Source organism: Microcebus murinus, chromosome 4 (assembly GCF_040939455.1).
Source record: "Microcebus murinus isolate Inina chromosome 4, M.murinus_Inina_mat1.0, whole genome shotgun sequence".
Taxonomy (NCBI): domain Eukaryota; kingdom Metazoa; phylum Chordata; class Mammalia; order Primates; family Cheirogaleidae; genus Microcebus; species Microcebus murinus.
Window position 1 is genome coordinate 111,454,826 of NC_134107.1, and position 288,358 is coordinate 111,743,183.

Sequence of the window (288,358 nt, forward strand, 5' to 3'; positions counted from 1 at the left end):
TTTAAAGAGATTTATTCTGAGCCAAATTTGAGGACCATGACCCGGAGCCATGCCCAAGAAGCCTTGAGTAAGTGGACTCTCTGTGGTTGGGTTTACAGTTTTAAAGATTCTTTGACTTGTAATTGGTTAAAGACATAACAGTTTGTCTAAAGGCTTGGAATATTTTAAGATAATGGGCTCTGTAATCAGAGACAAGCCATGGACATATATTTGTTGTGTAAACTGAGGACCTTCAGGTTTGTTTTACATAGCCTTAGGCTTGTTAATGGGTTACAAAGGAAGTCTCTAAGAAGGGGGTGGGGCATAATGAGGCAGGCAATTTAGTTTTAGGATACCCCCTTGGCCAAGAAGGGGTCCATTCAGTCAGCTGATGGGAGGGAGCCTTAAGATTTTATTTTAGTTTACATTGGGATAACAGGCATGCACCCCTATACCCAGCTAATTTTTTGTATTTTTTATAGAGACAGAGTCTCACTATGTTGCCCAGGTTGGTCTCCAACTCCTGGCCTCAAATGATCCTCCTGCCTCAGTCTCCTAAAGTGCTGGGATTATAAGCATGGACCACTGTGCCTGACCGTTTTTTCTTTAATTTCATTGTATTTACTTGTCTGTTTTCCCATTTCTCTTCAAAGCCTCTTACTAAATTTTCACTTTGTAATTTAATCTTATCTGAGGTGATTTTCTCCCTTTATTCTATTTTCCTTGAATTTAATAAACGCATTTTCATTTATTTCTGGGTTTTCTTTTTGTCCTTTATTGTCTTTAATTTTCAAATTTCTGATTGAAATTGTCATTTCCTATCTCCAAAGGCTTGTTTTGGTATGTCTAACTTAGTTTGTAGGGTTGCCTTACACATTTTTCTTGCATTGTGCTTTTTTCTGGGAGGTGGGGGAATTGGAGAGGAAAGGGGTCTCAAGAACTTAGCAGCATTGGTTCTTATTTTTAATTTTTTTTGTAAAGAACCTAGGTCATTGGTGTTCTCTGGCAACAGTGTAGCAAAATTTAGGCTCTTTCTTTACTAGGTCTTTGTTTTTGTTGTTGCAGAGAAGGGTTTGTGGAGCCCACAATATACTTTTTGTTTTAGAAGACCCTAAAATTTCTTCCTCCATGAAATTTCCAAAAGAAATAATTCCTGCTTTTTTACTTTTTTCTCTTTCAGAAACTATGTCCTTTTAAATCTGTTACCTAAAATCACATATAACTAAATTCCCAGCTGTGAATTCAACATTTTCAGCTATTAGAACCTTCTTTTATTATAGTATTTTCACACTCAGTGTGAACTTTCTCCTTCTGGCAGAAGTTTTAGAGGAACTTTAGGACTGACACTAGTTTCTATCTTCTCTTTTCGAACTCCTGACCTTGAGCAATCCGCCCGCCTCGGCCTCCCAGAGAGCTAGGATTACAGGCGTGAGCCACCGCCCCCGGCCTTTATCTTCTCTTTTCTATGCATAGTGTTTTTGTTGGTTTGTTTTGTTTTGGATTTTTTTTTTTTTACAGACTACCCTTGTTTGCAGCAAAATTTTGTGATAGTAGTGCAGGTAATTGTTCACTGGAATTTGGTGGGTTTTTTTCCTCCTTTTTACTTACAGTTTATTACAGGTATAGGCATTGTGCCTTATAATTTACACAGTTTTACTTTTTCTTGTGGTTCAGTATTAGTTTGTAGCATATGCAAGGAGGTGCACATTTAAGCAGCTATCTGTATCTTTGGCTACTCAGAAGTTTTCTCTCTCTTGGCTGGGCATGGTGGCTCATGCCTATAATACTAGTACTCTGGGAGGCCGAGGAGGCAGGAAGATTGGTTGAGGTCAGGAGTTTGAGACCAGCCTGAGCAAGAGGGAGACCCTATCTCTACTAAAAATAGAAAAAATAGGCTGGGCATACTGGCACATGCCTGTAGTCTGAGCTACTCGGGAGGCTGAGGCAGGAGGATTACTTGAGCCCAGGAGTCTGAGGTTGCTGTGACTTAGGCTGATGCCACAGCACTCTAACCTGGGCAACAGAGAGAGATTCTGTCTCAAAAAACAAAAACAAACAAACAGAAAACTTTCTCCTGTTCACCTTTTACCACCACCTATAACTAATCACTGAGCTTTGATTTATTTTATTCTTTTTTCTTTTTCATTTTTTTAAATTGTTTGTCCCTATGTATATACATGAATATAGGTGCCATTGTTTATATATTTAAAGCATTATTTTATTTAATTTATATTTGCATCCTTGATTTGTTTAGGTTCTTCATTAAATGGTATATATTTAAGATTTGGGGAAATTGATCTACTTTTTCTGTAACTTTCTGTAGTCTGGTCTTAGACACTAAGGGAACTCTCTTTGCAAAGGAAAACTGACTTTTTCTTCTTGTTCTCTATTGTATACTCAGAAAATCATAGAAGAGACACATTGGCAATATCACATATATCAAAGGCACCCCACTTTCCCTACGCACAAACCAGATCTCTAGGCTGTCCATAGGATGCCACCTTGGCCAAGTGAGCCGAGTGTTAGCTTCGCTCTCTCATGTTGGGCTGAAACACAAGATCTTCATCCCAAAGGAAACAAAGGAAACAGATGCCAGGCCAAATGTGCCTTCTTAGATTTTGAGATGAGAGGGACATCTGTGGTCAAATTTACTTTATTAACATTGATGATGGGATGCAAAAAAAGAGGAAAAAAAAGGAAAGAAAAACCTAGGAGTAAAGAAAACAGAATATAGCTGTCAAAGAAGCCACTGAGAAAACCTATAAAATAGGACATTTGTACAGAAATTAAAAATCTTAGAGTAAGTAATCTTAGTAGTGTAAATGTTCTCTTTTAGATTTCATTCACAGGGTGCAAAATGACAAAATTAGAAATATGCAATATTTGGGCAGAAGAAGTCTTCAAGAGCATGTATTCCAACTGCAATTTCAAATAAGGAAGTGGTGATGACAAACATAGATATAGTACGTACAGTTTATTGAGCACTAATGTGATAGGTAGTGTGCTCAGTATTTTACATACATTATGTTTATTAGTCTTCAGAACAACCTGTTGAAATACAATGTGGTAGATATATTGGTTTCTTATTTAGTATCCATTTTATGCTACTCTTGTTTAAAAAGATTGTCCACGTACTTTGGATGCTCCTCTAATTGCTCTTCTGTGTTACACTGGGCTGACAATCTGAATAATCTTGGCCAGTGGAACATAACTATAAAATGTCCCACTTCTAGGCTCAAGGAGGCGTTTGCTTTAGCATCAATGTACCCTCCCCATATCCGTTATCTTGCTCTGCTGGCTGGAAAATGCCAAGGTGGCCTGGAATTTACAAGACAGGAGGAGCAACAGGGCTGAAGCATCCTGGGATCTAAATCACTGCTTAGAGAACAGTTGCTAAATCTACACTGGACAGAGTAAGAAATAAAGTTCTATTATGTTAGGCCCCTTAGATTTGAGGGCTTATTCGTTATTTGGGCAGAGCCTATTTCTATTCTGAATAACAGAAAAATCAATACTGAGGGTGGTGTGCTGTCATAACAACAGCAAGAAACCAAACCCTAAACCGTGTGGCACTGGGTAAGAAAAATCATGTCTGAGCCTAGAAAGTTGAATATCCATGTTATGCAGAAACAAACACTGCTTTGTAAAAGGAACTTCTGCCACAGCTAGAAAGACAGATCAAACCTGCTGATATTGTAACTCCAGGGGAAGACATGGGAAACAGACTGCTAATAGTCCTGCAAACCACTATTGGCTCATTTGGCAGGTATTACTGAACAGGCTGAGATTAAGAAATTACTGGATGTTTTATAGGAAGAAATACAAGAAATAGTCAAAGTCTAGAAACTCAGATCCTTGCATGGTTGAAAACCTTCCTGCTTCTACTCACAGAACATTACGATTTGAGTTTAAAAAAGGCAATAAGAAATCAAGGCCCTGTAAAACTTCTCAATTAAAATAAGTCAAAGTTTAATTTCTCAGTAGAAACAAGATTACTCGGTGAAAAGATCAGATTAAGAGTGTGGTCTTCCCCTCTAGTGCTTTAGGTGCCTTCAAGGGAGTAGCTCTTCAACTGAAAATGGTGAGGGATTCAGACTTAAGGAAACAAAATCAGTCAGGTTCTAGAATTGAAAAATAACTTTGTGGTTATTGGCCACGCAACTGTACCTAAGCAAACAGATAAAGGGTTTAATAATTTCTTTTTGAAGAAATTGTATTGGGAAAACAAAACAAACAAAACAAAGTGTGGACAAAAGAGGCTTTGATGTGGGAGTCTTTAAAAACTCTGGGGCCCCCACACTGTTCATGATGAAGGCACAGACTTCAGAGGCTGTAGAATCCTCCAAGAAGGCATGCTAAAGCGTCCAGCATGGATGAGGTTATGGGGACCAACGGAATGGCAGAACCCCCAGGATAGCAGAGCCAGGGGACCTGGTGGCCATGGGCAGGGGAGTTACTCCCAGGGAGTAATGCAGAATCCACAAAGAGCTTCCTCCACCACCTGGCATGGGAATTTCATGTTTTCAGAATCTCATGCCTTCAGAACACATCTAATAACCAGTGCCTCCTGTTTCTCATGCTTCCCTGTCCTAAGTGGGTGGGTCCAGTGTAATTACTCTGTGTAGACCCACTGCATACGAATGTGCGTGTGGGAAACGGGCAATTCTGCCTTTAGTTATAGGTTGTCAGTCTAGGAGAAGCCCACACACCACGTGGATTTGTGATAGACTCAGGAAATGGCTCTTTTGGGTTGTGTCTCTCCAGGAATGGAGAAGAACAGAAAGGGAGTTTCAAAGGCCAGATCCAAAGCCATTGGTGCCCACCATACCCAGGCACTCTCCTCCACTTGCAGCCTCCCACGTAGGTGGGATTGCCATTCGGCTTGCTCTGCAGAGTGGAATGTGGCTGGACTGATGGGAGTTCTTGTGTATGATGCCTTCCCAACCCTTATTCTCTTCTTCCACAGGTTGGACAGGTTATTCAGGAGAACACCAGGAGCGACAAGACAGAGGACATGCAAGATCATTATTGTCTTAGATTCCAAGTCGCAACTGAGAAGAGAATTGCTTGACCAACATAAGACTAAGATTGAACCAGAAATTCATTTCCATTATATTAAACTCCTATGATTTCAGCATCTATTGTCACTGCAGCAGAGCTCTGCCTATTTAGCCTATTAGAAATTCTGAAGGCAGTCCCAGGCCTGGGTGGGTCTCTGTTGACCTAAGCCAATTGTCACGTTCCATGCCATGGCCTCCTTCAAGGCTGTCATGCCATCTTGCTTGGCATGCTGGACAGAGCTCTGTCTACTTTCTGCTTGACAAATTGTGGATACGTGAGCCCGGAAACTGCTACAGGAAGCCAAACTTGGAATAAAGTGCAGAGGGGTGGTAGACAGAGGAAATGAAATTGGATTCTTGATGACATCACTGAGTCCCTGAAGCAAACAAACCCCATCAACTATCCTATCCCTGTTCTTCAAGACACACAAGCCAATACGATATTTTATTGTTTAAGACAGCTAAATAGAATTTTCCATTGCTTGAAACTTAATAGTAAATAAATATGAATTACAATGGTCCCTATTTTAATGATGAGGGAATTAAGGAACAGAGAGCTGAACTGAATTATATAGCATCACACAGCTGACAAACAAGAAAGTTGAAGCCTAAATGTCCCCCCCCCAAATCCCACTCTTGTAATCCCTATGTGCTATGTTATGTTGTTGTCTCCCACTCTACTATTCTCACAATATGACACTGAGTGTTAGAGGAAGAAAGGGGGGAAAACTCACACCGACCACCCAAACGGAAAACAGGATCCCTGTGTCCTAAGATATTGTCCTTTCTGGAACTCTTATTTCTATTTTCAGCAAGCCAAGTTAGAAACCGATTCCTCTTTTGAAGCCCTGGTCATCATGGAGGGGCCTCTGCGACCCCTGAAGAAGCGCTACCACAATCACGAAGCCCAGTGATTGTTGGGCCTGAGCCCCGCCCTGGCTTGGGAGGCGCTAGGGAAAGGGCGCGTGCTGTGGGGTCAGCACACGCATGTCTAGAAACAGCCGCAGCTGTGTCTGACGAGCATCTGGCCGTCTTTGCCGGGCAGGGGAGGTGCGTGGCTCCATTAGTTACTGCGTTTCATAAAAATTAACAGTCTGAAACTTCAGGTCAGCATATTTAACAAAAATAAATCTTTTATTTCTAGAGTGTGGACCAGATGTGAATGTATTTGAGAAAATATGTGTTTCTGTGAGTGTCCATGAATGTTTGGAACAAGAATGACAAAGATACCTGCTTTCCCACAGGCACGTGGGCTCACGGCTAGAGGCCTTGGTAGTTGGGAATCGTAAAAACGTGTGTGCTGGGGACAGAGGGGAGAGACAGCCTGACGGGGAAGAAAGGTAAAAGGAACAAGGCAGCTGCCACGTCCAAACCCTGGGTTTTAGAGGTTTGAGATGCATAGGATTCATACGCTAAAGATATCCAAAGTGTAACAGATACTTTCCTTCCTGAAAGACACCAACTTTTAATTTTTCCTGTAAATTTAAGTGAAAGTCTATCCTTCAGAATTAAAAAAAATACTCTCTAACCTTCATGCCTACAATTTTAGACATACCCCTTCTTTAAATCCTGGTACTCATTATCCCTCAAAAATTCTTAATAATGATATGGAAAGAAAAGAATGAATGGAAGTGCTTTTCAGACGCTGCATATTTCTGCAAGAATATATCAGCAGAATACCAGGATCGTCAGCTGTCAGGGCGGAAGAGAGCTGCAAGCTCGTACGGGGGGAGAAGTTGCCCGGAGACGATTACTGCTTCTACTGCGTGTGGGACATGCCCGAGTCCTTCTGTGCCAACGGCAAAAGCCGCTGAAGATCTCCTTGTTCCACTTCTGAATCACACACACCACTAACCAACACTCGTCCTGTACCCCTCTTATGAAGTCAGGAATGATTTTTTTTTTTTTTTTTTAGTATTAACTAATGGGCTGCCTGGTCTCCTCTAACGGACTCCTGTCGCTCTGCTGGGATGCGCCTGAGAGCGGCTCAGGGGGCCGGACGCCTTTGTCCGGCGCCAGCAGGCCAGGGCTGTGTCCCGCTGGCCTAAACAGCAGAGACTCGCGCTGAATGTGTCTCTCTCTGACCCTCAGAATCCTTAGGCGAGTCAGAAGGAGTCCATCAGATGCCTGCACAGGTCGATGTGAACGGGTTGATGGGAAAGAAGACCCAAGAGCAGAGGAAAAGGGGAGCAGGAGGGACCCGGGGCACAAGAACACAAACAACCTTTTAGTTTGCTAAGTTACCATCATTACAAGGGGAAGAGGGAAGAGGTTAACTCGTCAGGGCAAGGCTGGTCGGTACCCCTTCCACATAGCATATCATCACGTGGAAGATTTTCTGAGTGTGCCCTAGGATGGGCCCTAGGATGGCGAGCCGGGCTCCCACCTGCAAGACGGCTCTTTTTGTCGTCCTGTCTGCAGAACAGGCTCAGGGGCAGCAGACTCCTGCCCTGGGCCAAATCCAGCCTGACACCTGTTTTTATACTAACAATGACTGTTACGTTTTTAAAGTTAAAAAAAATTCAGAATGTTTCATGGCATATGAGAATTCTATGAAATTCAAATTTCAGGGTCCATTTATAATATTAGAATCCAGACATGCCCACTCATTTCTGTGCAGCTGTCCCCATGCTGGTGACGGAGAACCTTTGCTCTGAACGCCTAAAATATTAAAACTTTTACTCTCTGGCCTTTTGCAGAAAAAGTTTGCTGACCCACTGGCACCAGCTGCAATCTCTCTGTAGAAAGTTAAACAGTGAGGTGACCATACGTATTTGAATATCTGAGGAAAGTCTAGTCCGGGTTTATTTAAGTACGTAGGAGGGTGTTGGGGCCCAGAAATCTATACTTTGAAATGAAGCCTTAGAAGTAACTGCTTTTCTCTGACCTTCCCCTGTCCTCGCATCTCTCAGTCCTACTCTACTCCAAGGCTGGCCAAAGAAACTAGAACCTCTTTTCTCCAAGTTGGGTCATAGAAACCAGAACCCCTTCTCCTCCAAAGCCTGTAATAAAACCTAAAAATATTACCCTAACTTTCTCTCTCTTTTTCTGTGTAAAGACTGGCCATAAAGAAATTATCTGACCTACCTCTTTGACTGTAGGTCCTGAGATTCTTATTCTAGAAAACGTCCTGTCCCACCCAGAGGGAAGGATGCTGCTCAGAGAGGCCAAGAAGAACCCAGACAGACAGGCCTTGCTGGGTGTCCACACTCACTTTATTCATATTAGATCCTACCCTTTTTGTTCGATCATATTTTTGCATGGCTGTCCATACTTTGTTGAACCTAAGAATAAAAAGGAACAATTTCCCCTGTATCTTTGGGTCTTCATTCCGAAGGCTCCTGTGTATACATGTTAAATAAATTTGTATGTCTTTCCTCCAAGTAATCTTTAGTTAGTTGATTTTTCAGTGAGCCTTCAGAGGGCCAAGTCCCCTGGGCCCCACAGTTTTGGTGCCGTGAGCAGGATCATCAAAGCCACTCTGCTCTTCCAGAAGCTACAGTTCAGGGAATCCAAGAACCTAACCAGCTTGCAAAAGGGTAAGAATCTCTTACCATCCAGACTGGCAATTTCTCTCTGAGCAATTTGGTAGAGTGGATGGTAAAATTCACTGTTTTCTCTGCAAAATTTTGATTAATGGGAGAAAAGATTTGTGTGTGGCTAGTCTTGGTGTAGCAACTTTTGTGTACTTTTTAACACTTTGTGGTGTGCATATTCATATTGTTTGATGCCTTTCCTCCCAGAAATAGTCTTTTCCTTTGTGTCTCTGTGTAGTTCTGTTATAAAGAAGAGTACTGGAAATCAAGAGTTTCTTCGAACAAAATGACAATGGAGCCACATCTTACCAAAACCTGTGGGATACAGCAAAAGCATATCTGAGAGGGAAATTAATAGCAATAAATGCTCACATCCAAAAAACAGAAAGATTAGATACCGACAACCTAATGAATAGACTCAAGGAATTGGAAAAAGAAGAGCAAACCAATTCCAATCCTAGCAGAAGAAAATAAATATTTAAGATCAAAACTCAACTAAATGAAATGGAGAAAAAGAGAATTATATGGAAGATCAACAAAACCAGAAGCTGGTTTTTCGAAAAGATCAACAAAATTGACGGCCCTCTGGCTAGGCAGACAAGAACTCAAAGGGAAAGGACTCTAATAAACTCAGTAAGAAATGAAAAAGGAGAGATCACAACAGACTCCACAGAAATACAAAACATTATGTTTGACTACTATAGAAATCTATATGGCCAAAAACTACAGAATGAAGACAAAATGGACAGATTCCTGGATTCATACAACCTCCCTAAGTTTACCCAGGAGGTAACAGAATTCCTGAACAGACCAATCTCAAGCTCAGAAATTGAAGCAGTAATTAACCACCCCCCCAAACGGAAAAGTCCTGGGCCAAATGGCTACACTTCAGAGTTCTACCAAACATACAAAGATGAACTCATACCTATGCTACAGAAACTATTCCACACCATTGAGAAGGATGGTATCCTTCCTAATTCATTCTACAAAGCCAGTATCACCTTGATACCAAAGCCAGGAAAGCATGCAACAAATACAGAAAATTAAAGATCAATATCCCTCATGAATATAGATGCAAAAATCCTAAATAATATTTTAGCAAATAGAATTCAGCAGCACATCAAAAAAAAAAAAATAATTCACCATGATCAAATGGGATTTATTCCAGGGATGCAAGGCTGGTTCAACATACACAAGTCTATAAATGCGATTCACTTCATAAATAAAATCAAGAACAAAGACCATATGATTCTGTCAATAGATGCAGAAAAAGCATTTGACAAAGTCCAACATATCTTTATGATAAAAACTCTTAATAAAACAAAATAGGCATAGATGGCCCATACCTTAAATTTATCAAATCCATTTATGACAAACCCACTGCTAATATCATACTAAATGTGGAAAAATTGAAATCATTCCCTCTTCGAACCGGAACTAGACAAGGATGCCCACTATCTCCTCTCCTATTCAACATGGTGTTCGAAGTCCCAGCTATAGCAATCAGGCAAGAGAGGGGTATTAAGGGCATCCAAGTGGGGGCAGATGAGATCAAACTTTCAAACTCTCTCTCTTTGTTGATGATATGATATTATACCTAGAAAACCCCATGGATTTATCCAAGAGACTCCTAGATTTGATAAATGAATTTGGTAAAGTTTCAGGTTATAAAATCAATATACACAAATCAGAAGCATTCATATATGCCAAGAACCATCAAGCAGAAAGTCAAATCAAAAATGCAAAAATACTCTTTACCATAGCCCCCCCAAAAATTAAATATCTAGGAGTATACTTAACGAGAGATATGAAAGATTTATACAAGGATGTCGCGCCCCCTCGCCAGCAAGGAAGACACGGCAACTGGAGTTCTTCTGACAGCGCTTTAATGGGGATTGCTTAGCTGGTTACATGCGGAAGACGCCGAGGCGTTCTCGGCAGCTGCTTATATAGACAGTAAGTACACGGGGCATAACCTGATTGGTCAACACAGAACAGGAGAGGAGGCAAGGCTTTGCACATGCGCTGAACATCTGTTTGTCAGACGCACAGTAGGGTGTGACCAGGAAGCGGGCGCCATCTAGGAATGGCGTTGCCACCGCGCCCCACACAAGGAGAACTACGAAACACTAAAAAAAGAAATTGCAGATGATTTAAACAGATAGAAAAATCTACCTTGTTCATGGATTGGTAGAATCAACATTGTTAAAATGTCAATTTTACCTAAGATGACCCACAGAATCAATGCAATCCCCATCAAAATACCACCAGAATTCTTTACAGATCTAGAAAAAAATAATTCTTTGCGTTGTATGGAACCAGAGAAAACCATGTATAGCCAAAGCAATCTTAAGTAAAAAGAACAAACTGGGAGACATCAGTCTTCCTGACTTCAAGCTGTACTATAAAGCAATAATAGTTAAATCAGCCTGGCACTGGCACAAGAACAGAAGCATAGATATCTGAGATACCAGAGATGAAACCATCAGTATACGGTAACCTAATCTTTGATAAAGCAGACACAAATATACATTGGGGAAAAGACTCTCTCTTCAATACATGGTGCTGGGAAAACTGGTTAGCAACATGCAGAAGAGTGAATCACCTCTCACAAAAATTCATTCAAGATGGATAACAGACTTAAACCTAAGGCATGAAACCTTAGGAATCCTTCTAGGAAGATGTTGGGAAAACCCTATCATATATTGGTCTTGGCAAAGAATTTTTGAGGAAGACCCCCAAGGCAATCACTGCCACATCAAAAATAAACAAATGGGATCTGATCAAATTAAAAAGCTTCTGCATAGCCAAGGAAACTATCATTAGAGCAAATAGACAACCCACAGAGTGGGAGAAAATATTCACTCTCTACACTTCTGATAAAGGTCTAATAACAAGAATCTATCTAGAACTTAAAAGAATAAACAAGAAAAAAATCAAACAATCCCATCAAGAAATGGGCAATGGAAATGAACAGAAACTTCTCCAAAGAAGACAGAATAATGGCCTGCAAACATATAAAAAAAGGTTCAACACCTCTAATCATTAGAGAAATGCAAATCAAAACCACAATGAGATACCACCTAACCCCAGTGAGAATGGCTTGTATTAAGAAATCCCAAAACAACAAATGCTGGCAAGGATGTGGAGAGACAGGAACACTCTTACACTGCTGGTGGGACTGCAAATTAGTGCAACCTTTGTGGAAAAGAATTTGGAGATTCCTCAAACAGCTAGAAATAGAAATACCATTTGACCCAGCAATAGCATTGTTGGGCATCTACCCCCAAAACACAAGTCTTTCTATTATAAAGACATCTGCACCCGAATGTTTATGGCAGCACAATTCACTGTTGCATGGTCATGGAAACTACCCAAGTGCCTGTCAGTTCATGAGTGGATAACTAAAATGTGGTATATGTTCACAATGGAATATTACTCAACCCTAAGAAACGACAGTGAGCTAGCACCGTTTATGCTATCCTGGATTAAGCTTAAGCCCGTAATACAAAGCGAGACGACAGAAGATCTGGAAAATGGGCTACGCTACACATCTACTCGCCATCAAATTGATACTGACTGATTAAAATTATGGTGCTCAGATAGTGGTAGTGTTCACCAGGGATTCAGTGGTCAGTCTGAAAATGACTGGGAACCTGAGATGGTTTTGTCCTGAATGTGCCACTTTCTGGGGAGGGATTGTCATAAGAAGTCCCACCCTTTCTTGCCCGGTCAATTGTGGGTGAGGCCAGTCCCAGAAGGGCCTAGCTGGAGTCATAGATTAATGGTCTGTGAACTGAATTCCGTTCTTCTTAAAGCCCTGCTAACTATACCCACTTCCACCATCTCTCTCCATTTACTTCCGTCTGACTCTCCTGCCTCTCACCACCTTTGGTCCTTGATGCCACGTGAGGGACTAAAGCTTTCTAACAGCCTGGGATCCCTCGCAGAAACAGAAATGGTGCCATGGACTTCTCTTCTTGAAAGAAACCTGTTTCCTCATGGAATGCCAAGAGTTGTATGTGGACAGATTAGTTCAAGTCTGAAACTCTACTGTCTTTTGTATCAACTCCCTGATCTCTTTGACCTTTAGATACACACATGTATAATGTGTATGTTATATGTTATGCACATAACTACATATCTGTATATGCCTATATGTGTTTATATATTGTTTACACATGGCATCCAATTAACATAAAAATGAATGAGTACTCATAAATAACTAGTTCAAATAATTTTCAAGTTCACATGACTTTAGAAATCTTTGCTAACCAAAGATAGTTTTAAAATTGTTGGTAACATAGAATAAAACATCTTCAAAATTTAATATACACATTTTTCCTGAGTCTAGAGGTTAAACAGGTTTATACTCTCTGATAAATGTGTTTAGGTCATAAAACTGTTGCTCCTGTGATATTTTTGATACTTGTTTAAGTTGTTTGTGAGCTTCTGCCTTCGCATATCAGCCTCTAGTCCGTGTGGAATCTCCGAGGCCTAGCTCCAGAACTGTCCTTTGTCCTGGGCTCTTCTTCTGACATGCAATTAAAATGGCTTACTTCCAAGTGTTTTCACTGAAAATAAGGGTTACAAAGAATTAATATTCCTTTCTTGCTACAAGTCTCCAAACTAATTTTTCCATTCTTTTGTTCTTTTTTTCTGACTTGAAATTATTGAAATTAAAACTGCTTTTTCCTGAAGCCCTGCAAGCTAAAGCTAGACAACTTGATATAAACTTTGGAGAAAATCACTATAGCAACTTAATGTATGAACAGCCTTCATGCCTGTTAATGTTTAGCTCATCAGGACACCTGGTGCAAACCAAAAACCAGGCAAAGTCTGTCAGATTGCCACTATCTGCTCTCACTTTATTTGAAGGTGTTTCAAGCTTAACATTTAAAAATCTTCTCAACTGGTTCCTCTCTGGACTCAAAAACTGTTGCTTGTTCCAACCATAACCTTTGTTTTTCTCTTGCTTCCGTAGAAATATCTCTTATTAAATATCTGATTTCTCAAGTCATATAGAGGCCTGACTTTGATTGAAGCCCTGCAGCACCACAGCCTGAAATGAAACACATCTGTGAACTGTTTAAGTGGACTGGCCCGTTCTTTGGACTAAAAGACTGGTTCATTAGCTTATAAGACAATCCACCAACCCAGTTTCTGGACTATGAAACTTGTTGGGAAAGTTTCCTACAGGGGAGTGTTGGGTCTTGGGAAACTATACTCCAAAACGAGGGCCTCAGAAGCAACCTCAGAATGCATTCTCCGCTGAGGCTAGCCGTAACAACTGTTAATGGAATTGCTTTCCCCAAGGTGGGTCATAGACACTAGGACTGGTTTTCTCCGAAGCCAGCCATAAAACCCAAAAATATCACTCTAACTTTCCTATCAGCTTTCTGTGTAAAAACTGGCCATAAAGAATTACCCGCCCTGCCTTGTGTGACTGCAGGTCGTGAGACCCCCATTCCAGAGAGGGCCTGCCCCACGCCCCGTGGGAAGGCTGCCGCTCCGGGAGGCGGAGAAGAATCCAGACACACAGGCCTGCTGTGTTTCCACAGTCGGACTGATAACATGTCTGAGTTTTTCCCGTCATATTTTTGTTCAATCATATTTCTACACAGCTGTCCATACTTTATTGAACCTAAAAATAAACATGGATAATTTTCCCTGTATCTTTGGGCCTTCATTCCAAAGGTTTCCATGTATACGTATTAAATAAATTTGTGTGCCTTTTCTCCTATGAATTTGCATCTTGTCAGGAATTTTCCGGCAAAACTTCAGAGGCCAAACCCACTTGGCCCCTACGTGCATTTCTTTAGAAACTGTCTGTCGAGTCGGGTTCTAGCACTTCTAACTTACAGTTGATTCAACCACGGTTTGGGGGCTTGCCAGGAAGTGGCTGGAATGGCGCCCAGTCCAGGTTCTCTAAGTCCAAACCCACTGCCTCTTTCTCTCGACAACTAAAAGATTACTTATTTTCTCTTGGAGCTTCACTTTTTAACCTGGTTAAGACTCGAAAAAACAAGAGTGACAAAGCCCTAAGAAGCCCTAGAGAAATGAATTCTTAAGAATGAACAGTCGCTGCTGACTAGAAAATGTATAACTTCTCCTAGTTGATGGCTCCAACTTGGACAAACCAATAATTTCCTTTTAGACTTTAAAATCTATATATGTTTTATTTTTAAAACCAAAGGGAGAGCGATGTAATGTAATAGAATGTGAACTCAACTTGGCTGCAGAACACTGGGCTAGACCTAGCTCTGCTCATCTACTAATGAGCTGTGTGTCCTTCCGTTTTGGGTCGAGTCACTTCAGATTTCTGAATCTCTAAGCATTATTTTTTTTTTAAATTGTTTTGGAGGGGGGCAGTCTATAAAAGGAAAGTGTTGAATTAGTTACATTCTAAATTCTTTCCAGGTTTAATACTCTGAGACTGCAAAAATTCTTTTTGGTATTTTTGAATCAGTGCTAATTTTTATAAAAATGGCTATTTTATCCAATCATTGTACTAAAGTGATAATAGTTTTTTCTAGACTAATATTAAATGTAAAGTGTATTTTCTTTTTATAAATACTACTTTGCAATGAAAGAAAAATGCTTTTCCTGTACCAGATATGGTTATTTCTCTAACATCAGTGTTAACGCAGTAGAACCCTCTCGCGCCAGTCCCCACGTCCTCCTGGCGTGGTCTTCGAGCCACAGCCTGCAGTGATCTTGCTCTCCGCCAGCCCACGGTGCCAGAGTCTAAGTGGCTCACGTGGGCTTGAACACATTCTACATCATGACATCATTTTTATGGCATTCTCTTATTCTGTTGTTTAAATTTAGTCAATTAGTGTGAATGAATGCCACAAACAACGTTGTGTGAAAAAAACCCAGAAATACACGAAAAATACAACTCTATGATTCTGTTCATATAAAATTTAAAAACTGGCCTAATTTATGTTGTTAGAAAGTAGGATACTGGTTACCCTTTGGTAAGGACTAGAGGAAGGCACAGTGTGGCTTTGGCTGTTCTGCTCCTGTTCTGTTTCTTGATCTGGGTGCTGGGTAAATGTTTGTGTTCAGCTGCAAACAAACCCCAAATCCATTATTAAGCCATATGCTTAAGATTTGTGCACTTCTTTCTACATATGTTTTATTTCAATAAAAGTGTTTAGTTAAGAAGTAAATAAATAAATAAATTTAGTCAATTAAATGCACGCCTGATTCTTGCCTTCCCAATTAGATCCCGAGCCCACTGGGTGGAGAGCACTGGTCGTAATGCTGAGTATGCACAGAGCTGGTGCCTGGAGCGAGAGTCTCAGCTACACCTGCTGCCACTTGTTAATATCCACCTAACAAGCTGAGTGGATGGGCATTCACCATGGCTAGCATGGAAACCTCAGGATTAAAAATATTTAAAGTGCTTCATCAACACTAAAACCTTGTTGATATTTATATAATAAACATGTTATGATCGCTCTTAAAATGTGGTATATCTTTCCTAGGGCACTCAATAGTTGTTATTATTATCATTTTTTCTTCTTGGGATAGCACATCTTTGCAAAAATTACAGTTCCCTATTTTTTCTTGAATGATGCAACTGAAAGACCAGTGTTAAGAGAGGACCCACTAAACGTGCTACTTTATTTTTGACTCCCACTAACATGTGTATGTCAGCTCATCCATGTCATGTTTCAGACCTAGGATTTGGGCAGCATCTTGGCACAGAGATACCTGGCGGCAGTTCTTGTAAGCAAAGAATAATCTGGCTTAGAAATTGCTGACTTTTAAATTATTAATGCAAAAGCACACCAGGAAAAGAGGGTTTCCTTAGCAAAATGCTAGAATCACAGCCCTTTCTCTTGAAGTTGTCACCATTCGATGTGAGAGACTGTTTGATGTTGCTGAGGTTGAAAAACACCCGTTCCTTTTTTTTGTCTTAAAGCAAAAAGCCTTTGTTTCTCAGTTTGATATTTTTCATGAATAATTGGAAACTGGGGAAATTGAAAAGGATTTTTGTCTCTAGCTGAATCGAAATAATAAACATTCTTGGAAATCAAAACCTGCAAAGCAGCAAGTACATTTTTTTCCCCAAATGTTTACACATAACCTGGACATTGAGAGGCAAAAGACAAAACAGAAACAAAAACCCACAAGAGCAATGGGGTATCTGCTCTATACTCTGTAAAGCCACCAGGAAAGTCTTTGTCCAGGTCTCTATGGTCCATGTACAATGCAATAGCTATTATCCCTGAGAGTGCTTCTTGCCTAGTCCAAGAACAGTCTCTGTGGCTCACCTAAATAGATACTCAGTTTTTTTAAAGCTTAAAAATGTAGGCATTGTATCTTGTCATTCATAATAGTGCATTGTTTACTGTATGGATGGATTCATGCTATCTTTCCACTCTCTGTGGGTCAACTTGATAAGTGAGAATAATGATACTAAATAATAATAGTAACAGCTTCCAGTTAAAAATACCAATTTGCCAAGCACACAAAGTACTACATGGTTTATGGCTGAGTTAATGTTCACACCACCTTTTCAAAATAGCTCATTAGCTCTAGTTACATTATACAAATGAGGAATTTGAAATTTACAATTTTCTTCTAGGACAGATACTAATCATGAGTGAAGCTAGAATTCAAACTCAGGTCAGCTTATCTCCAAAGAAATTGTTGCATCTCATTCTTAGGATGCTTTAAAATCCAGATGAGGCATTTGGACACACTTAGGGGAAGGAACTCCACCGAGCAAACATTGTTGCTAAATATGAAATGAGTGACCTAGACAATGTTCTAAGAAAAGACCATTCACTTAGAGCAGGGCTGTGGAGGATGGCTCAGCGGAGCATGTCGTGGGGATGGGAAGCAGGACTAATAACCCCCTAATGGGTCAGCAGAGGATTTAATATTTTGCAGTGAAAGAGGAGGTAGGATGAGTGCATATGAAGAACTTCATATTGATTTTACTCATTTCTCTAATTAATAGGATACAAAGGTCTTCTCAATTATATTTGCCCTTTTAACCAACTTCCAACCAGAACATTAAGGTAAACTATCTCCTTTAACAAAATGCACATTCGATCGCCTCACCAGTCGGCATTGACCCACAGACAACAGGTGAAGGAGCAATTTGGTGTCATTATAGCCATTCTTGTGCTAGAGGCATGATGGCCGGATGAGAGAAAAGCAGGGTGGGAAACTCTGAAAGGGACACAAGGGAACTCGCACTTCAGAACGCACGCACGTCAGGCAGGGCTGACTTGGGGCTGGCCTGGACAGGCCAGAGCACGAGACTCAGAGGGAAGCCACAGAACTGAGGCCACATGGGGGCAGAGGCCGAGCTTTAGGCAGGAGCAGATGGCCAGAGTGTGCCACATGCAGCCCAGGCTCAAGGCAATGCTCTGGGCTTACGACTTCAGAGTCTCATAGCAGGTATCACAAGTATGTCCGACACTGAACTGGACTTTGCACCAAACGACAAGGTAAGAAGTAGAAAAGATCTGTAGCCTCAAAGAAATCAGGAGAGAGTCAGGCAGTGGCTTCTCCTAGTTACTTGGGATCCAGTTCCGGTCTCAGCCTAGTCACATAAGACAAAGACATGCAAGAGGGAATAAAAATGTCCTGCGTACTTGTGTCCAGAGACGCAAGCTGGCAAAGGGGCAGGTCACCAGCCCGAGACCCCCGGGGCGGGACGCAGGAGGCCATGCCCGGCCAGCACCCAGACTGTGGCCGCCTAGAGGGAGTGACAGGTCTCCAGCAGCAGGGGGTGGCTGTCGTGTGGGTCAGCTTCACATCTCAAAAAAAAGATTTTGCACTCCTGGAAGACAGAGTTCATAATTTATTTAGTTTTTTTTTTTTTAGTACCCCTGACAGCCTAACATGAAGACTTGCACAGAGTAATGCTTAAACAATGACTTTATATTGGTTGGTTGAATTAAAAAATGAATAACAGAGAAAATACATGCAGACACAAAAATGATAAATAGAAATAATGTGTTCTTAAACGGAGAGAAATAGAAAAGCCTTCCTCCCCTAAGTTCTCTCCCTGAATAGCATGACGCTGGCTAGTTGAAATGTAAATGCATGAGCTTGATGGAGGGATGTGTGTATCGGTGAGAAGCCATCCATCCACCTGCAGGACACAAAGGGGAGAGAGCCTGGGGCACCCACAGCACCATCCGTCAGGCAGATGGCACAGCTGCCAGGGCACCATCACTGCTCAGCCCTCACTGGCGGAAGTGCTAGCAGTCTGGAAATCTGTGCACCATTGCCGAGGGCAGAGGACCTAATTCTGAGTGTACACAAAGCCAAATGTGCACTTGCCTGTTGTAGTTTATAGGGAAGAAGGAAGGGAAATGGAGGAGCAAGGTAATTGCAGAATAAGAAGCAATGCAACATGCCCAAAGTCTAACTAAAACAAAAAGGGTCCTGGGAGAAAAGGAATTAGTTTAAAAGAGACTAATTTACCAAGCATACAGCTTGCAGTGTGTTATGGTAAAATCCTTCTGAAAATGAGGACCTGAGGCCTAGGTGCATGTGCCCTCTCCCCTCTGCCACAGCTGGTGGTCTCCCAGACCAGCGGTATCAGTACAACCGGAGAACTTGTAGGGAATGCAAATTCTTAGCCTCTGCTCCAGACCTACTGAATCAGAAACTTTGAGCGTGGGGCTTAAAAATTTATATTTTAAGAAGCCCTCCAGGTGAGTATGGTGCACTCCGAAGTTTGTGAACCACTAGTCCAATGTGTGACTGAAGAGACTGTTTTCCCTTGAACTCCTCTCAGTAGGATCCATTTGAGGTCCTTCTGCTCAACAGGAAGCCACAGAGCAGACCCAGGGTTAGTTAGGGCGGCTCCCTGTGTCTTAGAGCAAAGGCTTCAGCGACCCTGGTGGACAAAGTCCTGGGAGGACCCAGATTGCTGTTGCTTCATAAAGAATTAGTCAGTTTAAACTATTGTCAAAATATAATTTCCAAAATGTTAGAAACATGACTCATATAAATATAGAATTAATACGTGTCAAAGATTATATTTAACTCATTAATTGATGAGGAAACTAGTTAGATGGTAAAGTAGAGAAAATGGCTATTTATAGGCATTTAAAAATAAAAGAGGGATATTAGAATGAGATTAGAAACAAAACTGCTTACTGCCCCATGGGGCAATAAAACCATATCTTCAGGGATTATGTTTTTCTATAGAACATAAATCATTTAAATCTCTATAAGATACAAATCTACAAGTTCCCACTTAACTTTGCAGAGTTTGGGAACCTAATAGTAAACAGCAAAATCAAACAATACTACAATCTCCTAGAAAATAAAATATTTGTTGGGTGAGCCTATTAAATAATACTCCAGAATGACATTAAAAGGGCAGAAGTCCCCCTCACAGTGTTGTTGTTTTTTTATAAATAAGTTTTAGAATTTGTTTTCATAACATTACAAATCTAGTGTTTAGGTCCTAATCCTTGGTGGGTATTTCATCTCACTGAGCTGGAGTCGCCCCAGAATCAAAGAAAGGGGAATGCCCCAAATTGTCCTGAGGTGGAGCCTGCTGGGATTCCAGAGAGAGAAGCACTCAACCCCATGGTGATCCATCCAAAGCACTTATTAGAGGAACTTAGGTACAGACGCTGCAGCGTCCCCTCGTGAGGGACAGTGAGAGGAAAGGGACGCGCTCCCCGGGTATGCCTGCGGCCAGAGCGCCGGGTACGGAGCTTGCATGAGGGTATAAGGAATTTGGCTCAGGGACAGGCCAGTTTTTTTTCTTCTTTTCAGTATTTTGGGCAAAAACATAGATACCTTCTTTCTTGGTGCCTGGGAATGTTCAAGGCCCTGGCTCGGGTTCGAGCCTGCTGAAAACCCTGTAGCTTGCTGGGTTCCAGAGTGGCCGAGGAACTCTGTGATATTCTCTCCGGTCACACAAAAATAGAGTGTAGGGCGGACCTGGAGGGCCCTTCAGTGGAGCTGGGTGGGGCTGGTTATTAATCTGTGAGATCTGCATGTGGCTGCTGGTGGGGGTGGTGTTCTCCCCTCTGCAGCCCATTCCGGGCTGAGCGTGAGCAGCACGTCTGCCCGCCACGTTCCTCTGATCCCGGTCCGGCTGTCTGCCCGCACTCTCTGCACCCTCCTCCACCACTTTGCTGTGCAGCATTTTGTTCTCCTAAAGGCCATCTTCAGAGACTGTCGCCAAATGCTGGTTCAAATTCAGAAAAAAACTGTTCAAAGGACAACTTCCATGTTCTTAAAGGCCTTAAATGGGACCTCAATCATTGCTGGGGATTTATTTCAAGAGGCTGATCATGTCTCAGGTAAACCAGAGGATGCTTTTTAAAGCATTTATGGGGTTGATCTTTAAACATCAGGACTAAAGAGGTGTAGAGGATGTCAGTGGATTCTGATGGGGAGGTAGCTGGCAACAGCAGCCAACAAAAAGCAAGACCTCAAAGAAAGAAGTAAGACCCCTGCTGAGCACCTAGCTACAGTTAGTTTCTCCTAGCACAAAAGTGAGGAATACCCAGACCTGGCTGTCATCTTCAGTCTACAACCTGCCCATCGTCCCTCTATGGAAGGGGCTCTTAACTTAGAATCCATGAACTCCCCAAAAGACCTGCGGATGGAATCCATGGAGTCCATGAACTTAGATGGAGGAAATGTTGAATCTTTATTTTTAATAAATTGTAACTGGAATTTAACATCATTTTCAATTATTAATGAAGATAAGAAACCATAAAAATATTTATCAGCAGCATTTGGGACTTTACCAAGGACACCTTAACATTGACACAACTACCTTGTCATTTTGTTTGATTTGTTATTTAGTGTGTTAATAAAGTGCATGGAACCTATATGATTTATTTAAAATGAATTTGATAACTATATTTTAATATAAATACTTTCCTTTGTACTCTCATGTATTTCATCGTGTGCATTTAAAAACATTATTCTGAGATCAGATTCATATGCTGTATCAGATTTCTGAAGTGACTCATGGCAGAAAGAGGCTTACTTAACAACACTTGTGAGTTGTAACATCAAACAAACAAAAACACAAAACAAAAATCAGTTTTGTTTAGTTTGTCTGCCAACTTGTGCTCTGCAGGATTTGTGCTAGCATTTTCATTTGCTTCAGCTAAACTAGGAAAACAACATGCCCCTGGTTATTAGGTTCCATATTCTTCCACATTCTTTTTCTCCTCAGATGAGACATACACACGCACAAACACACACACACACACACACACACACACACACACACACTAACACACACACACACATCTTCTTTCTTTTTGAAAAGAATTCTTGGGTATTTAAAAGCATAAAGCAGTATTTACAGTTAGGATGCAAGGGAAGAGCTGTCCTGAATATTACAGGATGTCTCAACATCAGCTCAAGCAACTAGTATCCATTAATGCAGAATCCAGGCAACTAGTCCTTTCGACCTCACTGAATCCTTTCCAAGGCGAGAAGCTTTTATTATTCTTCAAGCCTCAGATGGCAGATCAGGAATAAAATAGCGCTTCTTTCCAATTATGTGCTTCCGCAGTCATTGTCTGTAAAAGGAATAGGAGATAATAAAAAGAATGTCATTTTAGTTCACAACCACACTGGATTTGTTGTCTCCACTTTTAATTTATATTTAGCATTGGGCAGTCTGCAGAACTCCTTATTGGGGGGAAGAAGGATAAGGACAAGCGTTTATTCTCTTTGTTCCAAAATTGGTAAGAGATGAAAAGCCAGGCAACAATGGCTTTTACTCAACCACTTTAAGAATTGGGCTCAGAAGCTGAAAAAACGTGTTCAGAGGTCAAAGTTGGATTCAAGTGCCTGCTCTGCTACTTACTAATTGTGTGATTAAAGGTATGTTATTTAATCACTCAGATCCTTAGGAGGGTGAATGTGCTTACTGTGTTTACTTGTGAGGTTATTGCAAATGAAGTGTGTTTCCCAATAGATCCCAATAGTTTGTAAGGTGGGAAAGAGTTTCAGATAGAACTTTGGGTCTAAGCACCTGAGGATAGTTATAAATGGAGAGGCATGGAGAAGGCGGACTGGAATGGCATCTCCTCATCCTGTTCCCCACCATGAAAACAAATGTCTGAGCCCTAATGGAGAGAGGTGCCGCAGGCATTGCTAAGAGGACTGTTTTTCAGAACTATTTCTTCACTTTAGGGAGATCTGTGAGATTCAGGGCGCAGGCATTATGGTGTCCAGGTGAAGAAATATGACAGAGTGAGACAGAAGAGCCATGTCCTATTTCTGCAGGGAAAGTGGCTGGCTCCAGAGTAGTCAGGCTGGAAGAATGGAAGGGGATTCTGATACTCTGCTTAGGTTTCTCTGGGAAGCACATCAGGACACGATGTCCAGACAGCCTGCATCTCGGGGAGCAAGGGAGCAGACATCAGTGGGAGGTGAGGGTCACCACTCTGCAGTGACTACATGGACATTGGACACCGGTGGAATGAGGGCATTAAATAACCCCAGGTTTTTTTCACCTTAGCATAGGAGACACATTTGGGTATTCCCAGAAGTGACTGGTGGAGAGAGAGAAGGTGAATCTTGATGTGCTGGCCAGCATGGGTGGGGGAGATGAGCAAGTAGGGTTTGAGTTGTTTCTGTTAATGTTCCCCCTCGCAGGCAGGAGGGGGCCTAGGAAGTTTGGGTTCCACAAAGAAAAGTTAGAAGTAGTAACCTGTGAACCAAGTTTGTAAGATAGAAAGCCTTATAAAAATGCAGAATTTTGGGGTGCTTTTCTATTCCAACAAATTCTGTGGACAGTAAACAAATGTCTGTTGGTTGAATGAAGGACTAAACATAAAAGGGCTAACTTTAGGATTGATCAAACTAATTTACACTCAATATCCACTTTGGCTAATCACTCTAAAAAGGAGAATTTTTTCCACATTTGAAGACCAGCAAAACAATTATTCATGAGCCTCCTGTAGACTCAGGGCAAGAAGCCCACAGGGTGGGCCAGCAGGAGCACAAGTCTGGAGCGCTGGCCCGGCCTCGCGGGCTTCCTCCTCGGGAAATGACGCCCTTGGGCTGTCTGCCCGGCTGCTCATGCTCCGCTTTCGTCACTGAGGGCTCCCATTGAAACACTTTGCTGAATTCATACCCATATGTTTTCTAGTCTACTCTATATTTAGAATCCAGAAGAATAAAAATAAATGTAGTTTTATAACACTTTATATTTTTCCTTTTTTAAAAAAATGAGAAAGCACTATTGAAGATTCTTTTTTTTTTTTTTTTGTAACAGAAAGCAGAGATACTTTATTTTTACTTCTAATTCCAAAGGCTAAGTATAGCACAGTTGTAAAAATGGAATCCCACTTAGGCTGATTCAAACAAATACTAATGTTTTATCCTGTTTTCAAAGTCCAAGAATGAAAACTTGCAATTAAACACTTAGCAAGCCATATGTTTAGGTAATATTTCTTAAAAAGTCTTAAAGAAAAAATATGATACATGACCTAAGTTTTCAGTGGCATATATACTATTTAACACATGTTCTGAAATCTGATAGGTCACATCAGTCCTGAATTAATTTTTAATTAAAAAAAATACTAACTGAGCTTTATACTTTTTCTATGCCACTGTAAGCTTTCTTTCACCTCATTTAATGCCGATCTTCACTTTATGTCGTTTTCAGTATTCATCTAAAAGTCTTCCAACAGTAGTCCTCTGTCTGATCTGAGGTCTTATCAGATCAGTTTTAATTGGACTGAGCACCTTCAGATTTAATGTCTTCACTGGTCTCATTGACCTCATTCTTAGTATCTTTTTTAAAGATGTGAATATATTCAATAATTGTTTCATGGTTTTACTAGTTCATTGTGAAATGTATCTGTCAATAAGGTATCAAGTGGATTTTATGAACTTCCCCAAGTCAATTTGGCTATGTGCAAATCTTTGATTCTTTTCAGAAAGGCTAGTACTTTGAGGTGGATGAGGGTTAGCTACTCAATTACAGCCTCACTAGCAATATGTGAAAAAGTAAAACTTCAAACCAAGTTCTATTCCTCACACGGACATTTGTTAAGCAAACGCCCATTAGTAAAGAGCACAAATAGTTCACGCAACAGTTATGTGTGGAAGCTCAGTGAGCTTCCCACTCTAGTATTTTCAGGCGATCCTACTACACTAGTACAAAAAGCTTACACAAGGAAGTCGCAATAATTTGCAAAGGCAAGTTTTGTTATGTTTATGGTGGTTATCAGCCAAACAGTCCCCCAACTCGAAGGCTGGACACAAGCTTCAGGAACCTCCTCATAATGGTACTCGTGATAGACCTCTACATCCTAATACTCCATTTGTGCAAGAATGGACCACATCTTTAAAATATTTTAGCCAATCTACAGATCTTATATCACCACTAAATATGGACACATGTGATACATACACAAACATGTACATATTAATTTATGTATATGTGTACCCACATTATAATAACAATGTCTAGGTTAGAGGTCAACAAACATTTTTTCGTAAAAGGCAAGATGGCAAATATTGTAGGCTTTCAGGATACACAATATCTGCTGTAATATCTATATGGCAATGCCTGTATTGTAACAACTAAACCAGGTCATTGTAGTACAAAACCAGCCATAGACAATATGTAAGGGAATGAACATGGTTGTGTTTTGATACTTCATTTATAGACAATGAAATTTGACTTTCATGTAATTTTCCCATGTCATAAAACATTATTTTTCTTTTGCTTTTTCAAGTATTTAAAAATGTAGTATGAACAGATTAAATAATTATTTTTGAGTACATTTGCATCACTCTGAATGACAGTGTTAAAATTTAACTATGTGTTGCATATATTCAATCCTTTGTTCATGATGTTTTCCTGTGGAAAGAAATCATTCACAAGAATGTCTCATTGCTGTATGATTTTCTGAAGAGTGGCAATGTATCCTCTGTAGTTCTTCATTCAGAATCAGTCCGCAGTCTCTGAGACTATGGTCTAACACAAGCCTCTATCGTAGTCCTGTTGGATTTGAATTTGTTGGAGGTTTCTCTACTGCAAACTAGAAGGGACTGAGTTGAATAGGTTGGTGAGAGGGAAAAGGGCTTTTCTCCTACTCCCGGATTAAGTTGATACCCGAGTAGCACTTCTACTCACATGACCACCCACACATATTCACATACACAGGCACACACTATACTCATATCTTTTGAATGAGAAAAAATTAAATAATTTGTTTATTTAATTTACATCATGGGAATTTAATTCACATCAGGAGGATGGGGTCTCTTTGAGATTTAAGTTCATAACCCTCCTCTTTTCAAGCTTTAAATTCTACTGAATTCTCAACCTACTTTCAAGAAGGTGATTTCTTATTGCCATTGTATATTCCTAAAATTCAGAGTAATATATATGTATATATAATAAATTAATATTTAACAAAAAGTGGAAACCCCATTTTCAGCCTGCCGTCATGGGCCTTTCCAAGACAGGCAGTGGGGAGTATTTGGTCTGCAGAGTGTAGTTTGTTCACCCCTCATCTGGGCTTAAAGTCAATTTCTGAGGTTACAGCATCCGTCCTGTGACCAGAAAAGATGAAAAGTGAAAAGACATTAATCAGTGAGCACGTGCTTGCAATGCTACCGGATCACGCGTTGCAGACGCCCTTGCTGCAGACTACTGCTTTCACCATTTTGCACCAGTGGGAAGGAGAGCTCAGCCGCAGCGTAACACACAGTCAAGCACAGACCTAACGGACTTCAACGTTCACACGCTTTCCTCTCTGAAGACATGCTTGGGGCTTTCGTTAGAAAGAAACAATGATCCCTTTCAAGTAGTGGCGGTCTGATCTGCTCTCCTCGCAGTGGCTGTTCTGCACACTCCACTGCCTGCCACGTGGCTGCCCGCGAGCAGCGGAGCACCGTGCAGACGGAGCTCCCGATGCTGAGCCAGGAGCCTGCCCTGCGGGTGGTGGGGGTGGTGGCGGCGTTTGACACAGGGCCTCTCTCTGTGGCCCAGGCTGGAGTGCAGTGGCATCATCATAACTCACAGCACCCTCACACTCCTGGGCTCAGGTGATCCTCCTGCCTCAGCCTCCCAAGTAGCTGGGACTACAGGCACATGCCGCAGCACCTGTTTGTTTTTTGACCTAGCAGGTTTTCAGAGGCTCTGAGAAACCACTAAAGGGCTTTAAGCCCTGGATTGACATAATCAAATGTGTTTTAGAAATGTAGTATTGAACAAAAAAGACACCTTGAATGTTTATAGCAGCACAATTCATAATTGCAAGGCTGTGGAAACAGCCCAAGTGCCCATCAATCCAAGAATGGATTAATAAAATGTGGTATATGTCTACCATGGAGTACTATTCAGCTCTAAGAAACAACGGTGATAGAGCACATCTTATATTTTCCTGGTTAGAGCTGGAACCCATACTACTAAGTGAAGTATCCCAAGAATGGAAAAACAAGCACCACATATACTCACCAGCAAACTGGTATTAACTGAGCAGCACCTAAGTGGACACATAGGTACTACAGTAATAGGGTATTGGGCAGGTGGGGGGGGGAGGGGGACGGGTATATACATACATAATGAGTGAGATGTGCACCATCTGGGGGATGGTCATGCTGGAGACTCAGACTTGTGGGAGGAGGGGGGGAAAGGGCATTTATTGAAACCTTAAAATCTGTACCCCCATAATATGCCGAAATAAAAAAAAAAGAAATGTAGTATTGAGATCTGAGTGACAATGATACATATACATTTTATATAAATGATATATACTGACATGTAACTATTTTTTTAAAAAATGAATCAATATATTTTAAATAGCAATATATAGAGAACCATCTCATCTTCTTAAAAACACATATTTTTCCATTATATGAATATATGATTATCTCTTAACTAGTTTTATATTGATGGGGCTTTTTTTGCCTTTTTTTTTTTTGACCTAGTAGATTTTTGAAGGTTCTGAGAAATCACCTAAGGGCTTTAAACCCTGGATTGACGTAATCAAATTTGTGTTTTAGAAATGTAGTGTTGAGATTTAAGACTATATTTCAGAACAAGAACTCAGCACCAAATGAATCATTGCTATGACCAGTTTATATAATAAAAGCAAAGATACAACTATAAAAGGCTATACTTATTTGAAATAGTAAAAGTATATTCTAAGTTTTTAAAATAGGTGTACATATTTTATGTACAAGAGAATCTGACAAAAGTGTATGAAGCACATACAAAATAGAATTTTGCTTTATCTTACATCTAACCTGAGTGTTACACAAAATAAACATTGATTACATAATTGACATTTATTTTGTTTTACTTTTGAGAACTTTTGAAATAGAAAAATTCCAAGTGTTCATTAGAAGGACAGTCTTACTATGCTGAATAAAAATTCACATAATCTTGACTCAGAAATGCCACCTGTAGGTACTATTAATATTTCTCTTATGTGAAATGATATATGTACTAGTATAAAAATTGCAGAACTTTATATAAAAGTAATTAATTGGAAACAGCCTAAATCTCCATCAATATGAGATTATTTAATAGATAATTATATAACCATATAATGGAAAAGCTTGTAATTTTTAAGAAGATGAGATGGTTCTGTGCATATTGCTATTTAAAGATCACTAAGATAAATTTAAAAATAGTTTACATTTAAAAATAGTTTAATAGTTTTCATTTAAAAATAGTTACATTTCAGTACACATCATTTATATAAAATGTATCTCTGATTATCAATCTATGTTTGTGTCCATATGTGTATTTTGTCTGTGTGGATTAAATATCACATAGTTTTTAGGAGGGGGACAACCAAGAGGGAAAAACCAAACCAAATCAACTAAAAGCTAGTTACTTCAAAGGAAGAAAGGATGCTTGCAGAGGCCAGGAAAAAGGAAGGCTTTTCTACTTTCCTTCTTTTTGAACTTTTTATCAGAAATCTATATTATATATTTTTAAAACCCTTTAAATAAAGCTATGTAAAGAAGTCTGAAATAGCTGGTTTCTTTTATTTCATTTCAGTAAATATTCATGTAGCAAATTGAAATAGTCAAAATTCCATCAAACACAATTCTTTTCTTAGCGTAACAAGTATGTTACTCTAACATGTTTATTTGTTGTAGATGATGATGCTTCTGGTCCTGTTTCTTCTTCATTGTTAAAGAACAGAGTTCATCTTCGCCACACCTTTTGCTGAAGTTTTCAGGTACACAAACAGAGTCTCACAGTCTCCCATTAGAGCGGTGCAGTGTTAGTAGTAACAGCTCACGTTTGTTGGATACTTGCTGCATCATGCTCTCTTATAAAAGCTGCGCATGCACAGACTCATTCAATCCTCCAACCCTCCAGCAAACACTAATTCACAGATGAGGAAACTGAGTCACAAAACCCTAAGACAACTTGCCTGAGGTCATATAGCTACTAAGTACAGAGTCTGGCTTTAACCCAGGCAGTCTGGCTGTACCACGCACTGCTGCGGGTGTCTTCTTCACTGGAGTCAAAAGGCCAGTCCTAGCCAAGTGCCCAAAGCTTCTACTTGACCATTACATTTCCGGAACTGTTTACTTTCTGGTCTCATGCTCCACAAAGTGAGAGGTGCTAGCCACTTAGGTTGGCACGCAAGGTTTCTCATGACCTGACATCCTCACCCTACTTACTTTTGCAGCTCTCTCCCACCATTCTTCCTCTCACCGTGGGTGCCGCTGCACTGAGCTGTGTAGAGTTTTCCAAAGGGTCCACGCTCACTCTTGCCTCCCTGACTCATGTGACTTCCTTTGTGTGGAATGTCCTTTCACTCCTCTCCGCCTGGCTGACTCCAACTCACCCGTAAGAATGCAGGTCGGACCTTAGAGCCCTACACGCTCTCTGCTCCTTATGCTGCCCCGCCACAGCCACAGCCGCCGCGCCCTTAGCCCGCCTGTGCTTCCAGCAGCCTGTGCTTCCAGCTGCGCGTCTGACTGTGCCGCCTCGTCTGTTGGCCTCTCTTGTTTCCCAGGCTGGTGCTCACTGTCTGTATCGACCCTGTGTCCCCAGCTTCTTGCTCAGCATATAGGTAAGTAGGAGTCCGATAAAAGTCTTATAAATAAATGAATGAAATATTCTGAGGAAGAATTGAAACTATTCGACAATGCTCTGGGCAGGACTAATTTTACACGGACACTCTGTGATAAAAAGCGGTGATTGTCACTCCTTCTAAGTTGACTTAAGTGATGAAAACAATAGATATGAAGGTTTTCAGTCAATTGCAGTCAATTAAATACACTTTCTAAAATTTTGTTTGGTCACCCAGCCATTTAATGAGTTAACTTTCCACTGTTCCCTCCATAATACATTTTTGGAAATAATTTAAACAGTGATAGTCATTCTAGCTGACCGGCTGGAAATCTGTCTGTCCTGTTCTCTTGGCACATTATTAAAGTCAACAGTGGATCACATACGATTCTGATTTATTTTCAACTATTTCTTAGGTGTTATTCTTGTCTCTTAAATAGCAGTTACCTTTAAATATGTGTGTGTGGTGTGTGTTTGTAGACACAACCTTCCAATTCACGCAGACTTATTTTCCTTAGATTTTTTATTCATTGAGTTAGAATTATTACAACTCTCTAATTGCTTATAGGATGATTCTGAGTAAAAAATGATTCAATTTTCTTGTGTAAGAGGGTAAGTCATATGAACTTTGTGTCTTAGAGATTTACTCATGAGAATTCATTTTATTCTCACTAAAATCCTATGGTGTATATCCAAGGAAATTGAGGCACGAAGAGGGTAAAAGCGTTTCCCCACATCACACGGCTAGCAAGAGGCAGAGCCAGGATTTAACTCCAGCAGTCCGACTCCAGAGACCGTGCCCGTAGGAGACGAGAGACTCCTCCGCCACTCACAGACAATTATACTGGCCTTTAAGAGGCTAAAAAAATTTGCACAGATGCAACAGGAGGATTCATTCATGAAAAGACACAGAAACTGTGTTTTCACCTACAGCATTATCTCTCAGGGGCTACATGAACTTGAACAGTTCACTCCATTTCTCTTGATATCCGACAGGTGTTTTTGCCCTAACATTTTGCCTTTCCATGGATGATACTGTTTTTTTGGCATATGATTACCTGGGAATATAAAACTACCATATGACATTTGTCACACTCTCCACTGTCATCTGTAGTGAGGACTCTGCGGCTGACAAGATAAGAAAGTGTGTGTGTGTGCGCGCATGCGTGCGTGCACGAGTGTGCATGTGCATGTGTGTGCGTGCGCATGTGTGTGTGTGTGTGTGTGTGTGTGTGTTTAGAAAGACAGAAAGAAGGAAGGATAGGCACATTAATGTCTGGTCTGATCATAAGGTCAGCTCAAACCAAAAAGCGTAAGATGTCACTAATATTAAATTTTGGCATGCCTAAATTTTGTATTTTGTTATTCCTAAATTTACTGAAATTGAACCTGAGAAACTGTCCTAACTGAAACAAGACAACTAAAAATGAAGACAGCTTCGAATGTGAACCAGCTGGTGTGTGCCTTGGGTTCCCTACCAGTTAGCAGAGACACCGTCCAGACATCATGACGATGAGAACAGACAACTGGTCATTGAAGACAAATTCCCAGCACGCGAGCCCTGCTGGGAAGTGAGAATTTGGCCACACGCAGGCAGCTTGCCAGGTGGCATGTACAGGCAGCCACGAGGCACGCTGCACACCTGGATGAGCACCACTCTGCTCTCAAACGTCAGGCCAGGTGCACTTGCCACCGTCCCTGGAGGGGTCTGGTCCCAGCAGGAGCACACGATATCTCCTTTCACTTCAGAGGAAGAGCTGCAATGTAATCTGTTCAGGATGGGCCGGGAATCTTAATTGGACAGGTGTGTTAGGAAACTCTGGCTGTGAGCACAGCGTGTTCCACTCCCGAACGCTTCTGTCGACATCCTTTCAGCACTTCCTGTCAGGCTAGCCGTAGCTCTGTCGGGTCAGAAACAGGCAGGTGGTGGGGCTAGCCGAGAATGAGAAGAACATGAAGTTGTGAAAAATCAAACATTTACCCACAGGAGTGATTTTTTTCACCTTAAGTTCCCAAAGGCCAAAGGAAAAAAGGAAGCTCTCATCTTTTCCTCCTCTAAGATCTGCTGTCCTGATTCCCCTCTGTGGGCATTCAGTGGCTCTCTTTCCCTGAGACCATCTCTGCCACCTTGGAAATGTGCGGGGGATAGATTAACAGAGGAAAGGGAGAGAAGGGAGGGAGGATGAAGAAAGGGGTGAGAGAAAGATTTTGTTTAATTAGTGAAGAGATAGAATCGTGGTAAGATTGAGATGAGACTGAAATAATTTTTGCAGAGATGAAAAGTCAAGGAGAAAGGTAAGGAAGAGAAGGGAAGGGGAAGGGAAGGAAGTGAGCATTTGTTCATATAGTATTATGTACAAGGTGCTAAGTTCTTATAAATATCAGCATCCTTCTTTCTTCACCCCCATTTCAGAATGAAAAAAAAATCCTCTTCGCATACAATATCCTATGCCATCCATTCTCATGCAATCTAGTTTACTACAAGACTGGTCATCTGGGTTTCATTTTTGCCTCTAGCATTGACATTTATTGTATGACTTTGAACATTTCCCATTGCTTTCATATATCTAATTTTCCCTAATGGGAAAAATAGATTAGGAATACTATACTAGCCTACCCCTGAGAATATACATAAGAAATGATGCCCATAAGAAATATCAGTGGAATGGGGTCTAGCCATCTACTGAATGTTATTATTGATGCCGCTTTGGAAGGCACTCATTATCATCCAGACTGAGAACCAGGCCAAATTGAAACTACATCACCTTTTTCCAAACAATTATGTAGTTGCTATTCATCACTCCCTAGAAATAATGTCTCCAGTGCTGTATATCACGTGTGCAGATTAGTCGGATTGTTCTCAGGTAATTTCTATGATCAGATGCTCATGAGCTTAACACACCCCTGAGAACCACATGAACTCCAATCCATCCAGCTAGGGCATCAGGGTAGTCAGGGCACCTGGTGCCACTCCACACGTCTGCTGTGCTGCGTCACCCCATGAACCTCATGTGTGCTGGCTGCTCCAGGAGTAACACGGTACTCCAGACCTACAGGAACAGCTTTGGCCTTCTGGCTTCCTGCTGGATCTTCCAGCTACAGAAAGGTACATCTCTCCATCCCCCAAGGACCACTGTAGAGAAAGTTAGTCTTAATTATGTGGCCTCCTATCGATGCTCTACAAAGCACAAGCTCCCTGAGTGACTTTCAGCTTTGACCTTGGCCTATGGGACAAGGATCACCAAGCCCCATCGGTTCTCTATGCACACCACAGGCTGCAAAAACTCATAATGTATCTCATGAAAAATGTCTTCCCTAAAATTTATGTTTTATACATTTTAATTTCAGTTTGTTGGCAGATTTAGAAATATTTTCTTTTTTCCTCACCCATGCATTTTCCTAAAATGAGGCAGCCAAAATAAAAAAATTTATAGCCGTACAAATAATTTCCAAAAAAGACATTTGAAGTGGCACTAATTTTTAAATTTACCTGTAAGTTAGAAAATAGCAGGGAGACCATGGAAGAGGAAAAGCAGAAAAGATAATGATTAGGGAAAATAAGAAATCAATTTTTTTACAGGTAACTTTCTAAGGTCATGATTGAAAATAATGGTTGCATAAAAATTATACTAATAATCATAATAGCAGCTAACATTTGAGTTCTTATTCTGCTCCCACCGTAAGTGCATGATTTCAGGTAATCCTTCAACAGTTCTGTACAATAGCCTATTGTCTCCATTTTGGAACTGGTGCTAATGGCTGGAGGGAGTTAGAATTACAGAGAAAACATTTCGGTAGCAGGTGTCTCTGTTAAAATGCTGGAAGGGATTCTTTAGAGTTCTTGCCCTCAGGGAACCTGCTCCTAGGAAGATCCTTGTCTCACTCATCTAAGAAAAATCACAATTTCTTTCCTAGAAAACAAAACCAACCAACCAACCAAACAAACAAACAAACAAAAATAGCTATAGTGAGATGGTCAATATGGTACCCATCGAAATGTTTACCTGTTTTCTCTATTCTCTCATAATTTTATTTTGTTTTATTGGTGATAGACACTAAAAAGTCAGAATCCACGTGGAATAAGGGTAACAACCTTACTGGCAACCCGTGATATGAAATAGTAGGCATCTTGTACTTACCCAGAGGAGATTTACACCAAAAGCTCTACAAATTTTAATTGTACAATGTGAGAATCATCAGTTTTTTCTCCTAACATTTTTCTTCCTCCCACTTCTTGCATTAGTCAGCAAAGCTTCTTCAGCCCTCACAGTTGATTTGATCACCTTATTAATCCTCTAAAAGCACTTTTGTTTCATAGCATATTTCACAATCATTATTATTAAGTAATGTTCATATAATTATTGGTTTATATGTTTTTTCCAATAGACTGTGAGCTCCAGGATCTAACATTGTGTAAGAGACAAAATAGGTGCCTCATGAATGTCTCTGTGGTGAATGCACATATCCCATCTCTTTAAGCTTTATGGTGATATAGTCATTTGATATAGATCACCCCTTCCTCAACATAGCTGAAATGTAATTGTCACCGAGACTGCTGACTGAAACCTGTACTCTCCTCTTCCTCTTCTCACTACCTCAGCCTTTGTTATCCCTAATATTTTTGCGCTTGGAATACTAGAACAACCTTTATTTAATTCCCCAGCTTCAGCTTCCCAAAGTCCAACTCAATCCTGAACAAGTTACAACAAGTAATACTCATCTGCTTAAACTTCTTCACGCTACCCTTGTTGAATTCAGTTAAGACCGTATCTCTGTTTTTGAGCACAGTGGGTCAATCAAGGAAGACCGCAAGGTGACTGAGAAATTTCTTTAATTAGGTCAAACTGATTGACAAAGACCATTTCTTTCTACATTACAAATCTTTATTCCTTTTCACATCTGTCTAAACTTGTTTTGGAACTTTCCATTCTTTTGTTTGGATGATATTTTCTTCATGTATTTCTTTGAGGGTTTTAAGCATCTTATTTTAAAATCTCATTCATTTTGTTTAATTATTTCTATCTTTGGGGCATGAAGTATCTTATTTACTGCATCTTGTAGAACAGGGGTCCCTGACCTATGGTGAGTTATATAATTATTTCACTATATATTACACAGGAATAATAACAGAAATAAAGTGCACAGTGATGTAATGTGCTTGAATCACCCCCAAACCACCCTCCTCTCCCCAGTGCTTGGAAAAACTATCTTCCATGGAAACAGACCCTGGTGCCAAAAAGGCTGGGGACCGCTGTTGGAGAATATCTTTCATGCTTATTAAAATAAAATTTTATTTTTAGAATAGCCATAATTTAATGAGAATTGAGAAGATAATACAGAGAATTCCCATGTATTCTATACTGGTTTCACCTGATACTAATACCTTACATTGTTTGGTGCATTTGTCACAATTAATGAACAAAATGGTGATGTATTACTATTAAGGAAAGTCTATACTTTGTGCAAATTTTCTTATTTTTAACTAATGTCCTTTTTCTGTCCCAGCATTCCATCCAAGGTACCTCGTGACATTTAGTCACTACATGTCCGTAAGCTCCTCTTGACAGTGGCAGCTTTACAGACTGCATTTTTGATGACCCTGGCAGTTTTGAGACACATTGGTTATGTATTTTGTAGAACGTGTATTGATTAGAATTTGTCTGATATTTCTCCCATGATTGGAGTGGGCTGTGGCTTGGGGCAAGGGAGATCACAGAGACAGTATGACACTGTCATTACATCAAATCAACACCAATTACACCGTTGATGCTAACCTTGATCGCCTGGCCAAGGCAGTGTTTGTCAAGCTTATCCATTGTGGTTTCCCTTCATCGCTTTTGCTCTACTCTCAGGAAGGCATCACTATACACAGGCTGCTCTTAGAGAGAGGGACGTTAAGCGCTGCCCTGTGAGGGGGAGTTTCCACATACATTATTTGGAATTCTTCTGCATGGGAGAATTGTCTCTTCCCAATTTACTATTTATACTGTGGTTCATAGTTCAATACCACTTTATAATGCTGCTCAAATTTTTCTATATTTGGTCTTTGGGAGGACTATCATTAGTTCCTGGATCCCTTTGGCATACTGCCATCATCGTGTGTATGTGTGTGCATGTGTGTGTTAAATTGTTTGCTTGTTTGTTTCAGAGCTTTTTATTTTTACTGTCTGGCACTACCAAATATTCCAGACTCATCTTGTATAATTCCTGCCCCAGTCCTAAAATAACTCATTTCTCTAAGGAGCCCTGTTTTATTTCTTAGAAAATACTACAAGAAATCAAAGTTTTGATAGCAGGTGTGCTTGTTTCTAGATCCTCTCAGATGGGCTGTCATTGCTTTAGACACTCTCAGATACCAGAGCAAAGTATATCCCAACCCTTGTATATATATGAGTCCTTACATATATTATAAGTATTCCTGTATATAGCTATATTATTTAGGTACATGTATTTGTGTACATGCACGTACTATCACATGGATCATTCTAGCATCTTACTTTGCTTATCTGTAACATCTCACTCCCATGGGGGAAGCCTGGCTCTGGCCTGCCACCATCTATTTACTTAGTTATTCAATTTCAATGCCAGAGGTTGGGCATTGGGAGAGGGATCATTGGGTGGAGCACAGAGGATTTTTTAGGGCAGTGAGACCATTTGGTATGATTCTATAATGGGGGATATATGCCATTATACATTTGACAAAACCATAAAATGTACAACACTGGGAGTAAAGCATAATTAAACTATGGACTTGGGTTCTTATGATGTGTCAATGTAGTTCACCTATTGTAACCAATGTACCACTCTGGTGGGCGATGTTTATGGAGGGGGGGGTTGTGTATGGGGGAACGGGGTATAAGGGAAATCTCTGTACATTCTGATCCATTTCTTATGAACCTAAAACTATTCTAAGAAATAGTTTATTAAAAAAAAAAAAAAAAAAACCTAAGTGCCAAAGAGGGCAGATTGTACTGTTCTGTTTATATGAAGTTCAGATATAAGCAGCACTAATTTGCAGTGTGAGAAGTCAGGATAGTAGCTACTCTGGGGAGAGTATGCCTTGGTAGGGAATACAAGGGGAACTTCTGGGTTTATCTTAATGTTCACTTTTTGATTTGTATATTGTTTACTTGGGTGTATTGTGTTTGTAAAGATTTAATTATGATTTGTGACTTTTCCTTTTTTCTTTTTTTTTTTTTGAGCAGAATCTCACTCTTGCCTGGGCTAGAGTGCCGTGGCATCAGCCTAGCTCACAGCAACCTCAAACTCCTGGGCTCAGGCAATCCTCCTGCCTCAGCCTCCCAAGTAGCTGGGACTACAGGCATGCACCACCATGCCTGGCTAATTTTTTATATATATTTTTAGTTGTCCAGCTAATTTCTTTCTATTTTTGGTAGAGACAGGGTCTCCCTTTTGCTCAGGCTGGTCTTGAACTCCTGAGCTCAAATGATTCGCTTGCCTCGGCCTACCAGAGTGCTAGGATTACAGGCGTGAGCTGCCGCGCCCAGTCATGTGCCTTTCTCTTTATGTATGTTTATACTTCAGTAAAATTTCGAAAAGTTATTTCTATTTTGTAGATAGATGAGTTGTGAGCATTAAATAAAATAATTTTTGTAAATGTTTAACAATGTTAATGTTAGAACATCTCAAGTACTAAATTGATGTCTTTGCTTCTCTTATTATTAATATACCATTTAATACTTCTGTAATAAACATCAGTCCTAAAGATAAAAAACATATATATTTTACAAATTTATTAAGTTATTCTTCTGTTTTTGCTCCATACTCAAAATTCTTTTTTAAAATTCATTTTCATTTTTTTTATTTCAGCATATTACAGGGGTACAGATATTTAGGTTATGCATATTGCCTTTGCTCCACCAAGTCAGAGCTTCAAGTGTGTTCATCCCCCAGATGGTGTGCACCATACCGCTTAGGTGTGGAGATACCCATCCCCCCCTTCCCCTCCCACCTGCCTGACACCCAATGAATGTTCCTACTACATGTGCACTTAAGTGTTAATCAGTTAATACCAATTTTCTGGTGAGTACATGTGCTGGTTTTTCCATTCTTGGGATACTTCACTTAGTAGAATGGGTTCCAGCTCTATCCAGGATAATGCAAGAGGTGCTATATCACCATTGTTTCTTACAGCTGAATAGTACTCTATGGTATACATATACCACATTTTATTAATCCACTCATGTATTGATGGGCACTTGAGTTGTTTCAGAATTCTTCTCTGGGATGTATTTCTTTATTTGGCATATATTTTTTGAGGATTTACTACAAATATTAGACCCAGGCTTCTGGGATCAAGACGGGTGATGTTAGATAAATTTCTTGACCTTTTTCTTCCTAAATTTCCTCATCAATAAATTAAAGATAATATCTTTTTTATATTCTTTACAGTGTTGTCTGAAGCTCAATTGAATCCATTTAAACTACTAAAAATATATTTATATTTAAGTTATTGTCATAAAATTTTACTAAGTGCTGCAAGGAATACCAAAAAGTACACTTTATAGTCATTTCCCTCAAAAAGTTTACAACCTACTTAAGAAGACAAGGCATACCACCTAGGAAAAATTAAATAATGGTATGGGGCAGTGAGTGATTAAGTGAGAAATGAGAAGGTTTTTAGCATTGTCTTCCAAATACTTTGCAAGTTCCTGGCTCCTTGATCTTGAGTGTTCCAGCCTCCAGAATTGTGTGCAATAAATTTCTGTTCATTATAAGTTACCCAGTGATATTGTGTTACAGCAGTGCAAAAGAGACTAAGACAGGGCTGTAGAGACAGATTCAAATCAGCTTTGGTCACTTAATACAGGTGAGTCTCTGGATTAGTCTGAGCCTCAGTTTTTTCAAAAATAAATTAGAATAACTACTTTGTGATTACCTGTATAAACAATACACATGCCTGGGACATAAACCAGAATATTTATCACTCTTAGGATATATAGGGTTTTGCTATGTGCCAAGAATTTCACATATTTGCCTATTTAATAATTGAGAGGGCTGGGCTTCATGGCTCACACCTATATCCCAGCACTTTGGGAGGCCAAGATGGGAAGATCACTTGAGGGCAGGTGTTGGAGACCAGCCTGGGCAACATGATGAGTCCCTATTTCTAAATAAAATAAAATAAGCCAAGTGTAATGGTGCATACCTATAGTCCCAGCTACTCAGGAGGCTGAGGCAGGAAGATCGCGTAAGCTCAAGTGTTAGAGGCTCCAGTGAGCTATGATCATGCCACTGCACTCTATTTAGCCTGTATGGACAAAGTGAGACTCTGTCTCTTTAAAAAAAGGAGATGTCACTACAGACATCATGGAAATACAAAATATTATCTTTGAATACTATAAAAATGTATATGTCCCCAAACTACAAAAGGTGGAGGAAATGGACAAATTCTTGGAAACACACAACCTCCCTAAACTCAATCAGGAGGAAATAGAATTCCTGAACAGACTGATATCAAGCACAGAAATTGGAGCAGCAATTAAAAATCTTCTTAAAAAAAAAGTTCTGGACCAGATGGGTTCGCACTGAATTTTACCAAACATACAAAGAAGAACTCATACCTATACTGCAGAAATTATTCCACAACATTGAGAAGGATGGTATCCTCCTTAACTCATTCTAAGAAGCCAATATCACCATGATACCAAAGCCAGGAAAGGGCACAACAAAAAAGGAGAAGTACAGACCAATATCCCTCATGAATATAGGTGCAAAAATCCTTGGCAAAATATTAGCAAATTGAATCCAATAGCACATCAAAAAAATAATTCATCATGACCAAGTGGGCTTTATCCCAGAGATGCAAGGCTGGTTCAACATACACAAATCTATAAATGCAATTCACCACATAAATAAAAGCAATAACAAAGACCATATGATTATCTCAATAGATGCAGAAAAAGCATTTGACAAAATTCAGCACACTTTTATGATAAAAACTCTTAACAAAATAGGCATAGATGAGACATTCCTTAAAATTACTAAGGCCATATATGACAAACTCACAGCCAATATCATACTGAATGTGGAAAAACTGAAAGCATTCCCGCTTAAAACAGGAACTAGACAACCTTGCCCACTGTCTCTACTTCTATTCAGCATAGTACTGGAAGTCCTTGTCAGAGCAATCAGACAAGCGAGAGGAATTAAGGATGTCTGAATGGGGGTAGAAGAGGTCAAACTCTCACTCTTTGCTTATGATATGCTATTATATCTAGAAAATCCCAAGGATTCAACCAAGGGACTTCTAGAATTAATAAAAGAATTCAGTAAAGTCTCAGGATACAAAATTAATGCACACAAATCAATGTCATTCATATGCCAATAACAGTCAAGCCAAAAATCAAATCAAAGACTCAATACATTTTGCAATAGCCTCATAGAAAATTAAATATTTAGGAATATATTTAATGAACGAAGTGAGAGACATACATAGGGAGAACTATGAAACACTGAGAAAAGAAATTGTAGAAGATGGAAATCTCTACCACGTTCATGGATTGATAGAATCAATACAGTTAAAATGCCCATACTACCTAAAGTGATCTACAGAACTAATGCAATCCCTATCAAAATAACATCATCATTCTTTACAGATTTAGAAGAAATAATTCTACACTTCATCTTGAACCAGAGAAGACCTCCTATAGCCAAAGCAATCTTAAGCAAAAAGGACAAATTGGGAGGCATCAGTCTGCCAGACTTCAATCTTTACTCCAAGGCTACAGTAACTGAAACAGCATGTAACTGGCACAGGAGAAGAGATATAGACCTTTGGAATAGGATGGAGATCCCAGATATAAAACCATGCTCATATTGTCATCTAATCTTCAACAAAGCAGACAAAAATATACATTGGGGAAAAGAATCTCTATTCAATAAATGGTGCTGGGAAAACTGGATAGCCATATGCAGAAGATTGAAACTGGATCACCACTTCTCACTTCTCACAAAAATCAACTCATGATAGACAGCAGACTTAACCTTAAGGTGTGAAACTTTAAGAATTCTGGAAGAAAATGGGAAGACTCTTTTATACATCGGCCTAGGCAAAGGATTTATGAAGAAGACTTCCAAAGCAATCACAGCAACAACAAAAATAAATAAATGGGACCTGATCAAATTAAAAAGCTTCTACACAGCCAAGGAAACTATCATTAGAGCAAATAGCCTACAGAATGGGAGAAAATACTTGCTTTCTACACATCTGATAAAGGGCTGACGACAAGAATCTATCTAGAACTCAAAAAAATCAACAAGAAAAATATCAAACAACCCCATCAATAAATAGGCAAAGGACATGAACAAAAACTTTTCAAAAGAAGACAGAATACTGGCCAGCAAACATATAAAAAATACATCTCTAATCATTAGGAAAATGCATACCAAAACTACAATGAGATATCAGCTAACTCCAGTGAGAATGGCCTCTATCAAAAAGTCCCCAAACAACAAATACTGGCATGGATGTGGAGAGACTGGAACACTCTTACCCTGCTGGTGGGACTGCAAACTAGTACAACCTCTGTGGAAACTAATTTGGAGATATCTCAAAGAACTAAAAATAAAAATATAATTTGATCCAGCAATCTCACTACTAGGAATATGTCCAAAGGAAAAAAAGATATTTTATAATAAAAACATCTGCACTCGAATGTTTATAGCAGCACAATTCACAATTGCAAAGATGTAGAAACAACCCAAGTACCCATCAGTACATTAGGGGATTAATAAAATGTGGTACATGTATATGATGGAACACTACTCAACTATGAAAAGCAATGGTGAACTAATACCTCTTATATTATCTGGGATAGAGATTGAGTCCATCCTTCAAAGTGAGGTATCACAAAGATGGAAAAACATGCAACACGTATACTCGCCATCAAATTGGTACTAATTGACCAACACTAAGGTGCTCATATGGCATTTATATTCTTTTGGTGCTGGTCAGACAGGGAGCTTGGAGGGTAAACCCACTACTGATGCAGGCAGAGTGCACTGTATGGGGGAAGGACATGCTTGTAGCCCTGGCTTGGGTGAATCAAACACATTGCATGTAACCACAATGTTTGTACCCCTATAATATCCTGAATTAAAAAAAATGGGAAACTAGTTAAAATAAAATAGTGTCATCACGGTTCCTAGAAAAGTAAGTATATTTACTTGTAATTTAAAATGTGGAAAAAAAGTATAACATACTACTTCAAAAACAAAAAAATAAATAATAATGAAAAAATAATAAAGAAATTGAGGAACTTGAGGCCGAGATGATCTTAACTGCCAGAAAGAACACAGCCAGGAAAGGGCAAAGATAGGCTACAAAGAAGAATAAAGTATTGCTTATAAAAACTATTAATTTTAATTTAAAAATTAAGAACTTCCAAGCTATGAATAAATAGGTAAATAGATTATAGTGAGTATGAATATGAAGAGACTTTTGCATTAGCTTAGAAATTTCAAGAACATTATGCTTTCCCTGAGCCAATGAATGCTTATAAAGTTTCAATAATTCAAGCAGAATAGTAGCTACTTCAGTATGTTTTAAATCTAAGTTTTATCGATGTGTTTATTACTCTAGTATTCATAACATTAAAATATTAAGAATTATATTTAACTCTTATTTATCATTATATTTAAACTATGAATTTTTAAAGACCATTTCTATCTTAAAGGTCTTCATTTCTTATAAGAATGTTATAAGGCTGGGCATGGTGGCTCACGCCTGTAATCCTAGCACTCTGGGAGGCTGAGGCGGGCGGATTGCTTGAGGTCAGGAGTTTGAAACCAGCCCAAGTGAGACCCCGTCTCTACCAAAAATAGAAAGAAATTAATTGACCAACTAAAAATATATATACAAAAAAAAATTAGCCGGGCATGGTGGCGCATGCCTGTAGTCCCAACTACTTGGGAGGCTGAGGCTGGAGGATTGCTTGAGCCCAGGAGTTTGAGGTTGCTGTGAGCTAGGCTAATGCCACGGCACTCACTCTAGCCTGGGCAACAAAGTGAGACTCAGTCTCAAAAAAACCCCAAAAAAACAGAATGTTATAAAATCAGAATTTCAACTTTCCCACTTCAAAATTTCACAAGGAGGAAAAATTCCAAAACACATATCACAACACTCATGAGAAATCATATTCAATCTATACAATTAAGTGATAAAAGAGTATGAAAAAAAATTGTTCTTACTAATCAAATTATAAACCAGTATAATACATACATTATTTAATATGATATAAATTTGTTCTTATTAATCAAACTATTAATATAAACCAGCATAAATTACACACATTATTTAATGAGACACTTTATTATGGGCATGAGCCTAAAGAAGTTAATATATTAAACACAAAGTGTGTCAAAATGATTTCTATACACTGCTAACCATTTTCAGTAGTTGAAGGATTTTTGAGATTAACCCAATTTACAATTACAGCTACAAAGTTCATTTAGAAAACATGTAATGTAAATCTTTTTTTCTAATCAAATTCAATTGTATACAAAACTATTACTGATATCATTAAATATGCCACATGAGTATATCTAGTACTATATTGCCAATGTGCAATATAGGGACTGTAGAATTAATCTAGTAGCTAGAATAACATTATTCATGTACCATATTGTCTATGTTTTAAAATGACACTATTAAAAATTTTAATAACAAAAATTAATATTAATAACTTTCCAATATAATTTCAGACATTTTTAAACCTTTAAGTTTTTCTATAAATGTGACTTAATGATCCAACTTCTTATATATAGGATACTCTTCTTATTTGGAAAAGATGTGTTTTATACTCCCATGAACAGAGACTCATACAAAGAGAAAATGTACATGGATAATTAACAAGAAGTGGTGGCTATTTGGATGGAGTTGAGCAAAGGAAAAGAAAAGTTAAGATCAACAGCTAATAAGATTTCAGTCCATGTGATTGGGATAAAGGTCATATCATTAATAGAACTAGGTGAATCTGCTTTGGTGGTAGAAACAGAGTAAGAGAAAATAAAGGGTGTTGAAGATGGTTTGGATTTAGATGTAGTTGATTTAAAGATGAAAATGTTCGATGGCAAAAATAATGGCATGGAAAGCTTAGAAGAAAGAACACTTAGATTTGAGGATCATTTATTGATCAGCAGAGTGTCAAAATCAGACACAGTCTCAAGGGAAAGCACAAAGATAGAAAAGACGAGGGCTTAAAGTCTCTGTGATCATTCACACCTATTGGTCAAGATGGAGCAGCTAGACACGGAGGACAGGAAGCAGGGTCACAACAACTGGGAGAGTCTTTGCTAAAGAGCACGTGCCTGCAAGAAGACATACCAGGAACTAGAAGAGCAGACCATGATGTATGGCCTGGAGAGATTCCTAGTGATGGAAACTGATTTTTGGTATAAACAAAATTGATCTCGTTTTTTATTCTTCCCACTGGGTTTCTACTTTCTTCTTCTGCAACTTTGATCCATGAGAGTCTGAGAATTAACTTGTTAAGGATTAGTGATGGGCAGCAGATTTTATCTCTAGAGATCATTTTAAGAAGTTCTGAAGAAGAAGGATGCTGTACTAGAATCATCTTTTTCCATTCCACTTCTCCCAAAGAATTGTGTCATTCTTCAAAATATTTGCTGTGCCTCCATGAAAAAGGACTTATATATTTGTGTTCCACTGACATCTGGCTTAGTTATGTGATTTGCTTAAGTCAATGAAATGTGAGTAGAAATGATGTGCATCATTTCAAGCAGAAGTTTAAGAGCCATTTTTATGACTTTCCCATGTCCTCTTCTAATTCAATGCTAACAATGTCCCAGAAAGGGGTAATCCCTGAGCCTGAATCTCACGTATAAGATTGCATGGAGGAAAGCCCTCAAAGACCCCAAAATGGGGCATCAGTGAGAAACAAATCTAGTGTTGAAAGCCACTGAGATTGTTGGTTGGCTATTGTTGCAGCGTGGCATAACCTATTCAGGCTGATGCAGCCTCCAGCACAGGAGTTCTGCTTTGCTGTCCTGAAGAATCAGCCAAGAAGACTGACTAAAGCAAAATAACCTGGGCCAATGTAGAATAGTCTGCCCAGGGTTTCTCAATTGTAATGAGAAGCTTGCTTTTGACATTTTAGATTGGACAGTTTTTCCTCTTGAGGGGTATGGCAATTGGTTAGCATCTATGAGCCCTGAGCACTAAATGCCTGTATCACATAGCATCTACTCCCACCAGATTATCCTATCATCCCCATTATTAAACACACAAATAAATAAAACCAGAAACATCTTCCTGTGGTGATAATTCCCTTGCTTGAGAATCACGAGACCAACTAATGCCTGCAAACTGCAAATTGAGAATGCATAAATGCACTATACACATACAGTCCTAAAGTGCAGGGAAAGAATCCTTTGTTCTTTTGCATCTCCTCCAGTTTTTAACAAACATTGTTGCATAAGCAAGAGTCCTTAAAAACTGAATGAACTAAGATTATTTTGAATTCTGATCTACTCCAAAAAGAGGACCACAATCTCCTCATCTTCAACCTACAGGCAATTTATAGATAGGAAGCAGAATTTCCTGAGTCTCCAAATAGAAAATTTGAAAAATTATGCATACTTTTGCCTCTTAGTTCAGTGTATAAATGCACTCTCTCATGGGAGTTTTATCCTCAAGTAAAATTATCTTTTGCTATTTCCCAGTCTAAAAAATAAATTAATTAAAAAAATAAATAATTGTTAAAGAGGTACAGCTTAAAGAGGTATTTAGTGAACCTGCACCAATGGAAACATGTTATATGATTCCCTTTTGATCCATTGCAGATGTGAATGGTAACCCTGGGCAGCTGACAAAGTTCCCCGGGCCTTTGCTCTGAGATCACAGAGAGGACAGGTAGGCAGCTATGCATGAAACTCGTCTACAGTGCTGCGCTCGCTCTGTGGGCTCATACCAGAATCTGTGTGTTGTCGCAAGCCAAGCTGCTCCCTTCTCTGCTAATTGGACCATGGATGGTAAAAGCGCCAGGTTTACCCTTAGGCGATGTAAAGTATTGAGGCTCAAAGAAGAAAGAGGAATAATCTGTAATGAGAGAAAACTGGCAGGAAGACAGGCACAGACATCACTTTCTCAAATGCTGGGCAGTGGAAGGTGTCATACCTAAGGGATTTAGGTCTAGGATATCTGCACTTCTTATTATGGCTGTTCAAAATCCTCTATCAAAGGACTGAAAAGGACAAGAGAATGCATAGACCATCGTATAAAGCAAGACCAAAAGAGCAGGCGATTAAGAGAGTTGTATCCCTCTACAGCACATTCACTCACTCCAGAAAGGTTCTCCTAAAACACTTCAGCATGCCTGAATGTGACTCGAAACTTTCATTACGTTTGTCCTGCCAGGGTACTGCCTGTATAAGCCCACTTGGGTACATTTCAATTGTTCCACAAAGTATATTATCTTTCCAGTTTAACTTGTGATTTCCTGAGAAAGAGAATTTTCACTCTCCATCAGCAGCAGTGTACATGATAACTTCATTGATATAAACCTTTTCTCTCCAAAAATTGTGTTAAATCCACTTAAGGAAAAGTCTCTGTCATCTCCTTCCTATTGCTTAGCACAGTGACGGACGAGTTGTTGACTAAAATAGTAGAGTGTTTACTAAGTCATATTCTAAGCATTTATTCCCCTTGCCCCTATAATCAGAGACACTAAACAAAATAAATAAATAAAAAAAAACTCCACAAAACACATGTTTCCCATTGAGTTAGCAAGTACATCAAGACTGTCATTTGAAATAGCAGTGTCCCTTCTTTCCTGATCTATATCTAAGCTTTTACCAGAAGTATGCTCATAGTAAGAAAATTTGATACATGTTAACTTTCTGAAAGTGTGAGTCATGTTAGAAAAGTTAGATTATTTGGCAGCTTCTAAGAGAAAGATGTCTCTGGTTCCTTGTGAATTTCAGAATATCCAGATCCCTGGCTCCTCTGACGTGGAGATACTGTTTGTATGGTATTTATGTCCTTGAAAAGAGGAGAAACAAGGCCGCTGGTTGGAGTTTGCCCTTTACTCTCACCCTGACCGGATGTTTATTGCCTTTTATATTTTTTCTGTGCTAACTGTAATCTGATGAATTGCACTTTAGCATGTTTTTGTAAAGGTTATGGCTGGGGTTGATGGGACTGATGGTGATGTGGTTTATGAGTGTCTGAAAACTCTCTGCAGATATTCCTTGACTTAACAGAGACGTCTTCTGGTTGGATTCTTGGGAACAATTGAGGAACAGGTTCTACTGACTCTTGGGGACTCTTTTGTGTGTTGAGTACAGCTCTTGGAAAAGCTGAAACATTTCGCAGGTTTGGCAGTATTTATCAGGCTTTCCCACTTATCATGCTTCCTTTTGGTTTTATACTTCCTTGATGGTGAGCCAAGAATATTTATAGATAAATTCAATACTCTCTGCTGCTCAGGCTCTGGGTCATTCTCGATAGCTACTCCAACAACTCATTGTGGAATATGATGTGTGAAAATACCAATAACATGGGTTTTGAGATGACAAAAGGTTATATTCATATTTTTGTGATTTCCTAATATATAAAATGGAAATAATAACATCTATCTTGCATAATTATTGTGAACATTAAATGAATTAATACATAGGTATTAAATCATAAGGAAGTAATTACTTTATTATTTGTCTTGGTATCATAATGTTCAAAATATTTGACACAGCTACTTCACTAAGCAAGATGAATCTTATATTGCCTTCTATAAAATAAAATGCTATCTTAAAGTGAAGAGAGAAGAAGACAGCCCTAATAATGATGAAACAATGATAATAAAATAGTCTATCAGAAAAAACTACTCAATAAATATAATAGCCTAACAGGAGGAAAAGGCCTCAACTTCTCAGCTGTGCGACCTCTTTGCAGAGATATCTCCACTTTCAGTATTTTCCAGCTTTCCCCACCTAGATCTCTTTATTTTTATATGGAATTTATAATACTTGACCATGAACTACATAATGTTTTTTGTGAGATAAAAATAAGAGCTATAAATATGAAAGTTTTCTGAACAGTTAAGAGCAACATGCATATAGAAGTTATTCTTCAAATAATATCTCCTTCACTGACATCATTTGGGAAATAATGCTTCATATAAGTTAGTTTCCATAGAAATGAAGTCTCTCTCTTTGTGTGGATTTTTGTGACTATTTTGGTAGAAATGGCCCTAAAATGCTTTTGCAACTTCCTTTTCTTTACATGGTATACAGTGACATTTTCTTTATAATTCATGAACAAGATTATCAACATGAATCTTTCTAGCATTCTGTAAGAGAGTGATACTGTCAGAAAAGATTGAAATTGGAACGTTGTTTCCCCTGGCACTTAATGACTTCAGACTGCTGAATTGTAATCTTTTTGCCTGTTCCTGCAATTTTTCTGTCAGTGCTCCAATCTTTTTTATAACAGGCACACACAAAAAAATGACAATATTTATTTATGACTCCTAATCATCTATGATGTAATAAGATAATAAAATTTTTTTAAAATAAAGTAGTAGATATTACAGGGTATTCTTAGACTCTATCAGTTCCTGTCTTTGTGCATGTCTTTGTAATAATAACAGCTAGTGCGTATCAAATGCACACTGTACTAAATATTATGCATATATGCCTAATCTCATTGAGTCCTCACAGCCCAGAAAGGAAGACTCCCTTAATATCCCCATACTACAGATGAGAAAACTGAGGTTTTGGAAGGTTTGTAGATTTGTCCAAGATCAAATGAAGTGTTCGATTGAGAACTCAAACCAAGTTTATCTTACTCTGTAGCCCAGGCTACTCATCATATACTTTATTGAGAAATATAAATTATTATAAAGAAGTAGAGGCATGCATTGACGCCAGTGATCAGATACACAAGATGCCAGCTGCTGCAAAGGAGGCAAAATGCAGGTAAAAAGGGAAGAAGGCAAGAAGACATTGAACACCAAGACAGCACCCAGAGGAATATTCACAAAATCAAGACTGGGCTTATTGGGAGAAAAATGAAAGCTTAGTCTCAGGAAGGAGGGTAAATTGAACAGAGAATGCTCTTTAAGGTCCAAAGTGGATCTCTCTGAGACAGCTCACAAAAGAGCAGCCACCTTCACTGCTCTAGTCTGAACTAATTAAAGTGAAACAGTAGCACAGGAACAATCAAAATATCATCTTTATTGCCAATGAAAAGTTGTTTTCCAAACTTTTTTTTATCCTTGGGGCATATATGGAAAACGATAATACTTTTATGGAAATTGAGATAAGCAGGCGAGGCTTTTTGTGGCCAGTGATGAATGGCATGGAACAATGGCAACCACAAAGTCCCTTTCATCCACCTGAGCCCATTCACAGAACATCAACTGGGAAAGTCGATCATAAAGCGTCAGTTAGAGGATGTGGCTTAGTGTCTGAGACAAAAGGGCCTACTCACTAAACCCTGGAAATAAACACACTCGCTGATCCATTCCCAGAGAGCACTAGACCAGGAAGGGCATCTCTTGCTCCAACATGACTCCATAGGCATTGAATTTCTGCTCCTTTAGGCAGCTGGTTCCCAAAAGAAAAAGGGAGAAGCTAAACCAAGCATCATTTTCCCCAAGTTTATCTATTAGGTTAAGCCACTTTTCCTCCCCCCTAAGCAGAGCGAGTAAACAGGTAGAAAAAGGCCGGCGGGTAAACCAATGGGCGCCCTCGACAGGCTCAGAACATCAAAGCTGAGGAAGAAATATCCCCTTATATTTGACAGGCACAGGAAAAACTACACATTCAGTCAGAGAGATTCCCCACATTGGTTTGAGAGGAAGCTGGGGCCTTGTTTCTAGGTCGATTCAGGTAAGGAGTAACTGGACAGGTGAAGAGCTGCCATGAGAGAGAGTTCTGAGCATGTGCGTGTGCATGTGCATGTGCGTGTGCATGTGCATGTGTGTGCATGTGCGTGTGCATGTGCGTGTGCATGTGCGTGTGAGTGTGCGTGTGCATGTGCATGTGCATGTGCGTGTGCGTGTGCATGTGTGTGCATGTGCGTGTGCATGTGCATGTGTGTGCATGTGCGTGTGCATGTGCGTGTGCATGTGCGTGTGAGTGTGCGTGTGCATGTGCATGTGCATGTGCGTGTGCGTGTGTGTGTGCATGCGAGTGTGTCTGTAGGAAGGGGCAGTGGAAGGCGGGAGCTACGGGGCCTGTTTAACCACTTTTGTTTTGGCAATGGTTTACTTTTGGTAGCTGCAAACAGTGAAGTTTTGCATTGCCATGATTACATGATTACTTAAGAGTAACTTATCTTTGATAATTTTGATTTAAACAATGATCACTTTTAAGTTAAAGTTTTTATTACAAGCTTATTTCTGTGCAATGACTACGTAAGCAAAATGCCTGTGTACTCCAATCCAGCAGGCTTTGGGAATGAGGAAAGATAAAATTGTTTCCTGTAAGAGCTTAAACTACCGTGTTTCCCCAAAAATAAGACCTAGTCATAAAATAAGCCCTAGCAGGATTTCTAAGCATTTGCGCAATATAAGCCCCACCCCGAAAATAAGGCCTAGTGATGGGCGTGGCTACGCAGCGCATCTGCACAACCCGTGCATTTCATGGAGGAGCGGTAAAGAAGACCAGCAGCCCTTCTCATCTGCCCCACCGTGACAGCTACTATCCCAGAGGTGACCGGAAAGGTGCGGGCAGCCCCACCAACAAGCTCGGCTCCCCCGTCAGGTCCCAGCCATCCTGTGCGTGCTGCAAGCTGAGACTTTGAGGGGAAAATAACACATCCCCTGAAAATAAGCCCTATGGTGTCTTCTTGAGGAAAAATAAATATAATACCCTTTCTTATTTTTGGGGAAACACAGTATACACTTTGCACCCCAAAGTCAGAGAGTTAATGGGAACATCTGCCTGTTGATATCCTAAAGATAAATAATATTGTCATGAAAAGGTGAGTCACTATTTGAGACAGGGGCCATTCAACCGTTGTATAAAATGGTGCCCAGGACTCAGGTCTCAAACCTCCATGTTTATATTCCAAATTGTGTTTTACCAATGAATAAATAGGAAAATAATTTAATTTTCCCCATCAGACCTGCTAGGGACCAAGTTTTCTCTTAAAGATACACTGATATTTCCAAGACAAGCAAGCATTTTACTTTCTTTTGAATTCACAAGGTCTTTTCTGTCTACTTAGTAGTAAGCACACTTTGCCACTTCTCACAATGAACGGCAAATCAGTGGCTCCCCATTCTCACCTCACCCCATCACAAGCACAGTGATGTACAAGTCCTACACATTCAGGGAATCTTTAAATCCTCTTGCTGCTGATGCAGGTGGTCGCATCATTTTATGAACACAGGACTCAAATCTAGGCTAAAGAATGCGGCAAGGCTCTCTCTAAAGTGTTATTTCCGTAGGTAAACACTCACAGCGAGCTTGGGGAAACCGAGAATCACCCTGGGCCACCCCTGGAACTCGAGGAATAACTGTCAGAGCACAGGAGTGAAAGAACAAGGCCAGCTGGTTTGTCAGGTAGCTTGATGTTTTTCTTTGGAAAATTCACTCCTATGTTGCTTCCCAAAGATAGGTAGGTGAGAACAAAAGAAAGAAACAAATCAAGAATTATGACATACATTTCAAGATATTCTCTACAAAATCTTCATTTGAAAAATTCCCATGTACAACTTTTACTGTTCTATTGGCATGTGTGAAGTACAAGCACATTTTATACCACCTGGACCTGAATGCAAATCTAGTTGCCTGCGATGTTGTTCTCAGGAAATTCGGGAAGCTGAGAAATTCAGGTCACTGTCTCAGCATTCCAGAGCTGATTCCACCAGCAGTCAGTGAAAAGATCCACAGTGCCTGCCCAGCCTCGTGGATGAAGAGACATTTACAGAATGGGGAGGTGCTAATTAACAGGTATAAAGTTGCAATAGTGCAAGACGAATAAGTTCTAGACATATGTTGCATAACATTGTGCCTATAGTCAAACATTTTGTATTGTATTCTTTAAAGAATCTGTTAAGAGGGTATATCTCAAGTATTTTTACCACAATAAAATAAAAATAAAAGGATAGAGATGCTGATATTTGCTTAAATAAGCTTAAATATTTCCTTGTTGTTACTCCCATTTATGCCTCAAAGTTTAGTTCTATTTTTAAACCACAATGCTGAGAACCTTCTGAAAAAAGCAGGGAGAACAGAAACACTTGAAATAGAAACGTATTGGGTGAAAGAGTATTATTGAGAACTAAAAGCTCACTTTGAACAAATGGTGACAGAAGCCAGCTTTTCACCAGGCGCTTCTACTCTCCCTCTGTGCATTCAAGATCTTCTGGAGAAAAAAGTCTTACATTTCTATTTCCTAGAAGCTAGAGTGCCCACAGGAGCGTCACCATTCCCATGAAGTAAAAAGTCTGCTCTTCAGCGTGTCTACTGAAAATGAGTTGAGAGATACGCAGCAAACAGCTTGTTACTATAAAATACTGGAGTTTACAGAAAATTTACTTTAACTCAATGTTAAATCTGTATTGATACCATACCCACTCATTCACACTTCCTCACTGGAAATAAAAAAGGTTGACGTTTGCACCTGACTGGTCCCCTGGATGTTGCACATGCGCACGCACACACACATGCACACACACACACACACACACACACACACACACGCCTTCCGTTTGCACCCGTGACAGCCCTCGTCACTTTCCAGTTGCATTCCTGTTTAGTTGTGCTGATTATAAGCAACTGTAGAGATACTTTGCTTCATTTTGAAAGTAAAGGGGAAAGGGTCACCAAATCTGAGTAAATCAATAAACTCATGTAAATGCAACATGATGTGTTTTTTATAAAGGAATTTTGTGAAGAAAAACATGATGACTCATTGGACTAGTTGTTCTCCTGGGCTTCAAGGAGGTGACTGCATATCACACAAGCACTTACGAAAGCTAGTGTGCTGTGAAAGGCCCCAGGGATCTGGAGTAAGTAGAGAATTCCCTGGGTGACAGCACTTACCAGGGATGTTCCATGAACTACCAGTTCCACCAAATGATCATATAAGTTGCAGATCATAAAAGGCTTGTGGGCACATTGGTTTGGGACTTGCTAAATTAAACTAAGTTAAATTAGTTTATTTAATACCATAATTTTCAGACTTTTGAGCATACTAAAGTATATTATGAATCTCCAAACAGACTATAATATGTAATATTTCTCAAACTTATTTGGATTTAAGACCCCTCCTCCCCTTTTCAAAGTATTCATCAAGACCAATATTCTGCAGAATATAATTTGGGAAGTACAATAAAAAGGAATGGGGAGAAGTTAATAATAATAACAACTGATTTGTACCTCATAGTTTATAAAGTGCTTACTCATTTATTAGCTCTTTTGCTCCTTAGGCCACACAACTTTATAAGGGAAAAATAGTTCAAGGACCTTAAGTGGCTTCCCGAAATATGTACAGTGATAAAAGGAAGAGTTTGACTTGGCTCTGGGTCCTCTGACTTCAGTCCAGGCATCATTCACTGCACGGTGCTTTAATGAAGACGCCACAACTTTTATTTCAATCTCTGCCAAGGAGAGCCCGGAATCATGTTTCCCAATGGTGGTGCAGTTAGGACCTTCTGTACCAGAGAAAGTTCTGTGACTTAGTGTTCCCAGCCTCTGTCTTCTTCTTCCCCAATGAACCTTCCCCCCCCCCCTTTTTTTTTAAGTTTCAGGATATTATGGGGATAAAAACATTTTGGTTACATGTTATGACTTTGCCACACCAAAACCATGATTTGAGGCATGTTGTTTCCCCCTATCATGCTCACAGCCTCCATTAGTTGTGAGTTTACACACCCCCAACCCCCCAATCCCTGAAGAATATTACTACCGTGTGAGCACCTTAGTGTTGATAAATCAATTCCAGTTTGATGGCGAGTTACATGTGGTACCTATTTTTCCATTCTCGTGATACCTCATTTCGGAGCATGGGCTCAAGCTCTATCCAGGAAAATATAAGAGGTGCTAGATCACTGTCATTTTTTATAATTGAGTAGTATTCCATTGTATACATAAATCATGTTTTATTAATCTACTCATAGATTCACAGGCACTTGGGCTGTTTCTACATCCTTGCAATAATGAATTGTGCTGCCGTAAACATTTGGGTGCAGATATGTCTTTATTATAGAATGTTTTTTGTTCCTTTGGGTATATGCCTAATAGTGTTATTGCTGGATCAAACAGTATTTCTATTAGCTCTTTGAGGTATCTCCAAATTCTTTTCCACAGAGGTTGCACTAATTTGCAGTCCCACCAGCAGTGTAAGAGTGTTCCTATCTCTCCATATCTTTACCAACATTTGTTGTTTGGGGATTTTTTGATACAGGTCAATCTTACTGGTGTAAGGTGATATCTCATTGTGGTTTCGATTTGCATTTTCCTAATGATTAGAGATCACTGAGAATTTGATTATTCTCAATAAGAGATTATTGTGAATTTTTTTATATGTTTGCTGGCCATTATTCTGTCTTCTTTTGAAAAGTTTCTATTCATGTCCTTTTCCCATTTACTGATGGGGTTGTTTGATTTTTTTCATGTTGATTTTTTTGTGTTCTCTATAGATTCTTGTTATCAACCCTTTATCAGATGTGTAGAGAGCAAATATTTTCTCCCATTCTGTAGGCTGTCTGTTTGCTCTAATGATAGTTTCCTTGGCTGTACAAAAACTTTTTAATTTGATGAGGCCTGATTTATTTATTTTTGTAGCTGTTATGATTGCTTTGGGGGTCTTCTTCATAAATTCTTTGCCTAGGCCAATGTCTGAAAGAGTCTTCCCTATATTTTCTTCTTCTAGGATTCTTAAGGTTTCATGCCTTAGATTTAAGTCTGTTATCCATTATGAATTGATTTTTGTAAGAAGTGAGAGGTAGGGCATCCAGTTTCAATCCTCTGCATGTAGTTATCCCCAAGGATTCAACCAAGAGACTCCTGGAATTGATAAATGAATTCAGTAAAGTCTCAGGATACAAAATCAACACACATAAATCAAAGGCATTCATATACGCCAATAATAGTCAAGCTGAAATTCAAATAAAAAATGCAATACCTTTTACAATAGCCTCAAAAAAATTAAATATTTAGGAATATATTTAATGAAGGAGATGAGAGACATATACAAGGAGAACTACAAAACACTAACAAAAGAAATTATAGAAGATGTAAACAAAAAGAAAAATCTACCTTGCTCATGGATTGGCAGAATCGACATTGATAAAATGTCCATACTACCTAAAGTGATCTACAGAATTAATTCAATCCCTATCAAAGTACCATCATAATTCTTCACAGATCTAGAAAAAATAATTCTATGCTTTGTATGAAACCAGAAAAGACCTCATATAGCCAAAGCAATCTTAAGCAAAAAGAACAAACTGGGAAGTATCAGTCGACCAGACATCAAGCTATATTACAATGCTATAGGAACTAAAACACCATATTACTGGCACAAGAACAGAGATATAGATGTTTTGAAAAGGACTGAGAATCCAAAGATGAAACCATCTGCATATGGTCATCTAATCTTTGACAAAGCAGACAAAAATATACACTGGGGAAAATAATCTCTTCCCTTTTTATTGTTCCATCTTTGCCAGATGTCCCCAATGAGATAAATGACATACTAAATGGGGGTCATGATAGAGATTTAATGAATAAATTTACAAAATTGGGGGTGAAATATGGGAAACCAAAGGAGGATGGCCAGTCTCCCAGGGGCTGGCAATATAGCTAGCAGCTCTTACCCCAACACCTGGAAAGGCAGAGGTGATCAGCCACCTGCGATGGGGGAGAGGACCTGCCTGGAGAGGTCTCCCACCAAGGGAAGTAGCCAAGTTGTGGAGAGACGGAGTGGAGAAAACTGGAAGAACAAGTATTCTGATGTTCTCTCCTTGCACTTTCTGATCAGTTGCTAGTCCCTAAAATTAGCCAAAGTCAACAGGAAGCCAAAGGGCAAGGGATCTTCTTGATGCAGTCCACACAAGTCAGCCTCCCAGGTCGCAGAACAGGGTGGTGAAGAAGAACACAACCTGGATCTACAGAAAAAATGAACATATCCAGCATCTCAGGGAAAGGTTGTCAAACTCTGCTAACAATCTGAAATGGGTGGGCCTTCGAGATTTAACGGCTACCCCAAGGTAAGCAGGGGAGAAAGTCATCAGCAGAAATCAAGAAGCCATTTTGCTTAGCATTTCCAGGGATGATAATTCTCCGTGGTATCTTTGTTAAACAACTTCAGTCTCATATGAAGTGTTCCTCAGAGTGGCTTTCCATTTTAGCTAGAGGTAGAAGTAGCCATCAAAGAGTATGTAACATTACCTAGTTCTCATCACCTACTGAATGTATTCTTCTCACTAGAAAAGTGACATTTGACATTCAACTGAGCCACAGACCCCTTGTCAAAATCCAGCTGTACCTCAGGTAGGAGAGATTTAGATTATCCTAGAGCCTCAATGCGGCATTGAGTCAATTTGCTGCCAGTTTCTCCAGATATTGTACTCAAGATCAGGAAATGCCTAATTTATTAGTTTTCTGTCTTTCTGAGCTTCAATATCCAGCTCTTGAGAACCAGGTTCCTGTCACTCATTATCCCATGCCCTTCCATAGCAGAAAGAAACAGGTGGGAGGTAGAAAGAATAAGAATGAGAGAGAGAGAGAGAATAACCCAAGGATCAAATTCTACTTCTTACATAATTGGGGCATAATCTATAAGTTTTCTATATGTTCATATTTTGTAAGTTTCAAAATTAATTCAAGAATAATCCCCACATTAATAAAAGGTTATTAGTAACATATAGAATCTACAAATTAGTTTAATTAATAAAAAAGATGGTACTTTGAGATTGTCATCCCCAAGTTTTGTTGACCTACTCTCTACAATATTTCAAGAAATTAAATCTTCAGCTTTCGAGATTTCCAGATGTCTCACGAGAGTATATAATGGTTGAAATAACCACGTAGCATACGGATACATTTCAGAGACTTGTTGAACTCAAGGAACATGTTTGATCAGGGCTGATGCTGCCTGAAACCTCTTTTAGAATACTGACTGAGTGTGCATGCTTTCATTTCATTGCTTATACTTAAAATGGGCTTCAATCTAGCGCAGCCACTACATAAATATATGCTGAACCTTCACCAACACTTCATGCAAGAAAGGATCCTTATTTGTTTTCCCAAACAATGATTCAGAGATTTCTGAGTGTTTATAATAGGGATTCTTCCTTTTTCTACAGTTTCAAAAGTACACCATCCTCAGTGTCCCAGCCAGAACTCTGAACCTCACACCAGGTAACTGTCTAATGCCTGTGGTCTTCCCTATTCTGGTGGCGAAAGATAAAACCCTCCTCAGGCCAGAGCCGGGGATATTCAGGGCACTAATTTCATAACCTTGGTTTCCTGGTTTCCCTGGCAACCACCAGTTCTTCCAGTGTTACAGTGGCTAACAAATTAGAAGCAGCGAAGTAGGGGGCTTTTAGAAGCAGGCGCACTGAAAAGTGACAAGTGTCAGAAAGAGAAGAGACAGAAGGACACTAACTGGAAATGCCGGGCCGCCACGGCCAGTAAGTGTTGGCCGCACAGCCCTCAGTTCCACAGCCTTCCCTGAGGGCAGCGCTATATTTGAGCCATTCCAATGGCCCTTAGTCATCAAGAAAAGATTAACTTATGTCAAGAATATTCTGTTTAGTAAGGAAAATTAGTTTGCAATACATTTTAGAAAGATTTCCATCAAAATGATTATATAAATGTGGTATATTGAAATTACTAAACTTTGGCTATCTGGAAAATTCACATAATGGGAACATTTAATAGTTGAAAATGCTGAATATAAAAGTTTTTGATTTATGTAAGGTTATTTCTTCTTAGGAACCCAAGGTGGGTGCTGGGAGGCGCGTCTTACTGGCAATACAGATGTTCATACCTCTTGTTCTAAGCGGGAGTTTGCCTGGGCTTTCCCCGTCGTGGGGGTGGCATGAACAGGCACCGTGGGCACATTGAAGGGGGAATGGACAGAAAAGGAAGTACATATTTTTAACAAGTGGGAATTTTAGCATATAAGTGATGAGAAGAGAATAGTTGAAAAAGCAATCTGCTATAGTAACTAATTGTATTCTCAGTTTTTCCTCACTTACCTGCCTCCTGCCTCCCTTCCTCACTCCTAAGAACCTACATTCCTTTACAAAATCACTACTGAGTCCATAAGTTGAGCTTCTTAAACAGAACTTCACTGTTCTTCTTATCAACCTGTGGGTAGGCAGGAAACTGGTTTCTCTCTCTCTCTCTTTCCCCTTCTCTCTCACTCACTCTTTCTCCCCCCAGCACCATTCTTCTCTCTGTGCCTCATTTTAAAAAATGTGTTTGGATAAAAATTAGGGCAGGGATGAATCTGAACTCACTCTTCTTATAATGTGGGCTGTATGGGCTTCAAATTCTGAGGTGGCTTCAGCACAGGAGCGTGTGTAGGGCAGGGTGCTGGGGAATAAGTCCCAACGGCAGATCTGTGGTTCTATAACGGGGCAGGGGCTTCTTTCATTCTGGTATCTCTTTGGCCATGCTTTTAACTCTTGACCGAGTACGTCAATCATTTTAGAGTATTTAGGAAAGAAAGCTAAACACTGAAAAGTGGCAAGATTAACAGTATTGCTTTAAAATGAAAAAAAAAAAAAAACAATCTAAACCTGAACAGCATTATATCAGAGGATCTGTCAGCTCAAAGTAAAAAGTAAAAAGTATAAAGGTGACTGGAATGGAAGAAATAGAACTATTATTATTCTCAAATGCTATGACAGTCAAAATAGAAAGCCAAAAATAATCTACAGGTAAGTTTATTAAAATTAATTCTAAAAAATCAATGTTGGTTAATATGGTTAAAAGTCAGCAGTTAGAATATGTGATCTTCAGGGGCAGACATAGCTCATTTCCAGTGAAATCATAAAATATAAATTTCTTAGAAAAAATTATTTTCAAAACAAATACAATACTTTTGTGGAAACTAAGTAAAAGGATAAAATGGAGAGACATTAAAGAAGACCTAAAAAATTTGAAATACATACAGTACTCATAATAGAAGACTTAGTAAAACTAACTTTTCTCAAAACACAATTCCAATTTTAAAAGTCCCAACAAAAGTATTTTAATGGAATTGGACAAGCCTATTATAAAATTCATATAGATGGACAAGGAACAAAGCATTGCTAAGGCATCCCTGAAATATAAGAATCATGCAAGAGACTTCCCCCAACAAATATCAAGAATTATTTTGTAACTATTAAAACAGTGTAGGATTCATAAAAGCTTAGACTAATTGACCAATAGGAAAGAATGGAGAACCTATAACAGCCATGTGTAAATGAAAATCTGATATATGAAGTTGGCATACCAGATAAACGAGAAAATAATGGTCTATTTAGTACTTATGACAATTGTATATACTTAACGAGAAAAATATATCTTCTTTCCTCATATCATGGAGAAAAATTACTTCCAGATGGATGAAAGATTTAAATGAAAACAAAAGACATGCAAAGGGAGAGATGCACAGAGATTTTTCAAAAGTAGGGTGATGTTTTATTTCTTAAACTTTGTGGTGGGTGGGAATGTATGTGTGCATCTTCGTATTTCTCTTTAAATAATATGTCGCACACACACAGAGTCATACCTCATTTTATTGTGCTTCACTTTATTATGCTTTGCAGATATGATACTTTTACAAATTCAAGGTTTGTGGCAACTCTGTCTTAAGCAAGTCTACAGGTACCACTTTTCCTACAGCATGTGCTCACTTCGTTTTCCCATGTCACATTTTGGTCATTGTCACAATATATTAGTATTAAAATTTTTCATTAATATTGTATCTGTTATAGTGATCTTTTTGATCTGTGATCTTTGATGTTACTACTATAATTTTGTGGGGGCACCACAAACTATGCCCATATACGATGGGAAACTTAATTGATAAATGTTGTGTGTTGTGACTGCTGCACCAATTTGCCATTCCTCCATCTCTCTTCCTCTCCTTGGCCCTCCTTATTCCCTGGGGCACAAAATATTGAAATTAGGCCCATCAATAATCCTACATGGCCTCTAAGTGTTCCAGTCAAAGGAAGAGTTATATGTCTCTCACTTTAAATCAAAAGCTTAATGATTAAGCTTAGTAAGAAGGACATGTTGAAAGCCAAGGTATACTGAAAGCCAGGCCTCTTGCACCAGTTAGCCAAGTTTTTAATGCAAAGGAAAAGTTCTTGAAGAAAACTTAAAATGCTAGTCCAGTGAACATATATGATAAGAAAGTAAAACAGCCTATTGCTAATATGAAGAAAGTTTTAATGGTCTGGGTAGAAGATCAAATCACAGTATTCCCTTAAGCCAAAGTCTAATTCAGAGAAAGAGCAACTCTCTTCAATTCTCTGAAAGCTGAGAGAGGTGAGGAAGCTGCAGAAGAAAAGTTGGGGGCCAGCAGAGGTCAGTTTATGAAGTTTAAGTCAAGAAGTCATCTCTACGACATAAAAGTGTGAGGTGAAGCAGCAAGTGCTGATATAGAAGGTGCAGCAAGTTATCCAGAAGATCTAGCTAAGATCATTGATGAAGGTAGTTACTCTAATCAATAGGTTGTCAATGTATTAAATAGATGAAACAGCCTTCTATTTGAAGAAGATGTCATCTTGGACTTTCCATAGCTAGAGAGAAGAAGTCAATAGGAGGAGTCAATAGAAGTCAAGCTTCGAAGGACAGTCTGACTCTCTTGTTAGGGGCTAATCCAGCTGGTGACTTTAAATTGAAGCCAATGATCATTTAGTATTCCAACAATCCTAGGACCCTAAAGAATTATGCTAAATCTACTCTGCCTGTTCTGTATAAATTGAACAACCAAGACTGGATAACTGCACATCTGTTTATAGTATGGCTTACTGAATATTTTAAGCCTCCTGTTGAGACGTACTTCTCAGAAAAAAAATATTCCTTTCAAAATATTACTGCTCTTTGTCAATGCACCTAGTCACACAAGAGCGCTGATGGAGATGAACAAAGAGATTAATGTTGTTTCCATGGCTGCTAACACAACATCCAATCTGCAGCCTATGGAACAAGGAGTCATTTAGACTTTCAAGTCATATTATTTAAGAAATGTATTTTGTAAGACTATAGCTGCCATAGATAATGATTCCCCTGATGGATTTAGTAAATTGAAAACCTTCAGGAAAAGATTCACGACTCTACATATCATTAAGAACATTCATGATTCAGGGGAGAAAGTTAAAATACCAACATTAACAGGAGTTGGAGCAAGTTGACTTTAATCCTCATGGATAACTTTGAGGGTTCAAGACTTCAGAGGAAAGAAGTAATGGGTGAGAAGGTGCTTTTTATGGATGAGCAAAGAAAATGGCTTTATGAGAAGGATTCTACTCTTGGTAAAGATGCTGTGAACTTGTTAAAATGACAGCAAAGGATTGGGGATATTCCATAAACTTAGTTGACAAAGTAGCAGCAAGGATTGAGAGGATTGAGTTCAATTTTGAAAAGTGTTCTACTGCATGCTATGGAGAAATCTTTCATGAAAGGAAGAGTCAGTGATGTGGCAAACTTCATGGTTGTCTTATTTTAAGAAATTGCCACTTACAAAAGATTTATACAAGGAGAACTATGAAACACTAAAAAAAGAAATTGCAGAAGATTTAAACAGATGGAAAAATCTACCTTGTTCATGGATTGGTAGAATCAATATAGTTAAAATGTCAATATTACCTAAAGTGATCTACAGAATCAATGCAATCCACATCAAAATACCATCAGCATTCTTTACAGATCTAGAAAAAATAATTCTTCACTTCGTATGGAACCAGAAAAAACCTCGTATAGCCAAAGCAATCTTAAATAAAAAGAACAAACTGGGAGGCATCAGTCTTCCTGACTTCAAGCTGTACTATAAAGCAATAATAGTTAAATCAGCCTGGCACTGGCACAAGAACAGAAGCATAGATATCTGGAATAGATCTGAGATACCAGAGATGAAACCATCAGTATACGGTAATCTAATCTTTGATAAAGCTAACAAAAATATACATTGGGGAAAAGAATCTCTCTTCAATAAATGGTGCTGGGAGAACTGGCTAGCTAAATGCAGAAGAGCAAATCAGGATCCCTACCTCTCACCTCTCACAAAAATTCAATTGAGATGGATAACAGACTTAAACTTAAGGCATGAAACCTTAAAGAATCCTAGAAGAAGATGTTGGGAAAACCCCATTGGCCTAGGCAAAGAATTTTTGAGGAAAACCCCCAAGGCAATCACTGCAGCATCAAAAATAAACAAATGGGATCTGATCAAATTAAAAAGTTTCTGCACAGCCAAGGAAACCATCAGTAGAGCAAATAGACAACCCACAGAGTGGGAGAAAATATTTGCTCTCTACACCTCTGATAAAGGTCTAATAACAAGAATCTATCTAGAACTTAAAAGAATTAACAAGAAAAAATCAAACAATCCCATCAAGAAATGGGCGACAGAAATGAAAAGAAACTTCTCCAAAGAAGACAGAATAATGGCATACAAACATATAAAAAAATGCTCAACTTCTCTAATTATTAGAGAAATGCAAATCAAAACCACAACGAGATACCACCTAACCCCAGTGAGAATGGCCTATATCAAGAAATCCCAAAACAACAAATGCTGGCGAGGATGCGGAGAGACAGGAACACTACTACACTGCTGGTGGGACTGCAAATTAGTGCAACCTTTGTGGAAAAGTATTTGGAGATACCTCGAACAGCTAGAAATAGAAATACCATTCAACCCTGCAATAGCATTGTTGGGCATCTACCCAAAAGAGCATAAGACATTCTATTATAAAGACATCTGTACCCGAATGTTTACAGCAGCACAATTCACTATTGCACAATCATGGAAACAACCCAAGAGCCCATCAATTCATGAGTCGATAATTAAAATATGGTATATGCTCACAATGGAATATTACTCAATCCTAAGAAATGACGGTGAGCTTAAGCCCGTTATCCAAAGTGAGGCAACACAAGACATGGAAAATGGGCTCTACATCTACTTGCCATCAAATTGGTACTGAATGATTAAAACTATGGTTTTCAAATGGTGGCAATGCTCACCAGGGATTCGGGGGGGGGGGAGAGGACCCAATCTTAGGGATGTGGAGAGCATTTTGGAGGAGAAGGGCATAACTCTAACCCTTCTTAGGGAGAGGCAAAGATATACAATGTGACCAAAATGTCAAAACAAAACAAAATTTTTATCGGGTGATGGGCAGGCAGGAGGGGGGAGGAGGACAGGGGTGTGTGCTTCCATAACGTGTGTGATGCACACCACAGGGGGATTGGACACATCGGGGAGAAGGAGGGGGCGCAGGGGCAATATTTATAACCCTAACAATATTTGTACCTCCATAATATGATGAAATAAAAAAAAAAAGAAATTGCCACAACCACCTCCACCTTTAGCCACCACCACGCTGATCAGCAGGTAGCCATCAATATTGAGGCAAGACCAGCAAAAAGATTATGACTTGCTGAAGTCTCAGGTAATTGTTAGCATTTTTTAAGCAATAAGATGTTTTTACATTAAGAGTAAATAGACAACCTGCAGAATAGGAGAAAATATTTGCAAACTATACATCCAATAAAGGGTGAATATCCAGACTCTACAAAGAAGTCAAACATATCAGCAAGAAAAAAAGCAAACAAACCCATTAAAAGTGGGCAAAAGACATGCACACAAGTTTTTTCAAAAGAAGAAAGACAAAACAGCCAACAAACATGAAAAAATGCTCAATGTCACTAATCATTAGGGAAATGCAACTTAAAACCATAGTGAGATATCACCTTACCCCTGTCAGAATGGCCCTTATTAAAATGTTAAAAAACAATAGATGCCGGCATGGATAAAGAGAGAAAGTAACACTTACACACTGTTGGTGGGGCTACAAATTAGTACAACCTCTATGGAAAGAGGAGATTCCTCAAAGAAATAAATGTAGATGTATACCATTCAACCTAGTAAATTCCACTACTGGGTATCTACTCCAAAGAAAAGAAGTAATTTTATTAAAAAGACATCTACACTTGAATGTTTATTGCAGCACAATTCACAATTGCAAAGATGTGGAATCTACCTAAGTGCCCAGCAGTTCATGAGTGGATTAACAAAATGTGGTATACATATACTATGGAGTACTACTCAGCCATAAAAAGGAATAAATTAATGTCTTTTGCAGCAATTTGGATGGAACTGGAGACCATTATCCTAAGTGAAGTATCCCAGGAATGGAAAAACAAACATCACATACACTGTCTAATAATTTGGAACTAATTGATGGGCACACTTGGGCACAAAGAGACATCAAAGTCATTGGAAATCAAGAAGGGGATATGGGGGAGGAGGGGAGGTGTAAAAACAGGCATAATGAATACTATTTGGGTGACGAGCACAATAATAGTTCTGACTTAAGCATTATAAAAGCTGTCCATGTAACAAAAATATTTGAACCCCCTTAATATTTTGAAATAAAAAATTGAGATACAATACATTGTTTTTTTAGACATAATGCTAATGCAATCTCAACCACAGTAAGGGCAAATATAATTTTTACAAACACTGAGAAACAAAAAAATTTGTATGACTCACATTATTGCTATATTTGCTTTATTACAGTGGTCTAAAACTGAATCTGTAATATCTGCAATTTATGCCTGTGTGTGTGTATATATGTGTGTTATTTATGTATGGATATGTATATGTGTATATTTCACATATATATTTGTATATACTTACATATGCAATATATTCACGTATATATGCATACATATACATACACATATATTTTATGTATGATGAAATTCGATATAAAAAGTAAAATTTCTATAGATATATGTGTTGAAATTTACATATTTCAAATCTCATTTATTTTCATTTCTATATTGGACACAAAGAAGTGAAAACTCGCAATTTGCTTTTATATCAGATGCCAACAACTTGTTTTCCCTGGAAAATATTAAATAAGTGTTATAGAGTTCCACTATTTCTGCAGTTTCTATAAGCCACGCTAAAGCCTGAAAGCATTGTCTCTAAATCCATTCATTCTTTCATTCATTCAAAATGGGGCGCCCTGGCGAGGGCGGGACGTCTGGCCGCCCCTGGTGGGCTCTTCACTCTCCCTGGTCCCATTGTGTGTCCGAGACGCCAGCCTTTACGAGCCTCCATCCGCGGCCCTCCCACCTGCAGCGTGGGGAGCTGGCCGCGACACGCTGGCGCAGGGCGGGCACTCGCCCGGGGAGCCTTTGCCGGCCCTGCCGAGCGCCCAGCCGCCGTCTTCCCAGCGCGGGGGATGGCAACTCGCAGCTCCCGCTGCCACCAGGGTTTGGCATCAGTGTTCCCTCCTTTCCCCTTTCAGGACAGAGTGGTGGCACCTTTCCACTCTTTCCAGTCCTGGGTGCTTCGTCATTCTTTCTTGGTAATATTATTCCTTCTCTGTCTTCAGCTAAACACTGGTGAGTGTGCCAGCTACTTACAATCTGTGATAGGTACGACCAACAAAGTGTGTGCCTGACACATTAAGTATTCTTCTGACTCTCTTGGTCTCCCCGTCTCACATGCTCAGCACTTCTATGTCACAGAGCAGGACACAGCTCACCGATTCCAGGTGGGTCCAGATGGTTGTATCTTCTGATGCCTCCAGGCATGTGCCCTGGGTCTCTGGCTCCTTTTGCCACTTCCAGAACTCGGGTCTATTGCACAAGGCTGTACATTGGGCTCAGCTTCCTGAATTGATGCCAAGGCTACATGGCATAAACCAGAAATGCAGAGGATTACTTCCCTGTGAGGCAAACGTGGACCAATGGGAGAGAGGAGATGGGAGGAAACAGGGCAGAAACCTTCTCTTCTCTGACCCCTTTGAAGCCTCGGTAGTTCTGGGATGTTCGCTGTGGCCAAGCAGGTGCAAGGGTGCCAGCTGCCTCTCCTCCCTGTCACGAGACAGGGAAGCCGTGGGTGGGGTGGCGGGGAACACATCTCCTTGAATCTACCTCACTTTCCTTTTTCTCCCTCTCACTGCCCTGGGACACTATGGTAAACAATAACAGGGAGGTTTCCTGGGATACCCTGGTTCAGGTAGATTTCTTTGAGGAAGTTACATTTCAACTGGAACCCGATGGATAAGAAGTAAGTCATATGAGCAGTATCTTAACCATGGAGAAGAGCAATAACCATTGTTTTAAGGCAGGAAAGAATATGTCTGAGGAACAGCTGGGAGGCCAGAGTGAGTGAAGCACAGGGAGACAGGGAGAGGGGAGGGAGACGATGTTGGAGAAGCTGACAGGGTAATGAAGCCAAAGTAAAGACTCTAAATTTAGTCCAAGTGCAATCGGTGACATAGGAAGTCATTAGACAAGGCTAAGCAGGGAATGGTTGTGATCTGATCTGCATTTTAAAACCCCATTCTGGCTGCTATGGTCTCCAGCAGGACAGCAGCTGAACTCAGGAAATCGGTTGGGAACATAAACACAAAGACTGTAGTAAACTTACCTGGAGTGGTGGGAGAGACCAAGGAGAGAAGTGGAGGAATAAAAACCAAGATACCCAGGTCATAACTTGGATATGGAAGCTGAAAGAAATAGAAATGCAGATTCTGACACCTAGGCTTTTGGATTAGTAAATCTACAAATGATGATGTGCTACTTACCGAAAGACAAGCATGTTGGCAGAAGTCTGGATGGTAGAGTAACTAGAAATACAAGATTTCATTTTTTGACACGTCAGGTTTATGATGCATCCAAGTAGAAACATCAGCCGAAGATAGAAGCACAGGGCTGCAGAGCATGATCACAGGGAGGCATCATACGGTTGGTTTTGAAAGTCATGGGGAAGGGTCATATCACCTAAGATGTAACGACAGAAAGGAAATACAAGTCCGGGTCACGCCTTGCAGAACAGAGAAGATGGTGAGAAAAGAATCTGCGGAGGCGTGGCCAGGGAGGGCAGGGGCACGCGTATGCTCCATATGACTGAGAAGACAGTGCTTCAACCCGGAGTGACCCACTGAGCCCACACTGTGGCCCCGTAGAGTCAGGTGGAGCCCGGGAATCTTCCACTCGATTTGACTCCATGGAAATCACTGGTGGCAGGAAGCAACAGCATTAGTGGAGCAGCAAGACCAAAAGGCAAAGTGGAGTGAGGAAAGAGAAAAAGACAGCACCAAACCATCACTTCACGTGCAACAGCTGGCAAACATTAAACAGACAAGTAACACCAAGTGCTGTTGAGGTTGTGAGGAAACAGGAATGCTCTTACACTTCAGGGGACTTTGTAAATTAGAAAAACCTTTTGTGGACAGTAATGTGGCAATATGGGAGTGAAGAGAGCAGAGGATGCCAATCGTCTTTACCCAGCGACTTTACTTCTTAGCATTTGCCCTGGAGAAGCTCATCTGCGGGGACAGGTGAGATATGCACAGGTGTTCACTGAAACCGGAGATGACAGAGACTCAGGGGAGATGGTCTACTGTCCATCCACAGGGAATGGATACAATGAGCTTATTCAGACCGTGCTACAGTATAGGTCACGAGTAAAACACAAGAAAGTAATCTACATTAGCATGGATGAATTTCAATACAAAATTGTGAATGAAAAGAGATTTGCCAAATAATTGCATATGATTAATAATAATTATTAATATTAATTAATGATAATTGCATCAGCATGATACCCCCATTATGTAAATTTTAAAATATGGAACAGTATTTAAATGTTTGTGGATATATATATATATACAGAAAAATTAAATGAAACAATGCTTATAGGAAGGATACACATCAACTTCAGGAAAATGATTACCTGTAGGAAGAGGAGGGCATAAATAGTAGCACAGACCTTTAGTTACTGTGGTAATACTTTAATTCTTACAATAAAATGAGTGACATCTGAGGAAATAGCACAAAATATTAATATCTTTCTTTAAATCTTGGTAGTGATCAAACACCCTCATGAATACATGGACAATGGAAATGAACAGAAATTTTTCAAAAGAAGACAGAATAATGGCCAGCAAACATATAAAAAAATGCTCCACATCTCTAATCATTAGAGAAATGCAAATCAAAACCACAATGAGATATCACCTAACCCCAGTGAGATTGGCCTCTATCAAAAAATCCCCAAACAACAAATGCTGGCGAGGATGTGGAGAGACAGGAACACTCTTACACTGCTGGTGGGATGGCAAATTAGCGCAACTTCTGTGGAAAAGATTTTGGAGATACCTCAAAGAACTAAAAATAGAGATACCAATGGATCCAGCAATAGCACTATTAGGCATCTACCCAAAAGAGCAAAAGTCATTCTATAATAAAGACATCTGCACCTGAATGTTTATGGCTACACAATTCATTATTGCAGGATGTGGAAACAACCCAAGTGTCCATCAATTCATGAGTGGATTATTACAATTTGGTATATGTATACAATGGAATATTACTCAATTATAAGAAGTGACAGTGATCTAGCACCTCTTACATTTTCCTGGATAGAGCTTGAGCCCATTATCCGAAGTGAGATATCACAAGATCGGAAGAATAGGCTCCACTTGTACTCATCATCAAATTGGTGCTGACTGATTAACACTATGGTGCCCCCATGGTAGTAATATTCTCCAGGGATGGGGGTTGGGGGGGCAAACTCACAGCTATAGGACACGGTGTGCATTGTGGCGGGGAAGGGCAGGTCTCTAACCTCCGCTAGCTAGAGGCAATGATATAAAATATAACCAAAATGTTTGTACCCTTACATTATCCTGATATTAAAAAAAAGAATACATACGTAAGAAAATTGTCATAATATCTTTGTTGAAAAATATAGGCTATGACAATAAAAATAAATAAATAAATAAATAAATCTTGGTAGTGGTTATTTGAATGTTTATATTATTTTTTGCAGTTTTCTATATGCTTGAAATATTTCTTGTCATTTTTTAAAATAAGTAGTAATTGAGGAAATGGAAAAAGTGAGTCTAGAGAACCCCCGGCTCTCCCAGCCAGCCCTCCACCTTTCAGTTCCATCTGTGTGCCGAGGGCTCCAGTGTCCTATTTCCAGCTTGGACCCTCCCGAGCAGCGGACTGACAACTACGCACAACTGTCTATCCACATCTGCACCTGGCTATCCAGTGGACATCCCAAATTTCATTTAGCCTAACAAGTTTTTGATTCCATGATTTTCCCCAGCAAAGCTTGCTCTTTCTTCATTTTCTCATCTCTGTAACCAATCCCACTATTTAGTTTCTCTGGCCCCAAACCTGGGCTTCATTCATAATTCCTCTCTTTCCCTCATAGCCCTACATCCACACTGGCAGCAAGTCATTTTGGTTTTAGCTTAAAATGTATATCCAAACCAAATGTATCACTTCCCACCACGTCAACTGTTCCCACCAGAGCCCAAACCACCTCCCCCTCCTCCCTGCTCTGTTGCAAGTAACTACTAATGGGCATGGCTTTTCTTATTTTCTCCCTCTCTAGTTCAACAATAGCCTCGTTATCTTCTAAAATGTGAATCATATAATGGCCCTACCCTGTTCAAACTCACATTTGAAACAAAATGCAGATTCCTTTCCATGGCCTCCATGAAACCAGAGGCGTCTTTATATTTCATGGAACCTCAGATCCATGTTTGTTGGATGCATACATGGAGGGGAAAGGATCGCTGAGGGAGGGGAACTTGAGTCGGTGCAGGCGAGGGGCACAGGGGCGGAGCTGCCCTCAGCGGGCGGCGGGAACTCCTCCGGCCTCGGTGGGAGGAGCCGAGGAGTCCCGGGGGATGTCGCTGCCTCAGTGGCGCGTGGGGCCAGGCCGGCAACACACAGGAGGTGCGCACGCACCACCCCGTGAGGAGCGAGGAGCAAGCACGCTTTAGAGAACGAGAAATGAAAATTTCTACGAAAGTAGGATTTCCAACCTGTTTAGTGCGCATAATAGTTTTGTAATTATAAACTTGAACTTAATGCAGAAGCCCAGTCACATTATTTCCTCTTATTGTTTAAGCCCTTGAGTGCAGGCGCAGCAGAGATGGGGCGCGGCCGGTGCTGAGCAGGGCGTTGACACCCAGCACGCAGTGTGACAGAGGAAGGGGTGGAGTCTGCATATGATGGCTGTGTCTCGGGATGGATCGTGAGATCCAAGCTGGGCAGAGAGAGCAGTGGAGACTGGAGGGAGGTCAGGGCTGGTGAGAAACTGGCAGTGTTCACGGAGTGGAGATTTAGATGTGACATGGATTGCAGCACTCTGCGCTTGATTGAAAGGAGGACTTGACGCGGGGATTCCAGAGGTGGAACACCAGTGTGATACTGTGAAATATATATTTGGTCTTCAGCCAGTACCTGGCATGCAATTTCCAAAATCTTTAGAATCTCCAAATTGATATATTTTTGTATGGTAATAATTGACTGGTGGCTGGCAACCCCTAGGTAGCTCCAGGATGGGGCTGGTCCCTGGAAAGACCAGGCAGGATGAGAGGATTAGGACTTTCAACTCTGCCCTCTACCTCTCAGGAGGGGAGAGGGGCTTAGTTGATCATCGATGGCCTATGGCTTAATCAATCACACCTACATACTTACATAATGAAGCCTCCATAAAAACCCAAAAGGACCGGGTTCAGAGAGCCTCCTGAGAGCTGAGCACGTGGAGTTTCCTGAGGGTGGTGCAGCCTGGGGGAGCATAGAAGCTCCAGCCCCTTCCCCACACCTTGCCCCACGCATTTCATCTTCTGTATCCTTCATAATATCTTTTATAATAAACAGGGCAACAGAGGTGTCTCCACAGGTACTGTGAGCTGCTCTAGCACATCATTCAAACCTAAAGAGGCGGTGTGGGAGCCCACCTGATGCAGTCGGCCCACAGTTCTGGAGGCCCCGACTGGGCCTGGTGAACACAGGGAGGGCGGTCTTGTAGGCCAGGCAGTCAGCAGTGAGCTCCGAGGCAGAGTTGAGTGGAAGGACACCTTGGCGTTTGCCGCGGGACTGATTGCTTGTTTGGTGTGTGAGGAGCACTCACCCCACTCCCACGCCCCACACATTTGGTCACAGAAATCCTTTGTGTGGATGGTTGGTAAGAGAATAGAAAAAGCACTTTGAGTTTGGGTGGGAGTCTTTCCTTCAGAACCAGCAACCAGGAGATGGGATGGCTGAAGAAGGTATAGAAAAGGTCATTAAAAAAGAGGGGATTAGAGTACTGAATTATATTCAAGAACAATTGTAGGTGTTGAGTATTGAAGGAAGAAAAGTCTTCAGAACTATGGAGGAAGGTACTAAAACATAGACAAGAGGGGTGATGCTACTAACGTAAAGGTCTGTTTGCTTGCTCGTCTATTTCAGGAGGAAATAGGGAAGGTAGACATCTAGAAATGTCATCACAGGCAAAGAGTATACTTTGTTTCCTGCCATGAAGAACAGAATCTAGCAGATACTCGATCTCTCTCTGAAGGTGGCAGGAGAAACATTATCCTCAGGTAATCACAACACAGTGTATACATATATCAACTCATCACATATACAACCGCTGTCAATCAAATATCTTTTTAAAAATAAACACATAGTGGAGGTTGCCCCTGTCCAGTCCAGTCCAGCTATAACCCGCAACAGTTAGCCAATGTTTTTATACCTTGAAACAGAGTTTCTTTTTTGTTCAGTATTTTCTTTCTAGTTTTGTTTCACATTTTGAGAATCAAAAACCAAAAAATTCTTCTATGTTTTCACAGGCTGTGTTAATGCATTTTTCCTTTGGAATTTGATACTTAACTTATAAAACTAATTGTTCATAAAGTAGCCAGATATTTGCCTATTGTTGTGTTTAAAGGAATAAAGAATGAAAAGCTATTTTTTAATAAAAGGGAATTCTGAATGCCTGAGTATTTGGTATCTTCTGCTGTAAGATTTTGGACAAGTTGCATACCACGTCTTGTTCTGAATTTTTTACTTATAACGTAAGTTGGACTATTTGTTCTCCATGTATCTACATAGGTCTAAAATCTTATTTCTTTATATTTATCATATTTACCATATTGCCTTCTGTATTTTACCAGTTTTCAATTATTTTGGAATTATATCTGCTATTTGCTATAAATGAACTTTAAAGAACTGAGATCCATGTGGTTTTCTTCTGCTTCCCCAAAGACAAAATCAATGGAAATACAGTAATCTATACTGATAACTCTTGGTTTGCCATACTAATGGAGCTTAGCATCATTAATGAGAATTCCAGCATTAGATAATAAAAAGCCATTTATATTTGGATTTCGACCACATTGTGACTTTATTTTACTTTGCAAATATACCTTTTGAGTTACATTAAAGACTAAACATCATAAACTACACAAAGTTTGCATTCTCTAGGTAATTAGAGGCTGGGAGACCAGAGGCTGAAGAGTTCTGGACTTGCTAATAGAAGGAGAAAGACCAGGCTAACATTTCCAAATAGTCAACAAATGCATAATGTTCAACAACAATAACAATATAGTATTCAGCAAATGGACCCACTGTCTAATGGAGACTTAAACTTGGCTCAGTTTGGCCATCCCCAAATTTCAATGACCTAGAGCATAAACATGCTAGCTCAGTACATGGCACAAAACAACTCAATAAATATTGATTTTCCTCTTTCTTCCTTGATTGTTAATAGGGGTTCCCTTATTTATTTCTTTAATTTATATGAACGTCATTTCTTATCTTCTCTACTGATTTCAATCCTTGTAGAATAAAGAGATCACAAATTCAAAAGGAAAAAATATGTTGAAACCTTGATCTATGGCGGAGCTTAAGGTGAAAATAAGAATAGTTTTCTTCCCATAAAAGTACTGTTAGGAAATGTGTGCACTCAAAACTAGCGTCAAATCTATTTGTTTTGCACATACAAGGCAAGTTTCCCCTTTGGTTACTAAGATAGAACTATATGGCACCAGGATGATAATTTATTATAAGCGACCAGTCTTAAAATGGACAGTTTGAACATAATGCAATACTTTAAAAAATGGGATTTTAATACTCTCCAGGTATTTTCCCTGCTGTGTGAGATCTGTGTTAAGTCACTTTGTTTGGCTTAGACAGGTAGTTTGTCAAATTCCTTCTCATTATTAAAAATGTATTCAGTGGCATTTAATGAGTACATATGGATTCAGAAATGATCACAAGTCAAAATTTTAAAAGTCATATTTTTGTCTGCACTCTCTAAGGCTATGAATATGTAGCAGGCCCTTAACGTAGACTATTGTTAATGCTCAAACAGGATCTGAAACTTAGAATATTCACTTAGCTTTTACAGCCCTTCCTTTTCATGTAAGAAAATGACAAAACCTAAAGAGATGGTGTCAGTGTTGGGGAAAGAAACACCAGTAAGAATGTGAATTCTAACCTAGGATTTCTCAGAATGTGTCCTTGTTGTTAAGTGACACATGACTGTATTTAATCAAAAGGGCAGCTAATCTGAGAACTACAGTAGGATTGAACTTCTAGAATCCAGCACAAGGACAAAGAGAACCAGCAGTGTGACCACCTTGATGCTGAGAACTGAACATGTAACCATCCTCCACGGCTAAGGACAGGGTGGTGCCAGACCACAAGATGACACTATAGCCCCCAGATAGAAATCAAGTGGCTCTAACGGCATAGAAAGGAGCATCACAGGGCAAGGAGTATGGCAGGTCTTGACAGGCGTCTCTCAAGTGACTTCTTCGTAATCATTTGTGGGTGGCAACTACAGGGGGATTTGGTTCAAAGCTCTCTGCTGAGTTACTTCAGCCCCTGCTACACTACGGTGGCACTGCGGGCTACCTCTAGCTCTGCAGACTTTGTCGCTACAGACTCTGTCGGTACCAGGTACGGGCTCACCTGTATGCCCCATGCTCATCTCTGTGACTCTTCTGTGTCTAACAGCAGGGCAGCTGCTTCATAATCCTTCGCTGGGTTTTTCTTCCCAGCTCACATCTCCAAGATTACAGTCCTGTGATATCTTTCTTCTTCCCTCACATTTAGACACTATGCGGCTGTGTCTAAATGTGACTAGATTTACTCCATGCCACTGTTCCTTGTGTCTGCAGTTATAAACTGCTAAAAGGTAGATCTGAGAGATGCTTAACATTTTTTCCTTCCCATTTTGCCTTTTTATTTCTCTCTGAAGCCCAAGAAGTGTAAGTTAAAGCCAATTTCTTTCTTCTTCAGACGGGCTCCACAGCCATTACACTGGGGGCTAAATGGTTTTTACTCCTCTAAAATGGTTATGAGGCCATGTTACTTCAGCTCCCTATGTTCCACACCCTGTTGCCAGCAAAGGTCGCCAAGATTTTGGAAGCAGAGTAATGGAGTCTTGGGGGCCCTGGTCCTATTTAAGTAGCATCAGCATCATCAGTGATGGAAACCCTGCAAGTCCTGATGTCTCTTCTGGATTCTCAGAGCCTACGCTGGGATTAGGGTAGTTCACAGTAGAATTTTCTTTCCCACTAGAAGTGTAGCTTTTGTTTTTAGGTTCACATCCAAAGACACGGGAGATCAGGGCTGCACGGGCCCTTCAGAGAACTGTCGTGACATCAACCCTAGAGACCTAAAGTTGCCAAGGTATGAAGCTCTTTCTCCTATTCAACATGTTAGGGAAGAAAATTCTGAGAACTTTTCTACTTAGCTTGTCTCCTGAAATTCAGGGCATTCTCCATAATGTCCAGCTCTAATCCTTCTTTTAAAATCTTCCTTGTTCTCCCCTCCTTTAGCAGTAGTAAGGCAATCCCTCAACAACCATGCCTTATTTGCTTCCCTAGGAAAATGCTACAATTTGACCATAAAAGGGTAATACCATACCATTTACACAAACCCCATCCTCATAATTTTATGGGTTGTTTTCTTATCTTAAGAATACTGAAGCACGATTAAGAATTGGTGAGTTGAGGCGTGGGCTGAGTGTTTCTGGCTTTCGCTGCTCTTTTGAGATGAGAGGCTAGAGTACGTCTTTAGCTCACGTGCTGTGATGACACTCAGCCCGTCCTCAGATCCAGAAAACAGAAGGGGATGTAGATCCTGGCAATGAGGAGGACTCGGGGGCTGCTCAGCAGCAAGAAGTGGCAAGGACCCTGGGGATGGCTTTTGCCATTGCCAGGCACTGTCACTCGGCCTCTGCTGAGTTTGCCAGGAGGACATAACCAAGCGTGTGATGCTCATCTCTTGTCTAGGTCACTTGCTAGCTTTCCATTTCCTTACTTTTTCCCTAGTTTGGATTCTAAAATAGCTTTCTGATGTCACTTCCCTGCTTACCAAGCTGCAATGGCTCCTCACTGCTTGTTAAGGTGACGCTGCACAATCAGCTGCAACACAGTGAGCTGACGACAGCGGGCGCTACTGAGGCCTCCTCCTGCACGCTGTGCTGGGCGCTCCCTGTGTGTGAGCCTGCGTCTCACGGCTATTCTCCCGAGTCAGTGCTGTCATCCGCACTCTACAGAGGAGGGTGCTGAGGTCCTCAGAGCTGAGGGGCTCATTCAGGGCCAAAGAGCTACAATGTGGTGAAGCCAGAATTTAAACCCAGGTTCTTTTGGGTTCAAAGTCATTTTTCTCACAATGAAGCATGCAGTTGTGCTCATTCATCAATTCATTCATTTACTTAATTGACATTAATGATGCTTTTATTAAAAAATCTTATGAGAAAACAGAAAAGGAGCAACTAAACCAGATAGAGGCATTAGGAGGGCTAATATTTGAAGGATAAATAGAATTGGGTCAAGTCATGGCAGTGTGGGTATGTGCAAGGTATGGAATTGGTTTTTGGAAGATGACTTCCCAAGTATAACGAACAATATGAGAAAATGAATAAATAGTCTGAAATGAAACATTCTTCCATAGTAAATGTGAAAAAGAAACTAAACCCTATAAGACATATTTCTTCCTTTCATTCAGTCCAATCCCACTGACTTTCAAAAAAATCACATGATTCATTTTAATTCCCTTTGCAAAAAGGAATGTTGGTTTGAGGAGGATGGCAATGCATATTTTGTCTTAGATATCTACAATCACCTAAAGAGGCATTTCTTTATAAGATGGTGGGTCTAGACACTAAGGAAGGTCATACATCTGGGAAATTATTAAAGCTGTCACCTGAATCTTCCTTTCGCTGGACTCTTTGGTCAGTAAAGCACATTAAACATTTGGGTGAGTGCTGTTTGAAGGGAGCAAGGACCCTGATGAGAATTCCATGACTGGAATGTTCTTTGTCGTCTAGAAGCCCCTTATATCACATGACAGTGGCCATCTCACACTCACCATGAGCCACTTCTGAGCTCCTCTGTGCACTGCCCCTGAGACATAGCCTGCCTTTGGGGGTGTCCCTTTCCTGTGAATGCTGGGAGGTGGAGAGATGGCTGCCACTTAGTGTGCTCCTTTGCAGAGGCAGCAACTGATGCCTCAGCCTGAAACAAACATGTGTGAGTGAAAAACAAGTGGCCAACTCAGACGAGAGGTGTCTCCCAGCACTCCTTCCAAACCTGCCCGATCACTTGATGCAAACACAAAACAGAGACACTTCATTCTGTCAGAGTCTGCCCTTCCTACCCAATTTCGCATGGAGAATGCAATCCTTGCTCCCTTCTTTTCTCTGTCTGCTGCCATTCTTTTGCAGACTGCTGAGAAATAAGGTTGTTTTATTTTCCCCCAGAACTCAGATATGCCCAAATATGAAATCACTATGACTTTATCCTCTTGCCCCCCTTGTGTCCCTCCTCCCAACGTGCACATCAAAGCATCTAGGATGAGCTGGGGACGATTTATCTCAGTGCACCGAGCCGCTGGAAACATGCAGGTCCCATTTCAAGTCCTATTTCACATATCTCCCTTAGTACAGGATCAGTCTTCTCTGATTACTTTTCCTTGGCCTTTTTAATACATTATGTTTAGAAGCGCAGAAGGTACAAGAGGATCCTTGAGAGATTCTCCTAACATGATTTATTCTATTTAAGAGAAATGGCTAAGAAAATATCCCCTACACTGTACTTTCTCACTCGACTTGCAGTGGAACACTTACTTGCCGACTTTATCAGACAGGGTACTGTTGAAAGCCTAAAGAGCACACTGAGGATTGCACTCTCTCCTCTTCTTTTTCACTGTGGTTTTGCCAATCTGGAAAGCAGATCTTAGCTTTGGCAGCTGGAGCCCTTGAAAGCTGTATGACTAAATTACAGATAAGGGATGAGTTTCAACATCTCTCTGACTCTCATTTCTCTGGGGTCCACGTGTTTAATAGCTCCTTCAAAGCTTTCCATTGTACAGACTGCTAATACAACTGGCAAAAGTGCTACCATAAGAATTTCCTATGATAGAGTGATCACAGAAAGCACAAGTCACAATTGCAAAGATGTGTAATTAACCTAAGTACTCATTAATTCATGAGCGGATTAAGAAAATGTGGTATATATATATATATATATATATATATATACATACACACACATACATATATACTCACGCATATAATACACACACACACACACACACACACACACACACATATATATATATATCCCATGGAGTGCTACTCAGCCATAAAAAGGATGAAATAATGTCTTCTGCAGCACCTTGGATGGAACTGGAGACCATTCTCCTAAGTGAAGTATCTCAAGAATGGAAAACCAAACACATGTACTCTCTAACAACTGGGAGCTAATCTATGGGCACAAAGAGATGTAAAGGTCATTGGAAATCAAGCAGGCAGGGGAGGTGGGTAGGGGTAAAAGCCTAGCTATCAGGTACAATGCATGCTATTTGGATGATGGGCACACTGAAAGCCCCAACATAAGCATTATAAAAGGCATCTATGTAACAAAAACATTTGTACACCCTTAAATTTTGAATTTAAGAAAAAAAGGAATGATCACAGAAAGCAAAATACCTGGTTTCCAGTTTCTCCAGCCTAAAGAAAACTTTAGATGCTTTTTAGAACTCTCCAAGCTCTGATCTTATGACTACAAAATCTGGTGGGGTGATATCATGATCGACAACCAGTTGGATGAGTCTTTTCTCCGTTTAAGATCAAGCAAACTGAAGAGTATTTGAAAACTGCATACAATGAATATCCTAAAACTCGCAGGCTGAAATCACAGAGTCCGACAGTGTTGCTATAGAAGAGGAAATCCATGATTGAGAAGTAGAGACAATAAATCTCTGCACACTGGTTCCTGGTCACTCATCCACCCACCCAAAGACATTGTAACCATCCTAGAACAATGCTTCAGGCTCCTCCTCAGTCTCTGTTTATATAGAAATTAAGATCTGAAGTTATAAGAGTATTTTATTTTACTGTGGTTTTTTTTGGCCTGGGATCTCATTGCTTCAGAAATGAGTAATTTTGTATGCTCAGAGCAAAGCCGGAGGGTATCGCTATTTCCTTTCCTTTTCTAGGAAACTCCCAGTCCTGGATTTTACTTTCTTTACCCCTTCCCCACTTCCTACGTTTCAAGCAAGACATTTGGGTCCGGCTGTGCTCTCCACTCCGCCCCTCTGTAGCTCCGCAGCGGCGCACGGCTCTGCCCGGTAAGTTGTAAAGGTGCGTGGCGGCAGGAAGGCGCGTGGCCTGGGGCATCGCTTGGTGCTGAGTTGACGTCAGGCTTGCTGTCTCCAGCAAGACACTTGCCTTCTCGGTGTGTCTCTGCATTCTGCCTCCTATGAAATGGAGACAATAACACACCTTCTGCAGCCCGCCAGGGTGTCATGAGGATTAATTAAAGGTCTTTGAAGATGACAAGTCCTGAGCATAGTCATTACTAGCTGAGCAAACTGCCTGTTTTAATACTAAGGGTCTCCAGGAAGGCCAGGCCAGCTCCCGTAAGCACGGTGCTCACTCCCATCTTGCCCACGTTGTTTTCTGCCGGCCCTGGCACGCAGAGAACCTGAGGGTGTCTTCGGAAAATGTGCTTTTTCAGTAGAATTAAACTGCTAAATACATGAAAAGTGCGGACGTGCCTGGAGACGCAGAGCGCTCGCCCTTACTCCCCGCCTTCCCGCCGCCTCCACGAGCCAGGGCTAGTGGCGTCCGGCTTTTCCCAGGCAAACCCTGCAGAGCTCAGTGTTAGCTAGTTCTTGGCATATCCACACCATTGTGTTCACTTCAAAATATTTCACCAAGTGATTCATTAAAAAAAAAAAAACAAAATAAACAAAAAAAAAACCCAAGCAAGATTGGCTCACCGGTTCTCACTGCAGTGACGGGAAACCCGAGGCGCAGAACCTGAATCCATCTCCCTGCGGACACAAAGGCGAAGCAGAGGCAGAATCTCATTCCTACACTCACGGAGTTTTGAGCTAGAAGATTCAAATAGTTTAAAAAATAGCATGTTAAAACCTGACATTGCCCGTCCCTGGCTTTACTTGTACTCTTTAGGGTCACACCAGTTTGCTGACTTCACAGCTCTGGAAGTAACAAAAACCTAGAAGGTGGCTGTTTCCTGCCTCTCCTGATTTATGCCTTCTCAGTCTAAAAACATCCCTACCCTGCGTGCCCCTTCTATTCACTCTGCTATACGATCTCGCTGCCCTGCCAGCCGCCGTGAAATGCGGCGCTCAGGCGTGGGCCAGGTTCTCCAGATACGGTCTGACAGCGTGGGGCAAAGACAGACTTCCCTCCCTCGTTCCAGAAGCCCCTGGTCTCACACAGACGACAAGTCGTGCTGACGGCTCACGTTACACCCGCGTCAGCTCACACGGCCACAGCACTTTCACCTCCTGCTAACACGATTTCTTTCTTTATCCTTTACTGATTCAATTGATTTTGACCTGTATCCAAGACTTTGCATTTATGGATATTTATTTAGCATTCTGGTTTTCACATGTTTTTCTCAGCTTGATGAAATCGTTCTCAACCCTGACTTTTCCATGCAGTCCACAAGCTCGCCTTTTCTGCCAGCCGTGCAAATAGTGAGCCCTTTATTTCCTTTATTGCATTTGCAGACTGTCTAATCTGCAAAGGAGACAACTCAGGAAAAATAAAAACAAGACAGAAGCAAGAATGTAAGCTAGTAAGTGAATAAAGTGGAGAGTACTAATGGAGAAAAAGATAATTTAAAATTTCATAATTTCCTAACATACCTTTCTGAAAGTGTCAACATTGAAAAAGAGGGAAAATTCCATCTTTCCCAATCACACAATAGGAACATGACTAATATGAGATGAAAAATACAAATTTTGAATTTTGCAGACATTTTCTCTAGCATGTTATAACTTCATTTTCCCTGTGTCATATGACTTTCATGTTGCCCATCAGGAGTACTGAATAGACCACAGTAATTTAGGGCAAAAAGTTTTCTAATGGCTCATACAGGGAAATCCCCCCCTTCTCTTCCCATTCCTCAGAGTCCTTATTGATGCAGAAGCAAATCTATTATTTTATGGGGATCCAGACATTTGCATCACCTACTATCAAGCCATTCGTTTCCTGACTATTCAGCATTCATTGGGTATTAAAAGTTCACCCCATACCCTCTTTTAGAAATGAAGAGATTGTCTATGGGGATTGTCTTTCATTTCTATTTTTATTAAAAAATTTTAACGCATTGCCATTTTACCCTCTTGCCTGCAGTGACTGCACAAAGCACCAAGCAGCAGCCAAGAAGAGTCGGCTCTAAGTAATCCTTAGAGAAATAAGAGAAGTCATAATTGAATAATCCACAACCAATAGTTATTATCTGGGTTGCAGTGTTTCCGAGTGCACCTTCCTGCCGGAGTGTGTGGCATAAACGGACATGTGCTCTGGGAAAAGGAAGAATGAAGCCGAAAGACGGAAGACAGAGTAGAAGGCAAAGAGTGTCTTGTAAAGAGCCAAAGCTTACCAAATTAAAGCTATATCAGCACAAAGATTGCCTCTTGAATTGCACGAGTGAGATTTTCTTCTCACTGGAATCCAGCTTAGGTTACCGGCCTGAGGAGTGTTCCGGCTTCAGTGTCCCACAAATGTGCGGTTAGGTTTGAGAGCCCTCGCTGGAGGCTCTGCGCACACCTCAGAGGAAAGAGACGATGCCATTGTCTGTTCTTAAATCAACAATAATTATTTAGCAACATAATTTAAAATCTATTATAATATACTTTGGAGAGGGAACAATCTTTATTAACTTGTGTTTTGCAGAAAAGTAGGTCTCTGTGACCTCAAGAAAGGTGAGCAGGAGCGTGGAGCCGACAGTCCGGCGTGCTGCGAGACCAACCGCCCCACGGTGCCTGCGCGAGCAACAGGGACTCACCGGCGGTGGGACCTGTAAGAGAGGATGATGGATGTCTCCACGTTCTTTTAAGAAGAAAAGCCTTTTTTGGAATGGCATTTTAGCGTAAATGCATCTCAGTTTGGAAAATCACAAATATAACTTCATGCACAAGAGGATTTCACTGGAATCTGAAGACCTCCGTCTGGGAGGCTAGATACCTTGGCCTTCCTTTCAAACCTCAAACCAATTTTCAGTGGGCCTGTAAATGTATTTCCTTTCTCTGGACTTTGGTTCCTCCAGGAAAAAGAAAAAGAGTTAGAATCAGTTCTCTGGACAAAGAACTCAGTCTCATTAATGGGTTCTGTGGGCTTTCCTCATCCTAGTGAACTGTCACCAGATGCATAGTTGCTCAAGGACTGCTGTTGGCTGCCATTATCTCAGGGGCTGTAAAAGCCAATAGTTTTTAATCAGTAGGATCTTAAGTGATGGCTGCAGTAACCCTTAAATACATACCTCAGTAAATAGTATTCCATCTGCAAATGCTCCATTTCTTTAAACTCCTTCCCTGGTACTGATATATCAATCTACTAAGTTCCTCTTTTTTTAAAATGATTACACATTATCTACTCTGCAAAACTTCCCAAGCGTCTTCCATTGTCTCAATAGACATTAGTTTCTCCTCTATTTCCTCTACACATTGTTCCATTTACTACATTGCTTATGGATTTTATGGATTCATTTAGTCATTCATTCTACAAATACATATAGGGTGCTTACTGTCTACTGGGTACTATCAGTTTTGATAAACAAAGTTAAATAGTTCATAGAGGGATTAAAAATAAAATCCTTATCTTAATTTATCTGTGTATGACTGGGCTAAATAAATACCAAACACCAGTGAAAGGAAAATGCAAGTCATGGAGGTAAGGATAAGCAAATCCAAGTATACTAGTTTTAGAAGGAGATTTTCCCAAGAACACTCAGTTGGACTATTGCCGGGTGTCTGGAATGGGGTTTATCAGACATCACCTCCATCACTAAGAAAGTCTGGACTCTCATGGCGGGTGGATGAGCTGCTACAAATCTAGCCCTTTCTACACCTTTCAGTGAGGAAAACCCTTTTTCATCTCCCACCATCCACATCAGTGCCTCTCTGGAGATTCCTCACATCTTGGTGGCGTAAGTTATGACTGTGCCACAGAAAGAGGAACGAGTATTTTCAAGGCTTTGAAGTTCCAGATCAAATCCATAGGGTTGGACAACATCAGGTGATTTGATCCATACATCCCTACAGGGAATAAAGTGGGATTTTCTTTCTTTAAAGAAGGTAGTATATTTTGCTCTCATTAAAACATATTTTTTTTTTTCATTTTATTGACAGTTCTGAGTTTGTTTGGTCCCTGTGGGAGGAACCACAGGTTTGGATACCCCAAATTATCTAGGTTTATGCTTCTTTGAACTTCCTTTTAAAGTGTTTGCTTGTTTGGGGAATCAAATTACCTAGTGCAGTAACATAATGTGGATCCACAGCTGATTTTTAGGGGCCCAGAGGGGTGTCTTTACAGCACATTGGTCACTCTTGAGCTGCCATCAGTACACCACGTTAAATTCTACAACCAGTGAAGACGTGGTGTGGGCTGAGCACATATAGACACAAGGGCCTTAAACCTGGGTCTCTGAGGTCATTTAATTACACTTGATCCAGGAGTCAAAAACCAAGCCAAACGAAGCAAAACAAAACAAAACAACAACAACAACAAATCATCATGCAGATTCCTGAATACTACCACCAAACTTCCAAGGCTGCCCACTCCCTACTACCATAAACTAATATATTTTGAATACTTTATCTTGCCTCATTCTTTCTTTCTCTATGGAATTTTTAAAAATATGCAATCTTCTTTCCAGCAAAGTTGTTTTTTCTTAATGTCCAACAAACACATGTTGCTTCCATATATGTTTTCGTGCCTTTGGTCATATTGGAGAATCTTTTTCTTTTAACATCTCCTAGTGTATACTGACAACGTGGGGTCCACAAACGTCTAGGAGCCCCTGAGATCCTTTCAGTGGGCCTGCTAGGTCAAAACTATTTTAATTTTAATACTAAAGTATTGCTTGCCTTTTTCACTATGTTGGCATTTGTAATATTCAAACGCTGTGATGGGTAAAACTGAATCAAAGCACGAATAAAGGTAGTAAAAATAAACCGTACCAGTTGTCATTGTAATAATCACCATATACTTGTAAGAAAAACAAATGAAAAAGGAAATTCCACATAAGACTAACTTTGATGAAATAGTAAATTATTGCTGTTATTAAATCTTGACCTCTGAGTACCCGCACTATTAATATCCTGTTACAAAATGGGATGAATGCATAAAACACTTGAGGCGTGTCTAGGTAACACACATTGGTAAAAGATGTGTGAGCAGGTGTGGCATGAGTCACACACAGGCAAAAGCCTTAAGAAGCCTCATGATAAATACAAAATGCTAAGGAATGAACCAAACAGTTATTAGAACCAATAAAAGAGTTCATCAAGGCAGCAGATTACAAGATCCATATACAGAGATCAGTTGTATCTCTCTGCACTGGTAATGAAATGAACATCCTGAAAATGAAATTAAGAAAATATTTACATCTGAAATAGCATCAAAAAGAATAAAATACTTAAGTATAAGTTTAACAAAAGTATAAGAAATGACAAAAATAATCTTAAAAAAGAAGAAAACAGTTGGAGGACCAACATTTTGTGATGTCAAAACTTATCTCAAAACTACCATAATCAGGACACTGTAATACAAAGATGGACTTCCGGAATACTGAAATTTTGAATCAGGAAATAAAGCCTTACATGCATGGCCAGCTGAATTTCAACAAGATGCCATGACAAGTCAATGGGGGAAAGAATTATCATGTCAACAACCAGACATCCACATGCTAAAGAATGAACTTAGGACTCCCTACCTCACACCATATACAAAATTAACTAAAAAGGGATCAACAACTCAAATGTAAGTGCTAAAACCATAAAATTATTCAAAGAAAACATAAGTAAATTTTCATGACCTTGGGTTAGGCAACAGTTTCTTACATATGACACCAAAAATATAGTGCTAAAATTAAAGAAAAGAGAGATGAATTGTACTACATCAAAATTAAAGACTATTGGACTAGAAACAATACCGTCAAAAACATAGACAACTCAGATTGAGGGAAAATACTTGAAAATTATATTTCTGATAGAGGATTGCATCCAGAAATATAAAGAATTTTTACAACAAAAATAAAAAGACAAGTGACTCATGTAATAAAGTGTGGGAAAGATTGGAGTAGATATTTCTCCAGAGAAGATATAAAAATGGCCAATAAGCACATGTAAAAATGCTCAACACTGTTAGGCATTAAGGAAAGACAAACCAAAACAATATAATAAGATACCACTTCATACCCATTAGAATGGCAATAGTCAAAAAGACTGACCATAACAAGTGTAATAAAGACTATAGAGAAGTTAGCATACCCATATGTTATTGATGGAAATATAAAGTGATACAGTCACTTTAGAAAAAGAGTTTTGTGGCTCCTCAAAATATCAAACATAGAGTTACCATATTACCTACAAATTCCATTCTTAGGTATATGCCCAAGAAAAATGAAAATATATATCTATACAAAAACCTGTATACCAATTTTGGTAGAAGAACAAGTCAAAATTGTCAAAAAGTGAAAATAATCCAAATGTTCATCAACTAACTGATGAATAGATAAATAAAATATGAATCCATACAATGGGATATTATCTGGCTAAAAAATAGAAAGAACTACCAATACTTGCTATGACATGGATGGATTTTTAAAACATGATAAATGTAAGAAGAACACATATTGTATGACTTGATTTGTATAAAATGTCCTGAATAGGCAAGTCCACAGTGAGAGAGAATCAGCGGTTGCCTAGAACTGGGATTGGGATGGGGAGAGTGGGGAGTGACTACTGATGGATGTTGAGTTTCTTTTTGGAAAAATCAAAATGTAAAATTAGATTGCGGTTGCACAACCCTGTGAATATATTTAACAACATTGTAATGTAAAATTTAAATCAGTAAATTATATGGCATGTGGATTATATCTAAATAAAGCTGCTGTTTTTTAAAAAATCAACAGTATCATGATGTTGTTCCAGATCTCTACCACTTCCTGAATTCTACTTCAGCTACCAATAATTTTCTTCAGCTCTTATCTCCTGGAGTACTTCCAGTCCACATTATTTACCATTTGCTCATAAATTCATCCAAAAATATCTGTTGCAGGCTAAGTGCTGAGCTACACACTGGATTTAGAGAGGTGGGTACAATAAATTAAAAAAATAAAATAATAGCAATCTCTATCTTCACTGAATTTATAATGTATTGGGAAAAAGGGGTTTGTAAAATTTCATAGTCATAATTTTTTTTGGTAGTCATTCATTGTTTGTCTTTTTTTCTCCAAAGGGTAGCTAGTCACTAGCTAATTTATACATATCCATACAATGCTTACTTTATTATTGAGCACTTTGTAAAACCTGAAAAAAAAAAGTTTGCTCATTAGTTGGAAAGTATCCTAAACATATCCTGAAAGTTATTATTTCTAAAGAAAATTAGAAAGCTCTTCAAATATTTGTGCATTCAGCACAGTTTGGGAAATATTGGAAATCAGAAAATAGGACGTCCTTCTTCAACTGGTTCTAAACAAATTTCCCCATGGAATGAACCTTGTCCTCACAGTGACCTACATAGATTAAGCACCAAGCACCATCACAGGGCGCCTGGTCACAGCATGTGTTCTCTGGGGTTCCATTTCCTCAAAGCTATTCGCTACCTAAACTAAACAGTAATCAAAAGTGACCCTGTAAATCTCAAGCTTCTTGCATCATTGTGCATATCCTGATTCTCTGTGAGGGACTCCTGGGATTTGTCTCTCTCCATTCAGGCTGCAAAACTGCAAAGACTGGAGCTAACTGAGTTACCCCTGCGATGGCACTGGGCTCCCGGCAGGTCACTGATCGCTGAGCCGGCTGCCTCAGAGCAGAGCCGAGGCGGCAGCATCCAATCTAATGTTCCAAAGAGAGACTGGGCTCAAAGTGCCTGCAACATTTGCATTCAGGAAATATAAGATACAATGAACACGTAATTTTGCGAGTCTTTTAAAATTTATTATTCTATTTAAATGAGCAAGCAGCGAGAATGTCTGAACTGTCGGGATGGGGTTGAGTGGAGAAGAGGGGTGGCGGCGGACTGCACGCAGACACATGGGTGAAGTCTGAGGCCCCAGGGAGGTCCTGCCTCCTTGTGGCCACACTTCCTGGAGTTGCTCTACAGTCTGCATAAAACTTGGCTCAGGAAAAAACAGGGAGGGTGTCATTTTTAGTTTGGATGAAGCTAATGGCTGGAATTCTGGCATCAACCTGCTCATCTTGTTAAATAATTGCTTGGATATTCCTCCTTAAGTAAAAGCACCATATTGGGTATATTCCCTTCAGCAAAACAAAAACAAAAACAAAAAAACAGTAAAATTGGGGTTAAGGTCAGGAAATGTACTGGGCAATCCATCCACAGATCATTATTGAATGCCTATTATGTCATGGTGTTGGACGCACCTCCCGCTCCACCCCACCACCCTCTTGTGGGTACAAACAAGTATAAAGCAAATGCCTTCCCTCAAGGAGCCTTATCACCTAATAGGGAAGACATGCTATGGTTAAATAAAAAACACAATTCTTAGTGTTTTAGCAGACTTTAAGTTTCCTAAACATTTTTACACACATGGTCTCATTTGAGCAACAATTGCAATAGGACATGATTATCCTCATTTGATAACGATGACATTTAGACTAGAAACACTAACTGGTTTCCTCAAAGTGACTTGTTTAGCAAATGAAAGAGGATCTCTGGCTGTTAGAGGAGGTTTTCCCTGCAACCATGCTCTGACTTATTTCCAGGATAGATGAGCCCCAGGCCAGCATGACGCGTCCTCTAAAGTCCGCTCGTCCTCTGCCATTGTCTCAGGTTCCTGCATCTAGCTGACCACACACAGGTGTACTCCAAGCAAATAAATGTTTTTTCATTTCTACTTAATTTTTATTCAGGGCTTTGGCCACCATCCCATGTGATTTTTAGATGTGATCTAGACTGAACCTCACGCCATACCAGAAAACTTGTCTTTAATGCTCAACGCCTAGGTTTAAAAGTTGCATAAGCAGCCTAAGCATACCTCCCGCTCCCAGGCCATGCCCGTATTTCAAATGAAGAGTGGAGAAGACCATGACCCTCCCATGCTGCATCTGCAGCTTGGGAAGGAGTGAAGATGAGAGACCCAAAAGTATTCAGAAAAGAGGGCATGGCTATATAGCGCAAAGGTCAAGGAATGGTTTGCGTCATTGCTATTGGAATGAACGTTCAGTGGCCTGGCATTTCTCTAGCACCAAAACCTGCCTCTTTCCCTCTTTCTGCAAACACAATTCCTCCTTCTAATATCTGAATTTTTAACCAAAATAATTTTTTTTATTTTCTCAGAAATAAAATTCCATCTTATCACTTTAAGAAGCAGGGTGAACAGGGACCTATCTATAGCTCCTTTATCCCACCTAAGGCATTCCAGCCACAGGGGGGAAAAATGTGTCACCAATTTGATTTGGTGCACCAACAGCAGTCATTCATTCCTATGTTTGTGCTGTCAACCCTGACTCAGGAAAGATAGAGCCAAAATTAGTGGGTGGACTGGAATGCTAGCACACCAGGCAAAGCGAGTGGGACTAGCTTGTCACCAACCAAGGGAGAGGTTATAGCCAAAGGTTGGTCCCCAAAAGAGTAACTGAGGAATGCCAAGGCCAAAGAGGCAAAATTATGAGAAGAAATTGAAAAGGAAATCTGGGTAAAATGCTGACAGGGCAAAAGCAAAAACACAATCTCTCTTTAATCCAGTCACTTATTTTAGAAGACAGAATTCTTTTCAGCCAGCCCGATGCATTTGGCGTCCAAAGCTCTGGCTTCCCTTTCTGCTGCCATATACACATAGACAAAGGAATATTGGGTAGATTTTGTTTTAAACACACAAATTTAATTGGATTGAAAGTCAAGATGTTAGAAGAAGAAAGAGGCTTTCCCCATCTTCTCTGCTTAGACTACCTGATTTTTTTTCCAAATGCAAGTTTGCAGCTCGCTTAGATAAAGGGGCTATGATCACTCTTGTCTCTTACTACTCTTGGGAGATGCCTCAAAGACAAATCATTTCATATGAGTAACTGAAATTTACAAGTGCTTCATTTATAAAATGCATGCTTTACACTTTCAGGAAAAGAAGGCCTCTGTATTTTCGTGTGTTATATACACAAGCAAGTGATCTACCATGTGACCAGCTTCACATATATACAACCATGTATCTACTCAAGAATCAGGATTTACTATTGAGGGATATGGGATACATTCTGCCTAATCTTGACCTGCAAAGAACAGTATGGCTCTGTAAAATGTGCTAGACATTGTTTTGTTTCATTCATTTATTACCTTGTGTAGAACTTATCATGGCATTTCCCTTGACCGTATTATTTATTATAAGGATTCAGTGCAGCTATTGGGCTAATGATAATGTTCCTTGATTCTTTTCTGTGATCCCACATGGCTCTGAGATACAATAAGAAGGCTGGTATCATTCAAAGTGAAGATTCCAATGTCAGCAAAGCAGAGGAGGAGAGACCTCAGTCGTGCAGCTATTTCTGGATGGACATACCTCTGGATCCCTTTCCCAATTTGGCACGAAATCATATTGTTCACTTCTTTTTATGTTCTGGAATAACCATGTCCAGATTAATTTTTTAAACTTAATCTTTAAGGACTTGTTTGTGAATGAATTGTTGGAACGCAGTTCTCTGGGCTGAGCAGAAAAAAGACCCCATGAGTGAGAAACCCACCGGCGTTGAAAGCTCAAGGTGAGCCAGGTTGAAATAATCAAGAGCACAGCGGGACGTGGGCTAGCGGGAACCAGAAACAACTAATGAGGCAGCCAGAGGGAGATAGGGGCCTCTCAAGTTGGTGAGAAGGAGAATGAGCTCGTAGGTCATAGAAAAGGAGGAACTGATGTTGAGAAAGGAGAGCCCACTTAGAGATTTTCCTTGGGAGGAAAAAAAATAGTAGGTACAGGACAAAAATATTTTACTCCAGTGCATGGCCCAGAAAATATGGGAAAGAGAAGTGATTTGTGAAGTCCAGTTATAGAAATGTTAACATTAGGATAGAACTTGAACTAAGATCTAAAGATACAGGGTGATTTCCCTAGTGCCTTGTGTCTTACCAAGAAGGAGATGGAAAGAGTCCATTACTTTATGAAAAATATGTCTTTTCTTAAATAAGCCCAAAATTTTTTTCCTAATTGCTAACATCTCTCCCTTGTGCCGCATGCTCTTAAGAGTCATGCCTTATAGCCGTATAGGGCTTTACTACTCACAGGGCACTTTCCCATACATTATATCATGGACTGCACTGCAAGAAGTACTTTCCAGAGAACATCAAGTGACATAGGACTAAAATGCAAAGGGCTTGAGTTCCAGAAAGCATGTTTTTGATCCTGCCAGAGGTGACCATGATTCGGACAGTAGATCATTGCATTAGAGCTTTGGGCTATTTTCCCTTTCAGGAAGATACCTCTAATTCCCCGTTACACTGACTGAGACTCCAAATGGCCAGGAGAATCTCACTGTAGAGCCCTCTGGGATTTGCTGATGAGGGCTATTACTTAGAAAAGGTTATGTATTTAAACCACAATTAACATTTTAATAATTACTACTGATCAAAAGGTGAGCAGAGTAGGGGCAAATATTGAGAGGCCTTATGAAGCTATCATTAGTCTTAGAGTCCGAGATTTTAGTATTAGACTGCTAGAATTTAAATCCTAAATTCATCACTCAGTAGCTTTGTATATTTGGGAAAATAGTTTCACCTCTGTGTCTGCTTTCTCATTGCAGTAACAGGAATAAAAGCACCTCCCGTCAATGGATTGTTGAAACTTTGATATAAAAGCATGTAAAATAATTCATACAGTGACTGATGCAAAGTAAATGTCCTTAACTGTTAAGGAGTTAATAATAATTTTTGAAGTCAAACACTGTGGCCTTTTTATGTATGTAAATGATCCATGGCCTAGAGTGATGGTTCTTAAACCTCAGGGGGCATCCGAATCACCTGGAGCCACCTGCAGGGCTTGTTCCAGCACAGATGGCTGGGGCCCCCTCCAGAGCTTCTGATTTGTTGGATCCAGGATGAAGTTTGAGACTTTATAGTTCTAAACAAACCCCAAGGTGATGTCTATGGCACTAGCTGGGAGGCCTCCTAGCCCCACTCCCTCAAAATATTTAAGACAGGATTTCTGAGGGATGTGTCCCTGGTTTTAGTATTTTTTTAAAAAGCTCTCCCATGTTTTTGCTGTGCAACTAAAGTTGAGAATCACTAACAAATCCTACCTTGGTTAATAAAAGGAGATATTGTATTCAACTAGCTCAAATAATGGCCTGATTCTTGGCTTCACTGGGTGTTCAAAAAGTAGGGGTTAGCATTAAGATGCTATTATTTGATCCAGCAATCCCACTACTGGGTATTTATCCAAAGGAACAAAAACATTCTATAAAAAAGACATCTGCACTCAAATGTTTATAGCACACAGTTCACAATTGCAAAGATGTGGAAACAATCTAAGTATCCATCAATACGTGAGTGGATCATGTAGAAGACTGAAACAGGGTCCGCACCTTTCACCTCTCACAAAAATCAACTCATGGTGGATAACAGACTTAAATCTAAGACATTAAACTGTAAGAATTCTAGAAGAAAATGCTGGAAAACCTCTCATAGACATAGGCCTAGGAAAAGAATTTATGAAGAAGAACCCAAAGACAACCACAGCAACAATAAAAATAAATAAATGGCACCTGATCAAATTAAAAGGCTTCTGCATAGCCAAGGAAACTATCAAGAGAGCGAACAGACAATCTATTGAATAGGAGAAAATATTTGCATGCTACACAACTGATAAAGAGCTAATAACTAGAATCTATATAGAACTAAGGAAAATCAGCAAGTAAAAGTAATCAACTCCATTAAAAAGTGGGCAAAGGACATGAACAGAAACTTTTCAAAGAAGACAGACTAATGGCCAACAAACATGAAAAAATGCTCAACATCTCTAATAATCAGGGAAATACAAATCAAAACCACAATATCACTTATCTCCAGTGAGAATGGCTTTATCAAAAAGTTCCAAAACAATAAATGTTGGTGTGGATGTGGAGAGATAGGAACACTCATACACTGCTGGTGGGACTGCAAACTAGTACAACCTCTGCGGAAAGTAATATGGCAATACCTCAAAGAACTACAAGTAGATCTACCCTTTGATCCAGCAATCCCATGACTGGGCATCTACTCAAAGGGAAAAAAGACATTCTATAAAAAAGACATCTGCATTAGAATGTTTATAGCAGCACAATTCATAATTGCAAAGATGTGGAAATAACCCAAGTGCCCCAAAATATATGAGTGGATTAATAAAATGTGGTATATGTGTACCATGGAGTTCTACTCAGCCACAAAAATCAATGGTGACATAGCACCTCTTATAATATCCTAGATAGACCTGGAGCCCTTTCTACTAAGTGAACTATCCCAAGAATGGAAAAACACGCACCATATGTACTCACCATGAAATTGGTATTAACTGATCAACATATATGTGCACATATAATAGTAACATTCATTAGGTGTTGGGAAGATGGGAGGGGGAGGAGGGGATAGGTATATTCACACCTAACGGGTGCAGTGCGCACCATCTGGGGGATGGACACGCTTGAAGCTCTGACCTGGGTGGGCAAAGGCAATAGATGTAACCTAAACATTTGTACACCCGTAATATGCTGAAATAAATAAAATAAAATAAATGAGCGGATAAATAAAATGTGGTATATGTATACCATGGAGTACTACTCAGCTACTAAAAAATGGTGAACTAGCACCTCTGGTATTATTCTGGACAGAGCTGGAGCCCATTTTACTAAGTAAAGTATCACAACAATGGAAAAACAAGCAGTACATGTACTCACCATTATATAGGTACTAATCGATCAACATTAATGTGCACATATGGTAGTAACATTCATCAGGTGTCAGGCAGTAGGGAGGGGAGAGAAGGGAATGAGTGAACTCACACCTAATGGGTGCAGCACACTGTCTGGGGGTTGGACATGCTTGTAGTGCTGACTCAGGCGGTGCAAAGGCAATAGACATAACCAAAGCCTTTGTACCCCTGTAATATTCTGAAATTTAAAAAAAGATGCTATATATTTATTGGATAGAGAAGTATGGTTGAAAAGACAACTTTATGATAGAAAGAGGCAGTTATGCAATAGTTACACACTAATAGAGCAGAAAAGTTAGACTGGGAGTACGGAGATTCATTTATTAATTCACCTGGGAGTTGTAAGTAAATAAAATGTAATTGTTTGCATTTATATGAGAGCTTAGGGCAACTTTCTTTTTGGAAATTGCACTTTGTGTTCTCATCTCTGAATTTCTTGTTGAAGAGCTTGATTAAACTACAGCTAATTTCTATGTACAACTTTACCTTGTTTCCTATCCACAAATACAACTGCTTACTGGCAACCATATTTTTCCTACACTTTGTCTTTTGAATAGATTTTTTTTCCTCCAAGGGATAGTTTAATACTATAAAAAAATCTCAAGGTATAATGCCATATGCTGGAAAATTCCCCTCAAATACATCAAACATTTAAGCGAATATCGAGCTTTCTGCATGTTCCAAAAAATAAGCATTTGTTTCATTTATGATTAGAAAAGTAAATTATTTAGCTTTTAAAAATGAGTCAAGGTTAGGTTATTACAAAGGTTAGTTTATTAATCTTTTTTAAAACTAAAAACCAGGAGGAACAGGTAAGAAGACATCTTATTAAACTTCCAGTAGAGTTTCATTCCAAGTATGATTTCATATTCAGTTTAGGTGTGAGAGAGAAACCTGCACCTACTGATTTTACTCAACATGGTGATAAAATTGTCCCCAGCCTGTGGGGTTCTGTGTTGGAGAAAAGAAAGCAAATGTGGGCCTTATAATTTTGCTGTTGTCTACTCTTGCTGAAGAAAGTGACGCAGCTGGAGAAAGTGAAGAAAAAGAAAATCCTTCCTTCCTCCCTTCCTTCCTCAAATGACATTTCCAGACTCTTCAGTCATTTGCATTTGGGTGGGTCTTTGTCATAGAGCGATGTGGGATAGAAGCACCTTGAGGCTACTCTAAGGGCACAGCTTCCTGGTCACACCAGCCCCGCACGATTCCTAATGTGTGTGGTTCCCAGACCAGCAACAAGCATCACTTGGGAACTTGTTAGAGCTACAACTTCTCAGACCCTCACCCTCATATACAGAACTACTGAATCAAACACTTGGGAGATGTGGACTGATTTTAACAAGTCCTCCAGGTGACTCTGGTCCCTGCTAAAGTTTGAGAACCTCTACTTCAGTCAATACATTTCTGGTGTTTGCTCTGCAGTGATTTGCAGGGAACCCTTGGGGAGAACACTTCGAATGGTAGTGCTACCCGCCAACATCAAATGGCATTGTCATCCACCCTGTGGTCGGACTGTTTGGATGTAGCGGCAGTCTCAGCACTGGTAGCCCCTTTAGCAGGGTCTAACGGTTGCCCTTACAATGTGGTAGAAGCAGTAACTTATGTAGGCCTATGTAACACCATTGCTAACACACTCTTGGGGCTCCTGGAACATGCATGAGAGCTCAACCAACTGCCCCAGAACACCTGGCCTGGCTGGCCAACCAGCAGAGAGAATGGTAGCAGTGGGACAGCTGTGTACAAATGGTGTCATGTGTCTCTAGGACTGTCCTTGAGGTCTACTGCCGGGTAGTCCATGATCACCTTCTACGCTGATATTTGGAACAGTTCTATCCCCAGTGATTCACAAAGTGAGGTCTGGGGATTGATTTCCTTAGTCTGTCCTAGGATGCTTGTTAGAATGCATTCCTGCTTTTAAACCCACATCTACTACCTAGAACCTACAGTAACAGAACCTAGGAATCTATATTTTGAATAAGCTCACTGAATGAATCTTGAATTCAGTGCCCTAGACTAACCTAGAAGCTCCATAAGGTAAGGATCATCCATGCGTTATTTACTCCTTACATTCCCTGGACCCAGCATAGAACCGGGGATATAGTGGTGCTCACTACGTATTTGCTGAATGGACAAATACATATAGAATGCATCAAGGAATGAAAGAATAGATGAATGAATGAAAGAATGGATGGGATAAATGAATTCAAAGAACAACTGATCTTTGGGCATTTGGCTAATGTAGAAGATTCTGAAATGTTGGCACTATTATTTCAGTTTAAGTCTGAGCTTAGATTTCTTTTCATGGCAGGGATAGGAAGAATTCATGAATGGCTAGTCTTCCTTTTGTCCAATTTGCAAGAGACTTCTGAACTGCACCAGTTCCCCTGCTATTAGCTACATAAGCAAGAGGGGAGGCATAGATTTAGGGTATTCAAATGAATATTAGCCCAATCAAAAAATAGAAAAGGAAATCCTCTGGAAAAATAAGTGAATTTTTTCAAAAAGTTTCAGTGATTGCTTGGAGGTTACGAAGTATTTGGGATCACCCACTTCACTGCATTTCTTCATTTAACAGTGTGTGTATTTGAGAAAGGCCACGCAATACTCGACATGAAGTGGTTATGGATGGGAAGTCCGAGAGTGTCCCCAAAATAGGGTGGGCTCCTCAATACAATTCAGGGTCTGTTTTGCTCCAAACCTTCCATGCAATTGCATAACTGATTTATGGAGAGAACCGTCTTTGTTTACTTTTGTGTTTTTTCAAAACAGCAGCATTTTTTTTCCCTTGTTGATGAAAAGCCTCTCTCCTGGATCTAGCCACTGGCCTGCAAAAAGGTGCCAAGTGCCCCTTTCTTGTGGCTTGTCAGAATGAATAAAGGACAGAGGTGAGATTGGGTTGCCATTTCTGATTTGATCTCTTGCCTGGGCCTGTGGGGCCAGAGCTCTGTCTGCTGGTGGAGATGAATGGACCACAGGGAGCAAACTCATCAGGCTCAGCAGGGAATGGGTACGGAGGTCCCAAGCCCGCAGGCCCCTTCACAGGGTAACAAATGATGGAATTAGCCACAGTGCCACAATCCAGTGGAATGAACACGAAAATAAGGCTTTACCATTTTCCCTGCAGTCATAATAGAGCTACACATGTGCACACACACACATTTAATTTTTTATCAGAGTAATACACAGAGGAAGTTTAAGGTCAATACTGAAAAGTGTATGTAAAAATCAGCAACCCCTTGCCTTACTGTTCACAACCCCCTTCTCCTCACCAGAAGCAGCCGCCTTCAAAGTAATTAGCCATTTCTTTTGCTTGTTATCCTCTGAGGGTCAACTATTCTGCTTACATCGCTATTTCATGTTTTACTAATTTTAAATGTAATTTATTTACTTTATACTAATTGCTGTCAACATCTACTTTGTAATCTCTACCAACCTCCCATAAACTAGCACAAATTTTGATTGAAATAGTGACTTACACATATAGTTTAATACTAAACCCAGTGGTGTTCTATGAGCCTGTTTTATTTCTTGTACAACTATTTTTCCTTAGAATTAATAATGATGTTGATTTTTAAATGTGCTTATTTTCTATGCACCTAAGGCTATTTTATTTTTCCAACTTCTCCAGATCTCTCCAGTACCTTAAAATACTTCTCTTCCTAAATCTCCCAAAATATCAGTTTCTTTGTGTTTTCCTATGAAAAACTCCATACGTTTCTGTCCATCTGCTGTGGTCTGAAATGATTGTTCTCTAGTTGTTCTGTATACCTATGATCCTGGGTATTTCCTCGTTCAGATTCCTGTGTTTTTTTCTCCTGTCTCCAGGATCACCTGACTTCGGATTATCTGATTTCGTCCCTTAGATTTTCCAGCCACTGTCCAAACCCTGCTACTCAAAGTGGGGGTCCCTGGCCAGTAGCACCGGCTATATTCCCAGCATCCTTCAGTTCTGAGAATTTACTTGTATTTTCTCCTTGGTAACTTTTACCTCTCTGTTTCATTTTTCTTGAACTCCTAGTTGAATGTTGGACTCTGTATTTATCCTTCATTTTCTTTCATTTTATTATCTTTCATTTTACTATTTTTTTTTAGTTTGTCCCACTTTCTGGAAGAGTTCCTTAATTTTATTTTCCTTCCTTTTAATTATTACTTTATCTTAGTTATATTTAATGTACAACTTCTCTTTTGTGTTTGATTACTTTATTTAATAGCACTCTTTTTAATGAGTTCTACACTTTGTTCGTGGAAGATACTAATTATATGTTTTGAAGGGCTTTTTGTGTGTGTTCCCTGTATTTAATTTTTTCTCTGTTTTTTCTTTATATCAGAGCATTCGCCAAAGGTTTGGAAGTCCACGTTCATTCAGTCTGTTCATATTAAGAGCAAGGCCATGGGAGGCCGACTGGGGTTTCTGCATGGATATGCGCAGGCCTCTGCAGTCTGGGCAGCGCCAGAAGATGCTGAAGTAACGCGCCGTCCCATGCTTGGGGACTCCGGCCGTGTCCGTGTGGAGGGAGTCTCGGCTCCGGGCTATTCGGCCTCCAGAGGGTCCCCAATTCCCTCACGCTACCAGGGACGTGGATGCACCGGGAAGACGCGCCGGCACAATTCTGGAAGCCGGAAGCGGGACGGCCTTCCAGCCGGCACCCGCTCCCGCGCCTCCCGCGCAGGCGTGCAGAGGCCTCTCCATTGGCCCCTTCTCTGCGGCCCCGCCTGGCGCGCAGGCGTGCAGAGGCCTCTCCATTGGCCAATTCTCTGCGGCCCGCCAGGCGCGCAGGCGTGCACACGGCCTCTCCATTGGCCAATTCTCTGCGGCCCCGCCTGGCGCGCAGGCGTGCAGAGGCCTCTCCATTGGCCCCTTCTCTGCGGCCCCGCCGGGCCGCGCAGGCGTGCAGAGGCCTCTCCATTAGCCAATTCTCTGCGGCCCCGCCGGGCATGCTGGGGCCGGACGACGAGGGAACCTCATTCCCCCACAGCTGCTATTCTTGTATAATTCATTTGGCGTTGCGTAGTGGGGTTTGGAAAGAAAAGCAAGATGAATGCAAGTGGCCAGCCTGCTATGTTTAGCATAATCTTCATCAGGACGTGTTATTCACACCTCTAGAAGTAATATTATTGAATAATCCTGACTAAACAAAGTGAATTGAACACAAGAAATCCTACCAGAATGGAAGTAAATAGGTTTTTTTTTGTTGTTGTTTGTTTGTTTTTAAAGTGTAAATCCTCAAGGACAGAGGATATGAGAGGAAACATTAACATCACTTTAGACTCTGGACGCAAACCGGAAAATGTTAGCAGCCTCAGTATTAAGAGAAAACCAAAACCTGTGCTGGCAGTGAGCGGTCAAGGACAGGCCAGGAGAAGCCTCACTTTCACCACAGGACCCCAGAAAGCTTCAAAAATCAGTGAGTCCGGCCAGGTACCTTGGCAAATAGAAGTGCAGATTGGTCTAAAAACAGTGATGGTCGTTAGAAGTCTACAGGCACCCTAGATCAGGGTTCCAGGTTCAGCAAGCAAAAATGCAGATGTCCAGTTAAATGCGAATTTCAGATAAATAATAATATTTTAATTCGAGTCATACTTATACTAAAAAAAACACCTCGTTGTTTATCTTAAAGTCAAATTTCACCATGTTCGGTACTTCCAGCAACCTTTCCCGGGTCCTGACCACCACCAGGCACGGAGTGGAAACTGTCCCTCCTTTTGCAGACAGAAGACCGGACATTTACTCCTAGAAGTGAGCCAGAAATGGTCCTGCACACACGACATCGCACCCGAGCCACTGCTCCCTGGACACCGTGGAAGTGATGGAAAGTTCTCAGAGTTATGGGAGCCACCACCCTGCAGATCAGAAGAAAACTGTGCAGTCTTCAGAGGGACAAGACTCAACTTGCTGATCCTTGAAATAAGAACACGATGAGGTAGAAAGAAGATTCAAACAACAAAAACCTCTTGAAAATTAAAAACATGGGAGCAAATATAAAAAGTCCAATTCAGGGTTGAAAATTAAATTCAAAGAAATATCTCAGAAAGCAAAGGAAATAAATAAAGCTATGAAAATAAGAGAAATGATAAGAAAATTACAGATCTCCTTCATCTATCTAATAGAAATAGCAGAAAGAGAGAACAGAGAAAATAGAGAAAGAAGTAGTAAATACGTCAGTAAGAAAAAATTTAAAGTAAAATTTCCGGAACTAAAGAACATGAGTTTCTTGATTAAGTGAGCTCAACATATACTCAGGATAATTACCAGAAAATTAAATAGCTATGTCATTAATAGTCTAAGTATATTATTGTTAAGTTTCAAAAACCTTGGGAGAAGCTCCTAAAAATTTCTATCTAGAAAAAAAAAAAGTCACAGACAATGAGGAATCGTATTTGCCAACACCAATACTAGAAGGTGGAAGAGAATGTAACAAACCCTTCATAATTAAGAGGAAATACAATATTTGAGTTAGAATTCTGCACAGCTAAACTATGAAATAAGTGTGAGCTGAAAATAAAGACATGTTTTAGATGTGTGAGTACTCAAAAATCTACCTCCTGAGTGTTCTTTCTAAGGAGGCTACTGAAGGAGCTGCTTCAGCAAAACGAGGAAGCAGATCAGGAACAAGCAAGATGTGATACCTAGGAAGTAGGGAATCCAACGTGGGAGAGTGAAAGGGAATTGCCACGTAGAGCCACAGGCGGGCTGGGACCACAGGCATGAGTAAGCCAGCCACGCACCAGCCCAGACTGAGGAGATGGGGCCCCCAGAAGAAAAACTTGGTAAATTCGAGAGGATATTTACAATACTAAAAGAATGTTTGGATATAAATGGATACTAGGTCCATTTATATGGAAAACAAAGAGAGGGAGCGCAGTAAATACTACTTAACTGTATTTTAACTAAAAATTATAACATAGCTATAGTGGGAAGATGTGAAAGAGAAAGTTTTTGAGAGTGTGTGTAGGAGTGTGTCTGTGTGTGAACCTATGTGTTCAGAGTTGTAAAAAGCGAAGTAACCCTTTCGCAAAATAGAAAGTCAATAGAAGCTATTAAAAACGTTTCAAAAGAATAGAGATTAAGAGTGTTTAAATGTTATTTTGAAATATTGAGGCTAATATTAGAAAAAAAAATCTCTAAGTGTTAAAAATGATCAGCATCCAGGAGTTGGTGCTGAGGAGCGGTAGGACAGGGGACTGCTTTTTAAATTCTAAACTTTCGATAACTATTTGCACGAAAAACTTTATAAAATAATATATACATTTATATTTGATAAAACTATATATATATATATATATATATATATATATATATCTTCTATTTTATTCTTCCCTTGCCTGGGATTTGGAGTATTGTAGTGAGGTTTCTTCCACCAGTTTCTTCCTTATCCTCATTTCGTTTCTAAACTTGTACAGCACAAGCAGCCTGCACTGTTTTGTTCTCTAGTTTTTATGTGTTTTTGTCTAGTCTACCTAGTTAAACTTTTGGTACACCAAGATGTAAATCATACCTCCTGTTTCTCTGTGTCTCTCACAACGAGACAGCACCGTGCTACACCCTAAAATGCACTCATAAAGTGTATACTATTGATTCTGCTATTCCAATCTTTGGAACAATGTTCTGTCTGAAGCCCAATAAAGTTAAAATCAGAAAAGCTAAAATCAAAAAGAAAAAAAACAAGGTGCTGGGATATCTCCCTTCAATTTGAGGAAGAGAATCCACATGGCTGTGGCAGTGTAATGATAGGGTTCTGATGCTGGGCATGACTGCTTCTAAAGTCATCCATCAGTTGGTGACCAAGAGTATCCAGGCCCTCAGAACCCCTTTCTCTAGGGCAGGGTCATAGACACCAGAAGAGAAAAGACCACAGAGTGGGCTCTGCCCTTAGGTGACCTGCCTTCTCCATCTGACTCATGAAGCTAGAATTAGATTTCAGATTTCTGGGTTCAAATAGAATTTCATACAATACTAATAACATCATTTGTTCTAGAATGATAATGACTATGAATGGCAGCTATAAAAATTTCACAAGAGTGAATTAGATCAGAACAGGCTTATATACAAAATACTGGGTTTTTAGAACTGTGAAGAATCCAGCGATGCATAGAAGAGCTAAGCTAAAACAATTTAAAGGAAATGCCATGTTATGCAGCAGGTAATAAAGCTTATGGAACTCATTAGTTTAAGAAGTAAAACAGAAATTATGGTTCCTAAAGAGGTTTAAACAAATTCATAGATGACTGATCTGTAATGGGTTATTAATGAAAATTGAATTGTGCTTTCAAGCTAACCTTGGAAGCTGATGCTAAGGAAAAGAAATAATAACAACAAAAGTAACAACAACAATAAAAATAATAATACCATTTATTGAGTGCAATTGACTATTCTAGTTACTTTATATTATCTCGTTTAATTCAGAGAAACTCATTAGCTAATTGTTATTTCCTACATTTTACAAATGCAAACAACAAATCTCAGATAATTTATGGATGAGCATTAGATTTTAACCAATCTAAAGATATAAGTTCCAAGATAAGTTAAACTTCCCATGATTGCTGGCCCAGGGGCACATGCCGGACCCAACTCAGGACTGCCTTTCCTTGCTCTCAGTGTATTTGTCGAGGTGAAAGCTGTTAAAGTGAGGATAAAGGAAGAAAAAAAGGACCGCATGCAGTGGAGCAGTGCATGTAGGTGTGTGTTGGATGGACATGAATTCCAGTTTCCCTGAGACAGAGCCAGAGTAACTATTATTACAACACACTTTCACTCTTAAGAGTGTCCAGATTTGGAAAAGAAGACATATAGTCATCCTAGGTATGTTTTAGGAATAAAGAAAGATTGGGATATTTGGGTACTAAGTGAAAAAATATACTTACAGGGTTTTTAATGACATATACTGAAATATACCCTTAACAAGGCGAAATTTTTGAAAACATGAGACCCAGAACTCTTAGCATGTCACTACCTCCACTGCTAATTCAACCCTGAAATTCCTTGCCTTCCCCATTCCAGATTTATATCTCCTTATTCCACAGCAGGAATCTTGGATTCTAGCAATAATGTCACCCACTCATTCATTCGTTTAATTCTAATATATACATGAAATAATTATCATAATTGCTACATCCACACCACTAAGAAAAAACAAAACAAAAAATCCGTAACCTATTAAAAAGAGTTCAAGCTCTGTTTTCACTTGAATTTTATCTCTACCCTAAGAGTACATAGTCAAAGTTCTATAATAATAATTGGTTTAGTTGTTTTCCTCACCTGTCAATGTGGTTATGTTATTTATCGGGGATATTTATGTTTTAGGTGTATCTGCAGAATAATTGAGTTTTGTTTCATTATCCAACTTAAAAATTTACCTATTTAAGTAGGTGACCCCAAACTATTTACCTTCATCATGATTGTTGTTTGACCTCAACCCTGCATTATAATGTATGATATGATTATTGTTTATATTATATTTACAACGTGTCTTTATTGTGTGTCTTCTTGCTATTTTAAAAATATATTTTGTAATTTAGAAAAATGTGTAAGATTTCCAGTGCATCTTTGTGTTCTTCTCATCAAATCTCTAATTTTATTTTTCTTAATATTTTATAATTTATAATATTTTACTGTTTAGTTTCAATCAGTGGCTTTTGAATCTCACATATAAACTATACAACTCAATGACGTTACTCTATTTTGTCTGTTCTCTTTTCCTTCTCCTATATTTTTCAGTTATGTGATTTTATCTCTTTTAATAAAATACAGCATTTACATACTACTATTCCCATCACACCCCCTTAGTCTCCACTCTGCAGAACCACAGCTTGTGTACGTGCACAGGCGCGCCTCAGAGAGTGGCAGGTGCAGGTCCAGGCCACAGCAATAAAGCGAGTATTGCAATAAGTGACTCACACAAATGTTGGGGTCTCCTAGTGCAAATAAAAATTACACTACACTGTAGCCTATAAAGTGTGCAATAGCATTATGTCTAAAAAATCAATGTACATGCCTTAATTCAAAATACTTGATCATTAAAAAATTGCTAGCTATCATCATCTTTTTGCTGGTGGAGGGTCTTGCCTTTGTATTGAGGGCTGCTGTCTGATCAGGGTGGTGGTTGCTGATGGTTGGGGTGACTGTGGCAATTTCTTAAAATAAGACAATGATGAAGTTTCTTGCATCAGTTGACTCTTCTTTTTATGAAAGATTTCTCTATAGCATGTGATGATGCTGTTTGATAGCATTTTCCCCAGAATAGAGCTTCTTTCAAAATTGGTCAATCCTCTCAAACTCTGGCACTGCTTTATAAACTAAGTTTATGAAATATTATGAATCCTTTGTTGTCATTTCAAACAATTTTCATCACAAGTATATTCCATCTCAAGAAACAACTTTCTTTGCCCATCCATAAAAAAGCAACTCCTTATCTGTTTAAGTTTTATTATGACATTGCAGCAATTCAGTCACATGTTTAAGCTCTACTTCTAATTCCAGTTCTCTTGCTATTTCCACCACATCTGCAGTGACTTTCTCCATTGAAGTTTTTTTTTTTTTTTTTTTTTTGAGACAGAGTCTCGCTTTGTTGCCCAGGCTAGAGTGAGTGCCGTGGCGTCAGCCTAGCTCACAGCAACCTCAAACTCCTGGGCTCGAGTGATCCTTCTGCCTCAGCCTCCCGGGTAGCTGGGACTACAGGCGTGCGCCACCATGCCCGGCTAATTTTTTCTATATATATCAGTTGGCCAATTAATTTCTTTCTATTTATAGTAGAGATGGGGTCTCGCTCTTGCTCAGGCTGGTTTTGAACTCCTGACCTTGAGCAATCTGCCCGCCTCGGCCTCCCAAGAGCTAGGATTACAGGCGTGAGCCACAGCGCCCGGCCTTCCATTGAAGTTTTGAACCCTCAAATGCATCCATGAGGGTTCGAATCAATTTCTTCCAAAGTCCTGTTAACGTGGATATTTTGACCTCCTCCCATCAGCGATAAATGTTCTTAATGGCATCTATTTTTTTTATTTTAGCATATTATGGGGGTACAAGTGTTAAGGTATATTTCCCATTCCTCCCTCCCCCCTCAAGTAAGAGCTTCAAGCATTATCCATCCCCCAAACGTTGCACATCTTGTTTGGTTGTATAATGGTGCAGCCTTTCTAGAAGGTTTGCAATTTACTTTGTCTAGCTCTGTCAGAGAAATTACTATGTATGGCAGCTATAGTCTTACAAAATGTATTTCTTAAATAATAAGACTTGAAAGTTAAAATTACTCCATAATCCATGGGCTGCAGAATGGATGATATGTTAGCAGACGTGAAAACAACATTAATGTCCTTGTACAAGTTCATCAGAGTTCTTGGGTGACCAGGTGCATTGTCAAAAATCAGTAATGTTTTGAAAGGAATCTTTTTTTCCTGACAAGTAGGTCTCAACAGTAGCTTTTTTTTTTTTTTTTTGAGACAGAGTCTCGCTTTGTTGCCCAGGCTAGAGTGAGTGCCGTGGCGTCAGCCTAGCTCACAGCAACCTCAAACTCCTGGGCTTGAGTGATCCTTCTGCCTCAGCCTCCCGGGTAGCTGGGACTACAGGCATGTGCCACCATGCCCGGCTAATTTTATATATATATATCAGTTGGCCAATTAATTTCTTTCTATTTATAGTAGAGACGGGGTCTCGCTCTTGCTCAGGCTGGTTTCGAACTCCTGACCTTGAGCAATCCGCCCGCCTCGGGCTCCCAAGAGCTAGGATTACAGGCGTGAGCCACAGCGCCCGGCCTCAACAGTAGCTTTAAAATATTAAGTAAACCATGCTATAAACAGATGTACTGCCATCCAGGCTTTGATGTTCCATTTACAGAACATGGGTAGAGTAGATTTAGCATAAATCTAATGACCCTAGGATTTTCAGAATGGTAAATGAGCAGTGGTTTCAACTTAAAGTCACTTAAAGCTGCATTAGTCCCTAACAAGAGAGTCAGCCTGTCCTTTGACACTTTGAAGCCAGGTATTGACTTCTCCTCCCTAGCTATGAAAGTCCTAGATGGCATCTTCTTCCAATAGAAGGCTGTTTCACCTATATCGTAAAATCTGTTGTTTAGTGTAGCCACCTTCGTTAAGGACCTTAACTAGATCTTCTAATAATTTGCTGCTACTTTACCTTGCATTTTTGTGTTATGAAGATGGCTTACTTTTTATTTCCTTGAACATTTTTTTATTTCAGCATATTATGGGGGTACAAACATTAAGGTTATGTACATTGCCCTTGCCTCCCCTCCCTTCTCGAGTCAGAGCTTCAAGTGTGTCCATCTCCCAGAGGTTGCGCATCGCATTCACTATACATGTAAATACCCATCCCCTCCTCCCCACTTCCACCTGCCCAACACCCGATAAATGTTTTTTATTTTTTTTAACATTTTGGTTACATTTTATATCTTTGCCTCTCCCTAGCAAGGGTTAGAGGTATGCCCTTCCCCTCCACAATGCTCACCACATCCCACAGGTGTGGGACTACCTTGCCCCAACCCCCAAATCCTGGGTGAACACTACCACCCTTTGCGCACCATAGTGTTAATCAGTCAGTACCAATTTGATGGCGAGTACATGTGGAGTACACTATTTTGATCCTGTGCCACCTCACTTTGGATAATGGGCTTAAGCTCAATCCAGGATAATATAAGTGGTGCTAGCTCACTGTCATTTCTTATAATTTAGTAATATTCCATTGTAAACATATACCAAATTTTAATAATCCACTCATGAATTGATGGACACTTGGGTTTTTTCCACATGCTTGCAATAGTGAATTGTGCTGCCATAAACATTCAGATGCAGATGTCTTTATAATAATAGAGCATATTCTTTTGGGTAGATGCCTAATAATGCTACTGCTGGGCTGAATGGTATTTCTATTTTTAGCTCTTTGAGATATCTCCAAATTCTTTTCCACAGAGGTTGCACCAATTTGCAGTTACACCAACAGTGTAAGAATGTTCCTATCTCTCCACATCCTCACCAGCATTTGTTGTTTTGGGATTTTTTGATAGAGGCCAATCTCACTGGGGTTAGGTGATACCTCATTGTGGTTTTGATTTTCATTTCTCTAATGATTAGAGATGTGGAGTATTTTTTTATATGTTTGCTGGCCATTATTCTGTTTTATTTGGAAAAGTTTCTGTTCATTTCCATTGCCCATTTCTTGATCAGGTTGTTTGATTTTTTTCTTGTTAATTCTTTTGAGCTCTGGATAGATTCTTGTTATCAGACCTTTATCAGAAATATAGAGAGCAAATATTTTCTCCCATTCTGTAGGTTGTCTATTTGCTCTAATGGTGGTTTCCTTGGCTGTGCAGAAGCCTTTTAATTTGATCAGATCCCATTTGTTTATTTTTGTTGCTGTGGTGATTGCTTTGGAGGTCTTCTTCAAGAATTCTTTGCATAGGCCAATGTCTGAGAGGGTTTTCCCAACCTCTTCTTCTAGGATTCTTAAAGTTTCATGCCTTAAGTTTAAATCTGTTATCCATCTTGAGTGAATTTTTGTGAGAGGTGAGAAGTAGGGATCCTGATTCATTCTTTTGCATGTAGCTATCCAGTTATTGAAGAGAGATTCTTTTCCCCATTGTATATTTTTGTCTGCTTTATCAAAGATTAGGTTACCATATGCAGATGGTTTCATCTATTAAATCAGCATGTTACTGGCACAGAAGCATTGATATTTGGAAGATGACTTACTTTCTTAAACCTCATGAACCAATCTCTGCTAGCTTCAAACTTTTTTTCTGCAGCTTTATTACCTCTCCCAGCATTTGTAAAATTGATGAGAGTTAGAGTCCTTTTCTGGATAAGGCTTTGGGTTAAGGAAATGCTGTGGCTGGCCTGATCTCCTATCAAGACCATTAAAGCTTTCTCTATATCAGCAATAAGGCTGTTTTACTTTCTTAACATTCGTGTGTTCAGTGGAGTAGCTCTTTTAATTTTCTTCAAGATCTTTTCCTTTGTTTTCACAACTTGGGCTGTTTGAGGCAAGAAGCCTAGATTTCAGCCTATCTCAGCTTTTGACATGCTTTTCTAACCAAACTTAATTATTTCTATCTTTTGATTTAAAGTGAGATATATGTGATTCCTTGCTTCATTTTAAAAGTTATGAAGCTACTGCAAGATTATTAATTGGATTGGTCTAATTTCAATATTCTTACATCTCAGGGAATAGAGAGGCCTGAGGGGAAGGAGATGGGAATGGCAGGTTGGTGAAACAATTAGAACATACACAATGCTTTTAAATTGCTTACCATCTATGTGAACACAATTTGTGCTGCCCCAAAATAATTACAGTAGTAAAATCAAAGATCACTGATCACAGATCACCATAACAAGTACAATAATGAAAAAGTTTAAAATACTAAAAAGTTTAAAATACTAAAAATAATAAAAAGTTTAGAATTATCAGTATGTGACACAGAAACACAAAGTGAGCACATGCTATTGGAAAAATGGTACCCATAGACTTGCTCAATGCAGGGTTACCACAAACCTTCACTATAAAAAAAATGCAGTATTTGCAAAGCACAATAAAGCAAAGTGCAATAAAATGAGGTATGCTTGTTATATATGCACATTACCATGAATTTTTTTGTTGAGTTTGTCTAGTTCTCCATAGTTTTGATGGAGTTTATATTTTAGTATAATTCCTATAATGTGCATATGAATTCTCAGAGGGGGGTTCTTTGATGGAGCCATTGAAATCTCAAATCTTTGTTTTATAGCCTTTATACACAAAGGACAGCTTGGCAGGCTATAAAATCTTGACACAAACTATTCGTTGAATTCCTTTAAAATTCTACTTCCCCTTTTTAATAGGGTTATTTGATTTTTTCTTGCTGATTTTCGTGAGTTCTAAGTATATTCTAGTTATCAGCCCTTTATCGGATACGTAGGATGCAAAAATTTTCTCCCATTCTGTAGGTTGTCTGTTTACTTTCATGACTGTTTCTTTGGCTGTGCAGAAGCTTTGTAGTTTCATCATGTCCCATTTATTTATTTTTGTTGCTGCTTTGATTGCCTTTGGGGATTTCTTCATAAACTCTTTGCCTAGGCCGATGTCTAGGAGAGTGTTTCCAACATTTTCCTCTAGAATTCTAATGGTTTCACACCTGAGATTTAAGTCTGTTATCCAGCGTGAGTTGATTTTTGTGAGAGGTAAAAGGTGTGGGTCCTGTTTTAACCTTCTACAAGTGGCTATCCAGTTTTCCCAGCACCATTTATTGAAAAGGGATTCTTTTCCCCAGCATATGTTTTTGTCTACTTTGTCAAAGATTAGATGGCTATATGAGGATGGTTTTATGTCAGGATTCTCACATCTGTTCCACTGGTCAATAATCCTATTTTTGTGCCAATACCAGATTGTTTTAATTACTACAGCTTTGTAGTATAGTTTGATATCTGGCATATTAATGCCTCCCAATTTGTTTTTGTTGCCTAGAATTACTCTTGATATTCGGGGTCTTCTTTGGTTCCATACAAAGCGTAAAATTATTTTTTCTATATCTGTGAAGAATGCTGATGGGATTTTAATAGGTATTGCATTGAATCTGTAGATCAGTTTGGGTATGTAGTATAGACATTTTAATGATGTTGAGTCTGCTGATCCACAAGCATGGAATGGATTTCCATCTGTTTACATCCTCTGCTATTTCCTTCCTCAGTGTTTCATAGTTCTCCCTATAGAGGTCTTTTACCTCCTTGGTTAAGTATACTCCTAGGTACTTTAATTTCTTTGTTGCTATTGTGAAGGGTATTGAGTCTTTAATTTGGTTCTCGATTTTATTGTTGTTGGCATATACAAATGCCTCTGATTTCTGTGTATTGATTTTGTATCCTGAGACTTTGCTAAATTCATTGATCAGTTCCAGAAGTTTCCTGGTTGAATCTTTGGGGTTTTCTAGATATAATATCATATCATCAGCAAACAGTGAAAGTTTGATCTCTTCTGCCCCTATTTGGATACCTTTAATTCTACTTTCCTGTCTGATTGCTGTAGCCAGGACTTCCAGTACTAAGAAGTGGAGATAGTGGGCAGCCTTGTCTGGTTCCGGTTCTAAGTGGGAATGCTTTCAGTTTTTCCCCATTCAGTATGATGTTGGCTATGGGTCTGTCATAAATGGCTTGTATCATTTTTAGATATGTCCCTTCTATGCCTATTTTCTTGAGTGTTCATATCATGAAAGGGTGTTAAATTTTGTCAAAAGCTTTTTCTGCATCTATTGAGAGAATCATGTGGTCTTTGTTTTTGCTTCTGTTTATGTGGTGAATTGCATTTATAGATTTGCGTATGTTGAACCATCCCTGCATTCCTGGGATGAAGCCCACTTGGTCATGATGGATTATTTTTTTGATAAGCGTCTGATTCAGTTAGCTAAGATTTTGTTGAAAATTTTTGCATCTATATTCATTAGGGATATTGGTCTGTAGGGCTGATAACTAGAATATACTTAGAACTCACGAAAATCAGCAAGAAAAAATCAAATAACCCTATTAAAAAGTGGGCAAAGGACATGAACAGAAACTATTCTAAAAAAGACAGAAGAATGGCCAACAAACATATGAAAAAATGCTCAACATCCCTAATCATCAGGGAAATGCAAATCAAAACTACAATGAGATATCACTTAACTCCAGTGAGAATGGCCTTTATCAAAAAGTCTCCAAATAACAAATGCTGGCGTGAATGTGGAGAGAGAGGAACACTCCTACACTGCTGGTGGGACTGCAAACTAGTTCAACCTCTGCAGAAAGCAATATGGAGATACCTTAAAGCGATACAAGTGAATCTACCATTTGATCCAGCAATCCCATTGCTGGGCATCTACCCAAATGATCCAATGACACTCTACAAAAAAGACACCTGCACTCGAATGTTCATAGCAGCACAATTCATAATCGCAAGGCTGTGGAAACAGCCCAAGTGCCCATCAATTTAAGAATGGATTAATAAAATGTGGTATATGTATACCATGGAGTACTATTCAGCTCTAAGAAACAATGGTGATACAGCACATCTTATATTTTCCTGGTTAGAGCTGGAACCCATATTACTAAGTGAAGTATCCCAAGAATGGAAAAACAAGCACCAGATATATTCTCCAGCAAACTGGTATTAACTGAGTAGCACCTAAGTGGACACATAGGTACTACAGTAATAGAGTATTGGGGAGGGGGGGGAGGGGGGTGGGTATATACATACATAACGAGTGATAGGCGCACCATCTGAGGGATGGTCATGCTGGAGACTCAGACTTGTGGGGGGTGGGGAGGATGGGCATTTATTGAAACTTTAAAATCTGTACCCACATAATATGCCGAAATAAAAAAAAAAAGAAGAAGAAACAAACAAAAAATTCTACTTCCCCATTGCCTCACTTTCCATGTTACTCTTGAGAAGTCTGATGTCTACCTAATTCTTTTTATCCTCTTAGCAAATCCTCTTTTCATCTGAAAATATTTCTTCTTGTCTCTAAAGCCCAAAAGTTTTGGAAGATTGTGTCTCAGAGTTAACTGTCCAGGTCAATTTTATCAGGTATACAATCGGTTCTTTAAAATTTTTAGTTCAGTTTATCTCATGTCTTAGATTATAGTCTTAGTTGTTTTCTTTTTTAAAAGTTCCTCCTGCAACAAAAATTGTAGCTATGTTGGACTTTCTTTGCCTGTCTTCAGTTTGACCACTTCCTCTCTGATCTTTCCTTTCTACTTTATTTTTTTCAAACTTTTAGTTGTGTTCATGTCTTTCTTCAATATCCAGTACCAAACTTCCATTTAAATATCCACCCTAGAATATATTGTAATTTCTTCTCCATTTGTGACATGGTTCTGTCTTTGCCTTTAATTTTTTTCACCTTAGTTTAATGGTCACATCAACTCTGATCGGATCTATGCTTTTGTTGATCCTTTCATGTTGTTAAGATTTGCTTTTCAAATTTCTAGCTCTGTGTGTATGTACTTTAATTCTTCAGATAAGTTTGTTTTTTGTTTTTATTTTATTTTTTTTAGAGCTAGGGTCTCACTCTTGCTCAGGCTGGTCTTGAACTCCTGAGCTCAAGTGATCCTCCCACCTCAGCCTCTCACAGTGCTAGAATTTTTTTCAGAATATTTATTTTAATTTAAGTAATTGTATATATATTTTTTCTGTTTTGTGTTAGGTTTTTAGGTTTGGAGAATAGTATTTAAATTGGCTGTTTTTCTTTTAATTAATAAACTTCATTTTTATGGCAGTTTTTGATTTACAAAAAAAATGAAACAGAAAACAAAAATAGTTCCCATTTACCTCCCCTCACCATGTGTCCAGCCTCTCCCACTATCAAGATTCCGGACCACCATGGAACATTTGTTACATTTGCTACAGTTTGTTCGAATTGTTATATCGACACAGTTTTATGAACCCAAGTCCACAGTTTACATCAGGGTTTGCTGTAGGTGCTGTACATTCTGCAGGTGTAGACGTCTCCCTCACTGAGGGGTCACACAGAGCAGTTCCACTGCCCTAAAAATGCTCCGTGCCTTGCCTGTTTATCCCCCCTTTCTCCTAACCCCTGGCAACTACTTTTCTTTATCCTTTTGTTTTCCCCATAGTTTGGCCTTTTCCAAAGTGCCACATAGTTTGAAACATAAAGTGTACAGCCTTTTAAGATTGGCTTCTTTCACTTAGTAACGTGCATGTAAGTTTCTTCCATGTCTTTTCATGGTTTCATAACATATTTCTTTTTAGCACTGAATAATAGTCCATTGTGTGGATACTCCAGTTTATCTAGCCATTCAACTAGAGAAGGACATCTTGATTGGGTCCCAGTTTTGACAATTATGAATAAAGCTGTGTGAACATCTGTGTGTGGGTTTTTGTATGGACATACATTTTCAATTAATTTATATAAATATCAAGGAGCACAGCTTCTGGATAATATCATAAGAGCGTGCTTAGTTTTATGAAAAACTGCCAAACTGTCTTTCAAAGTGGTCATACAATTTTGCATTCATACCGAAAATGAATGAGTGTTCCTTTTGCTTCACACCCTTGCCAGCATTTAATGTCAGTTTTGGAATTTGTACAGTACAATAGGTTTGTAGTTCTATATCATTGCTGTTAAAACAACAGTTAAAATTTGCAATTCTCAAATGACATATGATGATGGACATTTTATCATATGCTTACTTCCCATTTGTATATCTTCCTTGGTAAGGTGTCTATTATGATCTTTGTATATATATTAACCAGGTTGTTCCTTTTCTGATTGTTGGATTTTAATAGTTCTCTGTGCATTTCAGAAACAATTATTTATCAGATGAGTCTTTTGCAGTCTATGGCTTGTCTTGTCATTCTCTTAATATTGTCTTTCACATAGTAGTAGTTTTAATTTTATTATAATAAAGTTCAGCTTGTCTATTATTTTGTAATGGGTCATGTCTCTGGTATTATATCTAAAAAGTCATCACTGTATCCAAGATCATCTAGGTTTTGCACTATGATATATTCTAGTTTTATAGTTTTTCATTTTACACTTAGGTATGTGATCCAATTTGAGTTCATTTTTGTGACAGGTGTAATGTTTGTCCAGTTTCATCTTTTTTTTTCTTTTTTTTTTCCAGGTGGATGTCCAGTTGTTACATTGTTTTGCCTATTGCCTTTGAATTCTTTGTCAAAGATCAGTTTATTTATATTGTCTAATTCTGGGGCATGTGTTCTGTTCCACTGCTCTATTTATCTGACCTTTTGCTGGTACCACACTGTCTTGACTACTGTAGCTGTTAACAGAAAGTAAGTCTTCAAGTCTGGTAATGTGAGTTCTCTGGCTTTGAATTTCTTCAAAACTGAGTTGATTATTTTGAGTAAAGAAAAGTCCCCTCCATATAGATTTCAGAATTAGTTCATCAATATCTACCAAATAACTTGCTAGCATTTTATTGGGATTATATTGAATTTATAGATCAAGTTAGGAAGAAGTGACATCCAGACAATATTGAGTATTCCTAACCAGGAATATAGAATACCTCTCCATATATTTAGTTCTTCTTTGATTTTTTTCAACAGTTTTGCTGTTTTTCTGATATATAATAGGTCTTGTATGTATTTTGTGAGATTCATACCTAAGTATTTCATTTTGGGGATGCTAATGTAAATGATAATGCCTTTTTAATTTTAAGTTTTACTTGTTCATTATTGGTATATAGGAAAATGATTATTATTAATATCATTAGCCTGCACCCTGCAACCTTACTATAATTGCTTATTAGTTTCAGAACGTTTTTTTGTTTTTTGGTCAATTCTTTTGGATGTTCTACATAGATAATCATGTCATCTGTGAAGAAAGATAATTTTATTTTTTTTGCTCCCAAACTGTATACCTTTTATTTCCTTTTCTTATCTTATTGAATTATCTAGGCCTTCCAGTACAATACTAAAAGTACTGGTGAAAGGAGACTTCCTTGACTGTTTTTGAGCTTACCAATAAAGCTTCTAATTTTTCACCATTAAGTACCATGTTAGCCATAGGTTTTTGCAGATATTCTTTATCAAGTAGAGTAAGTTACCTCTATTTCTAGTTTACTGAGAGTTTTCATCATGAATAAGTATTGGATTTTTTCAGATGCTTTTTGCTGCATCTACTGATAGGATCATATGGGGTTTTTTTTCCTTTAGCCTACTGATGTGATTAATTATATTAATTAATATTCAAATGTCAAGCCAGACTTGCATGCTTGGAATAAATTCCATTTGATTATGGTGTGTAAGTTTTCTATTTATACATCTGGTAAAATAAGTCTAGACTTAAGTTGACTCCTTACATATTTTAAGTTTGGGCTAAAGATTTCTCTGTACATAGTGAACTGTAACCCAACTGGATGTATAAACAGGCTGTAATCTACTCTGGTCCCAATCACCAAGTTTTGGCCAATTGAAGGTGGCCTGCTGTTCAAATCGTGTTCAAATAAGGCAAACACCAGTTCAGCTGTTTCTGTGCCTCACTTCCATTGCTGCACAGCACTTTCCTCTTTCTGTCCCTAAATCTTCTTCAGCCATGTGGGATCACTGTTGTCTCTCTGAATGTATTCTGGTTCGGGGCTGCCCCATTCATGACTCTTTCTTTGCTCAGTTAAACTCTGTTACATTTAATTTGTCTAAGGTTTTTCATTTAACACATCATTGGATTTGATTTGCTAACAGTTTGGTATTGTAGGGCCAAGGGAAAAAACTTACTCTGCACCCTCTGAAGGTTCACTGAAAACTCAACTCAAAAAAGGCAGATGGATTGGAGAAAAGGCATCAAAATTTATTAACATGTACATGGGATGCATCACTGAGTGATTACCTCCCACACGGGGTGCAGAAGCTTATATACCAACTTGAGGTTACAGAAAGAATGAGGGCTTGGATCTTGACAAAATAAGTTATGGTGGCAAAATGGGTTATGAGAGGGAGAGGAGGAGGCCTGACTAGCAAAAGTGGTCTTGTTATGTAGGTAAAACCTCACAAGTAGCAGCCCTCAGCGATAATACATGGTAAATGTTTCTCTCTTGACTTTAAGGGGTCAAACTCCTAGTTAATCTTTCCTGGATGAGGAAGGCCTGGCTGTACCAATGCAGATTCTCTACAGATGCAAATTTCCCCCACAAAAGACAGATTTGCAGGACTACTTCTGTTTTCTGGCTCTCTGACAGCCATCTCAAAATATGTCAAAGAAATACATTTCTGGGTAAAATATTTTTATTCCTTTTAGTATGGATTTATGCATCTATGTTTGTGAGAGATATTGGTTTGTACCTCTCTGTTCCTGAAGTATCTTTATCTAGTTTCTGTGTTAGGGTGATGCTGTCATCATAGTGAGTGAGTTTAGGCCACCCCAGGGGCCACTCAGATGATAAAACCAGGCTGACCATCCTGCAGCCAGTGTGCTTTTGGCTTTTAGAAGTTTAGAATTAACCTGCTGCTTGCTCAACAGCTGTCATGCACAAGATTAGCAAATGACCTTGAAGCAAAACATTTCAGGAGTCTGAAATAGGCCAACTGCAGACTGCTGATGACGAGATCCACCAGATGACTGTTGTTTCCTGATAACCATCAAGTGATTCACAATGACTCGCACAGAGCTGATTTCTGCCACCAACCCCTCACCCTTTTCCTTTATAAGTTGCTAAGTAAGCAGAGGAGAGGAGATGGTCTTTGAGACAGTCGTCTCATGTCTCCTCAGGCTGCTGGCACTTGAACAAACCAACTTTCCTTCGCTAATACTCACCTTTTGTGTTTGGTTCTTGGGTGGTGGACAGCTGAACCTGCAATTGGCGACGTGAGGAAGGATATCTCTAACTCTGTCTTCTGGAAGTGACTGTATATACATGGTGCCTTCCTTAAATATTTTCATGAAAGCACCAGTGAACCCATCCATATGTGGTGTGCTCTGTTTTGAAAGATTACTAATTAATAATTCAACTTCCTTAATAGATATAGGCTTATTCAGATTGTTTATTTCTTATGTCAGTTTAGACAGATTGTGTCCTTCAAGGAATTGTCCCAACTAGGCTATCAAGTTTGTGGACATACGGTTGTTCATGATTTTTTTTTTTATTATCCTTTCAATGCCCATTCAATCTGCATTCATTTCTGATATTAGTAATTTGTGTTTTTTTTCCTTTTGTTCTTATCCTGGCTAGAGGCTCATCTATTTTATTCATCTTTTTAATGAACCAGCTTTTAGATTCATAGATTTTCTCTGTTGATTTTCTGCTTTCAATCTCATCTATTTCTGCTCTAATTTTTGTTATTTCTTGTCTTCTGCTCACTTTAGATTTAACTTGCTCTTCTTTTCTAGTTTCCTAACGTATAAATTTAGAAGACTGACGTTAGATCCTCCTTCTTTTGTGATATATCCATTCAATACTATATATTTCCCTTCATTCACTGCTTTTGTTGTGTCTCACAAATTTTGATAATTTTCATTTTCATTAATTTTAAATATTTTTAAATTTATCTTGAGGTTTTTTTTGACCCATGCATTATTTAGAAGTGTGCTGTCTAATTTTCATGTATTTTGGGATCATCCGGCTATGTTTCTGTTATAAATTTCTAGTTTAATTCCATTGTGTTTTGAGAGCAGATATTGTATGATTTCTATTCTTTTAAATTTGTTAAGGTGTGTTTTATGGCTCCGAATGTGATCTGTCTTGATAAATGTTCTATTTGAGCTTGAGAAGAATGTGCTAATAAGAATGTGTTGTTATATGACAAAGACCATAAATGTCAATTATATTTATTTGATTACACCATGTCTTGCCTGCTGAATCTGTTCTTTCTAATATGGGAGTATTAAACTCTCCAATTACAGTAGTGGATTCATCTATTTCTTTTTGCAGTTTTATCAGTTATTAACTCACACATTTCAATGTTACATTGTTAGGCACATACAGATTAAGGATTGTTATGTCATTTTGGAATATTGACTCTTTTATCATTATATAATGTCCCTCTTTACCCCTGATAACTTCTCTTGCTCTGAAGACTGCTCTGTCTGAATTGAATACAGCTAGCTTTGCTTTCTTTTGATTAGTATTAACTGGATATATTGCTCCTCATTTCTGTACTTTTAATCTATATGTACTCATACTTAAAGTGAGCTTCTTATAGACAACATATAATTGGGTTTTATTGTTTATCCACTCTGACAATCTCTGCCTTTTAACTGGAGTATTTAGACCATTGACATTTAAAGTAGTTATTAATATAGTTGGAATAATATCTACCATAATTATTACTGTTTTCCATTTGTTGTCTTTTTACTTTGTTCCTATTTTTGTCTTCATTGTTGTCCCAGAGTTTGCAATATACATTCACAACTAATCTAAGTCTTCTTTCAAATAACACTATGGTGCTACAGGTACCTTATAATAACAGAATATTCCTAATTCCTCTTTCCTATCCCTTGTATCATTGATATCATTCATTTCACTTATTCATAAACATAAGCATACATAAATATTATATGTGTATACATCATCAAATACACTGTTGCTATTATTATTTTAAACAGACATTTATCTGTTAGATAAATTAAGAATAAGAAAAACAATAGTTTTAATTTTACTATTAATCATTCTTTCTGTGATGTGGCACCTTTCTTCCTTCTTTATGTAGTTTTAAGTTTCCAGCCTATATCATATTCCTTCTCTATGAAGAGCTTCTTTTAACATTTCTTACAAGACAGTCTACTAACAACAATTTCCTAATTTTTGCTTGTCTGAGAAAGTATTTTTTTTTTATCCTTCAGTTTTGAAGGATAATTCCACAGCATACAGAATTTTCTAAGTTGGTGGAATTTTTTTCTTTCTCTCAACACCTTAATATTTTATTCCACTCTCTTCTTCCTTGTATGGCTTCTGAGAAGTCACATGTAATTCTTATCTTTGCTTCCCTGTGGGTAAGGTGTCCTCCACCCCAGTCTTGTTATAAGATTTTTTTCTGTATCTTTTATTTTCTGCAGTTTAAACATGATATGCCTAGGGATAGGGTGTTTGACATTTATTCTGCTTCATGTTTTCTGCTGGATCTGTTCTTTCGTGTCTTATGTAGTTGTCCCATAGTTCTTGGAGATTCTATTTTTGTTCAGTCTTTTCTTTCTCTTTGCTTTTCAGTGTTGTTGATATCTATTGAGAAATCTTCAAGCTTCAGAGGTTCCTTTCTCTGAGGTTGTGTCCAGTCTACTAATGAGCCTATCAAATATATTCTTTATTTCTGTTACTGCATTTTTTTTTTTTTTGAGACAGAGTCTCACTTTGTTGCCCAGGCTACAGTGAGTTCCATGGTGTCAGCCTAGCTCACAGCAACCTCAAACTCCTGGGCTCAAGCAATCCCACTGCCTCAGCCTCCCAAGTAGCTGGGACTACAGGCATGCACCACCATACCCAGCTAATTTTCTCTATATATATTAGTTGGCCAATTAATTTCTTTCTATTTATAGTAGAGATGGGGTCTCACTCTTGCTCAGGCTGGTTCCAAACTCCTGAGCCCAAACGATCCTCCCGCCTCGGCCTCCCAGAGAGCTAGGATTACAGGCGTCAGCCACCGCGCCCAGCCTGTTACTGCATTTTTCATCCCTACCATTCTTTCATTTTAGTCTTTCTTGGAATTTACATCTCTCTGCTTACATTATCTGTCTGCTCTTGCATACTGTCTACTTTTCCCATTAAAAACTCTTAGCGTACTGGTCGTAGTATTTTAGAATTTCTGGTCTGATAATTACAATATTCCTGCCATATCTGACTCTGATTCTCATGTATGTTCAATCTCTCTGAATCGTTTTTGCTTTTGATATGTCTTGTATGTGTTGTTGTGGAAAGGGGGGCACTGTGGGAAGTAAGCCTTAGTGATGTTGGGGAGGGAAAGACAAGATGAGGGGGAGGGAAGTGTCTGATGGCTCTATGATGACTATCAGTCTTCTGGTGAGCCTGTGGCCTTGGACCATGAACCTCGCCAGTGCTCTGGGTTCCTCCTGCCCCTGTAAGTCAGGTGGGTGGCTAAAGGGGGTTGGAGCTGGGAATTTCCTTCCCCCAGGCAAGTTAAACTCTGATAAAACCCAGCAGGTTAGGTTCTGATTAAACAGTTTCTCCTAAATGTAGCTTTCGATAAGAATGGAGTGTTAAGGCCTATTTCAAAATGGTTCCTCTTTCCCTACCCCAACTACCTGGCAGAGGTGCAGCACACACAGCTCTGGTGTCTTTCCAAAGGGCCCCTCTTCCCTTTTCCCTGCTAGGAGCATGAGATTTTTCTCTAGTCTTCACTGTGATTTAGCTCCTGGAGTTAAAACCCACAGAAGTATGAGGGTCCCTTGATAACTAGGTCTCTCTAAAGTGTTTAATCTCTCAGACTTATCCACAGTAACCCTTGAGCAATTTGTCAATTACAGTGTAGCTTTCCCTACCCTAGCATTGGTTTCCCCAGTGGTTTCCCCCATGGGTTTTTGTTCCAGTAAGTTGTGCTTCTCTGTACTTTCCTGTTGATCTCCCCAATTTGGGAGGAGCAGTTTGCCCTATCATGGAGCTAAGCACAGTTGCTGATATTTTTTTCAGTCTGTTCAGTTTTTTATGTGTTGTTAGAACAGAAAAACAATTTATAAGCTCCTTATATATGCCAGACCAGAAATCAGAAGTTAAACGCTTTTGTTCATAATTTATGTCTATATTTTACAGACACTTCGTATGGAGTTAATTTGATGTTTTTATTTGTTTTGCATTTTTTTTCTATTCCAAAGCATTCTGTGGATAGTCTGCTCTCTAACAAGAGACTTAAGTGCAGCTAGTTTGATAGATGATGTGTACGGTGTGAGGGGAAAGATAAAAGATGGCTTTGCTTATCTCGTGTCTTTAATTTCCCTCCTCTCGCTGCCCCCTTTGGGGCAGAGGTACTTGCTGAGGCCTCGCCAAGGGCCGCTCCTTCTCTGTTCGTCGCTCCGTCCACACAGACAACCGCGTCTTCGAGGCACCTCCTCTCCTTCTGAACAAATAAGCAGCTTCCCTGTAGCCCATTATGTGAACCACCGTACCCTAGATCTTGATCGTTTCTTTTCTTTTCTCCGGCAGTGAGAGTTGGACTTTTTCCTTTCGAGGAGATTCCTCTATGGCGTGCGCTCCTCCCTCCCTCTCCAGCAGCCGCTCGGGCCTCCCCACCTGCTCTTGCGCAGGCTTTGGTGGCTGCGGCGGGAGCGCATTTGTAACGCAGTATGAATTTCACTATGGAATAAGTGTCTTTCTCTGTCTCCTAAAATGTGCTAACCACGCGATCACGTGTGGTTTCACTTCTGCCCCTTACGGCAGGTTTTAGGGAGAATGTATGGAAATGCTCACATTCAGGAGGCCGTCGTTGTGCTCCAGAGCAATAATTAAAGACATAGACTTTGAAGAATAGTCAGAATTTAATGAGATTTAATGAACATGCATCATGCATAGAGAAAACCTTGTAAGCAAAGCTAGAATAGAGTAAATTTGAGGAACTATCTCAGAAATAATTCGATAGTCCTATAGAATAGGCTGCCTGAAAGTCACTGCACAATAAAACTGGAAAGGTTGGTTGAGTTTAGGTCTCAGAGGATCCAGAGTACTATGCTAAAGAAAGTGGAATTTATTTTTTATACAGAGAAGAATCTAAAAGAATATGGGGGGGCAGGTTGCTTGTATGTTTCTTAATATACATAGTTTGTTTTAGCAAGTAAATTACAATTTATAGATAACCCACTATGTGCCAGGTACAATTCACTACATTATTTCATTTAATTCTTATAAAAACTCATGAGATAAATAATTGAAATTTATTATGGAGGTAAATAATTGGCAGGGGGTCAAAATCATAGACTCATAGCCTGAATCTAAGCGTAGGTGATTCTCAAGCCCGTGTGCTTTTCAGAATAGAGGGAGACTGAGGCAAGGGGCTGATCACGAGGGAGTGGTAACAAGAAGTAACATTTGTGGGAATGTCCACTTGTGAAAAGAAATGGAATATATTTCAGCACTCAGGTAACTAGAGAGTGGTGGCAGTTTAAGGTCACACTTACGAATAGGAGTTCTGGAAACAGACTTCCTGTGTTCAAAGCCTGGGTGTGTATGAACTGGGAAAGTGATTGTTGTCTTGTTGTTTCAGTGTTCTAATTTCAAAATATGGGGCTATCACCTTCAAATGGGTTGTTGTGCATCTTAAATGAGTTAATAGTGATTTTAAAAGACATATGGAACGTAGTAAGTCTCCTCGTGCTCCTCCTGCCCTCCTCTTCTTTCTTCTTCTTTCCTGGAAATAAAAGAATACAAAAATCCTCCAAATCTACAAGTCTTATATTTGTAGGTGGCTAGGATGGTAGTGGTACCTAGGACACGCACTGCGAAGGAATTGATGTGTGAGGAAAAATAAGTCAATTCACTTTGGAGATGAAAAGAACGCCCTAGAGGCCTGGGGCTCTAATGCACGTCCATGCAGTCTGCTCAGTCTCTCTCTCTGCGGTGGCTTTCTATGTAGGGATTTTCTCAATAAATAGTGCGGCTTCCTCACATATTCACTGACATGCTGGTACTGACATCAAACTGGTTTCCAGACTTGGACGCCAGTCCCAACCAATCACCTCCCCAGTTGAAACCTGAATTTTATGTTTCCTTCTAGAGTCTATACTCAGCTGCCCTTCTTTTTTAAAAATGTATTTATTTATTTATTTGTTTGTTTGTTTGTTTATTTTACAGACAGGGTCTTACTCCATGACCCCAGGCTGGAGTGCAGGAGTGCTGATGTAACTCACTGCAGCCTCCAGCACCTGGGCTCAAGTGTTCCTCCTGCTTCAGCCTCCAGAGTAGCTGGGACTACAGGCACACATCATCTTGCCCAGATAGTTTTTGTTTTTAACTTTAGTAAAGATGAGTTCTTGCTATGTTGTCCAGGCTGGTCTTGAACTCCTGGCCTCAAGCCATTCTCCTGCCTCTGTCTTCTAAAGTGCTAGGAATATAGGCATGAGCCACCACCATGCCTGCCCTTCCCATCTTTTTTTTACACTTACACTTTTGTCATAGCTCAGCACCTGGGAATTCAGTTTGAACCTGAACTGAATAAAAAATGCCAGCTTACGGATGTCAAGAGCCACACAATACGTCCAGAGTAAATGTGCATGTTTTTGCATAGCACATAGATTACTTAGGTAAATTGAGATTAAAAAACTGTAAGATTATGAAAAGTAAGTCAAGTCATATATTTTGTTTTCCCAATCTCTTCTCGCAGCACAAACACTGAGTATCAATTTACTATTTTACTAAACACACCAAGATAGATAGTGGGACTATATAATGCAGTAGGAGACAGCACCTGCTCTCAAAGAGCTCTCAGCACCTTCATGATATGTGTAAGAAAACCACTGATCACAGTGCAGTGTGCTGAATGTGTATGGAAGACGCTACAGTTATATAAGAAAAGCCTCTGTCAGTCTCAGACAGACAGGGAAAAGCCTTCCTGGAGTTGTTGATCTTGGTGGTGGAGGAGTGAGGGAGATGACATTTCAGATGGAGGGTCTAACATATGCAAAGGAACAATATTTTAAAAAGCAAGAGGTGTTCTATGTAGCACCAAGGGTAGGAGATAGGTCTGAGGAGGGGCTAGGCTGTGGTGAGCCTGAATGTCCGGAAGAAGAGTTCTGCATTGTTCTGATGGAAAACAAGTCAATGAAGGGTGTTGGGGTGGGGTATAGGTGTCACCATGAGGTTTGTGTTTTAGAAGGATTCATTCATAGCACCCCTGTGCACTGGGTGTTGAATGTGCCTGTGATATCACAGTATTCTGGTTCCCACAGCACTTGAGCACCCAATAAATGACACTAACCCAATCATGAGTTCTTAACTCTATGTTAACAGATCAAAACACAGGTTGTGGATGAATTGTCGAAATCACTTTGCCAACAGAAAGCAACAGCCTGTCTGAGCCCTGATCTATATCCTAGCTATCAGAAAGTCAGAGAGCCCCTTAATTCGATTTCCTATAATCCTCAAGTAAGTGCAAAATTTTAAAAGCTTCCCAAAATTAGTTGGTTTCAAAAATTGCACTGTTTCAAAAATTAACTTCAACTTCAGTGTTGAAGTTAAGTAAAAGTTAAGGTTTTCTTTGCTGGGTATAACTTTGCTGCTCTGTACTATTTCTGATTGACGTTGGCAAGGAACAGGTGAACTTTTGCTTAGTTGGTGCTGCTGTGTCTTTTGTGAAGATGAAGGTATAACATGAGGCAGGCAAGCAACTCACAGACTAGAATAATATCTGGACAAAATCCAAGATCAGCTTTTAGCAGCTTTGAGTATTGTTACTAAAAAGGACAGAAATTTTGCAGCATGGATCTCAGAATACAGATTCAAATCCAGTTCTCTCATCCATCAATTCTGGGATTTTAAATAACTTACCATGCTTCTCTGAGCTTGAATTCAGCGGACATTAGTTCCAGATGTAAGAGGAGATGATGCTTGCACGGTAGAAGTGTAAAATCCTTAAACATCAGCTCTTTCTTGTATTTGCATTGCAGAATCAGGTTCATAACCCTAGAAGGCATAGATGTAGTTCCTGTGTCTTCCTCAACTTCCAGTACAGAGCTATTGGCTTTCCACATCAAAGGACTTTGCCTGATCAGTCAAGTGCCCGCTGGCTGCTGAAACCACAAACCAGGAATTTCTTGGTATGCAAAATGAAGGTGATGTCAGTATTCCAGGTTCCCATGGGCTTAGCCATGACTTCTGACATTACAGAAAATACAGATAGTCTCCCACAGGCATGAAACTTCGGTGACAGTCAAAAGTCTAAAAAAATATTTTTCTATAGCCTCCAAGTTGATGCAGACAGGATTTTCTCTAGAGGTCACTGGATTTAGGGAATAGGTAATGTGTCCATTTAGGGAGTGAAGTGTTATCTCTCATGCCACAAGAACCTTTTTTGCCGAGGTGAAAACCTCACATTTTTCGTATTATAATCACCACTGAACAAATGGGGATAAAATGAGCCACCAACTCATGAAGGCAGTATGCTTTACCAAAGAGTGGCAAGTATGCAACTCTGTTTTACAGCCTGAAGGTTTAGGAGAATTACAGCAAAATAGTCCAGAAACACTTCTCTGTTCTAGGATTGTGTTCTCTGGAGATGCTGGGCAACAAAGCAGATTGGAGAGTTGGATGAATACTTTGGTGTACCTTAGGAAAGCATAAATTACACAGATTATCCTACTGGGTATACACCTAACTGCGTCTGTAAAAGCAGACTCTTTTTATCTTTTTATTTGAAAATAAGATTTTCTTTTTTAAGTCTTATAATTCATGGGCTTTCAGTAAAATTCATAAGAGCTTATTCTTTTATCCAACCCCTCATGGATTATACCTAAATCCCACTGGAAAATTTTGATCATATTTCAAGAGAGCTCTTGGACATTTTTAGGATGAACTTAACTCTCATCTCTGCAAAAAGACAGTGTTCCCATGGTGATGAGGGTGACACTGTCAGAACCGGCTCCAGCAGCGGGTACGGTCCCCTTGCTCTCCACAGGAATAGATGAGGTAAGAGAGAACAGCATTTTCTGTTCAAACACAGATAACTCAAAGATTAGCCAGGCTCACAAGCCAGGAATTTGCACTAAACATAAGCCTGATAGATTGCTTAAGATTATTATCCCCTTTCCTGTCAAAGGTACTCTGAAAGGCAGACATTCTCCTGTCCTATTAGGCTCCTCCAGAGATCTGTAGCTGGCATGGGTAGGTGGCAACTTGAATACATTACTGAGATGCTAATATTAGTTTTTTGTGATCATAAAAAGTTTTTACTCTCCATTAAGCCAAATTACATAATGCAGGAGCTGGAAAGTCAACTACAGTGTGCCTTATACAGAGAGCTGGGAAACTGAAATAAGTTTTATAGCACACCATGGTCTTCCAATTGCCTCATTTTATTCTCCTAAAGGGAAGCGGTTATACCCTTCGGAAAATTCTGTTACATCGAATCATTCTTCTACAACCATTAGTATAAGGGAGGCACCGATCGTGTGTGGTAGGCGTGCCCTCATGTCGCCAGATTTACTAACATAAGTCTGTGTATAACCAGCATAAAATTAGTGGATTCTTATGTCCTATACATGCCCTTCAATGTATTTAAAAGGCCATAAAAAGTATATTTTTGTCAGTCCATCTATCTATCCAATCTCCTATTAAGCTTTTGTTGAGCTCTGACCATATTCTAGGCCCCATGCTATGCATATGGAACGGAAGGAAGAACAGGGCTTGGCTCTTGCCCCAGGAAACTGAAAAGTGTGGGAAAGGGGATGAGCATACATAATCACAGCGCAGCATGATGTCCTGAATGGGGTTTATGCTGAGATGTGCACAAACGAGGTGTAACTAACTTGTCTGTGAGAGTCAGGGAAGATATAACAGAAGAGACGTTTTTTGAGATTGACCTGGGTCTAGATTGGTGCAGCCCTTGGTAGTGTATTTAATACCTCTGGCTCACATGAGGAGACTGAAAACAGGGAGTGCAAAAGTCAATTGGGGAAAGCAGCAAGAACTTCAAATGTACCCTCTGCACACATATTCCTGATTCCCCTAATATCTGAGCTAAGTGGTTAAGGACTAGGCTTAGGCTAAGCATATTTCTAGACCCTGTCCAATACATAGAGTTGGCCCAAGATGGGTACAGTTGTTCTTGATCTTGTTTGGATTATGAATTTATTTAAGATGTAATGAAATTTCTAGACCCACTCCCAGAAAAATGCAGAAATACATTTAAAATCTAAGTTTGCACAGAATTTCATGGAGTTCCATGAATGCTTTAGAGAGCAGCCATGGATTCTGTATTACGAACTTTCAATTTAAGAGAAAGACTAGGATCACATTGCTGTTATAGTCCCAGACTATGTCACTCTTAAATAATCATGAAACATAGTGTTTGCTATTTTATAGGGTCAAATACATTATTTCCTGGCTTGGTAATCTTGAATAACTTCCCTAAGCTTCATCATTATAGTGAGGATATTAATTCCATCTCTCAGAATTTGTTGTCAGGATTTGAGATAACATATATGGAGTACCTAGCAAAATGCCTGGCATATTCTTTCTTTGGCTTTTATCTTTATCATTACTATCAGTATTAGTATTGCATAATGACAATACAATTATGTTACAGAAGTTCAGGGAGCAAATTATGGTGACTGGATGCAATATCCATTTGTATTCTTTAGAGATATGTTAAACTTAGTGTTTATATAGAATTCTTTCTGCCTGCAAGATAATTAATAAAATATAGCAATTAGATTCTAAACCCTCTGGGCAGAAAGTATAACTCCTATATATTCTGTACCATATTCAATAAATGTATAATAAAATGATAATACTACTTGGGATTTCTATAGTTCTTTTATTTGATAGTCTCTAAGTAGTTTATAGATATTAGTTCATTAATTCTCCCAATTCCACAGAGACTAGGCAGGTAGAGAATGTCAAAGGCATTTTCTTTGCCTATTGCTTTAAAGACATGACTTCTCAACCCCATACACCTTGCTGTGGCATTCTCCAAGTGCACCAGAGCTTAGCCTCTTCCCCTTAGTACGCAGACCTTCCTCCTAGTCTGCCTAGTTAGCGCATCTCACTCAACTTTCCCAGGCCTTTTTTCTTCTCTCCATTACAATATGCAATTTCTGTTTCTCTTGTTTCGATCTAATCAAATAGCAAATACATAATAATTATAATAATTACCATTGAGAGTCAGGCACTAAAATATGTAAGAAGTGTTATTTCATTTGAAAATCACAAAAATCCAGTATGTTATTTATCATCATCTCTATTTTATGATGAGAAAAAATGGGTTCATGAGAAATTGAATAAACTTGTATAAGGTCACGCAGCTGACGAAAGGCAGATCTTGGATTTGAATCCACGTGTCTCCCTCTAAAATCTAGGACTTATTAGGAACTATGCAAATTTTCTAAATTCTCTATTGCTTTGGGTACTCAGGGGACTTTCCAGCAGCATCAGAGCTACCCTGAAACATGAGTCTGTGTCTGGGAAAATTAGAAGGACTTGCTTTGATACTGAGACTTGCAGTGAGGTGAACTCTCACCGCCACTCACAATTCTAATCTCCTTCTGTCCTTCCTCCTTCCCTTCCCAGCCCGCCACCCCATCAAAGGATCTGACAGCTTAGAATCCTCTCTAGAATTAATGTGTCATCCTAGAAGGGCTCTAGAGACCAACCAGAAGAGCTTTCTGAAAGTCAGAGTGGACATCCTATGGGGCCTCACTTTTACCTGGGCTGCACAAAACCATGCCTCAGGCTGTCTCTCGGGACTTCACGTCTGGAAGATGGAAGAGGCTCGGGGCTGTTTTCAAAACTGTCCAGTTCCTGAAACCCATGCATTCACTGAATTTCTATATGTACTCCTTCTCTATCCCTCAGTAGCGAGCATCCTCTCATGTCAGTCTTTCCACTCCTAACTAGTCTCCTCTCTTCCCTGCTGGAATCTTTGAAGATTTCTTAGACTCTCCCAGCATCACAGCCAATTCCTGCTTTGATAGAACTTCAAACATGCATGCCATGCTTTCCATTCCAACTTGTAGCAACAGTCACTCACATGTAGTAAACAATATTAATTGGATTAATTAAGAGAAAAACAAATGAAGATACATCAAGGGCTTGCTATAAGGGACACTATAATGGCTGTGTGTATGTGCATGTGTATAAAATGTCACTGTTCTGATCTCCACTCTAGAAATAAGAAAGAAACAGAGTTCCAGAGACTTGAGTTTCTCAAAGCCATAGACCATGCAATGGCAGAGACTTCAGATCCATGCCTGACCAGGCTGGGACCCTCGTCCTACACTGCCTCGGTGACTTGGGAGTGAGTGTTGTCTGCACCCCAGAGCTGGCTCCTGACATTTACGCTGGTTTCTTATCTGAGAATTGACAAGGATCTTAGAGTCCACCTATCCAAGGGACCCCCCTTCTGAGAACAGGTGCTGCCTCTAAGCCCTCAGAGCTTGTTCGTCAGCAAACCAGGAAAGGACGTGCGGATGTCATTGGTGGTAGGCTTGATTGGAAATCATTAGGAAGTGAGAGGTGACAGCGACATTTCTGAGCCGGGAATGAGAAGGAGTTGCCAGAAGGACATATTCTGGGATGTCATCCCCCTTGGTAATTTACCTCCCACAAGGATGCACAGGGACTAAAGATTCTGTTCATTACACTCATTTTCTCATTAGTCAGATGTGGGATGATTTACACCAGAAAAAGATGGAATGCATTTCCCAGGTTCAGCAGCTACCTTACCTGTTTGTACTCAAGTTCACCCTAAAAGAATTTGGGGCTGATTAAACATACAACTCTTCGTTTAAGCCCTCAGGCTACTTAGACACTTGGGAGATATTTGCTATCACTGAAAATAAAGTTTTCCCAATAGCAACACTGATACTATCTTTATTTCAGCAGCTGGCGGTGGGAGCAGAAGCAAGCACACAAAGAGGAACAAAACAAAAGCAAAGTTGCAGCTTCCCCAAAGTGGCTTAATAATATAATAGCCATGCTGCTCCTTTAGGAATATTCTAAATTATCATTTTCTTAAGCATAAATTGTGTTTTCTCTTGAACCTGTGCACATTCAACTATAACCACTGTTCCCATTAGCAGGGTTCCTGCCGTGTGCCAGTCATGCAGATTGCAGGAGAGACAAGTGAGCTATCCCTCGGAACTTCCTGGTTGTGTCAGAGGTACATGGGTATGTTTTAATTCTCATGACCACCGCAGAGGGAGCATGTACTTATTCCCAATTGACAGATGAAGATACCGAGGAAGGGAGAAAATAAGTAGTTTGCCAATTACTTATTAGTAGTAGTAGCTGAAACTGTGGTTTAAGCCTACATTTGTCTGACTCCAAAGCACAGACCCTATTCTTTATTCTACTCTCTGTTCCCCTCAAAGCTCACTCTATCTCTCGGAATGCTTAGTGTGAAAAGACCCATGTCCAATTCCGGCCTCTGCAGATTGTGATTCCAATCAGATGGAGGCCAGAATGAAAATCACAGGGCCCTGCCTCTGGAAGGCCGCTGGACTCCTGGCTGGCTGTGCAGGCCCTGATGCAGCTCAGCGGGGGACTGACACGCCCAACCATCAAGACAAATGTCTCCACACAGCCCTAAAACCAGGCTCACGGATTTGTAGCCCTTGAGGAAATAGTGACGATGGCCCTCTCTGCTTCAGATACAGGTCAGGCTGAGGACCAGCAATGGTGCTCAGCCCTTCATCACCGAGGGTGGGGGCTCTGCATCTGCTACTAACAACACCGGCTGCAACTCTACCGTCAACCTCTTGTAGGGGCAGATATACTTGCCGCAGTCCCCTCAAACAGAACCTCTGGGTTATTTCAGAATTTACATGATTTATTCTACAGACCTTCACCTGCAAAAGTCTCTTCCAGATTAAGGATATGTTTGTTTCTTCTTGTCCCTTTAATCCTGAGGACGCCCCTAAGAAGTGGGTAGTTAGCAGGACTGCAATGGCCCAAGATCTTCTTTCCCATCTGGAATCATCAGCCCAGTGATTTTCTGAGCATTATTTTGCTTCCAAACAAAGAATCCTCCAGATATACCTGGTACCCCAACCCCAACACAACCCTCCAACCCCTTTATGTGGGTGTGGAGAAGGCGATGGAAGATTAGTCTGATTCACACCATCGGGACAGTTGGGAAGCTAAGTAAAAAGGAGACATAATTTTCTCCTAGTACTTTTACACTCAAAGACATTTCATATCATATAATGTATTATACACAAGATCCTTGATTGTCCAGGAGGAAGGAGATTAGTAGCCCTTCTCAAAGAAAGAAAAAAAAAGAAAAACTATGGCCCAACTAGATGACATGACCCAACTAGACTACACAGGGCTACTCTGCAGCAGGTCTCTAGAGTCCCCGACCAGGACATCTTACACAGATCCAGGGTAATTTTCCACTTAGCCTTCACCCCCAAATACAGCCGTGCTCATAGGCAGTTATTCAGGAATAGATTGACTCCTGGGGTTGATTCTCCCTCCCCTGCAACAATCTAATAAACATGGTGGATATTACCTATGAACAGAGACAAGTCTCCCGCCCGCGCCTGCACATTTGGAAGATGGTTCTTTTCAGACTCCATGAAAGCCCGCTGACACTGCCGGGTGGTGCCCGGGCCACACCCAGCCGAGCGGGGGCGGCAGGGCCCTGCTTTCTCGTGGCTGAGGCACTGACAGCCGCAGAGGCTTAGCTGGCCACGGCTGGGTGCCTGGGTCCCTAACAAGAAGGGAGATGGCATTAAACCTAGCAATTGTCTTTTTTACAGGGTTAAGGGAAACCACTCAGGTGAATAAAACTTGAGAGACCTAAGAAGAGCCTCGATAGAAGATGTTAGAACATCACGTTGCTTTAGTCCCAAGGTTAAACACATTTCCCAGGAGGGAGAAGTCCCGCAGAAAACAGGCCAAGTGTGGTTTGCTTCTCAGCCACCTGGGTGAGGACAGCCCACTGCTCGCACCCAGCGAGGGCCAGCCACACACAAGGCCGGCCCTTCAGACTCAACGTACACCTCGGGAAACGCTTCAAAGGGCTGCTTTGCTCATCTGTTTTCTTCTCTTAATCAGACAACTTGGAATTTGAGACAACTGACTGAGAGTCAATCTCTGTCTTTTTAAGGCAGCTTGCATCTTGCTGTGTTGACAGGGACCAATGGCCGGGCCTTGAGGGCAGCAGAGCTGAGGCAAATCGATTTCTTTGTTCTAGGTCTGGGCTGCAGCCTTCCCAGGACTGCGCCAGCTCTGCAGCTTCCTCCCTGCGGATCTGGAGGGGCTGATGGGGGTTAGGAATGACATCCAAAGATGAATGATAAGTGAACAATAGGATGTACTTTAAAAAGAATGGGTGAAAGAGAATTATGATTAACTACATATCTTTTTTTTGTTGTTGCTTAATGTTATATTCTCCTGGATAAACACTTTCACTCTTTTAGAGATCTTCAGTTGACTCTCCTGGAAAAAGACGTTGATCTTTTTTTTTTAATTAATTAATTAATTTTTTATTTCGGCATAGGATGGGGGTACAGATTTTAAGGTTTCAATAAATGCCTTTATCCCCCTCCCCCCACAAGTCTGAGTCTCCAGCATGACCATCCCCCAGACGGTGCACATCTCACTCATTATGTATGTATATAGCCACCCCCCATCCCCCTGCCCAATACCCTATTACTGCAGTACCTATGTGTGCACTTACATACTGCACATTTAATACCAGTTTGCTGGTGAGTATATGTGGTTCTTGTTTTTCCATTCTTGGAATACTTCACTTAGTAGTATGGGTTCCAGCTCTAACCAGGAAAATATAAGATGTGCTATATCACTGTTGTTTCTTAGAGCTAAATAGTACTCCATGGTATACATATACCACATGTTATTAATCCATTCTTGGATTGAAGGGCACTTGGGCTGCTTCCACAGTCTTGCAATTATGAATTGTGCTGCTATAAACATTCAAGTGCAGGTGTCTTTTTTGTAGAGTGTCATTGGATCTTTTGGGTAGATGCCCAGTAATGGGATTGCTGGATCAAATGGTAGATTCACTTGTATCGCTTTAAGGTATCTCCAAATTGCTTCCCACAGAGGTTGAACTAGTTTGCAGTCCCACCAGCAGTGTAGGAGTGTTCCTCTCTCTCCGCATCCACGCCAGCATTTGTTGTTCAGGGTCTTTTTGATAAAGGCCATTCTCACTGGAGTTAAGTGATATCTCATTGTGGTTTTGATTTGCATTTCCCTGATGATTAGAGATGTTGAGCATTTTTTCATATGTTTGCTGGCCATTCTTCTGTCTTCTTTAGAAAAGTTTCTGTTCAAGTCCTTTCCCCGGTTTTTAATAGGGTTGTTTGATTTTTTCTTGCTGATTTTCGTGAGTTCTAAGTAAATTCTAGTTATCAGCCCCTTATCAGATGCGTAGGATGCAAAAATTTTCTCCCACTCTGTAGGTTGTCTGTTTACTCTCATGACTTTTTCTTTGGCTGTGCAGAAGCTTTTTAGTTTGATCATGTCCCATTTATCTATTGTTGCTGCTGTGATTGTCTTTGGGGACTTCTTCATAAACTCTTTGCCTAGGCCAACATCTAGGAGAGTGTTTCCAACATTTTCCTCTAGAATTCTAATAGTTTCATACCTTACGTTTAAGTCTGTTATCCAGCGTGAGTTGATTTTTGTGAGAGGTGAAAGGTGTGGTTCCTGCTTTAGCCTTCTACAAGTGGCTATCCAGTTTTCCCAGCACCATTTATTGAAAAGGGATTATTTTCCCTAGCATATGTTTTTGTCTGCTTTGTCAAAGATTAGATGGCTATATGAGGATGGTTTTATATCAGGATTATCAGTTCTGTTCCATTGGTCAATATTCTTATTTTTATGCCAATACCAAATTGTTTTAATTACTACAGCTTTGTACTATAGTTTGATATCTGGCATATTAATGCCTCCCATTTTGTTTTTGTTGCCTAGAATTGCTTTTGATATTTGGTGTCTTCTTTGGTTCCATACGAAGCATGAAATTATTTTTTCTGTATCTGTGAAGAATGCTGATGGGATTTTAATAGGTATTGCATTGAATCTGTAGATCAGTTTGGGTAGTATAGACATTTTAATGATGTTGAGTCTGCCGATCCACGAGCATGGAATGGATTTCCATCTGTTTACATCCTCTGCTACTTCCTTCCTTAGTGTTTCATAGTTCTCCCTGTAGAGGTCTTTTACGTCCTTGGTTAGGTATATTCCTAGGTACTTTAATTTCTTTGTTGCTATTGTGAAGGGAATTGAGTCTTTAATTTGGTTCTCAATTTGATTGTTATTGGCATATACAAATGCCTCTGATTTCTGTGTATTGATTTTATATCCTGGGACTTTACTAAATTCATTTATCAGTTCCAGGAGTTTCTTGGTTGAATCTTTAGGATTTTCTAAATATAATATCATATCATCAGCAAAGAGTGACAGTTTGATCTCTTCTGCCCCTATTTGGATGCCTTTAATTCCACTTTCCTGTCTGATTGCTGTAGCCAGGACTTCCAGTACTATGTTGAATAGAAGTGGAGATAGTGGGCAGCCTTGTCTGGTTCCAGTTCTAAGTTGGAATGCTTTCAATTTTTCCCCATTCAGTATGATGTTGGCTATGGGTCTGTCATATATGGCTTGTAGCAGTTTTAGGCATGTTCCTTCTATGCCTATTTTATTAAGTGTTCGTATCATGAAAGAGTGTTGAATTTTGTCAAAAGCTTTTTCTGCATCTATTGAAAGAATCATGTGGTCTTTGTTTTTGTTTCTGTTTATGTGGTGAATTGTATTTATAGATTTAAGTATATTGAACCATCCCTGCATCCCTGGGATGAAGCCCACTTGGTTGTGATGGATTAATTTTTTGATAAGCATCTGGATTCGGTTAGCTAAGATTTTGTTGAAAATTTTTGCATCTATATTCATTAGGGATATTGGTCTGTAGTTTTCTTTTTTTGTTGCATCCTTTCCTGGTTTTGGTATCAGAGTAATATTCACTTCATAAAAGGTGTCGGGGAGGTTTCCGTTCTTCTCGATGTTGTTGAATAATTTCTGCAAGATAGGTACTAGTTCTTCTTTGTAAGTGTGGTAAAATTCGGGTGTGAAACCATCTGGACTGGGACTTTTCTTTTTAGGGAGATTTTTAATTGCTGTTTCTATTTCAGCTCTTGAGATTGGTCTGTTCAGGGAATCCATTTCTTCCTGGTTGAGCCTAGGGAGGCTGTGTGTTTCTAGAAATTTGTACATTTCCTCCACATTTTCCAGTTTGTGTGCATAAAGATTTTTGTAGTATTCATAAATTATATCTTGTATCTCTTTGGGATCAGTTGTGATATCTCCTTTTTTGTTCCTGATGGAGCTTATTAGAGATTTCTCTTTTCTGCTTTTCATTAGCTTAGCCAATGGCATGTCAATTTTATTTTTTCAATGAACCAACTTTTTGTTTTATTAAAATCCTGAATAGCTTCCCTGTTTTCAATTTCATTTAGTTCTCATTTGATCTTGTTGATTTCACTCCTTCTGCTAGGTTTGGGGCTGGTCTGTTCTTCTTTTTCCAGCTCTTTGAGTCATTTCATTAGATTGTCTATTTGTGATCTTTTTGACTTTTGGTTATAGGCATTTATGCACATAAACTTTCCTCTAAGAACTGCTTTAGCTGTGTCCCAGAGGATTTGATAACTTGTCTCTCCATTGTCATTTTTTCATAGAATTTTTTTATTTCCATCTTGATTTCTTCATTTATGAAGTAATCATTTAGTAGGAGGTTGTTTATTTTCCATGTTTTTGTGTAGAAATGTGGGTTTCTGTTATGGTTGATTTCTACTTTTATTCCACTGTGATCTGGGAAGATACATGGTATGATTTCAATTTTTTAAAATTTCTTGAGGTTTACTTTGTGTCCTAGGATATGGTCAATCTTAGAGAATGTCCTGTGATCTGATAAGAAGAACGTATATTCAGTGGATTTTTGGTAGAATGTCCTGTAAATGTCAGTGAGTCCCAATTTTTCTAGAGTTTTGTTTAAGTCCATTATTTCTTTCTTAATTTTCTGATTGGAGGATCTGTCTTGTGCCGTCAGTGGGGTGTTGAAATCTCTGGTGATTATGGTATTGCTATTAATCCATTTGTTTAGATCCAGTAAAGTTTGCTTTATGAATCTGGGTGCACCTAAGTTGGGTGCATATATATTTAAAATTGTTATCTCTTCTTGTTGAAGTATGCCCTTGACCATTATATAATGACCCTCTTTGTCTTTCACTACTTTTGTTGGTTTAAAAACTAAATTGTCTGAAATTAGAACTGCCACGCCAGCCTTCTTTTGGCTTCCACTTGCTTGGAATACTGATCTCCACCCTTTTACTTTTAGTCTATACGCATCCTTGCAGGTTAGATGTGTTTCCTGAAGACAGCATATACTTGGCCTGTATTTTCTTATCCATTCAGCCAGCCTATGTCTCTTGAGTGGAGAGTTTAAGCCATTCACATTTATTGAGAGAACTGATAGGTAAGGTAGATTACTGTTCATTCTGTTGGGTTGGATGTTGTTGCTTTGATTTCTCTCTTGAGCCAGAGTAATATCTGGCCTTTAATCTTTGGGTTTTGGTTGTTTTTATATTCGTGAGTTTTTATTATGGTGTTCCGTGTGTAACACTGTTTTGAGTACTTCTTGTAGGCTGGTCTTGTCTTGGTAAATTCTCTGAGGCTTTGCTTGTCTGGGAATGTCTTTATTTCTCCTTCATATACAAAGCTTAGTTTTGCAGGAAATAAGATTCTAGGCTGGGCATTGTTTTGCTTCAGAAGAGTGAGAATGGGGCCCCAGTCTCTCCTTGCCTGTAAAGTCTCATTAGAGAAATCGGGTGTTATTCAAATTGGCTTTCCCTTGTACATTACTTGCTTCTTTCGTCTTACAGCTCTTAGAAGGGCCTCTTTAGTTGATATTTTGGTCAGTCTGATGACTGCATGACGTGACGTATTCCTGTTTGCATTGAATCTCCCAGGGGTCCTCTGAGCTTCTTGAACTTGTATATCGAGATTTTGAGCAAGGCCTGGGAAATTTTCCTCTATTATATCTTCAAAAAGCTTGTCCAACCCTTGAGTGATGCCTTCTTCCCCTTCTGGTAACCCTATGACCCTCACGTTAGGTTTTTTCACATAATCCCACATCTCTTGTAGGCTTTGCTCTTTTCTCTTGTTTCTCTGCTGTATCTCTGTGACTGATTTGTTTAATTGGAAGGTGTTATCTTCAATCTCTGAGATTCTTTCTTCTGTTTGATCTACCCTGTTCTTGAGACTTTCCACTGTATTTTGTAGTTCCCTGAGTTGATTCTTCATCTCCAGGAATTCGGTTAAAGTTTTCTTCACTGTATTGATCTCTTTAGTGAACTTTTGTTCCATATCCTGGAGGCTTTTTGTGGTTTCTTTGTGTTGGTTATTGAGTTGTTCTTGCATGTTAGTGAGTGTTCTTATGATCCACATTCTTATGTGGATCTTCTGTCATTCTTATGATCATTCTTATGATCCTCTTCTGTCATTTTGGTTGCCAGGTTTTGGTTGTTGTCTGTTTCTAAGGGGCTGGTGCTCCTCTTTGGGGGTGTGTTTTCTGTTTGTTTCTTCATATTTCCAGAGTTCCTTCCCTGATTTCTTCCCATGTCACTCAGTTGTTGTTTCTTTCCTTTTGGTTTTCATTTGGGTATTCACACTTCTTGTTTAGTTTCTGAGCTGGTAGGTGGTGTTGCTCACTGGTGGTGGCCGTCGCTGGGCTGGTGTCTGCAGGTCTCTCTACCCATTGGGGAGCCCACCAGCAGTCCGAGATGCAGTGGAGGGGAAATGGCCGATTCACCTACCCTTCCTGCTGGTCTCTGGGCTGCTCCGGCGGCCTCCCGTCTTCTGCCTCCTTATTTACACAGGTGGAGATAGATGGGAGGAACGGGAACAGTTCCTATCTCAGTTCTACCCCCAAGGCGGGGCTAGAAACTTTGGAGCCAAAGGCCCAGCCCCAAGTCACCAGAGTGTGTGGGTCGTAAAATCTCTCTGCCTTATATCCACCAAAGGCATCCTCCTACGAGGCTCGGCCCTGCCCAGGCAAACTCAAGGGCCTGGACACTGAGCACAGGAGACCTGTCCAGGGAGAGACTGTCCTGAAGCCGGCAGGCCGGTAGTCAGACCCACCGATCCCCATTTTCTGTCTCTTTAATTACACAGGTGGAGATAAGCGGTAGGAATGGGAACAGTTCCTATCTCAGCTCCGCCCCCAAGGCGGGGACAGAGATTTTGGGGCCAAAGGCTCAGCCACAAGACACCGCAGCGTGGTGGGCGTAAAGTCTCTCTGCCTTATAACCATCAAGGGCAGCCTCCTACAAGGCTCGGCCCTGCCCCGGCGGGCTCCAGGGCCTGGACACAGAGCGCAGGAGACCCGTGCAGGGAGAGGCTGTCTTGAAGCCGGCAGGCTGGTAGCCAGACCCACCTATCCCCATCTTCTGTCTCTTTAATTTCACATGTGGAGATAAGCAGCAGGAACAGGAACAGTTTCTATCTTGGCTCCGCCCCCAAGGCGGGGATACAAACTTTGCGGCCCAAGGCCTAGCCCCAAATACCCGGATGTGGGGGTTGTAGAATATCTCTGCCTTATAACCACTAAAGGCAGCCTCGTACAAGGCTCGGTTCTGCCCAGGCAGGCTCTGCACTCTGGACATAGAGCACGGGAGACTTGTGCAGGGAGAGACTGACAAGAAGTGGGCAGGTAGGCAATGGGACCCACCAATCCCTGTCTTCTGTCTCCTTAATTACACAGGTGGAGATAAGTGGCAGGAATGGGAACAGCTCCTATCTCAGCCCAGACCCCAAGGCTGGGACAGAGACTTTGGAGCCCAGGGCGGGCTCCGGGTCGCAGGAGAGTGTGGAAGGCAATGTTTCTCTGCCTTAAATACGTCAAGGGCAATCTCCCCTGTAGTACTGCCCCATCCAGGCAGGGTCCACTCTCTGAGCAGAGTCAGTGGCACTTGTGCAGCAAGTGACGGTCCAATATCAAATTGGTGGAGCAGGGGCGAATACCAGCACTCTCTCTGCACCTCCCCTCCAAACCCTGAGCCCAAGTCAGCGCTGGAATGTGGGGGCGGGAGCGGTACCGGAGGGGAGGGGGGTCCTAATGGATCAAGGAGTCTAACTTTGCGCACTCTGACCTCTCAGTGCTATCCCAAACCTCCTCTATATCCAAAGTCAAAGCCTCCTTCTGTGTAATCTCCCCTTAACCTTGACCTGGGAGTGTTCTGCAGGGAGATGCCCGAGTGGGCTCTGGATCCTGCTGCGAGGAGAGCGGTTGCTGGGCTCGGACCCTCCCCCGCCTTAAACCGCGGCCGCTGTGTGCTCTGGCGACTCAGCGTGTTCCCTGCTCTAGTCTCCTCTCCACACGGCTTAGTCCCACGCTGCCACTTCTCACCAACTTCAGGCACCTCCTGGCCTACGTGGAAGTGGAGCTCGGTGTAGGAGGGGGTGTCTCTCAGCGCCAGGTAGGACTGGTGCCACTGCCAGCCAGCAGCGGCTTAAACAACGCATCGCTCCCTCCCTGTTGTGTGCCTCCGAATCCCCGAGTTTTGCGGAAGAATAATCAATTCACCTTTGCTTTAGGCTACAAATGGTCCTATCCCTCCGTTTCCTGGTGGATGTCTGCAGGCTTGCGAAGCTGGTCCCGTGGAAGTGCAGATCGCTCGCGTGTGGCTATCCGCTTTCTTCACTTTTCACTCTGGGAGCAGAGAGCTAGGAGGGCACCCCTACTCCGCCATTTTTGAGAGTCCCTGATTAACTACATTTTAAAAAGTTGATTTTTTCTGGAACATCAAGGCTTATAAGCAGGCAGTCATCTTTTAGTGAGTAAGAGTTAATCGGCCCTAAACTGGAGTGGGGTGTGAGACAGTGCACAGCAGGCTGTCATCGTCTGTCCGTGCTGCTGTCACAGAACACCTGAGACTGGGCAATTCATAGTAAACAGAAATTTGCTGGCTCACAGTCCTGGAAGTTGAGGAGTCCAATATCAAGGTTCTACGTCTGGCGAGAGCCTTCGTGCTGCGTCATCACGTGGCAGAAGGCGAGAGGGCAAGAGGAGGCCGGATTCGTCGTCCTTTTATAAAGCACCAGTCCCACCCATGAGGACAGAGCCCTGTGAGCCGGTCACCTTGCAACAGCCCCGCCTCTTAATACAATCACAATGGCGATTAAATTCCAGCATGAGTTTGGGAGGGACACACGTTCAAACGGTAGCAATGTGTAAAACCAAAAGACGATTGTTTATGTTGAAGGTCAAGTGCCTTGCCCAGAAACAGGAGCACCGCTGAGTGGCCGTCCGGCGGTCTTCTCATAATACAATGACACAGAAACTCAAAGACAGTGTGTTGGTTGTTACCACCTTTGACTACCAGCAATTTATCGTGAGTCAAAGAGCTATTGCCCATTAAGGAACTGAAGGGCACGAGGTCTGAAATGCCTCCTTCCTTCCAGGTCTAGCATAAATACCACCTCTTCTTAAAGTCTCCCCACCTCCTGACAGGAATTAATTCCTCCCTCCTCATTACTCTCATTGGGTAATTAACTTCCCCCTCTTCATTAATCCCACCTTTTCTGTGGTGTTTCTCAGAGTCTTCCGTATAATATTCTTAGCTAGTTCTCTAATAAATGCCATATCTCCTTGTGACAGCTGCCACGTCCTGCTCAGTGCCGTGCACTTCACGGTGCCCAGCAAGCTGCCTGGGACCGGCAGAAGCTCAACAAATAAAAAGTGCATTGAAATGAACAGAACTATCTGGGTCTCTCAGGACAATTTAAAGCAACAAATGATATAATATTATTCCTTGAAGACTTGATTTTCATATTTGATGGACAAGCCTCATATACTCTTGGACCAAAATATAAAATTATCAAGCAGGACACAATTAAGCAGCTTCAAATTAAGAGCCCTTAGAAGAAATGAATCAAAACAGATAAGATTTGAAAGAGATTTCCAAAACTGTTAAGGGAATACCATCTGCATGGTGTTAAAAATTCTTATACATACAATGTGACATTTAGTAATAAAGAAAATTTTTTTAATAAAATTTTAAGTTGCAAGGTAAATATTATTTGTTTCTGTTTTAGGCATGGGGAAACTAAGGCTTAAAGAGATCATGTGATCTTTCCAAGGACACATTGTGCTATTAAATGATTAACATAGGGTCATAGTTAGAGTCCAGGCTATCTTGGCAGTACTTCAGTGGATTCACTTCATAGATTCGCCCAGTAAATGTAACATGGGAGGAAGGGTATAGAGTTTAGGGAAGGTAGGAATAGCACTGGTATGCTAGGTGCTCATAAAATAAAACAAAAGGCCAGGTGCAGTGGCTCACACCTGTAATCCTAGCACTCCGGGAGGCCGAGGCGGGCGGATTGCTCGAGGTCAGGAGTTCGAAACCAGCCTGAGCAAGAGTGAGACCCCATCTCTACTATAAATAGAAAGAAATTAATTGGCCAACTAATATATATAGAAAAAATTAGCCAGGCATGGTGGCGCATGCCTGTAGTCCCAGCTACTCGGGAGGCTGAGGCAGGAGGATTGCCTGAGCCCAGGAGTTTGAGGTTGCTGTGAGCTAGGCTGATGCCATGGCACTCACTCTAGCCTGGACAACAAAGTGAGACTCTGTCTCAAAAAAAGAAAAAAAAAAAAAAAGACAAAGAAAACTTGTCTCTACGACTCTATGACCCCTGGGTTATTAATGAGATCAGCAGCTTCCTGACCTCAAGCCATTTACCCACCTAGCCAACCAATCCAATGTTGGCATTTCCTAGGGCTTCCAGGCTCTGCTGGGTGTGGTCACCCAGCATCTCTTCCTCTGGGGTGAGTTGATCACTTGATTCAGAACCACCTTATCAGGTCTAATAACCGAAGCTTTAGTCCACCTGAATCTCCGTGTGTCTTAGGGGCTAGCCCCTTTTATATCATCTGGCCTTGACAAAATCAAGTTTCCTCTCTCTCCCCCCAGCCTTCCTGGACTTAATGAGGTTTTCAAACTATAGTTCAGGCTAAATGTTTGCCCATTTCAGTCTCAATGGAAGTAGAAAATTTCTCTGGAGAAGAGTCGTTATGTACACATGCGGTTCCATGGCTCCTCTGAGCCCAGCTGCTGGGATGAACCTGAGCTAGAAGCTTAATGCAATGTGAACTTTAACGTGACAATTAACTCAGGTACCTTTTCCCTGAGGCAATTAGCTTCTGCTCTTCTGTCGAACCGAGATTTCAGTACTGGCAGCAGGCAGGAAATGAATGTCACCGTCACAGTCATAGTCAGTCAACTTAGACTTCCACCCACAGGGGCCTTTCAAGTCACCATTTCTTTGCATCTTTCATGCTTGGGGACCCAAGATTTCCTTTAGGTGCTATGATTACATTAGAAGAGAAATAGTCACCAGCAGCTCCAAAGCCAAGCCAGACTTCTCAACATCTGGAGAATGCTGCCACTCTGCCTTCTCATGCTGGCATTTCTCAGTGCCCTTAATAAATAAATGAAACTCCGTATCTTCCTACATTGATATCTCTAAAGGGTAGCTGCTTGGGGATGTATATTTGTGTTATTGTCCACCAGGGACTCCCTGCAGTGGTGGAATGTCCTGCATCCAAGCTTGGCAAGAGATAAATAGTGAAAAACAACCAATTTGGGAAATGTGAAGAAAAACATTCAAGACATATCTCTAAATCAATTTTAAAATGTACTAAACTCAAAAAGAAGAAAAAGGAAAAAACAGAAAAGAAGGCTTGGCATATGAGAACCTGCAGAGAAGGACCAGGCCAGTGGTGTGCTATACCCTCAAATCTAAGCTACGGAGATACAGAGAGCCAGCCACCCTTCACCCAGAGAACCACGGGAAGAGATGTGACTGCAGTAGGAAAACCTCAGGTTAGTTATAAAAAATGTCCTTTCTGTGGTGCTTATGAGGACCTGGAACAAATGAGTAAAATATAATTTCAGAAAATTCTCCTAGAGAACATTAGAAAAGTGTATTAAAGCAATTCTGCCACAAACAGGATCTATAGGTTCTGGTGACTCAAGTGTGTGCTAGATATCAGCAGTTTGGGCATCACACAGTAAGTAGCTGGTTAAATCGCAAAATCTTGGCTGTTACCCCAGACATACTAAATTAGAATCTGCATTTTAAAAAGATCCATTTATACATTAAGCATCAGGTCTAGATTAGCAGCAGAATGTATCTATGGTTTAGAGAGCAATAATGGTATACAATAGTTCCGCCGCCCCCAAGAAAATAAACTTCCCAGCCTGCAAAGCTAGAGATTCTCTCCTGTTTCCCATTTCCTTTCTGGTTCCTTCATCCTGCAGTGTTCACTGTTGCCCGCATGCATCTTCAGGCGCACCGATGACCTTGAACTGCAAGGCGAACCTGGGGTTATGACCTTGGCCACACTCATTCCTGAATGCCTAAGCATCCCGATATTGTGATTTTAATTTTCAAGGAAGTGTTTTAAAAGCTATGCCACGTTCATGCATGCACAAACAAACAGGTATAAACACACACAAATAGAATGAGTTTTGACAAAAAAAATAAAATCACTCTATTGATTTATGTAATGAAATAATGTTGTCCCAATATTATTTATTGGCTTGTCTAGTCTCCCTTCTTCTCTTTAACTTTTATTTAGAATGATTTAGCTGTTGATTAGGTATAGAAAAATCTTGGTGGGTATTAAGCCACCTAAAAATCTTATTTTCAAAATTACATTCATTAATATTTTACAGCATATTGACAAGGACTCTGCGTTTTGTTCCTGGACACATGTCAACTGTATTTATCAAAGAACTGCCATGGTTCTTCTCTGTTTGACTTAAATGTGACCAGTGAGGGCAGCCCCAGAGGCTGGTGCTCCTGGGGCTGCTTTTGCCTCCTCTTGATTCCCAGACTGCGTCTTCCTGCACCCTCCTTGTCGGTGTTTGGCAGAGCTCATTGCTCCCGTGGGGCCGGAGAAGAAAGGCTCAAGCAAGATGCCTACTCTCATAATATATTGATGGGAATACTCGGAAAATAGCAACGACCTGAGATTCATAGAATTTTGAAACTCTAAAGGGATTTATAGATCACCTAGCTCAACTCCATTCTGCTTATTGGAAGAACTAATGGGAGAAGGAGTATATACAGCCCCAGCCCATGTAGCTATTTAGGAACAGAACTGGGATACTTACCTGGTTCTCCTAATTTTTGATACAATTACCTGTTTCATACAAACACACACACAAAATCCATCTTCTAAGACTAAATCATATATTCACAAGTCCACATGTACCCGAAAAGGTCAGGGATCATGTCTCTGCTGACCGTCACCATGCTCCCTGTGCACAGCCACAAGGAAGCACGGAAGGCATATTTACTGAACAAGTGAGCAGCTGTTGCTGTTTTTTTCTTTTTCAATCTTATGCTCATAACTCAGCATTGTCAAACAATTTAATATGCAGTCTGGCTATGTCCTGATCTAATAATGTATAATATTCCTAGCCCCATATGAACCTCTCCAGTGTTCCCCGTCATAACATGAGTGGTGAGTTAGGTTTCCAGAGGTAGTGAGGGGCGTCTGTGTTTTCTGGTCCCAACGCATGCTGTGAGATACCCTAAGCATTAAAGGGACAGGCCGAGCAGGAAAGAAAGTTTTCTGGATGAATGTGGGTAAAGTAGACATGAGAGATGATCGAGGAGATGGGTACGGGGCATTATGGATCAAGCGATTTCTGAATGTACCTTTCTACTTCTTATTTCTTAGTTAAAATACCAAAATACTGGTAAGAAAAGAAAAAAAAGTGTGTGGGGGGAGAGAGGGAGAAAGGCCTAATGCTAATTTGTTTTTCAGAGATATGTGGGCCTGGGCAGTCATTGTTTTTAAATTTTTTTTTTCTCCACACTTCCCAACCTTGATACCGGTTACCACCACACCACAGTGCCCAGTGTCTCGGCCGTGTGTGTGAATCACGGGAAAATAGTAGGATGGAGGATAAACACTATGGTCCCCATTTTCCTGCTGTGGAAAATGATGAATAGTATAGCGTCATTTATGGATTTAAAAGTATTATATCATTCTAGTCACACTACCTAGTTTATTTCTATAATACATATTGTTTTCTTATAAAGAGTCAAGGTCAAAACAAAAGGCAATATTGGATGAACCCATTTTTTCCACTACCACTGACACAAGTTGTAAAGATGGACTGTATTTTGAGCCATGGTAATTTAAGACAGCGACATGTTGAAGTTTATTTCTGACATATAGGAAAACAACCAGCTTGGAGGACAACTGATGATTTTCATATTTCTAATTAATATGATTTACTTGACAAAGGAAAAACCAAACAGATAAAAAAAAAAAAAACATGACTTAATTTTAGTCATTAGGTTTACATATTGCTGAAGAGTTTTCCATCCTGGTTTATATGCCATTCTGTTCTCACCTGAAAATATCACAAGCACCAGAGGCCACACACTCTATCTGCATCATACTGAAGTTTTAGTATCTTAAAATATAAGGAAAGTGATATATACTTTCAATACTTAAATGAATGAATCAAAAACTTCTCTCACATTTACTAATAAATAGCTAAAATGTGTTGAATGTTCAGTATTTGCCAGGCCCTGTGCCATTTAATTTTCACAATAACTATTTATGTATGTTGTTACTATCTTACTTTCCAAATGAGAAAATTAGGGTTCAGAGAAAATACAGTTAGGTCACGTAACCTGTATCTGAAGACAGGAGATGAAAACCCGGCTTTGTTTAACTGCTGAACACGAGCTCATAAGGAAAGATGTGCTTTTCAGAAAAGTCAAATAAATAAATGAGTTTAAGGAGAGCCCACATCAGCTTCAGAACCCACATCCATCAATTTTCTGTCTCGATTCCTTTCAGAGATGAAGCCCAGGCTCAGGGTGTCCAAGCTGCTCGTTCTCTGGGTGAGGGTTGACTAGTGACGCGACTGAGCGCATGCCGCTCGCTGGCCCAGCGGGACCTGCAACCCAGATTTCTGAATCGTCCTGCATTGGCAGTCGCTTTACTATCCCGCTCTGCCCCTCAACAAAGCAGAGATAAATTCAGACTAGATGTAGAATCATAGCAATGAATGTAAAATTTGAGTCATTTCCCAGTCTCCTCAATCTTCCAACTTAAACTGGCAGCCAGCCCCCCAGGAGCTATCCTCAGAATTAAGCCCCCTTGGCCACGTCCCGTTGTCCCAGCCATTCGGAAACGATGCCTCTGCGCCATCACTGCCAGCAGCACATGCATCTCCACGCCGACCCCAACGTGCCTCATGGAGTTCAGGCAAGCGCCTCCATATCCTCCATCTCTCCTTCAAGGTTCGCTTCACCTCTCGTCCTACCTAAGGTTTTTACTTAGGAATGCTACTGCCCGCCCCTCCGCTGACACAGACTGCTGGACTGGATGGTTAGGGGAGGTGCTGGTCTTGTTCCTCCTTTCTACTTCTGGATGATTCTTTCACAGCTTTTCTTCCAACACTCTATCTCCTCTGGAGTTCCTGCCGCCAGGCCACTCCACTCCTGCCCCGCACTGTCTGCCATCTGCCCTCTGTCACTCCTGTCATCCACGGAGGCTCTGTGCCCTTGCTCACTATCTATGCCCCCATCTTCATTCTTGTCACCGCGGGGGACTTCACATCCCTAGGCACTCCCTCTCGCACTCCCTGTCCTTCGGCGGCGCCTTTACTTGCTCACTTCCAAAGCGACGCCCCCTCTGCCCTGCCACCCTCTGGTCGCCATCATCTTCTTGGCTTTGCCATTGTATCAGTCCAGAATCGAAACCCAAATGATTTGAAATTATCCTCTTCATTCATTTATTTGTTTTTTTTCTATCTATTCTTTCTTAGCCTGCACTAGATTCTAATTTTCTTCAAAATAAGGACCTCGTTTGTTTAGCTCATCACTTAATCTGCAGAATCTAGCACAGTAACTAGCGCAAAACAGGCACTCAGTAAATATCTGATAAAGAGATGGGCATGTTAACATGCTGCATCCTACACTTAGCAACATAACAAATACAGAATCATCAACTCTCTTACAGCTTGTCAATAAGAAACACAGCATGTCCCAAATATTTAATATATGCTAAGAAGTTGGTAATTTTACTGAGTGATAAAGAAAAAGTATAAAATTTCCCATCTCTCAAATAACTCACAATTTACTGGAGAACCACATCTTAGCTATAGAAAGTGACAGAAGAAAATGTCACTATGAAATAAAATGCTAAATCATAAGTTATGAAGAGTAGCTGTGATATGTGTTTATTCATTTGGTGTTTCATTCGTTTTTTTATCCATTGGTGTATCCATTTAGCCAACAAATCCTTACTGTGCTCTTTCTACGTACTGAGCTCTCGGGCACTAGAGTTTCAAAGTTAATAAAGTATTAAATCTATTTAAGTCACATCACTTCCTTAGGAGAGAAAGACATGGGAAATTTTCCCTTAAAAACAGAAAAATAAAATTTTCACTTCTCCTGAAGTGCCTGTAGTCCCAGCTATTTGGGAGGCTGAGGCAGGAGGATCGCTTGAGCCCAGCAGTTCGAGGCTGCAGTGAGCTATGATGATGCCACTGCTACTTCAGCATGAGCAACATAGCCAGACCTCATTCTCTAAAAACAAAAGAAAACGGAGAACTATGGCTCGCCTCGAGTGAAACATGCCCTGCTCACTCTCAACGAGCCCCTTCCCCACACAGCTTCCAGCAAGAGAGGACTTCCACACACAGCCCTGCCAGTCGCTGTGACCCTTCTCAGAGCTCTCTTTAGTGATAGCTGGTAGAGGCGTCCTCAGAGACAGCCAACGTTTGGGTTACATTTCCCTTGGCATAAGCAAACAAGAAAAGAGGAAGTACAAGAAAATTGACTGACATATTTGCTTTAGGAACATGTATTTTCATCTTGACCAGGTATGTTTCTGAGGCTTCCATGGTGAGACTGCCAACCATTCAAAATTAAAAAATGAAAACAAACAAACACACTGTGTGTCTTTCAGAGCTTTCTGTAAACCCACCTGAGGACTTGGCTTACAGCAGAAAAACTGGTGCTCTCTGAAAATGAAAGTAGAAGGAAAGAGCGCTGCCAGTTAGGGTGAGTGTCGCTGCAGGTCAACGCGCCAGTGGGCGGGTGGAGGCGTAAGCCCGCGACCCTGTGCGGGCCCCGGCCGGCTCGGTCCTCCGCGTCGCCGCATCGGGTCCGGCCCGGTCTGCACACCACAGAGCCCAAGCGAAGAGGAAAGAGTGGCCTTGCTTTCCATGAGAAAAACGAAAATCTTCTAAAGTTTCTCAACAGACAGTCTCTCAAATTCCCACAGTAAGAATCTATCCGTTCTGGAAGGCGAGTCACAGCAGGGCGGGCGGACGCGCCCACGACCCCGACCCCGCACCTGCTGGGCGCGGCCGCGGGAGGGAGGAGGCGCAGCAGGTGCGCCCGCGCAGCCAGCAGAGCGGCCCTCAGGGCACTGTCGCCCGTCGGGTTCACGGTGACCGCCTCCCTGCCAAGGTGCCACATGCACATGGCACTGTTACCCCCGGGCAGGATGGCCACCATCTGGCCCCACAAAAGGCTACAGGCTGTGTGCCCAAGCCTGCCCCTGCAGGACCCGCACCCGGGCCCGCGAGGGCAGAGCGAGCTGAGCAGAAGTTCCGAGCCCCAGATTCGCAACGTTGTCCGGGGTCAAAGCACAGATTCGAAGCAAAAGTTATTAGGACTTTTAAGATGGTGACTGAAGAGCCTTAAGCCTGAGTGCTCAAGGCCACCCCTTCTGAGGAGGGCCCTGTGTGACCGCCCTGGCCGTGTGCCCATAAACTGGCCCTGGGGTGTGGAGGATGGGGCTTGGAAGCACGTGGGAAGACACCAGACACCAGTCAAAGCGGGCAGGTTTTGACCAGAGGTGGGAACTGAGGAATTCCAGAGCTGGCGCGACATTAGAGCCATCCTCACGCCCGCCAGCGGCCCGCGCTCTGGGAGGGGCACACCCCGCCCCGCCGTGGCCCGCACCAGCCGCCCCGCGCCCCGGAGACTCGCGCACACCCCGCCCCGCCGTGGCCCGCACCAGCCGCCCCGCGCCCCGGAGACTCGCACACACCCCGCCCCGCCGTGGCCCGCACCAGCCGCCCCGCGCCCCGGAGACTCGCGCACACCCCGCCCCGCCGTGGCCCGCACCAGCCGCCCCGCGCCCCGGAGACTCGCGCACACCCCGCCCCGCCGTGGCCCGCACCAGCCGCCCCGCGCCCCGGAGACTCGCGCACACCCCGCCCCGCCGTGGCCCGCACCAGCGCCCCGCGCCCCGGAGACTCGCGCACACCCTGCCCCGCTGTGGCCCGCACCAGCCGCCCCGCGCCCCAGAGACTCGCGCACACCCCGCCCCGCCGTGGCCCGCACCAGCCGCCCCGCGCCCCGGAGACTCGCACACACCCCGCCCCGCTGTGGCCCGCACCAGCCGCCCCGCGCCCTGGAGACTCGCGCACACCCCGCCCCGCCGTGGCCCGCACCAGCGCCCCGCGCCCCGGAGACTCGCGCACACCCCGCCCCGCCGTGGCCCGCACCAGCCGCCCCGCGCCCCGGAGACTCGCACACACCCCGCCCCGCCCCTCCTCCCTGCCGAGACCGCACACCGCCAGGGTGGAGAGCAGAAAAATAAAAGCGAAAAGATCATGCTATTGGACCAAAAAGAGTCAAAAAGAAGAATGACTGCCAGCTCATAAGGAGAGACTGAGTCCCCATCTAAAAGGGATCGTGAGCGCTCTCTCCACACCTGCCGAACCTCTCAAACATTCTTGAGTGTCAGCACGCGGCGTTTCCAGCGCATCTGGGTGAGCGAGAGCAGTCACAGCCTGCAGAGGAGAGTGACTCTCTACGCTTTAGTTTTAATCTGGTGGGCATGAAATGCTCTGAACTGCCTGCCCTGAGGTCTCAAGGCTGTGCCCTTACACACTTTCTACCTTTAAAAGTGCTCAAGAGACGAGAGTGCACGCCCTCCCATGCAAGGCTCACAGGCGTCAGGAAAAGGGAAGAGCAGCTCCCTTCAGGGGGTCGCCCATCCCACCGACCTCCTGCGAGGCCTGTGTCAGGGCTGGAGCTGCAGAAGACTCGAACCTATTTTCAACCTTCGGTCCAAGACCTGACACCTGACTAAAAAGGACTGGGAAATAAAGTATTTTGATTAAGCTATAGTAATACATAAAAAGAGAGATTTAGAATAATCAAATGCTAGAAGGAACTATACCAATATTTTAGCTATGTGCCATGGAGCCATGGGTGATTTTTATTTTTTCTTTGGCTTGTATATTGTTCCTGTAACAGAGAGGATGGTTTGAAAAAGAAAAAAAAAATCTTCTGTCTCTTTAAAATCTCTCCACCGTTTAAAGTGTTTTCTGCCTCTCACCCTTTTCAGAACTAAAGCCACCGCCCCCGCCCCAGCCAGCAGTCGGGCGGGGCAGGGGGGCGTTTTGTCCTGTGCACTGCAGGAGACAGCTCGGCAAAGCCACCCTGGTGGAGGCCCAGGCGGCAGAGGTCCGGGACGTCCTGGAGGCTCTGGCCTGGCTCCAGACTGTGGGGGCCCAACAGATTCTGGAGATGAAAGGATGGGAAGCATCAACTGTAGTTGACAGCAATACCCTGAACCTGAGAACGCTCCCCTTAAAAGTAAGAGGCATTAAGGTTGGGATATCAGAGGCCTCAGGGAGCATCTCTAACTTGGAGTTCTCGTCTGGACACATACGTCTCCGTAACGTATCCAGTTCTACCGTTAGATAAGGCTCCTGCTAGGGGACGCGGTGTAACTCATAATCAAAGGACTGAAGGGGAAACCTTTCCTTCTCTGGGGTTTTCCCAAGAGGCTGAGAAAGAGCTCTGTAGTCTGGCGCAGAAGCTGGTTTGAATGAAGGAGGAGGAGGGGAGGGAGAACCGAGGAAGGGCCTGGGGGTGCGTGAGACTTCCTGGCTTTATTAAAATAAAAAGGGGATGGGGTTCTTTGTCAACTTCGGGGAATTCATGAGTAGCAGGTCAAAGGCCTTGCCCTTCACAGAGACTTTCAGAAAGACTTTCAAGCAGAGTGTTCTGTGTGCATGTCTGGGAAGGAGGAGCAGACGGAAGGAAGCAAGACGCTCTTAAAACAAATGGATCCCCACTATCTGGTATTTAAAGTTCCAAGGGGTGACATTCAGGAGAAATGGGATGCTGGGCATTGCCCCCAAGAGGAATAATCTGCCTGTACCCTTTCCCCGTACAGCTTCACACTGGGAAAGCATCTGCCAGCCAGCTCTTCTGCCTCTTCAACCTTGCAGATGAGATAGGGAGTCGGTTCTGAAGAAGAGATGGTAAGATTTTCCGTAAAGCATTAAGAGAATTGGATTTTCACACTTGCTAACCTGAAGTAATCAAAGAAGAAATCACTTCTAGCTGCTTCGGCCCCTCAGATCAAGGCACTGAGGTGTACCTCACACCCACTGCTGGAACTGAGATTGTGCATGGTGGGTGGTTAGGAAATGCACGAGTAGTCAGTTCACATTCCAGAATGGCTCATTTGGTGCCCCTGACATATGAATAAGTGCTCACGCTGTTGTCAGCTGGAAAGTTTCCCTGAATGTTACTGACAAGTTTGGCACTTGTCCCTGCAGCCAAATGAAGGAGGACAAGCAGTTTGAGAAAAAGGAAAGAGAAGTGTATTACTTTGCCAGCAAATGAGGAGGATGGCAGACTTTCATCTTAAAGTACCATCAATCCTCCCTTTAAACAGAAATACAGAACTTTAAAAGGGGGTTTCAGCTTCAGGCTATTGCTGTTTAACTATGGCTGGTGGTCCTGGTTGGTCTTATCTCCAGTGAAGATGACCTCATGCCCTTTGCCCAAACAGTTCCACTGAGCCATCTCCTGTGGTTTAGAAGAAAGAACAAAGAACACTCATCTGCCCCTCTGGTTACAGGCCTCGGCAAGGATGCAGGTTTTAATTCCCTAAAGGGGAGGAGGAGTCAAAGTAACAGCTTGTAAAAATATTTTGCTCTTTTTCAGACCTTTCCCTATGTCACATGAGATATTCTAGAAATCTGTTCATATCATTTGACTCACTTGCTCATCCCAGCTCCATATTTCTGGAACCAAGGGGAGTGCAAAGTGAAGTGCTCATTTCACCCATTCTCAACATTCTGCCTATTACTACCATCTAATGGGCTTTTATTCTCTGTCCTCCAACTAGGGCAAAACAAAACATTTACAGATTCCTGGAGACTGTCATTCTGTTGAAGAGGTGCTGCCTTGAACCTCCTGCCTTAATTTTTCCACTCCATGCTGCCCAGGCCCAGTGTTGCCACCATTTGATCATGGATCTTAACCAGCTAAATGAGTCTGAGCAAACGTTTAGAACAAACAGCTGGATCTGAGAATGACTGATTTGAAGCTACAAACATACATCAAGGGTGCCCTTTGTTATTTGCTAATGAAGCTGTCCCTTGAACTTGCTGGAGAATCAATTCAGTGTAAATATAAGGATTAGATAGCCCAAGCCCTAGTCAAAGAGAAGGAAAAGAATATGAAAGCAACATGATATCCGTAACATATCTGCAGTTGTTCTTAATCTGGACTGATCATTATTAGAGCCTGAAGAGCTTTAATTTAAAACATATCCATGACCTATTTTTACCCATTGACAATTTTATTTTATTTGGCTGGAGTGCGACCAGGTTGACAACCTCTGCTAGTGATTTTAGATAAATAATAATGAAAAGTAAAGAACAATGATTATATACATTTTATGATGTATAAACTCCTATAGTCAGGTTGAATTGTTAAAATGTGTTTCATACAAGTCAGTTCCCATTTATACATGCAAATAGCAACAGCCAGTGAACTAGATGACATGAGAATTGATAAAACAAACAACACTAAAATCTACATTTGACTTGGTCACATTGAGAATTCAGAAAGTAAAGAACACTCACTGTGAATCGGACACCGTGTAAGGAGCTGGGAGGGGTGCAGATGAGTGCGGCATGGCTGCTACTTCAAAGGCGATCAGGTGCGGTCATGCATGCACTGAGAATTGAACTCTGTTCCAGGCATAAGATGAGAAGCAGTAATGACAACAGACACTCATGCTCTCTTGGAGTTTGCACTCTATCAGAATAAGAATGAAATTTATGTTAGGCTGTGTCATACTTAGGATCATCTACTCTTGGAAACTAAGAAATGGCACTAAGAAATACTGAGGTGTAATATCTGCATAACTCCTTCATTTCTCAGGCTAAGAAATAGTGTCCAAAATGGTGAAATAGCTAATAATGCAAACAGTGGGGCTATTTCTAAAGTCCAGAACAGTGTAGGCTAGACTTATATCTTATCCTTTATCCATGGATCTCTCTACCTCCTTTCCCTTTATCTACCAAGTTATTTTTTTTGTACACAGTGCAGGAAGGTGTAATTAGTTTCCTTTCCTAATTCCAACTCCAAGAAATTGACTATGGTTACCCTGTAAGCAGCATTGCCTTTCTCTAAAAAGAGTAACATATCTTTCCAGTATGTATCGTATACGATAGGAGACAGCAAAATTGTATTTCCCAATCTTGGCAGCAAATTGAAGTCACCTGGAGAGCTATAAAAACTAAACATACATATATGCACCTGTGGATACATACATATATGCATATATTCTTGGGTCACACACCAATAGATTCTGATTTAATTGTGGCTTGGACATTAATTTATTTAATAGCTCCCAAAGTGAGCCTAATATACAGCCAAGATTGAGAACCACTGCGGTAAAAGATAGTGGCTAAAAATGTCTTGGTTTGATTATTAATAAGTTGAATGACCCTGAACAAATTATTTAACTTCTCTATGTCTCTGTTTTCTTATCTTTAATATGAGGATTTTTTAAAAAGCACTTACTTCATAGAGATAACGTATGCAAAAGTACCCAAAACGGAGTGTGAATATATAGTTTTAAATGTGTTATATGTAAATATCATTATTTACAGCAAAATTAGTTTTATAATTATGTTGCCCGTTGTGAAAGGCAATGCTTTTTTTGTTTGTCCCAAATTTCAAATTTCTATAGGTAAATTTCAGAACATCTCCTAATTGCATTCCGACCCCAATCCCACACAAATGCACATAAAATAGCCTGAAAGCACAGATGTGAACGCACACAGTAGTTTAGTGTACTAGACCATGGTAACATGTTTTGTGTGACATTAATATTTTTACCAGATGTTTCTAGGTGTCCCAACTGTAGGGATGGCCCTAGTTGTAGGAACATCCTGATTGGCTAGGTATTGCAGATTTTCAGAACTGAGATATTTAGATATTATGATGTTATGACAGTCATTTCCATATCATTTTCCTATTTGACAAGAATGAAGCCACCTGCAAGCTCAGCAGGCTTGAGGTAAAGAAGCAGAAAACCTGATACTGCATTGCTATTCCTCTCCCTGAAATTCACGCTCTCCTCATACATAGAGATGCACTCACACCACCCACTATTTAGTATATTTATTTTAACTTTTTTCACATGTATGGTCTGCTTTATTTCCTCATCCCCTGACCTGGTATTCTCTTTCAGTTCCTTCTACCTAGGACCTGTTTCACTCCTTCTTCCTGAAATTTTACCCTGCACTTATTTATATTTTTTAACTGATTAATTTTTATAAGTTTCACATATGCCTGAAAAAAGAAAAAAAGGGTTATGGTTGGAACAGGGTACAGTGAGAAACCAGGATGCTTTTCTAGCACTAAAGAGACCTAAAGTCCTATCATGCCTCATTATTTCATTTTCTAGGCTCAATAATTTTTAATCTTTTAGTCAGTTTTCTTTTCCATTCATTTGTCCTTCATAGGAAAGCTCATCTTCTGTTCCATTTGTCATCTGATGAGATCATGAGAATTGCAAAAGCAGACAGCATGGTGCATGGAAACCTGGCAGACTGAGAGCCCTTCTTCTAGCCCCAGCTCTGCCATTGTCATGAGCTGTATGAATCTGGGTGGGTCATTTTACCTATCTGGACCTCACTTGCAAAATAAGTTGACTGAAGTATATGACTTTCAAGATTAACTCCTAACACCCTTGAGGAGTTAATTTGTCAATTAACCAAAACTTCAGAAGTCCTCATATTTAAGACTTTCTTTTCAGAGGTTAGAGAAATGCAATGAAGAATCTGAGATTATCTCTGCCTCCAAGATGTTTATGATTTGAGTGGAGTAGATCTATGCATGACAAGTGAACTAACCGAGTCTGGTTCTTCTACTGCAGTTGAAGCCCACTACTGTCCATCTCTGTCACTGATTACAACCAAAAACTCTGGAGAAAACACAAAAAAACAGGTACTCGGAGACTCATAGTGTAAAAAGAAAAGAAAATACAGGTAGATTTTTGGAGTGAAGTCAAAACTCAGCAACAGTAAAGGAGTAAGTTTTTTGTTTTGTTTTATTTTTTTCTCACAGTTTTGTTTTATTTTTTCTCTAATTATGGAAGCAGTGATGTCAATGTAGTTGAGTAAAACTTCAATAGAAACTGTGTCTTTCTGGTCACAGGAAACTGGAAAAGAAAAGAAAGGGAAGAAAAGGGAGAGGGAGGGCAGGGGAGGGAGGGAAGAAAAGTTGTAGAGACCATAGGAGAATTCTAGAGCAAAGAGAGTTGAAGAAAGTAATACCCAAATTCTGCACGTGAATGCACACAAGTCACATCCAGCATAGCAAACGCCTGGAGAACTGAACTGAGATGTGAACCGTTGCCCACAGAGTAAAACAGGTGACCTTAACTGAATCAACTGCTTGCTGAAAGAAAACAACTACAACAAAAACAGAATTCCTTAGAGCAAGGTTAGCAAACTATAGCATGCAGTGCAATTTGGCCCACTATCCTTAGTGTAAATAAAATTCTGTGGAACACAGCTACACTCATTCACTTATGGATTGTTTATGGATGTGTTTGCTCTACAACAGCAGAGTTGAGAAGTTACAGATACTGCATGGCCCATAAAATCTAAAATATTTACCGACTGGCCCTGTGCAAATATATGTCTTTGACACCTGCTTTAGGAAATTATAACAGGACTCGGATTTTGTATAACACAATATTCTCAATGTCAAGAATAAAGTATTTCTTGACATACAAAGAAACATAAAAATATAACCAATTCTCAAGAGAAAGTAAAATCAACAGATGCTCTGAATGTTGGGACTCTCAGACAAAATCTTTAAAGCAGTTTTTTACCACTATGCTTTATGAAATAAAGGGAAACATTCTTTTTTTTTTTTTTAAATAAAATCAATTTTTATTAATAATAACATTAGTGAACACAAAATACAAATGACTTGGGAAAACATTCTTTAAATGAATAAAAATGGTAAGTTTTTAGCCCATAAATGGAAACTAGGGAATGAAAAAAGTGGAAATGGAAATTTTAGAACTAAGAAATTATAATATCTGAAATAAAAAATTCACTGAATTAGTTTTATATAAGAATGAAAATGACAGAGAAATGTGAGAACTTGAAGTTCATGCTCTAGAAGATATATTAATAGCATATGATCAAAATGAGAGGTAGAGGAGATTAAAACACAATTGACAGAGACTCAGAGATCTGTGGGCCAACAGCAAGAAGTCTGGTATCCATGCTACTGGGGTTACAGAAGGAGAAGGAAGACAGATTAATGTAGAAGGACAAGGGGAGAAGGAGGAGGAGCAACAATGGCTAAAAACTTCCTAAATTTGGTGGGCGAAAGACAAATTTACAAATCCAATCAAAGCTGACCTTCTGAAATATGATAAACAGAAAAAAAGCTAAAAAAAAAAAAGGAAAGAAAAATCCCAGACATATTATAATCATACTGCTGAAAATTAGAGATAAGGAAATGTAAAAACTGAGAGTTGAAAAACATATTACATATAAAGTAACAATTATTCAAATGGTTGCTGATCTCTCATTAGAAGGCAGGGAGGTCAGAAGGCAGTTCCAAAAGAAAAGAACTATCAGCTCCAAATAGTAAAGAAATTCTTTACAACTAAAGGTGAAATAAAGACATTTTCATATTAAAAACAAATTTTAAAAATTTATTGCCAGTATACATCCTTTAAAAATTGCTATAAAAGTTCTTAATACATCAGAAAAAATGATAATCATAATTTTTAAAAACTAGGACTTCAGGAACAAAAGAAAATATCAGAAATAGTAAAATTCTGAGCAAATTTAATAGACATTTCCTCTTAAGTTCCTTAAAATCCACAAGACTGCTAAAAGTAAAAAGTATAACATTGTCTAATAGATATTTAATATATGCAGATGTAATAATATGACAACTACTACATAAAGGGAGAAGGGCAAAGGGATATTTATTTTAAGATTTCCATATTTTATTTGAAGTGGTAAAACATTAACTCTGAATAGATTGTAAAAATTTAGGTGCTCTTAGGGCAAATGCATATAGATAGAGGATAGATGAATAGATGGATAGCTAGGTAGATATATTGTGCACTCCAGCAGGTAAATTAAAATAGAATTACATAAATAAAAAATGTCCAAACAGAAAAAAATTATAATACAGAGAAACAGAAGAAAAACAGAAATGCCAAGAGAAAATTACTAATTAAATAGTAGAACCAAATTCACCCATTGTCAATAATTATGTTAAAAGCAAATGCACACCAATTAGAAATGTAGATTTTTAGGTTTCATTAACATAAAAATAGACCCAACTATATGATGTCTACAAAAATCTTACTTTAATCTAATGATAGAAACGGGTGCCTTAATCCACTGGGCTGCTTTAGCAAAAGACCTTACACTGGGTAACTTACAAACAACAGAAATGTCTTTCTCACAGTTCTGAAGACTGGACAGTCCAAGACCAAGGTGCCTGCAGATTTGCTTTCTGGAGAGGGCCTACTTTCTGCTTCACAGATGGTGCCTTCTTGTACATTCTCACAAGGTGCAAGCTGTAAACAAGCTCCCTTGTGTCTATTTTTAAGAGCACTATTCACATTCATGGGGGCTCCACCCTCATGACAAAATCCCCTCCCAAAGATCCCTACCTCCCAATATTATCACATTGGTGACTAGGTTTCAACATATGAATTTGCAGAGACATGAACATTCAGACCATATCAACAGGTTAAAAGTTAAAATACCCTAAAAACAAAACAAAACAAAAAACTTCCAATACCAAATGAATTGAAGATGATGTGCTGATGTGTCAAGAGAAACTAGAATATATTTTGAAACAATAGACAATAAAAATTCAAAATAAAAAAGTTGTGGGATGCTGCTGAAGCAGACCTCATAGACAAACATACAGAATTAAGTGTTTATATTAGGAAAAAATAAGTGTCAAATAATCTAAGCTTCCATTTTTCAAAACTAGAAAAGGAAGATTAAACCAAAGTCAAGAAGATGCAAAGAAATATTTATGTTATTAAGCATGAAATGTCCTATTTCCTTATGTACTAAATCTGACAGTTGATAGCTCTAACATTTCACTTTGACACTCTTGTTTTATTTTTATTGTGAAGGTACATCCTCAGTCTTGCAAACACACACTTTGGCTTGTGACTATCTTTCAGATATTTTTAGGACAACTTTTGTGAAACCGTGGATAAGTCAAAAATTCACGTTATTTTCAAATATGAGTTCCGTTGTAAACCAGTGCAGTGCAGACAGCTCAAAGTATCAACAAAGTGTTTGGGAAGGATGTGGCCAATGAACTCCTAGTATGCTGATGGTTTCAGAAGTGCCATTCTGGTGATTTTAATCTTGAAAATGAGCCACGTAGGGGACCTGACACCACCGTTGATAATGATGAGCTGAAAGCTGTAGTGGAAGCAAACCCATCTCAACCTATGCATGAATTAGCGGCAAGGTTTGATGTTACTATTCCAACAACATTGGACCATTTGAAACAAATCAGCAAGGTAAAGAAGCTGTATAGATGGGTTCTACATGAATTAAGTGAATGTCAGAAGAGAAATCTTCTCGAGGCTTGTTTATCTTTGCTGTCATGACATAAAGGTGAACCATTTCTACACTATATTGTTATGTGTAATTAAAATGGATTCTTTTTGACCATTGCAAGAATTCAGCACAATGGTTGTATAAAGAAGTACTAAAACTCAGTTCAAAACCAAATATTCATAAAAAGAAAAAATCTAATGGTGTCTATTTGGTGGTCTAGTGCTGGTATGGCCTCATGAAACCTGTTCAATCAATCACAATAGATGTCTACTGCAATGAATTGGATGAAATGATGAGGATGCTTGTGATTAAGCAGCTGAGATTGGTCAACAGAGACAGGCCAATCCTCTTGCAAGACAACACTTGACCATGGGTCGCACAAATAACAGTGCTCAAACTATAGAGGCTGGACTTGGAAATGCTCTGTCATCCACTGTATTCACCAGACCTTGCACCAACTGACTACCACCTCTTCCAGGCTTTGGATCACTTCTTGCAAAGAAAAATATTCAATTCTCAACAAGCTGTGGAAGATGCCTTTCATGATTCCATCACCACTCGCTCTCCAGGCTTCCCCGCTGCTGGCATGAACAAGCTACTGTTAAGGTGACAAAATTGTGTTGATAGCTTAGGCATACACTTTGATTAATTGTACTGCTTCTTGTTTGAGATAGAATAAACTACACTTTTGATTCAAAATCAGACATTTCATATTTAAAACAGAAAAGAGGAAAAAATAAAATAAAATTTAAAGCAGAAAAACAATAAAGAATACCAATGAAACAAAAACCTAGTTCAGTGTGAAAATAAATAAAATTGGCAAAACTATAGACAGACAAAAACAAGAGAAAAGATACATATTACCCATATTACCACAAAAGAGTAAGATATCACTGCACTCCCATATAGGAAAGTAAAGATAAAATGGAATATTACATAAAATACGATATCCTAAAACCTGAGAACTTGATGGAATGGACCAATTCTTCAAGAGAAAAAAACTATGGAATTCACAAGCACCAGTAAATCACCTGACTCTGTTAAACAAACTGTATAAATTATAAATGTGTTAAAGAAACTAAAGTTGTTCTTTTTTTTTTTTCCTTGCAACATAAACAGGGCAAATAAAGTTGTACTTTTAATCCTTCTTTTTGTGTTTTTTTTTTTTTTTTGACCCTGCCCCACAATTCTTCTTAAAAAGATAATTACAGCTCCATATGGTTTCAGGGACAAATTTACTAAAATTTTCATGAAGATATAACATGAATATCCACAGTATCTAGAAAATATAGAAAAAGAGAAAACACACACACACACACACACATATATATATATATATGTATTTTTTTTGAGAGAGAGAGAGAGTCTCGCTCTGTTGCCTGGTATAGAGTCTAGAGTTCAATGGTGTCATCACAGCTCACTGCAAACTCAAACTCCTATGCTCAAATGATCCTCCTGCCTCATCCTCCAGAGTAGCTGGGACTACAGGTATGCAACACCACACAGTTTTTTATTTTTTGTAAAGACGAGTTTTCACTGTGTTGTTAAGGCTGGTCTTGAACTCCTGAGCTCAAGTAATCCTCCCACCTTGGCCTCCCAAAATGCTGAGATTGCAAGTATGAGCCACTGTGCCTGGCTTCTCGCTTATCTTTTTAGGTCAGGTTTATCCTGATATCAAAACCAAACAAAAAAAGTATAAGAAAAACCTACAGACCATTAACCCCCAAGTTCATAGATCAAAAATTCTCATCAAATATTAGCAAATCACAGTAATCAAGATAGTACAAGACTCTAGCCTAGGCAACAGAGTGAGATTCTATAAAGAAAAAAAAAAAAAGGTAGTACAAGAGAGAATATTCCTAGAGATCAAAGGAACTAGAACTGTATAATTAGTGCAGAAATAGACTCACATAAATACTACCAAATGGTTTTTGGACAAGGTACAAAAGCAATTCAATAGAGATACTAATCTTGTTAACAAGTGGTGTTGGTTGAACTCCCTATGACAAAAACAAACATAATCTGTAACCTACACTCTAGATATTATACAAAAATTAACTCAAAATAGATCACAGATCTAAATATATTTAAAACTATAAAACTTTAAGAAGAAAACATGGGGGAATAGCTGTGTGATGTAAGATTAGGCAAAGAGTCCTTAGACGTGTGACTAAATCATTATCTATAAAAGGAAAGAATGATAGATTGGACTTGATTAGAATTAAAAATTTTAATCTGCAAAACACACTATTAAAAGAACAAAAAACAAGCCAAAGTGTCAAAAAATATTTGCAAATCACATATCTGACAAAAGACTTCTGTCCAGAATACAAAAAGAATACTCTAAACTCAACAGTAGAAGACCAGGTAGCCATGCGTGGTGGCTCACGCCTGTAATCCTAGCACTCTGGGAGGCTGAGGCGGGAGGATTGTTTGAACTCAGGAGTTTAAGACCAGCTTGAGCAAGAGCGATACCCAGTCTCTACTAAAATAATAGAAAGAAATTAGCTGGACAACTAAAAATGTATATAGAAAAAATTAGCCGGGCATCGTGGCACACACCTATAGCCCCAGCTAGTTGGGAGGCTGAGGCAGGAAGATCACTTAAGTCCAGGAATTTGAGGTTGCTGTGAGCTAGGCTGATACCACAGCACTTTACCTCAGGCAACAGAGTGAGACTCTTGTCTCAAACAACAACAAAAAAATAGTAGAAGACTAAGTAATCCAATTAGGAAATAGACAAAACCCTTAAACAGACGTGTACCCAGAAAATGCATATGAATGGCAAATAAGCACACAGAATGATGTTCAACATCATTAATCATTAGGGCAATTCAAATTAAGCCCATGATGAGATGCCACCTATTATAATGACTAAAAATGAAAATAAAAAAACCCAAGCAAAACCACTAACAATAGCAAAATCCAGCAAGGATCTCTTATATATTGTTGATGGAAATTAAAAATAGTACAGTCATTCCAGAAAACTGTTTTGCAATTACTTGGCTTAGCTACCACACTCCTGACTATTTAACTTAAAAAAATTATAGTCACATAAAAATCTGTACATGACTATAATAGCTTTAGCTTTAATAGCCAAAAACTAGAAACAGCTCAATTCTTTAACTGGTGAATAGATAAATACTAGCACAGTCACACAATGAAATGTTGCTCAGCAATAAAAAAGAAGAAACTATTGATACATACACAGCTTAGATAGATTTCAAGGCAATTATGTTGACTGAAAAGTAGGCCAATATGCAAAGTTGTATAATATATGATTCAACCAATACAACACTCTCTAAGTGATACAATCATAGCAACAGACAACAGTTTAGTAGTTGTCAAGGGTTTAGGGGTGGAGACAAATTGCAATTTCCAAACTGATGCAATAGATTTGTATCCTTATTATGGTGGTATTACATGAATCTATATCATTGATAACATCTCATAGAACTACATACAAATAAAATTGCACACAAAGTATTATTAAATCCAAATAAAGTCTGTAGTTTATTTAATAGTATTGTACCTATATCACTTTCCTGGTTTTGATAATTGTTCTATGATAATATAATATGTTGTCACTTTTTGCAACTTTTATGTGATTCTCAAATTTCTTCAAAATAAAAAGTTGAAAAAATATATTAGGAAATTGAATACAGCAATATGTAAACAGAACCAAGCATATGTCAGCAATATGTAAACAGAACCAGCAATATGTCACACCCAAGCATAGTTTACCATATGAACGCAAAGCTGGCTCAACATTAGAAAGTCTATTAGTGTAATTCACCATACTAACACACTGAAAAAGAAATAATTAATGGTCATATCAATATATGCAGAAAAAAACATTTGAAAATAGATTAACATCCATGATAAAAACACTCCACAAATGAATAATATAATAGAATTTCTCAACATGATTTATAGCTAAACATTCTCAACATTTATAGCTAAAATTATACATGATGGTGAAAGACTGAAGGTGTTTCTCTACAGTCCAGAGCAAGTAAGGATGTTCATTTCTCACCTCTTTTGTTTAACATTGCGTTAGACCTCCTAAACAGTGACATAAGGCAAGAAAAATACACAAACTGTACAGTGATTGCTAAGGGAGAAATAAAACTGCTCCATACATAGAGGATTTAATTGTCTATAGAGATATCTCAAGGAATCTACAAAAATAAAAAAATAGAAAAATTAAAGCTTCTATATCTAATAAGTAAGTTTAGTAAGGTTGCAGGATGCAAGGTCAACATAGAAATATTATTCATATTTCTATATTTTGGTTATGAACAATATGAAAATAAAAATAGAAAGAATAACAGTACAATTTCCAATTGCCTCAATAACATTACTCACTTGAGTATAACTCTTGAACATACATGCAGAATCTAAATGTTAAAATCCCAAACTATTGGTAAAAGAAATTTAAAAAGATCAAAATAAATGGAAAAATATAGAGTGTTCATGAATGAGAAGATTCAAAGTAGTTAAGTGTTGGAAAGTAGGCTAAGAGATGTGAGAAGTTTCAGGGGTTTTGCAGGTCTTTGCCTGGAAGGAATCTGTGGACATGTCAGTTCACAGAATAGAAGCTGCTTCCAACAAGGGGGCATTGTCAGCGTCTCTGCTTTGCTGCTCCGCCACCACCTTGAGCTTTTTTGCAAGGCAGAAGCTTGGTTTGGATCCTTGGTGGAGAAGCTGATTAAAATGCCTGCCCAGCAGATAACCTGCAGCTGGAACTATCCAAGACTTCAAGGCTATTCCTGCTTCACTCCTGACTACATATCTCTGTGTTTAGAATAAGTAGATTAGAGTAGTACACAAACTCAGTGTTCTCATTTTATACATTTTATCTTTAATTTGTATGCTCATCTAGGTTTGTTTCTAACTTAGGGCTTAACATGCTTATCTTAGAAAAATTGTGTAACCGTCTATTCTTGTAGAAAGAATTAGGTAAGGTTCCCTTGGAAACCTCAAAAAATGAACTGTACATGTAATCCTCTAATAAAAGACAGCTATTTGCTGTACCAATAAATACTGATACGGGACTTCACTCGTGGTCTCAGCCTTTGGGAATACTGATGACCCCCTAACTCCCCCATCATTTAAACTGTACTTTGTCTCCATCTCAATCACTTCTTTGTCTATAACATATCATTTTTTTATTTATTATTATTTCCAAATCCCTTGTGACGATCCTACCTTGGGACCTGTGTATGTTGGGAGAGTAGATAACTCCCAGCAGTTAAGTTCCAATTCTTCCAGAAATAATATTAATATGTTGTTTTAATGAAATCCCAATCAAAATTTCAATGGGGTTTATTTTTTGATATATATATATATATATATATATATATATATATATATAAACCCATTCTAATATTTATATGGGTATAGATAAACCAATTTTAAAATGAATAACAAAGAAGACTTATACTATCCAATTTTCTGACTTGCTATAAAACCCCAGTATCAAAATATTGTAGTATTTGTGAATGGATAGACAGAAAAAATGCAAAAGAATAGTGAGTGCAGTTATATTAATAGATCCACATAAATATGGCAGTTGATTTTTTGGCATTTCACAGTTATCATTTTACCTTTAAAAAATACCATTTAGCTCGATTTAAAAATAATGTATTATAGTATAATTTACATAAAATTAACTTTTTTAAAGTGAGCAATAAGCATTTAGTATATTCACAATATTGTGTGATCACCACTTCTTTTTATCTCTAAAACATTTCCAGTAGTCCAAGTAAAACCCTATACCTAGTAAGTGGTTCCTCCCACTTCCACTTTCCCCCACAACTCAGCCCCTGGCAAACACCTATTTTCATTGTGTTTCTATGGATTTATTTACTGTGGATAGATTATACAAATGGAATCGCACAATGTGTAACCCTTTGTGTCTGGATTCTTTTACTTAGCAAAGATATAGACTTTCTGAGGTTTATTTCTGTTGTAGCATGTATCACTACTTTATTATCTTTTGAGTTGGGAAAATTATTTACCTAGAATATATAAGATATAAGTTCAAAACTATTAAAACAATAATAAAAGTCAATAAGGTGATTTGGCACAAAAATATATGGAAATAGAGTTTGCATTACAAATAACAACCAGTCAGAAAATATAAGGAAAGAGAAATTCACTTAAAATGGCAACAATAGCAAAAACAAAAACAACAAATAATAAAATAACCAAAAAACCCCCTCATCTCTGGATACACATTTGAATCATCAGCTGAAGGGCTTAATAAACAAAACAACAATAATAACAAAACAGTTCCCAGCTCTAGACCTAAAAGTTCTAATTCTAGTGGTGTGTACTGGGACCTATGTAGTTTTATATTATGGTATTTCTTTTGTGTGTTTATTATATATATAAAATATACCATTTTGTATATAAATATATATTATATATAAGTATATATTTTATATAAATATATAAGTATATATTTTTATATAAATATATAAGTATATATATATTTTATATACATATATAAAATAAAACATTTACCCTTTTTAAATGTATAATTAAGTGGCTTTTAATTATAGTCATGATGTTGTGTAAGGAAAACATTATCTGTCTCCAAAACTTTTCAACACCCCAAACAGAAACTCTGTAGCCATTAAACAATAATTTCTCATTCCACCTTTTCACAGATTATGGTAACCTCTTATCTACTTTCTTCCTCTATAAATTTCCTTAGTCTAGATAATTCATACAAATGGCATCATATAATAGTTGTCCTTTTTTCATCTGGCTTATTTCACTTAGTATAATGTTTTCAAGGTGAGTCCACATTGTAGCATGTAACAGAACTTCATCCTGTTTATGGATGAATACTATTCCATTGTATGTATATTATGTATTTTGTTTATACATCATCTGTTGATGGACACTTTAGTTATTTCCACTTTTTGGCTACTGTGATTAATGCTGCAGTACTTTGCATCCTGTAAGTGTGGATATTTTGTGTTTTTATTTTTATTCATCTCTAAGTATTTTCTAATTCTCCTTATGATCTCTCCTTTTACTCATTTATTGTTTAATAGAGTGTTGTTGTTCAATTTCCACATATTTGTGAATTATTAAGTTTTCCTTCTGTTGATTTCTAGCTACATTCCATTGTGGCTGAAGATAATACTCAAAATGGTTTTATTCTTTTTGAACCTATTGATAATTATTTTGTGACATAAAATATATTTCTTTTTCATTCTTTCAATGTTTTGTGGATCTGTTTTCATATTTCAGGGGCCCTGTGGTTTGGTGCATATATATTTATAATTATTGTATCTTCTTGAAAATTTGATCCTTAAATCAATGTCATGTTCATGTGTCTCTTTTAGTTTTTAAATTAAAGTATATATTGTATAATATTAAAATGGCCATCTCAATTCTTTATTGGTTGCTATTTTCATGGAATTTCTTTTTTCCATTCTTTCACTTTCAACTTCTTTGTGTCTTTAGAGGTAAAGAACATGTATCTTCATCCACATTATGAGATTATAAAAAATACTTTAAAATTATCTTCATACTCTTTTTGCATTTTCCAAATGTTCCTGATATACATATACTACTTTCATGTTCATAACCTATTAACACAAATTCAAACAAGAAATCTGCTGTAGCAGTATAGAGGAAGAAATGTTAATTCTAACAAATAAAAAAAAATTCTTTATAGGTATGGTAGAATTCAGCTGTTATTCCAGCTGGTCCAGGACTTTTTCTTGATGGACGATTTTTTCATAGTACTTGAATTGCACTGCTTGTTATTGGTCTGTTCAGGATTTCTATTTCTTCTTGATTGAGAAACCTCAAGAGAGGTTGAGTGTTTCCAAGAATTTATGCATTTCCTCTGCATTTGCTATTAGGTTGGTGCAAAAATAATTGCAGTTTTAATATTGTTGAAATTTGCCATTTGCTATTAGAATACATTCTTAAATAAATGGTTATGTTGTATATCATTTTAATGCACGTTTCTCTCTTTATGTTTTTTTGCTAATGACTTATTGCTTGCTGTTTATTTTATATTTATTTTAGACTATGGAAATGATTTTAGACAAAAAGCCAATTTGAGTGATTTTCTTATTTGGGTTCAAAAATGGGTCATAAAGCAGCAGAGACAACTCACAACATTAACATCAGTATATGAATGTATGTTCAGTAGTTTTTGGGAAGAATGTTCTGAAAATGTCTGTTAGGTCCATTTTTTCTAGAGTCCTGTTTAAATCTAGTGTTTCTTTATTGATTTTCAGATTCAACAATCTGTCAGTAGGTGTTGAAGTCCCTGACAATTATGACGTTACTGTTTATTCCTTGCCTAGATCTAGTAGGGTTTGCTTTATGAATTCTTAGAGCACCTGTGTTGTGTACATATATATTTAGGATTGTTATATCTTCTTGTTGAATTGATCCCTTTAAAATTATATGATGATCAATTTTGTCTTTTTGTTATCATTGTTTATTTAAAGACCATTTTCTATGATATACCTCCTCTCTCTTTTGGTTTCCATTTGCGTGGAATATTTTTTTCCATCCCTTCACCTTCAGTCTGTGTGAGTCTCTGTGGGTTAGACATATATCTTGGAGACAGTAGATACTTACATGAGTTGTGTTTTTCCATCCATTCAGCCAAGCAATGTCTTTTTAGTGGGGCATTCAGACCATTCATGATGAGCATTAATATTGATATGTGGGTTGCTGTTCTGTTTACCATGTTAAGAGATATCTGATTGTTTTGTTTTCCCCTTTGTGCTATTGTTTTATTAGAGCTGTAAACTTTAACTTTAGGGTGTTTTTACACTGGTACATAGCCTACAAAAATTATTCCATAGAATTGAGGAGGAAGGAATCCTCCCTAACTCATTCTATGAAGCCAGTATCACTTTGATACCAAAGCCAGGAAAGGACACAACAGACACAAAAAGAAAACTATAAACTAATATCCATTATGAATATAGATGCAAAAACATCCTCAATAAGATATTAGCAAACCAAATTAAATAGCACATTAAAAAGATAATTCACCATGATTAAGTGAGTTTCATCCCAGGGATGTAAGGATGGTTCAACATATGCAAATCAATAAGCAGGATTCACCACAGAAACAAAATTAAAAACAAAAACAAAATGATCATCTCAATAGATGCAGAAAAACCACCTGATAAAATCCATGACCATTTGACGATTAAAAAACTCTCAACAAGCTAGGCATAGAAGGAACATACCTTCAAATTATTAAAGCCATATTTTGTTACTATAACAAACCCACAGCCAATATCATATTTAAAGTGGAAAATTTGAAAGCATTCCTCCTAAGACTGAAACAACACTAGGGTGCCCACTGTCATCAGTGCTGGAAGAGAAAGAAATAGGCAAGAGAAAGAAATAAATGGTATCCAAATTGGGAAAGAGAGGTTAAACTATCACTTTTCACTGATGATATAATCTTGTATCCAGAAAATCCCAAAGACTCTACCAAAAGACTCTTAGAATAGATAAATAAATTCAGGAAAGTCTCAGGTTACAAGGTCGATATACACAAATCAGTAGCATTTCTATATACTAATAATAGTCGAGCTGATAGTCAAATAAAAGGCTCAATACCATTCACAATAACTACAAAGAAAATAAAATACTTAGGAATCTACTTAACCAAGGAGGTGAAAGGTCTCTACAAAGAAAACTATAAAACACTGATGAAACGAAATTGCAGATGATACAAACAAATGGAAAACATCTCATGCTCATGGGTCAACAGAATCAGCATTGTGAAAATGTCCATACTGCCCAAAGTGATTTACAGATTCAATGAGATCCCCATCAAAATACCAACATAATCTTTCACAGATATATAAAAAATAATTCTATACTTCATAAGAAACCAAAAAAGAACCCAAATAGCAAAAACAATCGTAAGCAAAAAGAACAAATCTGGAGACATCACATTACCAGACATCAAATTATACTACAAGGCTACAGGAACCAAAACAGGATGGAACTGGTAATAAAGAAAAAAAAAAGTAGAGATATAGACCAATGGAACAGAATAGAAAACCCAGATATAAAACTGTCTACCTAAAACCAACTGATCTTCAACAAAGCAGACAACAACATACTGGGGAAAGAAGCCCTATTCAATAAATAGTGTTGAGAAAACTGTATAGCCACATATTGAAGTATGAAACAGGACCTCTATCTCTCATCATATACAAACATTAACTCATGATGGATAAAAGACTTAAATGTAAGGCATGAAACCATACAGATTCTAGAAGAAAATGTAGGAAGACCTCTTCTAGACATCTTAGGTAGATAATTTATGACTAAGACTTCAATGGCAAATACCACAACAGCAGAAATAAATAAATGGGACTTAATTAAATTGAATGGCTTCTGAACAACAAAGGAAATAATCAACAGAGTAAATAGACAACCTACAGAATTGGAGAAAATGTTCACAAGCTATACATCTGATAAAAGGCTAATATCCAGAATCTAGAAAGAACTCAAACAAATCAGCAAGAAAAAACAAACAACCCTATTTAAAAAGTGAGTAAAAGACATGAACAGAAGTTTTCTAAGAGAAGATAAATGGCCAACAAACATAAAAAAATGCTCAACATTACTAAACATCAGGGAAATGCAAATGAAAACCACAATGAGATATCACCTGAGCCCTGCCAGAATAGCCATTATTAAAAAGTAAAAAACAATAGATGTTGGCATCAACATACAGAGAAAGGAACACTTATACTGTTGGTGGGACTGCAAATTAGTATAACCTCTCTGGAAAACAGTATGGAGATTCCTCAAAGAAATAAATGTAGTCTTACTATCTGACCTAGCAATCCCACTACTGGGTTTCTATCTACCCAACAGAAAATAAGTCATTTTATCAAAAAGACACTTGCACTTGAATGTCTATTGAAGCAAAATTCATAATTGCAAAGATGTGGAATCAACCAAAGTGCCCACCAATTCATGAATGAATTAAGAAAATGTGGTATATATACCATAGGATACTACTCAGCTATAAAAATGAATGAAATAATGTCTTTTTCAGCAATTTGGATGGAATTAGAGAACATTATCCTAAGTTAATTATCTCAGGAATGGAAAAACAAATACAACATGTACTTTCTAATAATTGTGAGCTAATTGATGGGCACACATGGGCACAAAGAGCTGTAAGGTCATAGGAAATCATGAAGCAGGGAAGGAAGAAGGGAGGGCTAAATACCTACATATCAGCTAGAATGAACACAAATCAGGTGACAGGTACTTTAAGTGCTAATTTGAAATTTTAAAAAAATAAAGTGAAAAACAGAAATAATTTTTCAAGGGCTAGTAATTTTTTTTGCCATTTATATGAGTATAGCCAACTAGCATTATAAACATTCAAAAGATTAGAGGATAATGTTAGGCTGCTGTAAACAGAAAATCTTCACGGATCAGTTTAGATTTCATCTCGATCTGACACTGAGAAAAATGGAAGGATTTCCAAGCATAGGGAAATGATATTAGTAAAGATACAGAGTTTGGAGATTAGAGGGTATAATTGGAAGATACACATCAACTTTTGTGGTTTGTTTTTATGATTATATTTTCTACTTTCTTTAAAGTACCTATCCTTTCTTAGTTGTATAAGTACAGTGGGATGATATCTCTGGAGTATAGTCTACATTGAACGTCTGAATCACTGGCTCCTTTATTGTTTTATAATAGGCAGCTCAGAGAGCTATTGCCCTTTCAGAACAGATTTCTCTATCTTAGACTTCATATAAAATGAAAACCTGCATCCACTGGTTGGGAGTATGTGGTTAAAATATTGTTGGTTATCTTTGGAAGGCCAAACCTGCCTGACAAGCCCCAGCCTGGAGAAGGGTCAGAGAATCATGGACACTTGCAATGCCACATAGTACATTGGGCTCTTCTTTCTCAGCCCCTCAGAAGGTTTATTTGAAGCCACAACCCTCAGAAGGCACATCTCACTACGGATGCAAAGTCACAACGGATGCCAGCATCCTCGGAGGTCTTCACGCTGGAAAGCGGCAACTTCAGCTAAAGTGCATAATGTTCAGCTGAATACATTTTCCTTCTCTATGTCATTATTTACTTTCTCTATTCCTAACACTGTGCCTGTAGTTCAGTTTGCAAAACTCCTGTGCCATGTAACATTTTCTTCCTCCCATCTATCTGGCACATGCTTTTTTCCTCAGGGAGCACCATCCTTTTTTAAACCAGTTTATTTACATAAAACTTTAATAAAATAATGTATTTTTATCCTGGCCGCTGAGTTTCATCATGGCAAGACTGCTTATAGCCATGATAGAAATCCAGAGGTGGATTACTCTTAGCAAAGTGTCAGAAGATCCAAATTAATCCCAAATTGGCCTTATTTTCCTTTAATTCTACCTCATTGCTTCTCAATGGTAGCTCTGACCTTTCTCATTTGCCTCCCTATAACAATAGTCATACAACTGTTAAGTCAGAATGACATCAAAACACTGCCTTTTCTACCCGTGAAGATTGCCTGACACAGGTAACACTTGATGTGGGACTTGAAAGACAAGTAAAAATACTGAGAACTACATTATATTGAGCACTTACTATACTTACTATATGCCAGGAACTGGATTGGCTCACTTAATCCTCATGGCCACTTGCAATTTAGATTAATTAATGTTCCCGTTTCATAAATGAAGAACTGAGGTCCAGAGAGGTTAGGTAAATTGCCTACTGCAGCTGGGAAGTAACCAAGCCAGGCTTCACATTCAGCCAGCCAGGCTTCAGAATTCAAATTCTAAATAGAGAAATAAAAGGATGCAGAAGACATTATATATACCAATGAAATAGGGTCTTTATGTTGAGCAAAAGTGAGGATTTAAGTGCAGCTCAAATGTAAGTTATGTGGAGAGAGAGGCTAGTGGTGAGATGAAGAGTTTTGAAGATAATAATTCTGAGAACAACAAGGATTTAGAAAGACACAGATAACATTAACCTCTGAAAGTTATGATATGAAATAAATACATACTGGATTATAGCTGAGATGTAAATTCATTTTAAATAGACTAACACTTTCCAAGCTTAACACTTCCCTGTGACTTAATTAAAGATATTATTTTTTATTTTAAGAAAATCACTTCAAGTATTTTTTTTCAGCAATAGAATTACACAGATAGAAGAATCAAAGAAGTAACCAGCTGCCGTCTGTGTTCAACACAATCCAGTGGATAGGATGTATTTTACCCCAAAACAAGTTATCAGAACAACAGAAAATTGTGAGTCTTTTGGTAGTATCATCAAACTAAGAAATTCAGCAGACTGTATTTTTCAAAGCAAATCCTCCTTTTCCCCACTGAAATTTTATACTTAAATCCAATGTATAATACAGAAGAAAGGACTGTTTAGATAAGGAAGTCTTGGAGGACCGAGATCCCAGGGAACTCAGTTTCCCTTTATATTTATAATAATGATATGATTGATTATAGGACAAAGTGTATCTCTTTGTGGCAATTCTGAGTTCACTGAGAAATCTTCTGATTATGAATCTTCTTCTCATATAGATTTAATTACAGGAAGGCCATGCACTAAGCAGAAGGCAGTCAGGTTCTGTTCTTGGTGCCTGGGAGGTATCTGTGCAAAACCAGCCCATCCAATAGATACATTTCTCATATAAATGAATATATTGGAATTCCAGTTTGTTCACTGGTACCTTTTGGGTTTAGTTGACTTGACCCAGTCTTATTCTGGGGTTCTCATAATTGCACTTCTCATCCTTAAAAACAAGACCCTCGTCTAGGTCACTCTAAATCAGTCCATGGGCATCTTATTTAAAATGATACTTTATATGCTATGCAAAGATGCTTAAATTTTATCTTTCAGCAATGGAAAGCCAACATTTATTTCCTCAGTAAGGGGTTGCCATAATTCTCTTACAGTAAATATGTAGAAGCATCAAGTGTGGGTAAGAAGAAGGTACGGAACATGTTATCTTCTCTCTATCTCACCTAATTTCATGTGACTTTAATTATTTGACAGCACACCTTATGCTAATTACATGTCCACACGACTTTAAACACTAGGACAGCATAAGGAACAGCGTAAGATCCTCACGACCTTGCATTCTAGATGGGGAGACAGACAAGATAAAAGCAAACAAACAAAAAAGCAATCTATCACCCAGAGAATGGGTCAGTCACCTACAACAAATCTGGCCTGTCACCTGTTTTGGGAAATAAAATTCCCCTGGGGCACAGCCACACCTATTTGTTTAAATATTACCCATGGCTGCTCTCCTACAGCAAAGGCAGAGCTGAATGGTGGCATGGGAGACCATGTGGTCTGCAAGCCTCAAATATTTACGATCTGGCACTTTCCTGAAAAAGTTTGTCGACCTCTAATACATAGTATTTCTGTTTGCAGCAAATACAATAGAGTAAAATAAAGCAGAGAAAGGGGACAGGGTGTGGGGGGGTCGCTAATATAGTATAAGGTAGTGTAATATTATTTGCATGGATAAATGGTGTTCAGAGAAAGCCTCACTGAGAAGGTGTTATCTGAGCAAATGCCATTTACCTTCCAAATTAACCCAGTTGACACATTTTACAGTTAATCTTTTAGTGGATAATCATTCCAATTCAATGATAAATTCTGTATATTAGCACCCTATTATTCTGCACTTACACAATTGCAATAGCTCTGTGGCTTAGCGATTCGATGTCCATCTCTCCCCCCAGTGACCTGTCCCACACTGTTTATCCAGATGAACCTTTAAGAATTATTTCATTCCCTGCCCAAAAATCTTCTGAAAATTTCCATTAACTGTAGAATGAAAGGTGAACTCCTTAGGATTCAACATCCTTCTGAATCTCTCTCCTAGTCACATCCAGAATTATGTCTCTTTCTACCCTCTAAACCACAATCAAACTGTACAAGTCATTGTTTACCTGTCATTTCTAAGGTTTTCAGGTCGACTTGATGCCTGGAATGTCCTTCCTTCTGATCCTACAGGACACAATGGAAAGTATTCACAAAGCAGAGCTGGAGGAGGAGGAAGGCAGCTTGCTGACACCTGGGGAGAGAGCAGTCCAGGCAGGGGGCAGAGCCAGGTGCAAAGGCCCAGCAGCGGGAGCATGCTGGAGTGTCTCAGGAGAGCATGGAGTGCCCTGGGAAAGGGCGATGGGAAGGTCAGGTGAGAGAGGTCAGGGAGGAGGCAGGGAAAATGGTAAGAGTTTAAACTTTGAGTGAAAAGGGAGCTGGTAAGAATGTTGAGGGGCTTTAAATAGACAGAGATGTGATCAGACTGCAGTGTCAGCTGTGTTGCAACAGGCAGTAGAGGAACAGGGATGAAAAAATGGGACAAGTTAGGAGAATTTTAAAATAATGCAGGTGAATGCTGTTAACATCCTGAACCCAGGTGGTAGCTGTCATAGAAAAATTGTTGGATCAGTCTGGATAGTTTTGAGTAGAGTGTATGGGATTCTCTGGTGGACTGGACGCGGTTTACATAGAAAGACTGGAATCAAGGAGGAGCCCAAATTTTGGCCTAAGCAACGAGTACTACAAATGAGGAATGGTGAAAGAGGAAAGGGAGATTTATGGGGCGGTGTGGTTTGGGAGTGGGTGGTGGATCAAGAATTTGGTTTCAGATGTACCAAGTTAGAAATGCTATTTATGCCTTTAAGTAAAAATATTTAATAGAAATTTGGATATGTGAGTACTGAGATCACAGCAGAGGTACAGGTCAGGAATACAAACGTGCTCATGCCTATGTGTTCATGTGTCCACCGCGTGGGCAAACGGTTACAGTGTGTAGGAGAACAAACTACTTACAATTATCTGTGATTGGACTGTAATTTAATTTTACATAAAAACAAAAAAGTAATTTGTGCAAAGTTTTAATATATATTGAATTTCCCTGGAATGCAGCTGTTATGTAAATCAAGGAAATATTACCCTTAAGTTTTGTTCAGAAGTTTCAAAAAGAATTATTTATCATTTTGGAAAGTTATATTGCTGACAGCACTGCTGCTTAAAGTAACTGAATCAACTACAACATCCCTGTATTCCGTTGTATTTGGAGCGGTTGCTTCTAGACTCCTTCAGTGGATAAAAGCAGGCATCTCATCTTAAGCCACTAATGCCACATACCTGAGCACTTACATATTACAATACTTAATGTTTTAGTATAAAATATTTTTATTTTTTACTTTATATTACAGATAGTACATTATTATAAATTATTTTTAATCTCTATTTTATGTTATTTTCAAGGCTTTCAAGTATTATGATTTTTCCCCACCACTGCTTCTTTCTGGAAATCCTTTCTCTCCATCCGTGCTGACTCTACGATAAAGCACGCCTCGCTGCGTATGAATGGATGCACTTCAGGATGACAGAGGGGTGTTACAAAATATCTATGATGAAAGGAGGGTTGAAATCTCTGCCTACCTTGAGCTCCCAGAGCAGCACACTCCAAATCCTCAGCACACCCCCTGGGAAGCCCCCAGCCCTGCTCCAGGGGATTCTCAAGGGACAGGGACAGATGATGAATGAGACACAGAATTAATGAGTCCCAACAGTGGGCATTATCCCAACCATAAGGCTGGTTGGTCTTGTGGGTTTTTGCTTTTGCTCCATTGGTTTCAGCTTTTAATAAATTTAAAAATGGCAAAATTAGCATTTCTACTACCTTTCTTCAAAAACATAAATAAAATTAACAGTTCATCTCTACTCTGTTCTCTGAGTTAAGCACAGTTCATTTTTTAGTTATTTTCCTCAACATCCCATCATTCCTCTCAAGATAGCACTACTTTGGAAATAGCACTAATGATATTTTTATTTTCCTTTGTCACCAATTATAAGGCACCAGCAGATACCGCAGTCTGCCTTGTTTGTTTAAACTGGCACTGCTAATTTGATGAGCTCTTCAGGCTTCACCTTTGTTTTCAGTGTGGCATCTGGGAATTATATTTCTCCTACCCATGTGCTGAATGTGCTTTCCCTGACAAGTAATTCATAGCTGCAGATTTGAAGTGTATTCAGAATGGACTTTCTTAAGCACGGCTTACAAAGCTCTCAAATCCTTTTTAGTCATTTGAGGTAACATTGCCCATTTAGAAAACCTGGGGCTCAAGAAAGAAGGTTAATCCAGGGCTGGAAGATCTGAAAGGAGGCAAAACAAGCATGCAGACCCATCACACCATGCCGCAGAACAGCAGGCTCAACCCCAGGTGACCACGTGCAGAGAAGAGCACATTCAAAACTAATTGTCACGGCAGAGCCAGTCTGCTCAGATCCCAGAGGTCAGCACAGACTTTTTATCTATAATCGCTTAAAGTGTTAAAAGTTTTTATTTTGGGGCCTAAAACATACATTTAGAATCTGACTATCCAAATAGACCAGCACAAGGGAGCTTTCAGAAGTCAGAACAAGGCAAAGCACAAGTACGTACGTGCATGCTGTGTGTGTGTGTGTGTGCACGTGTGTGTGTGTGCGCACACTTTGTGCATGCTCTGTGTGTGTGTGCACACTTTGTGCATGCTCTGTGTGTGTGTGTACACTTTGTGCATGCTCTGTGTGTGTGTGCACACTTTGTGCATGCTCTGTGTGTGTGCACACTTTGTGCATGCTCTGTGTGTGTGCACACTTTGTGCATGCTCTGTGTGTGTGTGCACTTTGTGCATGCTGTGTGTGTGTGCGAGTGTGTGCGCACACTTTGTGCATGCTGTGTGTGTGTGTGCGCACACTTTGTGCATGCTCTGTGTGTGTGCGCACACTTTGTGCATGCTGTGTGTGTGCGCGTGTGTGTGCGCACACTTTGTGCATGCTGTGTGTGTGTGTGTGCGCAAACTTTGTGCATGCTCTGTGTGTGTGCGTGTGTGTGCGCACACTTTGTGCATGCTCTGTGTGTGTGCATGTGTGTGCGCACACTTTGTGCATGCTCTGTGTGTGTGCACACTTTGTGCATGCTGTGTGTGTGTGCGTGTGTGTGCGCACACTTTGTGCATGCTCTGTGTGTGTGTGCACACTTTGTGCATGCTCTGTGTGTGTGTGTGCACACTTTGTGCATGCTCTGTGTGTGTGTGTGCACACTTTGTGCATGCTCTGTGTGTGTGTGTGCCCACACTTTGTGCATGCTCTGTGTGTGTGTGTGCCCACACTTTGTGCATGCTCTGTGTGTGTGTGTGCGCGTGTGTGCGTGCGCACACTTTGTGCATGCTCTGTGTGTGTGTGTATGTGCACGTGCGTGCACATGTATGGCAACGGAAAAGAAGACAAACTCTGCAAAATAATTTAAGGAGGTTTATTCTGAGACAAATTTGAGGACGATGGCCTGGAGCCACACCCAAAAAGCCTGGAGCAAGTGGACTCACTGGTGCCTGGTTAGAGTTTGGTTTTATACATTTTAGGGAGACAGGGTTGCAGGTAAAGTCATAAATCAATACACGGAAGGCGTGCATTGGTTTGGCCCCAAAAAGTAGGACATCTCAAAGTGGGGGTTTATAGGCCATAGGTGAGTTTAGGGATTCTTTTATTGACAGTTGGCTGAAAGACCCAGGATTTGTCCCAAGACCAGGAATCAGTGGAAAGGAATGCCTGAGTTAAGATAAGGGTCTTCTGTCCTTCATGTGATGCTACACTGGAATCAGGTCAGGAAGCGAACCACATCATAAAAACCTGTTTGCTGAGATTTTTATCATTTGTAGGTGTGACTCACCAGGCCCTCTCAGAAAGGAATTTTTTGGCCAAAGAAAAAGATCAGAGTTCAGTCCTCAGCTGAATTACATGAATTCAGCTTCTAATTTATGTCAAAACTGATTACATGTTTTACAATTTTCCCTCAAATCATCGCTTCTGTGTAGGGAGTGACACGTTGCTTTGCCATGCTGCAGGCTTGTGCACGAGCTGTCCCTGCCACCTGTAGAGAAGTGCTCCTTGTCCAGGTCTTAGCCAATCGATGCATGTCTGAGAAAGACCTTTTAAGTTTCTCAAATCTCGATGTAATGCAATTTTCTAATGTTTTATGCGTTTGATTATTTGTTAAATATCAGTTTCTTCCACAAAACTGTATATTTCATTAGGGACTATTCTGTGTAATTTCTTCATATGCCCCCATCACCTAGAAATATCTAACAGATTGTTTTTCTGAATGGATAGATGTAGGAGATCTAGAGGAATTGGAAATGCGAAAGTAGTAATGTATATAAAAAATGTTTTAGAGATAATTCTTTAACTCCCACAATTCCTCTTTTTAAATATTTTCCTAAATATATTTGAGTTTAAATACAATAAGGGAATGATAATGCAATGTGATGGATTGGTTTTTGTTTGTTTTATCTCCTCTGTGGGCATTAGTTCCTATATTTCTTAACCTAGCAGACCAACTGTGTTTCTTTTTAGCAACTTTCTAAAAAATGATATATACAATGATAGAATTATGAGAGAATTTATTGCCTAAGTAGAATTATCAGAGAAATTTTGATTGATTCCAGCAACTTTCTCACTCTAGATAAACATTTAAGTAATGAACAAACTTGACTCATATTAAATATTAAATATTTATACATGTGAATGAAGAAGCTCAGAAAATCCCCCCCCCCATATACTCCTTGGTATATAGAGTATTTTAAATTGTGGGACCCTCAGATCAACAAAGTATTGGAGGGGACTTTCCCTCTATTTGCATAAACCAGACTGACATAATCAAAAGATCAGAGGGGGCAGCTGACTTCCCTTCTCCCTGTTATCTCAATATATTGCAGGAAAGAAGATCAAGAATGATGCAACTGGAATAAGTAATTTAAAACATAATACCTGTCTCTCACGTTAATTTACAAGCCATCCATTCATCCTCCTCAGCAACCATCTAGCCCTAAACAGAATTACCTATACTCATCATTATTCCCTTCTAAAAGGCATATTATAAAAAATATCTGAACTTTATTGGGAGATTGGGTAATCATTATGTGATTCTCCCCATGCACATGGTATTGGTAAATAAACCTTTCTCTAATTAATCTGCCTTAATTGTGAGTTGATCTTTCAGTGAACTTTCAGGGGAAAGGGCAAGCTTCCCCTCACCCCTACATAAGGAACCACACTTGCCAACAAATTTTAATTGATTTTGAGATAAAGAGTTTTTTCTATGGAGTGACTTTGGTTCTTACGTGACGTTTGTTAGAGAAAACCTATCAGCTCCCAGAGACTTATTTCTATGTGTGAACCTTAGTGAACACGGGTCCAATTTCCATTCCATTAATTCTTCACCTATAACTATGAATTGACTATTCAGTTCTTCAACTCTTTTAGTTGTAAAATTAAGGAGAACTCTGGGTTGATGTAAGTATCTACCTTCCCTACTTATAACCTGAGCTGCTCAGACTGCTAGAGAAAAAGTAACATAGCCAGGGTCGTGGTCAACACAACAGCACAACATAACGGCCTCAGTCAGCCGGAAGCCTATCTCTCCAGATGCCCCTCATCATCTCCTTCTCTGTCCCAGCAGCAACTTTTAAGGCTTTCATCATTCTCCCCAAATCACATGGTATTGGCCAACGTTACCTGCTGCACACAACAGACAACAGAAAACTCTGCCTAACTGGAAGTAGACCAAGCTTTGTTAAGTCTATAAATAATTTGTGAAATTGCCAGAGGGCTGAAGAACAAATTCTAGGCTAAGTTTCCAGGAAAAACTCCCAGAGCCACAACATGGACCTGATCCACCAAAGGAGCTCTGCCACTTCCATGATCAGGAATATGCACCCTCAGCTGAGGCCAGGCGTGTGCTGCCTCTGCCGTAATCTGTGCGGGAAAGGGTGTTCTCTGTTCTGCCTCCTTCGCCTCATAACTGTTCCAAATCAGTCTTTCACAGTATATTAAACTGAAGAGCCAAAAACAGGTGTCTAGTAGTCCGTAAGAACAAGTGAAGCTGGGTGATGTAGTTTGGGGGCCAATTCTGTTACCAAAAGCTTCGCACTTGTCCATGAGGCCAAATCAGAAGAACAAGGATAAGTAGTTGAAAAGAAGGAAAGAGATTATTTATCACTTTCCTGGCAAAGGAGAAGTGGTAGACTTTCCCATCACAAAATCCAAATTCATTAACCTAGGCAGAAATACAGAGCTTTTACAGGGAGGGCCCCTAGTTCTAGGCTACCGTGGTTAACATGAAGCCTGTGACCTCAGCCAGTGGCCCACCTGGGGGCCAGCGATACCTGGGAGATATCACTTTTAACAAAGGACTTCACCTGCCTCAGGGATGCAGGCCAGGCTGCAGGGCCCAAAAAGATTAGGGGAAGTTTTAAAGAGACAGAAAATCTGCCCCACCCCCAGGCCTTTCCCCCTGTTAAAATTCTGCATTGGTAAACCAGGATTTATACTATAAGAGACAATCAAAATGTGGAAAGGCCATTCAAAATGTGGGAGGTGGCCAAAAATGACACATATTCAAAGCACTGGATTGCCTTGTTGTCAATATGCCATCATTACTGCCAGTTTCACAGATATCTTGTGAATTGCAAAGAAGAAATGACATTTCTCCAAATCCCCTTCCCTATGTAATCCCAGCCACTTAGTATCTGCCAATGAGAGGTATTCAGGGGGGGTGTTTTCCAAGTGCAGGGGAAGGGAAACTATTATTCTCTGGAGGCAATTGCAGTCAGGTGTGAAGGTAGATATAGAATTTGCAGCAGTTTAAGAACCACTCACTTATGCAGACCAAGCTATTTGGTCAGATATTTCTAAAGGCTTTTGAGATTTCTAGCAGTTTCATGCTAGCTGTTGAGAATCTCATTTTGTAACTGAAGGCTGAGATTTTTCATGTTGGCTACTTAACCTTCATTCTCTTAGCATTTCCAATATTTGTATAAACCTCTAATTCCCTGAAGTAAATCCTTCCTTCTTGGATTTGAATAAGATAACTTCTGTTTTCCCTATTGAACCTGCTATATTTACATCCCACCATTTCCCCCCATAATTTAAACAATGCACCACAAATAATCTCATTTCCTATTTTTCAGAAAAGAAAACAGAGGCTATATAGAAATTTACTGACCTCATGTCTATTATCATGTACCAATTTACATGCCATTTTCATTCTTTCCCTTCTATCCATAAAGGCTGAGAGGTTCCCTTTCCTGTTGAAGGCTTATTAATTCTTCCATTATTCTGTGATCCTTTAGTCTCTTTCTCTCTTCTGTATCTTTATTGTTTGTCCTGCTGCCTGTACTGTCCCACTGCTCCTTTTTACAATCAGACAATCATGTAAAAATATTTCCCATATTAAACCCAAATGCACAGACAACCCATCATTTTCATCAGGAAGGCTAAGTTATGCTTCTTAAATAGCTCAAAAATATTGTCGACGGAAAAAAGCCAAACTCTGTAAAATAATTTTAGAGAGATTTATTCTGAGCCAAATTTGAGGACCATGACCCGGAGCCACTGCCAAGAGGCCTTGGGCAAGTGGGCTCGCTGTGGCTGGGTTACAGTTCAGTTTTATACATTTTCAGAGAGACAGGGGTTACAGGCAAAGTCACAAATCAATACATGAGAGGCATACATTGGTTTGGCCCAAAAAGGTGGGACATCTCGAAGGGGGGGGGGCTTACAGGTTATAGGTGGGTTTAAAGATTCTTTGGCTGGCAATTGGCTGAGAGAGTTAGACTTTATCTAGAAGACCAGAAAGGATATGTTTACTTTAAGATAAGGGTATGAGCACTCTGGGAGGTCCAGACAGGAGGACATTTTAAATTTACAATAGGCGCCTGTTAGGATGTTTTAAGATGCTTTAAATTTAAGAATAGGCATCTGCTAGGATGCTCTTAAGACATTTTAAATTTATGATAGGCATCTGCTAGGATGCTTGAGTTAAGACAGGGGCTTCCTATCTTTTAGGTGATGTTAATGCCATACCAGAATCAGGTCAGGAAGTAAACCACTGCTTCGTTTGGTTAACAAAAGCCGCTTAGTGGGAATTTACCGTTTGTCAGCCTAACCCTGCTGGCCTCCTTAGGAAGGAGTTTTTAGCAAAAAAAAATTAGAGTTCAGTCCTCAATATCAATGTCTGAAAACAAAGAGCTGCACTTTGCACTCACCCACGTGTCCCTTGCCAGCGGTCACAGAGCTCTGCCCCTCCCGGGGACGATGGCTTGGCCATGCCAACCCAAGGCCTCAGGGCCGGATGCTGAAGTCTGAGGACATGGAGAATCGTGCGCCAGGTCTAAACGTTTCTTACCAGAAGCAGCACACGTCACTCCCATTTTTATCGATAGCCAAAGAAGTGTCAGGGCCGTCTCTGAATTCAGGGACCGGAAGGGCGAGGGGAGTGGGCTGGAGGGAGAGGGCTCCGCCTGCCCGCGCGGTGGGCCGCATTTCACCACCGCTTTTCCTCGTTTTCCAGGAAAAAACACTACTGTCAAGTTTTGATTTGGTTCGGTCTGTTTACTTTTGAAACAGAAATGCGGACGGCGCTCACTTCTTTCTGAGGGCTGTTCGAGCACCCAGCGGCTCCGTGGAGAGGGCCGCGCCGCGGGGAGGGCCGCGCCGCCGAGAGGGCCGCGCCGGGGAGAGGGCCGCGCCGCGGAGAGGGCCGCGCCGGGGAGAGGGCCGCGCCGGGGAGAGGGCCGCGCCGGGGAGAGGGCCGCGCCGGGGAGAGGGCCGCGCCGGGGAGAGGGCCGCGCCTGGGAGAGGGCCGCGCCGGGGAGAGGGCCGCGCCGCGGAGAGGGCCGCGCCGCCGAGAGGGCCGCGCCGCCGAGAGGGCCGCGCCGGGGAGAGGGCCGCGCTGCCGAGAGGGCCGCGCCGCCGAGAGGGCCGCGCCGGGGAGAGGGCCGCGCCGCCGAGAGGGCCGCGCCGCCGGGAGGGCCGCGCCGGGGAGAGGGCCGCGCCGCCGAGAGGGCCGCGCCGCCGAGAGGGCCGCGCCGGGGAGAGGGCCGCGCCGCCGAGAGGGCCGCGCCGGGGAGAGGGCCGCGCCGGGGAGAGGGCCGCGCCGCGGAGAGGGCCGCGCCGGGGAGAGGGCCGCGCCGCCGGGAGGGCCGCGCCGGGGAGAGGGCCGCGCCGCCGAGAGGGCCGCGCCGCCGAGAGGGCCGCGCCGCCGAGAGGGCCGCGCCGGGGAGAGGGCCGCGCCGGGGAGAGGGCCGCGCCGGGGAGAGGGCCGCGCTGCGGGGAGGGCCGCGCCGGGGAGAGGGCCGCGCTGCGGGGAGGGCCGCGCCGGGGAGAGGGCCGCGCCGGGGAGAGGGCCGCGCTGCGGGGAGGGCCGCGCCGGGGAGAGGGCCGCGCCGGGGAGAGGGCCGCGCCGGGGAGAGGGCCGCGCCTGGGAGAGGGCCGCGCCGGGGAGAGGGCCGCGCCTGGGAGAGGGCCGCGCCGGGGAGAGGGCCGCGCCGGGGAGAGGGCCGAGCTGCTCTGGTTCCGGCCGCATGTTGCAGACGTGGGTTCTTATCTCCTCTCTGGTTTTTTAAAGGTGTTGTCTTTATTCCTAGTGTTCTGAAATTTTGTAATAAGGACTTTTCGTTTGCAGTTTTTCTTTTTTAATGATGTGGGTCTTTTCTTATTTATTGTGTCAGGTGTTTGATGGGCCTTTCAACTTGAATTTTTAAAAAAATTATTTAATGATTTTCTTCTATATGTTTTCTCAGTTCTCTGGGTTTCTGAAATTTATATTAATCTTAGACAGATGCTTTCTTTTTCCTCCTTTATATCTTCAACTCTTTTTCTGAGGAACTTCCCTTTACGTTTTAACACTTCTGTGAAGTTTAGTGTCTTTCATTATATTCTTCATTTACACAATTACTTATTCTATTGATGCTCCTTCTCATGGCATTTGTTCTGATTTCATGGGAGGACCGTCTTACATTTCTGAGTGTATCCACAGGTACATTAGTGATTCTGGTAAAGTTTTCTTTTGTTCTGTGCAAGCTCTTTTTTGTCTAAATTCTTTTTTCTGTTTATTTTCTTTGCTTTTTGACCTTTATATTTAGAAGCTTTCTTTAAAATATTATTTTAATCTTGGTTGTCAGTTCACTTAAGAGTGAACATGAAGATGCCTTTAGGAAACCGCGTGCAGGCAGCTCTTGACAAGAGGTAACTTCATTGTGGAATGTTTGAGCAAGAACCTTAGAACTTTGTTAGGAAACCTTCTGACTACAAGTAACTATAAGTCCTTTTCTGTTCTGGTCATCATTTTACTCAGAAACCTGCCTTGCTGGCATAACCCTGACTGTCAGTGCTCCGGGAGGCGGCCTGTTTCAGTTATCTATCGATGTGTAACAAATAATCCCAGAACCCAGGAGTGTCAAATTACATTTGTTATCTCACAGTTTCTGTGGTCAGGAGACTGGACACAGCTTAGCTGGGACTTCTGGCTCTGAATCTCTCATACGTAGGATAAGCAACATCCCAGTTTTCCCAGAACTCTATTAGTTTTAGTCCCAAATTCCTGTGTCCTGGGAAACTCCTCAGTCCTGGGCAAACCAAGACATGTGGTCTTGCTACACGCCTGCAGCCATCCGAAAGCTCAGCTGGGAAGGGTCTCTTCCCACCTCACTCACCTGGCGCTTGGCAGGACTCGGTTCCGCGCAGGTGTTGGAGAGAGGCCTCCCTTAGTTTCTTTCTCTGTGGGCCTCTCCAGAGCTTGCTTCAATCGACTGAGCAACTAGAAGCCAAGAGAAAGTGGCAGCGAGAGTGCTAGCAGGACAGAAGTCACAGCTTTGTCACTTACTCATAGTGGAGACATCCCATCCCTTTACCATATTCTTCTTGTTAGAGGGAGGTCGCCAGGCGTGGGCCACACTCAAGGGAGGAAATTACAAAAGGGCTTAAGAACCACAAAGTGGGGAGTAGCGAGAGCATGTCAGAAGATGCCCACCGCAGAGCTGCCGGCGGAACGAGCTGGGTGGGAGGGTGTTCAAGGTCGACTGTCTCTGAATTCACGGATTTCAATGTTGCCCCCATATGTGCAAAAATCTCTCTAATTCAACCCCACCAGCGAGTGCAATAACTGTGCTCTGTAGAGGTCAGGAAAGCGGTGGTGTCCTCCATGCAGCGTGGGAATGAGACCTAGGAGAAGAAACACGCGATGCACATTTTCAACCAGTGACCCTGACCTCAGGTGCGCTGCTTCCTTCCACTCGTGAGCCTCTCTGGGCTCTGCGACACACACTGCCTGCTGTCACTGCTGTCATGAGCACTTCCACCAGCACTGGGCTTCCGGCTCCCCTTGTAAGCCCAGTCATTTTCCTCTCACCAAACTGACTTCTGTTTGCCTGCATTTAATCCAGTCTTTCGCTGTCCTTTTCTGACTTATCAACCTTGCCCTGTGAACTTGTGCTTTTTTACACCCCTTTAATTTCAGAGCAGTGGTGTTTCAAGAGGAGGTAAACATGTGTTCAATACCTATTTCCTTAAAATCCATAATCCACCCTGTTTTCAGCTCCACCGTCACACTTTCATTTATGCATCTCCAGTGTCTGGCCCAGACACTAACACACGATAGGTACTAAATCATTAGTCGAAGGCAAAGTAATGCCACTCTCTGGGTATAATGTGACCCAGAATAAGCAGAATAAATCTTGACATAGAAAACACAGTAGCAAGCAAACCAGAAAGTGCCATCCACTTACTGTCCTTGAGTGTTAAGAAGAAAAATAAGCAGGGTGTGGGAAGAGATTTTTGTTTGTTTTAGTCACTGTTGTATCCCTGGGACCTCGAGCGCTGACGGTCGTGCAGCAGATGCTGAGTGAGTGTGCCGTGCGTGGGTGCAGTCGTGAAGGCAGGCACACTGTAAAATCAAACACTTGGATGAGAAGTGGCAACAGCTGGGGGACTTCAAGCCAGGCTGTCGCCCCACAGAGATCCACGTCTCTAAACATGGACAATGACATGTGCCCAGTGATACTGCTTTGAGGACATTCTGGGATACTGTACATCAATGCACTTGGACAAATTCTTGCGACTAGTATTTTCTTAAATATATGTTTTCTAGGTAAAAAATTACATTTGAAAAAAATTGTTACCTTTTCATATTTTGTTACTAAATACAACTCCCAAATATCTCATAATATGTCTTATCATAAGTCTGGTCGGGACACCGAACATTTTCTTTCTCTAAGGATTGTGTGTGTGAAAGGAGGAAGTCGTCGCTTGTAAAGATTTGGCTGTAAGTCTGAGGTGCCATGCAGTAGTGGGAGAGTCCGCCATGCTGGCTAGAGGGCTGTAGAAACACTTCTCCTTCCCCACTAATATTAATAAGGTGTGATTTTTCCTGTTATTAGGGCCGATGTTCTCCTCTTGCCCATTTAGGAGACGGGATACTTCCTCCGTCCAAGGCCCTGCTGCGGTCCCTCCCCCCACTGCTCCCAAGCTGCCCACTTGCTGACCTTAGCAGTATAAGTCAAAGTTGGAGCTAATAAAAGCTGGCAGATACCTAAACTCTTAATTGAATCTCAAGGTCTTTATTGACTTTTCCCCCTTCATCCTCCCCCCTTCCTTCTTTCTATCTGTCTTATTTTAGAAAGAAGTTTTTCATTAGTGAATAGAAACTATTTAGGTGTCTGGCATCTCCAGCGTGGCAGTGACTACATCGTGCATTAACTTGGAAGTTCATCCCCAGCTTAATGGGCCTGAAGAGAAATGGTGCCCTTTGGTTAAACCATGAAGTCTGCCTGCCACCTAAGTAACCAATTCATCCTCATAGCAGATGGATGTCAAGGATATTCAACAGCAGATACACCCAAGGTCATGCCAATTAGTTGTGGAGGAAAGCTTGACTGGAAGTTAATTTGAGATAAATAAACAGCCTTCATTTCCCAAACCTGGGCCCATGATGAACACCTCCTATAGTTGAAAGGCTTTGGAAAGATGTCCAATGTCTTCCATGGCATGTGGGATTCTGGGATGAATTCTCCATAAAATGATACATCCATTTGGAGGCATTGTCTTCACAGAGGGAAATTATGGACTTCACAATTTCTCCTTAACTCATTTGCTGCTGGTTTTTCTTCTTTATTTCCCTCAATAGACTCCCTTGAGGTTGATAAACAGCTATTGATTACTCATGATACTCAAACAGCAAAGTTTACGTGATGAGAAACATTAAACATTCATTACACATTTAGCCCCAAGGTTGAGATAGTGCTAAACTTTAGAGGAAGTTGTGCACACTACCTCTTTAACAATATCCTTCCAAAATTGAACACCAGCATTCAGAGGTTGCGTGCAGCACCCATACGCGTTCTCCTCTCACCTGAGATGGCAGCCGTAGGGTGCTTTGCTCATACTTGCTATCTCCTGGAATATTGACCCCACCTTTTCAGACAGTTAGTTGCCAGTGGCTCATGGTGACTAGTGATATGTGTAAGACATTAGTAGAATATGTAATTGCTGCTATAAAACTTTCCTTTGCTTCTCTGATATAAACAGGCTAGTGACATTGTCAGGTGCTGCTGCCCAGTGGCGTTACTTGCTGTCAAGATTGGGGGCATCTCCAGTTTCTCAGCAGCCAAGACTAGACCACGTGGAGGAGAATTTTCTAGAGCAGGTTTAATGCCCTGAGGATTCTCGATGTCTTTTAGTAGCATCACAGATCTAGTGGGTAAACTTACCCACGGGAAAAGATCACAGAAAGTAGAGCAAGCCAGAGGAACTCTCTAAGGCCTAAGATCATGGAAAAGTTTGGCAGAAGGCAACGTCAGCAAGCACCCTGCTACTTCTCCCTTTCATGGATGTTCCCTGCTGTGTCTGCAGCCCAACTTGTATTCAGGTTTTTCCATCTTGCAGGGAGCTCTGTTAGGCTAATTTGATATGTTAAAACTCTGTCGCCACTATTCTTTTTAATAAGTAACTAATCAGTTCAGCAGTCTGTTGTGCCCTGCTGTTACTAGCACAGCTAAAGTAAGGCATTTTGATTATTTTTTTTGTTTCTGAGCAACATGTTATGATAACTTCTAATATACTGACTCTAGAATATTTGAATGCACATTCTGAGCCTGATGTTGTGTCTTGTAGCAGGTGCTCAGTTACAGAGACAATGCACTTCCAGGATGAAAATGTTGTCAATGTATAACATGCATGTTAACACCTTGGCAAAGCACAGTGCACAGATATTCAGAGCAAAGTATAGTGAAACATTTTTCTGAATAATCGTCTCAATGATAAAACATGCTGTGGAGTTTCAGGAGATTTTCCCAAAGGGAAATGACTTCACAATGCATCAATGTTCCTCTTATAGTTGTGACCCCTCCTCTTCTCCACAGCATTCTCTCACCTTAGAGCCAATCACTCGCTGACTCTTGTTCTATTCCGGACATTATGCTCTCCATCTGGAAGCCCATCACAAGTTTGTTATAATCCCGTTCTCAGAATTCCCAAAACAAAAGGAAAAACTATATACTTGATCATTGTGGTAGTTATCATCATATTGCAAGTAATCATTCATTTTAATATTAAGTTTTAGCTGTGATTCCCTCAAACATCCAACTATACTAGTTATCTTTAAACACGTTTCAGTTTATGGAAATATAATATACATTCATATATTCAAAACACAGGCATTGCAAAAAAAGATGAATTACACATTAAATGATATAATAATAATAATAATAGTGGCTTATGTATGCTTAAAATGTATGTGCAGAAGCCTATCTTGCAATGTTTTGCAGTCACGGATGCCCCACTGGTTCACCCAAAATACCTAGCTCTTACCTTTCCCTACCGAGTGACACTGAATTTGCCCTTTAATGAGATAAAAATCCAAACAAAACAAACAAAGAAACTCCACTTGTGATAATACGTTGTATTAAATAGAGAAACACAAATCTTTGCTTGGGTCACTCTTGCCAGAAGAAAGACTGTTGTTAGAAATTACCTTGTTCTCGCAGCTTCATTGAACAAGAGAGACTGGGCTTTGGATGGGACATGCCTCAGGCAATGGAGCAGCTTGGGCCACAGGAGACCTCCGAAGGACACTCCGAAACACGGGGTAGCCGGCAAGGAGCGTGTCCCTTACTTCTTGCACGTGAGCCGTCCCGTCAGCCCTCATGCAGGAGACATGCACTTCTGGACTGACACACACACACGACAGGGTAAATGCTGGCTGAATGTGCGTATTTATACTGCAGAACTCCTCATTGCTTTAACGTACCATTGTGAATCTTCAAAAAGATGATAGACAATTCAGCTTTTGTGTTAAACAAATTTGGCTCTTTCTCTTTCTCTCTCTCTCTTTCAATCTCTCCCTCAATCTCCCTCTCTCTTGATCTCTCCTCCCCCAAGCACCTGAATGACTAATTTTCTTTTGAATCTGACTCCAGGAAATACTATTTTAGACCATTTTTCAGAATTAAACATACAATAAAATTTATTAGACAACACTTGATTTGGTTATTTAAGATAATCTGCATCTTGTTAAAAAATGATAATCAAATAGCTTAAAACAAACAGCAGCGTAAGACAGATTATTTTTAATAACATAAGGGACTAGGCCCCAGAAAGCAACAAAGAGGGTATGGACTGTACCCTGTGTTTCTCACAGAAATAATATCCAGCCTATGATCCTGGCGGTTATTAAGAAGTCCACGTTTGATGGGTTTTGTAACAGAGGAAAATAGCACTCATTCTTCGAAAGGCAATATATTGTCAGTAATACCTGAAGTTCCAAGACTAGAGTCTTGACATGCCAGCACTATCCAAGCCTGAGCGCTGGTTCTGGGAAGGTAACACCGCATACAATACAGGACTGTGGCAAGAAGCAAAAGAGACGGCAGGTACATGAACGTACTTGGCTAGCCCTAAAGCACCATAGTAAGATTTTCTCAAACTGATGCTCATGGATACACCCAAGAGATCACTCTAATTTTGTTACATTTCAAGTTTTATTCAATGATAATCTTGCAAAGTTTAATTTTTACAGAATTTATAGACTTCAGTTTTTCTGTACCTACCTTACAGTGATCATTTTTTATCAGAAGACATTTTCAAAGAGAACGATCTTGTTTTCTTATATCCACATTTCTCAAACTGAGACCCATCGCTGTTTTCTGGAGGTCTGGGAGAAATGAACTTACCTCAAATGGCTCTTGGAATACAGAGTTTTGAGAAGCACGGCCCTCCAATTAATATAGATATTACATTGCCAATACAATGTTTAAGAGAAGCTGAGGAGGATGCTTGCTAATAGGGAAAATGGACCAACTTCCTCCACACATTTCAAAGGAGTTTAAAAAGTGCCATGTAGAAACTTTACTCTAAGAAGTCATGCCTGGGAGTTCACATGATTGTTAAAAATGCAACATCAGTTGCATATTCACTGATCAGAAGGAAGATGTATGGTAGGTCTATAATTCAATAAATTGATATAATTTAATTTAAAAACAGCACTGAAGAAATTAAGTGTACAAGTGATGCCCTTAGATTATCCATATCATCAATGAAAGAGTTAAACTTTCTTTTCACAAATTTTAAATCAATTGCCACGCCACGGACCTGCCATCTCATGGTGAGCGTCTGGGATGGCTCTGGCGTCACATGTAGACTTTCTGTCCCCAGATGGGGCTTCGTCTTTATGAGGCACACGGGCAGAATTCCCATCAGGGTGGTCGCTGGGTGCCCGGGTTCGGGCTCCGAGGCGTCAGTGAAGCGAGCTCTGTCCAGGTGGCGCCTGCGTCTCTGCAGGTCTGCGCTACAGGTCTCTCTCCGGCAGGTGCCCTCCCCACGGGACACAGTTAGTCTTGGCATAAGATGCGGGATGGCAGAGGGTCCGTGTCAACATTTTACACAGGTGTGTATGCACTTGAGACTTGCGGAATTCTTTAGAAGCTTCAAGAATTCTGGCAGTGAAAGGGAGTCTTATGCCAGGAATACTTAAAAGTGGAAATATCAGGCACCACTCCTGGTCTGCTGCTTTGAGTCTCTTATCCACAGGCTGCTTGACTCTGGCATATATCCCTTTTTTCTCTTTCTCAATAAGGTAGAGGGCAGTGTCCCCCGAACTTCATAAGAACAAGTTATGAACGATTAATAGACCTAAAGATTTCTAGTTAGCAGGAACTCTATTTTTTGAAAGTAAAATATATGACACTCCCAGGGACAGCATATGCCTAGAACAGGTAAAATATTTGAATAAATGCCAGATCTGGACCCTTCTCTTGTTCGCATACTGATATCATGTTCTGTTATAGCTTTGGTGGGCCTGAAGAGTTTGTTTTTTTGTGTTAAGTTTCACAGATTAAAGGACCTCAATAGGGGAACAACAGATGATATTACAATTAATTTTAGACTCAGTTCATTTTGAAAATAATCACCCTGAATAAGGATATTATCACAACCATGAAAGTGATAATCATGATGAAGCCTCTATTGACCACTTGCTACATCAGGCCCTTGTCCAGGTGCTTTGAATTTTAGTCATATAATAAATGCAATTTGCAGATAAAGACATTATAGCGTTGTTGGTAAAAAGTGTCAGATCTGGGGTTCAAACTCTTGCAATCAGGTTTCTCTTGGTTCTAAGTGCCAAGACGCTGACCAAATCCAAGATAAATTGGATTTTAAAGTTAGTGCACTCCAGTATTTTACTCTAGTATTTTAAAATATTCTAGTATTTTACTCCAGTATTTAAAAGGTGAGGGTCAGAGGAGAACAGCATTGAACTGAGAGACTGAAAAAGAGGACATGGGTTCGATTTTTAATATTACCAATAACAAATATATCACTTATGGAAGTCGTTTGACCCTCCGGGCCCCATTTTGCTCATTTGAAAAATGAAAGAGTTGGGTTAAATCTGGCATAGCAAATACATGGTAAACATGCTAATCCCCTAGTCTCTCTCCTTGTTATAAATCATTACCCACAGTTTGAATGTAGTATTACAACCTTCTCAACTCAGCTTTCCAAGTAATCTCTTTTGATTGATTGGCGCTAGTGTGTGAGATAAAGCCTAGTTTTCATCCCTGGGTAATATGATATATAAGCTCTCTTCCAGTTCTAATATTAAACGGTTCTTTGTATTGAATAACATAATTATACAACTGGGGAAGAATCTGAGTGTTTGCTTAAAAGTGGGGGTGAATAGAGAGATTTGCAGATGAATTGGGAGGGGAGGGAACTGAACACTGAGAAATATGAAGACACCATCTGAGTCCTGAAAAATATTTTCAAGGCTGATTCCTGCCTGTGCCTGAGCAGTAGGAAGCCTTCTCCAATGAGAAAATTTACTTCCCTATCTAGGCCCTGCTCAGTTTCTCAGCATGTAGCCAGAACACTAAATTTATTACTGGTACAATGAATTATTTCATTTAATCACAGGCTTGGATCTTGCTTTTTGCATCTTCTCCCTAAGTGTTCCATTTCCTCTGTATGTGAGTGTGTTATTTTCCACAATCTCACATTTGCTTTCAGACCACATGCTAGCAAGAGCAGGAATGTTGTCTTATATGATATTTCAACAGCCACAGGTACTTAGCTTGCTAATAAATATTACTCAATGATAGTAGAAAGAATAAAGAAAATGAGTAGGAGGGAAGAGATGAATTTTGATAGGGGCATGATTCAAGACACGATTGTGTTTAATCTGTTGGAAAAGACCTTACATATGACAAAAAGCTTACTGAGTTTAAAATTCTAAAATGAATTGTGTGTACTCTTATTATTTGCTCTTTATTACAACCCTTACCTCTCTGGACGGCCTCTGTTTTTAAGTCCCATGCAGCCGATATTTTACAGCAACGTTCCCTTTCCTCCCTCTCCCGGGTGTCCCTCTCTTTGCCAAGAAAGCCAAGGGATAACCAAGAAGAGGAGGCTTTAATGGGTCTGCTCAGATGTGCTCTTAATGCTATGGGGGCCACGGTTTTCTTATGGGGGCCGAAAATAGGTTGTTTCCGAATGTATCATCTTCTAGGTCTCCAAACAGCAGGCAGCTGGATAAGGACTCAGAGAATCAAGAACCTGGCCCAGCTCATTAGAACCAACCAAGGAAAAAGACATGACAGGTGTCTTTAGGAAAGCTGAGATTTGATCCAGCAATCCCATTGCTGGGCATCTACCCAAAAGATCCAATGACACTCTACAAAAAAGACACCTGCACTCGAATGTTTATAGCAGCACAATTCATAATTGCAAGGCTGTGGAAACAGCCCAAGTGCCCATCAATCCAAGAATGGATTAATAAAACGTGGTATATGTATACCATGGAGTACTATTCAGCTCTAAGAAACAATGGTGATCTAGCACATCTTATATTTTCCTGGTTAGAGCTGGAACCCATACTACTAAGTGAAGTATCCCAAGAATGGGAAAACAAGCACCACATATACTCACCAGCAAACTGGTATTAACTGAGTAGCACCTAAGTGGACACATAGGTACTACAGTAATAGGGTATTGGGCAGGGGGGAGGGGGGCAGGTATATGCATACATAATGAGTGAGATAGGCACCATCTGGGGGATGGTCGTGCTGGAGACTCAGACTTGTGGGGGGGAAAGGGCATTTATTGAAACCTTAAAATCTGTACCCCCATAATATGCCGAAAGAAAAAAAAGAACAGGAAATTTCTGCTTTTATATATGGTGGAGTCATTTGTATTGGATGGCTCCTTTCCTGAGCACAACTTTCCACATGCTGACTTAGAAGGGCCCTGGAGAGAGTGGAACCTACCGGGGGGATAAAAACATTTTGCTGCTGCTTCCTTCATTTGGAGATTCTCCGGTGAGGAGCCTGGGGCATGATGGGCAAACAAAATAGAGGACAAGGCCTTTGGAAACATCATGGGATGGAGGAAATAAACTATTAAGGATTATGGCTAACTCCTTATCAGACTTATGGGGCCAAGAACATGGAGAAAAGAGGCTACAAAGATGTGAGACCAACCCCCTGTGCGACTACTTGTCCTCATAACTTTGCCATATTCTGTGCTGCACTGGAGCAAGGACAAACAGGGAGAAAGTGGTTTCCCAGAAGATAAAATCTTAGGAGAGTTTTTGGAAGCATAAGAGCAGAGAAGTAAAAAATGGTAATTCAGGTTTCCTTCATAGGGACGAGTAAATATCCCCAGGTTTTATTTTAGAAATGTGAAGGGTTATACTTTAGAATTAAAGGCAAACTAGAAATAAATCCAACCTCAAAAGTCTGCAATTCAGCATTTTTTTTTTTTTTTTTTTTGAGACAGAGTCTCACTCTGTTCCCCAGGCTAGAGTGAGTGCCATGGCATCAGCCTAGCTCACAGAACCTCAAACTCCTGGGCTCAAGTGATCCTCCTGCCTCAGCCTCCCAAGTAGCTGGGGCTACAGGCATGCGCCACCACACCCAGCTAATTTTTTCTATATATTTTTAGTTGTCTAACTAATTTTTTTCCATTTTTAGTAGAGATGGGGTCTCGCTCTTACTCAGGCTGGTCTCAAACTCCTGAGCTCAAACGATCCACCCACCTCGGCCTCCCAGGGTGCTTGGATTACAGGCGTGAGCCACTGTGCCCAGCCAGAAATTCAGCATTTTATTATTTCAATATCTTAATAAATAAAATTGATACGCTCCTTTTTCAAAAATCTAGTCAGAAGACAATTAAATCCTTTAAGAAGAAAGAAACATCATCCCAAGCCTCACAGTTCCCCACACATACTACTCAGCATTCAAATAAAATGTATCAGGAATACCAACGTGTAGGAAAAATGATTGAAAACTAATATAAAGAAAAAGGAGAATTTGAAGACAACACAAGCATCTCCAGGTAAAGGAGTAATTTGTCATTGACTTTAAAATAACTGCCTTTAAAACGTTCAAACAATCAGTGAAAATATATAAAATTTCCCCCAAGAACTGTAATCTATAAGAAATATAAGAAGGGAAAAACTTAGAAATAATAAAAAATGCAATGACTAAAATAAGACTTTAATAGATGGATTTATCTGTAGATTAATTAAGAAGATTGACAGAGTAAAAGATAGTTAAGTAAAAATATTCAGACAAAAGCACACAGAGGGTAGCAGAACCTTACAAGAGTCAAAAAAAGTTTAATATATGTGTAATTAGAACACCAGAAAGAGAACAAATATAATAGATGAAAAAAATAGTAGCTGAGAATTTTTTAAACTAATGAAAGATATAAAAGCACGTTTAAGAAGTTCTATAAATTCCATGCATAAAAATTTTACATAAAACAGCTTCTATGCATTTTGTTGCTAGCTGCTAAATACCAAAGGCAAATACAACATATTGAAAACTACCAGAAAAAAAGACACACGTTGCCATAAATGAATAACAATAAGACCATCAGCTGCCTTTAGTTATAAAATTACATATTTAAAGTGATTTAAAAAACCAAAAAAGGCCAAACTAGAATTCTCCATCCAGCAAGAACATGCTTCGTTACTTAAAAATGCAATGACTAAAATAAGACGTCAATAGATGGATTTATCAGTGGATTAGATAAATTAAAAGAGAAGATTGAGACAGTAAAAGATAGTTAAGTAAAAATATTCAGACGAAAGCACACAGAGGGTGGCAGAATCTTGTGAGAGTTTAAAAAGTTTAATATATATGTAATTAGAAAACCATAAGGAGAAAAAATACAATATTATGTGAATTTCTGCTGTTTAATATGATGGAGTGGCTTAAGACCATCTACCTGCTGTAAACAACAGTAAAGAGTAAACTGGACAAAATGTGAGTCAACTATTTAAAATTATTTGTCTGTGAGAAAGAAGCACAGGAACCCAATCCCTGAGAGAAAGGAAGCTCATGCATAGAGCTCAGTGATTGACTGCAATGGTCTTTTCTTGAGCACCATTTTCCACCTACAGCAAGTGAGCTGGGAAGGAGATGGTAGTCCTTAGAGCTGAGAATAAAGACATCAGAATGCATAGCAACTAGAGTTTGGAATTTTCAGAGTGGCTTGTTGGAATGTGGGAACTATATGGAGAAGAATGTATCCAAGGAATGCAAGAAATCAAAACTAAATCTATGTTATTCACTACAGTAACAGAATGAGGAGGAAAATCAAATGATTATATCAAGAGATGCATAAAAGTTACTTAAAATTCAATACACACATGAACTCTAAGTAAACTAAAAATGAAAAAATGCTTTCTAAAACTGACAAGAATTATAATAATAAACCCACAGCTAACATTATGCTTAATGGTGAAGGATTAAATATTTTCCAGCTAAGATCAGGCCACGATCAAGACAAGAATGTCTGCATCAATATTTCTTTTTTTTTTCCTTTTATTTCATCATATTAGGGGGGTACAAATATTGTTAGGGTTACATATATTGCCCCTGCCACCACTCCTCCCCTGACATGCCAGAGCTTCAAGCATGTCCAACCCCCAGGTGGTGCACACCACACCCATAATGTAAGTGCACACCCTTCTCTCCTCCCCCTCCCACCTGCCCACCACCAGATAAAAGGGGTTTTTCTTTGACATTTTGGTTATGTTGTATATATTTGACTCTCCCTAAGAAGGGTTAAGAGGTATGCCCTTCCCTCCCACAATGCTTGCCACATCCCTAAGATGTGGGTCCCCCTCGCCCCGAATCCTTGGTGAATATTACCACCATTTGAGCACCATAGTTTTCACCAGTCAGTACGTCAATTCATGAGTGGATAATTAAAATTTGGTATATGCTTACAATGGAATATTACTCAATTCTAAGAAATGACAGTGAGCTAGTACCGTTTATGCTATCCTGGATTAAGCTTAAGCCCCTTATACAAAATGAGGTGACACAAGATATGGAAAATGGGCTCCACATCTGCATCAATATTTCTATTCAGTATTGTGGTAAAAGTCTATTGTGATTTTCCTCTGATTGGTCTTAAGATCCCTCTGTGGAGAGTCACTATAAACTCCAGGAGCAGTCCACCTGGAGTCAGAACAAATCTCAAACCCTCACCTGTAGGAACTATCCTTTCAAGAGATTCCAAGTTTGATCTATTCGGTCCATGGAGCAATTTATACCCCGGAGCATTGCTGAAAACAGTAGTGCGCTACACTAGCAATCAAGGAGCTCAATTGTTAGTGTAAACAGGGAAAGAGACAGTCAAAGAGAGCCCTGGCCAAGACCAGCGTCATCCCAGGGGACTATGGTATATCCAAGGCTGGGCACCCTGAGGAGCAACCGCCAGAGGCTTGATGCTGCGGCAGGAGAAGAAGTCTCCACTAAAATAATACAGTCAGTAGTTAATCAGATAAATGACACAGAACAAAACAATAACAGGCTGGGGGACAGTATACAGAGTTGTTACAATATATTCTCTAAAATATTGAATTTTCAATAAAAAATTATGAGGTATGCAAAGAAACAGAAAAGTTTAACTCATACACCAGAAAAACAATTTAGGCAACAGAAACTGCCTGTTAGACTGATTGGATGTTGGATTTAACAAAGGAAACCTTGAAAGAAGCCATTATAAATATGTTCAAAGAACTAAAGGAAGCCATTATTAAAGTAAAGGAAGGTACAATGACAATGTTGCATCAAATAGAGGATATCACTAAAGACACTAAAAATGTTTTCAAAAAGAACTAAATGAGGCCGGGCGCTGTGGCTCACGCCTGTAATCCTAGCTCTTGGGAGGCCGAGGCGGGCGGATTGCTCAAGGTCAGGAGTTCAAAACCAGCCTGAGCAAGAGCGAGACCCCGTCTCTACTATAAACAGAAAGGAATTAATTGGCCAACTGATATATATATATAAAAAAAATTAGCCGGGCATAGTGGCACATGCCTGTAGTCCCAGCTACTCGGGAGGCTGAGGCAGAAGGATCACTCGAGCCCAGGAGTTTGAGGTTGCTGTGAGCTAGGCTGACGCCACGGCACTCACTCTAGCCTGGACAACAAAGTGAGACTCTGTCTCAAAAAAAAAAAAAAAAAAAAAAAAGAACTAAATGAAAATTCTGAAAATTAAAATTATAATAATTGAAACAACAGATTCATTAGCGGGGCTCAATTATAGATTTGAACTATCAAAGAAAGAATTAGCAAAACTGAACCTAGATTGATAGAGATTATACAGCTCAAAGAACACAGAAGAAGATTAAGAAAAATGAAAAGTATATCAGAGAAATGTGAGATACTACTAAGTATTCTGGTATACATATCATGCATAGGTGTACCAGGAAAAAAAAGAGAGAATGATGCAGAAAAAAATATTTAAAGAAATAATGGATGAAAACTCCCCAAATTTAAAGAACAACAACGTACACAATATTAACACACTACAAATAGGATAAATGTAAAGACATACACACACATATACACACATCATAGTAAAATGCCGGAAGACAATGAAGAAATCTTGAGAGCAGCAAGAGGAAAACAATTCTACACTTATAAGGGATCTCCAGAAAAATTAAGAGCTGACTCCTCAGCAGAGACAATGGAGACCATAAGACAGTAGGATAACATAATATAATAAAAGTGCTCAGAGAAAAAAAAATTTAAAAATAAAAAGCAAAATGGTTGATGTAAATCCAACTATACAATACTAGTATTAAATGTGAAAGGACTAAATAATCCAATTGAAAGTCAGTAATTTTCAGTATGAATAAAAAAAGATTTAATCATTTGATGTTTATAAAAAATACATTTCAGATTCAAAGATAAATAAAAATTAAAACTCAAAAGATGTACAAAGATATATCATGCAAGTATCAACTACAAGAAAACCAGAGTTGCCATAATAATATCAGACAAAATAGACTTTAAAGCAAAAATATTGCCAAAAACAAAAGGCAATAAACCTGAAAGAAACCTTAACGGATTGAAGAAAAAAATACACAGTTCTACAATAATAGTTAGAGACTTACTAACCCACTTTCAATAATGGATAAAACAAATAGGCGGGAAATCAACAGGAAATATAAGATTTGAACACCACCATAAATCAACCAAATTTAACAGACATATATAGAACACTCTGCCAACAACATCAGAATATGCATTCTTTATCAAGAGCATGTGGAACATTTTCCAGAATGGGCTATATGTTAGGCCATAAAAATAATGTCTATAAATTTATTACTATAAAAATAATTTAAAACATCTTCTACAACTATAATAGAATGAAATTAGAATTAAATAACCGAAAACAATCTGGAAAACTCAAAAATATGGAGAAATTAACAAAGCACTATTAAATAACTAATGGCCAAAGGGAAAATTATTAAATAAAAAGTACTTTATACTTCAAGATGAATGAGAATGGAAACACAGCATACTAAAATATACCAAAATTTATCCTTTGGCTAAATTAAAAAAGAAGAAATAAATCAATAACCTTACATTCCACCTTCAGAAAATGGAAAAAGAACAGAAAGCTAATCTTAAACAGAAGGAAGGAAATAATGAAGATTAGAGTGGAAATACATCAAATAAAGAATAGAAAAAAAATAGGCTGGGTGAGGTGGGTCACGCCCATAATCCTAGCTCTCGTTTGAGCTCAGGAGTTCAAAACCAACCTGAGTAAGAGCAAGACCCCGTCTCTACTATAAATAGAAAGAAATTAACTGGCCAACTAATATATATAGAAAAAATTAGCCAGACATGGTGGTGCATGCCTATAGTCCCAGCTACTCGGGAGGCTGAGGCAGAAGGATCGGTCTAGCCCAGGAGTTTGAGATTGCTGTGAGCCAGGCTGACACCACGGCACTCACTCTAGCTTGGGCAACAAAGTAAGACTCTGTCTCAAAAAAAAAAAAAAAGAATAGAAAAAAAATACAGAAAATCAACATAACCAAATGTTTGTTCTTCAAAATAATCAACAAAATTGACAAATCTTTAGCTAAACTGACCAAAAGATAGATCAATAGATAAATGATAAAACCAAAAGTATTAGAATTAGAACTGAAAGAAGAGACATTTAAAACCTTTGAAAAATAAAAAGAATGATAAAGGAATATTATGAACAATTGCATGTCAATATATTAGATAAATTAGATGACATGGACAAATTCCTAGAAAAACCTAAACTACCAAAACTAATTCAAGAATAAATTGACTATCTGAATAGATCTATAGCTAGCAAGGAGATTGAATCAGTAATCAAAAACCTACCACAAAAAAAAGTCCAAACCCAGATGATTTTACTATTGAATTCAAATATCAAATATTTGAAGGAAAATTATTAATAATTCGTCACAAACTCTTCCAAAAATAGTAGAGGAGGGAACACTTCTCAACTCATTCTAAACCAAACAAAGACATTACAAGAAATCTACAGAAAAAAAATATTTTATGGATATATATGTAAAAACTTTTAACAAAGTATGATCAAACCAAATTTATCATATATATATATATCAAATTATAGATCATGAGCAAGTGTAATTCATCCTAGCTATACAGTTTAACATCTGAAAATCAATTAATGCAATATACCATATCAATAGAATAAGAACAAAAAACATGATCTCAATAGACACTGAACATCATCTCAATAAACACCTAAACATCATCTCAATAGACACTGAAAAATCATTTGATAATATCCAACATCCTTTTATGATAAAAACGCTCAAAAATTAGGAATAGAAGATAAGTTTCTCAATTTGATAAAGGAAATCTATAAAAATACATAGAAAACATCATACTTAACATCCAACATCATGAAAAGTTGGATGTGTTGCAGAATTTACAGAAATTAATTCCATTTCAAATTGTTTATTGCGAGTGAACAGAAATATAAAAACACCTGCACTTGAGTTTATTGTAGCACAATTCACAATTGCAAAAATGTGGAAACAACATAAGTGCTCATCAATTCAAAAGTGTATAAAGATGATATATCTGTATCTATCTATCTATTTACCTATCTATCTACACACACACACACACACACACCGTGGTGTATAACTCAGCAATAAAAAGGAATAAAATAATGTCATTTGCAGCAACTTAGATGGCACTAGAGACCATTATTCTAAGTGAAGTATCAGGAATGGAAAACCAAACACCATATATTTTCACTAATAAGTGGGAGCTAAATGGTGTGGGCGCATGGGCACACAGAGATGTAAAGGTCACTGGAAACCAAGAAATGGGGAGGGTGAGAAGGGAGGTGTGGGATAAAAACTTACCTATTGGTTACAATAAACTCTATTCTGGTGACAAGCACACCAAAAGCCCTGACTTAAACATTTCACAAAGTATCCATGTAACAAAAACTTTTATACTTCCTTAATATTTTGAAATAAAAATAAAAATAAATGAACAAATAAAATAAAGTAAAAAAGAATAAATTAGACAAAAGAACTGTAAAACTTATACTCAGAAAACTACAAAACAATGTCTAAAGAAACTAAATATCTAAGTAAACAGAAAAAAATCCCAAATTCATGAATGAAAAGACATAATATTGTAAAGCTGGCAATACTCCCCAATTTGATCTACAGATTCAACACAAACCTTATCAGAATCTCAACAGACTGTTATATAGAAATTGACTAGCTAATTCTGACATTCTCATGAAATTGCAAAGCACCAAAAATATCCAAAACAGTTTTTAAAAAGAACAGAGTGGGAGGATTCATACTTCCCAATTTCAAAAAGTTATACAAAACAATGGTAATCAAGACATATCTGCATAAAGGTATGCATACAGATAAATGAAATAAAATTGAGAGTCTAGATAGAAAAGAAGGTGTCTATGGTCAATTAATTTGCAATAAAGGTACAAAGAGCATTAAATGTGAAAAGAATAGTTTTTCAACAAATGGTGCTGGACAACTAATTAGCCACATGCAAAAGAATGAAGTTTTATCCTTCCCTTTCATCATATACAAAATTTAACTTAAAATAGGTCTAAGACATAAATATGAGAGCTAAAACTATAAAACTCTTAGAAGAAGACAGTAATCAACTTCACAACCTTGAATCTGGCAATAGATTTTTAAATATGACACCAAAGCATTATTAACAAAAAAAAAAAATAGATAAATTGGGCTTCACGAAAATTAAAAAAAAAGATTTCCAAAGGACACTATCAAGAAAATGAAGACAGGCTGGGCGCGGTGGCTCACACCTGTAATCCTAGCACTTTGGGAGGCCGAGGCAGGCGGATTGCTCAAGGTCAAGAGTTCGAAACCAGCCTGAGCGAGACCCCGTCTCTACCAAAAATAGAAAGAAATTAATTGACCAACTAAAAATATATATACAAAAAATTAGCCGGGCATGGTGGCGCATGCCTGTAGTCCCAGCTACTCCGGAGGCTGAGGCAGAAGGATCACTGAGCCCCGGAGATTGAGGTTGCTGTGAGCCAGGCTGACGCTACGGCACTCACTCTAGCCTGGGCAACAAAGTGAGACTCTGTCTCAAAAAAAAAAAAAAAAAAAAAAAAAAAAAAAAAAAAAAAGAAAATGAAGACAACCCACAGAATGGGAGAAAAATAATTGCAAATAATATACCTGCTAAGAAACTTACATCTAGAATATGTAAATAACTTTTACAACTCAAAAATAAAAACACAAATAACTCAATTAAAAATGTGCAAAGGATCTGAATAGACATTTCTCCAAAGAAAACATACAAATGACCAATAAACACATGAAAACATGTACAACATCTTTAGTCAACAGGGAAACACAAATCAAAACCACTATGATACCACTTTATATCTCCTAGGGTGGATAAGAAAAAAAAGAGAAAATAACAAGTTTTGGAAAGGCTGTGGAGAAACTGGAAACATCATACACCATTGGTGTGTGGCAATATAATATGTCGTAAACACTAATAGAAGTCTAATAGTTCCTCAAATGATTAAACAGTGTTACCATATGACCCAGCAATTTCACTGATTGGTATATACACCAGAGGAAGAAAATTTACACCCACAAAATAACTTGTGCACAAATGCTTAGAGCAGCATGGTTCATAATAACAAAGGGTAGACACAACCCAAATATTCATCAACTGATGAATGTTAAACAAAAAGTAGTATATTCATGCAATGAACTATTATTCAGCCATAAGAAGAAATGAAATATGGATATATGTACAATATGGATAAACCTTGAATACATCATGCTAAGTGAAAGATATCCATAAAAAAGACTATATATTACAGGGTTCCATTTATATGAAATACCTAGAATAGGCAAATCTATAGGGACAGAAAGAAGATTAGTGTTTGCGTAGGTCTGGGGAGAATGGGAGTATGTAGGACGATAGATAAAGAGGTACTGAGCTTCTCTTTGAGTGGATAAAAGTGTTCTAAAATAGGTTGTGGTGATGGTTGCATATACTTGTAAATATAATCAAATACATTGAATCGTATACCTTAAACTGTATGGTAGGAAAATTATATCATAATAAAACTAGATTAAAAAAACAACTGAAGCTAATTTATGTAGTGAGGATCAAAATAGTGGGCACATCCAAGGACAGCTACGGCTGACCTCAGCTTGCTGTGTGCAGAGTGCTCAGGTCCCGGGACAGTGAAGGGAAGCACGAGCAGAGCGTAGTGGTCTTCTTGAGCTAAGGGGATGAAACTGAAAGTCCCAAGAAATCAAGGAAGCTAGAGTTTTTAGGGTAGATTTTCAAAGAGAAAAACATGTACAGAGCATAAACTCCAGAGATCTTCCCAGGATCCTTTCCAAGAATTTAGCTGAGCACTAATCAGTGCATGAGTATAAGGGAATTACCAGATACCAGGGAAATGATCACCGAAAAGGATGAAAGGAACAGTCTGTGGATATCACACCGGGCTGAAAATAGTGCTGTCCACATTAACCAGAGTGAAAAACCTAATAATTCATGGGGAATTATTTAGAATACAAGAAAGGTCTTGCCTTGGTAGTGGGAAATAATTAGCCCTTTCTAATCCCATCTAACAAATTAAAAACAAAAAACAAACCAAAACTGTTTCCAAGCAGCTTAACTCCAACTCAGAACAAATCTCAAAGATATTTATAATATACAAAAATATCCATCATCTAACAAGGCAAAACTCACAATGTATAGCATCCAATTGAATATTATCAGGCATCAAAATATGCAGTAATATACAATCCATAAATAGTAGAAAAACACTCATTTGAAATGGAACTTGAACCACCAGATATACCAAAATTGGCAATTAAGCATATTGAACCAGTGATCATAACTGTATTCTCTTTGTTCACAAAGTTATGTAGAGACATGAGAGATTAAAAAAAAGACCAAGTAAAACTTTTTGAAGCAAAAAAATAAAATGTCAGAGATAAAATATATACAAGGTATTGTTAAAAATAGATTAGATCAAGGTTACGAAGTATGAAATGTCCGATTTCCTTAAGTAGTAAGTTTGAGAGTTGACAGCCCTGACATTTCACTTTGACACTTCTTGTTTTATTTTTATTGTGAAAGTACATCCTGAGTCTTGAAAATTCCCATTTTGGCTTGTGATTATCTGTCAATTTTTTTAGAGCAATTTTTGTGAAGCCACAGATAAGTCAAAAATTTGTGTTATTTTCAAAAATGAGTTCCGTTGTGGAACAAATGTAGCACACTTCGAAATATCAACAAAGTGTTTGGAAAGAATGTGGCTAATAACTACAGTACATCAATGGTTTGCGAAGTTCCATTCTGGTGATTTTAGTCTTGAAAATGAGCCACGTGGGCGACCTGAGACCAAGAGGGACAATGATGAGCTGAAAGCTGCGGTGGAAGCGAAACCACCTCAGCCTACACGTGAATTAACGCAAGGTCTGGCGATACCGTTCCAACAACACTGGACCATTTGTAACAAACTGGCAAGGTAATGAAGCTGGATAGATGGGTTCTGCATGAATTAAATGAGCATCAGCAGAGAGATCATCTCGAAGCTCACCTTTCTTTGCTGTCATGACATAAAGGTGAACCATTTCTACACTGTATTGTTACATGTGATGAAAAATGGATTCCTTTTGACAATCTCTAGCCTTTGGCACAATGGGTGGATAAAGATGCAGTGCCAAAACACAGTCCAAAACTGAATATTCATCACAAAAAGCTAATGGTGTCTGATTGGTGGTCCAGTGCTGGTATTATCCATCACAGCTTCATGAAATCTGGTAAATTTATGACAGTGTATGTCTACTGCAACCAATTGGTTGTAATGATGAGGGTGCTTGTGATTAAGCAGCTGAGATTGGTCAATAGAGACAGGCCAATCCTCTTGCAAGACAACGCTCGACCACATGTCACACAAACAACTCTGTTCACACTACAGCAGCTGGACTTGGAAACCCACTGTCTTCCACCGAATTCACCTGACCTAGCACCAACTGACTACGACTGCTTCCAGGTTTTGAATCACTTCTTGCAAGGAAAAATATTCAATTCTCAACAAGGTATGGAAAACATCTTTCATAATTTCATCACCATTCGCTCTCCAGGCTTCTTCGCTGTTGGCATAAACAAGCTACTGTTAAGATGGCAAAATTGTGTTAATAGTTTGGGTGCATACTTTGACTAATTGTACTGCTTCTTATTTGAGATATAATAAACTACACCTTTGATTCAAAATTGGACATTTCATATTTAATTACATAATATATTGTAGAAGAAAAGATCAGTGAACTTGACATAGAAATAGAAACTATCCAAAATAAACCAGAGATTTAAAACAAAAATCTGAAGAAATGAACACACTTTCAATGAGCTGGATGGGTCAAAGCCAACCAGCTTAATATATATGTGTAATTGGAGTTCCTGAAAGTTAGGGGAGAAGATATTAAAAAAAATAATGACCCAAACATTTCCAAATTTAATGAAAAGTATAAATGCACACAATCAAAATTTTTAATGAACCTCATATAGAACACTACATTAAGGCACATGACAATAAAATTGTACAACATAAATAATAAAAAGAAAATCTTAAAAAGCAGTCAGAAAAAAAGAACATAGATTGCACAGAGAAACAAATGTACCTCATTTTTTTCTTATTAATTAAATATCTTTAAAATATAATCACTTACATACTAATAATAACAACATATTGTAGGGGTTATATAAATAAGTAATATATATGATAAGACCACAGTGCTCAAAAGAGAAGAAATAAAATTATAATACTGTAAGGTTCTGGTACTACATGTGATTTGGCATAATATCACTTGAAAATGGACTTTGATAACTTAAAGAAGTATTCTATAAATGCTAAAGCAACCACTAAATTAATAAGAAAAGAGCAATAGCTAATGAATGGAAGAAATAAAATTGTCATAAAATATTCAATTAATCCAAAAGAAGGCATTGAAATAAGTAAAAGGGGCAGAGTACAGAGGGAAAAATAGTAAACACATATCAAGAGATAGTCATATAATCATTATTAATAATTGCATTCAATGTAAATGGAACACATACCCCACTTATAAGGTAGTGATTGTCAATAGGGGTTTACAAAGTAGGATCCAACTATATGATGCCTACAGAAAACACATTTTATATATAAAGAAACAAATAAAAAGGAGTAAAGTATTCTTTAAAAGTCAAAGGGAACACAGGAGCTTCCAGATACATAACTCAAATTTTACTAGCACTAAGCAAAGAAATGAACAGCACCATCATAATTGCTGGGGACTCAACGCTCCACTGTCAGAGCGCGACAAATCATCAAAAGAAAAACTAAATAAAGAAACAATGGACTAAACCCCAAGCTCTAAATCAAATGGGCCTAACAGACAATTACAGAACATTCTACCCCAAAACTACAGAATATACATTCTTCTCAGGAGCACATGGGACATTCTCCAAGATTGATCATATTTTAGGCTACAAAACAGACCTCAACAAATTAAAAAAAAAACAAAAACCTGAAATCATACCATGCACCTTCTCAGACCACAGCAGAATAAAACTAGAAATCGATTACAAGAGAAGCACTCAAACTACACAAAGTCATGGAAATTGAATAACCTGACTATAGAACAATTACTGGATCAATAATAAAATTAAGATACAATTACAAATGGCTCAAGAAACTTTGGGGTGATGGTTTCAAAGGTGCATATATTTGTCTCACCTGATTAAATTACACATTTTAAGTTGAGCAGTTTATTTTCCCCCAGCTTTATTGAGAGCAGTTTTTTTTTTTTTTTTTTTTTTTTTTTTTTTTTTTTTTTTTTGAGACAGAGTCTCGCTTTGTTGCCCAGGCTAGAGTGAGTGCCGTGGCGTCAGCCTGGCTCACAGCAACCTCAATCTCCTGGGCTCAGCGATCCTCCTGCCTCAGCCTCCCGAGTAGCTGGGACTACAGGCATACGCCACCATGCCCGGCTAATTTTTTGTATATATATTTTTAGTTGGTCAATTAATTTCTTTCTATTTTTGGTAGAGACGGGGTCTCGCTCAGGCTGGTTTCGAACTCCTGACCTTGAGCGATCCGCCCGCCTCGGCCTCCCAAAGTGCTAGGATTACAGGCGTGAGCCACCGCGCCCGGCCGAGAGCAGTTTTTATATATCAATAATTATACCTCAATAAAGCTATTTTGGAAAGCAATAAAGGAAGAAAGAAAAGAAAAATAGTACCAAATATATAGGTTTATTAGCAGGATTGCAGGCTTGGAATATTCCATTCCAGGTAAATTCAGGTGACTAAGTAAGCATCTTGGTATGAGCATTAATTAAAGTAGCAGATTTGTGATTTAGATACAAAAGAACAGAAACAATAGCACATATTGTGATTCATTTTTAATAGTTGTTTCAGTAATCTTTTTCATAATGATTTTTAAATGTTTTGAGTAATATTTGGGAGCAGAGTAGAGGGAGGTTGGGAAAAAATGGAACTTTATTTCTAATCTCTTTTTCTTCTTTCTATTTTCAAGACATCATAATGATTTACAGATCTGATTTGCCACTTTTGTTATGCAGCAAATGTGAGAAAGTACTCAAGGGGTATAGTTTCCCTTCAGCTTCAATATCATCCATACAATATATTAATTTACTACTGTAAATAAGGAAAATCTAGCTGGGTGATTTGTGAAAACACAGGGATAAATTAAGGCAGTACTCAGAATGGAACAAAATCAAATCAATCATGTTTTACTACACAGACTTTCCTTGTTCTATTTGCAAATGCTCAAATGAAATTATATTCAGATATTTAAACTAATTAAATTAATAAAACTAAGAAGTTAAAACACCAAATTGGAGGCACTTTGAGGTCCTGGCACACAAGTGTCAGATGATGGGTGCTACCGGATAAATATCAACCAGTAGGGGTGATTCCCAACATTCTGTGTGGCTGCCCACTCTAATCCCTGCTATTCCTAGTATTAAGTAGATCAGTCGATTGGAAAATCCCTGGCTCTGCTGAACACCATCACTTCTATGTTCTTCCTGCCCCTCAAAACCTCAGCAAAGGCCGGGCGCAGTGGCTCACACCTGTAACCCTAGCACTCTGGGAGGCCGAGGCGGGTGGATCGCTCAAGGTCAGGAGTTTGAAACCAGCCTGAGCAAGAGCGAGACCCCGTCTCTACTATAAATAGAAAGAAATTAATTGGCCAACTAATATATATAGAAAAAATGAGCCAGGCATGGTGGCACATGCCTGTAGTCCCAGCTACTCGGGAGGCTGAGGCAGGAGGATTGCTTGAGCCCAGGAGTATGAGGTTGCTGTGAGCAAGGCTGATGCCACGGCACTCACTCTAGCCTGGGCAACAAAGTGAGACTCTGTCTCAAAACAACAACAACAACAAAAAAAAAAACAAATAAAAAAACCTCAGCAAAACCCTCTACTTATTGTAATGGAAACCAGCAGAGAAAAAAAACTTGTGCAGGTTTTGTGATAACACGGCCACTCCCCAAAATGAAAAATGCTCACAGTATCTTAGGACACAGGAGATAACTAAACACCTATCCTATATCACATGTTTCATATCAATAAAGAAGCAGAAAGGCCCTCCCTAAATCAGGTGTCAGACCCGAAAAGAAACATGACATGGAAGCCTGTTCCTGGTCCCTCTCCAATCATCGACTGTTCAGAGTTCTCTCATCCTTGGTTGTGGAATCTCTCCAGCTTGCTCCTAGAAGGGAAGTAATAATCTGCTTTTACTTACTTATTTATTTTTTGGAAGTGCCTTAAAGGAAACTGAAAACACATGCAAATGGCTAATTCCTACTGAGACTAAAATGCCATTTCCATAGTTTATTAAGCATGATAAGATCATACTGGTTTTATTTTTAATTCATTTGAAGAGAAATTTTTATTAGCCCTCCCTCGCACCTTCTCTCTTTCTCTCTTTCTCTCTCTCTCTCTCTCTCTCTTTCTCTCTCTCTCTCTCTCACACACACACACACTCTCTCTCTCTCTTTCTTTTTTAGGTCCATGGATATCTCTATTAGTTCATTATTACAGGAATGAAGTAGTACAAATATGACTCACAGCCAAATTAAAGACTTAAATTTGTAGATACAAAAAATAAGTACAAGAATGATTCTTTTTAAATGGGGTCTCCCCATGTCCTGTTCTCTCCTGCACAGAGCAGAGCATCTGTGCATGTGTTCCCAAGCAAGTGAGACATGTAAAATTTAAATAAAGCATTCAACCGACTCTAGCAATCACACATAAAGCTTGTTTAAAGCTGATATTTCTGTGTAATGCTTATGAATCTACTCAAACAGGGATGAGCTGCCAGCCAAACAAGACTGAGCTGGTGGATTCTGCCCTACAGGCCACAGAATCTTCAGCTGGGAACGCACAGCACCATGCCCCCGCCACCTCTCTACCTTACAGAGGACCTCCAGCTTCCGATGTGATTTACCAGTAAGTTTGCCACATGCCAATTTCATTAAGCTTTCTGAAATATCAAGCCATGCTGTCTGCTTTATGTTGTTGTTGTTGTTTTGGTTTTGTTTTCCCTTGTTGAACTAGAAGGCAAATGTTCACCATTTTTCTGTATGTTATACTGTTTTAGATGGTGAAGCTTATGTTCAAGGTGACCTTAAATTTTCCAGATGAAAAAATGAAAGCAACACTCCCCTGATGTTCAACAATCCCAGTATAATGACCTCTCTATTCTGTCTTCTCCCACGGGGTGAAAGCGCCTATAAAGATGAGTGTGGTCACCACGTGGCATTCGCAATGGGGTGGTTATGTTTCAGACTTGGAGATTGGTTTTTCTTTTCTTTCACCTCCCCCTGGAAATGGAGATCATTCATTACCATCTGTTCAAAAACCTGAGAGGTTGTAAAATGTTGGAAATTTAGATTAGTGTGCAAGAAACTTATAAAGGGGCAAGACAAGCAGCCATTCAGCTGCCTAGCCATCTCCCACCTGGCGGCCACTTGAACATGGCATCAGACACCTTTCTTTCCACAGAGAAAGAAACCCTTCCTTGCTCCTGGGCCATTGGTTCTGGTGCTCCAAAGCTTAGCTGTGTAGCTATAGCAGATGACATGGGGCACCAGATGTTTTCCACTTTGGGAATTTACAAAGCGAAGGCAGAGCTCACAAACGAAGTATGTTTAAGAGCATTGCAACTCAAGGATACTGTGCTTCGAAGGAAACACTGGAATGACGTGTCAGCAAAGTGAGGCAGAAAGACTTCACATCATGTGTTATAAATGTTCTCTAAAATAAAAATAATTTTTCACCCCTCCATGTTCTACCTTGGAGGTCATATTCTCCTTCTCACTCAGATAAGTGTGATTTCTAAAAATAAGAAATAAGATATTGCTCTTAGGGACAGCATCTAGTAGCATAAAATGCTACAGGCTCCAGAGTCAGACATAGCTAAATTCAAATTGCTACTCTGCTTATGCTATATTCTATCTCTGCTCTTGGGCTGCTATATCAATCTTTTCTACTCCCTCTTTTCTCCTCTGTAACATTGGTAGAGCAGTAACTAGGAGGTTAGTTATGAGGAGAAAATGAGCTAAATTAAATAAAAAGTTCCTTCTATAGCACCTGTCATTTTAGTAGGTACTCAATAAATGTTAACTCTCCACCTACATGAACAAGTCATTTTTCTTTTTATTGCTTTTTTTGCATTAAAACTTCTGTTTTAATTGCAACTTGGAGGCTTTCTGTACCTAAAATTAGGCAAGAGTACACATCCTTTGTCTCATTCCCAGAATTCCATGCTCTTTCCAGGGCATCTAACTATAGCAGAGGTCTGAAGCTAGGACACTCTCCCAAGGAGAGATTAAACACTACATCCATTATGGCAGCTGGAAGGCTGCATTATTGCTCTTCCAAGAGGGAGAGATTTATGGCTGTACTTAATGAATGCTAATAGTTTTCTTATCAGTGGGTAGCAACACAAACAATTTTGTGCATGGTAAGGTTAAAGTAAACCTTCAGAGGAGCCTTACAAAACTTGAAAGCTAGTGATTAGTTCTTGACAAGCCTGGCTAATAACAGTAGCTCCTGGAAAGCTATATAGGTCTGGCTTAGCCAGAAAACATTATTCTTTAGTGTTTTACGATTTCACATCTGTCCTCTCAGAACTGGGCTGTCACAAAAATGCATGCGGCTTTGGTGCTTTTCTTAAACCTCTAGGCAGTTGTACTCTTAAACCAATGTAATCTGGTTGTTGAGTAAAGGAAAGCCAAAACCCTTTATTCATCGGTTAGAAAAAAAAAATTCATAAAACTAAATTTGCTTTGCAAATAGATTCAGATTCAACAAATATTTACTGAGCAACCACGTTTTATGGAAAACGTTTCACTTTTTCACACATACATGCCATTTAATCCTTACAGTATCCTTTGTAATCTTTGGCTCCCAAGGAAACTGAAACTTCAAGAGTGTGTATGAGTCCAAGGTCACATTTACAAACATACAACTGACTCCAGGTCCAGTGCATTTGGCCCAGCGTGTTCATGGTACATTTCAGGAACAGTCAGCCTGCTCTTCTGAGATATCCATCAGAGGGACAAGGTCAAATGAGGCCAGGGAGCTCAAATTTAAACATTTCTAGGAGTGACTGTTCCTAAAATGAAAGAGTGCATGACTCAAAGCTAGAAATGAGTATTTTTATGTTGATAAACAATAAAGTCACATCGATCAATTTACACAAATTGTATACTGAGGTAAATTTTAAATACTGGTCTCTAAAACAATGTTGTACTAATAGAAAATCAACAAAATAATTGCATTTAGTAGCTTCGGTCTTGCTCAGCCTCTCTGACATCTCCTACAGTGGTTATATTTTATGTCAAAAAGCCCATTACTCCAAAAATCACCCTAATTCACTGCGAATTCACTGAGCCTAATTCACTGCAAATTTTATAGAATTTTCTTCTCCTTTCAAAAAATAAATTAATATGGACAATAATAGGTTAATATGTATCAGTGTAAAGAATCTTAGCTTTCGTTTCAAAAAGCGCATACACCTCTAGTCATGGTGGAAGTTACTGAGCTTGGGGAATTTACTGAACTTCTATAAACATAGTTTCTTTGTTTTTAAAATTAGATAATGATATCTACTTCTTAAGACTATGTTCTGGAAGAATATTGGTCAAATTTTAGTTTCTGGGCAGAAAAACCCTTTGCCAACACCACACAATTAATGGTTTTGTCTTATTTTTCTTGCTTATGGAAGATAAGTGAAATTAACAAATCCTGACTGATTTCTATTCCGCCAAAGTGAGTCACATCAAGAACTGTGTGGGGCTTTCCCAGAAGATAAATTCCACACTTTGTAACAAACGTAACAAGGTGTCCCTGCTTCATGTTTGAAATCGCTACTTAGTAATCGAGAGGCCTACTACCGGCTTCCCTGCGCGGGAAGCAAGGGCGCCGCAGGAGCCTCCAGGCTGCAATCGCTTCTGCATCCAGTTACTAACACTGGAAGCCAGAACATCTCATGGAAGGACAGCCGCCAGGGAAGGCAAAGCTCTATGCCTCCCCCCAGACCCACTCCCCCCAACATGGGCAAGTTGAGGGGCTGAAATCATTGTGGGTAAAATCGAAGTATATTTTTTAAATTCGAGTTGAGTAGAAATCAACAGAATCAAGAAAAATCCTTTAACTTGTCTTGGCTCACAAAGTCCCAAAATGTCTGCCTCTTTGCTCATTTTTGTTAAAGGAAAAAGCTAGACAAAATAAACTTGACAGAATTTGAGCAAAGGACAATTTATTAATCAGGCAACGCTCAAACCTGGAAGAGGTTTCACAGAGCGCCACTCCAGCTGAGAAGTGGTGAGCTTTCATGGGCTGAGTGGGAAGTAAATACATTACTTGACTGGCGGCAGCTAAGTGCTTGCCTTATGCAGGCATGGTCTGGTGGGCGTGCCTGGTTACAGAGCGGTCAGCAGGTCTGCTGTATGTGACTGGCGGAGGCTCTTCCCCCATCCCCAAATTCAGAGGCAAAAAGTGCCAATAAGTTTCACTTGCTTACAGTGAGGGTCTGGGCACGACCTCAGGCTAATGACCTCAATTCTTATTTGCTTTAACATTTTAAAATAGCAAAAAGACAAGGGTCATTCTGAATCAGACAAGATCTGAAAGCAGAAGACTTACAGAGTTCCTAGCTCAGGGAAGGCACATAATTAGGCGTTAAGGGAAGGGTGGGGGCTTTCCTCTCTGGCTTGTTACTAAGGCAGGAGTGAGTGAACACAGCTTAGCAAAGCCAGGCACCATTCAACCAGCCAACTGCCCTACTTAAAGGAGCTCTCAAGGTGCAAGCCCTTAGCAGTAAGACAGTTTAGCTTGCTCTAATCTAGTTCAGAGAATGTACTACCAACTATGACACAATCTGTCAAATGCATGGATCAAATAGAAAGCTGAAATTTGTTTGTGGGGTCAAGACATACTGAAACTCTGTTTATCCTTTTGACCTCCAGCGACCTCTGCCATAAACTCAGTAACCTTGTTAGGGACCGACCTTCCACAGCCCCACCGGACAGAAAAGCAGAGACATTGAGGATGCAATCACACAAGAGGAGGTTTATTTTCTGGCTAGCCAGGGTCCAAGCCCCAGAGCACCAACGCAGTGGCCACTCTCGCAGGCAAGGACCCCGACCTGAATTGCGGGGTGCCTTTTATCCCCCCTCCCAAAGGGCCCTAGCAAGGCACAAACTAATTACGCGCTGGCCATGAGCTGACCTTTGAAGTGATTAATTTTCTTTGAATTCTGCGCGATCCCTGTGCATCCCACCTCCCTTTTGCCTTTCTTCCCAACCCAAGAGATAACCGGAGGTATGAGTATAAACAGATGTGTGCTGTTCGCTAATTGCCTCACCCTACTTCACACGAAGGGGGGCGGAAAACTCTTTTCTTGTTGTGCCACTGAGACGCTGCCGAAGGGCCATCGAGGCGCCCCCACATTTCCCCCTTTCCTTTACATCGCCGACGAGCACTCTTGCTCGTCTTCTGGGTAATTTATAAGTTCTGGGTCTGCATTATTTGTCCCGAGTCTTTGATATTGCTGTTGCAGCACCAGAAGCTGAACAGCACTGACCCTGTCTCTTACAAATCTTATGAGTTTGTTTACTATGCAGGGCCCAAATGTCAGGGCTAAGAGTAAGATCACCAGTGGTCCTACAAGCGCGGAAATCAGGGTAGTCAGCCAGGGGGAACTATTGAACCAGGACTCAAACCAACCTGTTTGTTTTTCGTACTCTCGTTTGCGCCGAGCAAGCCCTTCTCTTACTTTGGCCATGGACTCTCTTACCACTCCTGTGTGGTCGGCATAGAAACAGCATTCCTCCCGGAGGGCCGCACATAGCCCTCCCTGTTGCAGGAACACCAAGTCTAACCCTCTCCGGTTTTGCAAAACTACTTCTGAGAGGGAGGTTAAAGACTTTTCTAAGTGGGAGATGGACTCTTTAATCCTGGCGATATCCTCATCGATAGCCGCCCTGAGGGAGTTAAGTCCCCTATGCTGCATGGCTAGGGAGGAGATACCAGTTCCCGCCCCTATTGCCCCTAGACCAAATAGGGTAGCCAGAGTGATGGCAGTAATGGGCTCTCTTTTTCTACGGAAAATTAGGTTAGCAGCTCTTTGCCCTATCACACCCTCATACATTGTCTCTTCAGTGTGGTATATTATTTTTGGGAACACTAATACCATTATACAGTAATCTTCAGACTCATTGAAAATAGACATACTAAGGCAAGGAGTCAGACCGGTCTTGGAGCAAACCCACCACCCACCTGGCCCGGGGATAACCCACTTTGTTTTCTTAGATAGGCTTAGCGTCCTGTTACCCTTGGCACAGAGTTGTGCATGGCTGGGAGGCACTGTTCCTAAACAGGTAACTTTGCCAAGAACTGACTGGAGGGTGAGTCTGGGGCCCTTACGATCCCACTGGCACGTTTTAGGGGAGTCTTCTGAAGACAGGTTAAAATAAGTGGCCAGCCCTACCGCCTCATAAAAGGGGGGCCTTATGTCATAGCACAACCAACAGGCCTGTGTGGCATTGGGACTTGTGCGGTTCAGTGCATTATATGCTGCTGTCAGCATTTTCCATAAGGGATCTGTGAGCTCTCCATCGGGCGATGGGCCTCGGGGACTACTTGTGCTAGCCATTAGTTTGTGGAGAGTCCCTTTGCTGGAGGTGGTCTGGGGTGCTGCCGGGCTGGGCCTGACAGTAGCTGGCCATGGATGTAGTACCTGGTTGGGTCCTACCGTTATTGGGAGCGGGGTAATTTTAAGTTTGATATATATTAGTGAGCAAACGTGCAGTCTTTGGTAGAGGCATATCCCCCATGAGAGTCCTGTTATTTACCGCCTATCTTTCTTTCTTTTTTCTGTAAATTTTACCCTTATTAGGTTGCAGTCTCTGGCATACCTGTTTTTAGTACAAGGTTGGACATAGGACATGCTAATGAGAAGAGGTTGTGCCTGCCATTTCCATTCCCCATCATTGGTGGTCACACACCACCATTTGGCACAATAATAACTTCTAATACCCCCACACTGACGGTTTTCCTGAGGGGGCCGGAATCCCGGACAGGCATAGAACCCATTCCGGCTCATGGAGGTTCGTTTTATGTCTTCTCTCCATGGTCCAGTTATCCACGAACTGGGGATTGGGGCAACAGCAGGGCCTCCTGAGGATATCGCTATTGTCTGTGCTGGCTTTTCTAGGGGGTTGACTTTTTCTAAGTTAAAATATAAGTCCGGCCACCAACTGTTTAAGGGGGCCACCCCAGAGGTCACGTTCCAGACCTCGTGGGTTTCTTGATTGACAATTTCCCATGTCAGGTTATGGGGTTTGTGGGGATTGAAATTGTTCATCACACTTACAACACCCCCACCCATTAACAAAATGCTCTCAAGGAGATACAAAACAAACCCTGCATACATTTTTGTAGTGAGGTCCAATCTCCAGGTGCCACAGCCCCGAGTCTGAGTTTAGACAGTATAACTAGTAGTCCAAGAGGAATAGGACTCAGCTGGCTTCTCGTGGCGCTGCTGCTACTTGAGTCAGCCTGACTTTCAGTGGGTTCTCTGGGTCCACCGTCGCTCTCCACTGGCTCTGGCACCGTTCTAGATCGTTCTCGTTGGCTGGCCTCACGTGGGAGTGGTGTATCCAAGTTGATATGCCGTCTACCTTGAGAGCAGTGGGGGTAATAAGAATAATTTGAAAGGGCCCCTTCCACCTAGGCTCTAGGGTTTTACTGTTATGCCTCTTCACCCACACCCAGTCTCCTGGTTGGTGAGGATGATGTGAATGTCCGGCACTCTTCTCCTCGGGCTCTGCAGCGCGGTATATGGCCTGAAGGGCAGGCCATACTTGGCTGTGAACGTGCTGCAGAGCTCGAACGGCTTGCAACACGTCTTTGGGGTGTCTTGGGAGGGCCTCAGGGCTTACCCTGGGGACTATGGGTGGAGGAGTGCCATACATGATTTCAAAGGGGGTTAAGCCTAAATGATAGGGGGTGTTCCGGGCTCAGAACAGGGCGAAGGGAAGGAGGGTCACCCAGTCCCCACCAGTCTCTAGGGCCAATTTAGTCAGGGTCTCCTTTATTGTTCTGTTCATTCTCTCTACCTGCCCTGAGCTCTGGGGGTTATAGGCACAATGTAGCTTCCAATTGGTCCCCAGAGCCTGGGCCAGTCCCTGACTGACTTGGCTGACAAAAGCAGGTCCATTGTCTGATCCTATTCCCTCTGGCAGTCCATATCTAGGGACTATTTCTTCCAATATTTTCTTGGCTACCGACAGAGCAGTCTCTTTCTTAGTGGGGAAAGCCTCTACCCACCCGGAGAACGTATCCACCATAACTAGCAGATATCGGTACCCATACTTTCCAGGTTTGACTTTTGTAAAATCTATTTTCCAGAACAGTCCTGGCTGCCTCCCTCTTTCCCTCGTACCTGCATGGGTCCCTTTGACCCTCCCTGGCTGCATGACTTGGCAGGCTCAGCAGTCCCGGACGATGTCGTCTGCCACTCGTCCCTGCGACATGAACCTGAGCTGGGCGGTGTTTAACAGTTGTAACATTTTTCTCTTTCCTAAATGTGTGGTCTGGTGTAGGTGCGTCAACAGGTGACGTCCCAGAGTCTCTGGCACTATCAGGCGGCGTTCTTCGTCTCGCAGCCAGCCATCTTCACCTTTTTCCGCAGTTAGTCGTTTTGCAGCCCAGGCTTCGTCTGCACTGGAGTAGTCTGGCAGAGGAGGTATCTGTCCCATGCCCAGGGGCGGAAGGCCGATGTGTAGGATATTTGGTGGCGTAGCACCCCCCGCCGCTTTCTTAGCCTCGGCGTCTGCCCGTCGGTTGCCCCTAGCCTCCACTGAGTCTCCACCCTGGTGTCCCGGGGTGTGGACTACCGCCACTGCCTTTGGCAGCAGGACAGCCTCTAGCAAGCGAAGGATTTCGGGCTTATGCTTTATCTCCTTCCCTTCTGCTGTGATGAACCCCCTCTCCTTGTAGAGAGCTCCGTGTATGTGCACAGTCCCAAAAGCATAACGGCTGTCAGTGTATACCGTCAGTCTCTTCCCTTGGCCCCGGCAAAGAGCCTCTGTCAGCGCTATCAACTCTGCCTTTTGAGCAGATGTCCCCTGTGGGAGGCATGCCGCCCAGACTAGTTTGCCCTGGTCATCGACTATGGCCGCCCCTGCGTACCTGTGTCCGTCCCGGACGAAACTGCTCCCATCCGTGAACCAGATCAGGTCGCTGCTTGGAAGGGGGCGGTCTTTTAAGTCTTTTCGGGCCATCTGGGTTTCAGCCAGGATCTCAAGGCAGTTGTGCTCAGGTGCAGCTGAGTCGGGGATGGGCAGGAGCGTGGCTGGATTCAAGGCGGTGGGGGCCCGGAACTCGATGCGGGGAGCGTCCAGCAGGAGTCCTTGGTAGTGAGTCAGCCTTGCATTTGTAATCCATCGTCCCGGAGGCTGCTTTAAAACCCCTTCTATAGCATGCGGGGTAGTGATGAGCAGCCGCTGCCCTAAAGTAAGCTTATCAGCATCTTTGACTATCAGAGCTGTGGCTGCGATCATTCGCAAGCATGCTGGCCACCCTGCCGCCACTGGATCCAGTTTCTTTGATAGGTATGCCACAGGCCTTTTCCAGGGCCCTAGGGTTTGCATAAGCACCCCCTTAGCTATCCCCGATTTTTCATCTATATAAAGGTGGAATTCTTTGGTAGGATCTGGGAGCGTTAAGGCAGGGGCCTCTAGCATGGCTGCCTTTAGGGCCTGAAAAGCATCCGCCATCTGCTCAGTCCATTTCCATGCCAGCCCCGCCTTACACCCTTCATACAAAGGTCAGGCCTTCTCTGCGAATCCCGGAATCCAGAGGCGGCAGTAGCCTACCGACCCCAGGAATTCTCTTAGCTCCCGGCTAGAAGTTGGGGTAGGTATTCTTAGCACGGTTTGCTTTATTGCCTCAGTTAGCCACCTTTGGCCCCCTTTTATCTTATAGCCCAAATAGGTGACTTTATTCTTACAAATCTGGGCCTTCTTTGCACTGGCCCGGTACCCCAGTTCACCTAGTACCCTAAGCAAGTCTTTGGTGCTTTCCAGGCAAGTCCAGGGATCAGGGGCGGCTAACAACAAGTCATCCACGTATTGTAGCAGAGTTACCTTTGGATGGTTGGCTCGGTACTCACTCAGGTCATCTTGGAGGGCCTCGTTGAACAGAGTAGGCGAGTTCTTGAATCCCTGGGGCAGTCTCGTCCATGCCAACTGTCCGTGGATCCCTCTCTCTTCATCCCGCCACTCAAAGGCGAAGATCTCCTGGCAGCGTGTCACTATCGCCAGACTGAAGAAGGCATCTTTCAAGTCTAGGACAGTGTACCACGACAAAGTAGGGGAGAGAGAGCTCAACAGGGTGTAGGGGTTTGGAACAGTAGGGTGGATGTCCAAGGTCCTCACATTGACCTCCTAAGATCCTGCACGGGCCTATAGTCCTGTCCCCCCGGTTTCTTTACCGGAAATAGGGGTGTATTCCACGCCGACTGGTATTTCCGGAGAACCCCACTGTCCAGAAGTCTCCGAATGTGGGGCGTTATCCCCATTCTGGCCTCCTGGGACATGGGATATTGCTTGACTCTGGCCGGCTCGGCTCCGGGCTTTAATTCAATGTAAAGAGGCGGCCTGTGCTTGGCCCACCCCGTTCTCCCTGTCTCGGCCCAGGCCATGGGAAACTCGAGGAGCCATTGATCTATCGCTTCTCCTCCATGTTCAGTGAGCTGGTATAGTCTGTATTCATCTGCCTGAGCTAGTGTCAGAACCTGGGTGACCCGGGGGCAGGAGAGGAGGTTACCTTCACTATCAGTTATTGTCACCCCTTCTTCTTCAAAATGGATTCGGGCCTTGAGCTTGGTAAGGATATCTCTGCCTAGCAGCGGAGTGGGACACTCAGGAATAACCATAAAGGCATGGCTCACCTGACCTGAGCCCAAGTCTAGCTTTTGTCGTGTAGTCCATCGATAAGGTTTGGTTCCAGTCGCCCCCTGTACCCAGCTGGTTTTATTAGAAAGTTTTCCCCTGTCCTGGGTTAGCACGGAATGTTCTGCCCCTGTGTCTATGAGGAAATTAACTGGATTCCCCTCCACTCGCAAGGTTACCCTGGGTTCGGGGAGGGGAGCCGAACCCCGTCCCCCCACTCATCTGCCTGGCCCGCCATCAGGATCCTTTCAGACCCTCCCAACTCTCGTCCCCCTTTCTTTCGGGGACATTCCCGTGCCCAGTGCCCATGCTCCTTGCAGTTGGCACACTGGTTCCTGTCGAGCCATTCTCGCCGACGTTTGTCCCTGTTTTCTGGTCTCACTTGTCGCCCTCCGCCAGCTGCAGCTAGCAAAATTTTTGCCATTTCTCTATTTGCCTTCCTCGCCTCCCCGGCCTGGAACTTCCTATCCTCTCTTCTCATCCTCTCCACCCTTTCTTCCGGTGTCTCCCTATTATTGTATACCTTCTCTGCCACCTCTAACAGGTCCTGCAACGTCTTTTCCCCTAATCTATCAATCTTCTGTACCTTACGTCTAATGTCAGGGGCTGCCTGATTGACGAACGCCATCATAACCGCAGCCTTATTCTCTTCTAATGTGGGATCTATGGGGGTGTACTGTCGAAAAGCCTCCATAATCCTTTCTAAATATGCTGCCGGGCTCTCTTGGGGCCCCTGACGGATGTCTCCTACCTTAGCCAAATTGGTCGGCTTTCGCGCCGCCATGCGGAGACCGGCCATCAGAGTCTGGCGGTAGACCCGGGGACGCTCCCTGCCTTCACCTCACTGTAGTCCCACAGTGGCCGTTCGAGGGGGAAGGTTCGATCAATGGTTCTCGGGTTTGTAGTAGGCCTGCCGTCTTCTCCTGGAACCAGTTTCCTTGCTTCCCCCTGAATCCTTTCCCTTTCCTCTGTGGTGAAAAGCACCTGGAGCAGCTGCTGGCAGTCATCCCAGGCAGGCTGGTGTGTAAAAAGAACAGAGTCTAAAAGGTTAATAAGGTCCCTGGGGTTATCGGAAAAGTTTGAGTTCTGAGATTTCCAGCTGTACAGGTCACTGGTGGAGAAAGGCCAATATTGATAAGTCTGTGTCCCATCGTCTCCCCGGGGCCCTACTGCCCGTAGGGGAAATGCCTTCACGGGCTCCGGGTCTGGAGTCCGACCTGTGCGTTGCCTAGTGCCATAGGCCGGTCCTCCCTCCCCTCCAGTGGCATCCCGCTGGGGCGCAGGCACCTGGGGGCTGCTGGGGCCGCGAGTGCCGCTCTGGGATTATAAGGGGGAGGGGCATTAAATGTGGGGGCATTCCATTCAAGCCCGGTCAGGTCAGGGTAGAGGTTAGAGTCTGAGAGAACCTTGGCAGGTGACGAACCTGGCTTCCCCTTCTTCCCAGCCTCTTGTACTGTGAGGATCTCTGTACGTCCCCTAAGGGGGGGCACGAAAGCTCGCATCCAAGGTGGGGGGTCTCTGACCAGGTCCTGCCAGACTACGATATATGGGATCTGATCGGGGTGCCCCGGATGCCCAAAGATTTTCTCTTTTACCTTCTCAACCACGGTCCTGTCAAAGGACCCTTCCTTAGGCCACCCGACATTGAACATGGGCCATTCGGCTTCGCATAAGGTGACCAATTTACCCTTCTTAATCTCTAAGGACAGATTACGGGCCCTGTCCTTTACATCTCTAAAGTGGCCCAGTACAAGGGAAAGGGGCGTTGTCATGGCTTGTCCCATGGTGGCGTAAGACAAGCAACTATAAGGAAGTACCAGCTCCGGTTTTGATCTAGTTAATTGCAGTCCTCGGCACTCCGATGTCTCCTCACGGGTCTTAGCGTGGGCCTGTGGAATCAACAACCTCACTCACAAAACCCATTCATTCAGACAGAACACAAAAGCCGGCGACAAACGAGACAGACGACAGATAACATACGGAAAACGAATTAACAATAAACCTAACCTGGTCCGGACCTGCTCCCCGGTATCCTCCTGACCGAGCCCTTGGCTACAAGGTCAGCTCCAGCTCCTCCTGACCGAGCCCTTGGCTACAAGGTCAGCTCCGGAGTCCCAACGGGGCCAGAGGACGTCTCCGCCTGGCTCCGACCGGCGACCCACCAGCGCGTCCGCCTAGGTCCTGTGCCGGCGTCCTGATCCGGGGTCCTGCAAGGGGATTCCACGTCCCTTGCCCAACACCACACCCGGCTAGTCCGGGGTGGATTTTCACACTCCTCCCTCAGCCCTGAGTTCTATCCGGGAGTCTGTGGGGAAGGCAAATCCCGGACGAGCCCCCAAATGTTAGGGACCGACCTTCCACAGCCCCACCGGACAGAAAAGCAGAGACATCGAGGATGCAATCACACAAGAGGAGGTTTATTTTCTGGCTAGCCAGGGTCCAAGCCCCAGAGCACCAACGCAGTGGCCACTCTCGCAGGCAAGGACCCCGACCTGAATTGCGGGGTGCCTTTTATCCCCCCTCCCAAAGGGCCCTAGCAAGGCACAAACTAATTACGCGCTGGCCATGAGCTGACCTTTGAAGTGATTAATTTTCTTTGAATTCTGCGCGATCCCTGTGCATCCCACCTCCCTTTTGCCTTTCTTCCCAACCCAAGAGATAACCGGAGGTATGAGTATAAACAGATGTGTGCTGTTCGCTAATTGCCTCACCCTACTTCACACGAAGGGGGGCGGAAAACTCTTTTCTTGTTGTGCCACTGAGACGCTGCCGAAGGGCCATCGAGGCGCCCCCACAACCTCTAGGTCAAAAGAGAATCCAAAAGTGCCTCAACTATCTCAGAGGGCAACACAAACCCCAAAAGATCTCATAGGACCCTCTGACTTACCTAATTCATTCCTTTCTCTCTATTCTTTCTGACACAATATGGTGGCATGTAGTTTTGCGTGATCACATGCAAAGATCATCAATGTCTATTTATGCAGCAGCATATATATCCACAGATAAAACCTGCCTTGGGGAATGTGAGCAGCTGTCAACAGCTGCCTCCAACTGACTTTGCTGCTTTAGATAGCTCCTCACCTTCTCTGCTGTTGTGAAAGTGGCTTGCGTGTGCATAGGACCAGCAAGCCTTCCAAGAATATAATCTGCCCTGCAAACCAATAGATTTTTAAAAAACAATGAAACTTCTGCTAGTAGATGACAGAGTCGGAGTGTCAACTCAATTCATTAGAAAGTTTGTGTTTTAAAATTCTCCCAGCCTATTTAAAAGATGTGAAGCTGTCAGATCGTGAACTCCACCGTAGTCTTTTCTCTGCTAATGAGTCAGCCACTGTATTATTCTTAGAGGTGGAGTCATTGTGGAAGTGGAGAGAAATTACCTTCGTATATGTCAAAGTTTGTCAAATATCTCAAAATCTAGGGAATAAAGATGGCAGAGAAACATTAAATTCAAGACAAATATAGAAACTTGACAATAAAGCCTCCTGAGTTGCAAATCTTTTGCCTTCATAATCTGCCAAAGCTCAAATTTTGGAAGCCCAATATACTGAGGACATGATTATGAAAATATACTTTGCTCGTTGCAAGAGAAACTTCAAATTCACCACCCCTATCTCACTCCTATCCGTAACCGCCCCTCTTGCCCACTTAAACCTCAGGGAAACAAACGAAGGCCAGCAGAACAAAGTGGGGTTAGATCGCCCAGTCTGCTAAAGCCCCTGAGGTGGAAACTGTGTTCACATTAGAATCTGCACCCTGATTCTCTATCTCACTGTCAGGGCCCTTCCTGTCCTTGCCTGGCAGCATTCACCAAGGCACTTTAAAGAGGGCAATGTCTCTGGGCTGCTGCCAGCAGATAAGCACCTTGTTTTACACAGGCTGGCTGGGGCAGCGGGTGTGACCCTCTTGCACTGCACAAAGGCAGCCTGGATAATAACAAATTGCCTTGTCAACCACAACAGATACTTAGTTATTAATGGAAATAATAACAGATTATATCAGCTTTGTACACTGTAATCAAAAGGAAGATCAAAGGGAACTAATATTACAAACAGTTAACAGTGAAGACATGCTAATGAGATAAAAACCACTTTCATCTCCTCCCTTCCTCAAATGCACCAGTGGAATAATTATTGGTAACAAATGATGTCATTTAAAGTTAGACAATGGTTTTAATATCAAAACTATAGCCACACCAGTAAGCCTTTTTCAAAATAAAATTGTTTTCAGTGTTAAAAAAATACTTAATTGCATCGGGCTGGTGTTATAGGAATACATGATTATGAACCATCTGATTTCAGCTGGTTCAGGCTAAACTCCCTTTGCCTTTGGTTGTGGCTGCAAAGAGCCATTTTGGGTTGTTAACAATCAATGCAGAACACAAAGCCTGATGAGCCCTTCCCTGGCTTGTCATTTAGGGGGATCGCTATCACAGTAGAGTACTTTTCATACTTACCCAATCTTCCTCACCAATTAAGTCAGCCCTTTACTTCTTTGAAGCATTATACAAATATTAGTGTGTGCCAAGGCCATTCTCAGGAGGTAGAGAGATATTTTTTATCATCTTTCCTTCTACAGAGAAACTGACAACAACAACAACAAAAAATCACTGACCATGGGTCATTTTATTCTTACAAAGTCTTAATTTGAAATTTCACTTCAAATTATTGCATTTGCATCATTCCATAACAAGCACACAATATTTGTGTGTTAATTTATATATCTTACCAAGAATATGTAATATTCCAGACTTTCTTTATAAAAATGAAAGTAAGGTGTCTAACACATATGGAAATAGCTGGTCAAGGACTCATTCAGTTATAAAAATCTTAGAATGGGGACCATAGACTGGACTTACCTACCCAGGAATGATGGTAAAAGTCAAAAGCCCCTGGATAGATCATTTGCTTATTTTATGAACTTGAAGATATCAATAAATACATTTAATTTCAAAGTCTTTTTTTTAATTTGGGGAAAATAATTATTAACCTTTCATTATCAGAAGTGTAAAGGTAAGTTAGAATATTTCCCCTTGTGAACTGTAAAACATGCTATGTAAGTATGAAATTATGGTGTAATATTCTTTACCAATTATAATAGTAACCATGTTTTAAAGGAGCTTATTTTTACTTTCCATACAAAGTGGAGTACAGAACAACTGCAGGAGAAAATCAGAAATCTTTCTGGAAAATGAAAAGCAAAAGGATTCTCAGTGAGGGAAAGAAATCAGAGGGGAGGGAAGGAATCTTAGTAGAAAATAAAAACAGATGGTTGCAGAGGAGGGGAAAGTTATTTTCCCAGGCAGAGTTCCAGGAATGCTCTAAGATCTACACTGGCAGGTGTGGGGAGCATGACTAGCTCTGGGTCAGAAAAAGATAAATTATAAAGATTACGCTTTATGAAATATTTGGGCCATGTTTCCTACCTCCTCTCCTCCTGCCCTCGATCCCTGCCTATACAGTGAGACCATTGACAGCAGTGCGTGCACGGTGGAGAAAGGAAGGCCTATCAAAGGACAGGCGAACCTGTTTGAAAGCCAACTACAGAGCAGTTTGAGCATCAGTGTAAATAATTCTTGAAACAGATTATAGTTACTTGAATAAAATAGAAATACATGAGCCCACACTGATATAAATAAGTAAATAAATGAAAAATGAGGGAAATGTCCACCAACAAGTAAAATGCCAACTAATATTAATTAATAAATAAATTTTCTTCTTCACTAACCTTAGAGTGGAAAAACCGGCCAAATGCCATCTTAAACATGTGATAAAACTTAATGCTGCCAGTAAGGAGACAGATTGTCATTGTATGTCTTTTGATGTGGAACACTTGGAGGAACTCTTACAGTATTCCTGCCAAAGTTATCCAGTTGGAATCTAATCATGGGGACGCACTACACAAACCTAGGCTGAAAGACACTTGACAAAATAACTGGCCTACACTATTCAAAACATCAAGGTCAGAGAAAACAAGCAAATGATTTTTCAAATTGAAAGCTAACAAAGATATTTGACAGATAAACACTATAAAAGATTTTGGATGGAATCATCAAACATTTAAGAGTATTTTTGGGACAAACAGCAAAATGTGCATGGGTCTTTGAATTAAAAGGCAGTATTAATCTCATGTAGATTTTCTTATTTTGATGGTTACAGTGTGTTTTTTAGGAGTACATGATTGTTTTTAGGAAATAAAATATCCTTGTTTTTAGGTAATGAGCACTCATGTTTGCAACTTACACCCAAGTAAAGTGGTCAGAAAAAAATAGCAATATGTATAGGGTAATAAGAAAAATGTGGCAGGGTGTTAATAGCAGCGAACCGGGTGTTATGGACTGAATTGGTCCCCCCAAATTCATGTGTTGAATTTCTAAGCCCCAATACCTCAGAAGGTGACAATATTTAGAGATAGGGCTTTTAAAGAGGTAAGGTTAAATGAGGTCATGTGGGCCCTATCCAATCTGGCGGGTGTCCTTATGAGGATAAGCAGACTCGTGGGCTAGAGAAGAGGGCACGCAGAGGAAGGGCCACGTGAGGACACAGAGAACAGGAAGCCACCTACAAGCCAAAGAGACGGCCTCAGGAGGAATCAAACCTGCGATATCTTGATCTTGGACTTCTAACCTCCAGAACTGTAAGAAACAAATGTCTGCTATTTAAGCCGCCCAGTCTGTGGTATTTTGTTATGACAGCCATAGCCAACTCATACACTGTGTGTAGTGTACACAAGCATTCTTTGTATTTTTTCATATATTGTTTTATCTTTATTAAGGTATGATTTATGTATGGTAAAAATGCAGAGATCCTAAAGTATAGTTTGTTGAGTTTTGATATTTATTGTGTTTTAACATAAGGACCATACTTTGTAAACCTGCTTTATTCATTTAACAATGTATCTTGAATATCTTCTCCATCTGTCCCATTTATTGTTATTTTTTTCACTGACAAATCATAATTATATACATTTATGGTATACAATAAGATATTTGATATACACACACACACAAAATGTGGAATGATTAAATCAATGTAAGTAACATACCCATCACCTTGCTTATCTATCACTTTATGTGTTGAGACATTTCAAATTTACTCTTATTTTGAAATATATGATACATTATTATTGATGACAGTCACCCAGCTGTGCAACAGATCTCAAAAGCTATTCTTCCTGTCTATCTGAAGCTCTGCACCCTTTGGTCAAGAGCTCCCCCCACTGTCCCACGGCCTTTGATAACCCTCATTCTCTCTGTATTTTTATGAGTTCAACTTTTTAGATTCCACAGGTAAGTGAAATGATGCTGTTTGCCTTTCTGTGTCTGACTTATTTCACTTAACATTCTGTCCTCCAGACTCATCCATATTGTCACAAGGGTTAAATAGTATTCTATTGTGAAAATATGTCACATTTACTTTATTCATCCATTGATGGTCACTAAATCTGATTTCATATTTTGGCTATTGTGAATAATGCTGCAAAGAGCATGGGAGTGCAGGTATTACTGGTTTGTATGATACATGGTAGATGAAAGAAATAGCCCACAGCAGGGAAGAAATACTTGCAAATGATACATCTTATAAATAGTTAAAAAAACACAAAATATATAAGGAATTCAAACAACTCAATAGCAAAACAAAAACAAACAAAAAACCCCACAAACACACACAAAAAAATGAGAAAAGGACCTGAACAGGCATTTTTGAAAACAAGACATACAAATAGCCAACAGGAACATTTTAAAATCTGCTCAGCATCCCTAATCATTAGGGAAATTAAAATTAAAACTGCAATGAGATATCACTTTGTATTTGTTAGAATCTCTTAACAAAAGATGGAAGATAAGTGTTGGCAAGAAAGCAGAGAAAAGGGAACTCTTGCACATTATTAGTGGGAATGTAAATTAGTGCAGTCATTATGGAAAAAATTATGGAGGTTTGCAAAAAAACTAAGGATAAAACTACCATACAGGCTTTCTTTGTAGCATTTCTGTAACTTTTTTGTTTGTTTGTTGAAACAGAATCTTGCTCTGTTGCCTGGGCTAGAGTGCTGTGGCATCAGCCAAGCTCACAGCAACCTGAAACTCCTGTGCTCAAGCCATCTTCCTGCCTCTCAGCCTCCCAAGTAGCTGGGACTACAAACATGCGCCACCATGCCTAGCTAATTTATATATATATATATATATATATATATATATATATATATATACATATTTTTTAAGTTGTCCAGCTAATTTCTTTCTATTTTTTTTTAGTAGAGATGGGGTCTTATTCTTGCTCAAGCTGGCCTCGAACTCCTGCACTCAAGCAATCTGCTGCCTCAGCTTCCCAGATGGCTAGGATTACAGGCATGAGCCACCACGCCTGGGCGTGATTTCTGTAACTCTTATAAGACTCTTTTTTTTTTTTTGAGACAGAGTCTCACTTTGTTGCCCAGGCTAGAGTGAGTGCCGTGGCATCAGCCTAGCTCACAGCAACCTCAAACTCCTGGGCTCAAGCGATCCTCCTGCCTCAGCCTCCCGAGTAGCTGGGACTATAGGCACAACCCACCATGCCCGGCTAATTTTTTCTATATATATATCAGTTGGCCAATTAATTTCTTTCTATTTATAGTAGAGACGGGGTCTCGCTCTTGCTCAGGTTGGTTTAGAACTCCTGAGCTCAAATGATCTGCCCGCCTCGGCCTCCCAGAGTGCTGGGATTATAGGCATGAGCCACCGTGCCCGGCCTCTTATAAGACTCTTAATTGAAACTATTTTAAAAATCAAAATAAAAGCTAAAAATTAAAAAAAAAATGCATGTACATATAATCAAACATAGAAACAAAAATACGTATCCATAAAGTATTGCTAAATCTAAAAACAGCTAGTCACAGAGCAATATGATTCAATTTTTGTTGGGATATAAAGAAAGAATATATGAGATATATTTGCATTAAAAATGCCTGAAAAGACACATTATACAATGTAAAACAAGGATTATTTCTAGGCAATGGAGTTAACAAACATTGAGATAAATGAAAGCATTTTCTTTTTACCTTATATGTTTTTGTGATTTTCAGAGTTTTTTTCACAAAGAAAATGTATATGAATATATATGTATATAGACTTATACATATATATACATATATATACAAAAATTCATGTGTAGATGTTGGCAATCCAGAATGAAATCATCTTATATTGCTATCTAAGGTGAAGGTGAGGCATAACCAGCCTATCCTGTCTCTGTCCTCACACTCTAACATACCAGTCAACATGGCCTGTCCACGGTCATGAAGCATCTAGCAGCAGCTATGTTATGCAAATGTATACATATATGTATATATATACAATGCCACATTATCTTTTAAAATGTTCATGCCAGCCAGCACTATCCAAGGATTTAGCATTCTCCTGACTCAGGGTAATGTGACTATAATACGTGTGTGTGTGTGTGTATTTCAGAGATATTTTCAAAACATATTGTATCCATAAAACAAGAACAGCCTACTGTGAAAAAAGAACAATGGAGAAAAATAAGTATTTAAAATGTAAAGTACAACTGCTAAACTAAAAACAACAAAACAGCAACTAAAGTTGGAAGATAAAGTAAAGTTTCCAGGACATAGCCCCAAAAGTGACCTCAAAGAAAAAAGAAGATAGCAAACATGAAATAAAATTTAAGAGACATAGAGGGGACCAGTATAGGATCTCCAAAGTCTAATAAGAGGTGGAGAAAACGAGATAAAGAGAGGAAGGAGGGCAGGAAAGGGGTGGGGAACAATGAGCAGTAAATGAAAGGAAGATAAATTAATATAAAAGTAGAAAATGATTTTCTAGATTGAAAAAAGACATCAATTTTCAATCACTTGAATTACTTTAAGGAATAAAATAATGTCTTTTGCAGTAACTTGGATGGAACTGGAGAATATTAACCTAAGTGAAGTATCTCAGGAGTGGAAAAACAAGCACCACATGGTTCTCACTGATAAGTGGGAGCTTAACAGTGGAACAGGTGGTCATGAAGTGGCGTAAAGGACATTAGAAACTCAGAAGGGAGGAGGTTGGGAGGATGTGGGATAACAACTCACCTGTCAGGTACAATGAACACTATACTGGTGACCAGCACACTAAAAGCCCCAACTCCAGCATTATATGGTTCATCTACATAACAAGAACATTTGTATCCCTTAATATTTTGAAATAAAAATTATAAAAAAAGAAACTAAAACCAACTATAGGCATTCTGACAATCTACTACTATATATTTCAGTATACTTCTCTAAAATAAGAACATTTTTCAACATGGCCAAAAATTTTTCTCCCCTAAAAATTAATAATTTCTTTATATAATCTAATAACACATATATTCATATAAAATTTTCTCAATTGTCCCAACATATTAGACACATAGAGATTTACATAGGTCAAGTCTCATTTTTCACAGTAATTATGTTTTATAAAGTCACAGTGAACACTGAATTAGCAAATACTAAATTATTCCTATTTTTCATAGCAGAAATAGAAGGTTAGATTTCCTCCAGTCACATTCTAGTCAACTGAAACAGCATTTGTGTCACACAGGTTATTTTGCCAATGTCCTTTTAAAACAAGCCTGTCTTGTCAGCATAAGAAACCTGGTTTTCCACGTAATTGCTTTCCTATATAATACTTAGCAAGTTTTTTTTTTTTTTTTTCAAAATTCTTCCGCAGCGGCCTGATCTGCAGAACCTGTCTCCCCTGGTTCTGCAGCCAGCACTATCCAAGAAGGATTTAGCATTCTCCTGACCCACAGTAACATGACTGTAATTTTCTTCAGCGTTCAGCCGCTCAACAATGCTCTCCCCTACATATTTTTTATGCTCACCACATGACTTCACACATTTAGCCACTTTGCCATTTTTCCATAGCTTCATTATGCACTATAGATATTATATTAACACTTTCCAGAATAGCTTCACGTACAGATCAGCAAATTTCCTCTTTCTCTTTCTAGGTAGGTGTAGCATATTGTTGATTCATTAACATTAAACTCAGGGCCAACAGCCTTATATCTTATGCCTGAATAAAGCTTATCTAACACTTTTTCTCCATAAGGCACATCACGGCCTCCTGCGCCTAGACCACTAGACAGCACTGAGCACTACACTTGGGGCACATGAATGTGGAAAGTATGGCACCAAATAAACTACAAAAAGGATATTTGTGTTAGAGTGTAAGAGTTTAAACAAGAAGGCAGAGCATTGCCTTGTTTGACCTCAGCTGGATATGTGCATGTGGGCAATGCAAATTTTTCACAGCTTTGTGCACATCTATGAATGAAGAAAAAGAACTACAAATATTGATTTTGGGTTACAAATAAACTTATCAAATTTTTGATATATATATATATATATATATATCTTCTCAAACCAATTCAACTCAGGCTTCAATATGGTATGGTATTGAGCAATTAATAAACTGTAAGATTTCAAGTGATATTGGACAGCATTTACTTTTTTAACAGCTCAAATTATAACACTTCATTCTGCAACTGGTAGCATTCACATAAACATAATTCTGTAAATATCATTTATTGGCTTTTAATGTTAAAATCAACATACAGACAAAACACAAATGCCCTAACTATAATATAAATGTTATGGAATAGACAATGTAAGTTCTAACTCACAAAAACTGGGTGATGGGCAAGAGAGGACAGTTAGAGAAAAGGTTAGGGGCCCAACAGTTCTCATTTAGCCTACTTGGAAGTCAAGGTAATTTGTGTAAGTTCTAGGTCAAGACACATAAGCTAACCTGGAATACCAGAGTCTTCCATTTTCAGCAACATCAGTTTAGATAATATGACCCATCATCCATCTGAAACAATCATGAGTAGATAAGCTGACTAAAATACACCATGAAAAATATTTTGAAATGTATCGATGAGTTGGAAAGGAAATAAATACTTAGAAATCGAAAACTAAATGAAAGCAAGACTCTGACAGAGGCCATCAGAGCACTGAGGCTGGCCTTCCCATAAGGCCGTTTGTTGAAAAAGGCGGGTTTTGATGGTGACCTTTAACGCCCGCAAGGTGCAGCAGACGGATGGAGCCCAGGGCTGGGAAATGGGCCTGTCATAAACACACCCAGAGGGCTGAGCCCAGGCAGTTCTGGATTTTGTGAGTCTCCGAGGCTTATATAATTTTAAGGTTTGTTTTAAAGGAAAAAAAGAATACAACATGGCAAATGTGAAGTTGGTCCTGCACAAGTAAGGGCTCTGAGGTTTGGGCTTTATTGGCTTCAGAGAACCTCCTCTGACTCAGTGCTGCAGGGGCTAGAGGAATTAACAATGAACTACCAGGGGAGCTCCATGACAAACTGTCTTTTTTTAGGAAGTCATAATATCAAATTGGCCTTTTTAAGGGCGTAGGTGGTCAAAAATATATATCAAGTGAGAATTTAAAGGGTTTTCAAGTTGGTTGTGCTTTTACTTCTCTTACAAAAGCACTTTCAATCAATGTTAGCCCAAACTGGGCAGTGATACTTGGAGTGCAAATCGGTTCTAAAAAAGATTACAAGACAGAATAGGTATAATAAATAACTCTTCAAAATAAATAAATAAATGAAATAGGGAAAAGCATCATAGACAGGAACATGTCAATAGCAAATAAATATATTAAAAGATGATCAAAGTCATTAACATTTAGGAAAATAAAAATTAAAAATTATTATACCCAGAGTAGTCAAACTCATGAGGCAAAAAGTACAAAGGTGGCTGTCAGGGGTGCTGGAAAGATAAAATAGGAAGCTAATGTTTATGTGTACAGAGTTGCAGTTTTACAAGATGAAAAGACCTCTGGAGATGGTAGTGATGGTTGTGCAACAAAATGAACATACGTGTGATGCCACTGAATTGAAAACTTACAAATGATTAAGATAGCAAATTTAATGTTATGTGTATTTGGCCATAATTAAAAACTTAAAAGAAGTCAAAACTAAGCTGAGATACCTTCATTTGTAACGAAAGCCACAATATAAAATTCCGACAAAAGTCCTCACAACAAAACCTCACACACTTCTGATGGGAATACAAACTAACTTTTTATTTTTATTTTATTTTATTTTTAAAATTTTGCCTTGGGAGAATAATTTATTATCGTCTGGTAAAGAAGATGTATATACCTTAGGACACATGCATTGAACTCCTAAAGCAATGGTTTTTAACTACAGATCTGTTACTAGGCTGTGAAATTATCCTAACGGGTAATAACCAGAACATTTTTTTAAAGGATAGAATGACAGTATCACAGGTAGTAAGCACAGGTATGATTTTTGATTCTTATATTTGTGTGTGTGTGTACCAGGACTGTGATACTGTTACAGCAAGTGTTACAGTGGGTGGTCCTGAGGACAAACCAAGCAGTACATGGAGAGTTGGAGAATTGAAGTTGGAGAATCAAAGTTTATTCGCCAGCGAGCTCAGAGGGGCCTCACCACCAAATTCTGAGCACCGTCAACCTGATTTTTCCCACTTTTATTAAGTTGGGGTGGTCCAAGGGGTGAGGTATGAGGTATAGGTTAGTTGATGTGTCAGGTAACAGGTTAGTATTATGTTGATGTGCCAGGATTTAGTGTTATGCTGATGCCAGGCAATAGACTAGTTGATGGGCCAGGAAACAGGTTAGTATTTTGCTGGTGTGGGTCTTCCTTGAGTGGTGGGGCTCTCCAGTACCTGATGCACCAAGTAACAGATGGGGGCTTCCCTTATCAATATAAATCATTTTACTTACTATGAGTCATTTTGAAATGACTGAATAATATTGCCCTTGAGAAGGGGTTGCCAAACTATGGCCCCAACCAAACCTAGCCTGGGGAATGTTCTTGCATGGCCCAGGAGCAGAAGATGGATTTACATTTGAAAGAGGTTGCAAAAATCAAATAACAAAAAAGATAAAATGAGTACAGAACAAAGACAGTGTGTGGCCTGCAAAGCTGAAGATATTTACTACCCAGCTCTTTATAGAAAAAGTATCCCAATCTCAGCCCTATAGAAATTCTTGTGCACAAGGAGATGTGTTCAAGAATAGACACTGCAGCATTATTTGTTTTAGTAAAAACACTGGTATTAATGCAAATGAGGATGAACAGAATAGGTATATAAATTATTTTTTTCATATAAAGAAATTTTATACAACAGGAAAAATGAGAGAATGATAGCAACATGTAACCACCTGGATAAACCTCACAGACAAAAAGTGAACAGAAAAGGCAAGTTGTAGTAAAACACCTTCAGTGTAAGTCTATGTATGCCAAGTTAAGAAGCATGAGAAAGAAAGAACATGTTATTCACAATTATAAATATTTGGTAGAACTATAAATTAAGTAAGAGAATAATAAACATATTCAGAATGGTGGTTCTGAAGAGGTCAGATACGGAATAAGATTGGGGACATGTGAACTAAAATTGAATCTTGAGGCTCACCCAACCAGATGACTGAACGGACCCCCTCCATGACAAACTGTCTTTTTTTAGGAAGTCATAATATCAAATTGGCCTTTTTAAGGGTGTAGGCGGTCAAAAATATATATCAAGCTAGAATTTAAAGGATTTTCAAGTTGGTTGTGCTTTCACTCAATGGCCAAGGGGATACTCTAAAACTGAGTTGCCAGCCATGAGGATGGAGGTCAGACAATCCTCATCATGCCCCGTCCCTTCTTGGAGACATTCTTTGTAACTCATTAACAGGCCTAAGGCTATGCAAGACAAACCTGTAGGTCCTCAACATACAGAACAAATCACTTGAGTCTGGGTATAAGGCCCAGTGGCTTGTCTTTGATTAACAGACCTCCTTATCTTAACTTAAAACATTCCAAGCTTTTAGCCAAAGCTTCATTTCTTTAACCAATTACAAATCAAACCTATCCACCTATAACCTGTAAGCCCCATTTTGAGATGTTCCACTTTTTTTTTTTTTTTTCTGAGACAGAGTCTCGCTTTGTTGTCCAGGCTGGAGTGAGTGCCGTGGCGTCAGCCTAGCTCACAACAACCTCAGACTTCTGGGCTCCAGTGATCCTTCTGCCTCAGCCTCCCGAGTAACTGGGACTACAGGCATGCGCCACCATGCCCGGCTAATTTTATATATATATATCAGTTGGCCAATTAATTTCTTTCTATTTATAGTAGAGACGGGGTCTCGCTCTTGCTCAGGCTGGTTTTGAACTCCTGACCTTGAGCAATCCGCCCGCCTCGGCCTCCCAAGAGCTAGGATTACAGGCGTGAGCCACAGCGCCCGGCCAAGATGTTCCACTTTTTGAGCATTGCCTATCAGAGAAACTAAGTTTTACAAAATTAATTATTTCTTTGGGCATATAGGCTATTAAAGATAGATTTACCAAACCTATTTTTGAAAGCCATAGCTATACAGACATACAGCACACATACATACACACATCTTCGCATATACATACTGATATACACAAACATGTATAAATGTGTGTGTGTAAAACAGCAGTCACTGTGCTTTAATAGGAACTTTTCTATGGGTAAAGAATGTGTAGGAATCCTTTCTCCACCAAGAAAATTCAGGAAGATTGAATAAATGAAGATTAATGTGACTTACACAAAACTATCTGTGGCTCTTCCTTGGATGAAAATGCTTATATGTAGGGAAAACAAAGTATAGTCAGTAAAATACAATATGGTGCTGATTACTTAGAAAAGTAAGAAAAGTTATTTTTAATCTTGGAAACCAAGCTACAGAGAGAATCCCCAAATACCTGTTTTTCCAAGGATCAAAAACCATATAACACATTTAGATAACACACACCCGTGTGCAAATGTTGTAATACCTTATTTCTTGAAAACAAACAGAAAAGCCTCATTCTACCCTCCATCCTCCCGGGCCTCGGCCACTGCCCAGGGCCCGGCACCCCTCAGAGCAGCCCCCGCTGCGCCCCGCGCGCTCCGCGCCTCTCCCGCGCCTGCTGGCCGCTGCGCAGCGCCCTCCCTGCGCCCGCGGGCAACCGCCCGCCCGGGCAGCCCGCAGCCTGCGAGCCCGGCGGGCGAGTGGGGCGCTCCTCCTGGCCGCTCCGCAGCGGCCTCCTCGCTCGGCCTCCCCAGCCTCAACTCCAGGGGCTGCCAGAACTCAGCCCCGACCCTTCCCGCGACTTACCAGTTGGGGGGGGGCGCCCGCATTTGCACTCTCGGCGAACGGTGTATTTGCGCATGGGTCCCCCACAGCGGGAGGCCGGGAGTGGGACTCTGCTGTCCCCCCAGCGGTCCGCTGCCTGCGCTGAGGCCACAGGTGCAGTCAGGGTAGCTGCCCTCTGTGAGTTTTAGTAAATGTTTTTGTCCTTCATTCCTTCCGGTCTAAGAGAGATTATGGCTCACACTGTCACTAGCCTTGGGGCAACATACATCCAACTTTGTAAATACTTTGCTGTGAACGCTTTCTTCATTATCCGGTCCTGACCTCACATTACCCTGCTTAAGTGTGGCCTTTGTTTCCCGCTAGAGTGCGGACTGATGCATCTGTGTTGTGCTGTAGGTAATTCATTTTCAGTATTGTATAATATTGTTATTGTATGAATACACTAGAATTACCATTGAGCTGTGAATGTATATTTTAATTTTTAAAAATTTTGAAAATTAAAAAATAATTTCTATTGGAAATGGTGCTGCTATGATTATGCTTTTATATTATTTCTATAAATGTGCAAAATTTTCTCTAAGGTATACATCCACAAGTGCAATTGCAGGATTACAAGTGTGTGTGTGTGTGTGTGTGTGTGTAACCATTTTTCAAGATTGTATCACACTGCTTTACAAATAATATCTATTTACAATCCCAATAGTAGTGTAATACTGTTAGAGACTGACCTTCCACAGCCCCACTGGACAGAAAAGCAGAGACATCAAGGACGCAATCACACAAGAGGAGGTTTGTTTTCTGGCTAGCCAGGGTCCAAGCCCCAGAGCACCAACGCAGTGGCCACTCTCGCAGGCAAGGACCCCGACTGGGGTTGCAGCGTGCCTTTTATCCCTATGGTGCATACGCTATGTAGTGGCTGATCACGCGTGGATCATGCATTGACCTTTAACATGATTGGTTGGCTGGTAGCCCCACTAGACAGGGGTTCAAACAATGCAAAGTTGGCGCAAGCAAGCAAGCAGCAGTTTCCATGGTGCAGGCAAACAAGCAAGTTTCTAGAAGTGGACGTCTCGGTTAGCCTTCCCGGATGCTGCTTCTGGCTTCACTCGGGGCGCGGGGCCTTGCAGGTGTGCAATGACTCAACCCCTCACATTCCCCCCTTTCTTTAGAAGCTGGTCGAGCACTCTTGCTCGTCTCTTGGGTCTCCTAAAGGTTCCAAGTCTGTGCTACCTGACCAGAGCTTCTGATACTGCTGCTGCAACACTAGAAGCTGTACTGTATTAACCCTTTCTTTTACAAAGGTTATTATCTTAGGGAACACTAACACTATTATACAGTAATCTTTAGACCCATGTAAGGTCATGGGGTTGGTGGGGGTTTGGGGCGGTAAGTACAGCTGTAGGTCTCTATCTCAAAAACATTAGACCCACAACAACCAACCCCCACCGCGACTCATCCATGTTTGTCACCAAGTTCAATCCTTAGATGCCACAACCCCAGTCCAAGTCTGTGTCAGCAGTCCTGGGCTGTCGCCACGCGGGTCAGTCTGCTCTTCAGAGGATTCTTCGGGTCTGCAGTCGCTTTCCACTGGTCCTGGCACCGCTCCTGGTCTTTTTATTAGCAGGTCTCACGTGGGAGTGGTGTATCCAGGTCGCTATTCTATCGACCTTAAGAGCAGTGGGGGTAACAAGAATAATTTGATAGGGGCCCTTCCACCTCGGCTCGAGGGTTCTGCTGTTATGCCCTTTCACCCACACCCAGACCCCTGGCTGGTGTGGGTGAAACGGGTGTCCGGCACCCTCCTCCTCAGGCTGGTAGATAGCACGGAGGGCCGGCCATACTTGACTGTGGACACGTTGCAGAGCCTGCACCACTTGTAACACTTCTTTGGGATGTCCCGGAAGAGCCTCAGGGCTCATCCTAGGAACTATAGGAGGGGGTGTGCCGTACATGATTTCAAAAGGGGTTAAACCCAAGTGATAAGGGGTGTTCCAGGCTCGGAACAGGGCGAAGGGAAGGAGGGTCACCCAGACTCCGCCAGTCTCCAGGGCCAATTTAGTCAGGGTCTCCTTTATTGTTCTATTCATTCGCTCTACCTGCCCAGAGCTCTGGGGATTATATGCACAATGTAATTTCCAATCTATCCCCATAGCCTGGGCCAGCCCTTGACTAACCTGACTGACAAACGCAGGTCTATTATCTGATCCTATCCCTTCCGGCAGTCCATACCTGGGGACTATTTCTTCTAATATTTTCTTAGCTACTGTCAAAGCTGTTTTTCTCCTTTCGTAGGGAAGGCCTCGACCCACCCGGAGAACGTATCTACCATGACCAGCAAATACCGATACCTATATTTTCCAGGCTTTACCTCTGTGAAGTCTTCTTAAAATAGTCCTGGCTGCCTCCCCCTTTCCCTCGTACCTGTGTGGGTCCCTCTGGTCCTCCCCGACTGCACGACCTGACAGGCTCGGCAGCCTCTGACAATGTTATCTGCAACCCGTCCTTGTGACTTGAACCTGAGTTGAGCAGTGTCTAGCAGCTGTAGCATTTTTCTCTTCCCTAGATGCGTGGTCTGGTGTAGGTGCTCCAACAGGTGGCGTCTTAAGGTCTCTGGCACTATTAGGCGATGCCCTTTGTCCCGAAACCAGCCATCCTCGCCTTGTGTTGCAGTGTCCAGCAGCTGTTCCGTAACCCAGGCTTCGTACCGTCCCAAAGGCATAGCGGCTATCGGTGTCATCTACTATGGCCGCCCCTGCATACCTGTGTCCGTCCCGGACAAAACTGCTTCCGTCCGTGAACCAGGTCAGGTTGCTGCTTGGAAGGGGGCGATCCTTCAGGTCTCTCCGGGCCATCTGGGTTTCAGCCAGGATCTCAAGGCAGTCATGCTCAGGCGTGGCTGAATTGGGACCGGGCAGAAGCATGGCCGGATTCAAGGCGACAGGTGTTCAGAACTCAATGCGGGGGGGGGGGGGGGGGGGCGTACAACAGAAGCCCCTGGTAGTGTGTCAGCCTCGCATTTGTGATCCACCGTCCCGGTGGCTGCTTCAGGACCCCCTGTACCCCTCTATGGCGTGCGGGGTGGTGATCTGCAGCCGCTGCCCTAGGGTGAGCTTATCAGCGTCTTTGACCAACAGGGCTGTGGCTGCGATTATTCGCAGGCACGCAGGCCACCCCGCCGCCACCGGATGTAATTTCTTTGACAAGTATGCCACTGGCCTTTTCCAGGGCCCTAGGGCCTGTGTGAGTACGCCCTTAGCCAACCCTTCTTCTCATCTATGTAAAGGTGAAACTCTTTGGTGGGGTCTGGGAGCGTCAGGGCCGGGGCTTCCAGCATGGCCGTTCTTAGGGCCTGGAAGGCGCTAGCCATTTGCTCAGTCCATTCCCACGCTTTTCCTGCCTTACATCCTTCATACAGGGGCCGAGCCTTCTCTGCAAATCCTGGAATCCAGAGGTGGCAGTATCCTACCCAGGAATTCCCTCAGCTCCCGGTTTGAAGTCGGGGTGGGTATTTTTAACACAGTCTGTTTCATGGCCTTGGTCAGCCATCTCTAGCCCCCCTTAATCTTGTAACCCAAATAAGTTACTTCATCTTTATAGATCTGGGCTTTCTTGGCACTGGCCCGATATCCCATTTCGCCTAGTACTCTGAGCAAGTCCTTGGTGCCCTCCAGGCAGGTCTGGGGGTCGGGGGCAGCTAATAACAAATCATCCACGTATTGTAGCAGAGTTACCCCCGGGTGGTTGGCTCGATACTCACTCAGGTCACTGTGGAGGGCCTCATTGAACAGGGTAGGTGACTTCTTGAACCCTTGAGGCAATCTTGTCCATGTTAATTGTCCATGGATTCCTCTCTCATCATCCTGCCACTCAAAGGCGAAGATCTCCTGGCAGCGTGTTGCTACTGCCAGGCTGAAGAAGGCATCTTTCAGGTCCAAGACGGTGTACCAAGACAGCGTAGGAGAGAGAGAGCTTAACAGGGTATAGGGGTTGGGAACAGTCGGATGGATCTCTAAGGTCCTTGCGTTGACTTCTCTAAGATCCTGCACAGGCCTATAATCTTTTCCCCCTGGCTTCCTCACTGGCAACAGGGGAGTATTCCAGGCCGACTGGCATTTCTGGAGAATCTCACTGTCCAGGAGTCGCCGAATGTGGGGAATTATTCCCATCCTGGCCTCCTGAGACATAGGGTATTGCCGGACTCGAGCTGGCTTGGCTCCCGGTTTCAGTTCAATGTAAAGAGGCGGCCTGTGTTTAGCCCATCCAATACCCCCTGTCTCGGCCCAGGCCAAGGGAAACTCACTGAGCCACTGGTCCATGTCTTCACCTTTGCCCCTTATGGGCTGGTACAGTCTATATCCGTCTGCTTGTGTCAGTGTTAGAACCTGGGTAATTTGGGGGCCATTGAGGAGGTTACCTTTGTTGTCAGTCACTGTCACTCCCTCGTCTTCAAAATGGATTTTAGCCTTAAGTTTGGTAAGGATGTCTCGTCCCAGTAGCGGCGTGGGGCACTCAGGGATGACCATGAAGGCGTGACTCACTTGTCCTGAGCCCAGGTCTAGTCTCCGCTGAGTAGTCCATGGATATGGCTTAGTCCCCGTCGCTCCCTGCACCCAGCTGGCCCTACTAGATAATTTTCCCGAGGTGTTGTTCAGCACTGAATGCTCGGCTCCTGTATCTATGAGGAAGTTGACTGGATTCCCCTCCACTTGTAGGGTTACCCTGGGTTCGGGGAGGGGAGCTGAACCCCATCTCCCCTATTCATCAGTCACCTGTCCTGCCATCCTAAATTTCTCGGGCCCTTCGAATCTTCGCCCCCCTTTCTTTTTGGGGCATTCTCGGGCCCAATGCCCATGCTCCTTGCAATTGGCACGTTGATCCTTGCCTAGCCTCTCTCGCCGGGGCCTTTTCCTCTCCTCTGACCCTGTCTGCCTCCCTCTCGTGGCGGCTAGCAGGATTTTTGCCATTTCTCTGTTTGCTTTACGCGCCTCTCCAGCTTGGAATTTTCTGTCTTCTATTTTCATCCTTTCTAGCCTTTCTTCCGGTGTCTCCCTATTGTTGTACACCCTCTCTGCCACTTCTAGCAGGTCTTGCAAAGTTTTCTCGCCTAGCCTATCTATTTTCTGTACTTTTCGCCTAATGTCAGGTGCCGCTTGGTTGACAAACGCCATCATGACAGTGGCCTTGTTTTCCTCCACTGTGGGATCTATGGGGGTGTACTGCCGGAAGGCCTCCATGATCCTCTCTAAGTATGCTGCCGGGCTCTCCTCCAGCCCCTGACGAACGTCTCCTACCTTGGCCAAATTGGTCGGCTTTCGCGCCGCCATATGGAGACCAGCTATCAGAGTCTGGCGGTAGACCCGGAGACGCTCCCTACCTTCAGCCTCATTGTAGTCCCAGGGTGGCCATTCAAGGGGGAAGGTCTGATCAATGGTCCGCGGATTCGTGGTAGGTCTGCCATCTTCACCCGGGACCAGCTTCCGCGCCTCCCCCTGAATTCGTTCTCTTTCCTCCGTTGTGAAAAGCACCTTAAGCAACTGCTGGCAATCATCCCAGGTGGGCTGATGAGTGAAAAGAACAGAGTCTAAAAGATTAATTAGGTCTCTCGGATTCTTGGAGAAGTTCGAGTTTTGAGATTTCCAATTATAAAGATCACTGGTAGAGGAGGGCCTATATTGGAATGTCTGCGCTCTGTCCCCCCCCAGGGGTCCCACTGCCCTCATAGGGAGCGCCTTTACGGGCTCCGGGTCTGGGGCCCAGCCAGTCCACTGTCTGGTCCCATAGGCCGGCCCCGCTGCCAGTGGTCCCGTGTCCTCCTGGGCAGGGGTAGCCGCAGAGGCTGCACCGGGGTTATAGGGCGGAGGCGCGTTCCATTTGAGACCTGTCAGGTCTGGGTAGAGATTGGAGTCCGGCAACACTGGCGTCCCAATGGACCTCGGACTCTGTGCCCCCCCCCCCGACTTCTTTAACTGCCAGAACTTCCACCTTTCCCCTCGGGGTGGGTAGGAGGGCCTTCAGCCAGGGTGGCGGGTCTAGAACCAAGTCTTGCCAGACCACAATATAGGGGATCTGATCAGGGTGGCTGTGGTGGCCAAATACCACCCCTTTTACCTTTTCGATCAAGGAGGCATCAAACCAGCCCTCCCTGGGCCACCCCACTCCAAACGTGGGCCGTTTGGCCTCACGAAGGGTAACAAACTTTCCCTTCTTGACCTCCAAGGACAGGTTGTGTGCCCTTGCCCTGACATCCTTAAAATGGCTCACCAGGATGGACAACGGCGTTGTTAGAGCCTGTGCCATGGCTAGTCAATAATAGGCAGATGTGCAAACCAATATTCCACAGTTGGGGCACTGGGGACAAGGATCTGAATCCCTAGCCTTTCACTCCCTACGGAGGTAACGGCCATGCCCCTCCCGCACTAGCCACTCCTGGCGCCGGCGGCAGGAGATCCACTGTGTGCTGCCAGCCCATGCAGGGGAATACTCACCTGGAGGTTCTAGTCGCCCCCACGGATCTTTTCATGGGTCCCCTGATTCCACGGCCCCAGCCCGAAAACCCATGCAACCCTGATGGGTTCTCGGGCTGAAACCACAGAACCCAGAGACTCCAACAAGCCAATGAGAGATGTCACACTCACTCACACACACACAGAAAGCCGGCGACAAATATAGCAGACAACAGACAAGTGGACAGTGAGGTAAACAGACAACCTAACCTGGTCCGGACCTACTCCCCGGTCTCCTCCTGACCAAGCCCTTGGCTACAAGGTCAGCTCCGGAGTCCCAACGGGGCCAGAGGACGTCTCCGCCTGGCTCCAACCGTCGACCCTCCAGAGCGTCCGCCTAAGTCCTGTGCCGGTGTCCTGATCCGGGGTCCTGCAAGGGGATTCCGCGTCCCTTGCCCAACACCACACCCGGCTAGTCCGGGGGTGGATTTTCACACTCCTCCCTCAGCCCTGAATTCTATCCGGTAGTCTGTGGGGAAGGCAAATCCCAGACGAGCCCCTAAATGTTAGGGATCGACCTTCCACAGCTCCACCGGACAGAAAAGCAGAGACATTGAGGATGCAATCACACAAGAGGAGGTTTGTTTTCTGGCTAGCCAGGGTCCAAGCCCCAGAGCACCAACGCAGTGGCCACTCTCGCAGGCAAGGACCCCGACTGGGGTTGCAGCGTGCCTTTTATCCCTATGGTGCATACGCTATGCAGTGGCTGATCACGCGTGGATCATGCATTGACCTTTAACATGATTGGTTGGCTGGTAGCCCCACTAGACAGGGGTTCAAACAATGCAAAGTTGGCGCAAGCAAGCAAGCAGCAGTTTCCATGGTGCAGGCAAACAAGCAAGTTTCTAGAAGTGGACGTCTCGGTTAGCTTTCCGGATGTTGCTTCCGGCTTCACTCGGGGCGCGGGGCCTTGCAGGTGTGCAATGACTCAACCCCTCACAATACGCTTCATAATGCTCTGCAACCTCGCCAATACTGTTGCTCAGAAACTTTAATTTTCAGTGAATATTTGGTTTCTAAATGTCATCTCATTATGGTTTTAATCTTCATTTCCCTGTTTTGCTAGAGCAATTGAGCATCTTTTATATGTATTTGACTATTTGAGGTTGATATTCTAAGAATAATCTTTTATATTCTTTGATTGGTTTTTCATTGGTTTCTTTGCCTTTTAAACAGTTTACTCTGAGGAATTATTTGCATGTTCTAGCTATGAACCCCCTTCCACTGAGTTCCACTGACGTGTGTGGCAAACAGGTTCTCTTAGTTTGGGGCTCGCCTTTTCACTCTATGGTATCTTTTGATGAGCCTAAGTTTTACCTTTATTGTAGTTAAATTTATCATTTTATTGCTTTTGTAAAGTTTTCTCCTAATATAAAATGCTATATAGACCATTATTTTGCTATTGAACCTAAATGTGTCAAAATTGCTAAATTATTTTGTTATTCAAATTATTTATTTGTTTCTTTTCTGGGTTTTTTTTTTTTTTTTAGGTTTTTTGGCTTTAGTTTTTTTATGAGGACACTCATACCATCTGCATATAATGGCAGTCTTTTCTCCCTTTCCAATTCTTAATTTTTAAAATGACCTTTTTGTATATTAGAACCATTTTTATTGTTAAATAGAAGTGACAGCCAAGCATGGTGTCTCATGCCTATAATCCCAGCACTTTGGGAGGTTGAGGCAGAAGGATCCCTTCAGGCCAGGAGTTCTAGAAAAGTCTGGGAAATGTAGCATCTTTACAAAAAAATTAGCCAGGCGTGTTGGTGCACGCCTGTGGTTCCAGCTACCCGGGAGACTGAGGCCGAAGAATTGCATGAGCCCAGGAGTTTGAAGTTGCAGTGAGCTGGGATCTGGCCACTGTACTCCAGACTGGTAGCAGAGCAAGATTCTATCTCAAAATTTTTTTTTTAAATGTACTTAATAAATTGTTGAAAAGAAGTGATAATATTGGGCATTTTTACCTTCTTCCTGCATTTCAAAAGAATACTTTCACTGTGTCACCACTGAGTGTGATTTGATTTTGTTAATTTAAAAAAAAATAAGTAGCTTTAATTTAAAAATCCCCAATTATTTTTTACTATTCTTAAAAAAGAATTTGAAGAAAATTGGATTTATCTGTATTTTCTATTTTCAGTAAGATTTGTTTTACTACTGGTAAAGTTATTTTCATTCATGTTTTATTTAATTTTAGCTTATTTAATAATTTTTCCACTAAGAATTCTCCCATTTTACCCATATTTTCTACTTTTTGCACATATTTCTGCAAATGGTATTGTTTTTCTTTAATTTCTAGTATATCTGTCCTTATAGCCCTTTAAAAATTTCTACTATTGGTCATTTGTATCTTCTATCTTAATCCATCCTACTGGAAATTTGTCCCCTTGATTAGACTTTGCAAAGTTCCAAATTTTGGCATGTAAACTATATCCATTTTATCTTTATTTTTAATGTTATTAATTTCTGTTTTTAACTTTATACTTTTCTTCTTGTTTCTTTGGTTTTATTCTATTGTTATTTATCTCTGTCTTCATAGGCTGGTTTTGTCCAATACGTGTATACTTTCTTCTTTTCTATAATGAAGATTTAAACTTGTACATTTCTAATTACCATCTTAGCAGGAATGCCTAAATTTTATAACTGGTATTTTAAAAATAATTTTGTTCAATGTTTCCTATTTCCCAAATGTTTTTATTTTGAGTCATAGATTATTTTTAAATATGCTTTCAAATATTCAATCCTGTATTTTTTAAATTATTTTCTTGTAACAAATATCTAACTTAATTGTGAGATGGCCAAATAATGTGCTTTGTATGATAATATTCTTCAATTAAAAAAAAAGCGTTATACATACTTAAAAAGAAAGTACATTACCCAGTTTCTAGGTGCACTCTTCTAGATAGTTTTCTCTCTCTTTTTTCCCCTCACATGTTCTATATCTTTCCTACTTTTTGTTTGCTTGGTTCATTGATTCCTGAGGAAGGCATGTTAAAATCTCTCAGATCATGGTCAATTTAGTACTTCCTCATGGCAATTTTGTAAAGTATTGCTTTGAAACTATAAAACTATGTTGTTGTTGTGTACAATTTCAGAATTTTTCTGGTAAATTTAAACTTTAATCAGTATGGGGTAACTCTGTTTGAAGGAATGCCTTTATTACAAATTATCTTTTCATCCTTTTCCTTCATATATTTTTTCTATTATAAATTTCACATATACAGGAACTTATATTTTACATATGTGGCTCTAAGTCATATATAAGTGGATTTTTAAAATATAGGGAGAGTTATGTCCGTACCCATTAATGTAATTACTAGTAGATTTGAAATCATTTTTACCCTCTTATTTTGTTCTTTATATTTACACTTATTTTTGTTTGTTTGTTTATTTTCTCCCTCTATCTGAATTCTTGCCATCCTCTGGATGAAGAGTTTTTCTTTGTTTATTTGTTTTGTTTTAGTTTCCCTTCCTTGTCTGGAAATTTCATATTTGATACTTACTTTTGTAGTTGTTACCCTATACATTTTAACAAATACATTTGCCTTAAAAAAAATCTGTAGTTTCTCTCTAGTCCCTTAGGTTTATTTTACCCATGCGACTGATGTTTGATTATCAGCATTTTGTACATCACTGTGTATGTTCTCCGTTTTTTTATCATTCTTTTGGCATCCATGTCTTTCTTCTAAAGTCTTATTCTTTCTAAAGCAAATTACTTGTAAATTCTTGAATAAAGTCAGTTCTTGAGTTCTTGGTAAACTCTTTCAGTTTTTATCTGAAAATATCTTTATTTTGCCCTCTTCTGTAAAAGATGGTTTTGCTCCATGTAGATTCCCGGTTGTTGGTACTTTCCTCTCCATACTTTGAAGATGCCTGGCTCTTTTCTGGCTTCCACTGTGGCTGCTGAGGGTGAGCCTGTGGTATTAGGCTCATTCCTCTGGAGGGAAGATTTCTTTTCTTACAATTGTATTTCAGATTTCCAAGGTATTTGGGGGGGCGGGGCTCTGGATTTTCACATTAAGGGAACTGGTAGTGGATTTCTGTGTATCTTTTTGGTGTGTCTTCCTAGATCTGAAGGTCTATATCTTTCATTGATTATAGAACATGTTCTGTTATTTTCTCTTCAGATACTGCTTCTTTCCAGTTCTTTATATTATATCCTAAGACTGTGGCACCCTATCCTCCATGTCTCTTCTTTTTCAAACATTACTTTATTTTCCTTTGTCCTGTGTTGTGAATTATTCCTCCATCTTCCAGTTACTGAGTCCCTCATCTGCTATTCAGCCAGGTCAGTGCATTTGTATTTCAATCATTATACTTTTCCTCTCTCGTTATTATCTTTGGTTCTTTATTAAGTATTCTGGCTTATTTTAAAGTCCGTTGTTCTTCAGTGTATTTTAATAGCCCTTTCATTTCTTTTAACATATGTATCATACCTTATAGCTGTTTTTTAAAATGTCTGTAGTCTTTTGAATCTGATTTTGTGATGTGTTGTTTCTGCTGATTCTTTTTCAGGGCAGCTTGTTTTCTTACTTATTTTATAATTTCTGATTTGTTGGAATTTCATCTATTTGAAAGTTTAAAGACTGTATTTAAACTACAGTTTCTCAAGAGAGAATTTGTATTTATTTCTGCCATGAGCAGGGCCATTCCCAATCTAGAGCCATTTCAGTTTAATACTGGTTTGAGGATTTACAGGCCATAGAAGTTTTCTCTGGATAGCTAGTTCAAAGTATCAGAAAATCAACTATCTGACTCACTAAATTTTGGGCCAGGTATTGTGGCTCATGCCTGTAATCCTAGCACTTTGGGAGGCCGAGGTGGGAGGATCACTTGAGGCCAGGAGTTCGAGACCAGCTTGAGCAACATAATGAGACCTCATCTCTACAAAAAACAGAAAAACGAGCCAGGGGGGTAGTGCACACCTGTATTCCCAACTACTTAGGAGGCTGAGGCAGAAGGATTGCTTGAGCCCAGAGTAAGACCCTGTCTCAAAAAAAAAAAAAAAAAAAAAAGAAGAAGAAGATAAAAAGAAAAGATAAAAGAAAAAATGGAAAATCAACTATTCGACTCTCACTAATTTTTAAATCAGAAATTCCAGTTTTAGTAACATAACAAGATCAGATTTATACATGATTACAGATTTTCTGTATTAAAAAATACCTGTTAAAGTGCATTTTTATGCTTTTCTGAGACATGGTAAAATGAAAGAATAGTGGGTCTGATGGCCATTTTCTTTCTAAGTTTGTTTTTCATTTGGCATAAGTTTTTTAATCTGTTTAAAGGAATAATTGTTTAAAATTCTCATATTGTTAGGGCTAGTGACTGGCCAGGAGGTCTGGTTTATGTGACTGGGGTGATAGAAAGGGTCCCACTCTAGAGCTGTGGACTCAGCATCCAGAGGAACACCTAGAACTGAGATAAGAGGCTGACCCAAATGAGGACAGAAGCAAAGTCAAGGGGGCAGCATCAGATGCTGAAAGAGGAGGATGCAAACAGATACCAGGAGGGAGGGAAGACAGAAAGTGCTCTGACTTGAGGTCAGCTGGCCTCGCAAGTCAGTTCTGAGATATGAGTCTAGGTACCTGTGTCACGCTTGCTGGGGAGTGTGAAACGGTCACCCAGAGTCAGGCGGTCAGAAGTAAAGACCCATCCAAATGACCTTGAAGGTTTTGAATACCTAACAACTTTAATCTTTTAGATTTTATGAGATGAAGATAAGAATGCTTTCTTAAGAGGAGGCTAAATTGAAAGATGTAACAGTATAAACTAAATAAACGTCAAGGTGGCTATTCTCCTTTCCCCCTTTGGCCTCTTATGTTTTATACAATATCCCAGAGGTGAACAAATCACTCCATTAAGATACAGAAGAAAATAGTAGGATATTTATTTGTGTTTATTTTTATGGGAAGGAATGTTGGGTACAAAGAGAGGTCGGGTAAGGACTCCTTGCAGATGTGACCCTTGGACCAGGCAAATATTGTTCATTCTATCTAATTAACTATGTTTTTGCACCCGTTAACCATACCCACTTTATCCCCCAATCCCTATCCTTCCCAGCCTTTGGTAGCCGTCATTCTACTCTGTCTTCATGAGATCAATTGTTTTCAATATTGAGCTCCCACATATAAGTGAGAATAGGCAAGATTTATCTTTCTGTGCTTGACCTATTTCACTTAACATAATGTTCTCCAGTTCTACCATTTTGTTGCAAATAGTATGATTTCATTCTTTTTGTGGCTGAATAATATTCCATTATGTGTATGTACCACAATTTCTTTATCCATTTATCCATTGATGCACACTTAGATTGATTCCAAATCTTGACTATTGTGAAAAGTGCTGCAATAAACGTGGGAGTGCAGATATATTTTCAATATACTGAATTCCCTTCCTTTGGATATATACCCATCTGTGGATTGCTGGGTCATATGGCAGTTCTATTTTTAGTTTTTTGAGGAACCTCCATAGCATTCTCCATTGTGGTTGCACTAATTTACATTCCCACCAACACTATATGAGGGTTCCCCTTTCTCCACATCCTCGCCAGCATTGGTTATTGCCTGTCTTTTTGATAAAAGCCCATTTAACTGGGGTGAGATGATATCTCATGTTAGTTTTGATTTGCATTTCTCTGAAGACTAATGACTTTGAGCATTTTTTCATGTACCTTTTGGCCATTTGTAGGTCTTCTTTTGAGAAATGTCTCTTCAGATCATTTACCCATTTTTATTAGATTATTTGATTTTTTTCTTATTGAGTTGTTGGAGCTCCTTATATGTTCTAGTTATTAATCCTTTGTCAGATGGGTAGTTTGCTAATATTTTCTCCCATTCTGTGGGCTGTATTTCACTTTGTTGTTGCTTTTTTGAGACAGAGTCTCACTCTTTTGCCCAGACTAGAGTGCCGTGGTGTCAGCCTCACTCACAGCTACCTCAAACTCCTGGGCTCAAGCAATCCTTCTGCCTCAGCCTCCAGAGTAGCTAGGACTACAGGCATGTGCCACCATGCCTGGCTAATTTTTTCTATATATTTTCAGTTGGCCAATTAATTTCTTACTATTTTTAGTAGAGATGGGGTCTTGCTCTTGCTCAGGCTGGTCTCAAACTCCTGACCTTGAGGGATCTTTGTGCCTTGCCCTCCCAGAGTGCTAGGATTACAGGCGTGAGCCACCTCGCCTGGCCTGTATTTCACTTTGTTGATTGTTTCCTTTGCTATACAGAAGCTTTTTAGCTTGATATAATCCTATTTGTCCAATTTTACTTTAGTTGCCTGTGCTTTAGGGAAATATTTTTTTTAATGTACTTTGTCTTATAAGGATCCATTGAACAGATCAGGTAATGTAGCCATTTAAATTTGGGCTTCGACTCCAGTTAGATATAGATTTGTTTCACACATCTACTATGTAAGAGCCATTTGGTCTTAGGAAAGCTATTTAACCTCATTGAACCTTATTATTTTGTCATCCATAAGACTGTTGTTTCATGTAGTTTTTGTGAGGAATACTGTTCATATATGAAAGGCAGGCAACACAGTGTGTGGCACAAACTAAGTTCCCACCAAGAAGTGGCTAGACACAGTTTTCACCCCAACTGTGAAAAATAAATTTATGAGAGGAGCCCCAGCATCTCTGAAAAGCTTTGTAATTTCTCTTCTCTGTAGGCCGGACCTTGCAATGCGAATGGCAGCTGTTGAACTGGGAAACCTAAATGCAACGGGAGTAGTTGGATGTCAGAGCATCAGTGGCCAAGTGGTGGCTCATAGATGCCAAAAGCAAGGTAGGTATGGTATGGTTATCGTAATGGACAGCAAAGTCAAAGTGGTGATCAGAATAGTCTGTCTCTAGCAGATTTACTGATCACTTATTAGGTGCCACTTGGTACAACTCAGCTATCCCAGTAGTCCCACAAACAATCCTATGTGGTAGGGATCATGATCCATTTTATATCATAGAAGAGAAAACTGAGGATCAAAGATATAAAATAGTATGGCAAAGGCCTACAACTTGTAAATGGTCAAGTCAGAAACTCAAACCCAGGTATTCTGACACCAGAGCCCAAATTCTTAGTGATTATACCTCACTGCCTCTTCAGCAAGTTCAATTACAGGACAAAGAAGGTTTATTTTTAGATGCCTACAGTCTGAGTCAGCAGGTAGTCATCCAGTTCCTCGCTGCTTTTTCTGAACTGTGGCTAGAATTGAATTAAACCCAACTCATCTCACTTGTGCCTCTATCGATATACAAAGCAGCGCCACCTGCCATCACTTCCCACTCCACCTTCTGTCAGCAGTGCAAGAAGAGCTTTGATATTCTTTACATAAATGTAAAAAAGTCATTTCGGTTCTTTAAGCACAACAGAATGGCCATCCTGCTTTAAAATTTCATTAGGAAATACACCCTGAGGCTAGAATGGGATGACCCAGGTGAGGCATAAATCCAGGGAGACAAGAAAGTGTTGGAAAGAGGGTGGATGTTCCTTTCTCTGGAATGTGGGGAGCAGGGTTTAGTGAGAATGTATGTCTATAAGAGCAGCATAAAGAGACTCTCAGGGCAGGCTGGAAGCTCCCATTGCTTCAGGAGGCTATAATTCACAGGTTCAATAACAAAGGCCACAAGGCTCAAGCTAAAAGTAAGAGGAGGAAAAGTAAAGTTCTCTAAGGAAAAGTAACTCAAGTTCAAGGATGTTAGTTGGGATGGGGCAGAGGAGGTGAAAGAATATATTTTCTCATGTTTCCTGGGAGCCGATACCCTGTAATGTGGCAGGAGAAGGGGAAAGGCAGATGCACTTGTGGTTAACTTCACAGCACGGTTCCTGTTGGTACTGAATACAATTAGAGAGTCTAAATTAAGACTAATTTTGCCATCTCTAGTCTAAACCAACTCAAAAATCAATGGTCCATGGCAGATCTCCTCATGGGGGAAAGGAAGGCAAGAGAGACTGGCAAAGCCAAGTGAGTCGCGTGTGTCTGCTCCAGAGCCTGCTCCTCTATCCATCAAACTGATAGACACAATAAATAAACAGCAGAGGGACAGCTCTGTGAATAGTCCCTGATTACAGCAGAAGGCATTGTTGAGAAAGGAAATGAGGTCTGAATAGGGAAGAGATTAGAGTTCCTCTTTCAAATGCACTACAGGGATTTGCATGTTCCTATTCACTTCCTCAGGATTTCTTTACTTCAGCAAACAGAACAAGTCTATTGATGAGCTCACCAGTCCCCCCCTCCTCTCCCACAGGTGGTTTTCAAATGTTATTGTACATAAGAACCACCCGTAGTCATTGTCTGAATGTAGATTCCTTGGCCTTGGGCTCAGAGGTTTGGTCTGGAGTAGCTGAGGGTGAAACCCAGGAATCACTATTTGTCAAACACCCCAGCTATCATGATGCTGATGATTTGTGGGCCATTCTTTTAGAAACACCACTAAGGGTAGCATATGTGTATATGTAATATTATATTAATTATTATATTAATTAATATGTAATATGTACAATTTATATTAATATTAGTATTTGCATTCATGGGTATTGACTGTTCAGTATTCAACATAAATAACATCACAAAAAAGCTTATCTCAGGCTCCCTGCCCTCACCTCCACACCCTGTCTCCACTGTCCCCAGGGTAGGAAAAGGATTGAATATGTCAATCACAAATGACACATCTACAATATCAAATGTAATTCGTTTCTTAATTTAAGTATTTGTATTCTTCAAATTTGGATCTTTCAAATTTTTCATTTATCACTAACATTAACTATGCCCTCTAGATTTCCTATTAGCCAATTCCTGAATATTAATTATTCATGTAATTGTTGACTCAAATATAATACAAGAATTTTATCTAGGGACAATTTTTTTCATAGTTTATTAGCATAATAAGGTGAAAGTTCTTATTTTACTATTCACTCTTCTCTGTTTAGTTTTTAAAAGCCATTAATAATTTGTTGCAGAAATGCTTTTAATTAAAACACATTTGTACTCTCAGCCAAAAATATAAGAAATACAAACAAAGCAAATTAAAACTGAAAACTAAACCAAAAAAAAAAATAACAACTAAAGTAAGTATCACTGGTGATCATGCTAGTTTGTGAATCACTGTGTCAACAGAAAAAAGCCAAACTCTGTAAAATAATTTTAAAGAGATTTATTCTGAGCCAAATTTGAGGACCATGACCTGGAGCCACTCCCAAGAAGCCTTGAGCAAGTGGACTCGCTGTGGCTGGGTTACAGTTTGGCATACATTTCAGGGAGACAGGGGTTACAGGTAAAGTCATTAATCAATTTAGTTTTGGGATATTCCTTTGGCCACGAGGGGGTCCATGTACCTGTTTCCCCCAAAATAAGACCTACCCATAAAATAAGCCCTAGCAGGATTTCTAAGCATGTGCGCAATATAAGCCCCACCCCGAAAATAAGCCCTAGTGACAGCTCGGCTACCCAGCACATCTGCACAACCCGTGCATTTTGTGGCCGAGCAGGAAAGAAGACCAGCAGCCCTTCTCATCTGCCCCATCTGACAGCTACTATCCCAGAGGTGACCGGAAAGGTGCGGGCAGCCCCACCAACAAAGTGGGCTCCTCCTGTTGCGTCCAGGCCATCCTGTGCGTGCTGCAAGCTGAGGCTTTGAGGGGAAAATAACACATCCCCTGAAAATAAGCCCTAGGGTGTCTTCTTGAGGAAAAATAAACATAAGACCCTGTCTTATTTTCGGGGAAACACAGTAGGCAGCTGGTGGGGGTGAGCCTTAAAATTTTATTTTAGTTCACAACTGCAAGAAAATAAGTCTCTGCTGTGGTGAATATAGAATAGATTAAAAAACAAAACAATCTTATATTCTCCCTCAGGAAAATCTTTAGTGAATTCTTGTTTTGTTTGAAAGTTTATTTTAAAAATGTTGTTTCAAAGCCCACTTAAAATCCATATATAATTTTTTTGAAAATCCAAACCAATGTCCCACAATATTATGGCAAAAATTGTGCCTGTTTTCTTCTTATCCTTCTCCTGCTCCTCCCTTTTCTCCTCTTCTTCTGTGCCCAGGGCCACTGGGGAAAGCACTCAGTAATACAAGTGGCTCTTGAAGAAATTCACTAATTTGGCCTAAGTAGAGGAAGCCCAGTTCGAAGCTATAGAAGAATTTTTAAAGTGCCACTTACTTTCCTTTTACTGTATTCAGTATCGTAAACTAGTAGATACCAAGGATACTTCCTGCTGGGAATGATTAGTGATATAGTTTAAAATGTAGATATTTGCAGATTCGTGTGTCTCTGACCTTTCTAGGTTCTTAACCACTTCGGGACCAGCGTCGGCTAGGTCGCCAGCCACAGGTGGACGCGCCCGGCGACTGTAGCCGACAGCCGTGGTGTGACTTTTCTAATTTTTCATTTATCAAAATAAAATTGTGAACATTAAAAAATAACGTAATGAAAACACAGATGTCTATGTTCCCTGTTCTGATTGACATGACAAGAAAAGCTGCCTGTAAACAAGCTTTCCCCATCACACCCGAGCAGAACGGACTGGCCGAGGACGCGGCACAGACCACCGTGCGTCTGCGAGTGGCCGCGGGCGCGGCTGGGCGTGAGCGCGCGGTCACACCGCCCCGGGTGCACACGGTCACACCGCCCCGGGGAGCGCAGTCACACCGCCCCTGCCCGCGGTCACACCGCCCGGGGATCGCGGTCACACCGCCCCTGCCCGCGGTCACACCGCCCCGGGTGCACACGGTCACACCGCCCCGGGGAGCGCGGTCACACCGCCCCTGCCCACGGTCACACCGCCCCGGGTGCACACGGTCACACCGCCCGGGGAGCGCGGTCACACCGCCCGGGGAGCGCGGTCACACCGCCCCGGCCCGCGGTCACACCGCCCCGGCCGCGGTCACACCGCCCCGGCCCGCGGTCACACCGCCCGGGGAGCGCGGTCACACCGCCCGGGGAGCGCGGTCACACCGCCAGGGGAGCGCGGTCACACCGCCAGGGGAGCGCGGTCACACCGCCAGGGGAGCGCGGTCACACCGCCCCGGCCCGCGGTCACACCGCCAGGGGAGCACGGTCACACCGCCCGGGGAGCGCGGTCACACCGCCCGGGGAGCGCGGTCACACCGCCCGGGGAGCGCGGTCACACCGCCAGGGGAGCGCGGTCACACCGCCCCGGCCCGCGGTCACACCGCCAGGGGAGCACGGTCACACCACCCGGGGAGCGCGGTCACACCGCCCGGGGAGCGCGGTCACACCGCCCGGGGAGCGCGGTCACACCGCCAGGGGAGCGCGGTCACACCGCCCCGGCCCGCGGTCACACCGCCCGGGCCCGCGGTCACACCGCCCGGGGAGCGCGGTCACACCGCCCGGGGAGCGCGGTCACACCGCCCGGGGAGCGCGGTCACACCGCCAGGGGAGCGCGGTCACACCGCCCGGGGAGCGCGGTCACACCGCCCGGGGAGCGCGGTCACACCGCCCGGGGAGCGCGGTCACACCGCCAGGGGAGCGCGGTCACACCGCCCCGGCCCGCGGTCACACCGCCCGGGCCCGCGGTCACACCGCCCGGGGAGCGCGGTCACACCGCCCGGGGAGCGCGGTCACACCGCCCGGGGAGCGCGGTCACACCGCCCGGGGAGCGCGGTCACACCGCCAGGGGAGCGCGGTCACACCGCCCCGGCCCGCGGTCACACCGCCCGGGCCCGCGGTCACACCGCCCGGGGAGCGCGGTCACACCGCCCGGGGAGCACGGTCACACCGCCCGGGGAGCGCGGTCACACCGCCCGGGGATCGCGGTCACACCGCCCGGGGAGCGCGGTCACACCGCCAGGGGAGCGCGGTCACACCGCCCCGGCCCGCGGTCACACCGCCCGGGCCCGCGGTCACACCGCCCGGGGAGCGCGGTCACACCGCCCGGGGAGCGCGGTCACACCGCCCGGGGAGCGCGGTCACACCGCCCGGGGAGCGCGGTCACACCGCCAGGGGAGCGCGGTCACACCGCCCCGGCCCGCGGTCACACCGCCCGGGCCCGCGGTCACACCGCCCGGGGAGCGCGGTCACACCGCCCGGGGAGCGCGGTCACACCGCCCGGGGAGCGCGGTCACACCGCCCCGGCCCGCGGTCACACCGCCCGGCGCGAAAGGCCGTCCGGGCGAGGCTGGCCAGAACTGGCCCGGCAGCCGCGAGGCCGCACCGGGCGGCGGGCAGGGCGCTGCGGGGAAGTTCGCCTGGCTCCGCCGGTGGAGGGAAGCTGGGCTCCAAGGGCCGTGGCTTTAAATGTCGCGCGTCTTGGCTCCTGCTAGCTCTGTGTTGCGCAGGACGGACGCGCCGCCAGCGACTCGGCGGAGTGGGGAGACCAAACCAGGCGCCCGCGAAGAGACACACGGGCGACGGCGGGCGGAAGCGCCCTGCGGGACACCCGGTAGGGTAAAAAATTAGAGGCATCAGGCGACAAGGAAAGCCGGGCAGAGACGACTGGTAAGAATGAAAGGGACTTGATGTGCAGAAGATGCTTCAGAGCCCCCAAGCCCTTATCTACACCCAGCAAGAGAGAAAACCACTCCTTTAGCAACCGTTTAGCAGCCCGGAGGCATTTACTCCTGAGCAGGTAAGCCGGGGAGGCTTTAGGGGTAAGAGCAGCAAGCACAGGAGAAAGCAGATGTAAGGGTTTAGAACAACGAGATCATTCTGTTAGAATTATGCTCAGAATGGACATGACTCCAGTCCCCTCTTCTACTGGTTCCAGAGCCACGAGGGGTGCATTCTTCCTCCCCAGGCACAAGAGGCAAGAAGATACTTCTCTGGAAATAGTGAAAATCTCTAAGAAATGAGCTACAAATATTCACACTTGGGAGTCCTTGATTAAAAAGAGAAATGGACACTCAAGTGCCATCTACACTGATGCTGACAAGTTCACAAGGCATGCCCCCACGTCTTGTTTCTAATCTACATTGCAGTGTCTCATTCTTAAATATACATGTATTTATCAACATATCGTTTATTATCTGTGTATCTAATATCTCTCCATCTATCTGTCTTTCCCTCCCTTCATCCATTTATCCAAGGACCACCAGTCAGTTGGTAAAATTTTCTAACAAGAACAAAAGAGCAAAATAAACAAATAGGAAAAATAAATTTGGAGGTAAGAGATAGGCATACAGCAGAAAAACATTACACAAAAGCTGTAGTAATTCTTGGGCAGGGAGAGAAGAAATTGTTTCATATTTAAAAAGGATAAAAAGATAGAAAGAAAAAAATACATATAGAAAATAGCAAAGACCAAATGATATATCATGAAAACATCCAACATGTGTCATTTGAGCATCCAAATGCCAGGAGAGTGTGGAAGGGGAGGGGAAAATATGTTAAGAGAGAAGTTCAGAGAACTTTTCTGAATCCTATTTAAAAAACATGAAGCAACAGATCAAGAAGATCTATAAAGCCTCAGAAAAATAAGTACAAAGAATACATGTAGGCATACTATAGAAAAACTTTTGAACACCAAAGAGAAAGAGAAAATCTTAAAAGAAGCCAGAGAGAAAGGATCTATTACCTACAAAGAGAAACTATGACTGTAAGTTCCCTTTTTGAATAAAAAAATAGAAATCAGAGAATAATGTAATGATATCTGTAAAATGCTAACAACCAGCAATTCTGAGCCTAAAATTCTATATCCAGTAAAAATGAACTTCAGAAATAAAGGCAAAATAAAGACTTTTTAGAAAATCAGAAACTTACAGAATTTATCACCAGCATATCTAAAGAGAAATAAATTCTAAAAAAAGGTTTTCACACAGAAAAAAAAGTTTCAGATAAATAACAGTAACAAGGGAGGGAAATACTTAGATAAAACTAAATGGCTATTAATTGTTTAAAACCATAATAAAAATATCTATGAAATTAAGGATATTTAAGAAATGAAATACATTAAAACATAGCATAACAGTCAATAGGAAAGAAAAGTGTTCTAAGGTCTTTGCATTATGAATACTAAAATAATATTTTAGGAAGACTTTAATGTGCAAGGGATTGATGTTATAATCTTTGAAATAATAAATACAAGAAAAGTAAATTAAAAGAAAATGGCATACGTAGAATAACAAATTACTTGATAATTCTATAAAAAAAGCAATAAGGAGAAAAAATAGACAAATAGAAACAATGCCACTATAGATATGACATTAAATGTCATTGACTAAATAATATATTAATATGCAAAGTTTATCACATTGGATAATGTAACAAAACCCAATCCAACTATATATATTCTTTTCACAAATGACACATTTCAAAGGTAAAAATACAAAAAGATCATAAACAAAAGAGTGGAAAAAATGTTCCATGCAAACACAAATGAAAAAATATAACTAATCTAATATCAGAAAATTAGATTGTGAAAGGAAGTATTAATAAATATAAAGATTTCATAATGATAAGGGCCAATTCTACTTGAAAATATAACAATTCTAAACTTGTATATACCTAACAATGTAGACTCAAAATGTGTAAAGCAAAAGTGAATGCATAAAAAGAAGAAATAGACAAATCAAAAATCACAGTTGGAGATTGAAGTACATCTTTGTTGTCAACTTTATAAGCAGAAGATACACAAATCAGTAACCATAAATGAATATATACATACATGATTAACAAAATTATACCAACTGACACACATGAAACCCTGCAACCAACAACTGAAGAATTCACATTTTTCAAGTGCATGCAGAATACAGGATGTGTTTGAAAATAAACCATATTTTGAGCTATAAAGCAAGTAAAAAAAAACTCCAGAGGATTGATATCATACAGAGTATTCACTTATCACAGTGAAATTGCTAGGAATCATAAGCAAAAAGTGAATCAGAAAATCCCCAAATGTATGGAAATTAAGCAATACACTTTAAAATCATAATGGAAATTAGAATATATTTTGAACTGAATGATAATGAAAGTTCAATATAGTAAAACTTTTGTAATGCATCCAAAACTGTGCTTCGAGGGAAATTTACAGCCCTAAGTATATATATGTCAGAAAATAGAAAAAACTAAAAATCAATAATGTAAGCATCATGTAAAGAAAGTGAAAAAAAGTACAAACAACCCAAATAAATTAGAAGGAAGGGAAAATAAAGATAAGAACAAAAAAATAAGTTAAATGAAAACCATAGAATAAAAATACCAGAAAAGTTAAAAAAATGTTAAAAGTTAATTATTTGAAAGAACTAATAAAAATAATAACTCTTATTGAAACTGACCAAGAAAAAGAGATAAAACACATAATATCTTTATAAGTATTACTACTGATCCTACAAACATTAAAAAGTAAATAAGATAATCTGAATCTATTTTGTCAAAAATTTGAAAATTTAAAATAAACAAGTAAGTTTCCCATAAAAGACAACTTGCCAAAACTGACATAAGAAATAGAAATTTGAGGCCGGGCGCTGTGGTTCACGCCTGTAATCCTAGCTCTTGGGAGGCTGAGGCGGGCGGATTGCTCAAGGTCAGGAGTTCAAAACCAGCCTGAGCAAGAGCGAGACCCCGTCTCTACTATAAATAGAAAGAAATTAATTGGCCAACTGATATATATATATAAAATTAGCCGGGCATAGTGGCGCATGCCTGTAGTCCCAGCTACTCGGGAGGCTGAGGCAGAAGGATCACTCGAGCCCAGGAGTTTGAGGTTGCTGTGAGCTAGGCTGACGCCACGGCACTCACTCTAGCCTGGACAACAAAGCGAGACTCTGTCTCAAAAAAAAAAAACAAAAAAAAAAAACAAACAAACAAAAAAAAAGAAATAGAAATTTGAATATTCTTACATGCATTATAGAAATCAATCTCTAATTAAATACTTTACACAGAAAACTTCAGGCCCAGATGGCTTCACCAGTAAATTCTTCCAAACTTTAACGAAGGAAATAACACCCATCTTTTGTGAAGTTTTCCAGAGAATAGAGAATACTTCACAACACAATTTTTTTAAGTCTCTTTAAAAAAAATCCCAGGACTTTAAAGAATACTAAAATTGTTAAAAATATTTTTTAAAAGAATAAAGGTAATTTATCTCATGAATATGTTTGAAAACCTGTAAGTAGAATATAACAAATCAAATTTGGAGCAATAAAACATTGTATCCAATTATAGTTTATTCCATAGATGCCATGTTATTTCAACATTAAAAAAATCAATCAATGTAATTGCCCACATTAATATAATACAGAGGAAAGCCACTTGATTATCTTAACGAATGCAGAGAAATTTAATAGAATTCAATATCAATTCATGATTATCAAATAAATAAAAACAATTTCCAAGCTTTTTTAGAAAATTATAAAGAGATGTTTCTTAATCTGATAAAGAGTATTAAAAAAAAACCTACAGCAAATATTAAACTAAGAGTGATTTTAAAAAATCTTTCCACCCTAATATTGGAAGGAGACAAGGGTGCCTGTCATCTCCAATTCTACTCAACATTGCAATACTGGTTCTAGGCAGTATGATGAGGCACAGAGAAAAAAATAAATAAAAATTCTATTTATTGAGAGAGAAGAAAAAAAATTTCACTATTTGCAGATGACATGGGCATTCAAAAATAATCTGTAGATATTCTTTAGAATTAAAATGTGTATAAACAAAGTAACAAGATAGGTACAAGGTCAAAACACAAAATACCAGTTGAATTTTTTATATCAGCAAAATTCAATTAGAACATGAAATAGAAACTGCTACTTAAAGAGTATGAAAGAAACATCAAACACATAGTAATGAATATAGCAAAAAATGTTGAAGACCTCTGCATTTAAAACTAAAAACATTACAAAGAGAAGTTAAAGAAGACCCTAAGTGTGTGTAAGAATATAGTGTTTTTAGATTGGGAAAAAAACCAATATTATAAAGATGACAATTTTCCCCATATTAATCTGTATATTCAAAGTCTTTCCAATTAAAATCCATGCAGTTTTTTGGTTATTTTTTCCTTAATAAAAGTGGCTAACCCTTTCTAAAACATATGTGGGTAATATATAAAATTTCTATAGAAATTCTTAAAGAAAAAGAACAAAGTTAAAATACTGTACTAACAGGTATTGAGATATTATTATTTTTAATAAAGCTACAGTATTGACACAAGCCTAAACAACTAATTCAATGGAAGAGATCCAGAACTAACAGATGCTTACGTATATGGTCACTAGATTTATGAAAAAGTGCCACACAATGTTGTGAGAAAGACACTAATAAATATTAAATTAATTAGATTGCCATATAAAAAGAAACATAAAGTTGTACCTCTCTTATATCATACAAAAATAAATTTCAGATAGTATGTAGATCTAAATAAGAAAGCTAATACTACAAATTATCTAGAGGAAAACAGAGATTATATTCATGATTACGAGTAAGCAAAGATTTCTTAAACAAGACCTAAAAAAGCATTAACTATTTATGACAAAATAGATAAAGAAGACTCTATAAAATAACTCTTATTTGCCAAATATGACCAGGAAAAGAGCCCCCAAATAAGCCCTAAATGGTAAGCTATTTGAAGAGCACGCATCCATCGGTGAAGTGCATGTGGCATGTATCCGCAGGCACTCTCCCTTCAGAATGGCTAATATTAAAAATAAACAAACACCCTAACAATGCTAACTGTTAGCCAGAATGCAGACTAACTGATATTCTGACTACTTGTGGAAGTGCAAATGGGTTCAATCACTTTGGAACTGTTTGGCAGTATTTACTACATCTGTATATGAATTTATCCCATTACCTAGCAATTCTGCTTGTATATTTATTCCAAACAGAATTGAAAACATATGTTGACCAGAAGAATATACAATAATGAGCACAGCAGTATTCCTCACGGTGGTTCCAAACTGGAGCAACTCAGGTGCCTATAAATAGTAGAATACATAAATTTGTGACATATGCATAAAATGACATACTACACAAAAATACAAATAGACTACTGCTAGAGATGTTACATAGATTAACTTCATAATCATAATACTAAATGAAAAATATAAATATAAAAGAGTGCCTACTCTAGGATTCTATTAATATAAATGTCAAGAACAAGCAGTATAATCCATAATGGGGCATGGATTAGAATAATGGTTACCTTTGCAGATGGCAATGAATGGATTTTATATGTGAAGTTGGTTAGCAATATTTTATACCTTGATCTATGTGATGAGTTCACTTAGCAAATATTCATTGCCTTGTACAATTTGGATTTGTCCACTAAATCTTACGTAGTAATACCTAAATTATAGACATTGACAAATGTTTAAAAATCTGTTAGCTAAAATGTAAAGACCAGTAAAGGGAAAACAACAATGAGATACCACTATACTTATTAAAATGATTACTTTTTTTAAAATAGAAAAAAAAAATAACTGACACCAGTCACTGTCAAGGATGTGCATGGAGCAGGAGGACTCTCATTCATTGCTGGTGGGGATGCAAAATAGTAATGGGACTTAGGAATACAGTCTGACACTTTCTTTTAGAGCTGAGCACAGTCTGACCGTACACTCCAGCAATCTTGTGTTAGGTGTTTAACCAATTGATTTTAAAACTTATATCCACACAAGGACCTGAACACAAATGTTTAAAGCAGCTTTATTCATACTCTCCCCAAATGGGAAGTAGCAGGATGTCCTTCCATAGGTGAATAGATGAAGGGCGGCCTATCCATGCTGTGGGACACCATTCAGTTATCAAAGGGAATGAGTTATTAATCCAGGTGACAACATGTATAAATCTCAAATGCACATTGCTAAATGAAGCCGTACATAGTACATGATCCAATTTATATGACATTGTAGAAAACACGCAAAAACCAGAAATGGAAAATGGAAAATAAAGAGCTTGGTGCAGAGGGAAGGTTGAGTAAATGAGGCACAGGAATTCTGTAGGGCATGAAGCTGTTCTGCATAGTCCATGGTGGTGAACACTGGGCACTCTTCCACAGTCAAATGGGATAGTCAAATGACAGCTCTTAGGCTTCTGTGTAAAAGCCTGTAGGGCTCTACAGCACAAAGAGTAAATCTGTGTATATGCAAATTAAAAAAGCAAGTGGGAAGGTGGAGAATCCCAGGATGTGTACAGACCACGACAAAGGACTCTAACTGTGCCACAAATGTATGGCACAGCTTCAGTGAACAAGTGGGAAACAAAGAGCTGCTGGTCTAAGTAATTTTGGAAATGACTGGAGAGATGAAAGGAACTCTAAATAAGCATCTACTCTAGTTGATAAAGTTGATTCTTACAGAAGTATGGGTTAACAATTCTTAAATTGTTGTATATATGTACTGGAATTGGAAAATAAATAAATGAATGGCAAATGATGAGAGCCAGGTTTCTTCCTGTTGGATTGGACTGGGCCATTCACAGATAAGCAAGAGGGTGGGAAGCTAGAATGAACATGAGGTACTAGATTGGATTTGGGGACATCAATATAAACTCATGTTTACTTTAAAACAGGCACTGGTTGGTAAATGCAGATATGTGTGGACAGACAGCCCAGTATATGTGCATGTATGTCCTAGATCTGGCCACTGAGGGGACGCAGAAGCAATGGTGCCCCAGCAGCAGTGAGCACACCAGGGCCTGGGTCCTGTTCTCTGACACTGTTACCAACAGAAGGCACAAGGGGTCCTTAGAGAAATGGCAGGTTCTAGGGGAGGGGGAGCAATACACAAGATGAGCCTGAAGCATCTTGTAGTGCCAGACAGTGAGGAAGTGCTAAAACAGGTTTTTAAAGAATCCATAAAACAAAGCAAAAGAAACAAAATCCACTATAATGGAGATAAGTCAAAGAAACACAGAAGCCAATTGAAAGAGCTCCCAATGCTCAAAGCTGGAACAATTTGTAACAAAATAAATAGCATAGTAATGGATCATAACTCAAATATAAAATAAATATCCATGAACCCATACTGATACGAATAAATAACTGAACACTCAACTAAATGGAGGAGAAGAAACAAATCGTCTCTTATGCAGAAGAATTCTAGCACTGTACACAGATCCTACCCCTCAGAGAGATAAAACATAATGTGTAGACTTCACTAGGGTCAGGGACTTGCTTTCAGAAAGCACAGTGTGCGAGGAAGAGAAAGTAACTGCACAGTGGAGAGAACCGCAGCCTGCACCTTGCCGGGTGCTCGAGCAACGCCAGCAGTGGCGGATCCTGTTGAAATGGCGCTTCCCCTCTCTGACCTTCCTCCCAGGGCCCGTAACTCCAGTCTCACCAAACAAACCCAAATTGAGGGACTTTTTACAAAATACCTGATCAATGCTCTCCTCAAGGTCATCACCAGTACTGTCAAGGTTATCAAACACAAGGAAAATCATAGAAACCATCACATTGCAAAAGAGCCTAAAGAGAGAGGATGTCTAAATATAACATACCCTGAATGAAATTCTGGAATAGAAAAATTAGATTAGGGCAGTTACATAGCATTTAAGAATAATATATTAATATTGGTTCATTAGTTTTGACAAATGTACCATACTAAGATAAAATGTTAACAATAGAAAATGTTAGGTGTGGGGTAATTTTATTCTAAAATTAAAAGTTTATTTAGGTAAAAAAAAGTCATTAAAAGTGTTTGAAGATAAATAAATTCTCCCAAGAAAGTAGAATTATTTAAATGTATAAGAATATATCAAAATAAGAAAACTACGGGACAAATTCAGAAAATTCTAAATCCAATTAATAGGAATACCCCCACTGAAAAAAGAAACACAAAAAATTATGGGAATAAATTATCAAATAACTCATTTGATGCAAAAATTCCTAGAACTAAAGAACATGACCTCAAATTGAAAGGGACCAACAGTGAAAAGAATGAAAGACGAAAAAACAGAACACCTCCAGAAAACACTCAAAATACACAAAACACCAGAAATGAGAAGGATGTCACATTCCTACCATAGGGGGATTGGTGGCCCAGGAAGAATGTCTTCAAAGTGCTAAGGAAGATAACATCCTAGCTCAAATTCTAGACCGAGCCAAACTAAGAATCTAGTCTGGGGACAAAATAAAAGCATATTCTGATATACAAGACTTAAAATATTCACCTCTAAGGACTCTTCCTCGGGAAGCCATAGGAGAATGGGACCCACCAAAGTCTGGGGGAAAGAGGGGTGAGCTGGGATCAACATAGAAGGGGAGTGAAGGAAACTCTCAGGATAATTGCAGAGAGAAGCCCTGGAAGTGGTAACCTGGGCTATAGATTTTCAGAGCAACCAGTACCTATGGAAGAGGTGTGCAGACGGATGCTCCCAGGGGAATATATCAAAAACATAAAAGAATGGTAAATGAACAGACATGCTTGTACACATGAAATATTTTATCATCTGACACTTTACAAATCTTTTAGTAGGGGTGGAAATGTTTGACCAAAGATTTGAAGAAACTAAACTGCCAAAAAGCAAGTGTTAACTTTTCGAGGGAGGAGGAGATGATGTATAAGAAATGGATTGTAACAGTAGCATTGAACCAGGCACAACAGTAAATAATATTTGCCTGGTCATAAAATACAATATACTGAATATAGGATTAACCAAAAGTTGAAATATTATTACATTTTCAGATGAGGGATGCAGAAGGAAAGTTTAATAGGACTCCCACAATAGGTAGTTTATTGACTCTAAATTTGATGAATGAAAAGATTACAGTATAAACATAATAGATACAAATATTAAGGTAAGAAAATATACAGTTTAATGAGTTAACATTAATTCCCTATAAGATGCAAGAAATGGATGAGGAGTGATAAGGACAGAAGACTGCTGGATTTTGTTGTTATTGTTATAAGTGTTTAGCAGCTTTCAATTTTTTTAAACCCTATCTATGCGTTTACTTGGATACAAAAATAATTAACATTAAGGATAATAGAAGACAACAAAAAATAATAATGCATTTAGTAGTTTACCTACAAAAGGCTTATGCACCACATGCACCACGGCATGTCAGTTGAAAAATAAGTAGAATCATTTCTTATTTCTTCCCAGCAATCCAGAATGTTTCCTCAGAATTCGGATGGGCATGGTTTAATGTGACCACTCAGCTAGTGAACCTTCAGTGGTGCTATGGAAACTATATTTTAAAATTTATGAATTATGAGACTGTCAGATGATATGTAAGTATTGATAATTATTTTTATGAGCATTTATTTAATCTGAGAATTCTACAGAGTAATGCTAAGACTTGTTCTTAAACATAACACTGTGCATGAAATTGTTGATAATGATTATAGGCACTTCGGTGCCTAATAGGGACACATTATTGATAGAATCCATTTATTCTCTCTGAAACCTGCATTTAATCACAGGAACTCTATTTTGTTCTCAAGAATTAGATAATTGGACTCATTAAGTGGTGTATCAGAGAAGAACAAGATTTCTAATTGTGTTTACAATGAAATATATGAGTTAATAAATAAAATGTGATAATAGTCTATTAAAACAGACTAAAAACTTCTACAATATTCTATAGCAGAGATAGTTAGAAGGTGTTTGTACACATAAGCATCTCCATATGTATTGTGTTAATCTTTAGAATTCACACCCATTCCCAATGAGCCTAATAAAATGTCAATGTTAAAATATATTAAGACCAGGAAAACCTAATGATTGATGCAGATTTTAAGATGCAGTAGCCTCTCAACTCCGAGCTTTTGATGTTCATGCAGACCAGATTTTCATGCATTTTTTTGTTTGCTTTTGTTTATTGACACCACATAAGATACCTCACAAACCCATAATCTAAATCTATCCTTTAACACTTAAGGAATGATCTTCTAGTCTCCTCCTTGGTGGGCTCACCTGCCAGCAGAAGGGTCAGGCCCTTGTCCAGGTGAAGAGCTTTTGTTTTCCCATGTGGTCATCTAGGAAGAAACAGTCCACTTCCCCTGCTAGGCTGCTGATTTTTGTTTCAAGGTCATGCTCTGTCCAGAGATACAATGTCCCAGATTTGGAGGCCTAAGGTTTATTGCATTTGTAAGCTAAATAAATCAACTAAAATGGTCATCACTTGGATATGGGTTTTATTTATTTATTTTATGTAAATTTTATAGCTGGACATATCAGAAAAGTTTTAATGACACTGAACTTTCTTTGTGTTTGCCAGCATCGGTTGGCACCATTGCAGATATATTCCAGCTGAAATACTCTATTTTTTTAATGTATTCATATATTATATGAATTATATAGAAATGATCTTGAGAGTTATCTTCAGAAGGCTTGAGCTTGAATCCTAACGCTACCATTTATTAACTATATGACCTTGGACAAAAAACTTAAATCTTTAAGCAGGTATTTTCCTCATTTGCTAAAAAAAGATACTGGTTTATCCACATGGCATAAGAATTGAAAATTTCCAAAGACAGAACATATTTTAGAGCATTTGTAAACTGCAAGGCACTGTTAAATATTTATTATTTTTACCCTTTCCCTGGTTAGCTCATTTCACCTTTAGTTTATCTTTCCTGCTTCATAGGAGGAATTCATGTTCTTTAGAGCTGTCCCTTAAGACTCATTACTGATGGAGGCCATGTCAGTGTCGTTTCAGCTATGGGACTCCCAGCAATGTTTTCTATTTCCCATTTGTCTTTTCACATATTTTCTTGAGTCACAGATTTTCCTTTTCTTCTGATGTACTTATTTTCATCTATTTTTGACTCACATTCACTGCTCAAAACACTCAACTGTTTCACATAGATCTTTGACATATTAGTCTCCCTTGCCCCCTCATATTTTTCCAGCAGTACAATAAACAGACACTTACTTTGGTAACCTGACTTGTGAAAGAATGGTTTCTGTTCAGTAAAAGTTTTTCATCATGGTACTTGAGGAAATTACATAATGGGTGCAAAATATATCATTCTGTTGACAGACACCCTAAATGTTCTGACTTCACCACTACCCGATCTATTCATTTACCAAAATTGCACTTGTACCCCATATATTTATCACCCTCCCCCCCCAAAAAAGAGTTCTACATCTTCCTGGAGACTCTAAAATGTTTCATTTATGCACCATTGGCCCAGTGCTCACTCATGAAGGCCACCCTGGCCTACTTTCTGCTCTTAAGGTGCTCCTGTTGTACCTGGACTTTGTGTCTTGATTCTAGGTCCTCTGATGCCCCAGGACTGGACAGCTTTCTCAGTTACTTGTCTTAAACGTCAGTGCTAACGGCTCTTGCAAGCCTATTTTCTGCTCCTGATCAACTTCCACAGACAACCCTACTCTGACTCAAACGTATTGGAAATTAGTCCCTGACATTAGGTCTCGTTAGTAGCACTCCATTTATAAACACACACACACACACACACACACACACACACACACACACACACACAGAGTGAATGAAATTTATGTGTAATGGCGATGATATTATCAAATTTCACAAGTAAATAAGCAAAAGGACCCAAAATTTCTTTATTCTAGCTCCCTAGGGGTTGTGTTGCAATTGGGAGGCCAGTGGAAATGTGTCCCTGCCTAATGGCCACCGGAAGAGCTTTCTTTCACAGCCACCTACAGAATCCCTTCCCATGTTTAACAACTTATATTCCTTAGACATTTTTAAAGGGTAACCTGCAGAGTGTGTGAATAATTCATTTGCTTTTGCATTTGCATACTTTCCATTTGGTGGGATTTTGTTAGTTTTGACTTTTCAGCATTTTCTCCTTTTGTTGTTCTTGAATTAATGCTGAAATCAGTATGGTTAGAGATAGGCTAAGAAGAAAGGTAGAGAATCCTTACTTCTGAATAGGGTTTCCAGTACTGGAAATTCAGTCAGAGATATTTCTCCCATTATGAATGTGAAGTACACAGCAGCCAGATTTATTAATTCATATGAGTTGGCCAATAGTCATATACAACTATCCACATTTTCCTTCCTTCTTTACTCCACACAGATATCCAGAGCATGAAACACTATGTGTAATGCTTCCGTTCAGCAGGAAGAACTGCCAGAGTAGAAATGTAAATGCAATCACACACTGCATAGCAACATTCCAGTCAAGGATGTGTATATGGTGCTGGTCCCATACGATGATTGTAAGGAGTGGAAAAATTCCTATTGCCTAGTAACAAGGCTGTTGTAAAGTTGAATTCAATCCATTACTCATGTGTCTGTGGTGATGCTAATGTAGACAAACTTACTGCACTGCCAGTTGTATAAAAGTATAGCTCATTCAATTATGTACAGTACATAATACTTGATAATGATAAGAAACACCTATGTTACTGGTTTATGTATTTAGTGTGCTGTACCTTCTAATCATCATTTAAAATGCACTTCTATTTATTTTGAAAAATGTGTTCTGTAAAGCCTTGTTGGGCTGGCAGCAACCTCATACATCTTTTGCTTTCCACATGTCTGGATTGCACCATTTTCTCTTGTGCTTGATTTAATCTCCTGTTGTTTTGTTCTTCATACAAAATACACTGCTAAAGTTGTCTAAAGAGGTCAACTTGAATGATTGACTTGGAAACAAAAATTTAATGTGATTAAGGAGTATGAAGGTAGGAAATCAGTGATGGTTACGCTTGTTAATCAAGCATGTCCTATTCCACCGTGGCTACGATCTTAAAGAGCAGGAACAAAGTGATGAAAGCTGTTAGAGGATCTGCTTCACTGAAGGCAATGAGACTCACTCGAATGCAAGAAGGGCCTGTATTAGTTATGGGAAAACATCTAATGACCTGGATTGAAGACCAGACACAGAAGTGTATCCCTGTCAGCACCAAGACAATCACCAGCAAAGCAAAAATGTTGTGATCTTGAAAGAAAAGGCTAGACATGACTATGATGTTGAATTTACTGCTAGATCAGAGTGGTTTAAACAATTCAAGAGGTATTATTCATTACACAGTGTGAAAGTGAGTGGTGAGTCTTCGAGTGTTGATGTGAAGGCAGCTGAAGAATTTTTGGAAACTCTAGTTAAGCTGATGATGGAGGAGATTTACTTGCCAGAGCAAATCTTCAATATGCATGAAACCTCCCTGAAATACTAAATGGATAGCTGAAAGGACTTTCATCCATAAGGAGGCCAAGTCTGTGCCAGGTTTCAAGGCTTTTAAAGATAGGATAACTGTCTTGCTTGGGGACAGTGTTGCAGGCCACAAATTGAAACCGTTAGTGATCTGGCACAGCGAGAACCCTAGGACTGTCAAACATATGGGTGAGCATATCATATCAACACACTGCTAGTGCCCTATGGGAAAATAAGAAGTCATGGGTGACCCAGCTCCTCTTCCAAGATGCCCTCCTGAATTGCTATGCCCCCAAATGAAGAAGAATAATGTACCTTTCATGATTTTGCTTATTATTTATAATGCTTCTGAACATGCTCCTTTTATGGGTGATCTTTGTCTCAACATAAAAGTGGTATTTCTCCCCCCAAACGCCATCTCTTTGATCTAACTAAGGATCAAGGAGTTATACCTGCTTTTCAGGCCTACGACCTGAGGAGGACCTTTTTCCAGGCGACTGCTGCAACGGAGGAAGGCACTGAGAAGACATTGATACAGTTCTGGAAAGATTACAATATCTGTGACTGCATCAAGAAACTTGCTTGAGCTTGGGTGATGTCACCAAGGAGTGTATGAATGGCGTCTAGAAGAAGGCATTCGAGAGATTTGCCAAAGACGAGGAAGTTGCAAAAATCAACAAGGTTGTGGTTGAGATGGCAAACAACTTGAGGATGATATTGGTTTCTGAAAATAAACTGACTAACGAGGAAGGGCTGGAACCGGGCAAGAATGCACAGCTGAAGAAGACGCAAAAGAAGAGGAATCTACAGGAGAAGAAGAACCCCCTAAGAAAATTTACAGTGAAGTGTTTAGCATAAGCATTTATAGGCCTCAACAAGCCCCGTAAATTTTTTGAATCCAGGGACTTTAGCGCAGGCCGAATGTGCAGTCGTGACGTCCGCGGCGACACCGCGCCGCCCTGGCCCGCGGGCCCGCACACTCGCCACCGCCCCCAGCGCCACTTCCAGTCCTGCGGGCTCCGTTCACGCCAAGTGCCCTATGCAGGTGTGTCATTTTTTAATCTTTCGAGTAGATTCTACTATTCCTTTTCTCCGTTTAGATACAAAAATGCTCGCCGCTGTGCTGCCTGCGCCACCGCCGTGCAGGCTGCGGGCGCGGGCGGGCTCCGTCGCTGCGGCGCGCCAGGGGTCCCAGGACCACCCGGCACTGCGCTCCGGAGCCTGTCCCCGCACCGCACCCAGGCGCTCGCCCGCACCGGGTTCTCACTGAGGAGTTGCAGCGTGGGGAACGGGAGAACTTGGTCCTCCGTCCCCTTCCAGTTTGGATCAGAAAGGAAAGTAGAGGGCGCTGGGACGAACGGGGTGTCCGCCAGGCCAGCAGCGAAGGGCCACGCTATAAGGCGCGCGTCTTGGGGACAGCGACACTCGGTCGTAATCCTTCTCATTCAAAACCTTCGGCCCTCCAGTGTGCCCGAGTGAGCCCGCTGGGCGCTCCGTCCGGCCTGCGGAGGAAGGCCGGCTCCACCCGGAAACGGAAACGGCCGCGGCCCCGGCGCCCGGTCCAGAGCGCCTCTGTGTGGGCTTTGGCCCTGGCCTGCCCGCGTGTAGCCCTCTCTCTGAGCGCCGCGCCGCCGGTCCCCACCCCCGCAGGTGCGGTTCCCCACCTCCCCAGGTGCGGTCCCCCCCCCCCCGCAGGTGCGGTTCCCCACCTCCCCAGGTGCGGTCCCCCCCCCCGCAGGTGCGGTTCCCCACCTCCCCAGGTGCGGTTCCCCCCCCCCGCAGGTGCGGTTCCCCACCCCGCAGGTGCGGTTCCCCACCCCCCCAGGTGCGGTTCCCCCCCCCCCGCAGGTGCGGTTCCCCCCCCCGCAGGTGCGGTTCCCCACCCCCCCAGGTGCGGTTCCCTCCCCCGCAGGTGCGGTTCCCCACCTCCCCAGGTGCGGTTCCCCACCCCCGCAGGTGCGGTTCCCCACCCCGCAGGTGCAGTCCCACCCCCCCAGGTGCGGTTCCCCACCCCCCAGGTGGGGTCCCCCCCCCGCAGGTGCGGTTCCCCACCCCGCAGGTGCAGTCCCACCCCCGCAGGTGCGGCCCCCCCCATAGGTGCGGCCTCCTCCCCGCAGGTGCGGTGCCCCCCCCCCCCCCCCCCCCCGCCGCAGGTGTGGTCCCTGCTGCCCAGCGCTCGCTCGCTGGATGGCGGTGCGCACAGACGGCCTCCAGCCCGAGCGAGTTATCCTTCCATTAATTCCTCAAAAACTGGCTGTTTGAAAGAGGTTGGCAGCCCCCTCGCCTCTTTCCTCCTCGCCGGCCACACGACCAGCACGCAGCTCCCCTCGCCTCCGCCCAGGGGGTGGCCGGAGGCCGCGGAGCCGCACAGGTGCGGAGCCAGACAGCCTGTATTCTCTATCAATTAGCCAGCCTCGGGTATTTCTTCATAACAAAACAAAATAGACTAAGACAGCACCCAAACTAGAAGGTTCTAAGCGCTCTGTACCTTGGATGGATAGGTGCTGTTTTGCTTTCTCATTCAAGGAAAAATACCTTCAACCTTCTCAATTCCTTTGAGAAAGACCAACACTAGGTGGGCGATTTAGGACACTTTGAACATCATGTGGTTGCTCTGGTGTTCTCTGTGATGATGATTCAGTTAGGTCAAATCATGAACCCATTTTCCTCAGAAGGAACATAAAATTTATTCTCTAAATATAAATCAATTTATACCCAAAGTGATCTATGGATTCAATGCAATGTCTATTAAAATTTAAAAATTAAAAATCCCAATAGCACTGTGAACATAAATAGAAAAAAAAAAACTCTATAATTCATTTGGAACCAGAAAAGATTCAAATAACCAAAGCAATTTTGAGCAAAAAGAACAAATCTGGAAGTATCACACCCCCTGAAATATTAATACTTCATAATATATTGCAAAGCTATAGTTATCAAAACATTACATTATAGTACTGGCATAAAAACAGACACAGATCCCAATGGGATATGGTCAACTTATTTCTGTCAAGGGCACCAAGAATACACAATTGGGAAAGGTCAGTCTCTTCAATCAATTGTGCAGAAAAACAAAAGCATGAAACAGGACCCTTGTCTCACACCATACACAAAAGTCAACTCAAAATAGATTAAACTTGAACATTAAACCTGAAACAATAAAACACTTAGAAGAAATCATAGGAAAAAAGCATCATGACATTAGATTTGGCAGTGATTTCTTGACACCAAAACCACAGGCAACAAAAGCAAAAATAGTTAAGTGGGATTCCTTCAAACTAAAAAGCTTCTGTGCAGCAAAGGAAATAGTCAACAAAACAAAAAGGCAAAACATGGAAGGAAATATGGGGAAACATATTTGCAAACCATACATCTGATCAGGATATTGAATATCCAAAATATATAAGGAACTCCTACAACCCAATAGCAAATAATAAGAATGATGATAATAATAAACCGATTTCAAAAATGAGCAAAGGATTTGAATAGCTGTTAAATCAAAGCAGACATGCAAATGGCCAACAGGCACATGAAAAGATACTCAGCATCGCTAATCATCAGGAAAATGCAAACTAAGACCACAATGAGATATAATTTCACACCTGTTAGGATGGCTATTATCAAAGGAACAAAGCATAACAAGTGTTGGCAGGATGTTGAGAAAACAGAATCCTGGTACATTGTTGGTAGGAATGTAAATTGGTGCAGTCAGTATGGAAAACAGTATGGGGTTCATAAAAAAATTAAAAATAGAATTATCATTTGATCCAGCAATCTCACTTCTGGATTTACATCCAAGGGATATGAAATCAGTATGTCAAAGCCATATCTGCACTCTCATATTCATTGCAATATTTATTATTCATAGTAGCCAAGATATGTAAGCAAACTAAATGTCCATCCACAGATGAATGGATAAAGAAAATGTGATATGTACATACAATGGAATATTAGTCAGCCTTTAAAGAAAAAAAGAAAATCCTGCCATTTGTGACAACATAGATTGACCTTGAGGATATTGTGGTAAACGAAATAAGTAGGATGCAGAAGGACACATACTACATGATCCCACTTTTATGAGGAATCTAAAATAGTCAAACTCCTAGAACCAGAGAGTAGAATCATGTTTACCAGGGGCTGAGGGGAGGGAAAAGGGGAGGTGTTGGTCAATGGGTGTCAAGTTTCAGTGATGGGTGATGCATGAGTTCTGGCCTAATAAGTACTGTACAACACAGGGCCTACAGTAAACAATGCTATGTTTTATACTTTAAAACGTTGCTAGAGAGTATATCTTATGTTAAATGCTCTTACCACAAAGGAAAAATATTTTTAAAAATTTTTAAAGAAAAAGAAAAGAGCAGAAAGAAACTTTTAGAGGTAATAGATAAGTTATGGTCTTGATTGTGGTGATAGTCTCAAGGGTATATACTTATCTCCAAACTCAACAAGTTGTATACATTAAATGTGTACAGTTTCTGTGTGCCAATCATAGCTCAAGCAAGTGGTTACAAACAAAAAAATGATCAATTTGGCCTTATCAATTCTTGATTGGTGGTAGCTTTTCTACATTGTAGATTATCTATGGCAAAATTTTAAGACTTCTTGACACACAACCGGCATGTTTTTGTCTTTTCCTGGAAACAAAAATTCATTTTAATATTAGGCTAAGTAAAACCATATGAAAAAGGGGGAAAAACTGAAAAGTTATTGCTATACTCTAAAGCCAAGTATAAATGACTTTAGGATCTCTCTGTATCCCTATTCCCCTCTGTTAGAGCAGATACTCAAATATTGGCACCAAGTTCAGGGGAAAGTTGGAAATGATATAAAAATGTGTTTGTACTCCTAAAATTTCCTGGCCAATTCAGTGCCAAAGAACTAAAAATGGCCAGGGTTTAAATCCCAGTGGACAAAATGTTTTTGATAGTTACTAAATTAGCAAGGGCTTTCCAATAGCCCTTGTGAAAGAACCCAGCATCACAAAGAAGAAAGGTTAGAATGGAAAAACATTTAATGAGCGTCTGGTGCCATTAAAAACTTCCTGTTCCCTTTGATCATACCTTATATTATTACCACCTAAGTTATTATTTAGAAATTGGACCAATCACCAATAGCATTTTTATCCTCTGCATCATTTTTCAACACTGTGAAGGTATCTGTGTATGTTTGTGTGTGCATGTGTGATATTTGAAATTTTTAAATAAATTTGAAAAGTTGTTTGTTCTAATGGAGTATTTCTGGTTGTAATTTGGGGACCTACTAGTACCCTTGTTGTTGTCATGTTTCAAATGTCAAAACAGCCAGACTTTTATCCCTAGCATCACGTGATAAGTAGTGTGTGATATTATCTCCTCTGTGTAATTTGGACTGTGTAACTAGTTCTTGCTGATGGAATGAGAGCAAAAGGGAACTATACCAAACGGAGGTTGAGGTGCCCTAGAAGGTGTGACTTCTCCACTCCCTTTTCTACCACGAGCTGGCTGGATGGAGAAGACTCCGCAAAGGACCCAAGACCTTAAAAGAAGCCTAGGACCATGAATAACAACCAGGAGAAAAGATGCTCACCAATTAAAAACACCTGAGTTAGACTTTAATAAATTTCCATGAGTTTTAGCCACCTTAAATTTCCTGGGTTTGTTGGTGATAGCACCTGATGTTACCTGAACTCATACATCATAGTACTTGATTTCCAAAAGTCATTCCAAATATCCTCTATAATGTCTTTTAAGTTAAATTCTAAAAATATTCTATAAATCTCATTCAATCAACACATATTTAGTGGGTCATAAATATGTAAAAGATTATTAATAGTCCATTTTTCTTTAGGAGAATAGATTTCAGAATACCAGATATGCAATTCTAATATATATATACATATATATATACATACACACACACCTATATATTTTAAGAGAAAGTAAATTTGATACTAGAATATAATTTTTTTCTGTTGCTCAATTTCAATCCTTACTTCCTCTTTTCTCTTCCCACCTGTCCACCACTGGAATGATATTCTCACACCTTCCTACATCAGAAAATAATTTTGCCATTTTATGAAACTTGATGGGAATGACATCTGTTTGTTGATACTTAACATTTCTAATCTGCACAAATCCTGTGAAATCCTTTCAATGTCACTGGGATGGGTTGATCCTCCATGTGGTTTTCCATTATTAGCAAATTAAGATGCCCTTTGGGACGTGATTTCATCACATAAATCATTTAAATACTGTATGGAGAGCAGGTTTAACCTTAATCCTAATCTCTTTGTGTCTGTGTTGAAAATCACCCGTGTGTACTCACAAGCTCCTACAATTCTCTGCAGTCCAGGCTTCCAAATGGGAAAATATATGTGTCTGGATCACAGTCATGTTCAAATCCCATTAGATAAGTCTCATTAGATAAGCCCATAAAAATATATTTTATTCTTAAATAAAAACTCAAGCCAACTAAAGAAAAAGAAAATTAAAGTCTTTAAAAAAATTCTATTTCCAGTTTGGATAATTATTACCAGTATGCCTCTAAGTCTCCTAAGCTGGCTATACAAATAATCTCTAAAGTTTCTAACATACCAATTTGAAATGAACTGAACTGTTACTAATTCTTTTGATTTTAAGAAGGCTAAAATTAAGACTAGGCCCTCCTCATATTTTATTATAATAATGCTGTTACTCAGAGTTTGCAATTTCCATAGCTCTGTTCAAAACATGTTTTCTACAGGATTGCAAAATAACTAACAATTCTGTCACATCCCTGCCATGGGGAAAAGAACAGCTATCATTGGAATAAGTCTCTCCGTCAGAGTACGGCCCAGAGAATCTCCCCTGCCCTCCGCTCCCTCTGCCAGCACCTTGCTGTCTCCTTCAACACTGCTCCAGGTGACTTGTGCCTCAGAGTATATTTCAGAGGTTCTGGTCCAGTAGAATTGCAAAGTGGGTTTTGCCAGGAGCACTTTTCTCATTCATTGGAAATGAAATTGCAACCACACATTTCTGACTCATTTATGCTTAAATCATCAACATTTTGGCTTCTGGGAGCTTCTGATGACCAGCCAGCCTAGGTTACCTTTTAATGAACCTTTAAAATACATTTTTCTTAAAAAACAGAAAATCACAGAGTGCTGAATATCTCATCTATTATGCATAGTAAGCACAGTTCAAATGTGTAGTAAAAATTTTAAATCGTACTCAATGTCTATTTTTCTCTATAAAATCGATTCCCTCAAATTTATAAAGCATTTGCTATTATGTTCTCCCTCTAGTCTTTCATTTATCTTAGCCTTCCTTATAGCATTTATGACAGAAATTGAACTCACCCTGATGGTTGGTGCATGCCAGATATTTGAGCGGTTTCAGCATCAGCACAGAATGCCAAGGTGCCTTCCAATCCTGAGTTCAGTTCATATTCGAGTAAGGTTGTCCAGGACCTTCACATTTCTTGGGTCAGCGCAGGGGTTTCATTCAGCTTTCCTTCCTGCCGCAGCCAAGGTTCCAGGCCTGGCCTGTGGCAGGACGCTTCTCTGGGCACCGGGGCGCCCGTGCTGCTGTGCCCTTGGAGACCCAGGAAGCGATGATGGGGGCGTGCTGCGCTGCGCTGGAACGGCATGGGCTGCTAAAAGCCTTTCCAAGTTGAATGTTATCTATTTAATGATTCTGTGTAAATCCCACCTGCCCTTCTGTGTGTGCCTGATCGTGCCTCCTTTAGCAAGGCTTATTCTGGCTATGCTCACCCTTGCTGACCTCTCTGTTTTGAACAACTATCATCTGTTTTCCACTGTATTGCCATTTAACAGTTGTATTTAAATCAGCTCTCTGTAATAAAATCTAAAAGTTATCGGAGAACGAACACTTCAGAGCAAATAAAACTGCCTTTCACAGCAGGTTTCAATAAATACTGCTTTGGATTCATCAGGTAACAGGGGGTTCTAGAATATTGAATCTCACTCTTTGTTCTCCTTCTCCTGGATCATCTCTGTCTGTTTCATTTTCATGACAGCTTGTATGTAATTGACCATACCATTTGACTACTGCCCAAAACTCTGTGCTCCGCAGCTTCTTAAACCCATTCATCAGTTCAGCAAATTATTTTTTTTGACATGGAGTCTTGCTCTGTCATCTGGGCTAGAGTGCCATGGCATCTGCCTAGCTCACTGCAACCTCCAACTCCTGAGCTCAAGCGATCCTCTGGCTTCGGCCTCCCAGAGTGCTGGGACTATAGGCATGAACCACCATGCCCGGCCTGGCAAATTCTTATGAGGTCTCTCTTAAGGGCCAGATATCTCACAGGGTGATGCAAAGATAAATAAAAATATCCACAGACATTGAGGGAATCGCAGCATAGTGGGAGAGAGAGGCAGTGCATAAGTAAATAGCAGTATAATCAGTTATGGACGACACAACAAACAAGTAAAGTTTTAAATCAGAGCCTGTGACTCACTGAAAAGGGAGGTGGCTGCGCTGAAGAAGATGCCATTCAAGTTGTGCTCTGAAGGAAAGCAGAAATGTCTTTGGTAGAGAAATAAAGCCAAGAGAATTTTAGGTAGTGAGAATGGGATATGAAAGAAATGGATGCAGTAAAGAAACTATTTGGCAGTGATACAACATTTGTGGGTGGCTCTAGATGAGGCTGAAATTATATGTTGGGTCATAGTTAACAAACTTTGTAAGATAAATTGAATGCAGCAAGCAGTGGAAAGCTAACCAAGGTTATTAAACAGAAAATTGCCATTGAAAAGCATTTCCTAGTTCTGAGGACTATGTAAATGTTCATGTCCCTACTCATCTCCACGAGTCACTGCCATAAATTTCAGCATATCACCCTGCTCTCTCATCTCAACACCAGATGCTCTGGCAAGACGTCTGCAGAGAGTGTGGAACATCAGGATCAAGAGCTGGAAATAGGGTACTCACTCTGGATTAGAGTTGAAAGAGAAACACTTAAGAGAATCCCTGTGTCTTCTGATCAAATTATTTAGCCATATATCTTATGGAACTTCAAAAGAGTAACATGAACATTTTAAATAGAGGCTGTTAGAGATTTTTATTTTTTTATCTATCTCAGCTAGGAAACCTGGGACCTCAAAAGATTTGTCTTCAATGAATTCAAATTCCAATTTACAGATACATGCAACAGACAACAAAATATGTGGCATGGCAGATACTTTATAATCATCATTTTCTGTGATTTCGGGACAAATATTTGATCCAGTCTTTGACCCACAATTTCGTTTTTGCATAGAGATCAGAGCCGTCATCTGCTTTCCATGTCTATGTTAGATTCCAGAGAAAGTAGCTTCACTCTGCACCAGATCTCCTTTCAGGAGACATGTTTAAAGACAGTTATTAGCTCAAATGTATTAATGTATGGAATTGGGGGTTATAAATAGCTTAGAGAGGGAGAGTGTTTCTCTTTGGGTTTATTTACTTTGTGTACTGGATGTGATCTTTCTTTAAATCCAAGTGCTAAGAACAGATGCCTGTATTTGACACTGGAAAGTTCGAGACAGATGAAGCTGGGTCTTTTCTAATTATGATAGGAAAAACAGCCTCTACAGCATAGTTTACTAAAGCTGTTGACTTTTAGTTAGTTTAGGGGAAAAAGTCCCAATTAATCCAACATTATTTGGTCTTCCATTTACCATTATGTAATTATTTTGACATCATTCCCCATGGGTTTTACTCAGATGTTGTATTGGTCAAGACTTTTTTAAAGTCAAAAAGCCCAACCAGAAGTAGCTGAGGTCAAACAAGAGATTTATTGTTTCAGATAACTATTATATAAAGTTAGGGACCATTGGGCGTGGATGGATGCAGGATCTCAAACAAGATAATGATGTTTGGTTTTTTTTTCTCTCTCTTTTGTCTCTGCCTCCTGTATGTGTGGAATTTGTTTTGGGGCTGGTTCTTTCCATATGATAGAAAAGATGGCTACTAAAAACCACAGGCCTAGACTCATATTGCCTGCCAATCTAAAAGAATAAACCTGCCTTCAAATGTCTGCATGTTAATATCAAACCTTCTCACGTAAGGACGTTGATTAGACCTGCCTGGATAGCTCACTGCTCCCACACGTCAGTCTGCCCAGGCCGCGCACTGTGAGCTTTATCCAGGTCCAGAGGTCTGTCTCGTTTGAGCTGCAAGGCTGTGGGGCAGGGGTGGAGGAGGCAGGGCTGGGATGGACAGTCCTGCAATGGGGTATGGTTGTGTCCCCAAGCAATGGGCTCTGGCAGACAATAATATTATCCTCATAACACAACTCCAAATAGTTCCTCTTCTAATTATTTCTCACGGCATAAATGACCACCATCGCAATAAGCATTCGCTTCCTTTCCATTCCCAAACAGCAATCAAGGCCACAGGTCTTTCCTTCCATTCAGTTTTATCTCTGAGTGTGGTGCATTACTCTTGTTAAGCCTAGATACAGTTCCTCAGCATCTACCTATGTATAGATGGATAAATTAAAACTTTACTTACCTGCCAAATTCACAATAAATAATGAGGAAGAGAAATAAAATAATTCCAATTAAACTGTCATATTGGAAAGTGGCAACACTTTATAGAATTTACTGCTTCTTGTTGCATAGAGAAAGCAAAATTTTCTTCCTTGGAAGTGGGATAGATTTCTTGACAGTTTATCAGTTATGAAGATTTTGGCCACAAATTAAAAAAGAAGGCCCCAATTGCAATTGTTTAAAACTGTAAGAGGATTTGTTATTTAATAAACCATGAAACCCATAGGTAGGACAAAGCACTAGTAATAGCCCCTCTGGGATCAGGATGCCACTGTCCTAGGTTTGTCCCCTCAGTGTGATGTTTCACTCTCAGGTTAGTCGCAAGATGGCTCCTGTGAGCCCAGGTGCCACGTCAGGGGAATGTGGAAGTGTTACATGCCCAGAAGTTGGCAGGAATTGTCTCTTTTTATGTACCTTTCTTATTTAAAAGGAAACTTCTCCCAGAATTTCCCCAACATAACTTCCCCTCCCTCCCCAAAACATATGTTTCTAGGAATTGGACACATTCTCATACCTAAAGGAATCACAGTCACCGCTATTGGCTGCTATGGCTGATTACGATTTCTGGAGCTGGGAAGGCGGTCAGCATCGTCTGAATCATGTCGCGTGGAGAAAGCAGGGCTACGTTAACAAAATCAGGATTCGCTAAGGAAGAAGAAAGGGGAGTAGAGGATCTGCCTGAGCCCAGCTCTGCCTGGCATGAGGCTTTTCGAAGTTTATTGTCCTTCATAACAATACTTGGGGAGGAGTGTGATTCAGGGCTTGGGAGATTGCAGTCATGTTACCAAAGGCTCAGATACAGAAATCTGCTGAAGCATTTACTTTTACAGTTTCTATCTTTTAGCAACAGGCTTCTGGGCTTTGGCCACCCCTAGCATTCCAGTAATGGTTTCCACCTTGGATTCAGCTGGAGTTTAAGGAGGAGATGATTTGTCTTCCACCACCTGGCTGGGTTACAGTGGAGGGTGCTTTGCAGGGGAGTATTATCTACTAGACTATGAGTTCACGTACACGGAAACTTTGAGCTCGGTCCTATGTATTTGGCCTCTCCCAGTTCTTTATCTTCTCGTTCTAAATCTTATCTTATGGTTTTCTGTCTTCTACCTTTGCTCACACCACTTGCAGTGCCAGTGATCATCGGCCTTCCGTAGTAATGTCAGTAGCCTTAAGGAGAATGGCCATTCTGATGCATACAGTTCCTTTTCAAATGGCAAATCGAGAACAGTTATTGTTGTTATTAGTATTATTATTAGCACCTTATCAAAGGCCTTGACAGACTTTAGCATTTCAACATTTTTTACTGAAGATCCCAGTGATCTAGATCAAGTAGCACTTAGTACAAGTTAGATAAAATAGAGACAAGTGTAACCAATTACTTGACTTCTACATGGCAATGACTGGCTATGTTCCAGCCGAGAAAGGAGGATTGTCTGTCCCCCACTGACCTTCCCTCTCTTCCACCTGGTCTAGTTCCTATTTTAGGATCTGTCTTTTGTAATACCTTACTTAGAAGTACCAATTTCTGTATCAGTGAGAACCCTTTTGGTTGCAATTTTTAAACGATTTATTAAAATTGGCTTCCTCAGAACTGCAATTTATTATCCTACTTGACCAGAAAGCCCAAGGATTGTTCAGGCTTTGGGCACTGTTGACTAAATAGCTACAAAGGCTATCACTAGGATTCTGAAGTTCTCTGTTCCTGGACTCTACCCCTGTCTGCATGGTGGAGTGGAGTCATTCTCAGGCAGGTTCTTTCTGTGTGCTAGGAAAGATGGTTTCTGGCAGCCCCAAGTCTACATTTTCATGATTGCAATCCAAAAGGAAGAGAGACCATCTGTCTTCCACATCCATACATGAAATCGATCCGGATCTTCACTCTGAGGGTGTGACTGGGGTCCCATGCTTCCACCTGTACAAATCACATTGATCAGTGGGGGAACTCGTGTCATTAGACCAGCCAGGACATGTGGTCCCACTCTTGTGGCAAGGGTGGTAGGGGACCCTGACGGACATGCATGAATATTACATGAAGGCTGGAAGGAGGTTCACATGGTTGAGGCACTGGGACAACAAAGCAATGTGCTCATCACAGGTAGAAACGGTGGCTTGGCCAAGGTCAGATTTGGGTCCTGCATTGTGCCCTTCCCATAGGATGATTTAAGCACTTCAACTTTATTCTGCTCTCTAACACTCAACAGCAACATCTGCTGTGTGGGAAGATGCATTTGTCCAATAAGTAAACACAATCATACGGATGCATCCTAAAGAGTTCTTCAGATGAATGCTGCTTTCCAAGTGTGAAATGTTGTTATGAGAAAACCTCTGCAACTTGAAGTTAATTTATGCAAAGGAGAGGTGGGGGTTAAATGCAGCGATACACAGTCATTTCTCAAGCTGTCTTTTTTACAGCTTGCATGAAGACTCTCCCTAACTCCCCAAATTGTAAAAAAAAAATCCACCACTGAATAAGCCTCAATACTATTTTCTTTTCCAACAATATTGCTTTCTATCTTCCTGATTTTTTCCAGCGAACAGATCATGTGAAAGCATTAATGATTGCACAATGCACGGGGTTAGTAAGGTAAGTGGAGCTCATAATTACCTCATTTACATTCTTTTATTCACTGAAACAGAATTCTTAATGACTTTTATGTGAAATGCAGGGTAATCAGCACAAATGAAGCTCTCTGGTGCAGGGTGGAGAAGCGAGCCAAGTTCTGGCTCTCTGCAGAAAACGCCTGATGAATGGTCAGACAAAAGAGCCCAGCATGGAGGGCTGGGATATTCAATTTTAAGAGATCCAGCAAAATATTGTCTTTTAGGAGACTAGCACAATTAGGTCCAGATCTAAGTTGCAAGGCTTAAAAGCAGAAAAAAAACAATGTATTATTCTTACCATCTCTCTGACTTTCCGTAGGAGATATAACCAGCTGCCTTTGCTCGCAGTGTTGTGGGATAAAGGAAACTAGTCAATAAAGGAAAGCCTGTGTTCCAGTCCTGGCCTGTGCACATGGTAGCTGTGAAATGTCAAATAAATGACTTCACCTATCTGAACTGCAGATTATCCACTTGTGAAAGGAAAGGTGCACATTCAGAATTACTTGGGAAACAGGTTCCCTTAAAACAGATTCATTTGATATTTTCCAAATCTAGTAGTTCAGTATCTCCCAGGAAAGGGTTACAACAATTGTGTTTCGAACAAAATTGCCAGGTGATCTTTAAACAACCAGCATAAAAAATGAAAACTTATAAAAACAATTCATGTGGGCAAGAATCTTTTTAGGTAAGCCATTTTTGACATTCAGAGGAAAAAAGTCTTAAAATATGGGAAGAATGAAAAGAGTTGCCAATTGCCAACAACCCTAAAGACAGCATGGGTGTTTAGAAGACAAATGAAGTCTCTCAAACTTGTGGTGACCGTGCCAAATTTAATGGCAACATGAACCAGGCAGTGTGGAGGACAGAGACCGGTTTCCTAACACTAAGGGATTCTAGCACTGGGAGAGCCCTCCATGTAAACCTGTGACCCAGGTGAGCTAAGGTGTGTAGTCATCTGTTACAGAGACTTCAGCCTGATTTTCATACCCCTTTTAATTTTCTTAGGGCAATCAGGCTCTTATTCTAGATTTTAACATCATTCAGTGCTCACATCTCAACCTACCCATCTTCTGCCAATACTTATAAAATGTACAAATGAATTTGTTTAATTTCTAGGTCTTTCTCATCTCTAATATATTATTGCCATGTTGGAACATGAGTGCAGTGTTAAAAACATCCCAATTATTCTAGAGATAGTCTATATTTTTCATGAATGTAATACTTATCTTTAAATCATGTGAAGTAATTTAAGATTATTTTAGAGCTTCTGGAGCCCCAAACTTTGTAAGCTAAACAAATTTTATATTATATGTTGCCTCATTTATACAGTAATAATATGCATTAATAAAACCTATGCATGTCATTTTAACAAAAGTTTCTGACAATTGTCAATATCAAAAGCAAACTCTGTAAAATATTTCAAAGAGGTTATTCTGAGCCAATATAAGTGACTATGGCCGATGTAAAACACAAACCCAAGAAGCCCTGAGTAAGTCATCCTGAGGTGGTTAAACTCCAGTTCTGTTTTATATGTTTCAGGGTGGCAGAAGTTACAGGCAAAGTCATGAATCAATGCATGGAAGTTATATATTGGGTTAGCCTGGAAAGGCAGGATATTTTGAAGTGGGGACTTAGAGATCATAGGTGGATTCAGAGATTCTTTAATTTGTAATTGGCTAAAGGAGTAAGGCTTTGTCCAAAACTCAGAGTCAGCAGAAAGGAATGTTAAAGTTTGATTTTAGCTTACTTTGGTTAGGATGCAAAGTCTGCTAATTACTGTGTGATGCTACACCTGAGTCAGGTTGCAAGAGCAAGACACAATACACTGGATCAGAGGGACCTGTTCAGCACAACTGATGATCTGCAGATGAGACTCTCTCCTGGCCTCTTGGAAAGGAATTTGGAGCAAAGAACAGTTATCAGTATTCCATCCTCCATCCTTAATTTTGTCTGTACACCCTTAAAAGCTGTGAGAGGTATGATGTGATTAGAGTCTCCAAGTCTCTTCTTAATACCCTTAGCCTCCACGATATTTATTTATTTATTTATTTATTTATTTATTTATTTATTTATTTACTTACTTACTTACTTACTTACTTATTTTTTGTGGAGATAGCGTCTTGCTCTGTTGCCCAGGCTGGAATATAAGGGCCTTATCAAAGCTCACTGTAGCCTCACACTCCTGGGCTCACGTGATCCTTCCAACTCAGCCTCCTGAGTAGCTGGAAGAGGTGCATGCCACCATGCCAGCCTGTTTTTTCTTATTTTTTGTAGAGATGGTGTCTCACTATGCTGCCCAGGCTGGTCTTGAACTCCTGGCCTCAAGTTACCTTCCTGCCTTGACCTTCCAAAGTGCTGGGATTATAGGAGTGAGCCATCACACCCGGCCCTGTGATTTTATCTGAGCTGTTCGTGGGCTAAATTATGAATGTGCATTGTCATTGTGGCAAATGGCATTGCCCATCTGCAGAGGGAAATGCACAAATACAATATGCTAACCAAGACAGTTAATGTCTCAGTCTTTCTTTACTGGGTAAGTGTCAGATTTGAACAGCAAGGTTGGGATCACATTTACCATATGTTGAATTAGTGTGTGCTCCACGTTATGACACTTTGGAAGAATTTCTACTTCCGTTATCAAAGTTCGTGTGAATGACTATTGTATTTCTCCCTTTTCTCTTTAATCACTATTTCCCTACTATGTCAATCATCCTGTTATATCTGCAAGGGTACATAATTTAACTGTACATGGTAGCTTCATGTTTCTTAACTTCCTGTATCTCTCAGGACTTCAGACTAATGCTTTGGTGCCCTGAAGCAGACAGATTTGAGACTTGGACATTGGGCTGGGAAGAAGTTAGGCAGTGGTCAGGGGACCCACACAGGGACTGCCTGTAGCAACCAGGTGCAGAGTTGGTTCTGATTGGCTGTGTGTTGAGTCTGACCTCAGGAGCTTGGCTGGTTCCAGCAAATTGGCTATAGGAAGAAACTGTTCTCTTCTTTAATGGCTGCAAAACTTTTTTTGGAGGCAAACACATGTGCTTCCTCTCTGCAGAAGATGCTTGTTTGCCAAGCACAGAGAATGTAAGGAGGGCTTCTTTTTGTGGTAGGAGTCCAGCAGCAGCTGAGGATGCCATCTGTGGGTGTGGAGGCACCACATCCTCGCCGTGCTGGGCTTGCCCCCACATGGATTGTGGTTGAGAATACAGACACAGAGAATGTGGCTACTCTGCAGTCCAAATACGTCCACTGTGACGTAGCAAAAATTATCTCTGTTAAGTCTCTTATAAATTTATAAATAGCTTTGGAAGCTGACAGATTACTGAGCACATTTGTCCAGTAAAATGTATTTCCAGGGCCTCCATATCATTTTACCAGGTCTGGCTTCTGCGAATTGCCCTGTTGGTCATTGTGGGGCGCGGTGTCAACGCCATTTACAAGTTGGCGCCTGTTTCCGGCTTTGCCTAGAGCAGCAAACAAGTTCAGCGCATGCGCAATTGTCGGTTGCCCTGTGGCGCGAGCATGCAAACGAAGGGTCCTGCTATGGACTAATGCTTTGGTGGCTCGACAGCTGAGCGGCCTATCCCAGCTTAGGGGTTGTGCTTCTAGGGTATATAGCAGCCTGCGCGCTGCCGGGCTGGGTCTTCCGCATCATGTAAGTCTAAAGGGAACCCCATTAAAGCACTGTCAGAAGAACTCCGGTTGCCGCGTCTTCCTTGCTGGCGAGGCGGGCGCGACAGGTCATCTCAGTTTCCCAGGGCTTTGCTGTCAGAATTAGCTGTGTCCACTGTTGTCCCCACTGCTTCACCAGCCATGGCCATTCCCACCACGTGCAGCTTCCACTGGCTACTGCCACCAGCCCTCCTGGGGTCTCCAAAGCCCCTTCGTCTCTGCACTGCACCTGCCCCATTCATTTGCTTCCTGGAGACTCTAGACCACCAAAGCTGCAGCTCCGCGGTCTAGCAGGGAGAATGTCCCTTGCCATATGTGGTGTTCTCTTTTTAAAAGGTCCTAAGCCACTGTTGTTTTGCCCCCACTGGATTGCAGAATTCAGTGAAAGAGATCTTTCAGATTTTAGAATCTTCTTTCTTCCTAGCGCTTAGACAAGTGATTACTGCAGTGAGCTGCTGGTGGGTCCAAATAGCAGCTGCTCTTTGGTCCTAGGAGTCCGGCTTTCCAGCCTGCTCTGGATTCCTGTGTCAGATCCCTTGTGCTTAGCTCTGTACTTTCTGATTCTCGTGTCCTCGAAGGGCTTTCTCCCAGGCTCTGATGGCACAAATGCCCCCCTCATCTTGCACAGTCCCTGTTTTTAGCCAAACATAGCAAGGTGCATTCTGAACCCACCCTCCAGGACATCAGAAAGTCTCAGGAATTAGAAGCATTAGACACTGATGAAAATGGGCACAACTTATACAGTGAATAAAGAAGGATTTATTTTAAGGCTTTATGGAAAAGAGGTGGACCCCAGGACCGCCTTCATGTCTTCATAACCACCTCTGCTCTTGGCAGCGGACAAACAGGTTATCCTCAGGGGAAACTGGCTGAGGAGGTTCAGTGATAGCAAAACAAAGGAAGTGAGGCTCCTTTCATATGCCATGTCATGAGAAGCCCCTTCCCACCTGTCACTCCTGGGTCTTTCCTTTTAGCCTTGGAAGTAACGACAGCCAGGTGTCATCTGTCCTCCCACCCTCAGCAGTACTTGTGTGTATTTTCCAATTAACACTTTAATGGTTCACACTTAAATAAAAATGGTCTATAATTAGTGCATATTTAAAGAAACCTCTTACAGAAAACACATAGAGATACTACTTGGAGCAGCGGGAAAAAAAAAATCAAAGAAAATATTATCATTGGAGAAATCAGATAATTTATGGCAACTATGAAAGAAGAATGGGATGCTATGAGAAGAGAAAAGCAGAAAATGATTTCTTAAAAATGAGAATATAATATTTAAAAGAAGGAGTCGATCCTAACTATGAGGCCATATTAAAAGAAAGAAAGCAAAGAGACAAAGAAATAGAAAATTAATGAGAAAGAGTGTAGAAATTATAGGGTCAATGAAGCAGGTCATACATGTAATTGAAAGAAGTTTCAAAAAACAGAGCAAACAAAACATTGGGAGGAAATTTACAAAAAAAGTAATAAAAAATTTTTCAAGAATTGAAAAATATGAAACTCAGATTGAAATGACCCACCGAGTGCTGGACACTGAATTTAAAAAGAAAGTCTTACTTCAGGCTACAACATCCGGAAATTTCAAGGAGAATGAGCAAATTAAAAATATTAGAATCTCTCTGAGAGCCAGAGTAAAAATGTTACCACATACAAAAATAAGAAAAGAAAATGGCAGTGGACTTCTCAATGGCAGCAAGGAATGCAAAAGGCCAGTGGAGAAATGCCTTCCAAATTCAGAGAGACTCTATCCTACCCAAAAACAATCAGTATAGGGAAATAAAGACTTTTTGGACACATAGAACCTGAAAAATGTATATTCCAAACACCCTTTTCCAGAAAAGTACTCCTTAGTAGAACTAGGGAGTAAATTGGGAGGGAGAAGAGATGGGGTCAGGAAATGACCCTCTCGGGGTGAAGAGGAACGAGGTCCCAACTCGACAGCTGTGCAGCCGTGGGCCTGGATTACGAGGACAACTGGGAAAAAGAAGGGACATGTGTCACCGTTTTCAGAGTATGTGATGACTGTGAACCTGAAAACCTCAACAAAGACAACTAAAAATTATTACAACTGTTAAGAAGAGAGAGGAGGTGATTGACTACAGTTGTATTACACAAAAGATTAAGAGCTGTCCATTTTGATTTTGTTCAAACACAAATCACTTAGGAAATAAATGCAAGATGAGATATCATGTACAATATCAGTCAAAAAAAGATAAAATATTTGCAAAATATCTAACAAATTTGTGGGGTTTGTATGATGAAAACTTTAAAAGTCTACTGATGGAAACCAAGACATATAAGTAGAAATATATATCCGATTCCTGAATATGAATAATTTATATTTAGTTCTTTCTAAATTAATGCATACTTTTAATATAGACTACATTAAAATATTGATTGGTGATATATTTTTTAAACTAGTCAAGTTAATTCAAATTCAAATTCAAATTGAAAAAGAAACTGTGAGAATAGGCAAGGAATTTTTATAAAAACAACAATAATTAGGAGAGACTTAGTTTACCAGATAATAAAACTATTATAAAACTGTGGTAAATAGTTTGCTATTGACACATAAATAGACCAATGAAACAGAACAAATCCACATGGAGACAAACATCTAGAGGGTTTAGAAACTTATAAAATTGATATTCAAAACAATGAAGAAAAGATAGAATATTGTTTTCAGTAGCAGAAAATGAGAATTGCTGTGTCCCCCACCATTAGTTTTCTCTGTTAACATTTTACACTAGGATGGTACATTTGTCACATTTAATAAATCATTATCTATACATGGTTACTAAAGTGCAGCATACTTTATTCCGATTTTCTTGTTTTTTCACCAACAAAATGTCCCAGGACACCACATTACAGTTAGTCGCTAGGTCTCCTTTGACCCTCATGCTTTTGTTGCTTGTAAGGATCGTGCGTTTAGGGGAGCACAGTCAGGTGTTTTGTAGAGTGTCTCCATTTGGATTTGTCTGATGGTTTATGTCTCATATTATACCTTGGATAAGGATTTGGGGAGGAAGACCACAGAAGTAAACATAGAAACCAAGACACTGTCAACGTGCTTATCCTGTTGGTGTTGACCTTGACACCTGGCTGATACAGCGTTCCTGAGGTTTTCCTCTGTGAAATTGCTCTTTTCTCTCTTTTGAACTCTCAATTCTTTGCCAGGAAGTCACTGCACAGCCCATGCTTGCAGTGGGAGGCGCCATGCTCCATCTCTTTGAGGCTGGAGTATACGTATAGAAATTATTTAGAATTCTTCTTCATGGGAGAGTCATTGCTTCTCCCAATGTATTTTTAATTTGATCATTTATTTATAACAAAATGGACTCACTAATAATTATTTTATGCTTGAGTTATACTCTAATAACTTTTTTTTAGGTATTTTGTTATTTATGTTTGTTTGCTGTTTGTTGCTCAAATTGTTCCAGCTTTGGCCATTGGAAGCTCATGGATCATATTTTTGGTGGTGTATCTAGAAATTTTTCACTAAACCCAAATGACATAGATTTTTCTCCTAAAAAAAGTTTGCTTCTACAACTTTTATAGTTTTGCATTTTTCATTTAGGTATATAATCCATTTTAAGTTAATTTTTGTGTGAGATCTATGCGTACCTAGGTTTTTGTTTGTTTGTTTGTTTTTGGGTTTTTTTTTTTTTTTGGCATATAAACATTTGATTGTCCAAACACCATTGTTAAAAAATCCATCAGTTCTTTATTGAATTGTCTTTGTGCTTCTGTCAAAAATCAGTTGACTATATTTGTGCAGGTCAATTTCTGGGCTTAATATGTCTAATTTATCACCAATAACTGTCATGATTACTGTAGGTTTATTGTAAGCTTTGAAATCATACTTGAGTGCTCCAATTTTATTCTTGTTCAGCATTTTCTTGGCTGTTGTAGGTTTCTTGCCTTTCCATTTAAATTTTAAAATCTGTTTTTCAGTTGAGATTTCACTGAATTTATATATTAAAATTTGGGCAGAATTGACATCTTCATATTTTGTTCAAATAAAGAATAGGTCATTTCCCCCCATTTATAGGTCTTCTTTGATTTTTTATTAGAGTTTTATAGTTTTCTGAATACATATTCTATAAATATTCTTTAGATTTATGCCTAAATATGTTTATGCTATTGCAAATGATATTTTTAAATTTTAAATTTTAATGTTTGTTGTTGATATATATAAAAGCAATTGACTTTTGTATATTGACCTTGTATACAATGACCTTGCAGTTTAGCTTAATAATTTCAGGAAGGCCTTTTTGAGGAGAGCAGTGCTCCATACATAATAATGTCATCTGTGAAAAAAGAAAGTTTTATTATTTGAGTTTCAATCTGTCTGGCTTTTATTTATTTTTTCTTGTCTTATTGCACTAGCTAGGATTTCTAGTACAATGTTGAATATTTTATTGAAGAATTTTTCAACTATGTCCATGAGACAGCTGCTCTGAAGTTTTCCTTTCTTGTAATGTCATTATTTGGGAAAGACTGTACTCATAGAGTGAGTTAGGATGTATTCTCTCAAGATGAAATTGTAGAGAATTAGTATCATTTCTTCATTAAATATTTGTCAGGATTCACCTATAAAACCATCTGAACTTATTGTATTCTTTTTTTGAAATTATTACTTAGTGATTCAATATCTTTTATAAATGTAGGGCTACTCAAATTATCTATTTCTCCTTGTGTCAGTTGTGGCAGGTTTTTGTTGTTGATGTTGTTGTTTGTTTGTTTGTTTTTTGTATTTCAAGGATTCCATTTCATCTAAGTTTTTAAATTTGTAGGCCTGGAGTTGCTTATAGTATTTCTTCTTATTATTTTAATGCCCATGGGATCCACAATGATTGTCCTTCTTTCTCTTCTGATACTAGAAACTTGTCTTCTCTCTCTTTTCCTTATTTAGCCTTATAGCAGTTTATAAATTATGTTCATCTTTTCTAAGAATCAGCTTTTGGTTTCATTGATTTTCTATATTGTTTTCTTGTTTTCAATTTCATTGATTGCTTCTCTAATTTTTATTATTTTTTCTGCATTATTTAGGTTTAAATTACTCTTCCTCCTCTAGTTTTCCAAGGTGGGAGCTTAGGTTATTGATTTTAGACTTTTTCTTTTGTG

The 288,358-nt window shown here is 40.5% G+C and overlaps 1 long non-coding RNA gene across 1 annotated transcript; it reads right to left on the minus strand.

Moving 5' to 3' along the window:
• Positions 1–118,976: 118,976 nt before the first annotated feature.
• LOC142870512 (uncharacterized) lies at positions 118,977–235,892 on the minus strand. Its single transcript, XR_012918866.1, has 4 exons — positions 233,700–235,892; positions 150,115–150,289; positions 121,970–122,211; positions 118,977–119,834 (listed from the first exon to the last, which is right to left on the minus strand). It is a non-coding gene; the product is annotated as an uncharacterized LOC142870512 (long non-coding RNA).
• Positions 235,893–288,358: the final 52,466 nt, after the last annotated feature.